A 261,464-nucleotide genomic window follows, 5' to 3' on the forward strand; every position below is an offset into this window, starting at 1 on the left:
CTCATGCAGCAGTTTTTGTTATTTTGCCTAAGCCCACTGAAAAAAGAAAATGCACACTTTAATTTGCTGTGATTGCTACAGGTGCTTCTTAAATAATACTTTCTGATATGACTGCCTACTAAAGAAAAGGGAAAAAAAAAATCCAAACAGATCTAAAATGCAGGAAGAGCTATTGAAATCAGTTTCAACAGGCTTCTCTAAAATGTTACATGAAGTTAAATGAATAGTACTACAAGAAGTAACTTTACAGTGGTCACATATCACGAATGGAAAAGCAAGCATATTTAAGTTTCATGATTTAATAGTATGTACATGCACAAGGATAAGAGGAAACCAACAACAGATAGGGTTAAATTACGGAACTGTTGGAGTGAATTTTTGAGGAAAAGAATGACCGAGGACTGCCGCAGGAGCCGTCTTGAAGCAGTAAAGGAGGTGAAATCCAGTAGATGGCACTCAAAGCTACAGCACAATCCCAGAGCTTGCAGGGGCCTTAAACGTGCTGCCCTGCAAGCAGCGGTCAGCAAGCTGAGAGCAGAGATCCCAGCAAAGATCTGGGGGAAAAGACTTACTAGTGTGCGAGGTGCTGTGCCACGGTATGCAAGGCAGCCGGGCTGCAGAAGACCAAGACAGGTGCAGATGGCATCTAGGTAGAAGTTCTGGCCACAGTAACCTGCTAGCTCTCAGCAAGGGTAGACGCGTTTTTCCATTGCAGCTTAGGCGCCTTTAACTCCCTGGCCACTTCCCACCTCACCCCACAACTAGCAGCAAAACTATGGAGGGAAATTATGAGTTCAGCTTCATAATAGGTTTTAAACAAGGGCATATTGAAGCAGAGTAAGGAAAGCAGTGCTATCATCTGGCTGAGAAAATTGGGGCTGTTCAGCATGGAGAAGGCTGAGTGGAGACCTCAGAGCAGCCTTCCAGTATCTGAAGGGGGCCTGTAGAGGTGCTGGGAAGGGACTCTTCATTAGGGACTGTAGTGATAGGACAAGGGGTAATGGTTTCAAACTTAAAACAGGGGAAGTTTCGAGATACAAGGAAGAAGTTCTTTACTGTGCGGGTGGTGAGGCACTGGAACAGGTTGCTCAAGGAAGCTGTGAATGCTCCATCCCTGGCAGTGTTCAAGAGTGGGTTGGATGAAGCCTTGGGTGAAATGGTTTAGTGTGAGGTGTCCCTGCCCATGGCAGAGGGGCTGGAACTGGATGATCTGAAGGTCCTTTCCAACCCTAACTATTCTGTAATTCTATGATTCTATGATCATCTCTCAACAAGAGCTTAGAAACAAGCCACAAGGCAGGGCAACTCCCAGTACTGAACTTTGTTTCAAAATGAAGGTGCTTCTTCAGTTTAACATTCACATCCACAGAGCCAGCAGTGGCTCACCCTGACCAAGACCCTAGGCTTGTAATCACTGTAAATAGAGATGAGTACTCTACCCTGCATGCATAATTCACTGTGTGCGTGTACTGCTAATGTTTGCCTAAACTTTGTTCTTCCTTTTACTGCCTTTAGAGTTCACAGGATCCCTTGAGAAATATGAGGAAACAGGTTCTTAAAACCAAATCAATTAGTGCATTCTAAAACATACATACTGTTTATATAGGTAAGCATAAAACCCAACAATAACTAAGACATTAATCCTTAATAAGACTTCTTTTTTTTTTTCCTTTTTTTTTAATCTGTATCTCTCTTCCTCCACAGGGGATATTACAACTGGTCACAGCTACCAGGACTGAACCTTTCCTTTTACAGAGCAGATGCTATTGGCCCTTCTGGGCTGAATCTGGAACTTCTTTACAGCTGGATCAACAAGTTCCATGAATATTCAGGCCCTAAGGAATTTGGGCAGATATTCAAGAAGTGGCAGGAACTAGCTGATGAATCTAAAGCTCTCCCAGGTTTTTATGCTGAAAACACAACTATTCAGATTGCTTTATGCTCTCATGTGAGCACATTAAAGCATATGAAACAACAACAACAAAAAAATCCTGCTCTATTGATAAAAAACATGCAGCCATTTCCAAAGCTGCTCCTCACAGAAATGCACATTATCGCCCCGTAGCTGCTGCTTGACCCATCCCTTTGGGTGAGAACTTGCTTTTGTTCTGCTCTTCCTCTCCTTGAGAGTAGTAATATGTGGGGATAGAGAGCTGATCAAGGGTTACTTTCTGAAGGGCTCAGGTCACAGACAGCATTTGCTCCCCCTGCCTCAGCTCTGAGATGGGCTGGGAAGCAGGTATGACAGACACAGATCCAGGGACTGCTGTGGGAGGGAAGCAGAAGAGGAGGGGCACAAAGGAACCGAGATACAGCCTCTTTGCCTCTGCTCCAAGCTCTCAGGGCAGCCTCATCCTCAGTCCTTCAGGCACGGGCTTCTCTGCCACATGAGCTTCTCCAGCACCAGCTGCTAAACCTGCAGTTACCTCTTGGATGACACATATTCCTCTACCCCCTTTTTTGCCAGCTTCTGGAAGAATTTGCACTGGAGACAAAGCACGCAAGAATCATCTGAAGAAAAATGCTCCCCAAAGACAAAACACAGAGCACTGCAAAACCCAAGCATTCAGCCTCTGGCCACCACTAACAAACAGACCTGCCTGGTAGCAGCCAGGGCTACAGTGACTGCTCCCTGCCTTCCAAGCAGCCTAGCTACATGGAGGAGCAAGAAGACATCTTTGTACTTTCCCTCAGAACCAGCACCAGCAAATGCAGCCTTGACACTAACCAAACAGGGACTCCAACATGCTGGTCAGGAGCAACCAGAGGTGGCCCAGAAGTGGGGATCGTACCAGTGCTTTTTGGATTGATTTTCCTCCTGGGAATAGTGGGAAACACATTGGTGTTGGTTGTTTTGGAACATTTCCGGCCTAGAAGACGCCCACCGTGCAGCATTACCAACATCTTCATCCTGAACTTGAGCATTGCAGACTTCTCCTTTCTGCTGTTCTGTGTCCCCTTCCAGGCCACCATCTACTCCCTGCCAGAGTGGATCTTCGGTGCCTTCTTTTGCAGATGGGTTCACTACTTGGCTATGGCAACAATGCTGGTCAGCATCTTTACGCTGGTGGATATGTCCATGGACAGGTACATTGCTGTGGTCCACGCCAAGAGTTCACACTGCATCCGCAGCAAACACAACGCTGCCCTTGGTGTGGCTGTCATTTGGCTGCTGTCTCTAATCATTGCCATCCCTGTGGCCGAGCACCAGGCCCTCGTGAGTGGTCATCAGCAAGCACCCAACAGCCTCTTCTGCTGGGAGCATTGGGCAAATGGTTCAACAGCCAAGCAGATGTACAAGGTCACCATCCTGTTGGTGGGGTACCTCCTGCCCCTGGTGCTCATCACCTTCTGCTATGCCAAGGTGGGTGAGAGGGATGGGAGTAATGTTTAACTGGAGGGAAAGGTCACTCCCACACCTTTGGTGGCTTGGATGTGTACACTCAAGCTGCCCAGCCAGCAAACAATAGGTACAATCCTTTCCATATTCTTTCCGGTATAGAATACTTTTGAGGCAGGGGGAGGGAAAGAAAACAAAATGAAATTATACCAGCTCACAAAAAGAATTACAGCTGCTAAGTTGACACCCAGCCTGACACCCAAATACTGTAAAGACTTGCTGGTTTTCCTATTTTTCAATTTGTTCTTTCTTGATAACAAATGTTTGTTCCCAGCAGGAGATAAAATTAATGGAGGAAGAAGCAATGGCACAGAGTGTACAGAAACAATATTAAAGACATCACCCCAATTTCTTTCTTCCTTTCCTTTTTTTTTTTTTTTTGACACAGAGCTCAGACACTGTGCCTTGCAAAAAAGATCTTAGAATTGGTTTTATTCAGCAAGAAGTCTCTTCCTTTCTTCTTGTGGATTGCTATAGCTCAAAGTTTTTGTTTCCCCTTACTGATCTTTACTGTGCTTAAGTCTGCGAGTTGTCCTAGCGTGCAGAATAACTATTCTGTGAACTCTGAACTAATACCCTGTTGTGGAGTGCCAAGGACTGAACTTCCTTGTCAGTAGTCAGTGGCAGGTCTACCCTCTTGGAAACAAAATGTTTTCCTATTTAATAAAAAAAAACATTACTTTCCATACTAATCTGTTCTGCTATCATTAGCGCAGATGATAGCAGGAAAACACACTTAGGTTTAAGCTAAAAATCCCTAAACCTTAGGCTTTGCTTGCCAGAAAAGGAAAAAGCCACTAGAGCTCTTAACTCACTGTAGCTCCAGCTGTTTGTCCCCTCACTGCCCTAGGTCAGCACAGCATCAACTGAAAGGTAAGCCACATTTAATAATAATTGCTTTAGAAAATTTAGTTTCTTAGCTTCAAAGGCCAGAGAATTGCCAGGTTACTGCTGTGCTGTAATCAGATTTCAAAAGCTGATCTAGATGTTGTTAACTGAGCATTTCCCTACAGTGCTTTAACATTTCTTATAATTCTCTCTCTGAAATGAGAACCAACTCCAACTGCCTGCCCCATTTGTTAGTGCTGCATTCAGGACAGTCATACCAGGGTACACTATTGGCAGCCTGCTCTCTGCCTGTGTGTATAATCAGCCTAGACAATAAATGTAGATAATCTCAGGCACAATCTAAAATTCAAAATCCATGGAAAGACTTCTCTGGATTTCAGCATAGTGCTGGTGGAGCTCTTATTATATGCTGAACTATATCTTCTGGAAGCACAGCAATTTCAAAGCTTTTGACAAGCCTTGTTTCTTGAAGGAGAAAGAACTGTGCAGAGCTTAGAATTAAAAGTCTTAAAACATCAAATTCAACTCTGGTTGAAGTCATGCTAAAACATTTTAATTTTTGGTGCTTGTATGAAAAGTTCAAATACTAGTGCACACAATTCAATTTCCCATTCAGTACATTACTCCTTTTTTCCCCCCAAGGTTCTGTATCATCTCCATACAAAAGTAAACATTTTCAAGAAGTCAGAGAGATCAAAGAGGAAGGTAAATATCTTTGGTTTAATCTGTACACTGACTATAATATAATAGATATATGAGGTTTCTAAAATAACTAATAGCCTTTTCAAGCTCCATATGCATACTGAAATGTCATTCATGTACCAGTCTTTCATCTCAGGTTTAGAATTCATGTTGACAGTTTATTGTATCGTTATAGACACAGTACATTATGTTGTCATTATTGAAATGCTGTATTGATCTCTATATACATGCCTTTTGATTTATTGTGCTATAATAGAATCCCACAATTACTATATTTTTTACACTGTCAGCCAGTAAGATACTTGGACTATAAAAATATTTAGGTGTTTTGAGGACACCTTAGCAAGCTAAAAGGAAAACACTTGAAGATCTCTGAAGTACTTTTGCTGCTGTTTGCATGTAAGATCTTTTTTAAGGTTTGCAAGAACCTAGATCCTGGGTTGATCCCTCTGCAAGCCAAAGAACAAGATTATCCCTGGTTCAAGCTGCATGAAATAAGCAGAGTTGCAAGCATTTACTGGGAAAAATATTAATGATAGTTGCCCCCTGCCAAAAAAAAAATAAAAAAAATCTTAGACTGGATAAGCCATAATTAATAGAAGCCTTCAGGCAGCAAAACTCACTGGCTTCAGCGATGCAACATCAGATTGACCTGACATGAAAGTGAAAAATGCTATTTCAGTCAGAAATGTTTTAATTATTGAGTGTACATTGATAAGTGAAACTGTGGGCTATCTGACTAGTCAAAGACAGGAAGGGGTGAAGTACCATTAGATGCTGACAGTGCAGTCTGGTCACAGTCTGTGCCAGTGATGCTGCAGCTGTACAACCCAAATTAGCAGTGTGTGTGCCTCTGAGCAGATGGGACAACCAGTGGAGATGACTAGAGAAAGCCTTGATTTGTCTCAGTTGATGCACTTGCCTGTTTCAGGGCTACCTACCACACAAGGGCATCCCTACACAATATTGTTGTGATTCCATTTATGATATAAATGAAGGCCATTACAGCAAACAGGGCCATTTGACTGAAAAAGGTGTGCAAGACACAGAAATCAAAACTTTGACGTGACTCCAGAAAAAGAGACAGACACTGGTACCACAGCTGCAACAAACTACAGATGTTTTGAAACACAGAAACACTTTTGAACAAGTTTGGTCCATTAATTTATTTACTAGCCTGTAAATCTAGATCACTGTGTATGTCAGCATATACCGGACATCTTGCTTGTTCTGAAATACATGTGTGGCTTCAGTGGCTAAACCTAAATTGCCTTGATCTATCAAAAGAAATTGCAACACAACAGCAGTCTTCCAATATGAGGTGATAAAATCACCTGATTCATACCTGTTAATTCACAGCATGCATCTTGACCATACTGATAGGGAAAACAAAGTGTACAAAAGACTACAGTCTGGAGCTATTACTGCTCAGTTTCTACTTTATTCATACAGTTTCAAGATAGCACACCTGACTCTAAGCACACCCATCCCTAAGGGAAGGGGGTTTGGGTTTGGTCTGTTTGGCTTTTTGTTTGTTTAGTGTCCTGGTTTAAACCCAGTCAGGCAACTTGTTCACTCACTCCCAGTGAGTGGTGCCGGGCTGACAACAATCAAGCCCCCCCCCCCCCCCCCCCCCCCCCCCCCCCGGGCTCTCCCCTTCCCCAAATCACCACCGCTACCACCAACAACAACAATGATAAGGGAAAATAACAAGGGAAGAGAATACGATACCACCGGCCAAGAAACGAGTCCCACCCGGAAGCCCCTGTCCTTCCGGGTAACTCCCAGTTACCCCCCACCCCGGGCATGACGTGCTGTGGTATGGAATATCTCCCTGGCTAGCCTGGGTCAGGCACCCCATCTCTGCTTCCTCCCGGCTTCCCCTCCTCCCTGGCAGAGCATGAGCCTCACAAAGTCCTTGGTCAGGGTAAACATCACTTAGCAACAACCGAAAACATCGACTTCACCAACACTGTTCCCAGGCTGGAAGTCAAAACACAGCACTGCACCAGCTACCACAAAGGAGAAACATGACTGCTACTGCTGAACCCAGGACATTTAGTTTGTGGGTTTGGGGTTCTTTTGTTATTGTGTTGTGGTTTTTTGTTTGTTTGTTTGTTTGTTTTTAATAGATAGAAGTTTCCACTGCATACTGGTATATGAAGCATCTTCTCTAAGTAAGTCTTAAATGGCAGGCTTCACTTAAGCAGGATCTGAAGACAGTGCTGTCATGAAGACAATATTACCACAAGATATATCTGGGGTTCCAATGTGGATTTCATTGTGTGTCTGATGCCTTCAAATCACCTTTCTCTTCCCTTCCATTATTTGGCACCTTTCTGCTGCCTATCATTGTCCAATTTGACACAATATTGTACTGAATGTTTGTGTTAGTTGAAGCTATGTAGGGACTAGATACAAATAGTATCTCCGTAGATACTACAGGAGGGCCCTGTTTTCTAAGGCATTGCCCAACATTTGGACAATGTTGGATACATTATTATAAAGTTAACTACAAACATATTTTCACTGAATGGGCCTGGTTTATTAATAACCCAGAGAGCTCTGACAGCTTCCCCTTCCAAGTCAGTGTTCAAACACTTCTGAAAAAAAAAAAAAATTTGTCTTTAACAGAATCCTAAAGATGACATACAATCTTCCAGGCACATACAGCATATGCTTGGGCTGTGATTTGTAAGCTTTTATGTTACAGCATGATTATTTTCAAACTGCAGCAGCTTTCTCAACTTATGCACACTTGAAAATCTGCAAAAATTTCCCTTGCACAAAATTGGTTGCATCCTGACTTCATTTTCCATTCTTAAAAGAGCTTCACCTTTAATTCAGATTCCTACTTTGCAAATTTATATATATGCTTGTCATGTCAGCATTGGACATGCTCAATTTGTTTTTTTTTTTCCATTCATATGTAATATTTGTGAATTAGATAAAGGAAGAATTTTAGGAATTTTTGCAAGCTTAGACTGAAATTCTGCATGGTGAACTAAGACTGTACTTGCAGAATAGATACATGACTGTTTCCACATTTAATACCACACTAGTGGTGCAGGTTTGTCAGCCTTAAAACTGACATGGTGCGATGCTGCAGGATTCCTCCTTGAAGTTTTGGATAACCATTTCCTAAGGCCAGACAGCAACACCAGACGCTAAGAAATTCTGTGGACCCCTGTAACACAAGCAAAGTGTATTTCAGTTCTGTTATTTCCTTTCTGCATTAGGCAGAGTACAGAAAGTCTCTAATTTGGCTCCAAGGAAAGCTAACAATTGCCTGTGTGACAGTGCTGAAAAGTGTTTCATAAAAGCCCAGCCCTAGGAACTCTGAACGCACATTTGCAGTAAATAAGATGATTTAACAGTGGAAATTGATGTAAACCAAGGTCTACTCTGATCATGAAATTGCCCTGTGGTGTTTTACTGACCTCTGGAGCTCATCAGAGTTTCTCAATGTTTACTCAGTTTTGTCCTTTACTTCTTTAAAGAACAAATAACAAGACTTGCAAACTGAACAATCGGAAATGCTTTTTCAAGTTTAAGAATGTTTCTGGGGATGTGAATTTCACAGATATTTTGCAAGCTCCCTCCAAAGGACACTAGGAGTTGTGGAACCTTGAGGCCAAAAACTCCAATTAACAGACCATCTGAGCCATTTAAAGCTAATAAATTACTACTACCCTTTTCTATTGTTTAGCTACAATAGAAAGATGAACCATGCTTATCTGGTGGGAGAGCAGTGTCTCTTGTTCTGTGCTCTATTCCTTTCCTAATAATTCCAACAATTTTATTTTCCTTATTTTATTACTTAAAAAAAATAATTAAATTAAATAATTAAAAAAAAAAATAAGCTACTAGTTGAGAACCAAGCTGTCCACAAAATTACCGTAAGTCCAAGATCTTGCCCCAAAATTGTAATGGCCAATTCTAAGCACACCTCTCTCTAGGAAGCTGTTTTCTTCCTCAACTCATATAGAATCATAGAATCATAGAATAGTTAGTGTGGGAAAGGACCTTAAGATCATCAAGTTCCAACCCCCCTGCCATGGGCAGGGACACCTCACACTAAACCATGTCACCCAAGGCCTCGTCCAACCTGGTCTTGAACACTGCCAGGGATGGAGCATTCCCAACCTCCCTGGGCAACCCATTCCAGTGCCTCACCACCCTAACGGGAAAGAATTTCCTCCTTATATCCAATCTAAACTTCCCCTGTTTAAGTTTTAAGCCGTTACCCCTTGTCCTTTCACTACAGTCCCTAATGAAGAGTCCATCCCCAGCATCCCTATAGCCCCCCTTCAGATACTGGAGGGCTGCTAGGAGGTCTCCATGCAGCCTTCTCTTCTCCAGGCTGAACATACTGACTCCAGGCTGAATATACTCACAAATTATCTCTTAAACATTAGGGAAACAGAGATACAAGTTAGAGATTAACATAACACAAAAAAATAACTTACCAGTAAATCACATCACCAGACTTTGTATTCGAAGTCAAGAGAACTCCCAGCCCACACACAAAGGCTGAGGAGTACGGTATGGTGTGGTGTGGTGTGGTGTGGTACGGTACAGTAAGGTATGGTATGGTGTGAAGAAATAGGACTAGCTAGAGTAAGTCTGCTTTTGGAGTCACTGCAGAATATTATTAACTGCAACTAGTTTTGGGGAGTAAGGGTGTTAGCGTAAGAACTGACACATAACCACCGGAAGGGTTATATGAGGTGCTTTATTGCAGCACTGGGAAACCAGGGGTACACGCCCAAATCTGGCTTCAACCCCGTTACATCGCGCTCGCAATTTATACACTAAAAATGTCGTCACTAATACATATTCAACACAGATTACATCATTGACTAATACATATGCATCAAGGATTGCCACATCAGTCTATTACGATATCAGCCTCTTCTGCGCTTGCGCAGCCCCCCTCTGGTGGTCGTCCTGATGAAGTAAGGAGTCTTCCTCAGATGCAGTAAGAAGTCTTCCTCAGGTCGTCCTGTTCACTTTTTGTTCCTTGGACATGTTCCAACCATTATGTGGACACCAGCATTCTCTTATTTTCACTTGACTACTCCTGGTACCTTCGTGAGTTCTGCTTCGGTAGAGTTTCACAATACTTCCCTAAATCCACCCATATACACTTCCCCATATATGGCTATGTTAATTGCTTATCATTATAGCTACCATTGTAATATTTAGTTATAAAGTAACTAAGATACACAATAGCAGAATTTCAACTTGTTCTTAATACAAAAGAAACCCTCTACTGATTAACAGATTTTCAAATATAATCATCTTTTCTCTTTGTACTATTGTTTCAACGCACAATTTCACTTATTACTAACAAGGGGAAGGATGACCCAAAGTCCAAACCAAGTTTATTACATCCTCCATCCTCCCACAGAGCAGTAATAAAGGAAAAGTCAGTTGATATTTGCTGGTAAGACAGTGTGGAAGAACAGGCATAGGCTTCTTTATGCTTCTTCTTTCAGAATCATAGAAGGAAAACAAACAGAGAAAAAAACTACCACATTCAGAAAACAGCAGTTGTCTCACTAATGAAGCACAGTTTTTCTGCAAGTTAGCAAGAATGCACTGTTTAATAAAAACCTCGCTTAATGTTCTTTCCTGTTTCTGTGTGGCTGAGGTACACAGTACAAATGGATGGTCTTATCAGCTCTGAAAAAAGACGTGCAGCTAAGGGTCTCAAACTGTGACTAGGTCAGGAAAGTGACAAGCTCTCTACCTTGGGAAAGGGAAAAAAGACAAAAGCAGGAAAGCATAAATGAGAGTCAGATCACCTATAGAGATATCAAAAGAATAAGCAGGTAAATTCTGGACAATCTGTACAAGGCAGATACAACGGGTGGGGGCAAGGGGGGGGGGGGCAATAAGAGAGAAGTTTATTTGAGAAACAAAAATATTTAGGATTCTCCTAGTCTTCATTTCCCACGATGCTATAGATTCAAAAATAATGCTCTAAGTTACTTCATGATCTGCTTGAAACACTTCTAGAAGTATAAAAAGAGAGTTAGATAATCCAGTAGTGGCCATTGTGCATGTCTACTACGGACCCACTGAACCTTTGGAGGTGAACCAGAAGACTGGTACCAAGTGGGCATAGCTAGACCAACAGTAACCCATTAACTGTGCTAATTACCACAGCCCACTGAACACTCTCAAACACTACACAAACTGTTTGGGTCAGTCCTTTACAGCTGGTACTAAGGTTAGGTTTAGCTACAAAGTTATCAGATTAAAAGCCAAACAGATTTTATTTCAGTTTCCTCTGTCTTAACTAGATATTCCCCAACTTGAAAATACACAAGTTGCATTTCCAAAACAAGTTTCTTGAGTCATGAATTACGTACATCATTGCTCTAGTATTGTCTATGTTTTGTATCTGCAAGATCCCAAATAGATGGACCTCAGAAAAAGATTTGTGCTAATACATAGCAACTGCAAACCCATTTTTTAATATGCAGCCCTATGTTAAATATGTGGTTTGTTATTTCACAATAAAGGGAGACAAGAATATACGCATACATCCCTTATTCAAAAGAATATTTCAGTGCTTGCAGCCCCTAATTTAAGCTCAGGATGCTATGTCATGGTAACAAGCCTAAGCTACTTAACACTGCTGGAGGGTAATCAAGTAGCACCATTATTACTGTGCTAAAGGTAACTAAGCACAGTTCTAAGGGTAGAAACTGTTTATTAATTTGTTTAGAACCTTTCATAACAGAGTAGACAAGTTAGACCCCACAAGGCCACTATATCTGTCTTTCAGTTCCATCAGCTTCTAATCATACCACCACAAGGACAGCATCTGATTCCCAGCATGGCCAGTCTGAGGACGTTTGGGATCAGAGTTTGTTATTCACATGTGAATATGCTTTGTCAGTTTATATGTCAGGCAATTTTTCCCCCACAGTTACTTTCAATAGCCTTAATATTCCTCAGCCTCCAAATCCTATGGATTATTATTTCCACTCTCCCATGTAACATAGTTGCAGCCTCTGAAATGTTTGAGGTTTTATGGGCACTATCTATATTGATGAGAAACTTAACATGAGCAGGCATTGTGTGCTCACAGCCCAGAAAGCCAACTGTATCCTGGGCTGCATCAAAAGGAGCGTGACCAGCAGGTCAAAGGAGGTGATCCTGCCCCCTTTACTCTGCTCTTGTGAGACCTCACTTGGAGTATTGTGTGCAGTTCTGGTGTCCTCAACATAAAAAGGACATGGAACTGTTGGAGGAAGTCCAGAGGAGGGCCACAAGGATTATCAGGGGGCTTGAGCACCTCCCGTATGAAGACAGGCTGAGAAAGTTGGGGCTGTTCAGCCTGGAGAAGAGAAGGCTGCGTGGAGACCTCATAGCAGCCTTCCAGTATCTGAAGGGGGGCTACAGGGATGCTGGGGAGGGGCTCCTTGTCGGGGACTGTGGTGGTATGACAAAGCGTAATGAGTTCAAACTTAAACAGGGGAAGATCCAAGATATAAGGAAGAAGTTCTTTGTGGGTGGTGAGGCACTGGAACAGGTTGCCCAGGGAAGTTGTGAAAGCTCCATCCCTGGCAGTGGTCAAGGCCAGGTTGGATGGAGTCTTGGGTAACATGGTTTAGTGTGAAGTGTCCCAGCCCATGGCAGAGAGGTTGGAACTGGATGATCTTCAGGTTTTTTCCAACTGTAACTATTCTAAAATTTTATGATTTTATTCTGTCTCCATTACTTATAGACTTATTTGCGTGAGCCAAAAGAAGGCAATCCTTGTTTTCCAGAGGAGAACTGGGTTTAACATCCTTTTTCATAATGTCATAATTTGCCCACCTGGCAGTTGTCAGTGTTGCCTGTGTTATTCTGCCTTCATTACTGACAGAGGAAGGCAAACTCACTCATCCCACAGACTCTCTTCATCACTGAAGCCATTTTAATTTGTGACGTTGTCTTTTCCAGACAGCACAGACCGTGCTGCTTGTGGTTGCTGTGTTCCTGCTCTCCTGGCTGCCACACCACATCATCACGATGTGGGCTGAGTTTGGGCAGTTTCCTCTGAACAACATCTCCTTTACCTTCCGCATCATCTCTCACTGCCTAGCCTATGGGAACTCCTGCATCAACCCCATCATTTACGCTTTCCTCTCGGAAAATTTCCACAAGGCCTGCCGGCAAGTGCTCACCCACAAGCTCTTCCTGCAGCCAGTTCCTGCTGAGAAATTGGTCAGAGTACGTATGGAGAAGTTTTCCACCACACACTCTACCACTAACATGTAAATCAGGCTCACAAATACATTTCAGGAGGAAGAGGAGGGGAAAGAGTGCTGTCTGGGGAAAACAAGTACACAAGTACATTTCAGGGAGCAGTGCAACCTGCAAAAATATGGATTTTGTTAGATTACCAGAGTGGTAGGAGGCATTTTCCATGTGGCTGTTAGGACACTTGACACAGCTTATCCTAGGGCACCTTGATAGGTGCAACATAAATTTTTTAATGTCCTTGTACTGCCCATAAGACAGAACTCCTATGTAGTTGTAGTTATGTCTAAAATTCATAGTAGTAGTAACATAGTAGTCTAAAATAAGAGTTCCACAGAAGACAGGACAGACAGAACAGTTAATTATGCATGCAGACCGTCATTAGGATGTGAGCAGTTAAGTGATGTTTAAAGAGCAAGAAAAAGTTTAAGAAAATTGACTCTAAAACACGTTTGAATACATCTTTGTTTCTTAAGCAAGTTTGACCATACACAAGCTACATTTTTAGCTCATTAGCTCTGATAGGTTCTCTAAATCTCTTTGAAGGCTTTGCTATAGTATTTACCTATTGGGTAGTAGAACTTTCACACGGCACACCACTGATGTGCATGTCTGCATTTGTTAGCTCTGTACCAGCTTACATATCCCAAGTTTTGAATGTGTATGCGCTCCCAAATGAAAGTACTGACGTTTATCTCCGGCTCCAGTAACTGTCTCTTTGTGAGCAACAGTCCCAGCGGCATTTCTCAAAATATGCTTAAAAGAACAGTAGTTTTGCTTGAAAGCAATGTTTACTTGAAAGCAATGTTTACAAAAGGCTTTATTGTTAAACATAGTGTTCTCTGAGTATGTTTATCTAAAGCTTTTAATTGGCTACTTTAGTATATACATGTCAAAAGTTTTGGGGGTTTTTGCTAGGAATATTTGTTGTGATGTGTTGTGACATGATGTGTTGTGACCTGTTGTGATGTGTTGTGATTAAGGGTACCATAGCAATGTTTGGGTTAAACATTGTTGGGATCAAGTTCAAGGTTCCTGTTTGTAAATACATAAAGTGCATATTACTTCAAAATTAAGACACATATGGGTAAAAGGACTTTATTATTTCACTGTGTTGTCTAATTTGATTATACAGTGCGCTACAATCCAGACTGACCTGTCATGGGATTCACTGTAACACAATTCATTGCAACACAATCTGCAACAGTTAGGAAATCTCAACCAGAACAACTGACTGATATAGTCCAGTATAACAACTATCAGAAGACAAATACTTAAAGTCAGACATTTGAGATCCCAAGCAACAACTTTCCTCAGAAACTTAAGAGGGCATCTCCGTGTTATTCTGGGAAGCAGTCACGATCACCAGCTGCCTCAGGAAAGACACTCTATGAAGCAGGTAGTAATTTATTCTAATACAGTGAAGTACTGAAGCTTGAAAACTATGAGATTCAAATTATATGACGCTTGAGATGGAGCCAGCCTGAAATTTCTTGGGCAAAGCAGACAAGCAAATATTAAAATTTCTTACTTGGAATTTCTCAAATACAATTTACCTCACTTAAATTAATATGTATGCCTACAGTTAAAGAAAGCTATTTCTCAGCAGTTCAGAGAACCTGCTACAACGTAAGATGCATATTAATGAATGGAAATATGATCTTTAAATTACAATACTAGATTTTCTCCAGATTTCTGTTCAAGTTTTTGCCCTACTGTTACACATGAACAGTAAGGTTCTGCTTGTGGACACAAAAGCTGCCTGAATTGCAGCTGAATGATCTACAGAGGAGACACAAGTAGTCTACACAATGAATGGTCCAAAATACAAAGATTTCCAGTCTCTGAGAGAATTGCTCTTCCACTGCATTTCTAATTGAAAGTTTTCTATTATATGAAATAATTTTACCACAGCTTGCAACTTCCCCTAAGAGCCCCTTAACTGTGCAATGTGAGCAGAGTACATGGGTACAATTTCTAGGTTATACAGCCTTATTCTTAACTGATTGCAAGCTTTCTGTTTGTTAGTTTTTACTCAGAATACTACAAGTAGCTCCAGAACATGATTTCCTCTACTATCAGATATATAGATACTGTTCTGTGTTCTTTTAGCAGCTTACTATTTCTACATACTGAGCTTTAGTACAGGCTAAAGTGGACAGCATGGGAAAAACAACCATTAAAAGAAAAAGCTATGACAAATCACTGAAACAGAAATCACGAGCTAAAATGCTGGGTTTGTGTGATTATTTACCATGGATACAAACTAGCAGCCAGATACAAAATAACCTCCTTTTGGTTTAAAGCAAAAAAGAACAATGGCAAGGTACTCAAATCTTACACTCACTCTGTTACAGGTGAGCCGTTAGAACCTGTGAGTTAGAATTAGAACCTGACTTCCTTCCTTTAACAGAAGATTATTTTTTTTTTTTTTTTTATTTTTGGTGTGTTGGGTGGTTTCCTTTGTTTTTACAATCAGTTTAGTCTGGACATGTCATCACAGCATGCAGAAACAATGTGCAGAAAATACTTAAAGGCTTTTAAAAAATTTATTTAATAGAACACAAAGCAGCAAGATCCCATTTCTCAGTGAAAGGTGACTATAAAATGCCAAATTAAGACCCTGAAAAAGCCTCATGCTTTATTGTGCCTTCTTGTTCCCACCAAATAAGATAAAGAATTATCTAGTCTAGAATTCTCTGGATGAACTGCTACATCACAAGAAAATCAGATACAATTTGTCCTTTAGTCTTTCTACATGTACCTATAATCACTTAAGTTAGTAAAATATTTTCATTTTCTTTCCGGCCACAGTAGTAATTTTAAAGCTTCAACAACGAACGTTTAGCTGCTGGTGGTAGGAAGCAATGAAACACGAGAGCTGCACATCATACAGGCATGCTTTCATTCTGATATGGATTCAAGTTAGAAGTCTAAACAAAAATAAACAAAGTCAACTGATAATTCTTCAGTCTTCTTCAAAGGCATTATGTTACTACTCACAAACTTCCTTCTGGAAAGCTATGAACTGTGATGCCTCTGGACATGACTACTGCAGCTTAAAGAACACTGCACTGAGTTAACCTGGTCACCTGGTTCGGGAACTCAATCCTCTATTCTTCCAGCCTAACTTACACACAGAAGCTCATTTGCTCTGCCTTAATGACTTCACACTTAGGCCATATATTACTGCTTGGCAATCTGAATCAACCCCTGTTAGGTGAAGATTTATTAATAGAGGAGTCCATGCCTGGGAGACCTGTCCTTTTCCGGGCTGCAGTCTCTATTTTCCGCACCAGGTCCACATCCCACCGATGGGTAACAAAACTAACCACAGCTCCAGGTGTCTTGCTTCCAACCCGTCCAACTCGCCCCACGCGGTGCAGGTAGTCCTGCAGGGTGTCTGGGAAGTCATAGTTGACCACTAGGTGCACACTGCTGGTGTCCAGCCCGCGTGAGGCAAGGTCAGTGCAGACAAGGATAGACACGTCACCCTTCTGGAATAAGGCAAAGATGTCAGCTCTAGCAGCTGCTGACATCTGTCCCTGCAACCTCAGGTGCTTGATTTTGTGGTCATCCAGGATATAACCCAGCCAGTTGACAGTGCTGGCACTTTTACAGAAGATAATAATAGCCCCACCGGATGCTGGGTGGTCCTTGAGGAGCTGCAGCAGTTCAGGCAGCTTGTCCTGACCTTTGATGCGGACAAACTTTTGATGGACATGGGGTGGCAGGCGGTGCAGGCTCTGGGTGGCAAGGGTGACAAACTGGCCCACATCGGTGAACTTCCCCAGCGTCTGGCTCAGCCCCGTGGGGAATGTGGCTCCAACCACCACCACCTGGGTCCTCTCTTCCCCCGGGCCAGCTGGCCCGGGCGCACCAACGGCCAGGGGCGCGTGTGCCAGGATCTCCTCCAGGATCCCCGCGAAGGAGTCATCCATCAGGGTGTCCGCCTCGTCCAGCACTATCCAGCGCAGCCGCTCCAAAGCCAGGAAGCGCCGCCGCAGCGCCTCTCGCAGCGCCCCGGGGGTGCCCAGCAGCACAGCGGGGCCCGGCGGCGGGGCCCGCAGCTGCCTCCGCAGCCCGCCGGCCGCGCCTCCGCCTGTGAGCCCGCGCACATGCAGCCCTGCCGGCCGGCAGAGCACCGCCGCCACCGCGCCCACCTGCAGCGCCAGCTCCCGCGACGGCAGCACCACCAGCCCTCGGGGCGACGGCGGCCCCGCCGCCTCCACCTCCGGCGCCGGGGGGCGGGAGAGCAGCCCGTCCAGCAGCGGCAGCAGGTAGGCCAGAGTCTTCCCGCTGCCGGTCTCGGCGGCGCAGAGGGCGCTCCTACCGCGGCGCAGCGCGGGGATGGTGATGCGCTGCACCGCCGTGGGACGGCTGATGGAGAGGCCTCCCAGGCCGGCTAGCAGCGCCGGCTGCAACCCCATCTCCTCAAAGGACGGGCCCTGCCCCGCATCAGGCGGCGGCGCCTGCAGGGCCGGAGCCGCCGCCTGTGAGGGCTCCAGCTGAAAGTAGTCCCCGCAGGCCTTCCTGTGCTTCCAGCCTGCCGACACCAGCTGCGGTTGCTCCCAGCGCCCCACCGTCTGCCAGCGGGGCTGGCTCAGCTCTGGCCGCCGGCTCCGCAGCAGCAGCTTCCCGGTTGGCGGCGCCGCAGCCTTTCCTTGCTTGCGCTCACGGCGCTGCGCGGCCCGCTGCAGCCGCACCCGCAGGGCCCAGGGGACGCGCACCACGTTCTCGGGGGGCGCCGCGCCCTCCGCCGCCCCGGTGGCCGTCAAGCGCCGCGGAACCAGCGGGAAAGCAGCCACCGCCCCGCCGCGACTCAGCGCCATAACTGCCTTTCACGTGGCGGTGGCGGCGCTGCCCGATGACGCTGTGAGCAGACGCTTCCCCTGGTTCCCCCGCCCCCAAGAGTCGCGGCATAGCCACGCGAAAACGGTGAGTGCCCCGGAGAAGGGGCGCGCGGCAGTACCTTACTTAGGGGCGGCGGCAGCGGGTACCTCAGGAGGCGGCGGCTGCGGCGGTGGGCGCCTCATGTTCTCGTTTTCGGTTGGAGGCTGAGAGCTGACCCCCGAGGGAGCAAACATGGCCCTAAGCGCCTCTCGCAGGGGCGGCCCGGGGCGCCTGCTCGGAGAAGGATCCCCCACGGGCCTCCCTGACACCTCAGGGCCCGCTGAGCGAGCGGCAAAGCAGCGGCTAGGTGGCTCGCTGCCGTGGGAGCGCTGTTAGGTGTGACCAGGCCACACGCTGCTCCCACTTCCATTCCCGCCAAAGGAAAGTTCTGGGCGTTCACTAGTAGGAAAAGATATTCCATGTCGCTCTCCTGCGATTTTCTCTCTCAGGTATTGCCGCAACAGGAATGACGGTGAACACAGCTCTGTGTTTTAGAGGAAAGAAGATCCTGGCTCCAATGGTCAGAGTGGGAACATTGCCTATGCGTCTTCTTGCTCTGGACTATGGTGCTGATATCGTGTACTGTGAGGTATGAAGGATAAGCAGATGAGAGCGTCTTAACTAGTAATATAATTGTACAGAAAAGTGCCATTAGAGTTTGTTTATTGTAGAACTTTTTCTTTCTACACATACTTTTCATTAGAAAAATGGAGAAAGGTCCCTGGCTAAAGGCATTTCCCTTTGAGCAGTCCTCAGATTACACAAACCTATATTTTAAGACTGTTTAATAATTTCAGTTTATTTAGACAAGACACGATAATTTCCTCACATTCTACTGGGTTTGGTTATTCTTGGTGTTTGGTTTTGTTTGGGTTTATTTTTTTGAGTCATAACATTGAAGGAAGCTTTAGACACATACTGTCTCACCTGGTTAGTTATGCTGTGCTAACCCAGAGCATCGGTATATACCCCTCACAGTGCTGCTGTCATTGTTGCTTAACCACTTTTCTTAAAGCTGACAAGTTGAGACTCCAGTTTGCTGCAGGTATCACTGGTAAGGACTGCTCTGTAACTAAAGGTACTTAGTCTTCACTGTCTTTGTTGTTACAGTGCATCAGTATTCCCATTTTCTCCTTCAGCATGATTATTAGCTCTTCTATTGCACCAATACAAGTTAAATGACTCAATTCAAAGAAAAAAAAATAGTAAAGAGTTAAATATAATGTAAACATACCTTAAATACTAGTATTCCTGGGGAATATTAGATCTATACCAATAGAACAGACTGAAACAAACTGAGAATATGTCATTTATAATGTTCTTCAAGAATCTCTACAGCAGTAATCTTCTGAGTTTGCTCACTGCCCCTCTTTGGGGAAGGGAGAGATTTGTTCTGAGAGACAATATGCTGTTTTTATCTTGGCCACAGCTCACCTTTTGTCTCTAGCTTCTGGAATTACAAGTAATATTTATTTACTTGGATCAGCTCCATGTGAAATAATTATTGCTGAAAAATGTGGTTTTTCTTGATTTCAGTAAGGCATTTGATACTTTCTCCCACAGCATCCTCACAGATAAGCTAAGGAAGTGTGGGCTTGATGATCGGGTAGTGAGGTGGATCAAGAACTGGTTGGAAGGAAGAAGGCAGAGAGTTGTGGTCAATGGGGCAGAATCTAGCTGGAGGTCTGTGACTAGTGGAGTCCTTCAGGGGTCGGTGCTGGGACCAGTGCTGTTTAATATTTTCATCAACGACCTGGATGAGGAAACTGAATGTACCCTCAGCAAGTTTGCTGATGATACTAAACTGGGAGGAGTGGCTGACACACCAGAGGGCTGTGTTGCCATTCAGCGAGACCTGGACAGGCTGGAGAGTTGGGCGGAGAGGAACTTGATGAAATTCAGCAAGGGCAAGTATAGAGTCTTGCATCTGGGGAAGAATAACCCCATCTACCAGTACAGGTTGGGGGCTGACCTGCTGGACAGCGGTGAAGGGGAAAGGGACCTGGGGGTCCTGGTGGATAGGAGGATGACCATGAGCCAGCAATGTGCCCTTGTGGCCAAGAAAGCCAATGGCATCCTAGGGTGCATTAGAAAGGGTGTGGTTAGTAGGTCAAGAGAGGTTCTCCTCCCCCTCTACTCTGCCTTGGTGAGGCCACATCTGGAATATTGTGTCCAGTTCTGGGCCCCACAGTTCAAGAAGGACAGGGACCTGCTGGAGAGAGTCCAGCACAGAGCCACAAAGATGATTAAGGGAATGGAACATCTCTCTTATGAGGAGAGGCTGAGAGAGCTGGGACTCTTTAGCTTGGAGAAGAGGAGGCTGAGGGGTGACCTCATCAATGTTTACAAATATGTAAAGGGTGAGTGTCAGGATGATGAAGCTAGGTTTTTTTCAGTGATGTCCAGTGATAGGACAAGGGGCAATGGGTGTAAACTGGAGCATAGGAGGTTCCATGTGAACATCAGGAAAAATTTCTTTACTGTGAGAGTGACAGAGCACTGGAACAGGTTGCCCAGAGGGCCTGTGGAGTCTCCTACATTGGAGATATTCAAGGCCCACCTGGACAAGTTCCTGTGTGATGTACTGTAGGTTACCCTGCTCTTGCAGGAGGGTTGGACTAGATGATCTTTTGAGGTCCCTTCCAACCCTTAGGATTCTGTGATTCAGAAGAACTCTCAAAATTCAGTAGAATAGTTGCTGCTGTCTGATACAAAATGGGCGTAATAAGGTGTGTTTTTCTTTTTTGACAAACAATAGTTAACAGCTTCCCAGTTTATGAATTATGACCTTTGCTTTATGTGGGAATAAGTGAGAATACCTTTTCTTATTCTCTGGGAGGTTACCTGTAGATCATTGTTGCGGATTAAGCCCAGCCAGTAACTCAGCACCATGCAGCCACTCACTCACTCCCCTTTTTATGCCCCCACCTCCAGACAGGATCAGAGGAGAATCAAAAGAATATAAACCTCACATGTTGAGATAAGAGCAGTCCAGTAACTAAAGTATAATATAAAACAAATAATGATAACAATAAGGGAAGTAACAAGGGAGAGAATATAAAACTAAAGAGGGAAGGGGAAAAAAACCAATAAACACAAGTGATGCACAATACAATTGCTCACCACCCACCGACTGATACCCAGCCCAACCTGAGAAGTGATCAGTCCCTTCCAGGTGACTCCCCCTGGTTTCTGTACTGGGCATGATGTGCTGTGGTATGGAATAGCCTTTTGGCTAATCTGGGTCAGGTGTCCTGTCTCTGCTATCTCCTAGCTTCTTGTGCCTCTCCACTTGCAGAGCACAAGAGACTGAAAAGTCCTTGATCAGAGTTAGCATTACTTAGCAACAGCTAAGACATTGGTGTGTTAGCAGCATTGTTCTCAGACTGAAGCCAAAACACAGCATCGTACCATCTACTAAGAAGGAGCAAAATAATTTTACAGCTAAACCCAGGACATTCATGAATAGAGAAATTACATGCAGTTACAGTGTCTAGAAGTCTTAGGCACTAAAAATGAGTGAGGCTTCAGACAGCCATGGTACTTTCTAGTATCTCTTACGCTTACTGGTAGCAAAGAGCCTTGTTACTGTGCAGCTACTGGATTTCTAACCACAGATGTGACAGGGCCATTGTATAGAACATCAGTGGAAGCTAGTAATGTAGAAATTGTTGATTTAAATTAAAAAACCAGGTCAACCAAGCCACACACATAAAGGTATTGCTTTGCTTACTGTTGAAGTCACAGGGTATGAGAAGTTGCTTAATTCAGTATTGTAAACTGTATAGTTAAACCAGTTTCTTCTTCACACATTTTGCTATAATACCAGAGAAACTGTACCTCAAAAGAGGAGACCCCCAAACGTAATTAAGTTGCAGTATATAACAAAACTGTAGTGTGGAAGTTAATCCTGTAACCAAACACCTGTGGCAGTTTTTTTCATTTCACCTCGAAAATAAGGTCTCCTACATGGTCTTCTCCCCTTCCCAACATTGCAGTGGAGAGACAGGCGAGTTAAGATGCCTTTGACATTGATTAGTGCTTGTAGTTAGATAACTGTCTTAATAGATTTTATAAGAAAAACTATGCTTTGTAGGTTTTCTTCAGAGCTTACAAGATAGCAGAAAATATTGCTGTTCAAGGCAAATATACTGCAGTTGTTTGGAAACAGAAAAGTAGAGATAAAGACATTTTGTAACTTTCTGTATGGTAAGGTTTCATTTTCTGATTTATCCTTTTGTCTTACAATTTCCCTCCCAGTCCCTTCCACATTTTAGAACTCAAAGCTGTTTCAAACTTAACATGTATAGTACCTGATGAGGAGCATTAGTTTAAAAAGTTACATTAAAAACATTACTTGTAAGACCTATAGTCTTATGACCTATAGATTGAGACTAACCTAATTTATTGCATGTCTGTGTCTTACCTGTAAATCTGTAGGTCTTAAACCTTGTCTTATTTGCTAAAATAGAGATTCTGTAATAGACTAAACTTGTTCAAGTAACTAACACTTATACCATGGGAGGGTTTTTTTTTCCCGTCAATTTATGTAGCAGTTGGATTAACAGCTGCATGTATCAGCAGCTAACAAGTTATATTGGCTCAGGTTGTAGCCCTTTGTCAATTAAAGGCAGTTCTTAGTAAGTTGAGTTGCATAAATCTGCAATTAAGCTAATATATGTAGATTGAAGTTCAGGGCCTTTTCTAAAGGAAAGGCAGAAATTCTGGAGGGGTGGTAACTGTAGAGTAGGTTCTTCAGTAAAGGTCAACACGAAGCTTCATTTTGTCTTTTAATAAATACAGAGAACTGCTGTCCTGGGTTCAGCAGTAGCAGTCATTTTTTCTCCTTCTTAGTAGGTGGTGCAGTGCTCTGTTTTTGACTTTTGGCCTGAGAACAGTGCTGATAACACAAATGTTTGGTTTGACCAAGGACTTTCTGAGTCTCATGCTCTGCCAGGGAGGAGGGGAAGCTGGGAGGAAGCAGAGACGGGACACCTGACCCAAACTAGCCAAAGAGGTATTCCATACCACAGCATGTCATGCCCAGGATATAACTGAGAGTTACCCAGAAGGGCTGGCTCACTGCTCAGTCAGGCTGGGTATTGATGGGTGGTACTGTATTCTCTTCCCTTGTTATTTCCCTTATCATTATTATTATTGGTGGCAGCAGCAGTGATTTGTGTTATACCTTAGTTACTGGGCTGTTCTTATCTCAACCTGTGGGAGTTACATTCTTTTGATTCTCCACCCTGTCCCTTCAGGAGTGGGGTGGGGGTGGGGGGAAGAAAAGGGGGGGAAGTGAGCGAGAGGGCTGCGTGGCTGACTTACGGCCTGGGCTTAAACAACAACAACTGCTCAAACTCCAGGTTACAGTAAAGAAGTTTTAAAGGTTTAGCTGCTATTTTGTTCACCTATGTGTTTGGCCAGTACAAATCTACACTGATTCTTTAGGTGGTCTGTTGCTAAAGTGTTAGTTACCTTCCCCTTCTACTCTAGGTGCTTTGTTTCTGTCTTGTTAGATAGGTATTAGAAAAAAATTCTTCTTCATAGAATTATGTGAGCACATTCATATGTTCAGATTTTGAAACTTCATTTCATATTTTGGAACTTCAGTTGAGCAAGTTGTATAGTTAATATCTTGTTTTCATTTGCATTCTTTTTTTATATTTGATACATCCAAATATTTAATAAAATGGGCAACTGCTTAAGACTGGGTGACTTAAACACTTCAACTCACTTAGGTATTTTTATTATTTCTTATCAGGAGCTGATTGACATAAAGATGCTGCAGTGTAAGAGGGTTATGAATGGCAAGTATAGCATTTCTTTTGTTAATATCTGTAAACATTCTTTTGGCTAGATAAAAGGTAACTATTTTTCTCTAGCAATTTTATCGTGATTACAGTGAGGTATCAGTATATATAATCTCTCTAAAGTGTGACTAGGGGCTCAAAAGTAGCTTTTGAAGCCATGGCAGTGGGGTTGGACCTTGATGATCTTAAGGTCCTTTCCAACCCTGACTATTCTATGACTCTATGATTCTACTTTACGCCTGTCTTCTGCTCTACAGTTTCAAACTTTCAGTTTCCCTTCTTTAGGAATTTTAATAGTTCAGTTAGTGCCCTTCAGAAAAAGCATAAACTCTTTTTTGAGAATAGGGCTAATGCATTAGTAGGTGACTTCTTTTTTGGTGCCCTAACACAAGCTCTTTCTCCACCATTGACTTAGTTTATTGCAAGGATTTGATGAGTATTCTGTTAAAAAACTGAGTCACTGAGTGTGCAGGTATAGGCCTTCTGAAGTTAAAAGATTTCATACGCCTTCTAAAGTTAAATTTAAATTTTAGCTGGTGGAATTACATCTTCCTTTTTTTTGTTATTAATAAAAATGGGATTGGTTTTGGAAATCCATAATTAATGTTTCAGCATTATGCTTCCTGGCAGCAGGTGAAAGAAACTAGAAACTAGCTGGAATAGGCAGGATATTAAGGTTCCAATGCATTGCTTTAAGTGTCAAAAATTTAATTTTATGTGGGTTAAGAAGACAAATAATACAATTGTAATTAATACAGATAACCCGTCTCAATTCTGTATCTCTATACTGGCTTCAGCCTCACTATTGCTTTCATGTCCTATACTAAACGGTAAAAACTTACTTTATTTTTGTTTTTTGGTTGGTTTGTAGTGATTTTATGTGTTTGGGGTTTTTTGGTTGGTTGGTTTTTTGTTTAATTTGTGGGTTTGTTGGTTTGGGTTTTTTTCCACCCTGGAAATTTTACTGTATATGTGGTAATATAAAATCTGAGCAAAACTAATATTAGTTACAAAGGCTTTTAGTTTTTTGAGAAAAGTTTTATAGTGTCCAAGAAAAATTCATTTGGACTGCAGTAGAGACAGTTTTCAATCACAAGTCTTTGTAAATGTGAATGCTCCATCCCTGGCAGTGTTCAAGAGCAGGATGGACAAAGCCTTGAGTGAGATGGTTTAGTGTGAGGTGTCCCTGCCCATGGCAGGGGGCTTGGAACTAGATGATCTCAAGGTCCTTTCCAACCCTAACTATTCTATGATTCTATGTTTCTATAAATGTTAGCTATTTACGACATTATAATACACACAGCTTTTAGTCTACTGCAGTAAGGAAGCAAGACATACAAGATCTCACAATCTGTCATTCTTTTATTAACTTGAGGTTCATGGGCTAGATGTGGCCTAATACGATTTTCACAGAGAAGTTCTTAAAAAGGTATCTTTGGGACCTCCCCAGCTGGGCGGCATCAGGAACAGTTGCTTATAGTGTCCATGCAAGGGAACAGAAGTCCACTACAAATCTTTTTTTTCCTACTGCCCCTTCCTATTCTGGCTGATTCATCCTTAGACTTGTTCTGGGTCTGATGCTTTGCCAAGAAACAGGCGAGGGATGATTTAGGAAGTGCTAAGGGAGGGAAACGGTAATGTGCAAAAATATGTGCTGCAAGGATATGGAGGAGGTAGGATGCCATTAGTTCTGTTGTTCACAGAAGGCTTACTTGATAGCAAAATTACATAGTCATCTGACTTCCTTTATGTGATGACATTTGTGTATGATTTTTGTCTTCTCATTTCATATAGAAGTACTTGAAACGGTGGACTTCATTGCACCTAATGAAAGAGTTGTTTTCAGAACCTGTGAAAGGGAGAGGCAGTGTGTTGTCTTTCAAATGGTAAGAAACCAACCACAGGTACTCTGCTAGTAACAACGTGGTTAAGGTAGTGCTAGTAACATTAACCGAAGTCTAAAGCAGCTGTTTGTATTGTAGACTATCAAATTTGTTGATGCTTCAGGTGGAGGTAAAATTTCACACCAGATCTGTTGCAGAATTTCTGTTCTTTGATCAAGATGCTGCCTTATAAGCTCCCCATACAGCTGTTTTCAGAAGAGGTGATTAAGATGAATTCTGCTCTCTGTGGCAGCAGCCTGGTTTTGTAATCAGTATCTTTGATACATTTCTAAATGTACCAGCTATAAATTACGCTGCTGTTTGATCACGAGTTTAAGTCTTAACACTATTCAGTAAAAAGTCTCACTGGAAGGACTGAAAGAAATGGCATTGGTTAGTGTAGATAAGAGAGTGTTAATGTCTGCATATGACATTACACAAATGGATTAAAGTCTGCTAGAGAAAAAAAGATACTAATTTACTTTTTGAGACCTCTTTATGTAGGACAAGCGATGATTGGGGTTGGTGGGAGGGAAGGACTAAACTGCATTAGGTACTGAAAAAGACCTTTTTCAATGGCAGTAACAGTCCTGGAATAGGTAGAGGCTGTAGAGCTTCTTAACAACATGATAAATAAATATCTAATTTGATGGGCTTAGAACATTTGATACTGCTGTAGGTTAATGTGCATATCTGCAAGTGAGTGCATTTGTTTTATTAGTTTGATGTATTTTATAATTATAAATCCTCTTGTTCTACCAACAGGGTTCAGCAGATGCTGAAAGAGCCCTAGCAGTAGCTAAACTTGTGTAAGTCATCTTCTCTCACTCCTTCCTATCATGGGTTGGTTTGTTGTTTGTTTGGTTTGGTCTTTTTTACAGAGGAATTGTTTTGGAAGGCACTTTTTTTATAAGAGTATCAAGGTAGGTCTTTATAGGACCAAGAAAAGTTCTAGAGGGGCTGCACAGTGAAGTGTAGCATCTTAAAAGGCCAGTGATATAACTACAACTTCTATTGAAAATTCTTGCTCAAAGCAGAAGCTTCCTAAGTTCTTTACTGGGATTGATGGTTTTATGTTGGTGCAGTGTGTCCTTGATGTCTCCAATATGAATTTTTCCTGGGTATTGCAGAGCTGCAAGTAAGACAGATATGCCTGAAAATGTCTCCTACTGCTTGTGGTTTGAAGTCCCCAGGAAAGTATTGTACAGAAATAAACGTGTATCTCAGACCTTTTTAAAAGATGGTTTTAAGCCTCCATTTAAAATAGATGGGCATTTCAATAGGATTTGCTTTAGTTATGGTGGTGAATTTAGTGGTGGATATACTTACACATACTTAACCCTGTATAAACATATTTAAGATGAGTTTATGCAGCTTCTGCACAACACTGGTCATTGAAACCTGTGGACTAACTGATCTTTAGGCCACAGTTAAAATAAATATGTAACTTCTTATATAAGTGAGAAGCTAAAAATTCAGAAGTCCGAATAAAAACCTTGAAGTCTCATTTAAGCCTTAACAACGAAACAGGTTTCCCTGAAAGATGCCTATTTCCTGATTCTTGCTCTAATATGCTAAGAAATATTTTAATTGTTTCTTTCTTTTCTTTCAGAGAGAATGATGTAGCTGGTATTGATATCAACATGGGATGCCCAAAGGAATATTCTACTAAGGTTACTTTTAAATAAGCTTTTTCATTCTTGGAGATGAGCAATATGTGTTCTGTTTTTTTTTTGAGTTGAACAAATTTAAGCAGTAAAGTTTTCATGCAGTTGAACTTGAGTTCATTTTTTGCAATAAATAAAAGATTCTTGAAGTTGTCATGGCTGTAAGACAGTAAAGTAATACTCTATTAGTAATCTCTCTTGAGAACAGGTTTGGTCATATAATTAAACATACAATATCCTTAAGTGAGTAAGCATGTATGTAGTTTGTAAGCTCAGGTTATTGTGGAGCAAGTGGTGGTTGTATTTGCTGTCAAAATGACTGCTGAATATTGAGAAAAACATAGTGAGGTTGCTAAATTGTATTACTGTACAAAGTTTAGAATTCTGGAAACTCTGTCAGGCTGTGTAAGGTGGAATAAAATAAAGGGTTTGTTAAGGTTTTTTTTAATGCCTTCCTGAGGTCACAAATCTGTTGAACGAGTGAAATATGTTTTGCTTAGCCTTAATAGGAGTCATAGTTTGTCATATGAGCAAGCAAACATTGGCAGTTTATGAATCCTGACTTCAATTATTGGTCAGTTTTAAGTGTGAGGAGGATAGATCAGTTAAAACATGTTTTTTTTGAGTTAAACACATGCAGTTCTAAATTAGTCTTTTATCATCTGTGACTAAACAGAATAGTCAAGCTGTGTGCTAGCACTGTTAAGCCAGTTAGTGTATAGGTAAAGGATCAGTGAATTAGACCATGGATCTCCATTTTTATGTCAGATGTTCTTGCAGAATAGGTAAATATTGCACTTACCATTTCACTGCTTCTTAGTTTTGTAGGTTGGCTTTCACTCTGAAGAATAATTGCTTAAATTCTTCTAGCAGGTTCCATCTAACTTGTGAATAATTTTAACCCACATACATTTCTAGGATTTTTCTGGTTTTAATTCCATTAACTTCTTTGTTTTGATGATAACTATGAAAATAACAAGGTTAAGTGAGATACGGTAAAAATAAAAATTTGAATTTAAAAGAATGTGAAATACTTATTTCCCCTGTTCTGGAGTCTTTATGTATTTAGATTCTGTTGTTTCAGAACTTTCTCTTTTATTCTACAGATAGCTTTTGAGATAGTGGTATTATCAAGGAATCATAGTCATGCTGAGGATGCATCGTTAAATTTAGAATGGTCTCATGGTACTTCCATTAATGTTTTCTTTAGCCTTTATTACTTTCTGTTTTCTACCAAATTACATGGAAGACTATTTTATCCTTCCACAGAATCCTATTTAAGAACAAAACACCAAAACATCCTCCCTGTGCTAGGATGAAAGATTGAAAATGTAAATGCTGGTGGTTAATCTCCAACAGTAGTTTTGGGTCAAAAAAATGCATACAATTTTGAACGTATGTTTGCCTGTTGGTCTCCAGGTCTATGTATGCAAATGAAATACTGCAGAAAGAACAGCTAAAATACTAAGTTGTTAAAGTGTTCATAATGTGTGTTCAATACAGCCACTTAATTTGTCTTAGCCTGTTTTTCTAACTGTAGCGTGTAGACAGAAACTATGGACATCAAGACCTCTCAAACATGGTGTATAATGTTAAAAGAATAAATCTGTTCAGCTGTCACTTAATGAGTAGAAATTGGATGATTATAAATGCTAAAAATGGCTTTTTGAAATCCTGTCTGCTCCATAAAGTAATGGGAGCAAGCTGGTGTCCTGAATTACTGCATAATTATTCTGATACAGTTCTAGGCAATGTTTCACCAAAGCATTCACTAATGCTCCTGCATTTTAGGTTTTGTCATCTTCCGCACCCACTTTTTGTTTTCGTCAGTATGACATAGTGCTTCTGCTGTGGTCTGCTATTAGGCAAAATAATTGAGTTGAAGAATATGCTTGTCTAATGTGTAACAATTTCTGTACTTTTTCCAAGGGAGGTATGGGAGCAGCACTGCTGTTTGATCCTGACAGAATAGAGTCTGTAAGTATCACCTTGTGGATTTTAAACTGCCTTGAAAAGTGTTATATACTGTGGTGCTCTACTGGAAGGGGAACGAATGTATACAAGACAAATTTGTAAAAGCTAGAATGGATTAATCAGTTTTAAATACTGAAATTAAGGTCATAGATAAATAATCCTGAGCTAGTTCTCCTTGTCCTTGTCTGCTACCTTCCTCCTTTTCAGTTTGAAAACTTTCACATGTGGTGCTACATTTGCAGAGGGAGGGGTTTTATGTGCATATGCTTTTAATTCTGTATGAAACACCATGTGTATCAGTATGAAAAAGGTTCGTAAGTATGTATATATGTGTATATATATTCACTTATATATCATAGAATCATAGAAGAGTTAGGGTTGGAAAGGACCTTAAGATCATCTAGTTCCAACCCCCCTGCCATGGAAGGGACACCTCCCACTAAACTGTGTCACCCAAGGCTCTGTCAAACCTGGCCTTGAACACCACCAGGGATGGAGCATTCACAACTTCCCTGGGCAACCCATTCCAGTGCCTCACCACCCTAACAGGAGATAATTTCCTCCTTATATCCAATCTAAACTTCCCCTATTTAAGTTTTAACCCGTTACCCCTTGTCCTGTCACTACAGTCCCTAATGAAGAGTCCCTCCCCAGCATCTCTATAGGCCCCCTTCAGATACTGGAAGGCTGCTCTGAGGTCTCCACACAGCCTTCTCTTCTCCAGGCTGAACAGCCCCAACTTTCTCAGCCTGTCTTCATACGGGAGGTGCTCCAGTCCCCTGATCATCCTCGTGGCCCTCCTCTGGACTTGTTCCAACAGTTCCATGTCCTTTTTATGTTGGGGACACCAGAACTGCACACAATACTCCAGGTGAGGTCTCACAAGAGCAGAGCAGAGGGGCAGGATCACCTCCTTTGACCTGCTGGTCAGGCTTCTTTTGATGCAGCCCAGGATACAGTTGGCTTTCTGGGCTGGGAGTGCACACTGAAGCCGGCTCATGTTCATTTTCTCATCGACCAGCATGTCCAAGTCCTTCTCCGCAGGGCTGCTCTGAATCTCTTCTCTGCCCAGCCTGTAGCTGTGCCTGGGATTGCTCCCACCCAGGTGTAGGACCTTGCACTTGGCATGGTTAAACTTCATGAGGTTGGCATCAGCCCACCTCACAAGCGTGTCGAGGTCCCTCTGGATGGCATTCCTTCCCTCCAGCGTATCAACCGAACCACACAGCTTGGTGTCATCAGCAAACTTGCTGAGGGCGCACTCAATCCCACTGTCCATGTCAGCGACAAAGATGTTGAACAAGATCAGTCCCAACACCGATCCCTGAGGGGCACCACTTGTTACTGATCTCCAGCTGGACATTGAGCCATTGACCACAATTTTATGTGTGTTTATATGTGTAAATACCTACATACAATAAATGTATTTATATGTGTAAATACATATAAAAAAGATATATATATACATCTGTGTATATGTAATATAGTTATATAATTTTTTTTATTTTATTTTTTTGCAAAGGACTTCTAAGCTTCCTGAGATTAAGCAGAGTTCAGACAATGCTCTGGGTTTCCAGGAACATTCTTAGTATTTAGTTATTTTATTTTCTTTCTGTATAAAGACTAGCTTCTTCATAATTCAGATGAACTGACTGTGAACTTTTGTCCTGTTTCCCCATAGCTTTTACTTGTTCACTGTATCTTCCTTCAGACTTCTGGGGGCAATTCTAGTTCGCAGTTTATTTCTCAGTAATAACTAAATCGTGGTACACAGTAGCTAATGTTTTCATTCTTCATTCTTGTACTATCAGAATTATGCAGATCTAGACAAAATAAAAATACCAAAAGCATTTATCTGCCTTTTCCCATGGTACTCCTGAGTGTGTTTTGGTTTAAGGGTTCTTTGGTGTAGCTCAGTCTTTTGAAGAGACCAGACTTTCTTCACTCATTTGCATGACTCCTCTGAACCATAGCCAGTCTCTTTCTGATCCCTGCAGTTTCTGCCTTTTCCTTCTGTCTAAAATGTATGCTGAGTCAGTCCTTTGTAAGTCCTTCTTTTTATTGTGGTAACATCATTCAGCTTTGTAGGCTAGTAGGACTTACACAGTTTCCACAAGCAGATCCATTGGTTAGATACTATTCTTTGTAAGCTCAGATGTGAAAACAGGTTGTTTTGCATCATTTATTTCATTCTTTGACGACGTGCCATTAGAAGGGCACATTACAACCATGATAGAGTGTTAGCCTTTTGCCAAATCTAAGAATCTCTTGGTGTGAAGAGCCACATTGTTAGTGAAGCTGTATAAACCGACCATTCAGCAGCTGGAAGCATTACGAATTGTGCCAAAGCATGAGTTTAAGTACAATAGACTGGACCTGTTACTCGCTTTCATTAGCTGGTAGGAAAAACAAAAGTACAAGTGATCTAGTCGTGATCTCAAAATATTTTTGGCAATTGTATCAGTCTCAATTTTCCAAAAGAGAGCACAGAATCAAATTAAGTGTTGTCTGCAGAAAGTCAGCTAACAATGCAGAGCTGGAGCCAGAACCAAATTTTTTAAGGCCTACGTGGTGTTCACCTAGATAGTGAATTAGGTAAGGTGGGTGATACCATCCAGAATTAAATTGTAATTTATAAAGTATGAGGTGATGAAGGCTGGAGGAAAAAAAATTAGGAGTGGGAATTGAGAGGAAAACAACAGGCTAGAAGTAAATCTAGCAAAAATTTCTCATAGGAATGAAAGGCAGTTGTAAATATGATTGTTAGCAGCTTCCCTTCCCCTCTACAACCATTACATTTCATTTCTGTCTTCAGAAGAGCAGGAAACTTGGTGTTCAAAAATTTGGAATTGTTCTTTTAAATTTAAGATGTTAATAGGGAGTAAAATTTTATGCATAAAACTTATTCTTAACTAGCTGCAAAGGGGAAACTAAACTCATAGTCTGCAAAAGGCAGTTGTAATTACAGTTCCAAATCAAGCTTTCCCTATGATTAAAAAGTGTAGGGTGTGGTTCTCAGACTGGAATCTGTAATGAGGCTGACTGGGAGCTTGTAAGATTTGCTGATTAAGTTATTGCAGGAAAAACGGTATAGTGATGCTGTTTGGAAAATTATGTCATTTCAGTTTCATTTCTATGCAAATACAGTACATATTAAAAATACTGAAGAGGAGTTTTAGATATTTTTCTTGGACCTTACAGTTTTATTTGAGAGAATCCTACTTAGGAAAGATTTCAGTAGCCAGTGCAAGCTGACACTTGCCAGCTGTTAAAGGCTTGTGAGTGCTAGCTATAACAGCTCTTTTTTGTATTTAGAACCTAATAATGCAGTAACTAAAATTCAAGTTTCACAGTATACAAAGCTTTGAAGGAAATAATTTACCTGCGGTACCATCCATTTTATAAAAGAGAAGTGTACTCAGACTAGCATGTGTGATAATATCTCAAAAAACAGTTGAAAACCAAATACTTTTCTGGTGACAATCAGGATCAGTTGATTTCCACTCTTTTATTTAGACAGCTATTGAATTTCTGGTACCACTTATTGTATAGTTATGCAGTGATTTAAACATATATAGGTCATTATGTGACCCTTTCAAGTATGGTCTGTTGGTCTTAAATTCAGCCTGTGAAAAGGAGATTTTGTGTAGCCTAGTTCTTAAATGGTTAAACTAACAACTGCTCATTTATCTGCTTATTCTGTTTTAATGAATAAAATGTAGTTTGTGTTAAGCATGGAATTCAGTTTATAATTTTTGTTTTCTTTTAGAAGATTTAATGATGTTGTTTGAGATTTCCTTTTCATTTTTTCATTTTCAAGACTTTCATTTTTTAAAAAAGAATCTATTTTTCTGGAATACTTATATTTCCTTTTCATAAGAAGCTCACAGCTCAAAAGCTGTGAAAATAGCTGCATGAAAATGAAAAATTTTTGCACTTTATTTTGAAATTATCAGAGTTTATTGGTTGCCTCATTCCAAAAGCAGTATTGAAACATCAGAAGCAGATAATAGATCTATAAAAATCCAGTTAAAATAAAAAAAAATTGGAAATAAAAATTAACTGGACTAGAAATAGGTTTGTATATTAATCAGATAAAATGATATACTTAATTGACTGCATGTATCTGTCTAGCATGTAAGATTCTTCATAGAGGAGCACTAACTAGTGTTACATTGTTCTAATTTCTTTGTATCTTCAAGAGAGAAATAGAGGAACACTAGTATTACATTGTGCTTATTTCTTTGTATCTTTAAGAGAGAAAGCAGGAGAGCTTTATTAATGTCACTGTTGTGATCATGTTTTTCTTTCTTTTCCTTTTTCCAGATACTGACTACCCTTGTTAAAGGAATTTGTAAACCAGTAACCTGCAAAATCCGCATTTTGCCCTCAGTAAGAACAAATTGTTATGCTAAAGTGTGTAGTTGTTGCTTATTTCTGTGATTGAAAAATGAATTAAGATGTACAGTATTCTAATATACTGGCATTTTAGACCTTCTATTGTAAAATAGCACTTGGAATTATAATTTCTCTTTGGGATGCTGTCATGACCTGAAAGGTTATCTGTCTTTTGGGTGTATAGATACCATGATGGTGGGTTTCTTGGATTCCATGATACACAAGGACTCAGAAACTTTTAGGCTCTGAATTCTTCAACTTTATTAGATTACAACAAATAGCACAAAAACCACCACAGTAAATATGCTAAATAAAGCAAGATACAAGTATATCTATCTCAAGCTATTACACATTATTAGCAGAAATAAATAATAATATGACAGCAATGATTAATATGGCAGCAATCAGTTATAGCAACAATCGGTAACAGAAACGAGTGTGCATATACTATTATAGGTTAGTACGAACTTACCAGTAGTGAAGCAACTTTATCAATAATACAACAGCAGATCTGATAGAATTCTTTATGCATATACATATGTATGTTCATGGTATAAGTCTGCTATGAGGTGCATTAGACAGATCTCAGAAGGAAACCACACCGTCCCAGACAGAAGGAAAAAGTGATCCCAGAAGGGAACCCAACCATCCCAGGAGTAGGAAGACAAACTGAACCGACTCCAAAAGTAGGCCTGGATAGGGACCAATAAAATAACAGAGACTCACTCCAAAGATTTTCTGTGTCATGGAGTTTGGAGTCAGCCAGGCATCCTTGGCACAAGTCAGAGATCTCATAGAAAATTTACGTAAAGACTTTAACCTGTTTAGGAAAAGGAAAAGTATGTCCAGCATGGGAACTTGACAGAGAGGCACTATTTTTGGATAAAAATGAAATAATTTTCATGACCTAGAAACACAAGAGGGCATAGAACGCCACCCTTTGAGCAGCTAGTAGATGCTGTTAATTCCTGTTTTTCACCTAGGGCAGCCAATAGATAATTGTTTTCTGTTCTTTCAGATAATTTTTTTTCCCAGACTTTTTCTGCTCTTGCAGTTTGAACAGCCAATGACAATTACATATTGTTTCTTTCTCAGGATGTTTTTCCCTTTTTCTAGACTATTTTTTACTTTTTCAGATGATAAGTTGCTGATATGGTTCCTTAGGTTTACACTTACTGATGGTGTCTCAGGATGTGTCCAGTACCAGAGCTGCACTTACCAGGGATGCTTTGGGTTCACAGGCCTAGTTCCCAGGCTAATGGTTTTCCAGCTGGCAGGCATTTTCTCTTCCAGTATTTTTCAGAAGATATTTTCTTCTGTTTGGTAATTTTCCCCTTACAACCAGGTGCCATTTCTGGCTACTCACATCAGGCACAAAACTTTGTTTCTCCTTTCTAAAAAGTCAAGAAAATACTAAACATTAGATATGTACACGTTTTTATTCCATTGAACTCCAAATGTGGATACTTCTGTTAAAGAAGTATTTTAGTCCTGTTAATTGTAACCTGTTAATCCCAAAGCTTTTGCTGGTGGATAAGCACTAAATGAAAATAAAAAGGAAAAATGCACTCATTTTAGAAGATGACTGACAAGCGTGGAATTGACTGAGCATAATGTGTACATAAGAAGAGTGTAATGAATTTCGAATTTCTTCAATCTGCTTGAAGTTTAAACTCAAGAGAAGATGACTGTGGTGTTACTTGTCCAAATTCCAACATTCACATTAACAATGTCTGTACTTTATAAAGTACTTGTATTCTACACTGCGTGGAAATTTTGCAATTACACCCGAATTAGAAACAACTTCTGCAGCCTTTTTAGAAAATCTTTGATGGATTGAAGTACTGAAGTTGCTAGCTTATACAAGGAGGTTCAAAATCTTCCTTCTCAGGAGCAGCACCTTCATTGCAATTAGAATTATTTTTTTCTGGCGATTCTTGGGTACAGTCATTCATTTCAAAGAAATTATGGTAAGACTGTTATATTGCTAAAGCTGTTGCATATTGTTTTGTCAGTGTTTTGCTAGAATTTAATTAAGAACATAGTGAAAATATAGTGGTGATTTTCTCTTTTTACAGCTGATGTAGCTTTCTTACTGATTTTTTTTTTTTTTTCTCCAGTTGAATTCCCTATATTTTTAAATCTCCAGGAGACAATGTGCCTTCTCTTTTAATGACTGGTTATTTTGCAATTCTGTATTTAATTACCTGCCTAGATACCATGATTGCGTATGACCTGGATAAGTATTTCTGCAGATGGATGAGCTGTAACTGAGCTAGCTATTGTCCAAAAGTCATTTACATGTGCTCTTAAAATGATAAAATGAATAAATGAAGCCTGTGTCAAAAGAATCAGTAGCTGTCTAAGTTAGTTTTGATTCTGAAGGTACTAAGTGAGAGAGCTGGCACATCTCCACTTTATATTCTACAGCTATCCTAGAGCCTTTTCATTTTTGTTTCAGCCTGCTTTCACATAACGTCGTTTATCAGAACAGCAGGTGAGCTGCTGTCATTCCATCCGTGCCAGGTGGAAGACGTTGCGTTTCTTAGTCTGAATGTGATGAGTTTGTGATGAGCCACAGATCATTCTCCAGCTTTTGAAAAGAAAATTTGCCTCATCTCTTTTATTTTCTCCCTTTCCACAAAGCTGCATAAGGCAGGCTAATCAAGCGTTGTGTCAGATTTCTTTCTGCTTTTTAACAGCATCTTAACTCTTTGAAGGTACACTGTGATTTTCTCCTTTTTCCCCTCTGTCTTTTGATTCACTGGTCATGTATGAATATCACTGGAATGTTTTAGATACTAGTTAACATTTTTAAGATACGTGTGAGAGGAGTATTTATGAATGTGTGATTACATGTGTTACGTTGATTTCAGAAGGGATCCTCTTATCAAGATGAATTTAATTATAATTTACAGAGTACTCATTAGATAGGACTTTCTAATTACATGTTTTGGGTCATTTTCAAATGACAGTCTAAAAACCTGTTGGGACAATATTCTCTTATTACAAAATACTGTGTTACCTGGTTTGAGAAAGTTTGTAATCTGTAGTTTCAAGGAAGTATTGAAAATGGTTTGTTATTTTTGCCATACTTAGTACTTTGCTTGAGGATAAGAGATTATGCACTTGGGGTCTTACTGCTGAATACAGGAATCATAGCCCTCTGGTAAAAGTCTTTCAACATTCATTTCTACAGCGGTCACATGGTAGTTATTCCTTTTTCTTTGAATTAAAATCATGTCATTCTCTCTTATCCCTCAGGTGGAGGATACTGTGAATCTGGTAAAGAGAATAGAGAAAACTGGTGTGGCAGCCATTGCAGTCCATGGAAGGTAAATCCATTTTAGGAAAGAGAGAGTTTAATTATTTTAGTTTGCTGATGAATGTAGTGCAGTAAGATCTGACTAGAGTATACCCTACATGTAATTATGTTTCTGATTTAATGAAATCTGCATTGTAGAAAATCAGGCCTGTAATTAGGCAACTGAACTGCTTGCTGCTATTTTTCTTAAGTTTTTTTTTCAAAGACCAAAACAAACTAAAATTATCTTTCATCCTCTGTATCTAAAAATGCTGCTTATGTGGCTATGGAATTACGATAACAATGTTTTAAAATTCATTTGACATAAAATAATTTTGTGTTAAAAAATAAATGTATATATCTAAAGTAAAAAAGCAGGAATAAGTATGTCTCAATAATCCTTAGTCTGCTGTGGTTCAGATATCCACAAATTCCACAGGAAATCTTTGGTCTTTTCTTTCTTTTGTTTGTTGGAAAGGAAGAAAGAGGAGAGGCCTCAGCACCCTGTCCACTGTGATGTGATCAAAGCCATTTCTGAAGCAGTCTCCATTCCAGTAATAGCAAAGTAAGTTTGACTGATGAGTTCATTACTGCCAAATGCCTGTACCTAACTTAAGATTTGCAAATGCAGGATAAAGTCTCTCACATAGGGCTAATCTAAGGTTACTTTCTACCAGGGGTCAGATCTGAACAGAGATAGCAATGACAAAAGTTGGCCTTACAAAATACCACCATACCTCAGTTTTTGGTTTAAAAATCTCATATATTTTTCTAAAAGTATTACTTTTCTGTGTCACAGTCTGTCCTGGTTGCATCCAGCACTTAGATTCTCTGTGTTTTTAAGCCCTGTGCAGCGACTGGTTATATATAAAATGATCTTAAGGTCCTTTCCAGCCCTAACTATTCTATGATTCTATGATTCTGTAACTGTCGCTGTGTATCTTGGGCACTTGCATATCAGAGATCACCTGTCCCACTGCTCAAATCCAGTGTTATACCCTGTGGCCTTACATTTTCCCTAAGACCTTCTTAGTCGCCAGACATATGGACATGATTCCACTGAATCTCTGGTTATATCAATAGATTCTTCAGTAACAATGTAACAGTAAAATAAATAACTGAGTCTTAGAAAAGTTTAGCTATAAACAGGTGATTTTTAAGAGTGATTTTGGAAGCAGAGGTAATGAAAAGTATCAAGCTGTATCAGAATGTCTCTTATCTACCTGACCAACGTCTTCAGAAGTTTGACCTCTTTACAAGTGGCAGTAGGATATCCTTGGCCAGAAAAGCAGTGTCCTTAACTGAAGTTCTCTCTTCACTGACCTTGAGTTTTCATTGAGAAGCTGCATCTCTGCAAACTATGTACTTGGATCAAGAATCTGAGAACTGTTTTCCTGTTACATTTCTCTGTAGAAAGCCCTTCAAAAGTTACAGGTTTTAGTATCAGAAGGCCTGTTTCTATACTGGGCAAAGGACAAAGGTGGTTCGCCCCCTTTCTAGTTTTCAGAATAATTTTTTAAACAATGTGGAATTAAAAGAGTAAGAAAAATTCACATTGTACATTGCCATGAATCCTTTGCCTGGGTAGATAAGGCTAACAATTTTTTCTTATTAGACTTTAGATAAGGCTAACAACTTTTTCTTATTAGACTTTATTAGAGAAATGTCAGCTCTGTTTGAGTACATTCTGTGATGAAGTGTGCAAGTAAGATGAAAAAGTATCAGAGGTCTGCTTTTGATAAATTGCTTCTAATTAATCTTTATATCAGTTTACTTCTTTGGAAGTGCCCCAACATGATGAACTAACCTTAACAATTCTAATTTTTTAATGATTTCTTTGAAAAGAATATGAACTTTATTTTAAATCTACTTAGTGAAACTTTTCCCTTTCTAAAGAAATGTAAGCATGCAGCTTGGAATCTTGCTTATTAAATAAACATAATCCATGGTATTTGGTCCCTGCTGGTATTTGTCTGGTGTTTTGAGAATTTCAACCATTTGTGCCTCAAGCTTGGTCAGGAAATACACAGGAATGAATAAAAGTAGATTGATCCTAGAAAAAGACAAGAAATTTGAATTGATTCTGTGATTTCTAGAATATTACTCTGTTAATGGAATAACCTTTCATTAGTGTAGGGAACGTGCTCATTCTGTCTTCACATCATAAATGTCTGGTTTGAAAGTAATTTATCGTTATATAGTTTTTGTTTTGAGTTTGCCAGTGTTTCTGCTTTTGAAGGAATAAAGATCCTACTTCATAGTTCAAAAGTCCAACTTTTACATTTAAAAGATATAGTGGCAGGAAACATTAAAAGAAAGAAGAAATGGTTTAAGTGTTCTTTTTGCTTTCTAACACATCTGACTTTCTGACTTGAAAGCAAAGGCAGTAGAGTAGAAGCAGTGTAACCTTCTGTTAACATTAAAGTGCCCCATGATTGATCCAGACATATTACTTGTAGTTACTCTCCATATATTAGTTCTAGAGTGAAACAGAATGATGCTGCCCATACTCGTTCTTAGTATCCGACGCAGTTAATATGAACTTGAAGGTTACAGAACTGGCAGTAACAAGGTATCATTATAATCTACAATATGGAAATGATTCTTTGTGAGCCTTAAAAGTGTGTGAAACACAATTTGTGTAAAACGCAAACTGTTCTTTCCTCATAAAAAGTCTTCTACTTTCAAGAGAAGCATGAAGATAATGAAAAATACTGTATAAAATCGGTATTTCAGTGAGCTATTGCTAATAAAGCTGTCAGACAAGTTTGTTCTCTTAAATTTGAGATTATATCCTAAGTAGACTCTGCCACCATAAATAACGTAGTATCACATGGAAGTACAAGGCTGTGTTAAAGTAGAAATAGTAGCAAATGAAACTTGATGAAAACTAAATAAAACATGATTATAACAATGATCTTAATTTTCAGTGGAGGATCTCATGACTTCATCAAAGAATATACGGATATTGAGACCTTCCAGAAAGCAACAGCTGCCTCATCAGTAATGATAGCTCGTGCTGCCATGTGGAACCCATCCATCTTCAGGAAAGAGGGGTTTGTTCCTTTGAAGGACGTAATGCAAAATTACATCAAATATGTATGTTTTTTTTGAAAATCTTACTTGTAGTTAGCATTGGTTAGATTTATTAATCAAACTCTTACTATTCTATCTTATCTCCTCTTAACTCCAAAGCCTTAGGCTCTGGTGATATTTTAACATACTGCATATGACATGAGTCTTGCAAATCAGCCACTGCCTCCTCTGCTGTATTTTGTTAAGAAAAAAAGTGTTCAGAAATCTGTATTCAGAAGACAGTCTTTCTGGATAATTCTTTTCTTATGTATCATGCTTTTTAGCCCTAGTTTCTTGAGAATATTTATAAGGCTTACATGGCTATCTAAAAATGTCTGGGAATGTAAAGCTAATGACATGTAGGAGAACTCTCTTGATGTTAGAGTTGTGCAAATAATATCAAACAGAAAAGTGACGGAATATTAAGTACTGAGTTGCTGCTAGATTAAATTTTAGAAAATAACTGCTTTTCACAAATAACTGTCAAGAATTTTTAACATCAGGAAAGCAAAGGCAATGATTTGCCAATAAAATAATGCTATGGATTATCTTAAGGTCCTTCCCAACCCTAACTATTCTGTGATTTTATGGTAGTAGTACAGTTCCATTCACTGAGTCATCTGTTATAGAAAGCTTTATCTATCATTCAAAATTTTAGTAACAATATGAAATTAATCAGAAATCTGTGACTTTGATCATGCCATCAATTCGAAATTTTGCGGTTTTATAAATTTGAATTGCCATTAACTAGTTACCAAAAATCACAACATTGCTAGTCGTTACGTACACTGGTCAACTCTTTCTTCTTAAGTATATGAGTAAGTTGAACTTTGGTTCATGAAAGCATGCCAGAATAATCAGATTATACTCACATTCAGGAGTAGTCTTCAGTATGTTGCTGGTTTCTCTTTCAAAAACAATTTTTAAAGTTATCAAGAGAAATGAGCATTGTATAAGATAAATTTCTTTGGTATGTTTTATATACATTGTCTCTCTCCTTCAGGCAGTGAGGTATGATAATCACTATACCAACACAAAGTACTGTTTGTGTCAGATGTTAAGGGAACAGTTGGAAACTACTCAGGGTAAGAAGCTGCATGCTGCGCAGTCCACACAGGAGATCTGGTAAGCAAGTACTTCAGAAACAGGAAGCAGGAGTTGTACTGTCTGTCAGACTTGCACTTCTCTGTCTCTAGTGTTGTTTGGTATCTCACACTTTCAGAAGAAGTTGCAAAAACCAAAATAAACCGAACAAAAAAAAGTCCAGTTAGTGAGATGTGCAATAAACTTTCTAGGTTAAAATACAATAAACTTTGCTAGGCTTTTTTCCATGATCAGGTTTTATAGCTTTAAGCCTTATGATTTTGTACTCAACGTGCCAATTTAAGTGGTGCTTCACTGAGCGGATATTTCTACAATATTTGCATTAACTGATTAAGAAAAGTTTCAGCATTCTCTAGTGTTAGTCTGGAGCCTCAGTAGTGTGGAGCTTGTCTTCTTCTAGGGATATTTATTTGTTTTAACTTTTCCATGTTGTTTTTTTTAATGTTACTGGAATGTATATGACAGGGTGTTCTTTTAAAATAAACATTTAGAGATAAACTGAAACCAATGTATATAGGTCACCTGTATGTCACTTAGATGTATTTCTTTTGTGCTGCTTTTCACACCTGAAATATCCTAATGAATAATGACAACCTTTTGGAGGAAATATAGTAGCTTTAGTGAATCTTTTCATCCTGGACATATGAAACAGTCTGGATGAAATTTCTCGGAGAGAAAAAAAAGAGAAAAGAAAGAAGTAAAAGTCTTAAGAGAAACCATAAAATAAACGTGATTAAAGAATTCACGCAGAATGGAGGGGCATTCAGGTTTTGGCCCATTCCAAACTGAACAAAATAAAGGTCTGAGATTGCATGTGTCGTACCATGTTGTGTGCTATAATTATCCTTCTGATGGAATGGGAGGGAAGAGAGTCTCTCTTTTTTTTTTTTTTTAATAAAATAAACAGTTTGAAACTGTTTGTTGTCTTACGTGTACAAAAACGGACAGAAATGTTGAAAGCTTGAAATATTTTGCAAGTGGAGTTCTTGTTTTCTAGCAAACCCTAACAAGCATTCTGTCTTTGTTCAAAATGAATGGAAATGCCTGCAATCCTTTTGCCAGTTTATTGTGATTTACCAGTTTTGGCTCTCTATAAACACTGCTGTTCATGATTATTACATTGCAACACAATGAAGGGAATTTGTGTTTTATATATACGAGGAGCTAGCCTTCATTATTTGTAAAGGAACAGTGGAATCCATGAGCAACATTTAACCTTTGCAAGTTGCTTTTCACTTTTACAATGTAAATAATTAAACAATTTTTAGTATAGTACCATACTATCCATTTTGCTTATTGTTTTCCAACTGTTTAGAAAAGAGGTATAGTATAGCTTGAAACTGAAACAATCTTCTACAACTTAAAAAAAATCTTATCTGAAAGGGTGGTAGTGTTTTCTACAGAATGAATGGTATTGCATAGTATGCAAAGAAAAGAAATTGTAAAGTAAAAGTCAACCCTTTAAACAGGTAATTAGCAGAGTCGCAGTTTATAGACATGAACACTGAACAGAGGTCTAGTGTAGAAGTTTTTGGTGGTGATGCGATGTTACACCCATTTGTGATTTTAGCCTCAGTACTGAATGCAAGAGAACAGGCTGCTGCATTTCAGACAAAAAAAAATATGTAACAGTACATGATAAATTGTCTTATCTTAGAAGCATCAGTAAGTACTATTCAGCTTCATTGCTTTTCCACTTTAGAACACTGGAGATGGGTTTGTGCTCAGAATTCATTTTGTCATTGAGCAGCTGTATACCAATGATCATTCTTACAGCAGCTGGAAAGTAAGTTTTATTATACTGCAGGTTTTATTGTTGTTACCACCTGTAGAAAATGAATAGGCTCAGTTTTTCAAAGTAGATGCAGCCTGCCATGGATCTGAAATTTAAAAGGATTTGAGTCTCTTGCCTTTGACCCAAATCCTGGTTGCTTGTTCCCTTGTATTTGGGCTTGTGAATAATCCTTTGAAGTTAGAAAAACATAGATTTTGAGATACTTGGATGTTAGTGTTTATTTCTTATAGTATTTTTAAATACTAAAATTGGAAGGAGAACCTATTTCCTATTTTTTCCTCATACTGCCCTTATGTAGTTGAGTCACTCGAAGATGTTCTGTTTTGATTAATTCACCTGCAAGTTATTAATTTAGCTAATAAACTGAACATTGCAGGGCCTGTATTTCTGATTGATTCTGCCTGGACTTTCAGGCTACAAATAGAATATACAGTGCTGGAAATGAGAATGTTCTTTTTCTACTTGTGGCTCAAAATTATCTGATAGGAATTGGAGGAGGAAACAATAAGATGTCACTGTGCAGAATATAGCCACACTTCCATGTGATTCTCTGTACATACATACTCAAATACAATTCATTTCTGTATTTTTCTCTATCATAATGTGATACAAAAATTTGCAAGCTGATCTCTAATACAAAGGAATTCTGTTTGAATAGTGAAACCTTTGAAATGGCTGACTTTTATGAAAAATCAACAGCTATTTTTGAAGCAAAGAAAACATCTTCAGAAACTGAGACCCAAGATGAAGATGACCATCTGGAAGATCCAGATGTAATAAAAATGGCTGTTAGATTTGACAAGTAAGAACGCAAATTAAATTTTTCACTATCTTGCATGTGTACATAAAACTGAATTTCAGTGTTTTATAGCTTTTTTTGTTAAGTAATAGTTTGCGTATCAGAGCTTACTGAGGGAATTTTTGTGAAGCAATTTGTGTACATCATTACATAACCACTAGCATCACCACTTTTCCTGTGCTGTTTGTTATAAGACGTTCTTTAGCTCCAGGGTTCGTGAAACTGCTTAATTCTCTCAGGTAACTTATTAGAAATGCCAAGTGGTTTAAAAAAAAATCAAACATCTGTACGTAGAAGAATGTGAGTATACAAAGATATACAGTTATTTTTAGTGAAGTTTGACTAAAACATGATACCTGTTCTAGAAAAAGGTCTGCACAAGTTTCAGGGTACTCTTTTCTAAGCAAAAAACTTATGTGCTCATCTGCAGTCTTATAAACGTGTTCCAGTCATAAGGAATTCATTGAAAAACTAATTCATGATGTTATAAACAATATTACTCTAAGTAACCTTGGATTATAATCTGTGAAGTTTATAGAATTGCTGTTGCTTTCCATGTTATATCTGTGTTTGCTATTTTTGCTATGTTTGCTATTAAGTCTGTCAAATAGCTCGAGTATGCTATAAAATGCTGCCTGACTCACTGAATACAGTGGCTTTACAGTATTTTCTTTTTTTTTCCTGCCAAGTACAAGAGGCTGTAATTCCATATCAGTATCTGAATCAATGCCTACCTTTCCTAACTTACTTTATTTGATAAATTTGCTGTCAGAAGCAGCTTCTTTTCTTTTTTCTAGTGTTTAATCTTATCTCACTGCTTATAATAAGCAATGTCAAACTGTATCTTTATTCTGTGTCATATGTTTAGTTAGAATCTCCTTTCTGGGGCATATTTTTTCTCTAGTTGTGTTGCTACAGGATGTGAATATTTGGAAAGAATTAATAGAAAAGTTTAGGTACTATTTTAGATGTTATGTTAGACATATTATTTTTCTAATAGACTTATCTAATAAGAAAGCAAAATTTTTCTCATAGTTTGAGCTGTAAAATTAAACCACAAAGAATAACCGGTAATAAAATAAGCAGCATGATTTGTTTTAAAATAGAATTCTGCACACTTGTTGACCACAAGATTTTCTGTCTAGGCGAGAATATCCACCACAGATTACTCCAAAAATGTATCTTCTGGAATGGTGTAGGAAAGAAAAGTATCCTCAGCCTGTTTATGAAACTGTGAGTTAATGAAGAAACCCTTTCAGACCTTTTCCTCTGCCTTGTCTATTAAATTCACTATTTTAGAACTCTAGTGAGAAATTCTGCTTCCCATTCTGGCATAGCTCTTGAGTAAGCAGCTTCAGAAATGGTAATACACAGCATCATGGAATATGTGTATTGAAATATGGAAATAACAGCTCATTTCATTAGAAAATAAAAATCATAAAGTCAGACCTTCAGTCTAGTTTTAATTCACATGTGAAAGAAATTGCTTTAACTACAGGTCATTACATGGGAGGCCATGACTTTTACTTCCTCTGCAAAGTAAAGCATTTGGATTTAGAATGTTTTCTCTGTTGTTGCATGCTGTTACAGGTAGGAACTATACGCAACAGGAGCAACTGCTTTGTTAGATGGGATATTATTTGTTTTGGGTGTTTTTTAAGCAATTTTTGCAGTTTGGCCAATTTCTTTATATCTTTTAGACTTAAATACGCAAGTTTAAACTTGTGGTGTAATTTACAGTATTTTTAAAGGTGTCACTTGATTGTGGTGTAAACAATAACAAGGGACTTAATGTTGTTTGCTCAGTGAGTGACATTGCTATTTTTTGACAGCCCACTCCCTTTTAATTCTTCTTTTTATTCCAGGTTCAAAGACCACTGGATAGATTATTCTGTTCAGTAGTGACAGTAGCTGAGCAAAAGTACAGATCAACTCTCTGGTGAGCAATTCTTAATGGTGTTTTCAGCTCTGTTGTAATTGTTTCTGAATTTTTGCATAAAATTTGCAATGAAAATGTACTGAATTTTATTGCACTTGGCTTAGACAGAAGTCAGCTAAAAGCTACCTTATAAAGCTACCTCTGTGAGAGAGAAAGGATTAAAAATTTCTGAGAATTGTCTGTGCCAAGAGGAAGTAAACGTTAGTATAATTAAGTAAACCATTACAGATCTTAATTCATTTTAATACAGATTTTAATACATTACTCCACAAATTGTATTGGAAGGGGTGCAAATAGGTGATGTAGTTCAGTGTCTGTGAAGAGGTCAGAAGCTAAATCAAGGGAGGCAGAAGGGAACGTTGGCGGAGGTATATGTCTTCAGCCACTACAGCAGTTCCAGTCTCAATAACAAGTCAGGATTAAGTGTCTGTATGCAGTGAAGTGTGGAGCAGTTTAGTGGCTTCTCAGAGATCACAGTTAATCAACAGTTTCAACCAGGGCTACTCTGAAGTTGTGACAGTATTTTACGCAGTCATCTGTTAACACTGGAGTTGACTTCAGGCGTTTGCCACCTGTGTTGATCTTGATTTAACTACAAAGCTAGAGCTCAGCATTGAACATTTTAAAGAGGACAAATGCACACAAGAGTTACTGGTGCTTGCAGCATTCCGATTCAGAGACTTCAGGAAGCTCATCTGATACAAAACTTTGAGAAGAAAATGTTTTCGAATATTGAATTTCACAAATGTGTAATCTGTAGTCCTCAGAAATGACAGAATTTTTATTATTATGGAAGAGTTCCTGCTTGTGTCAGGGTCACTGAGCTTGTAGACTTACTAGAGTTTATATTTGGACCTGACTATTTCAAGAAAATTATCTTTCAAAACTCAGTTAATTGTATAGTAATCATATCTGTAAAAATAAACTTTCCGAGGATTGCAGTCACTTCAGCCAAACACATGTTGACTTCATACCTTTGAAATGAGAGTTTGAGACACGGGTTCTGATAGAAACACATTTTCTAGGAGTATTACATCAGGAGTGGTGCATCAACATTGACACCTAGCAAGACTCAATTTCTGGAACTAACCAATTTTGTTCTTCTGCTGTGACATGACTGCAGATGCTGTTTATTTCACAATGTTACATCAGAGACAGATAATGGATTGTCTCTTGGCAGTGTAGTGGCTTCAATTTCTACTTTTACCTGTGCTTTGTCTGCTTTGCTCTTCAGGGACAAGTCAAAGAAACTAGCAGAACAGGCTGCAGCTATTGTCTGTCTGAGAACATTGGGTGTCCCAGAGGGAAAGCTGTGTGAGGGAGAAAATCACCTGGTTAACAAACGCAAGAGGGAAGACCAGGAGCACTTGAATAACAGAGACCATGGAGAAGATATTGCTGAGCCTTCCCATAAGAAAGCTAATTTTATTGAAGAAAGTTCTGACAGGGATGTGCCCAAGATGCCACAATAGCATGAAAAATAGTGGTTTCACACTTGGGCAGCTGCAGATTAGCTCCTGTTTATATATCTTGCTCTTTACATTTCATTTGGATTTTCTTGGAGACAGATAAATTCTCCAGTTGTGAAAAATGCCAATGAGATGTTTACTGTTCAACACTCATAGTCTCTATGGTGCCTTTCAGACACAATAAATTAGCAGCTTGATTTTAAAGAACATTGAGAACATTATCCTAAATAATAAATTTTTTAAAAATACCAGATATTGTCACAGCAATTTTGTCCTTATTACTTGTTTTTTATTTTTAAGTCATCTCTGGTTTCTTGGTAAATTGTATATGAGTACATCATCTGTAAGTAGATGGATTCATTGTGGAACTATATGGTTATCAGCAAAATTAATGTAGGAAAATATCAGTAGTCACATAGATATGGTTTTGTCAAGTGAATTTCATGCATGTCTTGAAAGCTTTATTTACAGCCATCATATATCAAGAAAAACATCCTTCAGAGACAAGGACTTAAAAATGATAACTTTAAGCTTGAAAATAACCTTCTTTCATAAATTCTACTACATTTTACCCTTGGAAATATTACATTAGAGTTAGCCATTTTTTCCTGGTCTTGGGTATTACAGTTCTGCCTTTCCAGTAAGAAATTGAAGCCAAGCCTAGTAGCCATGAATTTGTTGAATGAAGGTGCTTTGAGCACTTTTGTTCCCTTGATCTCCTAGTAAATGTCTACATGTATATTATTTGCAATAATGGGTATCAAATTATGGTCTTATGTTGTATGTTTTGTTCCTGAAGTATGACCTAGTTCGCTTCAATATTTAGCTGTTGGTGATACTGGTAGTCTTAATCAAAGGCACGTTTTCTTCTTAATTTGCCATCATCATAACTTCCTATTAAAGTAAACTGTAAATATGTGATATATGACAAGAGAAGATACAGACCCAGTCTGATTTCATGGCACTGTAACTGAGCTTGTCTGATTGAAATTAGAGTTTTGAATCTCCAAAAGAATGTCTTAATGAATAAAGAGAATTCAGGGACTTCAGTTATTAATGGTTTATGGAGACGGTAATGTAGGTTCCCTCAGGAGGGTGAGGGATCCTCAGATTATAAATTCTGGTCTTAAAATAAAATGTCAGGGTTATCATACCATGATCTCTAAAGTATTTTATGTACAGAACATACAAAATACAGTTCATCTGGAGGTAGTTCATAGTCTTCCTATTTCAAAATTTGAATCTTCTTCCTCAAGTGATAGTGCCAGTGTTAAAACATTCCTTTTCAATGGAAGAACAACATCTCACCAGATAATATTCAGACTTACGAAATTAAACAGATATGTATTCATCTTTAAAATGTCTTCTGTTTAGATAAGAGTAATTTATTACGAATCTGTATGGGCTAAGAAGAAGAAAAATTGGGGGTTTTGTTGATTTTGTATGTTGTAGTAAAATGCAGTTAAAGATACTTACATTTGATGTAACTTTAATGCTATAATTTTCCTCTGAAGCAGCAAAGGAATTTGCAGTATTAATCAGAAATTTCAGAAGTGGCCATTTTCCTATTGCAGGTGCTATCTGGTTATTTTGTTTCTGTCAGGACTATTTGGAGGCATCATAGAATACGAAAAAGCCATTCTCAGTTTGTCTATGCTGTAATTATGAATGGCCATAGCTAGGCCAAACAGAGCATGTGAAAATGAGAATGAGTTGTCATTCTGTTGGAATGGGCATTCAGGGCTAAATATAGCAGGGCTGTAGATCATGGCAAATGGCTAGAAACATGTTGGACACCCTTGATCAGGTTCAAAAAGAACTAAAGATAAGTTGCAACTGCATATAGGTGTGTCAGCATGTCAATGTTTTGGTTTAATGACTTTCTGTTGCATGCTTTCATTCCTCTTCCCTCTATTACAACTAATATGTTAACTTATTACCCTACTTCAATCATTCGGTTTGTCGTAATCGGTTGTACAGGATAATTGCATTTACTGTGTATATTCCCTTCTCAGTACTGCTTTTGAAGTAATTACTTCGGTGAGCAGTGTTTTCCTTATTCTATTCACGTTAAAGAACGAACCACAGTGGTGACTTTTCTGTACGAGTTTCTCCTGTGGTTCTCTTTTTGCTGTACCTTTCATAAACAGAAGGTGGCAGATTTCTCCTCTCACCCTCAGAAAAAAAAATAAAAAAATCTTAACTTCTGCAGTATTTAAGGATCAGCCATTGCACTTCTGCATTCTTGCATAGGGTGGCAATTGAGTCCACAGTTGGCTTGGAGGATATCTAGCCTCACTCTTTAGAAATCTTGATCTTTTTTTTATTTTTTTTTTTTTTAATTTGAATGTAGTGAATATGTATGATACTTGGTCAATACTAACCAAATCTATGTTCTATTTTAAGTATTTGCTTAGTGAAAACGTTGCACTATTAATCCTATGGAACTCAGTGAAGCAACTGTGGGTTTTTTTCTGTCAAAGGTTACAGCAAGCAAACAAATCAGTTATATTTTGTTTCTTTGTACTGATGCTGCAGAAACAATACCTTCCCAAGTATAATCCATGGGTATAGAGAGAACGGTAAATTGTCCTCCTTGCAGTCTACATGTGCTCTGCATATTAGAAATGTGAATGGGAATGCAAAGATATTTTTTACTAGCCCTCTAGCATGGATGTGCTCACTGTGGGGCTACCTCCAGGGCCTTGCTTTTTGGAATGCTTTTTGGAATGTCCCAGGCTCTGCGCCCAGCCCTGCCCTGGAATGTGAGGTTAAATGTTGGCGGTACAAATACAGAGTTTGAATATCAAAATCTTAAAAAAGTGTTCCCCAGTACTGCAATTTCAGAAAGCTGGCAAGTGAACCACATGTCAGCTCAGCTGCTCTCTGATTCAAAGAGTAAGCATGCCTTGGGTTGCTGGGGGAGGAGGGATGGTTTTTGGTTTGGTTTGGTTTTTACTTACCCATTATGACCTGCAAAGGGTATGCTTTTCAAAGATGTTAACTGGCAAGATTGCAAGAAGTCCAAAACAGGTGTTAGCTATAAAGAAGCCTTCATTCACAGAAGCATTTTATCACCACTTCTTTAAGGAAACCTACAAGCTTAACATATTTCAGAGCTGTTGCTTTACTAAACAGAAGTCTGCTTATATTTGAACTCCCAAGTCCAGAAGCTATGTTGATGAGATGGCCTGTAAGTTTCTATCTGTAGCACAGTACAGGAGGCTAATGTTTGAAGCTTTTATTTAGAGTTTTTGATGGCAAAGCTGATGAAAAACATTAAAAGTGAGATGCAGAGCTTTCGGTGAGGAGGCTTTTGACTTTCCCGAGCTGAAAGTCAAAACACTGCACTGCACCAGCTACCAGGAAGGAGAAAAATGACTGCTACTGCTGAGCCCAGGACACTCTTGTATTGTCAAAAAGCAATTGCCTAGGTCAGTTAAGGAGAAGAATTGATGAGCTCCAGAGGGAGTCTAGTCTACTCATCTTTACTCAAAGGAGCATTGACCTCAGTGTTTTTTATGAGAGGAGGCTTAAAAGATCTTCAACCTTTGTGGTGGTCACTTAGCTCTCGAATGAAACTGTGTTCTGGAAGTTAATGTGAATCTGTCAAATATCCGCTAGATAAACAAATATTTTTCTCTTGTCCTGGCATGGTGAGAGGGTCTCTGTTTTCCATTTTTAGAAGTCATTGTCTGAGAGAGATCCTCTTGTGAGAGTCTACAAAAGACTGTAGTACAAATCTGATGCTTCACTGATTTTAATTTATTTTCCCTTGACAGTCTCCATACATTTGTTGATGCTTCAATATGTCACTGTGTTTGATATGAAAAATGAGCTTCCTGTTTAAATACTTTTAAAAATTATTGCTTGGTGATTGTAACCACAATGGCTATAATCTATAGTTGTGAACATGGATTTTTGATTAGTATTCTGTTGTGGATGGCTGACAGAACTGGATTTGAGTACAGATCTTCAATCTGTACTTTTTAGCTGTTTTAAAACTGTACGTACATTTTACCTTTCTTCATAAGGTTTTCTGTGGGGTTGTAAGAGTATCGATGCACTGTTTGGATGCTGCATGTGCCACATATGCCTTTGTACTTGCCACTGTCCATCCTGTGTGCAGCTGTTAGAAAGGATTGTTAGTATTTGGTCATAAGTCTTTATGTTAAATTCCTTGAACAACTGATAAAATGATTTCCCTCACTGTGGTCTGATAAAAGTGGGTGCTACAAAGATGTTAAAACTAAGAGCTAGAATTTTTAAATGTTTTATTTGTTGGTTAGTTTGATGGTTTTGTTTGTTTTTTTTTAATTCCAACTATTGGAAAATATTCTCCCTTTGATTATAGCCTGATTTTTTTTTTTTTTTTTTTATAACTCAAACTTCATTGAGAAACTTCCCAGTGACTTACGTGATTTAATTTGTTGCACACTTATTTACTTAAGAAATTACTGAATTCAGGTTTTTCAGACAGCAAAGACATGAATGCCACTGAATACTTCACTGTTTCACTAGCTCTCTGAACCATTACAAAATTCAAAGCAAATTTCCTGGTCATCTGTGTATTTGCTTTAGTTACATACTCGTGTAAGTCCCAGACAAGAAACAATTTAAAAGCTGAAACCATTGTCATTGTTTTCTTCTCACTGTACTGAAATACAGACAAATCCTGGACACCAGCCAGAAGACAAGTAAACATGTCTGGGTAGAGGTACCTCTATGAACCACAAAACCCATGAGATCTTAAGAGTTTTAAAACTGATGTGGGGTAGTTTCACATCGGTAGAAGAGTGCATTTCCCCTGTTTCACATACAACTGTTTGTTTTGTTGTTTTGCTTGAGTTTTTGTTTGTTTGATTGTTGTTTGTTGTTTTTTTCCGGAAGTTAAACATCCAATGTCCAGATCCTTTGTGGATATTTCATAGGGGCATCAGAATAATATGATTTCAGAAAGCTGGAATATTGAGACTGCAGGATTAAGCCAGTACATCACCGCACAGTTAGACCATGATGCCTGCCTGCCGAGTTGGTGATATGGAAATTATAGTTTACTGTCGTGCTGCCCTGTGACATTCTCTTATTGAAGCTAATACAAGCTTTTCATATTTTGCTCTGTCTGACCATGGAATAGTACTTGCAATATTTATACCCCTTAGGCTTATGAATACTGAATTAATAGATATTTAATAAATTATCTTTTGTTTTATTAAGTTTTATTGGCATGCCAAATGTTCCAATGTAGACTGTAAAATCAGTAGTAATTTGCTCACTAGTAGTGACCTGAGATGTGTGCTTATACTGTAATGGCAGTGATGCTGGGGTGAAGGCATAAATGGAGCCAAAAAATGAGAACTAGTCACTGAAATCTTTCTATACTTAATATTAGTTCAGCATTTACCCTTTTTTGTCTGCTTCTATTCAGTATTTAAACTTGCCCACAGTAGAGTGAATCTCTATTCTTTGTTGGAGACAAAATTTGTAACACACCGTTTATTTAAAACAATGGTCTGTGATGCTCTCAAGTTGTGGAAGCAAACACAGCTCAAAGTATGATGGAAGACAGAGTTGCCATTTCATTTCTTGTAGATAAACATTCTGAAGACAGAGGTTTGTTCCACCCCCACTTAGTTTTTTTTTTTTTTTTGTAGTTTTTCTTTTCATACATCTTAATTTTAAATAAAAGTAGTTTAGATAAAAAGATTTTCCAGAAAGGGTTGATGTATTTCCATGAAAGGAAGAGCTAACCTCATCCTGTTAAAAAAAATCTCGCATCTTCACCCATCACTGCCTGGCTGCCATTATGCATGTTATTTTCTCCTCAGCCCAGCCTGTGAATTCACCAGATCACCTGGTCAGAGAGAACATTTCACCCACACTTCCTCTCACTTCCCCTGTGCTTTAGAACCCTGCATGCACACTGATGCCCTAACAGCTCAACAAAGCAAGACAGCAGCGATGTTTCTGTGTGAACACATGTACAAAAATTGAACTCTGTTCTTCACAAATGTTACAGGGTTTATGGAAACCAAACCTAATACTCAAGCCATGAAAACTTCCCCTCTGGGAAGAAGAGAGGTAACATAGTAGGTGTCTTGGTTTAGGACATTCTAGTCCTCTAATTATATTGCAAACTGGGTACCTGAGGCCAGTGGAAAATGTTTCTGTTCCAAGGCCAGAATTCTCACCTAGGTCTTGTTTGCAAATATGAAAGTAATCAGCAAATAGGAGGGATATTCCTCAGTTTAGTATGGTGTGACACTCCATTTCTTGGTTTCCTGGGGGTCAGGGAGCTTAGTGGCTTTGATGGTTTGGTTTTGGTTTTTTTTTATTATTAGAGTTTTAGGATCCTGCACTCACAGAAAGCAGCTAATTGTATTCCTTCTTGCATGAGTAAGTTTGGTTAGCTTTTCTGTAACTGTGGCTTAAACTGATTTTCACTACAGCTTGGCATTTGGAGTAGTTATCTGTAATGCTAAGCTTACTGAGGCTTCTCTCACTTAGGTCTGTGTGGATGGGGAAGACAGGGTTTTCAAATGGTCAGTTTCTGCTCAGTTGCTTTCTTTGCCTTACTAAGTAAAAGTTAGCTTTTGTAAATACCATTCTTCCACCTCAATATTTAGAGTAGGCATGTCAAGCTGGTGAGTCTTTTTATCTGAACATAAATAGCCACCTTATTATTCACAGAATTTCTGTTGCAAGTCTTTCTTTGCATCCCTGGGTGAAGTAAAATGAATTTGAGATTCAGCTGTCACACCTGAGTTACTAGAACAGTATTGTGCAGGTGTTGACTTCCATTCGAGAAGGCATTTGGCTGGGATAACAAGAAAGTGTGTTTTCTTCCTATCTTTGCTTGTGAACAATTGCTTCTATAGATAGAGATCATTAAACAGCACAAATATTTTTTCCTTGACTTCTGTAGTGCACAATTAAACTGATGTCAGTGTTGGGTTTTGTTGTGTTACTTCCTCACACTCTGAGGTCCTCAAGATCATGCACATACCCCTTCAGCAGGGGCGTCCAGCACAGGGACAGAGCAGACAGCTGAGAGTGGCCACCACCTTTGCTGGCCGCAACCAAATGTGCCACCAAATGTCAGTCAGGACCTGAAGTGCCTTGCTTGACATGTAAAGACTGGCTGGAAGAGCAGCGTAGCAAGAATACCTCAGCTGAATCATGAAGGTGGAAAACACAACTGGATAGGGAGCCGTCTGCTCTACTGCCTGCACTCACGATAATACCTGTGCAGGTAGTAAGGATGTTTTAAATGAAGTGGAATGAGCTGCTGGTTACAGTCCAGTCTTGAGCATGAAACATCTTGTTGACAACCTCGGCACAAACATCAGGGCAGGAAGAGAAAAGGGCAGTTAAAATATTTTTTTGCCCTCTGAAGTACAGTATCTCCAGATCAAGACTTGGGATCAGTGACACAGGCTTCTTGGAGTTTGCACTGTTACTATTATGTAGCTGATCTCCTAAAAGAATGAAATAATATTCATTCTTTGACACTTCTGTGCAAATTAGCATGGAAATTAATGCAACAAGAAGATACAGACTGACTGGGGGCGCAGTTGTCTCGTATGCTTCTTTGTAATTCAAGAAGTGGAACTGGGAAAGGTCTGGCATATTCTACCCAGTATGCTTCCCATCTATTGACTGCTCAGTATTTTGTGAAGAAATTCATAGGATCATAGAATAGTTAAGGTTGGAAAGGACCTTAAGGTCATCTAGTTCCAACCCTCCCTGCCATGGGCAGGGATACCTCCCACTAAACCATGTCACCCAATGCTCTGTCGAACACAGCCTTGAACACAGCCAGGGATGGAGCATTCACAACTTCCCTGGGCAACCCATTCCAACCTTTTTGTAACCCATTCATAACCTCTGTGTAGCAGATAAAAGCAAATTTATTCCGCTAATTTGTATAATTAGTCAATTAGTGAACAATATAGAGTACTGAGCTCTGTCAGCAACCTGTGTATCTATATTGTAAATACACCCACAGTGAACTGCTGTAGTTAAACATAAAGCTAGCACCAGGAGGATCTTCCTTGATAAGTGAGGAAGTGGCGTGATCTGTCATTAGTTTCCTCCTAACGAGAAACAAGTATCTTCAACCACATCTTTAGACTCCCACGCCATTGTGGATATCAAGATGTTAAGCTCGGTTTATTTTAAAGGTCATCATGTGAGATCTAACACACTATTTCTAAACTATAAACAAAACATAACTGCACAAAAGGAAAAAAATGCAGATAATCAAGAGTGAGTGAAACTTAACACAATGTCTAAAAATAGACTCCAGCATTACTTTTATGTTTTAAAACACTAGAAATTATGCACAGGGTTTGGGGCTTCTTGATGTTATGAGATGAAGTTCAGGTCTGTATGGAATGTAGTTTCGTTGTCTATAGTGTAGCAAAGCCAAAATAGGCAAGTGTTCACACTATATGGAGCATCCACTACGAAGGATTTACCATGAAGAGAACAAACATGAAACGCAGGCAGATGTGATATACAGTGTATACCAAGAGTGGAAAAGGTGAAGAGGAGCTCAAAGCTGACTGACCCATTTTTTTGCAAGAGTAGAGAAGAGGCTGGAGTATGTATTTTTGTGCTTTCTGTGCTCTCTGTGACAAAGATGGATGTAGTAAAGGAGGAGGAAGCTGGGGGACTTGGAGTGGACTCATATCACAAGACATGGGAGAAAGAAAAACTTCATATAAAGCAGCCTAAGAATATTGTTGGATGAACCAGTGTCAAGAAAGTTAAAATAGTGAGGGGTCTGGAACTGGGGTTACAGGAAGAGATACCAATGTCAGAGTCAAATGATTTACCATCTCCCTGAGTGCTTGTGCTGGTGATTTAGATACGGTTCTGAGTGCTGGATAATGTCCCATATTCAGATCTATCCACTACAGATATGGAAAGTAGCGTCATACTTTCTTGCATGTGATCTTGAGAGGATATTATTTAATATGGAGGTCAGCATTGTTTCAAGATTTTGCTAGTTGACTATAAAGCTTTAGACTGAATTACTTATAAATGGTGACATACTGGGTAAATTAGATTAAAATTTTGTATTTTGGACCTAAGTTCTGGCAAACTTAAAAGCTATTTAGGCAAGGAATTTTGTCTCAAGTCCTTTTCTGTTCAATTTTTTTAGATTATGTGCTTAAAAAGAAGGAACTGGTATCCAGTACTTCATAGGGACTGCAGGAGATATTTTGTGAAATGTCGACTGAGGTGGGAGGTGAACCGAAGAATGCGAGAAAGCGGTATTAAATGACCATTGGTTGAGGAAGTTGCTACCTATGCTTGAGTCTCATCAGTGTATTAGAATGACAGTGTACTTGAAATGTGTTGCCAGGATATTCTTGGGAATAATTATTCCTGAAACAAGTTAACACACAGTTCTCAGAAACACTCAAAGCTACTAAGTAAACTACTGTAGCATTCAAACATGTTCGACACTCTTTCTTGAAAAGTGTGGAGAGGTAGCTAAGGGGCTATGAAAGCTGATTTGATGTTTATTCTGAGCTATTTCATTGAGCTGTTCATACCAATAATTTAATCCCTTTACAGTTACAGTTCCTCTGTTATCATAGAGACATTGTATGTTATCAAGGCTCACATAATAGTCGGGGGTTCAAATCAAGTAACCAAGTCCTTGATTCCTGCTTTTTGTTGTAACCTCCATTGTTCATTACCATGTCTATTGTGCCAGCATAGACACTTGCTTACAGCTGCTTTTATTTTTCAGATTAATCAATTCCCTGATCCGATTCACCCTGGGATCACACAAGTCTTAGTGTAGTGCAACAGCAACATGGCACCTAGGCAAGATAGGGTATCTGGGAATGGAGAGTGCCTTGATGAAAGAGGGGGGAAAGAGGGACTATTGAAGTCAGTATTCATCACCTACAAAAGGTCAGCGCAGCCACAGCCTCAAAGCTTCAGGCCCAGAAAAGAACTTCCTGGCAGCTTAACCTTTGCGTTTGGAGATCTTGTTTACGGGCAGGGTTCGTATTAGTCAAATCAGAGTTGTAATTTTTTTGCATTAAATTATCCCTACAGATGGTGAGAATCATGGTGATAGACCCCTTCTGAGTAACAACACTGTACATTGGGATACAGTTTGCTTTGCAAGTTCTGTGATTTCTGAGAGCAGTTAAGGCAAATGTTATTTGTGTGTAATTGAAGTTGTATTGTTAAAATTACTGACTACTGGCAGAATAAGCAGACCAAAACAGATCTTGGAGCTGGCTAAACTTGTCAGCTATTTATTCAGTTTTTTAGAACATAATGCATCCCTGCAATGAACTCAGTGCTGCAAGGGTTCTGTTAGCAACAGCTAATACAGCTGCTTTCTAGCCAGGCTGGCTGTGCCTGTGTGAGCTGTAGCTCTAAAAATACCTACAGTGTACATACACTCTCAGTCACAGTGGGAGAAGTTGGTGGATAGTCTGGCTATCTAGCATCTGCTTTAATGGTAAATCAGTTCTAATTCTGATGGACTACCCATGGATTTTGGTGCATATGACAGCAATGTGAGTTTGTGATGGAAATCTTCCATTTCTAAGCATAAATTGTGATTGTAAGGAAGACTGTATCTTTTAAACCCTAGACATTTTATTGCTTCTTGCTAGTCCACAATAGGAATCATGGCAGCTGATAAGTAATTGAGTCAAATGTAGAATCTTTAGAAAGATTCTGTAGAATCTTTTTAGAAAGAATCTGTAGAAAAGTAAATACCTAGTTGTACTTCTTTTGTCCTCCCACTATTGTTTCCTGAAAATGGAGAATATTTCAAAATAATTACTGAATCCACAGCACACTTCTAGATGTTTTTCTAAGGAATTAGTGCTTTGGAAAAGGCTCAGATTAGTGTCTGCATTGGCTGAAGTCCTCTGCCTGTTACTTGAATACAGCATGGTCAAGTCCCTTTTATAAGTATGTCTTGTGAAGTCAGTTTGAGAGAAGTAACCCTGGACATCAGTTCCTGCCCCTGCATCACTCTCTCAGTTCTATGTGTACAGCTATTTGGGTAATTAGTCTGGAGAACTGATGCAGGGTAAAAGCAACCCAGCAAAATAGAGTGGTTTTGTTTCACAGGACATTTTGCCAACCAGGAGCCACTGCTGCCAGAAGTGAAACGCTCATGAAACACTCCTACCTGCATCTAGGATGACTTTGAACCAGGTGCTGTAGTTCCTGGCTATCCAGGACTCCATAGTTCACATTACCAGATGCTTTGGACAGTGTCTTGCTCATAATGAAAGATAAAAATAGATACTTTTTTCAACACAGAAGTGGCAGCTATAAGTATTTAAAGGGTAAATATTGGAAGTACAAATGAGCTGAAATGGAAGCTCAGTGGATTCCTGCATGGCTAACAGACAAATAGCATTCTTGTAAAAAGTGAGTTGTCTTTTCTGGCAGTAAGGCAGTCAGAGTTGTTTGTTGACTGTGTAAGAGATGCTGTACCTCTTCTGTACATAAGATACCATGTACATAAGATATCGGCATTTAATATTTGGAGAGGATTAGTCTGCAGGAAACAAAAGTTGTTGCAATTCAAAACGTGGACAAAAAAATCAAATATATTTCATCTTGCAGGAGTTTGAGTGAACTGCTTTTAATTGTGGAAGATTATTTTTAAACTAGAACTGCCAGAGGCTAAACTTTACACGTCATTAAAATATAAAGGCTCTTTTTACAAATGGTCATCAGTTTCTCTCTTTAAAGAAACTGCTATACAGTTGCCTACTCCAGTGATATTCTTAGGGCTTCTTAATGAGATTTCACTCCTTTCTTCTGAATCATGGTATTCATTCACTTTGTTTCAGGGTATTAATAGTCATGGTAACCAACTGTCAGTGAGAACCTTGTCCAGTCCCTAGAGTAAGAGGAGCCAACAAAAAGGAGCGTTTTTCTTTCATTCCTTTCCTATGGTTCTCTGATCATTTGCCACAACAGGCAGACTATTTGGATAGAGCGAGGTTAGGGAGTAGCTCCGTATGTCAGACTGGCAGATCTGAGAGGACTGGCAACTACAGGCAATGTGGAGGAGTTCACCTCTTAATACAGACCAGATGCACATGTCTGACTATGTCCTCAAGTTCAGTAATGGTCCGTCTCATCTCAGATCAAGGGAGGGAAGATGGAAACTCCATTCTTCAAAGTGCCCTTGTGATACTAGTTCTGATTGCTCTAGACAGGCAAATGAGCTTGATCCTTTGCTTTATTTGGCTATGAATGAAGCCAAGGTTTGCAGACATATCCTCCATACATGACTGGTCCTCAAGAATATAAGGGATGGAGAAATGTCAGGAGAAGGCAAAGGTTCAGGGGAAAAACTTGAAAGAAAACTTGTTCTGGGATCCACATTAACCTTTTTTCAATACTCTGATGCTACTCCTGAGCATCTGCTATTTTCTAAACTAATGAGGTGATGAAATGTTTTACAATGTATCTTCCTGATGAATCCAGGTACTTCTTAGAGCTGCTGAGATAGGTGACAGTCAAACTAGACATGGTTATCTGTGAACCATGTAACATGTATTTGGGAAAGCATGTAAAGTTTTTGACTGTATTCACTCTTGAACTTTAAGGCAGATTGCCATAAATAATAGAGTTGACTTTGGTTTCTGTATTCCTATCACATCTATATAACCCTATATAAGATAGAAGTTCTTTTAAAGAGGATTTATGCATTTTAGTTTTCATCTGATTCCTGGCTCCATATTTTTGTCCTTAGGTTAAAACACCCAAACATGCAGGATTACCAAGAGTCATTTCTAAAGTGGAAGATCTGGGAGGGGAAGAGCAAAAGAAAAATGTCCCTCTGTTCCTTAAAACAAAAGCATATTCTTTGGAATCTCTTTATAAAGATTCTATATAGGGAGTATACACACTGGTCAGTATGTGAAAGGTACTCAGTCTAGTAGCTTCAGAAAATTTACGAGGCTCTGGCAGTATCACTAGGGAGGCAGATAAGACCTGTAAACAGACTAAGCATTAGGGATTATCTCTACCTCCTGGTTTTTGCCAAAACAAGTACTTTATTATATGGAGTAATAACTCAGCCCTCTATTTGTAAAAGTGGGGAAAGAGCAGCTGCTTAACAGTTCTTTTCTTAGTGTTACAGAGCCTTTAAAAATCTATGAATTTTTCCCTGCAAATGCCTGTATTGTGTAATCTGGTTTGGGGGCAGGCGAACATACTGGATCTTGGAAGTCTGTGGATTTATGTGTGGTTATAAAATAGTCTGCATATTTTAATTTTAATTTTCCAATAAACTGCAGGAGTCAGTAACAACCAACTTGTTCATACAAAACCAGCATGCAACTGCAACAGTATCTGGGGTGGGAGGGAGGAGGAGAGACCCCCGTGAAGACTGAGCAGAGTAAGTTTGTTATAATGTGATCTTAACTGTGTGTGACCCTTTTTAAGTGGGTATCTCCTTGGTCCTCATAAAGCAAGTCCAAATTATAGGTGGATGTTCTTTTTTGGAAGAAAAGTGTGATGTCATGTAGTTTGTGCACAAGCAAAATGCCAGCTGAACTGTGAGTTCTGAATACATAACACTGAGAGATATGACCCTTTAAAAACTATGACATTTTAATAAGAACTGTCTCTGCCACACAAGCCCTGTGCAAACAAGCCCAGTTTAGCACATTTGGTAAATTTGCTTTAGGATTGATTTACAAAGAAACAGCCAAAACTGGATGTTTGCAAGGAAATCACTGGATTCTACTCAGACTATTTAAGTGGCATGCCTATGGTTTCCATTTGAAAGACAGTTTTACTGTTTAAAGGCCGTATTTTATTGCCAATTTTAACTGACACTTTTTTGCTTTCTGAGAATTCTCCTGTAATTGGCTGCTTAGATAAGTATCAGAAACATGCTATGCTCAGACAGGATGGCTGCCATAGTTCGACAAACACCTTTTCTCATGGCAGTGCTCCTTGATCCCCAACTGTTCAGTCCCCACAGCTCAGCAGTCCCCACTCTCAGCTGTGGCATGGGACTTTGTGCTAAAACAGATTAGGGAAGTGATGCAGGTTAAAAGCACCGTCTTCTTCACATCCTTCCACCAAACCTCCCAACAGTTGTTTGGGGGCAACAAGAGAGAAAGAAAAGGAAGGGAACAATGATCCTGGGGGCAAGGGTGGTTTAGGTCAGACTTCGCAGCAGAGCTATTCCAAGGAAGTGTAAACCATACTCATGTGTTTGAGGAAAAAAACCTCACCTGATCTGTCAGAATGGAGAATTGCGGTTATGGAAGTGATGTGCTGTTTCTCTAGCTGCCCTTGCTGAGATAGAGCTCCAAAATTAAAATTTATACCTGGCCCTAAAATATGTGTATTTCTCACATAAAGCTGTAATTTCAACAAGTCTAAGTAATGTAAAAGATCAAGAATTGATAATGGAGGCTACAGCCCACTGACTTAGTAAAAGACTGGTCATTTTCTAAGGCATTCTGGAAACTAGGTTTTGGAACTTATTTACAGTAGACTATTTACTTTATCAATAGCTAAGGCAGTGGAACAGGTTGCTCAAAGAAGTGGTAAATGCCCCATCCCTGGCAGTGTTCAAGGCCAGATTCTACAGAGCCTTGGGCAACATGGTCTAGTGTGAGGTGTCCCTGCCCATGGCAGGGAGGATGGAACTAGATGATCTTAAGGTCCTTTCCAACCCTAAATATTCTGTGATTCTAAGACCCTAGTCCTAGTGCTCTGTATAGTCAAACTTCATTTCAAGGCACTGCCATAAGAACTTGGTTGTCAGTTATTACTCAAGTGTCTTAAAAGAGGCAATTTTGATTTAGTACTATGTAACTAAAATTAAGAAGTTGTCTTTCAAGTTGAATATGTGGGGATTTTTTTAACTTGTGAAAACAATTATGTCTTCAACTGCATGCAACTTTTCAGTTTTCACCAAAATTTTACTTTACTATCCCATTGTCTCTTTTAGTAACAAGAGGCAAAGACAGTTTACATAGGATAAGAGTCTCACCGTAATCTTCTATTTTTAGAACTGAGCTTTTTCCCTGCAACTATTGAAAACAAAACACCATGTGAAAAGTTGACTACTGTCAACATATTCCAGCTGAGAAGAGAAATAAAAGTACCAGCAACAATACAAATAAGCCTTTTTCTCATCAGATTTATAGCACTTTTTTTTTTTTTCTGAAAGTGTTCAGATGAATTTCCAAACTCTTGGGTGTTCATCCGAGCTATACCCACATTTTTTAGCCTTTTGTAGATCTTACTTATATTTGAGACTAAAAACTATATTCGTTGGGGCCATGGCTTAGAACAACAACCATCCCTAGTGGGTAGGTTGTTTTCAGAGTTACTGAATCATGGGAGGGGGATAAATTGATGAATTGCTGTCTTAAGTGCTTTGAAGATTCTCTCTTACTTAAAGTAAGTTTCAGTCCAATTTTTCCTGATGATTTGCTGTTGCATATCACTTATATCTGACAATGATACTTTGAAGTTATTATTCTTCTGTTTATAAAACACATCTCTAAAACTAAGGTTAACAGGGAAAATCCTATAGCAAATAATTCAATAGTCCTGTCTTTATGACTTGCAATAAACCTCATTGTTTGCTTTGCAGAGGCACTTTCTCCAAGTTTCAGAATTGAATAGCCTCATCACAGGTTTTCTTCAGAAGTCACTCTACAGCAATGTATTTGCACCATTTATCCTTCAGATATGTACTTGTTCACAGGATTTTTACTGGCATTTGTAAAGAACATGGATCCAAAGACAGTGTATCAGAGTGTTTCTCTGGAGCTATTGCTCCTTGTGGACATGCATGGTAGCTGGTACTGCTGTTGCACTTGTCTCGACACAAAGCATTTGGAAGCAGTACTAACTTAAGAGACCCTTGGTCTGTGTTGCTTACTGCAGTCACGACACCACCAGTGAACAGTTGTGCTGACACAGCTTCTTGTGGGGCCACACAGTGGATCAGATCCAGGAACTTCTCTGAGCTGAACAATCCCCTCCCTCTTCCTCCATATCAAGCATGGGGCTGATTCAGTTCCCTGGGTCTTGCTCATAGGGTGGTCTCACCAGTGGTCATGCCAAAACAGCTGAGCAGATAGCATGCTTCTGTGGTGCAGAGGGAAGGAAGAAACCATTAAGCTGGTATTGCCTAACACTGTATTCTTATTAGTCTCAAAGTACAAACAGATGTAAATATTTCATTTATTTCCTACAACTTGTTGCTATAACTGCAATTTACCTTAAAGGCTAGATTACACTAGGTTTAAGTGTAAATGGGTAAAGGAGGGGGTTTTGAGACTTAGCTGTTATAATTTATCATGTAGTCTAAATTCATTATTTTTTTCAAATTGATTAAAGTGTTGTCAGAGAGATATTTATACTTAATATACCCAGTTGGCATTAATGGCATTCTGGCTAACTGGTGCAGATCAAAACATTCCTTCTTTTGCTAATAATTAATTGCTAAATTAGTATCATCTTTGGTCTGTTATCTGGCACAGTAAAGAGACATGTTTAAAACAGCAGCAAAGGTCCTGCAAGTGGGGTCAGGTCTGGCTCTGTTCCCTATATTAAGCGTGTGCTCTGGCATTCAGTCAAGTTGAGCCAATTCCAGTGACTTCTGTACTGTACCTGGCCCTGGCTTGGGCTGGCTTTTCCTGCAAGTCTTGCAGGTCAGAAACCTGGGATTGTGCATTTGCTGCCCTGCATTCATTCTCCGTAGACTGCTCTTTGATCCAACCTGCAGCTATCCCATGTTTTGAAAGCTTTTATTTTTTCTCCTCTCTACACTTTAGCACAAGGCTGCCAATTGTGACAATTCGCATTGAGGCAGCAAAGTCATCCTTACCAGTAATTTGTTTCTTTTTTTTTTTAATAAGTGCGTTCAGTTGGTACAAATTATTCTGTGTTTTATGGGGAAGGTGTGTAGCAGGCATGACAGCAGAGGAACAGAAAAGGGCTATATGCAAAGCTCTGTCTTTCACATGTCTCTTAAAAAAGTAGGTGCATAATGAGAGAGTTCTGGTACACACCCATAAAATGCCTCAGAGAACTGGCTCTGGGGCATAGGGAGGTGGGTTGGTGGTGAAGAAAACTAAGGTGATAAAATTAGGACCAATATACAGGTTCCATCCTGATTTTCAAAGGCAGTGAAGGAATATCTGCTGTTTAAACTGTGTAGACTAATGGGGCTTATTTTAACTGTCACTGAAAAGGGAGTGTTCAGTACATTGCTGTGTAGGTGGCTGGCAGAGGTAACCTGTTCACTGATCCCAGCAGCAGTCAGACCAGGATGGGCATCCATAGCCTTAGATGCAAAGGTGGCAGGATGAGCTGAGCTAAGCTGAAAATAACTCCTGCTTCTGAAAGAAGGTGATTCCATTCCCACTACAAACTGCCCCAGGCAGAGAATTAACAGAGCAAAAGTGAGATGTTTCCATCTAGTTTAGTGAGTTAAGTCAGTTCTCTGAGGGTCATATGAGAGGAAACATGCAGAAAACCTCCTTTCTGTAACAGGGAAGTGTGAGACCTGGTTCAGCTATCTCACTGCACATTTCCTCCATTGGTTCTAGCTAACAATTTTAACAAATCATGCTGGCTGATTTGTGGCTTTCTTCTGAAAGATGTTACTGTTCCCTTGTCAGAAGTACCAGGTTTAGTGAAGTTTCATCTGTTTAATTTACTAGCTGCTGTATTATTGGAACCTGGAGCTAATTATAGTACAAGTCACTAGACTGTGAGCTATGGGGGCTCATATAAAGATGGTTAACCACTGACTGTTGGACAGCTGACAGTCCCAGGGGTTCTTTAGGACCTTATATCAAATGTGCATGAAACTGAGCTTGCTGAGATCCCTCCCTGGTGCCACTCATGCTATCATATAATGAGCCAGTTCAGACAACTGAGACAGAAGGTTGCTTTCTTTGGAGAGCTAGTTCTTAACTGGCTCAATTCCCTGAGCTTGCTTACTGCACAGTGCTCACAACAGCACAAATCACGGAGTACCTAAGGGTAGGGTGGAGGGCCAGACTATGGCAATTGTAAATTAGGTTGGCTTAAGGTGTTACAGAAATACACCCTAAACTGAAGCAGACAAAATACAAAAACTTGCTTTTAAGAATATTTTTTTTTCTTGAGTGATTGAACCACTACTGAGAAACTCAGAGATATAAGAAATTCTACACAATTCAATTTTTGAGTCATATTTGGGCCAGTTATGTTATAAATATTGAAGATTTCCCAAAAAGGAGTTATTCCCATCCTTCTGTTTAAATACCTGTCATTCTGGTGATGTTATGGGTTAATTAGTTCATTTTCTGAAGTGTATTTCTAGGATATTTTCCCATTAACTACTTCGACCCATAACCTCATGTTCTGAGAGTTACTTAACCTTTGGTCTTGTACTGGCAACCATTCTGTTCCTTTTAGGATATTTCTTATTTGTGATTCTCTTAGTAGCTATATGTGGTTTATATTGCTATTTCCTAACATGAAGCCTCACACAGTGAATTGATGTTACATTTAATTAACAGAAGAGGTTTAGATATTTCACAAAGTTATTGACAGCAGGAACACTACATTAATACCAAATGTTTGACATCATTTACTGGAATAAGAGATTGTAATCCCTGATTAAAATAATATTAAAAATGGACCAATATTCCAACTAAAGGACTGCTACAGGAAAGAGTTAACAATGCTTGAAAATACTTTATGAAGTTCTATGCTTTAACAAGTCTGTATTTCTTTCAAGTTTTACTCCAACATTTCTTGGCTTACAATTGTTTCTACTTTAATTTTAAAGCTTAATTTTAAACTCTTGCAATCAATTTTATAACAGCCTCAGCATAATTTGTTAGGGCATTCCCAATGAGGAAAAGTCCACGAAATCCAGTAAGACTGTTTTTAATACTGCAAAGGTATATAAATACCAATGTTGAAATCGTTTTTAGTTTGATTTTTTTGTCTGATTCACTGGTACATACCAATTGTTTTGTACCAAGCACAGTCAGGGCCTGGTAGCCAGTTGAACTGGGTTTACAACTTTGGAAGCTGTTAGACGAATAACTTTCATGTACTGTCTTGACTGGAAAAGATTCCCTTCCAGTTTATGGTCATAATGTAGCAGACACACCCATCCCTTTGTGATAATAAATATGAAGCAGTATTCTGTGATATGGATCTTTAATATATGGACTGGTTTTGGAAGGTGCTACTGTAAAGATTTTAAAAGCATAAGCCACGCTTTGCCTTAATATCGGTAAAACTTTGGGAAAGCAGTTTCCCATTTGGTGCCTCTGGTGCTTTAGCAGGCTTTTCCTGTTAATGTTTTTTGAACAACTGTGTAAACCCAGAGGATTAATCTGCCTGCAGGAGAGCACCAAGAAGGGCAGCTGTTGTTCTCTTCAGCATTTTTCTGCTGAGCAAAAGCATGTCAAAGCCATCACGACAGCTTAATGCTACTACATGCTAAAAAAGTCATGCGTTAGTTATAGTGATTGTGGGTACATAAAGTCTTGCTGAGAACTTCCTGCTGAATCCCTGCCCAGCAGAAATCACTTCATGGCTGATTGATTGTTACTTCTTTTTTAATTGAGCAAAACTGAAGAAGATGTATGTATGTTTTAATTCAGATGGAAAACTAAATAGCAGATTCCAGAGACCTCGCCTTTTCTTGTCTGTGAGTACATTTAGTTCAGCAAAGGGGCTTATTACGTTAATGAAGAAATTTTCATAAAAGTAAGAACACCTCTCTGCATTTTATAATTTTATGCTTGTTTATAAATATTAAAATATTTCAGAAAAAAAATAGTTCCATCATTTTGTTTAGAAACCTGTCATTTTGGTGATTTCATGCGTTAATTCCTTTTTTCCCTACTGTATTAGATATTTTCACTTTAACTATGTCTACCTAAAACGTCCTGCTTTCAGAAGAACTTAACCAAATGCATATTACTACCATATACACTATTGCTAAAACACGTGTTATTCCTCAGGATGCTGTCCTTGTTTAAAATCTTTATCATGTTTCAGAAAACATTTTGGACTGTTCAGTTGCAGACTGAACAAGACTTGGAGAAAAGGCACGCAGAGTTTTATTTAAACAGCAAGTAGGCTGGCATCATCCTGATTCTATTATTACCAGCTACTGTGCCACGAGCATCTACTTACAGTGACAGTGTTGCAGACATACTACTGAAACCTTTTGAAAACATGTCTTTTCTTTCTGGATCTCAGTCCGCTACCCTGAATTCCTGCTGTCTCAGTGGCTGATCAGGTAAGAGGCTGTATATAAGGCACCTATTTCCTTTAGTTTATTTGCTGTGGTTCTGTGGAGGGCACTGTCAGTGCTGATTACATGCAAGTGTATTTACGCATCTTTTTACATTACTCTCCTCTTAAACATTTTCCTCTTTTAGATGTTTACATTAAACCCCCTATATCTACAATCACCCTATTTTCTTTGGTTATGATCATAGAACTGTATTTTATAATATGATAAAATTTAGATGTCATAGCAGTAGTAGATATTTTACCTGGAAAAATTATCCATCTTTTGCAGAATGTTTTGTTTAGCTTTTAGTCTATAAAAATACAAATAATAAAGGGAGACAGAATAGGCAAAACAATAGTCTTCAAGCTTTTTTCCCCTTGTAATTACATGAATTCCCAATTGGAGGATCTTTCTTGCTCTTCCTTGATTTTTTTTTTCTTCTCAAATGGTCATGAAACTGTCTCTTTTTATGCATTTTCCCCCATTGTATTATTTTTATAAAAATCTTATCTTTAAAACCTCATTATGTCCCCATGAAAGAGTATCTTACTCTGTGTCATGCAATAGTTCTGATTTCAGAACCCCTTATCTTCAGGGGTTTTGCATTCTTTTTCATCCAGATATTTGTCTCATAGCAGTCATTGCTAAAACTCTGGTTTGTTTTAGTCTTACATCTGTGGAAAAGGCCTTGAAGATGGCTTGCAGAAGTCTGTGGCATCTTTTAATTTTCAGGATATCAGTTGAAGCCATACCAAACCAGTTCTGACATGAATCTATTTCCAACAAATAGTTTAGCAGTGTTTGATATAGTCTGCAGATGGCAATACACCACAGACACCTCCACCTCTGCATCTCTGGTATCATTATTGCAAATGTCAGTCTTCCTACTATGGACCAAAGATCGCTGGAGTGTACTCACTGGAGTTCACAATGTAGGGCACCATTTCGTTTATAATTTGCTGCCTAAACCAGGTCTTGTGCTAATTACTTCTCTTTGGAGTTGCCGACTCAGCATCGTTCACAAACCTTGTCTCCTTCTTGGCTTTTTTTTTTAAGGAACTTAATTTTTCAAGGAGAAAACATTGTTTTGCTCTGGTTCTATAACTTCATGAATATTACATATATAGTATGTAGAGATTTTCAAATATACTTTTAATCTTCCATTCTACGTTCTCCCTAAATAGCTTTGAACTTTGACAGAGTGCCTTTCATCTAGGGATATTAAACTACTTGTTACAAATCACTTACCTTTATCATGGAGATGACCAGTTTCTATTACCTTGTATTCTTTCCCTCCCAGTTGTTACTACCATTCTGGATGCAACTGCTATGCCATTTTTGCCTAACAAGGCCAGAAAGTAGATGTAATTGACAGGATTAGAAAGTAGCCTTCTTGCTGAGCAATTTTCCAATTATACATTTTGCAACTGTAGGCTGGTTTTTCATCAATCAACAGATTGTGTGCCTTTATATCAGCAAATGCTTTGTAAAAAAGACCAAACTGAGTAAGAATAAAATTAATAATTTTTTTTTTTGCCAGTAACCACTGCAGTCTCAAACACTTTAAATGTAAAGTGGAGAACAGTTTAAGTAATAAAGGCACACAACATATTGTACATTTAACCATATCTTCAGTCTGTCAATCTCAAGCAATTTTAATGCCTCAAAAGGACATTATGCAGTGAAGTACATGAGAAAAAAAAAAAGAATTTCAACCCTCAAAAGACTGTGTCATGCTTTAGAATGGATGTATTCTTTATTTTAACATGAATCACTGTTAATATCATGGCTTATATAATTGTTTCAGACAAATTTCATTTTATAATAGGAAGATAATCTATTTAAGTTTGGTACGGTCCTCATAGAATTATTTACTGATCATATAAAGTCATGATGTTGACTTTAACAAGTTTAGTCTTTTCTTACTGTTTTTTCTTTAACCTGAAAATATTTGTTCTGTAGCTTATCATTAATTACCACCTTGTGGCTTATTGGTATTACTTCTTTTTAACGTATGGGAGCAGCAAGCCTTGGTCTCTAAAGGATGAAGCAGCAGGTCAAGCATTTCATTTTGCATTTGCAGGCAGATAATTTGTTCATATTAACAGATCTGTGGCCTTTTTTATAATGAAAACAAAAGGACTGACTGTATGATATGAATCCTTGGGATAAAATGGATTTTTAACGTGTTCAAAATAGAAGTCTTACGTGAGCATTCACTGAAACTCTGCTGTTTTGTTCAATATAAATTCACAGCTTAACCATTGTTTATACATCTCTGGTGAATTGATGTGCAGGATCTGCAAATACAGCAAAAATAAATTAATTTTAAATGGGTGAGATATTACTGAGTGATATTCTTCCACAACTTGCTGTGATCACTTCATTAATGGAATATCTCATTATCCAGCTTGGAAGATTACTTAATTATTCCTTTCTGTGTTCTGTCTTTTCTACTTTCCATACATTTTTAATATATAGCAGTACCTTTATCCCAATCCAGTCTGACACATAAGGAGGCAGAGGTTGCAGCTAAGCCCATTCCTGGGAAGGGGTTAGAGCAGAAAGATACAGACCCATACTAGCAGCATAATATCAGATGACACACTGTATAAGGATCGATTCTGTGACTGAATTAAACCTCCCAGCCTTTGCTCTGCCAAAGAAGAATCAACGCCCTTACACACAATCTGGACAGCAAGCCAGGCGGAAACTCAATCAACTAAACAACTGAGAGGCAGGAGCTGCTAATGAAAACTACTGCCCCTATTCCAATGAAAGGGAAAAATAAATGCAAACCACCTGGCTGGTCTGTTTGACTTTATACTGGAATGGATCACAGCAAAAAAGGCAGAAAAGCACCTGCCACAGCAGGGATATGGCAATCCTGCTCAGCCCCTCTTGCCTCTCAGCTGAAACTTCTTGTACCCAAATTAAGAATTTGGATCAGAAAGCTCATCAGGCAAGTGGTGCAAGCATACACGATCTAATGACTACAAAACAGATCCAGTTCCATGAAGGAAAGCTAGACATTGAACATCCAAACTACCAGTGAGCCTTTAAAGTTTTCCATGGCATTAAAAGCTATTGTTTTATGTTAGCTTAGTCTGATCTGAGTCAAGGATGAAAGAGTGACTTGATCAAGGCTGACAGACCTCACTGAACAGTGAGCCCATCGGGCTTTGTATAGAAACCTGGAAATATGCCTATCAAGAAAAGATTAGTAATAAATTTATTTTGTTGCTTATTATGAATTATGGTGAAAAGCTGTAATGAGGGAAAATGTTCTTTTGCTACCTCTGAAGACAACTAATGTCCTGATAAAGAAGCCTTAATTTTCTGATAAGCAACGGCTATGTATCATTCATTAAATTACAATTTAAAAGGAGGAATGACTTAAGCACATGAGATTGTGGTTATCTCTAAGCTAATCAAAGAACATCAAATATACCTGGAATACAGAAAAACTGGTGCACCCTAAACTGCAAAGACATTACACTTGAATGGAACAAAACCATATCACAGCAGTATCACAGTATGTATAGATCCTACACTACAACAGCTAAAGGCTCAGAGTTCCATTTTGCTCTAACAAACAGATGTGTGATGCTTCTCCTTTTCCAGTACAAAGAGAAATATTAGTCTATATCATCTAGCCAGGCTGCCTGACTCTTCAAACACAGTGTGTAAGAAGGATTCCAGACTTGAGGGTCCTTACTTGGAGGCATTTCCAATCTAAGTGAAAAGAGGAACAATAGAAGTTTTATTACCCTCATCTGAAAGGGAGACAAAAGCAGTGTTTTCAGAGTCTATATAAATAGCAAGTTATTTGTGCTGCTTTGAGAAAGTCTGAAAATTGGACTACAAGAAATTAAAAGCTTGGAATAGAATCTGTATTTTCTGTATCCCAGTCCTGTACCAGAGGACTGTCTGCTGGCTAATGAACAATCAAAAAAAGAAGTTAAAATCTGTAAAAGTAAGTAAAATGCCACCTTAGTCTTTGTACCAAGCCTAAGAGCTTTTATGAAACCTCATTTGAGTTTCCACAAATATTTATCTTATGCAAACATCACTGTGCATTAGAGGAGTTTGTTCTCATTCTGGTAGCAATCTCAATTGTCATCTGATTTCACTCACAAACCACTTTAGGCTTTGTAATAAGACTCTAAGGTATCTGTAAAAGCAATCATTTCAGAAGCAAATACTCATGCCTGGGAAGTCCTTATTTATTGATATGAGTAATAATGTAGCTGATTACTTTACTTTGCTTTTACTTGATGATCTGACAGCAAAGTACTATGAATGTAAGTTTTTGAAGATAGCCATGCAGATAAATGCTAGATTTCTAGACCCTCTAGTCTTTTTAACATGTGTGATAGGGGGATTCCAACCTGCTCTGTGAAACTATAGGAACATGAAGCAGCAGCAAACTTTATGAAGTAATGTCTGCTTTACATGGCAAAATTAAACAAACAATAAAGCAAAGCAAGGATTGTTTAATGTACAAATATATTGAAGAAAAAGATATTAAAGTCTACAAATATGGCTGCAGTTAAGTTTAGGAGAAAACTTCTTGGGAAAACTGTAAAATGGTTAAATGAAACTGTCAATGTGACCTCATTAAGTTTTTATGTAGGTATGGTTTTGTCAACACATACCTTGTAGGCAATCTTTTTCTCTTTTAGACTTTGTAATCTTGCTATTACAAATGCCTCATTGATCAAACACTGAGCACAAGATGTAGATAGGAGTGCTGTAATTAACAGTCATGGCTCAGGAAGTCTGAAAAGGATGACTGCAGATTTTCACTGGAAACATAAAATTCATCCATTTTCTGTCACATGATTCCCTTTTACTCTGTCTTCTGTTACCATGTATTCTAATGCCTGAATTAGGATAACTCCTAATTTTCCTACAGACCTTTCCAATGCTATGCAATCTACTCCTGTTTTTGTTTTCCTTTTAATTCCCCAACGGCAGAAGTTTCATATTTCACCCAGGCACTGGTAATTAGCCAAAGAAATTATTTTAAATGCCAGATGTCACATATTAAATATAAATAACCTATGACCCTGTGTGCAAAAAGGAAGCCCCTTTCCTACAGGATTGCTCAATTTAACTTTTTTGAATGTAGGCTCTATATGGAGGTAGTGTCTTTCTCCCATGTAATACCATCCAGCAGGCATAAAAAATGGATGTGCCTTGTTAGCTGTAAGAGACATAAAGGAGTGATATTTTGTTTGTATGCCATTTGCAAATGAGTTTGTGTGTAAGTATTCACAATGATCAAAAAATTTCCCTTGTTGTACTTGTACTTTCTTCAATAGCAGCTGTAAAAGCCATGACCATAGACACAAGCCAAGGAACAGTAGTATCTGCTGATTCCGGGAGTCTTTCTCTGTGCTTTCTCATCTGCCCTTTCTATGCCACACTGGTGTGTGTGGCTTCTAAACTGGTCCAGATTCAATCACAAATCGGAATGAGATCAAGCACATGAAACACAACCTTATGCGTTATATTCTTAATTTGAGGCTGTTTGGCTTATTGAATCATGTGGAACGAATGCCTGACCATGCTTCTTCCAAAGCCTACTCTGGCTACAATTGCACAGCTGGGTTTGATTTGCTGCCTATAGGAAGGGGGGAGGAATCCCTATTACTCCAAGACAAATACAGATCTGGGATGTGGCTGCAGATCCAGAATTCCTAGCTATCCAGCATAGGATGATGTGTGGAAAATAAAACACTGCACAATAGAACCCTCAGGTTTTTGGAGCAGAAAGTAACAACACGCCTAGAAAATAGCCCCAGTTTGGAAAGGATTCAAATACCACAGGAAGCACATTCCTTCCTTCTTGAGGCACATGCAGTAACTTCAGCTTCTGACCAGATCAAGGTGTATCCCCATCTGGATGCAATAACGCAGCCTAAAAGCAGCTAGGACACAAACCACCTATGCATATTAAATAAATGAATCAATAAAAGCACCCCTGCTTACAAAACCACAAGTGAAATAAAGTTGCCCTCATTACTGCCACTGTTTCACCTCTCAATAGCAAGCAAAAGCCAAATCAGCCATCCATGGTACAGGCCTCAAGTACAGAGCTTGACATAAGTCCCTGGAAATGGATGTAAGCTCACATCAGTCATTTCAGGGCTTCTGCCAACTCACTCTCAGTCATGCCGCAATTGCTCTTTAGCTGTATAGAAAGGGTTTGAAGGTTGTTTTTTTTTTTTATAAATTCAAATAGGAAGTGTGCATGTTTTGGTGCAGTGGGACAGAGACAGCAAAATGAAAAATAGGGTGAAGATCACAAAAAGGATATTGCTGGCAAGAAACGGAAGTTCTGAACACAGACAGATATAAATGATTTCAATGTAAAAAGCTGAATGAAGATGACTGAACTACTTAATTGCTCACAATGCCACCCTAACTTCCACATATTCTTTAAATTCTTGTTAGATAGATGGTCATGACAATCATTTACTCTATTTTAGGATGATAGTCCTTTTTAATTAACAACAGTGGGCAGAACAAAAACACTGCCTCATAACCTGCATGTATCAGAGTTTCTGAATGAATCCATCTCAAACAGGGGAGAGAACATTTGTTTTACAGTTAAGGGAAAGGCACAAGACAATAATATACATATTTTTCATGTAGCTTACTGTTTAGAAATATACTCGGAGCATCTTACCAAAGAACACTTGTGTTCACATTTGCCCTTATGGAGAGAACAAGTTTGGTTCTATTTTTCTCAGGCATAACGACCAACCTACTGGTATAGCAGAACAGGAAACTGCTACGGTTACTCAACCTGATGTAATCTGACACAACAATTATTTAACAATAGACAAATTCTAACATATCTGCTTTGAAAATATGAAAGATTAACCAAAAGTTTTTAGACAAAAGTAAGCAGCATTTTATATAAAGTGTATTTGACTGAATTGTTCATTGTAGACCTATTTTCATTTAAGAATGTACAAGGGTTTTTCTTAACCACAGTTAATCCAATTACACATTCTTTTCCAGCTTTTCTTGCTATATGACCTTGGATTTAGAGGTAAAAAGAGGCTTCAGGCCAACAGGCTTCCTTCAGGAGAGAGAGCTGGCTACTGTAACAAGACCATCAACCTTTACATATTGTAGGAACAGCACCTCTAGTTGCTCATGTGTTTTAGGTAAAGAAATAGCTAGTGATATGAGGGAAGTGACAGTTGAAAGGATGCCGTGTTAGAAGATAAACAAATGGCTGCTTTGTATTCTGGGCACTAGAAGCAGCTTCTCATTTTCACTTGAGCAAGCTCCTCCTGTCCCAAGTTCTACACAGTGTTTTTTAATATCATGCTTTTTATTTCCACCAGAATTGCAGGGTCACAAAATAGCTTTTCATTTAGGCTTCTTCAGCATAGATTACCTATCTTCCTCAAGGAGTGCAAGTTAGAATCAACTGAGCTCTTGTAAAAGCCTGCACTGTAGCCAATTTCTCTTCTTGTGAGCCGCCTTTTCTCACTTTTGTTCAGTCTGTATAAAGAGCATCTGGATACAAATCCATGCATGGGATTATGATATGCCTGGACAACAACAAATGCAAAAAGCCCCTGTGCACAGAAACAATTTGCGTTAGTTATTTATGACTCAATATTAACAGGTAAATCTACAATTTCCACACGCCCATACTCCAGTTAATTATTTAACCAAGTAATTAAATCTTGTCCTTTGATGTTTAAAGGATACAGCAATGAAACTTTGGTTAGTACAACTTTCATTCTGTAACATAAATGAAACCGTGAACACTAAATATCTATAAGCAAATGCGACTCACTGCGAGTAGCTTAATTCCTATCAATCCCACCTTTCAGCAGAAACCTAGGATCAACCTAAACTATATAACTGAGGATTAGTCTTTTACTTAATTCAGAGCACTCACTGATGGTTTCACTAAATTGTTCTGGGATTTCTTAGACTGCAAATTCCAGGCACATCAGGCCAGTCATGATTTCTGCACCATCATCTGCTCTGGGAACAGGCGCTCCTGCTAGAAAAACAACTTAAAGTCCACTTTTTTGTCCCTCCCCACTCTTCCCCCTTTTGGTTTTCAACCTTAATGCAAAGCAAGAGTGAGTGATGGTATGTTACTGCACAGGCAGCGTATTCTGAGACACGTGTGCCCTTCCTAATGCCCCCGTGGCTCCCTTTACTGATGCCACAAGTTGCTAAGGAGTATTTAATCCGTCTCCTCGCAGTTGCCGCATCGCTGCTGTTTCCAAGGAGCCTGGAAAGTAAGTTTAGGGTCCTTCTGCCAGCATCTGTTATCCAAGCCGCATTCCTCAGCTCCAGCCAACCTACCTAATTACCCGAGTCGCTAATTGGCGCCAAGCGCACCGCTTATTCACACGCGATGCTTCAGCAGAGCAACAGGAAACGCGCGTTCCCCCGCCCTCAGGAGGCGCCTTGCGCCTTGCGGCCGCGCTCACACTCGGGCTCCCGCAGCAGCGCAGCCGCACAGCTCAGCGGCGGCACGGTGACACGTGGCACCCGCGCGCCGCTGCCCCGCCCTCTTGCGTCAGCTGGCTCCCTCGGATTGGGAGCCTGCTCCAGCCCGGCCAACCAGCTACCGCCAACCGCGGCCACCCGCGACTCCCCGCAACCAACCCGCTACGGGCCCCGCGGCCCGCCCCTGGGCGGGCTCTCCGCTCCACGTGACCCGCCGCGAGGCGTGCCCCCAGCCCCTCCTCGGCGGCGGCGCGGGTCACGTGGCTCCGCCGCTGTCGCCGACGTCACCGCGTGAGGGCGCCGTCGCCGCTGAGTGACAGACGACGCCCGGGTACGGGAGTTTGCGGTGGCGCTGGAGCCGCGGCTTGCGCCCCTGCTACCGTCTCTCTCTGTGTCCCCCTCAGGCCGCGGCGCCATCCCGTGTTATGAGGCGGCCCTGAGGGCGGCGGCGGCGGCGGCCAGTGCAGCCCGGCGCGGCCCGGCAGGGTGACGGCGTCTCGGTTCGCCTCGCCGGCCAAACCCATGACTACGGCAAACTGCGGCGCCGCCGATGAGTTCGACTTCAGGCTGATCTTCGGGGAGGACGGGCAGCCGGGCCCCGGGCCGCCGCTGGGGCCTGCAGGTGCGCTCCTCATTTGCAGCTTGGTCGCCGCAGCTGCCCTCCCGCCGGGCCGGGGAGCGGGGTCCGCTTTCGGTTTGCTGTTTTCCTCAGGGCGAGAGCGGGGAGGGTTGGGGGGGACGGCGCCGTCATTCCTCACTTAGGCTGCGACCGCCTCACGGCTCCTCGAGCCGCCCGCCGCCGGTACAAGCTTATGTGGGAAAAGAGACCCTAGAGCGGGAGTCTCGCCGGAGGAGCCGCCCCAGGCGCGGTGCCTTGGCGGGAGGGCGTGTTGGATCGGGTGGGCCTGGCCCCCTCCACGCAAACCGGCGTCTTCTCGTCCCGCGCAGGTAGCGGCGGGGACCCGCCCGCGATCTCCCTCGGTGCCGGTTCCGGCGGCCCCGCAGGGTTTGGGGAGCGTGCCGTTAAACTTGGCACAGGGCATGGAGCGACAAGACTAATGGGGCTGCACTAGAAACTTGTCGGGGCTCTGAGATGGAAAGTTTCGACCGAGGTGTTCCCCGTACGAAAAGCATCGTAGTTACTCCAGTGTGTGCTTACAAACTTTTGTCTACGTACGTGTGTATATGTGTGGATGGGCAAAAGCACGGCGCGTGGAATGTGATGGCTATTGGCGTCCCTATGGACAGGTACATACACGTATTTCAGAGGGTTTCCGTTTTATTCTGTTTTGTAATGTTGAAGCCTGAAACTCCCTTTTAAAACAACTCGTATTTCTCTAAACCGTACAAAATGAAGTATTGCTTGCAAATCATGATGTAGAGAATAAGCCAGCTGTGCCGTCTATAGCTATACCAGACCTCTGGCTGCATGCTGGTTTTTCTGACCTACTTGAAATAAGTATTAATCGGTAATGCACTATCTTAAGTCTAACTGGGTAGATGATAAGGTAGCTCTGAAACATGACTGTACAGGCTAAGTGTTGCAGCCATGTTGTTTTGTTCACTGACTTGGTTGTCTGCATAAGTTGGTTGGAAAACCGATCAGTTTGACGCAGTCTGTGTGTAATCCAACGTGAACAATCAGGATGGATTTCTTACAAAATCTCTAACTGACTTGATGCTGTGATTTACAGATTCTGTCAGATAAGGAGAGATTTCTTTTGCCTGTTTTCCAACTTAGTAGATAGTGCTGTTGGAAAGAGGGGTTGAGTTCTGCTGGCTAAATAAATGCATTACAGGACTGCAGGAAAACAATGATGAATGTCAACAAATTACAACAAAAGTAATTCTGACACCCCTGTTCTTTTCATATAGCATTAGTGGTCTGAGCTGTGCGTCTCTGTCAATGATAGATGAGAGCGAGAAAGAAGTTGCTGAGGAAATGAAATACTAGTAGTACTCAATTCACTTCTTTAATACTTGTATTTTGGTAGCATTCCTTAACAAGCAGTTCAGATACTACTCTGAATGTAGGGAATTTTCCATGCTTGATAAAATCAAACGATTTTTAAGGCAAATTTGAAACTGTGATATTCAGGTCTGTTTGCTGGAGCTTTCAGTAATAAATCCATCATCTGTGTCTCTAACTCAGTAATTCCACTGGTTTGCAGAATACTGGAGATGGTTTCGCCTGCTGTGCACAGATGTGGCCTTCAGAGGCAAGGATTAGAATAGATCTCTGCCTTCAAGTATCCTACTAAAGGGATTGCCAGAGTTTAGCTGTTGGTTCTGCCCATGTATTTTACATACAAAGAGCTAGACTGCATACAAGAAAGGAGTTCTCCCTCTTCCAAGTATATTAGTTAGATGAACAAAAGTTCCTGCATGTCCCTAAAACATATATTGAATAATTGCTTATCACTTGTTTCAGTGATGATGTTTATTGTGCAGCAAAGTAAGCATAAGTGCATTTTTTTTTAATGTATGCTAATAATAAAACATGCAAATCATAGAGGAAGTTTCTGAATTTGAAATAAATAAATACGAAAATTACTGAGTCTTCCATGATCATGGAGAACACTTGACACTTTCTCATGTTTTGTGCTGTATCTCTAGAAGTTTGGAATTGGCATCCTTGTTGAAGAAGTGTCTAGTACAAAGTTCTTGTGTAAATAACACGGAAATCTACATTAATGCTTTCATTTATGCTTAGATTACTGCAGTGTTCTGAGAATTTTATTCTTTTTTTATATGAGCATATATATTTTATCTTTAACTGTTTTTTAATCAGAAGCAAGAAAAAGTGAGCTATTCTTCCGTTTCCTTTACTATACTTTTGATTTCTGAACTACTAAGAAAATGCTAGTTGTAGGCAATAGATTACACTTCTTATGACATTAAAAGAACAGTAAGAGAAATTAAATTAACTGGAATTCTGAGTTATTATGCAGGGCAATTTCAGACGATTGTAGGGTAGCAGAACTAACATACTTAGTTTTGTGCTGAATGGCAGAAATGGAGACTAATGTTCTGCAGTAATGCTTGTGTGCTTGGTCTGAACGTTGTAGCTTGTGCTGCAGAGAGGAATGCATGAAAGGTGGTTTAAGGATGTTGAAAGTCTGTACTTTAATACTGCAATCTTTGCACGATCCTTTTCTGACAAAATAATTGAGGCCCCCAGTGTCCAAAAGTAGAATTTATTTGAGATGCCACCAAGTTTGGCCTTTTTAATGAAGAGATTTTGAGGATGTAATATGTGACATTGGAATGATTTAACTGGAATGATGCTCCCATCCCCTTTACACTCAGTTTTGCAGTACTGTACAGTATTTTGGGAATTTTGCCTAGGATTTAAGCATTAAGCAAACTGCATTAAGGTCTTCACACATACTGTTAAAACCTGTTGAAGATGCAGTACACTGTTTAATAGCAAACTGTGCAAAAGAGGAGCAAATACAAGTTGCTGTGATTGTTTCTTTAGCTGAATTTTTATTTTAAGGGTTCATCTTCTAATTCAGCAAAGGGGTTTTTACAGGATAAGTGCCTTTAAAGAACTTGGAGTATGTAGTACTAAGCTGGGAATTCAAGATCTTGTAAGGTTCTGTAACATCCAAAATACAATTTTTGTTGGTGTGTAAAATGGGGACTGACTTAAAATGAGAGGCTGCAAAGTGTTCAATATTCAGAAAATTAATTATTTAATTACTTGCGAAATCCTGACTGCATTATTGATACCGCTGTTTAGAGTTCTGTCTAAAATGTACCTTATTATTTCTGATGAAGTCTTCTAAGAGCAAAGACAGGAAAACAAGAGTACTGTGTGAAATTTCACCCTTTTGTTCTTGTGGAGTAAAGGAGGAGAAATTAATATTATCTTTGAGGAGAAATTAATATTATCTTTTAATATAAGTAATTATCCATGGTTTATTTTGTTTATTTGTTTTTCTATTACATGAGTGCTTTAAAAATACTGATAAAAGTACCCTCCTTGGACTTCTGGTTCATCATGTCTGGTTTATTTTCTTGGAAACTGTGGAAGAAGCTGAAAAAGGGGTTCTGCGTATTTCCTGTGACTTAGTATATGGTTAAGTAATACTATGTAGTAATCTTGTTACAGATGAGCCTTACAATCTCTCTTACTTTTCTCCTGAACAGTATGGTATGAAAAGTATTAAGAATATCCTCATTCTGTAATGAATTTAGTGACAGTTCAAAACATCTTTGTGAGCTGGAGCCTCGCTCTGGTTAACAACGGTATTCCTGGCTTTGGATCTTTAGTTTATTTGAAAACTACTCGTGTTCCTCTCCAGTTTTCTTTTTTTTTTTTTTTTTTTTTTCCCTTCTGGCTTAGAGCTGTTAGCTTATTGGTTTGAGGCTGTTACTGAATATCAGGATGGAAATACACATTTTGCTGACTGTCAAAATAATATCTGATCTTTTCTTTTGAAGGTTTCTGTGCCAGACCTTCTCTCTCTATGAACATGTGAACTGTTGGGCTGCTCAGCAGTTGCCTGCTGCCTATGTGTTAAGCACTCTGAAGTGATAATGGGCGCTGACTTTATTTTTATTAGTAGCTAGGGAGAGATCTCTGTAGCAAAACCTAGCACTGTAATAGAAATCTTTTAATTCAGATATGTACTAAAAGTCTTAAAATCAATGATTTGTACGGAAATACCACCATGAAACTAGTCTTTACAGATTTGCCTTGATCGTTAGAAGTATTCTTCACTTTTTAAATGTGTTTCATGACAGGTATTGCTGGTGGGGATTGCTGGTAGGGAACAGAAAACAGCCTCAGCTGTTTACAAAAGTTTGCAGTATGCTTGTACTTTTTGTTATTATCCCTAAGATGATGATTAAGGTAAGCAATACTAAGAAAGCCGAGTTGTGGTAGGAAAGAGAGGAGGCTCATAATTGGACTGAGTGGAAAATCAAGGGCTGGATGCTGGCAGTAATTGTGGACTTGAGGTGTGAGCTGAATGAGGGTTGCTCATTCATTTTTGTGATCACATACTTCTGATCCAGAACTGCTACAAAGTTTGCTTTCCTTAACTGAGCAAAAAAAACCTCGTGAGATATGTTCTTCCGAACTCTTTTTAATGGACGACTTTGCACACTTACATGGTTCACCTGGAGTATTATTCCTTTTTTTGAAGGCTTTTTATTCTGTTTTGATTTAGTTGCCTCTATAAATGGGTAAGAGACAGTCTTACCACAAAATGGTAACTGTGTGGTTAGTATGTATAATTTGAGCTATCCAGACAAGTACAGCAGTCTGTGCTGGTCTGTAAACCTTTGCTCTACAAAGAGTGCTCACAAGGATCAACTGGTGCAACTATGAGAAAGGAATAAACAGACAAGTTGCTGGAGTTTGTTTCTTTTCTTTCTCCCTTAGACATAAATGATACTTTTTAACAGAAATGTTTGTTTATTATTTAGATATTGATAGGAACCACCATGTGAGGGAAATATAGTTGCTATCATTTTATTTTACAAGTTAGCGGATGCTGGTGTCTGTGCATGTAAAAGATTGACACAATGTAAATCAGCACTGGAGTGTGGTTATATAATCTGTTGATGGAGGGGAGGAGGCAAAACCAAACAGCTGCATTTGGCCAAACATAGAGGGTCTGTGACAAGAACCTTGTGACTTCAGCATAGCTTGGACAGTCACTGAGGGAGAACCAGAGGAAAATGTGTGTTGAAGTAAAATCTGGTGTCAGTGAAATCAGAATTGCCTGGCCATTGAGGCTAGCAGATTAAGGTGTAACTAGGAAGCTGATGTGTTTGAATATATTGTGGGTTTCTTACACTGAATGAAGTTTTGCTTGTTTGGATAAAGCTTGGCCAGTAGGAGACCATTTGGGAAAACACCAAATTCTCCTGTGTGCCCTTGTGAAGCAGTTGCAGTTGCACCTGACCTAATTTAATAACTTTTATGGTTTGGCATAGGGTTCTTGGGTCACTATATAGTGCCTCGAGAATCACTGTCATGAGTCTGTATGTAGTGCAGGAATTTGAAAATTACCTCTAGTTTAACAAAGTTTCACTTATGTTTAAATTTATAGTTGCACCTAACCTTCTGTCCTCGTCTCTCCCATGTGAATTATGGGCACAGTGCAAATGAATCCTGAGCTGTGATGTGGGAGATGAGCAGGACACAAAAGCATTTGAGCTAATGCTTTTATCTTACATACTTGTGAAAATTAGAAATAAGCTCTTTCTTTCTTCAAAGTAGCCCTCTGCTTAAAGCTTGATGGTCTTTTTCCTATTGCTTGTGTTGTACAGCTGAAAGCAGTTTATCATGTCCCACCTGAATAGTGGCCAAATAAGTCATGTTGCTGTGAATGAGTGAGAAGTGAGAGTAGAATGGGCCTGGGTCAATGCTAAGCAGCAGTTTGGCTGTTCACAGCCGTGATATAAATATGGGAGTTGTTGCCCAAAGCTGCCCTGGTGGGCCAGGGAAGTATGTGGAGAAGATTTGGCAGGAAGCCCAGCCTGTAAAACAACATCCAAGTCCTTGCATTTGTCCAGGCATGCCATGAGCGGTTCAAATGACAGTGGAATTTAAGATGAGTGATCAGTAAGGCTAAGTAGAATTACAAGGCAGGAGTAAGCTTATTAACAAAGCCACATTCTCTTCTACCTTTAGTACACCCATCTGTGAGTATTCTTGTGAAATACTGGCAAAATAGAACATTTAGAAAATTGTGGAACTGTTCATTCAGGGAAGACCAGTTTAAATGTGAAGAACTGCAGAACTGGTTGATAAGCAAGTGTTTGGGCTGGGTTGTGGCCTGCAGATCTCATGAGTTAACCAAACAGCTGAACTTAATCACTTACTTGGCTCTTCTGATTAAATGTACTGGTGGCATTGAATGCTTATAGTTATTTTTCTGACGAAGGATGATAGATGTGATAAAAGAGAAGATACTTTTGTTAGTTTTCTTTGAGAGGCCCAGTCATTTTTGTGTGCCTGGGGGAAAGAGAAAGAATCAACTTTCTGGGGATCTGACTACAAACCCATGATCTAACAGCAATAAATTCATGAAAATAGAACTTTGGGTTTGTGTTGTGTTACTGGTTTGTCTGTTTGGATTTTTATTTGTTTAGGGTTTTGTTTTGTTTCTGTTTGTTTTAAGAGAAACAAACTTCATTTGAAGCTGCATAAATGATGTTTGTAGGTAGAAATGTGAACAGATACAGCTAATTTATTACTCCCAGAAATTTAGAATTATATTATTCATATTAATATTCAGATTAATAGGAATTGCTTGTTTAAAAAATGGCTCTCAGACTGCGTTTTGAAGATTAGTCATCACTCGTAAAAATGAGAAATGTTTTTAATATAGCAAAATTGCTGGATGGCGTTGAATTGTTCTGGGTTCTTTCTGACAGGTTGGTGGAGAGAGTTATTTTTGAAATCTCATAAATATTCCTCTTTGGACTTAATTTATAGGTCCTTTCAAACTGTTATCTTTCCATTTTCTTTATGAGGTTATTCAAGATTGCAGGGGGCAAATGATTTTCAATTCACTGCTTATTGAGAATCTTCATGTTTTAGTGGCTGATAACTTTGCTTTTTGGAACAATTGCTGGGAGAAATATTTTTTTAATCCCAGGTTTTACTTTTCTTAAAGGGCTTTGGTAAATAGAATAAATGGGAAGACCACTTAAATTGAGTGATAGGCAGCATTTGTACTGTGCTGGAAGAGAATGGATTTGTGACTGTAGTTGGGGTAGGGCACAGACTGTTACCTTCTAACTGAAGTTGCTTTGCAGAGTAACCTTTCATACCTAAAATGAAAGCATACACTAAAAACAGAATGAGAAGCTGGTAATAGTCATGGTGCATTTATTAACCGTTAGTGACAATGATTCACTGCTCTTGATATGGGCTGAAATAATGTCTATAATAATTTATAACTACTCACATTGATCTTAGATGCTTTCTAGTGGTTATTCCTTGCATCAGAAACACAAAGTTGATGAGATGTAATAACTCTATGATTACAAAAGTCTTTAACAGTGTCATTTGGGATAAGTGTACTCAAGTGACAAGGCCACAAGAGAATGTGTGGTTTAATCCAAAGAACCACTAAGAAAATCTGCCAACGTCTTGTGTGTTGCATAGCTTCTTTAAATTAGGTCAATGTCTGTATTTTGTCAGTATAATTTGTCAAATTTATGCATTTGAGAGCAAATGTTAACATCTTTCAAACTGCTTAGCTTTTCTAATTGAGGCAGGCGATTAGGCTGCTTCGGTACAGTGTGTGGTGATACCTCCAATCCTGCTGGAATAAACTCAAGCTATTTAGGACTGTGAAGAGATGCAAAGTTTCAGGACTTGCATGTGGCACAGTTGTGAGGCATGCTAATGTGGTCTCCTTTATACTTTGGAGGGTTATTCTGAAAGTTGCTGGAAACATGCTGTTAGTGCTCGGCTTCCCTTTTCTCATTTGGCTGTTTGATTCCTCTTTCTCCCTGTTAATGCTTTCTGTGTCAATCTTAGCAAAGTGAATTCAAGGTGTTTCTGATTCTACACTCATGTGAGCAGCTGGGAAAACAGGAAAGTTTCGTATTATCATTCTGGCTCATTTCAGCCCTTTGATTTACAGAGAGCCTTTGAGTTTCATGCGCCTAAAGTACGCATTAAAGCTATATTATGAAATATGTTGGTGAAAGGTGTAATGTTAATGATTTGAAGTACTGAATTAACTGTGTGTAGAATTGCCTGCTGTGGAATAATTTGCCCTTTCGCATGTTGTAAGACAGTGGCAGAAGTACAGTGTAATTTTGCTGAAGTGTGAAGAGTTCCCCCACTAGTTTGTTCAGACACTATCAATACCAGTTTCAGCATCTGTGTCATGCTCTGTTTGGTAAACAGAGAGAGGCATGCCTCCATTTCAGTCTCCCCTCCTCTTACTGTGTAAGCCTCTCCCCACTCAAACTTCTTGCCTTGGCTTCTTGCATTCTCTTTCTACCAGTTTTCACAAAGACCTATGCTTATGTCACCACACTGTCCCATAAACTAAAATACCCACTTTCTTGCACACTCTTGTGTTCCGTTTGCTATGGCCCTTCTTACACATTCCAATCTTGGAAACTTGGGTTCTGCTTAGTGCTTGGTTCAGGACTGGAGCAGACTGTAAACCTGGAGGTGTGTCTATAGAGCTACAGGTTGCATTAGCAAGCTCGTTGGTGTTAGAAGTTGATCAGTAGCAAAGGTATTCACATAGGTAGGTAGGTAGGTGAGGATTGCAGTTTATAGATAAAGCATAAACCAGAACTTTAAATAACTAGAGAGCCTTTTATGGAGTCTGTTAGTTTTGCCCCCACAAAGGAAGAGTTAGATTGTGAATGATAAACTGGCCTTCAGTGCCAAGAATCTTGACAAACCTTTGGCTGGCAGCTACAGCACATGATTCCCTTGTTCTCATCAATCATTATTTGTCTAATGTCCTCACTTACCTTCATGATCAGCCTTCTTCCTGTGAGTCAGGCACAACATGCCAGTTGTTTTGAATTGCTCAGTTTTCTTTCAATTCCCATGTCTATACATACCAGATGCTCGGGGATTGCAGGAGTGCAGTCACAGTCACAGTATGCTAGAGATTGGAAGGGACCTCAAAAGATTATCTAGTCCAATCCCCCTGCCGGAGCAGGAACACCTAGATAATATTACACAGGAATGTGTCCAGGCGAGTTTTGAATGTCTCCAGGGAAGGAGACTCCGCAACCTCCCTGGGCAGCCTGTTCCAGTGTTCTGTCACCCTCACTGAGAAGTTTCTTCTCAAGTTTAAATGGAACCTTTTGTGTTCCAGTTTGTACCCATTACCCCTCATCCTATCATTGTTTGCCACTGAGTAGAGCCTGGCTCCATCCTCGTGACACTCCCCCTTTATATATTTATATACACTAATAAGGTCACCCCTCAGTCTCCTCCAAACTGTAGAGACCCAGCTCCCTCAGTCTTTCCTCATAAGGGAGATGCGCCACTCCCTTAATCATCTTAGTTGCCCTGCACTGGACTCTTTTGTCCTTTCACAAATTCTAACAACTGATCCTATAAAATAATGTACTTCATCTACCAAATAGCAGTGACAAATAGGCTGTTAATACTGTGTGTTAGTAACCGCTGCATGGATGTCTTGTGTCATTTTAAGAATCTAAGGCTGTAGTGTATTTCTTCGTATCTCTGAACTACTAGGGTTGTGTTAAGCTGAGTGTCTTTCTAACACTGAATGGCAAATTAGGCTTTATCAAACTGGAGGGCACCGTCTTCCGTGAAATAATGTGCCCTCTTGAATGACATATTCATAGAGAAAATAAGGAGACAAAGACAAGCCTGTAGAACTTACAGATTTTTTTAGGTAGAAAGTAAATATTTTTCTTTTTTAACCTGTTATGATTATTAAGGATTAATCCTTAAATACTGAACCACAAGCTGTGTAAAGCTTTCATTTACAGATGTGCTTCATGATCAAGCTAGAACACCAGCAGAACTGGAGGAGGCACCGCTATAAGCATTGCCTAACACTTCCACTTGCCACTTTCTGTTCTTGTAACTGAACTTAGAATGACTAATTCTTGTTGAACCATACAGTTACAAGCTGGATTTTTTTTACCTGTTTTGTACGTCATTTTTTATCAACGTATCTCAGGCATTCTGCTATGAAAGATTACAAGTACTTACTTTTTTTTTTAAAAAGGAATAAACCTCAACTGAGTAACTACCATTTGCTGCAACAAAAATACATAATTTTCTGAAATATGCTTTGTAGCTTAAGGAGGTGCATTTGACTTTTCATGTTTATTTAGTCTGTTTTTCTTACATACCAAATAAAATTTCATGACTGTTACTTCCCTATTTGGAAAGGAGTGAGGGTAGTTGCTGCTGAAAAAAAAAGTAACACGTAGTTACACCCTGAGAGCCAGTATGTTCTTATGTTATTCCATGTCAATTGTAAACACTTCTTATGCTGCATTATTCACTTGCTTAAGCTAGCGCAGCTTCATTATTATTCTACATTTCTACCAAGGACAATGAATTCTTATCCAGACTGGAATTTGGAAAAGACTCATTGATGGGCTCGCATTGTTGAGAAGATTGTTTTTCTTGTACATTTTCAGTATTCTTCCTGAACACAAGAAAATGAGTGAAGTTCTAATGGGCACGAGAGAGCTGCCCCTTCTGTACATGACTGACAGAAGTAAAATTTATTTTTATCCTTTCTGAGTAATCTGATATGGCCATGAAACAGAGCACAAAATCATTGGAGAGAACTGCTTCATTAAATGGCAGTTGTTCTAACTCATCCTTTTCTGAAAGCATAAACTTGAAGTACTGTTTTGTGTGTTGCTAAACTTGGTCTGTAAGGATATGTCTTCCTGCTTCACGTTGCTACCTGAATTTTTTTTCACAATTTATACGTTTTCACTGCCATGTTTGGTGGTCTACTAGCCAGTTATACCCTTATAAGATAATGGATTGCTGTGGTTTTTTTTTTGTTTTGGTTTGGTTTTGGGTTTTTAAATTGTATTTTTTATGTTGCTGTTTAAGCTTGTAGTAAGTGTGTCTAGAGAATTTATGGCTTGCAGTGGAAAACTAAAGTTAAATATGCATTCAGAGAGCTTTAATGTGATAGCGTACCAGCAAGAACTCTGATTGGTGCAGAAAAGAAAACTATGACTCTTTGGTATTTTGGGTTCTTTGTGAAGATTTAGACTCCTCTTTTCATCCTTAGAAGTATATGAACTGCTGCAAATCAGTAGGATACTGAAAAAAAAAAACGGAGCTGCATTTTTTTTTTGCTCTTATTTACAGGTATTTCTGTGGCGTTCTTAATAATACGATTGTGTTCAGAAAGAGATCATGGTAACTGTCATGACAACTGAAAAACAGAGGAGGTTGTCATTCCTTTTAAAGTTTGGGAGTGGAGACAGATTATATATGCCTGAGAATACACATGATGTCTGTGGCAATGCTCAGGTCTTTCCTCATGCTATTTAAAGGACTTGATGGATGATCGTGTTTCCACAGTAGTATTTTTATAAGAACTAGTTCGTGTTGCACTTTCTTAGTACCTTATGACAACTCCTGTTGTCTGAACCTTTTTGTTTATGGGCTTACAAACCTAGAATAATAAAGTGGTTTGGAGAATTTTGGCACAGGGCTCCTATTCAGTCATTTGATAGTAATTGACCTTCCTTCTGTGAAGAAGTCTGGCTCACTACACAGCTGCACGTATGCATGTGCTAGTACATTGTTGAGGAGTGAACAACTGGTGGGCAAACATTACAAGTCCTGAATGTTCAGTCTGATACGACAACTAGTGAGCAAAATGTTCTTTAGGAGCAGTTGTTCTGGATATTATTTAATTATATTCTCCAGTTAGAAAGCTTATGTTGAAAGTGTAGTTAGCAGGTTAGTAAGTGAACCAGTGTTGGTTTAATGCTGAACAGGGGCTTCTGTAAACAAGTCTTTCCTGACTGTAGTAAATGGACATTCAAAATGACAGATCTCCTGGTTCTCATGGATTAAGGATGGCACAGATGCCTCATGTAAGGTTGGAGGTCTGCAGCTTTATATAGCTTATGCGTAGTATGTGAACATACAGCATCTGCTCACTTTCATGACCCTTCAGCAATAAACCTGATCTCAGCAGGATGGGGAAGAAGGCTTTACTGAATTTCTAAAGACTCAATGGTTTCTCCATGCATGGTAATGTTAAAAGTCCTAAGTTAAAACAAAGCTTGATTTCTTTCTAGCTATCCAGAAGACTTCCTTTGATAGTAAAACAAAATTTGTTTGACATGGTTTTGTTCTTAGCAAACATTGACTTGTTTTGTTTCCCTGTCTCCTTTTAAATGCTTCCTGGAATGAGTATACTATTAATATTACTTCTGAACCTGAAGTTAAACTTACTGGCCCATAATTTTTCAGTACTTTTTAACCTTTTATTTATTCCAGTTTTCTTGACTCTGCATTGCTGTTAACTTTGTAAGCAATTTACTCAGTTGCCTTTACTAAAAGAAGCATTTAACACACCTGCCTTTTCGGGGTCATGGCAGTCTTTTGATGTGAATGGTACTGCTTCTTTGATCTTTGTATTTTGCTGTATCTGTTCTATCTAGCATCTTGCCCCCATGTGCTTGTGGTAGTTTTTATGCTCTACTTTAGTAATCTGACCTAGTTTCAGTTTCTTGAACCCTTATATTTTATGGTCAGTGAAAGCCTCATGTGTTGGCCAACTAGACTTCTTTACTGCCTTCACTCACCCAGTAGGATTGTTTGGATGTAATGGCTATCCTGCTCAGTAACCAGAGCACCATAACTCCATTTTTTCCCTTGGGCTTCTCTGTTTTTTCTCCTTGCCTATTGCGAGACTTGCCTGAATTTGTTTACTCTCTGCTTTCCTGAAGACCTGTGATGGATTTTTTAAGAGCTATTCTCACTCCTTTCCCTTTTAAGGGTTATCAGCTAGTATGGGTTTTGTTTTGTTTTGTTTTTTCCTGATTTCTTTCACCTAACATATTTATCTTTGTATGTTCACTAGTTCCTTCAGATTACTTAGGGAGTGCTTCCAGATTGAATTGTCTCTGCAGTCTTTAAAAGGGCAAACATGGTGATTGGTAAATGGTCATGAATGAATGACATGAATTGTAAAAGTCACAGTAGTTGGTGTTGTCCTTTGTATGACCAACTAACAAGTTATTTTAACACATGGCTGTAAGGGGGAGGATTTGTGTGTGCAAACTGAAATAAGTCTACCTGTTTGGTGATCGTGTCTAAAAATGGTTTGCATGATTTAGACTTCCAAATATACTGTTTCCACAATCTTAAGCATGCTTTTGGGATTTGGTGTTCATTAAATGCATAGTTCTTACCCTAGGTCTCTAGCCTCCTGTTTTTTGAGTATGCGCGTGTATGCTGTTGGGGAGAGGTAATGGGCGAGCACAGTGCCAAACTTATAAGACCTTGTTTGTCATGGAGAAGGACCAAGGAAGCCTGAGTCAAAAGAGCGCTCTCCTGCCTTTTCCACCTCTTCCCCAGCTCTTCCCAGCTGCTATTAATTCTGTGCTAGTCTGATCTCTCCACCTCAGCTCTGTGAAACTTAAAATTTTAATGTACATCTGCTTTTTGTAAATCCCAGGGACATTGAAAGTGGACAAATTGTCTTAAATATTTTAAGATTTCTTCAATATTGCTGCAAGAGAGGTAGGACTCTTTGCAATGGTGAGAGTTTAAGCCAATGTGCTGCTACTCTTCCAGAAGCCATTAATGACAGTTAATGGTTTTATGCACAGGATTTGGAGATATCCAACTGTTGTTTTCCTATCAGATTTTTAGTATTATTTCAAATTTTCTGTAGCCATAACCATTTTATTTCTAAGTTTTGAGTAGCTGGATAATTGCTGTTGTTAGGGTTACCTTTTTTTATCCCTTGACCTCTACTTCTAATCATAGAATCATACAATAGTTAGGGTTGGAAAGGACCTTAAGATCATCTAGTTCCAACCCCCTCGCCATGGGCAGGGACACCTCACACTAAACCATGCCACCCAAGGCTTCGTCCAACCTGGCCTTGAACACAGCCAGGATTGGACCATTCACAACCTCCCTGGGCAACCCATTCCAGTGCCTCACCACCCTTACAGTAAAGAACTTCTGCCTTATGTCCAATCTAAACTTCCTCTGTTTAAATTTAAACCCATCACCCCTTGTTCTGCCACTACAGTCTCTGATGAAGAGTCCCTCTTCAGCATCCTTGTAGTTCCCCTTCAGATACTGGAAGGCTGCTCTGAGGTCTCCACACAGCCTTCTCTTCTCCAGGCTGAACAGCCCCAACTTTCGCAGCCTGTCTTCATACGGGAGGTGCTCCAGTCCCCTGATCATCCTCATGGGCTTTCTCTGGACTTGTTCCACCAGTTCCACGTCCTTTGTATGTTGAGGACACCAGAACTGCACACAATACTCCAAGTGAGGTCTCACAAGAGCAGAGTAGAGGGGCAGGATCACCTCCTTTGACCTGCTGGTCATGCTTGTTTTGATGCAGCCCAGGATACGGTTGGCTTTCTGGGCTGCGAGCGCACACTGAAGCTGGCTCATGTTCATTTTCTCATCCACCAACACCTCCAAGTCCTTCTCCACAGGGCTGCTCTGAATCTCTTCTTTGCCCAACCTGCAGCTGTGCCTGGGATTGCTCCCACCCAGGTGTAGGACCTTGCACTTGGCATGGTTAAACTTCATGAGGTTGGCATCAGCCCACCTCACAAGCGTGTCGAGGTCCCTCTGGATGGCATTCCTTCCCTCCAGCGTATCAACCGAACCACACAGCTTGGTGTCATCGGCAAACTTGCTGAGGGCGCACTCAATCCCACTGTCCATGTCAGCAGCAAAGATGTTGAACAAGACCGGTCCCAACACCGATCCCTGAGGGACACCACTCGTTACTGCTCTCCAGCTGGACATTGAGCCATTGACCACAACTCTTTGTGTGCGGCCATCCAGCCAGTTCTTTATCCACTGAGTGGTCCACCTATCAAATTGATGTCTCTCCAATTTAGAGACAGGGATGTCGTGTGGGACAGTGTTGAATGATTTGCACAATTCCAGGTAGATGACATCAACTGCTCTACCCCTGTCTATCAGTTCTGTAGCCCCACCACAGAAGGCCACCAAATTGGTCAGGCAGGATTTCCCCTTAGTGAAGCCATGCTGGCTGTCACCAAGCACCTTGTTGTTTTTCATGTGTCTTAGCATTCCTTCCAGGAGAATCTGCTCCAAGATTTTCCCAGGCATAGAGGCGAGACTGACTGGTCTGTAATTCCCTGGAATAATGAGTCAGGAAACATTTGTAATCTTGCACACAAATACTGATAGATGTAGAAAACCTGTAAGTAACTACCATCTGCATTTCATGTTTTGTGATAGGAAATGTCAAAATGAAAGACTCCAAATTAAAGTTTTAAAACCTGTTATCCTACTGAAGGGATAGGGAAATGCAGTTTTGGTCGTGTTCAGTGTAGTGAGCTTGTGTTGATTATTCAGTATACAGTACACAAAAGAGTCCTTCCTAAGTATCCTGATCTTTTTAGTGAATGCATATTTAGAAATAAACCTATATTGATTTTCTGTGCTCTTAAAATGTATCATCGTACCTAATGACATAATTATATAGTAAGGATAATTGTTAAATATGACTATATGCAACATATATAAAACCACACAATGCTTATAAAACTAGTCTTGAATGCAGTTTTGTGCCTCCTTTAATAGATAGGTTACTCATAGAGCTGTTCCCTGCCCGTGAACCTGTATCAGATTTTTCTTTGAGGAACATAGTCATTCCCTGGTAGCAATACGCTTTCTCTCCATTTGTAAATGCTCCCTTGTTGTCTCTGAGGAGATGCTGTTTTGCTTTTTTTTTTTTTTCTGTTAATTTTCATCTGATTGCTATGAAGTGAAACTGATAATAGAGTAACTTCATCAACATACTAACTTTTTCGTCATGGAAGGATCTGAAATACATGGCTTCCTGTCTGGATATTTTATCTGATTGTGAGAGAGATTAGATTTATTTTAAATATTCTACAGATACTCAGGGTAAAAACTATTTTAAAAAGAAAAAAAAGAGGTAATACCTGAGATGCAATTAATGCCGTCCATTCTGGATTTATAGAAAATAATTGGATGATTTTTCATCATCACACTTGACACAGGAGTATTTTAGTTTGCAGAAACATTTATGCTTCTGCATAATATTCCGCTACTGCTAAAAAAAATAGCAACTCACTTTAAAAGGTAAAGTTCCACATGCAAAACATTAGAAACTGTATAGTTTTAATGATGAAGTTAAATGGGTTAAAAATAGGTCAAAAGTTCTCAGAGTGATTTGGCAAATTACTTGGGTCATAGAGACAATGTTGTTACCAGATTTTGAGGCTAGTTTCAGCGTCTAATGGAGATTGGCCAAGAACATTTAATTTCGTCTTCTAAGAGATGATAGACTAGTGAACTACCAGAGGTCTCCTTCATAGTTACTTTCTATAATTATAGAGGGAAGGCTGTATTTTGCAAGGGGAAAGAAACAGCGGTGGAAGCGTAGTGGTTACAAAGTAAGATGAAGACTGTGTTTTCTACTCTTGTTTCAAAGATACGTCTCATACTAGCAGTTAAGTCAATCTTGAGAAGTGGGGCATGAAAATCTGGTTTGGTTCTGTGAGACAAAGCTGCTGCTTACATTAACTGAACTTGCACTCCCTCTCAATTGCTTGTTTTAATTTGGAATATTTCCTGTGATTTGGATAAGTTAGTGAGATCTGCAAATATTTTGTTTTGCCCTTTTTTTTTTTTTCTGAACTTGTGCTCAAACTTTATGAAACTGCACTTGAGAAAAGATATTCTGTGGGACTGGCACTTGAGAGTTTCTAAGCAACAGAAAAAAAGATCTTTGGGGTAAGATTCTTCATAATATCTTTATTAACATTCTTTGTTAGGTCTCTTTTGGTTGAATGTTTGTAGTCTTCATTAAAGTTTGAGTCACTGTAAGATGCTTTCTGGTGTTAACGGAGATAAATATTACGTATGCGATATTCTGGTGCTTTTAAGTATTGCTTAGTGAGCTTACAGAAAGTATCATAGTCCTGTTCATGTCCAAAATACTATTTTTTAATAGATTAGGATTGAAAATGTTTGTTTATGAATGGAATGTAGTTATGATATAGGAAGTTTGAGTTGAGTGTTCCAGCTTAGATATTTTCAAGATTTTAAACCCGTTTTCTGAGTGTATTATGTTTTCAGCCACTGAAGATGCATATAAGCTTTGGAATCTGGTTGAAAACAAGATTTATAACAGCAAACTATGTCATAATCATATTTAGCTGTGAATATAGCTGGGGAAAATTTAAAATGAAAGAGTTAGCTTAATTTTTTGTGGCTAGTGCGGTGAGAAATGCCCAGGATGTTTAAAGCAGGCAATACCTGGGAAACAAAGGGTTTTGTTTATAACACTTTTCCAATGTTGTATGCATTCTGATTCTCTTCCTTTTTTTTTTTTTTTTATTAATGTTGTTTTTAGATCTTGAGTCAGATGACTGCGCATCCATATACATCTTTAATGTAGACCAACCATCATCCTCTGTAAATCAGCCAATTTGTATTCCTCGCCATGGATTGCAGTCTCACTCCACTCCTCTCTCACCATCTACAAGACTTCAGAGTCATAAGAACTATGATGGAACTTGTGAGGTACCAGAATCCAAATATAGTCCACTAGGTGGACCCAAACCATTTGAGTGCCCTAGTATTCAGATTACATCTATTTCACCTAACTGTCATCAAGGGATTGAAGCCAATGAAGATGAATTGCATGCAAATGGCACAGAAAATGAATATATGGAAAGGCCTTCACGTGACCATCTGTATCTTCCTCTTGAGCCATCATACAGGGAATCATCCCTTAGTCCAAGCCCTGCCAGCAGCATTTCATCCAGAAGTTGGTTTTCAGATGCTTCCTCTTGTGAATCCATTTCCCATGTTTATGATGATGTAGACTCGGAGCTAAATGAAGCAGCTGCTCGATTTACCCTGGGCTCTCCCTTGGCATCCCCTGGTGGTTCTCCAAGAGGCCCCAGTGATGAATCTTGGCAGCAGCCTTATGGATTTGGGCATGCTTTGTCACCTAGACAGTCTCCCTGTCATTCTCCTAGAACTAGTATTACAGATGAAAATTGGCTAAGTCCTAGACCAACATCAAGGCCCTCATCAAGACCTACATCCCCCTGTGGGAAGCGACGACACTCCAGTGCTGAGATATGCTATGCTGGTTCTCTCTCTCCTCACCATTCTCCAACTCCGTCACCTGGACATTCTCCCAGAGGAAGCATAACAGAAGACACTTGGCTAAACACTTCCATCCATAACGTACAAGGCCTTAATTCTGGCCTTTCACCATTTCAGTGTTGTACAGAGACTGATATTCCTTTAAAAACAAGAAAGACGTCAGAGGATCAGACTGCTACTTTATCTGGAAAAATAGATATCTGTCCTGAAGAACAGGGGAACTTACTGTCATCCCTTGAAACTGCAGTAGATGACTGCTCTGGATCTCAGCACACCTTGAAAAAAGATTTGCCTGGAGACCAATTTCTTTCTGTTCCTTCGCACTTTACTTGGAACAAACCAAAGCCTGGTCATACTCCTATATTTCGGTAAGTGATTAGAAAGTCCTTCCCTCCCATTTGTCCCCTCCTGTGAAACTTAAGTAGACATGTAAATGTGCTTGTATTTCAGGGATGCATTAAGACTTCTTAAAGAAAACTTATTCTAGGCAGGTAGAATTTCCTATAATTAGGAAAAAATGAGTTGATCTTTTTCTTCTTTTAAGAATACAATAAATGAATTGTAACATCAGATTAGTTTTACTTAGTTTGTTTGTATATGCCCAGCTGAACCAAAGGTCTGCAGATTTTGTGCACACTTTGCTGTTCCATCTGAGCAGTTAACATTTTAATATAGCTGAAGAAATGTGACTTACATGAATTTGTAAAACTGAAACCACAGAAAAAGTGGGAAGTTTATTTGCTTTTGTTTTTACTTGCTTCTTTGGGCTGTTAGAATTCTAGAAATAGAGTAGAGAAAAAAAAGTTGCATGCCATGTGGAATATCATCCAGAAAGAATGGATTGCTGAGCTGTAGTTCCAAGGGTTATTTCCACCATTGTGGTGTCGAGTTAACTAGCTCTTTTCCTGTTGTAGTCCTGTCTACAGGAAGATTTGTGGAGGTTCAGAAGAGGGAACTAGTTCACTTTGGGGAAAAAAATTCACCCTCCTTCCCATTCTGTTACCTTCTAGATGGAGCAGGTCTGTGATCTTTCCAATCATATAGCAGTGGGTAGAGTAGAAATGAAAACTTAAGCAGCATTGCTGCTGGATGGACAGCTACTATAATTACTCATTCAGGTTATCCATTTGATTCCTGAACCTTTTCCTTGCTCTACTGGATTTTAAAAATAAGGGGCAGGGAGGTAGTGGAAGCTGTGGGCATATTTTGTGTGGACATTTTGTAAGAAAGGTACATTCAGTTAATATCAGTAAAGCACAATTATCTGTATAAAAGCTGTATTGTAGGTTTAAATGTCAGTGCTTCCATGATGTTCTGTACTGATTGTTAAATAACTTTGATTAAAGTTTATCATTCTGTCCACAGGCAGTGCTTAAGATTTGCTCTTCAAGGATGTAGTGGATGAAGCAATTCCTCTTTCTTGAAGTGAGGGGCAGGGAATAGGTAGGATTCTCCACATACGTGCCTTAATTTGAGAAAGGCAAAGCTTAAATACTGAAAATCAGTGACATAGTAGTGTTCTCATTGCAAAGTCATCTTTGCAAAGCACTTGTTTTCACACTATTTCTAATTTTAGAAGGTATGGCTTAGAAAACTTTTAAGTCTTTGAAATCTTCCTCCCCTCTATGACCTCCTCTCCCAAAGTAAGTGAAGCAAAATAAAGAGCAGTTTCTGACCAAGCTACAAAGATGTCCTATAGGAGGTTGGTGTGCTTTGTTTCTTTGTTTATTTTTCCTCCTCTCAGAGTTTTAAATTCTTAGCAGAAGAACTGGAATTAACTACTGCCTGGTAAGCCAAGCTTACCGAAAGGGTATCTTTTCCAGAAACCTCCCTCAAAAGCAAAACTTGTTGAAAAGAGGATGCTGGCTTTTGTGGCAACATGCTAGTTTTTATGTAATTTCCCTTTCTAGTGGCTTTTTCCAAATTCATATATCATTTTTGCATAATTTTAACATCTTGCTGTATTATTTCCAGATAAACAAGCCTGTTCCAAAAAATGTTTTAGAATACCTGTTCCCATTGTCATTTGAGGACATGAATATTCTTAGGAATATCCATCTTGTGGAATATAGAAGCACTCAGTTATCTTGTATCTTGTAAAGATTGCTATAGCTGACCCTTTCCAAGCGTGCTTCAGGCAGAGGAATAATGCAACAAATTCAGCTGTGACTTTTACTATTGAGTATCTGAGAAGGAAGCTATGAACACATATGGGTGAGATATAAACCAATATTTTCTGAGCTTCTAAAGCATACAAACAGATCTCAGTGTTTCTCTGAGTTCTAACAATGAACATTCTAGTTTTACTGCTGAACATATTCCTATGTGTTGGTAGATCAGTGTCACACAGAAGGCTCAATTTTAGTAATACAAAGCTTCTACGAATTTTAACTGTTTCTTTAGCAGTCATCAACTTATATTGTTAATACCTAAATATTTAAAACAGTGCTTATTCAGCATTCTTTCATTTTTTCATAATTATATAATCATATATTTTAATCTCTCAGAAATGTATTGATTTTAATGAGTAGAAGTGATTTATTTTCTTTCTTTAATGTCATTCTACATACCTGTTTATGAACATGATATTTAACATTAAAGACTCAGAACTTCTAGGTGGAAAATTCTGTTTTACCAGATTTGAAACTACTGTGTTGATAAATACTCTGTCTTGAAGTTGGGTTTTGTACTTTTCTTTTTTTTTTCAGTTTTGCTGCAGTCTGCTCATTTGTTAATAAAAGGTGTTCAGTCTGTTGCTAGAATCTTTTCATTCTAACTAAACAACAGTAACTATTTTTTGTTGATTATGTGGGTTTGAATTGTATTATAATTATGTAAGATACTCGGCAGTTTGAATATGGCATTTTTGTCAGCACACATGGTTTGTTAAAGGTGGGCAGCACTTAAGGGTAAAAGCACACAAACATGCAGGCATGTAGCAAGATGGGGTGTGAATATATGGCTCCTCTGTGGGATGACCAAAATAGTTACAAAAATAGATACTCAGTTAAACCTGCTTCCTCCTGTAGTGGAGAGAGCTGAGCTCAAACTGAATAAAAATAATTTTTACTGTTCTCTTTAAGGAATAAAAATATTTTTTTTAATGTCACAATTTATTTCGAAGTTGTCACTGAAGAACTTCTCTAAATGTAAAATGGGCAAACAGGCAGAGGACAGTATAAAGATTTACACCTATTTGGAAGTAAACTATGTAGAACTATTAAGTGTATACATTTGCTGCCAAAAAATGTAGTCTCACTATTGAATTAGTGGAAATGGCTGCACTGGCAGCTGTATCCTCAGTGACATGTTGAATTCTTAGAAGTTGGAGCCTGTTCCATAGGTGCTGTGCGGGTATGTTAAAACATTTAATTCATTCATTAACATTTGTTCATTTCATTCATTCATTAACATTCAGTATGTTAAAACATTTAATTCTGCCATATAATATTTTACAACTTTGATGCTTATAAAGTAAAAGAGCTAAGTTGACTCTTATGTTTTATGAAGAAAAATGAAATGCAAGGAGATCCACTGTTTCTTAGTTTGTGGCGGTGACCAAAAGTGAGCACCTCTGTTGTCATAGATACTAATTTTAATTTATATATTTATTACATATTTTATATAGTAGCATATTAATTGATATATAAATTACAACATTATACTCAAGTTAATACACTTTTTAAATGTCTTGATTGTTTTGCCAAGCACAAAGTAGTGCATGGAGTAAACTGGAGTATTGATCAAGCAGTGTGCACACTCAGCAGCAATAACCTGACCCCTGGTAGAAGTGGGAGTAACTTGCCTCCCATATGACACAGTATGAAGTGTGCAGATAGCACCTTCTTCTTTGAATGCTATCTGAAATTTTGTAAATCTGTAATCTAGTTTGGCTGTCAAGTCTTGGCCATGTTTTCATGCTTTCTTCTGTGTCAGTATGTGTGCAATACTTAACAACATTTAAAAACATGGAACATGCTTCTGAGACATCCAGACAATTTTGTTAGGTGACACGTTGTTATTTGGTCACAGAAACCCATAATCTGACAGCATGTAGTGTATGACAAATGCGTGTGTATTATGTGCCCTGAGTCACTTTTCTGCTTCCTTGTCAAAGGTAAGTCTAGATAAGTGAGGATGGACAGAACCAGTGCTGCAACAATTTCTTTCAAATGGGGAAAAAGAAACTAGGTAGCGTCTTTTGTATCCAGGAATAGTGAGGGTGTCTGTTGATGTCATTAATCAAGTACCTGGTCAGATGAGCACTCCTTCAGTGGCAGACTAAATTGGTCATTTTACAGAATATTTAGTAATGAATTTATTTGATAACTTTATTTATTACATAGTTACTCTTGTTACTGTTATTTAAGGTACCCCTTTCTTCCACCCCCAGCCTCCCCCTCCCAGATGATGAATGAGAAATGGCTTTATCTCTGCATCTCTTGTTTGCCTCTCCTCACTTGGAAAATCCATTTCTTTGGAGTATCTTGATGTAGTGATAGTAGATGTGATCTTCCCATTTGCTTATTACCTCAACATTTCATAAAAATGCTGATTTTACAACTTTTTCTTGCACATCTACTATTAAAGCTTGAGTTTTACTCACAGAAGAAAAATCATTGTTTCTACTGTTTCTCACTAAATCTCTTAGAGACATATTTCTGGGCTTTCAGATATGGATATTTCAGATTCTTTTATTAATTGGATTCTCTTTTTCTTTCACTCTTTTCACAAATTCTGTATTGGCTGTTGGAAGGCAAACATGCTGAAGTTCACTTCTTATTTAGATAGCCTATGTCAGTATAGGTTATAAATAGTGTAGAAGAATGCTAGAGAAAGTGCTTCTTCCTAGAGTTTTTTCATATTCAAATATCTACATTTGATCTGCTGGCTCACACAGAGGCACCATCTGAATGGGGCTAGTATGCTTCTGTGAATTATCTTAAGTGTGTCCTTAAGTCTTTGGAAGTTTGTGAAATTTCTGTTTAGAGGCTATTTCATAAATATTTATGGACCCATGTAATATTGGGAAGCTCTTCAAAACTGATCCCTTTTATTTAAATTTTCTTGTTCAGATTCTAGCCAGCCTTCTCAAGTACAAAGCTGCCATATGAGGAAGATGAGTAGCAAATAATATTTTGAAGTTATATACAGACTTGTTTTACAGAAGTTAATGTTCTCAGTTACAAGTTATAAAGCTTCTGTGAGAAAATCTGTTTTACAGACTTCATCAAGGAGAATAAAAAGAATATAGGGATGACCCAGAAACCTGTACTGAGTGATCACTATAATATAATTCCTTTGGTGAGGACTTGTGACTAAAAGCACAATTCATAAGAGACGAGCAACATTTATGGTGTTAACAGCCATGGTTGGGGTGTTCTGGAGTTAACAGCCATCACAGACCTGGCCAGCACTGATGTAGGTAACATGGGGCATTTTGATAGAAGAGCAGGCAATAATGATGCAGTTGAAAATGATGGAATCTGTTATTTTGCTTTTAGGCTTGTTTGTTTTCTTTTGCTTTAAACTTAAATATGAATGGCTAGTGAAACAGTAAGTTTCAGGTTCTGTAAAACAGATAGTGAGGATCTAATTTCTGTCTCAAGCTAATAGGCACTTCTCAGGGTAGTAAATTGAAGTTGTTGTTCATCTTTTTCTTTTTTTCTTTAACCCCTGAAGGGAACAGATGGCATTTATGTGTCTGGTAGATAACCAGGGAATATTCAGTAATGCCAAAAGATCTTGAAATAAAACCTAGTTTCTTTTACTATGTCTTTCCTCATGGAATTCTTAGACACGCATTGATTTAAAAACTATTGTATAAACTGATGTTTGTCCTCGGACTGCTGTGTCACAAATTTAATCCAGAGCACTGAGAAGTGATGTATATTAAGTAGTTTCTTTGTTCCACTGGTGATGAACAAACAAGCTTTGATAGATGTATCCACAGCCCAGGTATTTCTTGATGGATTTAAGTGATGAATACTTAATGCAACTTGAGAGTATGTTACCTGCAATTATCTGGCAGTTACCACTAGGATTGCTTGGCAACCTTGCTTACTCTGACAGAAGAAAAAAGTAGTTTAGATAAGACTGATAGATGGTCAAATACTTGGAAAAGTTGCTTCTCTTGTCTGAATTCTCTTGGAAGTCAGGGGATAGGCACAGAATTAAGTTCTATTTTTAATATAGAGGGATTTTGGTCTTAATTTTAAGAAGACAATCTTTCAATGTGAGTGGACTATAGGCAAACTTAGTCTGCTAAGTACTTATTTTGATGAATAGAAATAACACCAGCTATGCTACTTTAGCAAAGCTTAAAGGTGAAATTATTTGCAAGTTGCTGACTTTAAAGATAAAGAACCACTTCAGTGAGACAAGAAGAGAACTTTGAACCTCTTTTAATAAGCTAGGCTACTGCTGTAATGTTTACACTCCATTAATGAATCCAGAGAAATTCAGGCAGTGTTTAATACGGGACCTTTGAGCTGTACATGTGATTCGCCTCTCTGCTTTGTTCTGAAATGAGAGAATATAGATTTTTACTTGGCAGTGTACTCCATCTATACTCTGAAAGCACAGTTAACTGTGGGTCTGCTAGCAGCAGAACAGTGATGTTTTGAATCTAAACACTGTTTAAAAGTCTATTAATAAGCCACTGTGGCAACTGTAATGACCCAAAATTCTTGGCTCCAAAATTAATCCATCAGGGAAAAAGTTGCTTTGTTCTAGATAGCAAAGAGCATCCACAGCAGTATTTTGGCTCGACATGTGTTCTTGAATAGTATTGGATCATGGTTGCGGTTTGAGAGTCTTGGTGGTTTGCTGTGTTGCCTCATTGACTTGTCACAGAATATGCTGTTAATCTCTACAAAAAATTGGGAGGAAGAAAAGATGTGGCATGTCCATTGTGCGGTCGGTGAGCTTTTCCCCTTTTCCTTCCTGTGCTGGGAGGAGCTGTAAGTGAAAAAAGTTACTTTTGTTGAAATTAAGAAATAATAAAAGAATCACTGTAGAATTGCATCTGAACCAGAAAAAGAAATAAGAACTAGTGATAGTTTAGACTCTTATTTAGACTATAGAGAGGCAGGAATATGTTCTGTGGCCACAGAGTGCCTAAAATGAGTTCTGCTTGTGTTTAAAAGCTTTCTAAGGGAGGAGTCTAGGAGAGCATTAGATGTATTGAGCTAATTGCATATGTGCTTCAGCTGAGGTATCAGTGTTAGTAGTTTGTATGCACAGAGCCCCAGCTATTTGTCCCATGAATTACTCAGGAAGAGTGCTACAAATGAAAGGTAAGTATTTTAAGTTTGGAGCTGAGTAATTTTTAATAGCTCTCATAGGCTTTGATTTTTGATTTTTCTTCCTGTCCCATGTTTACTGCTGTGGGGCCCTGGTCAAATGCAAACAAGCAGTCTTGTTTCTGGGGTTTGTTTCTTCTGGCATGAGAGAAGCATCGTCAGCCCATGAGCTGGGCCTTGACTATTGCAGGTTTGAATACTGAAGCCTACACATTTGGCTGTCCTTATGCTGTTTTAGAGATAATGGTTGCAGAGGAAGAAAGTACCTGTTAAATTAATACTGATAAAATTATCATTGAAGTGATAATTTTAAATGAAGTGGCTTCTGCTGAAGGGTTCTGAGTTCCCTTTAATAGCTCCTGCTCTCTAAAGCCTTTAATGTTGATGTGATAGGAGTATGAACTTTTGAAGGCTTGCGTTAATCACATTATAAAACTTCTTTGGTATTAGTGGTAAAATACTTGTACGTTTATAGATTGGTGCTTTTTCAACAACATGCTAAGATTTGATTTAATTAAAGTTTTGGAATGACTGTCACTCATTATTTCTTTATCCTGACATGATTTGATGCTTTGCTGGTAGGTTAGTACATTGTTAACCAGGTTTTTACTCATTTAAAGAAAACAAAAAATTAGAGAAACTTCTGTGAAAAACTTGAGTCATAAGCTATTGTAGCAGTAATTTCATTATGAACTGGGTAGAATTTTTTAATGAAATGTGGAAGTATCTACAAATGTGCTCCTCCACCACGAAGTCTGAAAAATTAGGGGGTTTAAATAACAGGCATTCTTATTTCTTTTAAATTTTTGAAAAAAGCCCCACAGTCAGCAGCTGATCTGGATTCTGGGTTCTGAATGCAAAGTTAAATGTTTTTTATCAATAATGCTGCTCTGCTGTGTGTAAGCTGGGGGAGACAGAAACCTTTAACCTTTTTGCAACACCAAGTTCTGGCTCATTTCTGAAGCAGCTGAGGGTCTTATTCTTAAACATGTTCCAGGTATTTTAAGAGTAATGCAGCACTAAACTTCGAACTTAGGTAAGTTCTAAACTATCAGAGCTCACTGGAGTTCAATGCAGAGTTTACAACCGATAAAATAACTGTGGTGAATCAAACGTACAGCAGTTTTACTGCTGATCCTCACCTAATAGAGCAGACTGAACAGTACTTTCTCGAGAACAGACCCATAAATGTACTAAAGCTAGCAGCTTCAGACTTATTTACCCATATTCAGTATCTGGTACAAAGTTAATGTTGCTTCATACTGAAAAGTGCTCAAAATATATGCATACTTGTTACCTCTTGCCCCCTAAACACTGACATGATTTTTCATGTTTGATATTGATTTCTACATAGAATTAAAAAAAAAAAAAAAAGAGAGTTTGTAGGCTTTATCCTGCTATTTTGTTGTTTGTTTGTTTTTTTAAATTTAATGTCCAAGCTTGCAGGTTCGTGTGACTTTCAGAAGGTGACAGTGCTGGCCAGGAAGTTTCCACCCTGTCCCCTTTCCACTGGTTCCATTTGAAGAAGACAGCTGGGGCTCTGATAAATTAATAGAATTCAAAAATATACCTTTCAAATAGAAATTAATCACTGATCCGGATCAATGTGTATCTCTACAGCATTTGTTAAAGACTAAGTGGAAGGGTGATATAGAAACAGAAATAGATTAAACTGGAATCCTCACAGAGCAGAAGGGTGCATGTCAGTGTACTCTAAAACTTCTTAATATTCCATGGCTGCTGGAAAGTTGAGGGTGATGAAGAGAGCAACAAAAATATTCAGAGAGACACAACAGTTTGGATATTCAACATGAAACTCCAAAGGGAAGCAGCTACATCTAGAAAACATGAGTTTGATGCAACACAGCCCCAAAGGCTGTGTAATTTATTTGGAGATTGTGTTTTGAAATCTTTCCAATTTTGTGATGTTTTAGGCATCTGTGCATGTGCTGTGTGCTTGCTTGCTCTCTCATGCTGATGTTTTCTATTTGTTTTCAAAGAACGACAAAATGTTGAGACTCGGTTATTTTCCTGTCTCTGTGTTTGTTCTAGTATTCCAAATATTTTTTCAGGAGATAATGAAAGTCTGATACAGCTTGTGCCACGTTTTTATTAGCTAATAGCAGAAGAGGTATAACCAGGTTGAGAGGGTGTATGGAGAGTGGTCACAAGCAACAATTACATTTTTATTTGATTGAATTTAATAATAAACTTTCAGTAATACCTCCCAATAATTCATACGTAGTCTGTGGTGAGCATGTTACACAAAGTTCTCTTAGGGACCTTTATGTGTTCACTGTGTATACCAACTATTTTGACATAGAATATTTGGTTATATGGAGGAGTTTCCAGGAATACTAAAGAAGAATTTCTCACAAGCTACATTTCTTTTTTAAACTCTTTTTAGTATCTTCTAATCTTGACATTTTCTTTCCTTTTTTAGACTAAAGAGTCTTTGAGTCTTTCTCCTTTGGTAGCTATAAAAGTGAATGGAAAGGTCTAGTTGACAGCCAATAGTAGCATTTAGGCAGTATGTCTTGCCCTGTGATAAGTATGTGGAAGGACTGGGCTTACACTGCATTCCTGCTGGTTTCCTCTCTTATTGCTGACATCACTGATCCTGTTCTGCACAGTAATACTCTTGCTGTGGAAGGACCAGTCATCAGTGGTCCTTCCCTAACTGGGAGAAGAAGAGTCCTTGCTGTCCAGTACATGCTTATGGAGGTGATTTACTGTTCACATTTCTTCCTTTCAGTAAGAAGAAAGGGAAATACTCCTGTTTTCCAGTTGCTCTCAGAAAGATGCTTCAGGAGAGAAGGCTTCTCTTACAATGTTAGCTGTCTCCTGAAGTGCACAGAAGAGGTACCCCATGAAGCAGGAGGACAGCAAGCTTGGAGGTTGATCTGTAGGTGGAGGCCAGCAAGTGATGCTGCTATTCTCTCTCCTTCCCATGCTCAGTGACTGATTTTTTGTAATAAAAAGTAAATGTATGGTACTGCAGGCTGAGCCCAAGTCCATCCAGATACTTGCTAAAGGCAGAGCTTGCTTTTTTTTTTTTTTTAATTCAGCCCCAAAATTATCTTTTTTCTTGACTGTAGATATGTTTTATAGGTCTTGGCTAAATTCTCCAGAAGACATAATTTATCTTTCTTGGACCTGTGGTTATTCATGTTTGTGGAAATCTGTAGGGTTTGGTGGTTGGTGTTTTTCCTGACTTCCTTTGAAGGGGAAAGAAATTGATTTGAGCTTTCTCAAATGACTGTATTTGTCCATCTCTTTAAAACCTCACTTGCTTTCCCCATTGCTCACAGTAAGGTAGTAGAAAGCTATTTTAATAAAAGCTTATTATTACTGTAGACGTTCTTGTTTGGTACATAATGAAAAAATAAACATTCACTTTTAAATGATCATAAATTGATTTGCTCTACCAGATAATTACTAACTTGAAGCTGACTGTTCATCTTATTAGAATCAGAAGTCTATAAATCTATACAGGTAAAAGGGTAGGTATGAAAACACTGATGATACAGTGTGGCTTATTTCCCTTTGAGATTCTTCCACTACTCCATTTTGTTCTCCTTCTTACTGGGTGTGACCCTACTTCTGTGTGTAAGGGTATATAGAATCCATGAATAAGCTAAGCAATGTACTGTAGGGGCTTTGTTATCTGTTGCAGTAAGTCTTCATGCTTAGATAGGACTACTAGCTTTAAAATTTTCAATCATCATACAGAGTTAATTTTAATGATAGTTAACAAAGTGCAGTGCTTACCAATCTTAGACAAACAAAACCGAACAAGCTTTAAGATCATAATGCAGAGAATTAAAACTCCATGACTTGCAGATTGATTTTAGACTATTCTCTCTAAATAGTGTTTGAACTTGCTTGCTGATATGTATGGGGATAAAAAAATTAATATAAAGCTATTATAGAATAGCACTGGTAACATGGAGCAGGGGGTCATACAGTACCATTCTTTTAATTGGGTAGGAAGAAATTCCACTCTTTCATCCCCAAAGGAAATAATTGAAGATTTCAGTGCACCAGCAAAATTTCAGAATTTTCAAGTAGCGGTTTTAGGCTAATAGGTATTCTTATTTGGTCATCATTTGTTAGGAAAGTGACATCATTGCCTGTATTTTACAGTGAAGTTACTTTGTTTGTACTGTGGCCAGACAGCATAGTTCATTTCATCATAGTGTGCTCATCTTGATTGCAGCACATCTTCATTGCCACCTCTTGACTGGCCTTTACCAAGTCATTACGGGCAGTGTGAACTGAAAATAGAAGTCCAGCCTAAAACTCATCACAGAGCTCACTATGAAACAGAAGGAAGCAGAGGAGCAGTAAAAGCGTCTACTGGAGGACACCCTGTAGTAAAGGTAGGAAGTCTGGCTTCCCTGAATAGAAGATAATTTTTTAACTACAATTATTGGTATTTATAATGCTATGAATTGTTACCTTGTGTGAAGCTTACAGTCCTTCCTGAGATTTTCTTCCTTAAATATAACTTGTTCAATACAAAAGTTAGTTTTAGATGGTTAAAAAAGTACAGTTTGCTACAGTTACAGTGCCTGTTGCAGTTTTATACTGTATGTAGTTTAATGCTTATGAATGAATTCAGTGTGCAGTAATGTATTAACATATTCAACGTGAACTTTAAGGAAGAAGGGGTATGCATGAGGGCAGGTAAGAAAAGTCACAATAGTAGTTTAGTTGGAGCTATACTGAAACATGATACAGCTTCATTTGAATCAGTAATCACCTGTCTTTTGGTGCTGAGACGGCTTCTGAATCCTATGAATGCCTCATTTGTGTATGTATTTGTTAGGTTATTTCTGTGAAATGGTGCCCATAAATTTTGTTAACTTTCACTTAAATATTTGGAGTAAATTAAACTTGACTCTTTCTTCAGCATGAACCAAAAATTATTACTCGCAGTTTAATGGTATGTGGATGTCATTTCCATTGTGTTAACAGAATCCTGCAAGCCTTATTGTCTCCTAGAACAGTTTCAGTCACAGAATTGCAGAATGGTTTGGACTGGAGGGGACCTCAAAGCTCATTCAGTTCCAAACCCCTGCCATGGGCAGAAACATGTTCCTTCCACTAGACCAGGCTGCTCCAAGCCCTGTCCAACCTGGCCTTGAGCACTGCCAGGGATGGGGCAGCCAGAGCTTCCCTAGGCAACCTGTGCCAGAGCCTCACCACCCTCATAATGAAGAATCTTTTCCCAACACCTAATCTAAATCTACCCGGCTGGATTTTTTAGCACAGTAGAGGCAAGGTCAAGTGTTTATCAGGGAAGTCTGTGCTGCAAACTAGAGAAAATTGAGAATGCCTGGACTAGGCTGGAATCTGAAAGTTGGCTGGGCACATTTCGTCATGTGGAGCATTGTGTTGCTTTAGTCAAAGTCAACACACTTTTCACATGCCAAGGTGCTGGTGCTGCAATTTAACACATTAATGAGGGCAGAAACTTGAGAGATTCTGGCTGACAAAGTAAATGTCTGCTGAGCTTTTCTGAGCTGCATTCAGTTTTCTTTTCTTTTTTTTTTTTTCCCCTCTGGGTGTCTAGCCCTAGTGTTTGCATTAAGGGAACTTACAAACCTGGTGTTTGTAAGATTTGACGAATATATGTAAGCTTTCTTTTGCTTACAGAATTAGATGCTTCTAAGCTGCAGTACTAGAAAAAAACAGATCTGCAATCTATGAGGTTTACACCAATGATTTTAAAAGTTATTTATTTGCATTAGAATTGTGAAATACCTTGCTATGACAAGAATGCTGCTTTAAAAATGGGGATGATCTTTATATGTCTAACAGTCTTATGCTTAAACACGTGGATTATACTATGTCGCTCTATTAAATGGATACAAATGCAAATCAGTATTCTATTTTGCAATTTTGTCTCTCCCAGCTGGATTAGAAATTAATTGTTGTGCTTGATGGGACAGAGGAAGTTGTTAGGAAACAAACCATCCATCTGTAATAGCTTTTTACTCACTGCTGGAAAAAACAGTATGCTAAGGGCCAAGTTTGGTGAAAGGTAAATATTCAATTGCTGTGAGCAATGAAGTGAAAATTACCTTATTTAAATACAAAAGTAAAATCTTTCCAGCGCTTCCAGAAGCTTATTACACAAATCCAATTGCTATTACAGTATACATTACTATTTGTTTCTGACCTGTCTTTTCTTTTTGGTGCTCTTTGTGTTTATACCAATCATTTCCATGTGTGTGATCATTGCAATAAAGTACTAAGCATTTTCTTGTGTGAAATAACTATGTTAACCAGTATCAGACAAGAAGGGATGTGAGTGAATAGAGTATTTTGGTTGTAAGGGACCTACAAAGAGCATCAAGTCCAACTGCCGCATCTTCGGGTGCCTGAAGGTCTTTGTGTACTTTTGCCTCCTTCACAGTTTGTTTTGCTCTTGAATACTATTTTATAGAAAGCTAGAATATTTGATTTCTGACCTGTTACATTAGATTTTAAAATAGTACATAGCTTCAAGCCATTAATCTATTAGTGCCTGTCATTAGTCCATAAACTAATACTGTACCATACCTGTTGCTAGGAGACTAAGCTCTGACAAATTTGGCATCATCTGTTGAGTACATTTAATCAGCTTATTTCCAAATGTGAGGAAATTAAATGTGTGGGGCATTGTGTTTTGCTTTGTAAGTCCGTTGACTTCAAGAAACAAAGTCTGTAATGAAACTCACTTCTTTTTAGCTATTTTAATGTAAAACGTTCTAAATGGCAGATAACTGTCATTTTAATCTCTGCTTTGTTGGTGGTATGTTCCAGCTAATCCATGTCATCTGGAACAATTTCTTTTTGTGAAGAATTTGCAAGAGAATGTTGACAGTTTTCACAAGGAAGGAATAAGTAACTTTGACAGAATGATTAGGAAAGAGAAAGGTGGCATGTTGAATTTTTGGCATCCAAATTATGTGGAATTTTTGAATTGCATTGTCAGGAGACATAGCCTCTGAGCACTGTCTACCGTTCTAATTCAGTAGGTGGGAGTACTTTACCCATCGACGAAGCTTTTAAAGGAATAGCTGCCACATTTCATCTGACTCTAAATAAATGATCATTGTTGCTTGAATTTGCCACCCTTCCCATAGGACAGATTGTATGTAATAAAATAATACTTATGATTTGTTAGAATGAGGGTTTACTGTTACCTAGAATGGTTAGGGCTCTTCATGAGATTTCACTTGGATAATACTTATGATCAAAAACACATAAGCGTTGTAGAGCAGATGGGCACATGATAAGCATCTCTCCGGGATACCTTGTGGAGGGTTTTTTTTTTTGTTTAGTTTTGTTTTTACTTTTGTATTTTGGCTTTCTGATCTGAAATGACTTTGTTTTAAAAAGGAAAAATCTCGTACACTGTATTCCTGCTATTCATGTTGACTTCTGAGTTTTCGTAAGTATTTTAAATTTAATGTGATCTTTTGATAGTAAATTTTGTAAGCTGTATTGTGCATAAGAAGTATGTCCTTTTTATTTTTGTCTTGTTACTGGTGAAGAAAGTGATCTACATGATACTCTTCTTGATAACCACGCAATGTGATGTACTGAGGGACTGTTGAGCTAACCGCTACTTGTTAGCACTGTTTTGTATGCAGGAAGCACTCTCTGTTCTGTGGCCATTTACCAGGGGTTGTAGATGTGACCTACCATAAGGGCAATTTATTCTAAATCATATCGTGTACCTGCAACAGAAACTGTGTAGAAGCCACTTGGGCCCCATGCATGCAAGACAGATTTGGCTGGTAGCCATTAAGAATTGGCCTGTACCAGCAATGGTTTTTTGCCCTGCTACAAAGGGTCTAGCGATAGAATCGTTCACGAATTCCTCTGCCATAAGCAAAATTCATACTGTAGTTGATTCTGCAACAACAGAGGAGGGGAAGCATCATGTAATCTGTATGGACAACTCAGCATTGTTACAGCTGAACAAAGGCTTAAGATAAAAAATCAAGGAAATGTTAAATAAAACCAAGTTTGTTTAAATGGTTATGAAATTCTAGTCACTGACAAGCAAACAGTAACCTCCTTTGTGAGGTCTAATGGAGATCTGTGGAAGAGGGACTGAATGTCAGTTCTATTTAAAGTAACAGCAGAGCTTGGAAGTCATGACTGAAGAGCTGGAGTGGGAGAAAAAGTAAACTAATTAAGCTAAAGTAAACTAATTTTGAGCTAGTTTGAAAATTCTGAAACAGGAATGTGTTCTCAAAAAGTCTGTCAAGCTCTGCCTGAGTTCTGGTGGAAGAAACTGTAACCTGCAAGAGAGGATCTAACCAAGCCATTTCAGAGATGATCTAATGAAAATAAATTAATGAAGGATTGTCTAAATGAATGTATGTTTCCTGGCCTGTAATTCTGAGGCTGTCACCTTTCCCCACATTTTCTGTCTGGCTGATTCATGTAACTACTTGAATAACAGGTATAATATCGGAGTTCTTCCTGTTCTCTAAACCCAATAAAAAATACAATTTTTCTGTGTTTCATGACCCTTCCCATTCTTCTTGCCTTTCACATTTCAATTTTTACTTTTCTGTTGACTTCTTCCCTGTTTTGTACATCACCAGAAGGCAGGCTGTATCCCAGCTCTAATTGCCTACTGGTGTTCGGTGAGAACAACCCCCAAATAAATCTAGAAGGCAGAAGGTAAGTCTCAGCTAGTGTGGACTGTGTAGGGGGCTGTATTGAGAAAAACAGTGACCTTTGGTTGAGATTCTAGAAGTACATATCTTTCAAGATCAGTTTAATAACTATTTAGTCACCTTCTGCTTCAGAATCCCCAAAATAGATAGTAAAAGCCATATTGATACATCTATTGTATGTTTGAATACTTAAGCTAGAAAATGCATTAATTAACATAAAAAACAACAACCAAAAACATTAAAAAAGGCACACTGGATGGGACACAGTCATCTGGGTTTTTTATATCCTATCTTTACTATAATGTCAAAATGTAGTATCAATTTATGGTGGGTTTTTTGTTTGGGATTTTTTGGGGGGGTTGGAGTGTGGGGGGAGGATTGAGAAAGGGTTTCCTATTTCTGTCCCAGAAATGCTTGTCTAAAAACCTGTGATAGCATAATTAAGCACTGAGAGATGTTGCTATTTCATGAATAGCACTTTTTTTTTTTTTTTTTTCCCAAGGCTGTAGAGCAGACTGCAGCTGAGAAGTGTATCATGATGGCTATTTAGATGTGGCTGGCAGTTCTGCACTGTGTGAAGTAGTACTATTAGTCTAACACTATTTTAGCTATGAATTGATCTCCTTTTTTGGGTAGTGTAAAATGGGATAGGAATCTGAGCTAAAACACTCTTCAAAGTATGCCTGAAATTAGTATTTAAAATACTTTCAATCCTGTCTGCAAGCAGGGGGTGAGCATGTAGAAGTGAGATTTCAGAAATAGAAGTCCCAAGTTTTTAAACCTTGAAGATTGTCCTGTTCATTGTGTAAACGTATGGTATCAAGACCAATAATACACTAATATTTGCAATTGCTTGTTTGTTTTACTTTGTTTACAGGACCCGTTTATGATGACCTTTATTAAAGTTAGTTCTTTTATGAAACTTTTTTTCAAATTGCAAATGTCTGTACTATTTTAAGTTTTTCAAGTCAGTCTACTCAGTTATTTAGTAAAAGGGGAAGGAAGATGCTTTTTTTGATGTGCATGCTTTTCCTTCTCAGTACTCAGAAAGGTACATGAAATTATTAAGTGATAGAAAATAGTACTGCCCCTCAGGATGGGAGAGTAGATGTTTTGGTTTAACATATTCAACTTTGAAATTGGACATTTAGCTTTATATAACATTATAACCTTCGCAGAATCTGAATGAATAAGAAAATTGCCATGTTAGGACTTTCTGAGCCAGAGGTTGGGGTGTTGCCTAGTACGTCTGAATGGAGTTTTCTTTCATGCATTTCTTCAGTTTCTTTTAAACAGTGCACTGAAGATGGTAAGTCAGCACTGCCTGCACCGCTGTGAGCCACAGGGTATGGCTATGGTCACTCTGACTCCAGTAACCTCCCTGAACTCATCATTTCTTGGGTTTATATATATGGTTTGTTTCAAGCTTTTCCAAATGTGACTGTTCATAAATTAGTCATAAATTGTACCACTGATATTAGTTATTGTGTGTCTTTTGTTTCAAACTATATCATTTTCATTCCTTTGGATCTTTGTCATCCATTGCTTTTATTCCCAGGTCATTGCTAATGGGTGTGTTGTTCAGCTTGGCAGAGTAGCCCTTCAGGTTTAAACCAGCATCCTTCACAGATCTTTAGGAAAGTTGCTGCACACCACTCGAAAATTAAATTTTCGTGGAGAAATGTCTGAAGAAAAAGATTCGGTTCTTCAAAGCTGTGCACCCTGTTATTACTGTCCAAAAAAATTCCAGTCTTGTAGCTCACATCTCTGTTGTCTCAAAGGGCAAACATTTCAAAGGGATGCTTTGACTTTTTTATCTTTAAATGAAATAAAATATTACTTCAAATGTGGACTAAAATCTAAGCAGTTCAAGTTCTTTTCCTTTAGGATTGCTTAGGTTTTGTAGTGAATTAGACCATATCCTTACTCAGTCTTCCAAAGTAAAAGTGGAAATACCTAATTCAAGAGAAAGCTTTATCTTTCCTTTCCCCCCTAGGAAGGGGCCTCCATTCTCCTCTCCTGCCCTTTTTGCCTTGTCACTTTAATGGTGTTCTAAGGAATACAAAAGTCAATGAAATGCATCCAGCTGCCGTGAGACTGTCAAGGAGGAAATAACTAGTTACAGCATGCTTTTCATGTCAAGGTATTGAAAAGCCTAGGAAACGTCCCTCTCTAGTAAATGCTTAGTAAGTGATTATAGTTCTTTACATAGCTGTTTCCTTCCATGTTTTTCATGGAAGACTGAGGATTTTTATATGAATACTGGTGCATTTGGTGAAGATATTGTTGTTAATAAAGTCTTTTGTTTACTGAAGTTATCCCAAACTTTTCCCTTGACATGTCTTGTATTTCAAGACTTTGCCCTATATTTAGGAAGGCCTACTTGTATGTAAAAGCTTGCTTTTTAGTCAGTCTATTGTACCAATCCAGTATTGCCATAAGCAGTAAGTTAATTGCACAAAGGTGAAGGAGCACTAAAGCATTGACAGACTATTCATCTTCAACTAGCAAGCAAAGAAAAGGTGCATGGAAGAGAAGACATGAGTATTTTATAAACCCTGGTGAAAGTTTGATTAAGCATAGCAATCTCCTAATAAATGGTGGGAAGTTTTGCAAGAAAAATGCTTTTAAAATAGTCAAATGGGTTTGAGCTCTGTCTGAATGTCATTAACATCATAGTATTGCTTGATTGCTGAACATAAAACTTAACTAATTAATTAAATGGTTTTTCTAACACACACAGATGAGTTCTATTTTTTTCTTTAATTTTTAGGCTGAAACAGTAGGCATGTGAAACCCTGACATTGTTTCTGGTTTCAGTGGCGCTATTAGGTATTGGGCTTTTTAAATAAGCAAAGGGGGTATGGGTTTCGAAAACAGACTATTTCAAGTTATACTAGTATTGTCTGCTAAGGACCTCTTTACTGTGAAGTGTATATTTTCTGTTTTATATTTTTCCTAAATATTGTTACATGTCTTAAGAATTCGTAAGTTGTGAATACATTTGAGTCAAGATTGGTGATACTTGGCCTGTAACTGTAAATGGAAAATATAGGTAGAATCTTCTGAATTTTTTAAAAAGGCAGGTGGGGGAGGTGAAACTTCTAAGCATTAGAGACTAAAAAATGTCTTCTCACAAGCTTGTGGGGTGTTGCAAACTTTCCTTTAGATCAAAGCATGGAACTGGTGAGATCTGAGCCATAATCTTCATCTAATTGGGAAAAATGCTGTTTTTCCACGTTGATGCCTCCCATTTAGCAAATAGGACCTATTTGCTTTCCTCAGCAACAAAAATGTTCTTCCAACTGCTGCAAAATTTCAGGTTTAAATGCTGTGGTCTTGAGTGATAGAATTGTTCTATATAGTCTCTAGTGTTACACATCTTTTTAATATTTTCCATATGTGCAATAAGAATTTATGAATGGTTTTGTAATGTAAAATACAGTTTATTGATGATCCAAAAATTCTCTCACCAGCTTACTGTCTTTGTAGTTCCTTGGTAAAATTTGTAAGCTAAGTATTGACATGCATGCGTGGGTTTACTGTATGCAGTATAGTAACACGACTGGAACTGCTTTGGCATGAAGCCCTTCTGGCTTATCCTGTGGTGACCTCCAGTCTTTAGCCTTCCAGCTTTAGTTTAACTTACGCATGCACTGACCTTTGCTATGGAAACGATATAGAAACACAAAAACAACTTGGCTGAGTTTCCTCAGCAGAGCAGTGGGTGGTGTATCAGTGTTCTGTTACAGAGGAAGGTTTCTAGAGGTCAGTAGTGACAGCGTGCAGTAACTTAGTAGTTGTCTGCAGCAGGCTGTTTGTTACTCCTGGGAAAGTTTTATGTCTTTTAAAGTAAAATTAGTAAGGATTTTATTTGGGGGGGGGTTGCCTTTTTTTTTTTTTTCCGTAATGTGTAGCTGTAGGATTGCACATTAATAGAGTAAGTGCTGGAAGGTATACTTGAAAATATATGTGGTGCTCAACCAGTGGTTCAAGTTGTTGTCTTCCTATAAGTGACCTGTGACAGAATCTTGGGCACACTGATATTTCAGCAGTTTATTTTAGTGCATCTGCTTCGTGGTGATCCTGCAGCCCTTGCCAATAGGTTGTAATTGCTGTTAACTGCCTATGGTCTATATGGAGACACTATGTTCTTATTTATATACACTGTGTATTCTTTACAAAGGGGAACTAAAGGTACAGGTACCATGGTTTCATTAGGTTCTTTCAAGTTAAGTATGTAGGTATTTTCGTTGAAGAACAGTTAGAAATTATTTTTTTACTGACTTAAATGTTTGGGCTGCTCAGCATAGGGAATTGTGCATAAAACAGATGAGATAGTAAGTGTCACCCCAGTGTCAATGGTGAGCGATCAATGAGTTGTGGGTGGTTTTTAACTAGAACAGAACTGTATCTAAATGGAATGCATTTTAAATTTTTATTTTTAAACTTTGAATAAATGCAATAACTCCTCTGTAATGCAAAGTAAAAATTTATGAAGTCTCTGCTACCTTGCCAGTGTGTTACTACTCCATCTACCCATATAATATATATATCTATAGATATTGGAATATGCTATATGTATACCATATATTATAGTACCTTTAATATGGCTTCACTGCAGAGCCTTTACAGCAGTTCATTTGTGACAAATATGTAGTGTAAGCTATAGTATGGCTTTTTTGTTTGAAGACTGCTTTATACTGTTATAGCTTTTAAGTATATATGAATATATAGCTCATACTGTTACAGCTTATAAGTATATATGAATATATATTTTCAGGGTTTTGTCCTGATGTTATCACAGATAATTTTTAATTATGAGATGCCTTATTTATATAATTCTGTACTGTAACATGCATAGGTTTCTTCTAAGTTATTATAAAAAAGTATTCTGTTACGTTACATTTTTTCGTGGGGTGCTGCATTTCTTGTTTGTTTTGATTTGATTTGATACATAAACCAAAGGAGGGTAACTAAAGGTGGTGCTACTGTGCAGGATCTTGGGGGGGGGGGGGGTATTATTTCTTCTGAAGCTGTACTAACATAGTTTCACATCTTTACTCTGGTATGCTGATGTACTGCAGTGATGTTAGACAGTCAACAGTCTCAAGAGCTTATATTGCAAGAGCATTGTACAGGAAATGCACTTGTGAACCTACTGATACATAACTTATCTGCCAGTGGGTTGGACAATTTTTGTAAGACTTCCTCCCCCCCCCCCCCCCCGTGCTTTGCATATACCAAACCCTAAACATCTCCCGTCATAGCATATCTGGGTGAGCACCAAGGAAAAATGGAAGGAAAACCTGCATTAGACATGACTTTGTGCAGTTCAAATGTAGCATATGGCCATACAGTCTCATAGGCAATACCATTTTAACTGCTGGCATGGGGTAAATTTTCTTCACAAACTCCTGCTGTGTGTAGGCTCGTGTAGATGGGAGCTTCTCCACTGATTGCAGACACACCAGCCTAGTTTTGTTAGTGTCCTTACCCCTCACCCTCTTTTTCTCTCTTGGAACTATTGTGTGCACATCCATTGTTAAGGAAGGGGAAGATAGCTTTAATGGGAAATTAGCTTTGTCACAGTGACCCTATTTGGAAGCTATTCAAATTTTTTAATAGGCTTGTAATTTATATAATTCCCAGTATTAGAGTGAACACATTTAATGGATGTCATTTAGGGTGTATTCCAGTGTATTAAGATTTAATTTTAACTGTGAGGAAAATGGATGGTAGAGTCGGTGTTGAGAAGTTGGAACAAGATGGTTGCTGTGAGTGCTAAACTAATCCATGTTCTCAAATTTTCTTTAAACTCCTAAAATAATTCAGACTCATGGAAAATACAAAAATGTTCATTTGGTATTTAAAAAAAAATACTTTTTGAAAGTTGTAGTTGGTGGTTAGCCTTATATTTAAGAAAAGGAAAGATGCAGGAGTTAACATTGATCAACTTTTGGTTTTAAAAACATTTTATGTGCCAGAAATAAACCATACATGATCTCCTATTTATGAATTAGATTTTCTGTATCCTAACATTTGCATACACCAAATCTCTTAATAAAACTCATTACTGCATTCTGTAGTAGAAAAACTAAACTTGAAAATATTTTTTTTGTATTTTTAGAAACTAGGTGTATCTTAGTACAGTTGGTAATTTGGCTTTAATTAAAACTAATATCAGAAACACACCTATAACATAGCATAGCTTTGATGTAGAAATCCTGTACATAAGAATTGAGAGAGGTAAAAGTAAAAAGTTAGATGCTAGTTTGTTTTGGTAAATATTGTTGATACTGTTATTGTGCTGGAGGACAGACAGCTGCCTGTGTTTAGTTCTCTGAAGATATTGAAGTTTGTAAGTAAATGCTACTCTTTGACTCTTAAGTCTTTGTACTAGTTGTGTATTTATATTATGCACGTACAAGTGCAGTAAGAGTCAACTAATATTTTAATACTACACCTACTTTTTCACCAGCTCCTGGGTTACAGCGAAAAGCAAGTAAACCTGCAGATGTTCATCGGCACAGCAGATGATCGGTACTTAAGACCTCATGCGTTCTACCAGGTGCACCGAATCACTGGAAAAACAGTTGCAACAGCTAGTCAAGAGATAATAATTGCCAGCACAAAAGTTCTGGAAATACCGCTTCTTCCTGAAAATAATATGTCAGCCAGGTATGTCACAGCATAATTTAGCTGTGTAGTTGTATGTGCCTTTTTCATTTGTGCAAAGGTGAAAGAAAATCTTGGAGAATATCTTATTTTCCACAAATATGGCTCATGACTGAGATAGACACATCTCTTTAAACATGCCAGTGTTCAGGTACTCAAAAGAAAAGGAGGGGACAGACGGAAGCTCATAAGATTGACAGGGAGATAGATGAGCACTTCTGGGATTATTTTTCCCCATGCAATCTATACATACATCTGACTCCACATTTGTAGATTGCATGTGGGTTACTGGCAGCGGAGGTTGTTTGATTTTATAAAGACAGACTTTTTTTTTTCTACAAAAATACCGTCATATACAACTTAGCTATTTGTTCCTTGACTGAATATGGTGATTTTTAACTTGTGGTATCATAGTAGGCCTTCTCCTTGTTTTGATTATTTTATTTTTAGCAGTTGCATTAATCTGGCTTTTCAGGTCTTGCTGCATCAAATGTGCCAAATAATACTTTAATGGTAAGTTACAGCAACAATTAAATAGCTCCATTCTATCTGAAGGGTCAGTGAACAGAGCAAAGTACAATTATTTGTTTATATAGCACATTTATTTCTTATGTAGACTTCTGAAGTCAGTTTACATTTTCCTAGGTGCAGACTTTATGCTAGTTCTGTTGAAGGCTATGAAGCCACGGTGATGCGCAAGAGAGCACTCCTCACCAGTTTGTCTATAGGTGTTACTTGATTAAACTATGTGTGTGTCATATGAATAACCAAGAGCTATGTGGAATAGCAGCTGGGATTTGACGGCTATGCTTTTGTCATTCTCTAGTCCTTCCTAAGACAGAACTAAATATAGTTCTCTTGCTCCTATTGTTGATGATGTTCATTATGTTAAATGATTTACTACAAAGGTTAAACAATGTGCAATAACAACATAATCTTTCAAAGGTTCGAAAAAACAGCAGCTAGTTATTTATAAAACGAAAAGTTTCAACAGAGTACTTGCTGCTGGTTTTGACACTAGCAGATCTTTTAATCTCAGACATTTAAAATAATATTTAAAATAGCATAACATGGGGTAAAACAGAATGCTGTTCATTCTTTAACAAAAGAAAGGCTTACAGAGTGTACTTTATTAATAGTTTGATTAATTTTCTTCCATTTTTCTTCTGCTCCATCTGTCCTCACCTACCTCCAGTATCGATTGTGCTGGTATTTTGAAACTTCGCAATTCAGATATAGAGCTCCGTAAAGGAGAGACAGATATTGGAAGAAAGAATACCAGAGTGCGGCTTGTGTTTCGTGTTCACATCCCACAACCTAGCGGAAAAGTCTTATCCCTGCAGACTGCTTCCATACCTGTTGAATGCTGTAAGACTGCTTTAACTATACATCATTTATACTCATGTCTTCTGCATGTGTTAGTAATATTGTCATTCTGATAATATTTATTGTCAGAATTATATATAACAAGTGTGTGTAAAAAGCATTGTGTGTAAAGAGCTAAATTACCAAAAATTAATACAGCTTTTTATAAAGATGGGACTTCCTAAATGGCAGCCTGAAGATTTGGAGGAAAACCAGCGTTATACAGGCTTTAAACCTAATACTGCAGTCATGCAGCTAGCAGCTTCAGTGGTTCATCAATATGGACAGAGGCAGCTGATACATCTCAGTGAAAATAAATAAATATTCATTTTAGGAAGAGCTAATACCCTTTCATTTAAAAGAGTCTATACCATTACTAGTCTTTGTGACAGTATTACCTAATGCACAGCTGAACTTCTAAAGAGTTCATTTGCTTAATGCTGACAGTGAGGAATCAAAACATGACCTTAAACAACCTGAATTTCTCCTAGAATTAATTTTCTTCATAAAATACTGAAGTAATTTTTAAATCAATATTCCTAAACTAAATATTTAATTTGCTGTAACACTAGATAGAGACTGTTGGGATTCGTGGCTTCTTGGTGTTCCTTTTCTATATTTATATAATTTCAACATAATTTTAAAAACGAAGATAAATCATACAAAAACATTATTTATATATGTAAATAGATGATTGGTTTGTTCTCACCCCTGATTCTTCAAGTTAGGATCATAAAAGATATGTCACTATGATTAAAATTGAGAATAATGACTTTTTCCCTTAACTGTCTTTTTTTAAAGCTCAGCGATCTGCTCAAGAACTCCCTCAGATTGAGAAGTACAGCATCAACAGTTGCTCAGTAAATGGAGGCCATGAAATGGTGGTGACAGGATCCAATTTTCTTCCAGAATCCAAAATTATATTTTTTGAAAAAGGACAAGGTAAGTACTCTTGCTTTTTTGGCTTCAAAACAAAGCTGAAACCACAAGCCTGAGCTTGATTTTAGGAAGTAAGGACATTTCTTAAAGTAAAAAAAACAGTCACAAGGAGTAATCTGAAACTTCAGGTTGGCCATTGATCTGTATGCTGGTTGGCAATTATTAATGAAGATGTACTTGTGATTCAGGAAGACAGTTACAGATTACCTAACTTGGAATTGTGTGTATTTGAAAGATGCTGTTAACAGATATTATTGTGAATTTTCTCATTTAAAAAAAAAAAAAAAATTAAAAAATAAAAAGGAAATGTACTGTTTGGCATTGATGATATGTTAAATCTGATTTAATTATTGCACAGGAACTGACTTACTCCTAAGCTAATGTAATATCAGTTAGAAAGTACTACTGATTCCCCCCCCCCCCCCCCCCCCCCCCCCCCCCCCCCCCCATATATGCATAAGATTTTTGGTTATTCTTCAGGGCTGCATTTATTAACAAGTTTCAAGATTTGGCTCAGATTTGGGGTGCAGTGTATCCTTCAGCTATGTCTATGTCCAATTTGCAAACAGACAAGTGTGCATGTAGGTAAAATACTGGCAGTAAGCAACAGTATGAACAGTAGTGATTTCGTTCATGTGTGTTAAACATGTGAGTTTGACAACCATCAGTTATTTAATTGCCAAGAAATCATAGAATCATAGAATTGTTAGGGTTGGAAAAGACCATAAGATTATCTAGTACCAACACCCCTGCCATGGGAAGGGACACCTCCCACTAAACCATGTCACCCAAGGCTCTGTCCAGCCTGGCCTTGAACACAGCCAGGGATGGAGCATTCACAACCTCCCTGGGCAACCCACTCCAGTGCCTCACCACTCTCACAGTAAAGAACTTCTGCCTTATGTCCAATCTAAACTTCTCCTGTTTAAATTTAAACCCATCACCCCTTGTTCTGCCACTACAGTCTCTGATGAAGAGTACCTTTTCAGCATCCTTGTAGTTCCCCTTCAGATACTGGAAGGCTGCTATGAGGTCCCCACACAGCCTTCTCTTCACCAGGCTGAACAGCCCCAACTTTCTCAGACTGTCTTCGTACGGGAGGTGCTCCAGTCCCCTGATCATCCTCGTGGCCTCCTCTGGACTTGTTCCAACAGTTCCATGTCCTTTGTATGTTGAGGACACCAGAACTGCACACAATACTCCAGGTGAGGTCTCACGAGAGCAGAGGGGCAGGATCACGTCCTTCGACCTGCTGGTCACGCTCCTTTTGATGCAGCCCAGGATGCGGTTGGCTTTCTGGGCTGCGAGCACACACCGAAGCTGGCTCATGTTCATTTTCTCATCCACCAACACCCCCAAGTCCTTCTCCGCAGGGCTGCTCTGAATCTCTTCTCTGCCCAGCCTGTAGCTGTGTCGGGGATTGCTCCCACCCAGGTGTAGGACCTTGCACTTGGCATGGTTAAACTTCATGAGGTTGGCATCAGCCCACCTCACAAGCGTGTCAAGGTCCCTCTGGATGGCATTCCTTCCCTCCAGGGTATCAACTGAACCACACAGCTTGGTGTCATTGGCAAACTTGCTGACGGCGTACTCAATCTCACTGTCCATGTCAGCGACAAAGATGTTGAACAAGACAGAATCAGAAATGTTAATTAGTTTATTACATGATTCGCATTTTCTGGAATCCAAGTTCAGCCTCCTAGGCAGCATGGCAGCATGTAGTCATAGGTGAGAAGTGCAGCAGTTACACTTGTTTATTAGCACAGTAGAGTTCACAATGATATTGCAGGCATGTATTTCAGTTCAGGTGTACTAAAGACATAGTGTGTCCTTCATGCAGTGAAAGCAACAGAAAAATTTAACTTCTTCATGCTGACCTCATTAAATGAAAAACCAATATTAAATTTTTCACTTGAACATATAGGACACAGAATCTCCAAAGCAAGCAAGAGACTTGCAAATTTTGGATAAGTGTGTCTAAAATATCTTTCTTTAAATACAAGTACAGGTTTGAAAGCTGAGGTTTTTTTCCCCCTAAATCCACATACTTTCACTATCACTTTCAGAATACTGCAGCTCCATTAACTAGAGAATTTAAAACAAAAACAAAACCTACTAAATACTTTTAATTTTTAATTTACTACAACCAGATATAATTGTGATGTCCAGCTGGAGACCAGTAACAAGTGGTGTCCCTCAGGGATCGGTGTTGGGGCCGGTCTTGTTCAACATCTTTGTTGCTGACATGGACAGTGGGATTGAGTGCGCCCTCAGCAAGTTTGCCAGTGACACCAAGCTGTGTGGTTCGGTTGATACCCTGGAGGGAAGGAATGCCATCCAGAGGGACCTTGACACGCTTGTGAGGTGGGCTGATGCCAACCTCATGAAGTTTAACCATGCCAAGTGCAAGGTCCTACACCTGGGTGGGAGCAATCCCAGGCACAGCTACAGGTTGGGCAGAGAAGAGATTCAGAGCAGCCCTGCGGAGAAGGACTTGGGGGTGTTGGTGGATGAGAAAATGAACATGAGCCGGCTTCATTGTCCGCCCACAGCCCAGAAAGCCAACTGCATCCTGGGCTGCATCAAAAGGAGCTGCAGGTCAAAGGAGGTGATCCTGCCCCTCTACTCTGCTCTTGTGAGACCTCACCTGGAGTATTGTGTGCAGTTCTGGTGTCCCCAACATAAAAAGGACATGGAACTGTTGGAACAAGTCCAGAGACAGCCCACAAGGATGATCAGGGGACTGGAGCACCTCCCGTATGAAGACAGGCTGAGGAAGTTGGGGCTGTTCAGCCTGGAGAAGAGAAGGCTGCGTGGAGACCTCATAGCAGCCTTCCAGTATCTGAAGGGGAACTACAAGGATGCTGAAGAGGGACTTTTCATTGGAGACTGTAGTGACAGAATAAGGGGTGATGGGTTTAAATTTAAACAGGGGAAGTTTAGATTGGACATAAGGAGGAGATTCTTTCCTGTTAGGGTGGTGAGGCACTGGAATGGGTTGCCCAGGGAGATTGTGAATGCTCCATCCCTGGCTGTGTTCAAGGCCAGGTTGGACAGAGCCTTGGGTGACATGGTTTAGTGGGAGGTGTCCCTTCCCATGGCAGGGGTGTTGGAACGAGATGATCTTAAGGTCCTTTCCAACCCTAACTATTCCATGATTCTATGATTCTATGAATGTATTGAAAGTTTTCTTAGCTTTGTTTTGTATTATATACACACTTGGTTACATACATACATATTACTCAAAAGGTGTTCAGTTATTCAGGGTTCCTTCCTGGTTGTATAGCTCTTCTGGGATATACACTTCATCTTAATATTTCTTACTTACACTAAAATGTATGCAAAATCGTCAAACACTTAGGACTAACTGCCTTAATACATAGAGTTCCTTTTCTTCCGTAGTTGTCCCTTTTAATACAGAGAGGGTAAAATTTGAGCAACTTCAGTTATCATTGCTGTGACTTGAATACTTGATTTGAACTTCTGGGAAAACAGTAGCAAAATGAATCATTGAAAAGAAAAGTTGGCAACCATGTCTAATTCTTCCACATTGTTTCTTTAAATATTTAAGTAAAAGAGCTGGATCTTTTTTAATTAGCAAATACAAGGTAACTGGGAGTTTTAGGTAATGATGTATTTGAGCAAACAACGTGAATGCCTGTTAAATAGGTACTATTGCTAAGTTGCTTGAAACATTTGTTCAAAAACCAGTGACAATAGTGCCGAGCATTACATTTGGGCTGAGGGGTTATGCAAAATCAGACCAGAGAGAGGGTCACTGGGCAGTTCACTTCCCTCGCACCTCGCAACACAGATGGATTGCCCAGTGTTTGAGCCACAGGGTCTTTCAGGTCAGGGGAGACTGTTCATTTTACAGGTATAACCTGTGGGTATGTGCATGTAGGTCTGTGTTATCTCTCACATGGTGACTTCACTTAGAAGTCATCAGCATGTTTGTTGGATAATCTGAGGAGTTAGCAGTAATTTAGCTACCTTTCAGAAAGGTTTTTAGAAAAATGGGATAAAAATTATCTCTGTACACTTACAGTGCGCACCGCCTCCTTTGGAATTGACTCTAACTTAACATAAGCAGCAGCTTCTGTTCAAATGCAGAATCCTGTGCAGCAATCAACTTGTGGATATCGTAGAAATTCCTAAAGCATCTCTATACTTTACACTTTGTTTACAGTATCTCTGTCAGTTGAATGGCCTCTTTATGACTAAAAACAAATGCAGTTGTGTGAATTATTGAAATATTTTTAAGGTTAAGTATTAAAGTATTTCAGAAAATGCTTTTTGCTTGAATTGCTTGTACATTTCTCTCAACAGATGGACGACCTCAATGGGAGGTTGAAGGGAAAATAATGAGGGAAAAGTGTCAAGGGGTGAGAAACAATTTTTCTTACTTTATAAAGCTTCCTGTTTTAAAGTGAGAAACTAGACATCTTCGTTGTTCTGAAATTCAGACTTCATTTAGTGAAGCAGATCACTGGCTGTTTCAGACAGACAACTGGAGACTTCCAAATTGGCTTAATACTATAAAGTAGCCATTAAGATGATGCTGCGAAGGAACTGGAAATAGCATCCTTGTTGTGAATGCAGTGAAAAATCGAAAAAAGAAAACAGATGATAATTTTGCTAAGATGACAAATAATTTCCAGTGCCTTGAAATTTTTCTCAAAACAAAATTATCCAAAATGCAGTTTTTTGACTGCTTGAGTTTTTTGTTCTGGCAGATAAAGCATCCTTTAGATGATGTGTTTGTTTTGATTAAAAGTATTACTTTCAGAACACTTGTGTGTAAAAGAAGAAAAAAAGTCTCCAGATGAAAGTATGTATGTTGCTTATAGTACTGTTTCACTGTATAATGCACATGAGCTTGCAGTTTACCAATTTCAGAATGTCAGTGTGCTCTAGTTTTGCAATGTGTTCTATTTTTTCTGTAATTAATAGCAGTTTCATTTGCATTTGATATGTAAAACATTTTTGTTTCAACATTCATACAGGCAAACATCATACTTGAAGTTCCTCCATACCATAACAAAGCCATTACAGCCGCAGTTCAGGTGCAGTTTTATCTCTGCAATGGCAAGAGGAAAAAAAGCCAGTCTCAACGTTTTACTTACACACCAGGTATTGAATAAAAAGTTAAACAGTTGCATTTTAATTTGTGTTTTAAAGTAGACGTTTGAAAATGATTCTGATAGTTTTGTACCTTTGACAGGTAGATACGACTAGTTTTAAATAGTTTGTAAAACAACTTACTTAAGCTTGTCTAATTGAATGTCTGAATTCAGAGCAATAAACTGCTGTGGTTACAGCCTGGTATTTTTTTGTTAACACTTTTTACAGAACAATTTGCATTGTACATCTTTTTAAGAATGATGATGAATCTCAGAAGCTGCCCTTTAAGTAACCCTAGTAATGACATGGAGGACAGTGAGATCATAGAACAACAGGTTTTACAAATTCCTCCCCCTTCAAAATGTCTAAAAAAACCCAATCCAAAACAGGTTTAGATACAAAGAAGATTAAAAAAAAACAAAACAAACCTGCTCCTCTGCCTGCCATGTACTTTCTTCTCAGAAATTCATACCTGTTTAAAGTAGTCAGAGTTCACAAGGTCCCAGTAACGGGGCTAGACCCGGTAGTACTGCTTGAAGGATGTGAAGTCAGATATCTGAAGGAGTCTTTCAAGACAGATACAGCTATTAATATAAACTTCCTGAAGCTAATGCGTATGATGGCAAAGCCAACTTCCATTAGTTTACATGATTTAAAATAATTTTGCTCACTTGTGCTCCAAAATTGCCTACTTACTTTTATGTGTAATTCAAGCATGTTAGTGAGGTATCTGGTACACTTAAGTATATATGTTCTCAGGTTTATGGGGTCTTTTTCAATAATTCTTAAGAATATAAGTTCCTATGATAGTTACAAAATACATCTTAAAACTGTATTTTTGTTTGAGAAATACATGTTTAGATTATTTTAATGATGGAATTAAGTAATAGAATTATAGAATAGTTAGGGTTAGAAAGGACTTTAAGATCATCTAGTTCCATCCCTTCCAGCCCCCTTGCCATGGGCAGGGACACCTTCTATTAAGCCATGCCACCCAAGGCTTCGTCCAACCTGGCCTTGAACACTGCCAGGGATGGAGCATTCACAACCTCCCTGGGCAACCCATTCCAGTGCCTCACCACCCTAACAGGAAAGAATTTCTTCCTTATATCCAATCTAAACTTCCTCTGTTTAAATTTAAACCCATCACCCCTTGTTCTGCCACTACAGTCTCTGATGAAGAGTCCCTCTTCAGCATCCTTGTAATCCCCCTTAAGATACTGGAAGGCTGCTATGAGGTCTCCATGCAGCCTTCTCTTCTCCAGGCTGAACAGCCCCAACTTTCTCAGCCTAATGACACTGTTTAAATAAAAAACACATTTAATTATAACTACAGCTATTATTGCACAAATGTTTTGAAATCCATTTTATCTATAAAGATATATAACAATTCATTCAACAGTGTATTTTATAAAGTTGTAATTAAGAGTTTAGAGTGTTATCATTTTTCTGCTATTTGTACTTAAAATCAGTATCTCTTCATGACCCTTTGTTACAGTGTTATCACCACTGTAACAAAGTGTGTCAGTTCATACCTGTATTATAAGAACAATTGTTGCCATGACTGAAATCAGGGATATGCTGAAAGAACTGCTGTAATTAAAACAACACACACAACTTGGGCTAGCGTTGCTAAAGTTCAGCAGTTGTTTTGCTCTGAGGCTGGGGAGACTTCGAAGCTGATTAGCAATTTCTGTATATTTAGAACAGGGTACAAATGGTTTGGGTTTGTAATATAGTGTTTTTCTTTTTGTAGTTATAATGAAGCAAGAGCACAGGGATGAGGTGGATTTGTCTGCTGTTCCATCTTTGGCCCTGCCTCACACAAGCAATGTCCAAGGTCTGCATTCTATCCAAACTCAATTGCCTTCACCAGAGCAAGGGCATCCTCATGACAATTTACTGTCTACGTCACCCAGGAGCCTCATGTGTCCTGTTCAACCACCATACACAGCCATGGTGACCTCGGCAGTATCCCACCTGCCACATATGCAAGGCAGAAACCTTAGTCCAAGTGAAGAGTGTCGTGTTTTGGCTCCTGCTGTGGTTCCATCTTTTCAGGTAACATCAGCAACTCCTGTGAGGCCTTCTTACCAGCCTATGCAGTCTAATGATGTATACAATGGGCAGTCTGGTCTTCCTATGAACTCTGCCTCCAGCCAAGGATTCGATGCTGTTTCATTTCAGCAAGACACAGCTGTACCTCATTTGATAAATCTTAGCTGCCAAGCCCTACCACCAATGCCGTTTCATTCTTCAGGCCCAGGTTCTGTGTCAACACCGAGTACAGCAGGACACCCACTAGCACACCCATCTCATTCAGGACAGTCATCTTCTCACCTGCCTTCAATGGGATACCACTGTCCAAGCGCTGGGCAGGGCTCCATCCCACCTGCAATGAGTCGTTCCCTTGGGCAGTCTTCTCCCCAGCTGCAGCAAGTCCCTTATCATTCTACAAATCCAGCATCCACTTCATCCCCATCCCCAACAGCTTCCCACCCTTTGATCCATTCACCGCTGTCAGGACCTTCTTCACCCCAGCTCCAACCTATGCCTTACCAGTCTCCTAGCTCAGGACCTGCCTCGTCTCCCCCGCCAGCTGCTGTAAGTCACTCGGGACAGCACTCCCCTCAAGCACACAGTCCGGCGCTGGGTGGTCTGAATGCAGCATCATCACTGGTGCACCACCCCACATGCGATTCATCTCCATTCTCACCAGATGGGGCAGCTATTAACATTAAACCGGAACCTGAAGATCGAGAATTGAATTTTCAAACAATAGGACTACAAGACATCACACTAGATGATGGTAAGGGGATATAATATTTTAATACTGGGACATAACCCACATTAGAGTACAGAGTTGGTGTGGGAGGGTTGTTTTGTTTAGAGCACACTGTTCTTCACAGTAGTAAATTTGTATTATTAAAATGGGATCATATTTTCCTGTCCAAAGCAACAACTTACTTAAAACTGGTGTAAATCTGTAGTTACACCAGTTTAAGTACTTCAGTCTAATTTGCTTGTAGACCTTTTGTCATAAAACAGGGATTGAGGATTAACCCCTACACGTTGACGCCTTAAGTATAGGAGCTAATCTGGAGATTTTTTTGATTGTCTTGTTGGTAGTTTTCAGTGAGAGTCGTAATAATACATCTTAAGTTGCAATAAATGTAGTTTGGAGTCTTGTTTCTTGGAGGGGTCCCAGTTGTGAAGGACAGGCTAGTTTTATGAAAATATTTCACAGGTATTTTGGCACTATTTTAGTCTCTTCACAGACATTCTGTAGATCTGCTGTCATCATTCAGCACCTCCACACACAGTAGCTGTTTGCTTTCTCCTTACCACTCTAGCCACCATTTTGAGAAATTCACTTGTTTAACACCAACAGAATAAGGGCATTCTAGGGCTAAAGGCCAGGCTGTAAAGTTTTCTACTTCAAATACTTGGACAGTGTTCACTTAGAAACTTGTCCAACCAAGTGAGAAACAAAGAGAGATCAGATCCTAAACGTCGGACTGTTTGAGGCATAGATGCAAAGCAATTTAAAGACCGTGTCATGTTAATAGGACTGGAAGAACAGACGGTCTGGCCTTAAAAGGTGTGTAAAAGCTGTTTGGTATCAATGATGGGATTCTTAAAAGTACCTCTTTTTTAGGAGAGCTTTAACTGTTGTGGTTTGTTAGGTTTGGGGATTTATTTTTTTTTAATCATCCCTAGTAATTACTTAATTGCACCAACAGTAGTGTAAAAGCATAAGCATAGGCCATCTGTTAAATATCAGGCCCAGCCCTTGCTTAAATGGACCTTTGCTATTATTGTCTCCAGTCAGTAAAAGGAAAATTAAGTAAGAAATGCTTTTAAAGGAACAGCTTACTCGGAAGAAAATGGGAGAAATTAATATAGTTGGGCTTTCAGTTAAATGGTCACCCTAATTAAACAAAAGTCTCTTTTTAGAAACACTGTTTATCAGTCAACTTTATGTGGAAAGGAAGAAAGAGACTGATTCCGTCAATGACTTGCTGAGGGGCCATGAGCAAGGCTTTGTGAAACAGAATGCAATGGAAAAAGAAACAGCATTTTCTACTTCTGTGCTAGAGAGTGAGGAAAAATCTAATGTTTCAAGAAGTGTCATATTAGTGTCATAAAGTGTCAAGAAGTGTCATTACCTTTTATTGCTTTTTCATCCTTCTTCCCTCCACACCCACAAAAAAGAAAGATGTAGAAATAAAAAAAATACAACTAAATGCAGTAGTTAAACTTTTCGCAACGTAAGTAGAAGTGCTTGGCATTTATGAGCATCTTGGCAGTTTGTTTATACTGGTTCAAATATTAAAATCAATGGACAGTAAAAAGAAAGCCATTCCCCCCCCCCATAGCACAAATACTAGTTGCTTTTAGAAACTGTTCGCATTGCTTAACACTGTGAAATGACCAAGTTGTTTCTGTGCTGACAAAGACATGGTATCATGGGAAAATCTGCAAGAGCCACACTTAGAGCATTACCGAATTTAGAGATGTATAATCCATACACACGAGTTAGATAGCCACAGTTTCACTGGTTTCTCTTTGTAAATAACTCTTGCTGTAGAAGTTTATAGTTTAATCAGCAGTTATGAGGCCTTCTTCAACTTTCTATATGGAAAACTGTGCAAAGTTTTAAACGCTAAACTAGCAATTGGCAGCAGCAATATGTTTGCAAGTGTAGAGATTACCTTCAGTTGGGTTTCACAGTACACCCACTTGATAACTGATCAGGTGGTTGGGTTTGGTTCTGTTTCTTCATTTCCAATCTGCAAATACCAATCAGGTGTCTAGCCTGAAACCTGCCATTCAAAAAATCTTAAAGGGCAGAGTGACAGTAAACAAGCTGCTTAGTTCTCTCAACATAAGTAAGGCCTTCTTCTGCTTAATCAGCTTTAAGTAAAAACCACGTTTGGGCAGGAGCACTTTTTTATAATTTCTCTAATGATTACTGCACTTTAAAAAATAACTTCAAAATTTTTCTTATGTGTGTAATCAAGTTTTAGTTTCTGTACAGATTGAGCTGGACACAAACAGCAAATCGGTTACTCTGTATTAATGGTTTAACGCTTAAGGAAAAAATCCAAACATAATTGCATGCATAAAAGAATGTTAATACAGTATGTTCTCCCAGCTAATATATCAAACCTGAAGCTGCATTTAGTTGGAAGGTAGGTTTTTAAGGATTAGCAATTAGGGCAAATAAGCCTCTTAAAATACTAAGGCAATGCCAACTGTGAACTGTGTAAATCATATCTGGATTACTGATCTTAAATATTTAAGTCAGTAGTCTTAAAAAAAAAAAGTAAACAAAAACTTTGCCAGCATAAATAGTCTTCTTTCAAGTAACGTACTGTTTCCAAATCAGCATACTAGATATTGCATTTTTTAAGAAAAAGAAATATTTTAAGAAATTCTAACCAAATTTGAGTGTAGTATGGATGTGCTACCTCATGCTAAAATTAGGCTTGAAATTAAAGCTGTATGGCTTGATGGAGTAGGATTTAAAATTCTTTTTAGAAAACAACCAACCAACACATTCTGGGTAGCAGTTACCTAAATCCCTTTAAGCAAAACTCCTAAAAGTGAATATTGCTGCCTCCTCAGGCTTCTTTTTTTCCAAAACACACCAAAAACCCCATATCCACTACTTAATACAGAACTACAGAGCTGCTTCATACATCAGTGCTCAAGGCAACAGCATCTGAATTAGTCTTGATCCAGCATCTCCTGCTGACATGTGGGTTCAGGACTTACAAGCTCTCTGCAGAGCCAGTCACACTTGCCAATGACCAGCATGGGCTAACTTCTTGTATTCTTTGCCCTTCATTAATCAGAGCAAGCTGGACTCTGGTCAGACCAGGAGTGAAAAAGAGTTGCATCATTTAAAGGCAGATCCTCTGCCTGGGTATCTGAAGAAAATATACTTTTTACCTTTTATTTCCCTTGCTGAAGTTTATGTGGCTCTTCTCTTGTTTTTCACCAGGATCTCATTGATGTCTTAAGGCTTTTCTCATCTCCACCTAGAATTTTGTTTGGCTTCTCCTCTTCCCCTACATGCTTCCTACAGGAAGCACTTTCTAATTCACTTAAAGAAACAAGGGATCAAAATGCATGAGGACAGCGAAATACGAAATTTCAGTGATACTTTGGAAAACATTTGAAATATAACACAATTTCTAAGTAATTTCTACTGTATGCTTACTTAAAAGGTATTCTGTAAAACAGTACTTTTTTCTGCTTAGGTCTTTGCAGTAGTCAGTCTGCACAAGCTGATAAACTTTTGGACTAGAACTACAAAAAAGCAGGTTCTTGCTCTTTATTTGTTCCCTCTGCTTTTTCTCCTCCTCCCGCCTTCCCCATGCTGGCCCCTTTTTTTCCCCTTACCATCTTTCAGGAAGTCTGCCCTCTGCCCAGCTCCCCAAGCTAACAGCTCCCGGTATAGACAGGGCATATATAGGGCTGCAAACAGGTGTAAGGCTAGAGACAGGCAGTTGGTGATCTCTGTCTTTTCCCAAATCTGTTTCCCAGTTTCCCAAATTGTTGTACATTCCCCTAATACACACCTGGCTCGGGGCAATCCCAGACACAGCTACAGGTTTGGCGGAGATGAAACTCAGAGCAGCCCTATGGAGAAGGACTTAGGGGTGCTGGTCAATGAGAAATTGAACATGAGCCAGCAGTGTGCGCTTGCAGCCCAGAAAGCCAACCGCATCCTGGGCTGCATCAAAAGGAGCGTGACCAGCAGGTCGAAGGAGGTGATCCTGCCCCTCTGCTCTGCTCTTGTGAGACCTCACCTGGAGTGTTGTGTGCAGTTCTGGTGTCCTCAACATAAAAAGGACATGGAACTGTTGGAACAAGTCCAGAGGAGGCCATGAGGATGATCAGGGGACTGGAGCACCTCCCATATGAAGACAGGCTGAGAAAGTTGGGGCTGTTCAGCCTGGAGAAGAGAAGGCTGCATGGAGACCTCATTAGCAGCCTTCCAGTACCTGGAGTGGGCCTACAGGGATGCTGTAGAGGGACTGTAGTGATAGGACAAGGGGCAGCATGTTTGAACTGAAACGGGGAAGTTCATGTTAGATACAAGGAAGAAGTTCTTTTCTGTGAGGGTGGTGAGGCACTGGAACAGGATGCCCAAAGCTGTGGTAAATGCTCCATCCTTGGCAGTGCTCAAGGCCAGGTTGGACAGAGCCTTCGGTAACGTGGTCTACTGTGAGACATCCCTGCCCATGACAGGTGGGGTGAAACTAGATGATCTTAAGGTACTTTCCAACCCAAACTATTAGACTGAGTCTAGTTATATAATTTCTCCACACTGCTTTTCAGCAGTGTTCCTTGTGTGGTGGTTTACCTATCCTGTTGTCAAGTTTTAGATTTAAGTCTGTTCTCATACTGTTGATCTAAAATGTAATGTCATTTGCAGTTTAGGAATGAGTTTGCCTTGGATTTCATGGCATTCTAAGGTGATGAGATTTCTAACATGTACAACTGTTATTTAACCATTTTTAAGGTATTATGTTAGGCCGTATTCAGCAAATCGGGATGACCTTCTAATCCTCTTACATTTTATTACTCATTGCATCTCCATTACATAAAGCTGAAGATTAGAAGTACATGGATTTACCATAAATCGTAACTAGAAATCCTCTAACAGTTGTGTACATAAAGCAGTAAGTCTGCTTTGTCAGACATACTCCATGTAGAATTCTAAGCCCTTTGCATTGATTCATTTTAGTAGTTCTGTGATAACTCTCCACTTGATGAATTTTCTTGCTGGGAAACTTGGGGTTTACTCTGCTCTTTGCTAGAAAATTTGTGTGTCTTCGCAGGTAGCTTTTTACTGTAGCTTCAACTTAACTTGTGCAGTTTACAGTAGTAACTAATAAGAAAGCATTAGAGAAGGAGTCTATACTGTATTTCTCTCTATATTTTAAACTTACACATTAACAGGTAATTTTTAATTAAGGCAGCATCCTGCCAAACAGAGCATTGAAGATCTACAGAAACAAAAAAAAAAAATGCCAAATGCTAAAGTCTAGCTTAGTGTGGAGGAGAGCAGCTCAAAAACCTGTCTTCTTGCCAGTACAACTCCAACTTAAGATGTTTGTCTGCAGCACCAGTTTTTGTTTTTTACTGTTTCCTAAGCATGGAACAAAATGTTGCATCTTGCAGCATGCCTGGAAGGATTTATGTGACAAGAACTCTAGCTTACGTTGTACACGAAACTTTCAGAATATTCCTATTTATAACAGGCATTCCCAAAGTTACAGTAGTATATATTCTTTAGTAAGGTTGTAAGCATGAGGTCACCTCACTCAGCCTCAACACAAGGCAGAACCTGAAACACAATGGGAGAGAATGGAAATCTACTTTTAGAAATGGGTGGGTGTTATGAATGAACCAGAGAAAGATCCAGACTTATCAGTAGATTAAAAGGAAGAGGTTGAAACAGGAAGAAAAGTTGAAGAGGATGTTATCCTCTGACAGCGGTTAAAGGATGCTACAATCATATCTTCTAGTAGATTCATTTACTGTGTTCATAAAATGTGTGCCAGCAAGTCACCTGGTGAGATAGAGACTGCTGATGTGTAAAGAACTTCAGATAACTTGTCAGCCATCTATGACCATATGAAACTTCCTATTGCCCTGAGAGCCATAGGACACCTCATAACCAATTCAAAGTAAGCTCAGCTGGTTGCACCACTGCAAAAAGATTCCCATGTAAGACTTACTAGAGTAGAAGCTTACTCTGTGAGCGCAGATGGCATGTCTACATCATGTTGCAGACATTTGCAATTGTAGCAGAACTGGAAGGCATTAGGCATTCCTTGGTGACACCAGCTAAAGTATGCTTAGGTGCTTTCACGCTGCTTTCCACTGCACAGCACATGTCCTCCAGCTCCAAGGTTCACGCTTTATAATTACTATGTTAGACTGTTTCTCTTCTTGCATAAGAGAAAGGGTAAATATATGACTGAAATGAGGTGGTTCACTATGATACATAAATTGGGTGTGGTGACATAATGATGACATGAAGAGAGATACTTGTTACTGAGCCAAACAACTGTAGAGCTTGTGCTGTGACTCTGCAGGCACATTCAGCCTGTCTGTCTAGCTATATATATAATATGTACAGGAAAACTACACTCCTCCTAACATTTCAAACAGCCTTATTTTATCAGTCAATTGAAGGAAAAAAAAAAAAAAAAAGTACTTTCTAGTCAAGTTGGAATTGAGCCTGAAAATTCTCAAAGGAACCCTGTCCTGTGGCTTGGGATGGTAACTTGCAAGGTAGCTCACCACATCCTCAATAACTTGCCATTGCAAACACAGTGACTGGTTTTGATCACAGACCAACAGAATGAGCTGGCAGCAATACAGCAGAGAACACTGAGGGTTAATTATAGCCTGGCAGTGCCTGTTGCTTTTTTTCTTTTAGGGAAAGTTGACACTGTCCTAGTTGCTGGTCATGTGGAGTCAAAACCAGTCTAAATATGCTGCACTAACCCCTGTGACGTAGCTGCAGGGATTCTTCACACGAATGCAGCTGATAAAGTTCCATCTGGAGTTGACAAACAAAGGCCTGTCCCCAAGGAAGTGTGCACTGCAGTCTAGCCACGATGTTCTTTGAGGATAACTGATCCTCATTACCTGCAGATGCAGCAATTCATTCACCTGTCCTCTAAACCACAGAAACTCCAAGGTGGATGCAGCAATACTACGAAACCTAGACAGTTGGTATGATCAACTACCATACAGTCACATCGAACTCATTTTTGCAAAGCATATGAAAGAACCCTAGTGCCACTGCAAACAATCTTGCGCTCTAGAATATTTTGGAGTCTACTTTTCTAAAACCAGTATATCTTTTAGGCCAAGTCCCATTGCCCACATATCCTGCTTCAGTTCAGTAGCAGTAAAGGATAGAAAAACTAAGCTTTTATCCAAATAGTGCTACAAAAGAGTTAATTGGTTCCTGTAGGAATTGGTCCTGAAAACCAAAGGTGTAACTGCAGTAGCCTTTTAGTCTGACTGTATCCATAGTAGAACTCTTAATTTTAACTAGACATACTGCTTTGACCCAAAGTTAATGCAGATAATGGAGTGATTAAAGTTTTTTCTTAATATTTATTTCTTTAAGGGAGAATCCAAGACAAGGAGGTGATTCATAAAAGCATGTATTTTTGACCAGTTAAATAGATCTACAGGATGTCAGTTTTCTTCATTTCCATTTCAATGTAATAGCTTTAATTTTAATGTTATATTCTTTGGGTACAAAACACATTATAGGATTGCTTAAGGAAGTAAAAAGCTCTCAAATGTTCCTGAAATCATGAGGTAGAAAGGTACTTTTAATTTGTATTTATCTGGTGCCTCAAGTTCTGGTAACTTCAGTGCATGTTGAACAAAATCTTTATGGCTGTTGCTTTATTTACCGTGTTTCACAAACAACAAATACTGGGTGTCTGAGGCCAGTGCATGCTTCATTGCAGAAGGTGCTGTCTGGAGACATGTTACGCATGACATGTTTTGTCAGGGATGTGTAAGAGCAAAACCTCAGTGCTGTCAGCAGCTTTGTTGGGATATGCAAGAACCTCAGAGTCCTTCTATGTACAAAATCAATTAGAAAAATTGCTTCAAAGCATATTTCTCTGCTAAAGTGACAGATAATCCTTATCGTCTAAGCTCTACAGACTTTATGGTGCAGAGGCTGTTGCTTACAAGAGCTGATTAACTCCACTGTCCTCTCTAGAGGCTTTTTGTCAGTGTTTGTTGTCTACTCCTTTGAAAGCCTGAGATTTAAAGAGGATTGCTGGTAAAAGTTGATTTGTTTCATCCCAACATAGTTTTCTGCTCATCTCCCTGGATTCATTATATCTTTATATAATGTCCTTTTCTTGCTGGTTGTATCATAGTTGGTAGAAAAAACCTTATTTTCTTAATCTCCTATTATTTGACGAGAATTTGTCCTTTATCTACTGCTTTGTTTCAAAATGGCATGGACAATTTGGTGGCCTTCTATGGTGGGGCTACAGAACTGATGGACAGGGGTAGAGCAGTTGATGTCATCTACCTGGAATTGTGCAAATCATTCGACACTGTCCCACACGACATCCTTGTCTAAATTGGAGAGACATCAATTTGATGGATGGACCACTCAGTGGATAAAAAACTGGCTGGATGGCTGCACACAAAGAGTTGTGGTCAATGGCTCAGTGTCCAGCTGGAGAGCAGTAACGAGTGGTGTCCCTCAGGGATCGGTGTTGGGACCGGTCTTGTTCAATGTCTTTGTTGGTGACATGGACAGTGAGATTGAGTGCGCCCTCAGCAAGTTTGCCGATGACACCAAGCTGTGTGGTTCGGTTGATACCCTGGAGGGAAGGAATGCCATCCAGAGGGACCTTGACACGCTTGTGAGGTGGGCTGATGCCAACCTCATGAAGTTTAACCATGCCAAGTGCAAGGTCCTACACCTGGGTGGGAGCAATCCCCGACACAGCTACAGGTTGGGCAGAGAAGAGATTCAGAGCAGCCCTGTGGAGGACTTGGGGGTGTTGGTGAATGAGAAACTTAACATGAGTCGACTTCAGTGTCTGCTCCCAGCCCAGAAAGCCAACTGTATCCTGGGCTACATCAAAAAGAGCGTGACCAGCAGGTCAAAGGAGGTGATCCTGCCCCTCTGCTCTGCTCTTGTGAGACTTCACCTGGAGTATTGTGTGCAGTTCTGGTGTCCTCAAAATAAACAGGACATGGAACTGTTGGAACAAGTCCAGAAGAGGGCCACAAGGATGATCAGGGGACTGGAGCACCTTCTGTATGAAGACAGGCTGAGGAAGTTGGGGCTGTTCAGCCTGGAGAAGAGAAGGCTGTGTGGAGACCTCATAGCAGCCTTCCAGTATCTGAAGGGGAACTACAAGGATGCTGAAGAGGGACTCTTCATCAGAGACTGTAGTGGCAGAACAAGGGGTGATGGGTTTAAATTTAAACAGGGGAAGTTTAGATTGGACATAAGGAGGAAATTCTTTCCTGTTAGGGTGGTGAGGCACTGGAATGGGTTGCCCAGGGAGATTGTGAATGCTCCATCCCTGGAAGTGTTCAAGGCCAGGTTGGACAAAGCCTTGGGTGACATGGTTTAGTGGGAGGTGTCCCTTCCCATGGCAGGGGTGTTGGTACTAGATGATCTTAAGGTCCTTTCCAACCCTGACTATTGTATGATTCTATGACATTTGCATTGAAACCCAGATAATGCTTTCCACTTCCTGTTTAAATACATGTAACTTTACACTTTAAACAATTAAGCATAAGTCATTCAAAGAAGTAATTTGAACTGCTTGAATTTCATCAGGAAGTAAGAACAGACTCTTTCATTCTCTCAGGAGTCACCTGTAAGCAGGGCTTTGAAATCATGCCGGCAAAGCAAATGTATGGCTCTATCCAGAAGGCACAAATTAGCCAGCTTTCAGAGTAATTTTGTTAATTGTATTAAAACCTGTTCTACTAAACTTGCAGCTCTCTCTTTGGCAGGGAAAAAGCTCAAACCCAAACCCAGCCCAGTATACTGTTGCATGCTCTGCATAGTCACTGATCACAACTGAACAAACACACGCCTTGTTGGTTAAAGTAATAAATACACTGGTCCACATTCATTTTTCCTCCAGGAAAAACAGTGGAATGGAGTACAGTTCTCCACTTCCTCCCTGGTTTCTCACGTTGCCTTGGTCTACCAAGATCATGCTTAGGTTTCCAGCACATCAGCCTGTCTGTGGCCTGACTGCAGATCAGTACCTGGGGCAAAATGTGAAAACAGCCTGACAAGTAGAGGGGAAGCTAACGTGTTGTAGCAACGGTTTCCTCTGGTGAAAGGATAGGAAAAATAAAAATAAACATGTTATTTGCTAGTACTCTTTTGACTGCCTTGTTCAGTGGAGGTGCTGTCAGAGGATGTAAGCACTTTTAATTTGACCACAGTAAGTAAAACAGATTGAGAAAATTGCAGAAGGAATGTTCTGAACTAACATGCGTACTAAAATGAAATTTATGTAGTATAAAATTCATCATGATACAACTAGGCAGACATCCAAGAAATATTAACCATTACCTTTATGGCTCTGGCTGCTAACTGAAAAGTAACTATATATATGAGATAAGTGATATTGTTTTTAATAGGCACTCTGATAATTTATAAATAGTTACTTATGTCAACATATGTAGTAGTTGTGAATGAAAGTGGGTATTTAAAGTTAGTGCTATTAAAAGAAAATTGAAAGTCACTTCCTGGTTGAGTGAACTGTAACATCTTGGTTTAGTCCAGTCAGTAGTTATGTCTGTCTTCTTCTCTGACACAGACAGTTTTATCTCTGACCTGGAATACCAGCCATCAGGTTCAACAGAGAAATGGACTCAACATTCAGCACTCATGTCCAACTCCTATGTGGAAAATCTAGAGGGTGAGTCTGCTTACTGAAATGCTTCAATGTTTTAAGTTGGAGCATGAAGGAAAGGAGAAAGTGTTTTATTAGTCTTAACATCTACAAGTGAACAGTGCTATGTAATACTTAAGTATTGCTATAATCACACACCTGTGTATTCTGAAATAGTTGGAAATTTAGAAGCGATGAAGCAGGTGTATGCTTATTCAGTAAAAATCCCCACTAAAAGTATACGTAGCTGCAGCAGAACTTCCTGAGTGCTGTAGGATCTAGTACAACTGCAAAAGAGGATATGAAAAACTTAAGCCAGATATGTGCAAGGCTGTAGAGTGGCCAGATCAGTTAACTGAGAAATTTAGAATGCTTCCCCTTTTTTAAGAAGAGGAAGCAATGCCAATTTAAGTAGATGGAATACAGTGTCGTGCACTGCCAATCCAAACACTCAGGATACAGACTCATAAATAGATTTCTACTTGAATGTGAGCTTAAAGAGGAAGGATTGTCTGGGTTTATTTTAAGATGCTTTCAGCTTCACATTTCACATATGAACGAGATAATTATGCAATGTGACTCTTAAATAATGATACTAGAAATTGATGCATGGTATATTGGTTGTGTTTGTGTTTATACTCATTCTTAAGTGTTTTTCACTTTATTACAAACATGCCTAAAATGCCAAAGAACTATACTGACCCTTTTTCTCCCCCTCATATATAAGAACATGTAACACAATTTACTTTCCCCATAGATTTTTAAACAGGAATACCTGTAAGTGTACAGTCTTTGGCATTGCTACTAGGAAGGTGACCAAGCTCTGTGTGTAGTCTTGATGAAACTCTCACACGGGGGGTGTGTATACTGATCTTTGGAAAGGAGTGAAAGGAGTTTGCACATGAAACTGAAATCACCATGTTGGTCTTTTACCACCTTTCCAAAGAGTGACATAGTTCTGCTTTCCTTACATACCAAAATGTTACTGCTAAGGCAAATAGCTACTATTCAGAATTGCAGAACTAGTTGACATTTCTACATGTTGAAACAGCAAATCAATTAGTAAGATAGCAGTTATGACTTAGATTACATCAGTGTTCTAGGCTATGTCCTGTGCAACTCAGGATCTGGTAGATACAGTATAATTGTTGAAGACCAGTTGCTCTTGAAAAATGAAAACTCAATTTAATAATAAAATAACCCACAAATACCAGTATCCTCAACTAAAGAGTGACACACAGGTTGGCAACCCCCAAATTCAGAATTATGAAACTTACACCGACAGGTCCCTTTTCGAAAGAGCACACACACAGAACATCAGACCCAGAGAGAAATACGCTTACACATAACTGCTAGCATCTGAGAAACATAGTTGAGAAACGTGGCACTATTAAAATATTTTAGGTATTTGATGTAGGAAAAATAATCAAGATAGTGTGGTACTAACGCAAGAGATGTGTTCACTCAGGACTGTGAGTAGAATGGTTCTGTACCTTGAAGAATGCTTAGCAACTAACAGACAAGCTGACTGTATCAACTAGTATGGAATGCTTACAGATTCAGCTTTCAGGCTTAAATTAGGATGAGCATAGCTTCTATATTATACTGCTGAGCAGGAAAGCAACTGTAACTATCGTGTGTGAGAAGAGATCAGCCAATCTGCAGACACGAAATACGTTAATGGAATACTTGAGTCATCCTTTATAGAATGGGTAAGTGTGATGACTTCTTCATGGAGCACTAAGTCATAAGAACCCACAAGGGGAAATGTCTCTTTATTTGGTCCAAAGGAGCATACAGGAACTGCTTAAAAAAAACAAAACAAAAACCCACAAAAATTTAAAATCTTCCTTTGTTTTTTAGCAGTTTCAGCATTACAGGCTGTAATGAACTTCAGAAAGGGAACTATAGGAAAACAATAAAACTTACCTAAGAAAAATCAGGTGGCCAAAAGGGTAAAATAGTTGTGAGCAGTATGAGAACTATTTATGAGGGTTCAGATTAAGTGTACAACTACTCTGCAGAGGGAGAGACTGCAAATTGCTTCCAAATGCAGAGAACAGAAGAGAACATGAAGATTACTAGGTTAAACATGAAAATTACTAGGTTAACCTGTCCAACAGATGACAAATCAGTAATTCACTTAAAATTAGGTAGATCAACTTAGAAAGGTTTTTGTATTGATGTTCAGAGTTGAGGAACTACTAGAGATGCTCATGCCGAAGTCTTTTGAAAAAGGGACGTGTTGCAGGATCTGTCAAGTTGAAGTCATAGAATCCCAGGTTGGAAGGGACTTCAGGGGTCATCTGTTCCAACCTTACTAGGCAAAGCATGACCTAGACACTTTGTATGTCCCAGCACCCTGTCCAGCCAAACATTCCATGTCCAATGTTGAGGAATCCACCATTTCCTTGGGGAGATTATTCCAGTGGCTAGTTGTTCTCAGTGTGAAAAATTTTCTTCTTATACCCAATTTGAATGTCCCCAGGAGTAACTGGTACCCATTACCCCAAGTCTTTTCCATATGACTCCTTGTAAAAAAGGAATCTTCATCTGCTTTGTAGCCACCCTTTAAGTGTCAGTAAAAAGGTTTCAGAACAAACACATCAGCAGACAGTGACAGCTCCCCTCAGCTAGCTGATGTGCCCAGACAGTAGCTGAGTAAGCAAGTCGAACTATTAACTGTAATGTATAACCTCTTGCTGAAAGCCAGGGTACTGGAAGTTGGTAAATGCTCAGATATTGAAAGAAGTGAAAATAAACCAAACTGTCTGGAAACCTCTGTAGGAAGACCTCATGATTAAAGAAAATTGGTTAGTTAAAGGAGTGGAAGTTAGGGTAAGGGAAGGAAAAAACCCTGCCCTAATTCCATACATACAGTGACGAGCTCTGTGAACTGTTCTCATTTAAAATTGTCTTGAATTTAAAATGCACAATTCTATGAAAGCTTGCTGAGTAGTGTTAAAAGCAGTTTCAGAAAGGTAAATAAGTACTAGGAATATTTACGAAGCAGAGAATGAGCAAATGCTTCTATATAGCTGTATTATATGCCCACATCTTGCCCCTGATGTGTGAAAGCATTAGATGCACACGTGTTGTATTGTGGAGTGCTTTGGTTAAGGACACCTAGCACAGGCAAAGATTTGGTACAGAAGTTATGTTGAACACACTGGGGCCCTGCAGCAAGAAAAATGAATGAGAATATGCCAAGTATAATAAAGTTAATGGGTGGCATGGGAAAAGGTAAAGTTCTTCTTGGGAAAGAAAATAATGTCTACCACATAATCATGCAGCAAGCTCAACCATACAAAGCATTGCTACAGCAATCCCTAGTTAAACTTTGGAATTTACTGTTTCAGAATGTTGCAGGTGACAGAATTTTGCCCAGACCTGAAAGACCCCAGGGAGAAAAATCCAACTGGAGCTATTTGGTGCCAAAGATACTGTGTCTGGCTCAGGAATTCCCTAGAACAAACACATTTTGGAGGCTAGTGGAACATCCTGGGGAAGTTCCAGACACATCATGATGTGTTTTCATTAGGTGTCTGCTCTTGCCAGTTACATACCTAATGGTTTGTAATCTGAACTGGTTTTGTTGTAGTTCTCCATGGAGGTTTCCAGGCAGTATTTTTCACCTACAAAAACCAAAAATGCGTCATAACTGCCTATTTCTGCTAGAAAGTATAAATGCTTATTATAGATTACCAGATCCTGCAAGGGAAAAGAGGTCACTTATACCATTCCCAGTAAGGCATGCAGGTTCAGGAGTTGCTTGTATTTTCCTTTGTGGAAGTACAAAAAAAAAGCATAAAATACTTTTCTCTTAGCATTCTTAAGAGATAGTGAGAGTTAAGTACTGAGCAATTTAGAAGTATGCTCGTATTTAAAAATATTTGATTTAAAAAGATAAAGCCTTTACTTCCGAAGTTAGAACTTCAAACACCTATCTTGGAGATCATGCTGCATCTAAATGTTTTTTTGTCCTACTGTAAAATACTCAGTGAGGCAGAACAGGTATACAAGTTGACTAACAGATTATGGATTGGTCTCACACTGGGAGAATAAATTCAGGTGAAACTGTAGAATTGACCAGTGGGAAAAAAAAGCATAGATTTTACAAACATATCAAAGCACCAGTTCCTCTTTTAAGAATTTGCACCTCTAGATTTGTTGGGGTTTTTAAAATGTATCTGAAACACTCAGCAACATATATAAAGCACCAGCTTTCATGATGCTGTCATGCTTCATAACACAAGAGCTTTGTTTTGTCTGAATCTAACATGAGTAACTTTTGTAGGTGAGGCTGGTCAGTACCGCTCACAGGATGCATCTCTCTTAGAACACCTGACAAGATCACCACTCTTAGCTCTGTGTGTTGCTCACTGCACAAATATCTGATCTGTTCTACCTAATTTTAGTTTATCTTAAAACTCAAGATTGCAAATTGCAAGTTTTAAGAGATCTTCATGACCAATCTGGCTGTTCATGCAGCAAACAGGTGGAACCGTAACTGTCAGCTGTCCCAAGAGAGCCTTCAGTGACCAAGAAGTAAAGCCCCTGGCTTTGAGAATAAGGAGAGAGGGGGAGGCCTCCAAAGAGCTGTGACCCAGCTTTCTATCAGGGTCTGACAGCTGGGCATGTGCAGTCAGTGAGGACGTAAAAAGCAAACAGAACGCTATGTGAAATCAAAACAGTGGGAACAATCCAGTCAAGCAGAATTGGTGGTTGCTCTTATTTTACAAGCTTGACAGCAGGTCCAAAAGTCGGAGCTGGTTATCTTTACTCTGTTCTTCTGCTGGTACTGATGTTAGTGTGCCACTTCATTTTTCTGAGAGGTTATAGGGGCTCGAGCCTCCGGCTGACCTCCAGGGCTTTTCAGTACGACACAGAAGAGGAAGAGCAAAACAAAAGAGAAACACCACAGAAAATCCTTTTGCAGTACAAAACTGCGGTATCAGTAGTATTGACAGGTCAAATCTAATCTGGCTGTAGCAGATTTTCTCCCCACCATGTTCAGTTATGTTCTGCGCAATCTATTTTTAACTATTGGTATAAATTTGCCATCCAGCTTACACAATGTGTAGGCACTGGGAAGAAAATGGTAAACCTATTGCAAATAAAGTAACAGCTGAAAATCTGAAATTTGGGATAACTGCCAGAGAAGAAGAAAGTTGTTAAAATAATTTCCATTTCACAGTCCCATATGAGTAACATAATAAAACATCCCTGTATTGCTGTTTGATCCGTGCCATTTCTGACAAACAGGTTCTCGAAGTGCAGTTACCAGTTTTGTGGAGGAATCTGCCACACCTCTATGCAGTATTGTGTGTGCCACCCCTCTGTCTCTTGCTGTGATCCAGTCATTGTTTCAAGATTAGCAACCTGGCCTCTGTTACCATGTAAAACATTTGATAACATTTTTGATGTTGTCCACTCATTTGACACTGATCATCCAAAACAATTGTAGGTGTGTAAAATTCTGTGTGTAACATATTTCTGGATCCTCATCTCTTGACAGTAGAGCTCCAGGGTGCACTCAGACTGCCTGGCACTAAGCATACCCAACAGGCATGAATTTAATCTGGGGGCAGGAAGAAAGCAGTAGACTGAAGGAGTCAAGGTCCTTCCCACATAACTGTTCACCTCCATCTTAAGTCCCATGAGATCAGCTCTCTTTGAAGAGGCAACAGAAGAATAAATTACACAACAAACACAAATTAACCTGGCAGACAGACCCTGCAAAACTTTAACAACATGCTTGAGATATGGGTTCCTGAATCCCAAACAAGCTCTACAGCCTTCCCCTAGAAACTTGTGCTAAAGAGAGAAAGGAAATGCTATAAAAAAATAAGGGCATGTACTGAAAGCACCGTGCGTCTTGGTTTCCCAGTATCTAGTTGCTAACTTAATGGCTTTTAAGGTTAAACAAAAAGACATATGAAATCTTTCTAACTGTATTTCTAGGACAGCGTAGCCCATGCGCCCCACAGTTGAAAATGGGAAAGGTGAGATAAATGTTCTTCTGGAAGTATAGACTAGAAAAGGAGTTTTCTTTGCTTCTAACACATTATTGGTATAGCCTGAGCTCTGTCCTTACTCAGAACTGTTGCAGTTGACTTCCTTTCCCAATTTGTCACCTAAAAACTTGAATTTTACTAGACAACATTATAAAAACCTGTGTTTATGTTCGTAAATTAAGTTTTCAGCATTAATCTCAGACCACTAAATGTTCTGTGATTGACCCTTTGTGGAAGAAAGTAATATATCCGGCATTTAACTGCTAACCTTTGGTTTTTTGTCTAAGTCTTTAAACAAATACGATTTTTCTCCGTCACAAATTAATATAAAAAGGAAAACACGATAGGTATGGTTTCATCTTCAGTCTTGTACATTGCTATGCAGGATTTTAACTCTTCTTACTGACTACACAGTTTACATTTTAAACTTATTTATGCTACTCCATGGTCAGAAAGACAAGTTAATTATGCCAGTGCTGGTAAACATGGGATGTCCTTCATATAAAGCTAAATGTTTCCCAATTAGATACATAGAGGCATCTCAGGATTTGGTGCCTTAAAGCTGAGTTGTACAGCCCTTCAGAGAGCTGTTCCAAAGGACTTCCAAGCTGGTTAATTTTGGTAAATATCCAGTATGGCTTCTTTACAATGTTTTTCTCAGGCTGCAGAAACCAGCCTTCTCTGGAAAAGCTGCTCTCCTGGTTTAAACACCCGTTCTCCATCTGCTAGCCTGTATGCTAGCTCAGGACTCCACAGGTTCTCTCTCATCCCTTCCACACCTCCCAGACATGTTTGGCACAGCCTTTTGGGCAGCCAGCCCTTGCCCCCAGCCTGTCACTGCAGCGCCCAGCACTGCCCTGCCCAGGAGCCAGGTTGCTGCTTCACAAAGGTTGGAGTGCTTTGATCTCAGCTGCTGCCTTCTGCAGGCAGGGCTTTCTTTGAAGCCCTTTCACCATCATCTGTACATAATCTAAATCAACGTATAGCATTCCCAAGCCTGCAGGCTTCCCCCATCCATTTGTTGCTTACAGATTTCCAAACAGCTGAAATGGGACACTTGGAAGGTATACCATAAGGAGGTGTGTTAGACAGGCAGCTATGGTCTGTGAAAAGTGGAAAAACAACTTTGCCAGATGCAGCAGAAAAAGGACTGTGGTCTTTTATTCAGGCCTTCATGGTGATCTGACAAATACCCAATGAGATGCACATTAAAATTATAAAATAAAAAAAATGCACACTGCAATACTGGTTGGGTTTAAAAATGAGCAATCCTTACAAAATCACCGTGGCAAGTAAATACTCCACCAGAATTTTCTGTTGGGAAGAAGGCCAGGTATTGCATTTCCCTTACAAATGGTAGATGTTTCTAATATAAATCCAAATAAGCCCGAAAATCTGTATTGGCCACATGCTAAAAATGTTGCCACAAAAAAGTTCTCCCAACTGCAAAAGGAAAGGTGTGACAGAGCCATTGCACTAAGCTTCTTGTAAACAAACTGGTGATTATTTTAAAAACAAAACAGCACAACACAAACAAACCTCTGATTTTAATGTCATACTCTCCATAATGGATTATGCAGAACTTTGGCAAATAAAACACCACATGAGCAGCTATTGTATTCCCAGTGTAACATGATGTAAGGAGGGTTTACCGCCACATGGCTATGTGCTGATCACTTAAACATTCTTGCCTGTGGAAACTACGAAGCATTGCAACAGTATAGACCAGTTTGCCCTGACATTGACAGTACAGATACGTGTTCATCTATCAAAACTTAAAGGGAGTAACCATCCAATTACAAAATATAGAAAGTGGTTTTATTTAATGTTGGGTTTTTTTTGTACCACTCATCAAAGTTTTAGTAGTACTGAACAGCTGCAATATTTGACTTGCACAAACCAACGGTTTGGTCACACAGAGTAGATAATAGCTGTGAGAGGTCCTGTGGTTAGAGCAAAATAAGAGTGCCTGATAGAAACCAGTGGAACATAGTTCTTGTAAGTGAACATCTAAATTCTGTTTAAAAAATAAAAAAGTCTTGTTTTTTAACTGCTGTTTGTGTATGCTTTGTGTTAGCATAATAAAAATACTTGAAAGAGTATCCTATCTGCAGTTACACAATTTCAGTATCATAGTAACAATTAAGTTCATTGAATGAAAGATTTTTTTGAAGCCCAATAGATTTTAAGTCTTGTAGTGCTCAAGGGATTTAGATACTACATAGCTTGTCTTAACCGTCTGAGCCTTTGGGCTGCAGTAATGTGCATTTTTAACAAGCTGTCCTTGCGCTCATGCAAGAGAACACCATTGCTGTTGATTGATCTTTAGATAACAAGTACCTCTTCCATGGTTAGGTGCAGTTGTACGACATAAGGTGGTTTTAAAGCTTTCCTAACTAAACTAAAAGAATATAGACAAACCTTGGTATCAGAGTTGGATTTTATGTACATTATACATACTTCAGAGCATTCACAGTATTTACTACATTTTCTTTCAAACCCACTTATGCTAGTGCTGCAACAAAAGATGAAGCTCAGACTGTTGAACACTCTTTAAACATTAAGAGCAATTGACACTACATTTAGATTAACTTTGTTTAATTAGATTTTAATTAGATTATAGATTTTGTGTTTTACTAATTTAGATTAATTTTTGTTAATTTTTCTTCTACCAAACTGGAATGGTTAGTAGGAAACTAAATCCTGCTATGAGAATGAAGGAAGCATTAAGAAGGGTGGTGAAGTGTATCAGTATTGTTCTGTAAAGCTACCCAATAGAGAACAAAAGAGTGAAAGCCTAGGTTCCAAATCTGCTAAGATTTTAAACAGAAGCACCTTACTAGCACAACAGAAGTTCTTATTTTTACTAGGAATAGTCCTTACTCAACAAAAGGATCCCATTAACTGCCTGTTTATAGAAGGTCCAAACAAACTGTATTAGCGGTTTTTTTTTATTACTGTAATTCATAGTCCTGCTGTATAAAAAATACTGTATACCTACTGCCACAGAGTCATGGAAAACAACAGGATTGACTGCCTCTTCTATTAAATAATTCTATTTTGGTTATCATCTAATATTTAGCTGAAATTTGTCATTACTATTTAATGTGATTTTTTTTTCATCTCCACTTAAAATATTAGTCTCTTTTCTTAAAGTTACCATTGCCCATTTCGTAAAATGGATATTTATATCCCTGTATTTAGAATGATAGAACAGTTAGCGTTGGAAAGGACCTTAATATCATCTAGTTCCAGCCCTCCTGCCATGGGTAGGGACACCTCACAGTAAACCATGTCACCCATGTAAACCATTTCTGCATATCCATTAAAATAATTGATTTTGTCATCTTCTGAAGTCAGTTGGACTGCAATCGATTACCCAGGCTTTAGCATACCACTTTAAAATTTCTTTTTGTTAATAACTGAAGAGCTGCTTTGTCATATTCACCAGCTGTCCATCACTTGTAAATAGTAACATTTGACTGATCTCTGCTGAATTTGACGCACATATAGACACACAACCTGATGTGACCTGCTATTAGTCAGTCTTAATTCTTCTCTAAAGAAAAGTTGACTGATAACTATAGAAGATTTTATTACTGCAGTTTCAGAAATGGAAGTATCCAGAAAACTTGCTAATTAAGTAGGTATCTAGTATTAAAAGAATATTTTATCAAACCAAATCCAAGTTCTGTAAGTAGGTTGAAAGAGCCAAGAATTACTGGAGTTATTTGTTGTGTCTGTAACAGCCTTGAACAGGAGTTGTCTGGAGACACCTATGCTGTGCCTTTCAGTTACCTCATTGTCATGAATATGTATGTGCTTATGTATGTTTGTTTTTCAAGTGTTTTAGGGATTTTCCAACATGGATTATGGTATGTGCAAAGTGTAATACTAAGGGTAAACTGGACTTTCTCCCCCTCTCTTGCTCAACTGTTACTGAATTAAATTCCTCATTAATCCTCTGTTACTTAGCTGCATCAAGGCTTAGCACTAAAATGTTTCTTTTTAAAAGAGACACCCTGATGAATTCTGCCTTCCGGAAAACATAAAAACAGTTGATTTTTTTTTTTTTTTTCTTTTTTTCCTAGTGAATGAGATTATAGGAAGAGATATGTCACAGATCTCAGTGTCACATGGAACAGCAGTGGCCAGCCAGTCTGCACGAACATGTCCTGGATCTCTGGAGGCAAGAATATCTGATGGAATCCAGTAGCGGATAAGCTTGCAACTAAACGTCCATGAAAACATTACAGTTTCTCTGGATATTTCTTCATCCTTTTCCTCTTTAGACTTACTGTGCTTCCAACTCTGTGGCCTTTATGAACTGGAACAGTGGATCCTTGCAAAGCCCTTTTAGTGGGTTACATTTTTGATGTAGAGACAGAGCGTTTTAATTATAGTTCCTCAAATGCTGTAAAGAGACTTCGTAAAATGGACACACAGAATCTACACCAGATATTTTAACTCTTTGAAAGTTATAAACAAGCTTTGCTTTTTTCATTTAAATAGAATACTTTTATATTGTAAGTGCTTCAGATGTGTGGAGATGTTAGTTTACTCTTATATTATTCACAGTACTGAATGGGGAAAAAGATCTAATACACATCTTCAGTGTGCTGCTTTCCCTTAGAGGTAGTATAGTTTGTAACTGATGATTTGTAACACCTTTCGGTCATTTTTGAAAGCCTTTAAAGCTTCTATTGTTTAATTATTTTTTTTTACTACAGTCTTCCAGTGGCAAATCATACCTGTCATCTGAAGCCAATGCCATGGAAGCCATTGTGTATGCAAATACTATAGTGTTTTCTTTCTTAGATTCATAGGAAGCAAAGCCAAATGTAGATCTGCACTGTTTATAAACTGAAAATATTACTTGATAGGCTGCAAAAAGACCATTCCATCATGAAAGTGTTGGGATAGAAATTACATTCCAAAATTTAGCTTTTATAACTTTGTGGATAATCTTCCTGTTCTTTATTAGCACAAGCTCCTTCTTGAAATAGCTTTTTCTTAGTTAAATTTGTAATCAAATTTAAGCAGTAGGATTTTAGATTAAAGAACAGCAACATCAAAGCCATGATACAGGAGAAATTTCAATATTTGCTGAGGATCTAGGTGTTCCTGTTATCCCTGCAAAATAGTTTTGAAATCACCAATTCAGTGGTATTCAAATTTTCCATGCAATAAAAGGTTTGATCACATCTCTATCTTTTATATGCTGTATGCCTGACTATGCCACTTGGAAGTGCTGAGCAGACGACAGTTACAGTTCCTTAAATTTAAGCTGTTTATAAATGTCAGTTTGCTAAAAAGTAATTTACTGTGAATTAGGGATTAGGGAGTGTAATTTCACCCTTGTTTAATTGTGAATGTGAAAAGCAGAAGCTACCAAAGAAACACACAAAATTCATATCAGCAGTAAACTTTGTGATGTGTTCAAAGGGTGCATTTCCTTTACATGCATAATCTGATGCATTTAAGACAACCTGTTTACATAGTTATTAAAAATCTCAGGCCCCTATGATTAGAAACCTAGGAGAGGATCTGAAACTGCCCATGCAGCCCACAGATGTTTCTGTCCCCCAGAAGACACTGTCATTTACAAAGCTTGCTGACGTGGAACACACAGGGTACAGCAATCATGGCAAAGTACGATTAGAAATACACTGAACATCCAAATACTGAGGGTGTTAGTTCTAGTTCCCCATTTGGGTGAGCCGTGATGCTCTAATGAAAATCAAGACCAAATACACTCAAAAATTTCCAAATATAGAAAGTGTATTTGCACTGAAACTAGTTCAGATAATTGTGGACCTTTTAGTAGTTTAACATGTGGAGCACATGACTCTTTCTGTAGAAAATTTTACAGAGATTCTTGAAATGTCAGTAAAATGGTCTTAAAGTGGATACTAGAACTGCATTCTAGTACCAGTGAGAGCAAACATGTATTCTACTGCTTTTGCATTTTGGCAGATGGTCCCAGGAAAACTTTCTATTGAGCCTTTTGCAGGCACAACATTACACCTATATTTAAGTCAGCACCCAAGCAATACCATTAAAGTAGGTGTAACTGCATCTTTCTAATAAGCTGAATCATGAACTTTTTAGAAGACCATGTATTAAGTAAGTGGGTGAAATTATAACTCTTTATTATATACTTTCTTGTAAGAGTGCAGCCTAAGGCTACTATCTTGATTTTTCAGAGTAATTGCAGACAACTTAATGCAAGGCCACAATGTGCATGCTAGGAATCTTGAACATCCGTTTTGTGAATACATTGTTCAATGGTGCGAATCTTCAAATTTGCAAGAAAAAAAATGGGCAGGGTTGTAATCTGAAAAGTGTGTTGTATTAGTCGTCCCTCAGCGATGGTGCTTTACTCTGTCCTCTACTCATTTATGTTTAAGATCCTAGAGAAGGATTCACGTGCTCAGAAATACATCTGCTTATGTTTTTAACACCTTCAAAACAAAACAAACCACACAACACTGTAATTGATGTAATTGTTTTCGGACTGTGTGCTGGTGGCAAGGCATGTTCCAATTTTCATTCGTGTGTTGGGTCTTTTGCATTAACCGTTGTTTGTAGGACAATTCTAACTGAACAAATTTTCATACTGTATGGGATTTATGCTCCCTAATCCCGCTGGTACAGACTCTTATTGCAAGTTCTCCAAGTAGCTGGAATTCACACTGTACCTAAAATATGGGAGCCCAAACAATCCGGAGTTGCTATGCACTAAATTTTCTGATGCCTTTAAATACCTTGATGCCTGTAGACATAGAGATGCTTTCCTATTTAAAAATGAAATAATAAAAAAAAAAAAATACAGCTTTGGATACTAAAGCAGTCTTGTATTTGCCTTGTAAAAGCTTCAATACAAGGGTCTTAATTTTATTTTAGCTTGTGTGATAACATAGGTAAAGACTGTTAATCTTGTATAATTTTAGTGATATAAAAAGCACACAATCTCTATTGGACTATGCAAATTGAATTAAACCACAGAACCCGACAACTGTTGATATTTTGTTGGCATCCACTTCCTTACCCTTAAGTACTTTCTTCTCCCTCAATACTTTTCCAAAAGTTTTTAATAATTTAGATGATTATCCTGAAGGAAAGCCTTAATGATGAAGTAGCTTTTCTATAAGTAGGGTCAGAGGTTAATGTTAAAAACAAAATGTAATATTCATCCAGGAGGGAGAAGGGGTGATTCTGAAATCACCACAAACTAGCAATCTGAATTTCTGTAGTAAAACTTGCTTACATGTTATCAGGGGAACTGCCATCCTTTTTAAACCAAAGAATGAAAATAACATCGCAGTTTTGTTCTTATACAAACAAAGCTTTGAAACTCTATTTTTGATATTCATAATGGATGTCGTTCCTTGAGGTTCAGAAATTGTTCAAATTGAAGTTTTATATTTAAAAATGTGGGACAATAAAAATTAAGTAAGTTCTAGATGTTTACAGAGCCTTGTATTGTAATTTCATGTACATTTTGTATTTTAAACATTTTTGTAAGTTATGATTGCAGTGCTACTTGCAGAAATAAAGGGAAAAGCTCGCATTTAGGCTCCTAAATCATAGTGTTCAAATAAATAAAAAGAATGCAAATGCATTGTCATTTATTTAAATACAGAAGCAAACACAGGGTGGGAAGAAATTCCGCATTTGCAATGTAGCTGTAAACAGCTGTGCGCAGTTGTGCCATAGGAGATGTAATATTTGCCCTAGAAAAGTGGTGATTCCAAAGCAATGAGAAGAGTTTGAGGCTCAACTGAGAGCCAGCACAGTGAGCACATACACATGTAATGAACAGCCACTAGTGCTGACAGTGTACCAGTTTTCGCAGTAACTGGTGATCTATTTGCATTTTTCATTGTTTCAATTAGATGATCAGAAAGTTATTCTGAGAAATTACTCCAGAAATCACTGTTCAGAGAGCACATCATAAACAGTAATGGCCATTCCTGAAAGGTATTACCATAGAGAAGATGCAGTTAAATTGTTTCAGAAATAGATGTAAAATTCGTGTTACGCTACATAATTTGCCAAATGTCAGCTGAACCAGTAGAACTGAGGGAAATGCGTTTGGAAATAGTACAGTTGAGTCAGGCCTTAAAAGCTCTCTCTCGATATTAGTGCTAGTGAAAAGACTTCTATTTTATCTCGCCTGCAGCTCTGTTTACAGGGTCCTTTACTTCTCTGTGGAAGTAAATGTTAATGCAGACAAGTGTTCTAAACTCATCACTGAAGCAGAAGCTCTGGCCTTTGGTTGGCAACACACACCAGCCCAAGCGCAAAAAGGAACAGTGATCACACAGCGATCTACACACATTGCCCAGGGACAGCACAGGCCAGTTTGGTGTTAGCCTCTTACTTAGAGTGCACATCCCAGCCGATTACCTTCACCAATGTTTTTTATCTATAAATACAGCAGAAAGGGGTGGCTGCAGTGCCAGTAAATGAATGCAAAGTAATTTTATCTGCTTTACTAAAAATAGCACACACTGTTCCATGTTTTCTAGTATGATCACCCACTATGTAATTAGCATGTATCAGCACTAGTAATAATCCATGGATTGCCAGCATATACTTTAGTGTCAGTTTAAGTCTTCTTTCAGATGTAAATAGGCTGAAGGCTGACTCACCAAGATTGAGGGGACAGAAGAGATGATAGGATGTGCAGTAACACCAGGGCATTTAAAGCAGTGTGGCTAACCCTGAGCATTCACACTGACACATGGATCTGCAATACTTTATCCCAGGCATTGTAAAAACACTGCTTCTACCTTGCAGAACACTGTTTTGTAATTTCAGGTAACAGAGAGGAGGAACGCTAGTTGCTTTAGAAGAGTAGCCAGAAATTCCTCTTCATTTAAGACCCAAACCCAAAGTAAGTATGGGCAGAAATCAAGGCTTTTTACTTCTCTTACTGCAGCTAGTATTTCTTTACAATATTCCACTGCATTACTTGTGCTGCCTACTCGCAGTGTTACTGTATGCCCCAAATCCAGCACTTGTTCTACCGTAGGCAATGAGGGAAAATGATTGAGATATTTTACAAATGGTCCCCCCACCTTTTTTATTTATTTGGCCTTTGGCTTTAATTAATTTACAAGAAGAATATTCAGGAACTGGCTACTGCTGTAGTGATTAAATTATTAAGGTATGTGAAAGGCCATTAAGAGTGTCCTCTTAACATAGAAAAACAACATAAAACAGAAAAAGTATTTTAATACATTTAAATTGCTGCATAGTTTTGCATACTGACTTCTCTGGTAATGGAAGTTTATTCTGCCTACTGAAAAGACTAATGTTTATCAGTCACACCTGGCACACAAAAAGCATTGTGGTTTGCCAAGATTTTCTAAGAAACAAATTATTTTATGATAACCTACTGTTACCTTGTTACCTGTAGCATCTGCTACATGCAAAGAGAGCAGAAGGTTAAAAAATGAGCAGACCTTAAGATTAAGGGGCAGCACAAATAGGATGCTTGCTTTGCAAAGGCTTGTACATACCATGAATTTTATTTTAGAAAATATTGTCAAGCTATACAAGTTATCTGAGCTGTGTCTGAAAACGGAGTGATTTTTTATTTGTTTGTTTATTAGTATTAACATTTATTATCTTTAAATATTGTCTGGAAACAGAAAAAAAAACCCAAGCCAACAGTTAATCAACCTCACCCCTTACTTACTGTCACCGTTGTGACACCTGCTGGTAAGAGCTGGAAGAGTGTTTGTAGTCCGTGCTCCCATTGCAAAGGCTCACCCTGCCCCTTCCCCCCCCCCAAGCCATTCTAGGACATTTCTCATTTGAAACCTTTATTCATAAAAATACCCAGTTAAGTGTTGGCACAACTGTTGTATATCACAGACAAGTGCCTACACTTCTAGAAGGAAGACAGAAGAAAACTATGATCATGCTGAAGGCAGCTGAAGAGAAGGCACCTCAAGCTGCCTGTGCATAACAGAGCTTGCCAGCGTGCTAAAATAACTTCGTCCTTCCTGTCCTCTTAAAACACTGCAGAATGAGTTAAACCTTCCATAGAGAAACACTCAGAATATCTCTCAGAAGCCCAGTCACTAATACACGGTGATAATGAGATGCAAGCACTTAAGAGGAGGGTAATAAAACTGGGTGGGAAGATAAGCAATGAACAAAAAAGTCTTAGTCACCATTTGTTTTGTTGAAAAGGCTGTGTTTAGGTGCAAGGTCATTAATTAACCAACCCAGTCCTGTTAAAAGTAATTATTGTGCTCACATTTGTATCTTTCTCAAATGATGATTTGATGCCTGAGGGTCTCAGCCCTTCCAGATTTATTTCGAAAAAGACAATGCTGCCATTCATTTCTCTTACAGAAAGATTCATAATGACAAAGCAAATAAAAAAGGCAAAATTATTGATGATAATCACTGCTGCAGGCAGGAGCTGGCTTATCTGTAGAGATATAAGGGAACAATGAAAATCTAAAGAGTTATGTCTAGAAAGAATCAAAAACTGTACAGCATGGAAAATTCCTGAAGATTAGACAGACTGGTTCTAGGTAAGGCAGCAGAGAGCGTGGCCTAAAGGGCCAGAAAATGGATAGGCAAGGCAGCCTGAAAATAATAAAAAGTAAAGTAGTTCTGATCAGAGAGGTCTGATCACTGCATTAGGAAGTTCAATGCCAAAAGGTAACTCTGATTGACAATTCGTATTACAAATAATTGACAGCAAGTATTTGAACTCCAGATGCTGTTTGTTGGGTGCTTGTGTATTGTTTTTTTTCCCCACCAGTCACAGTAATAAAACTCCAATTTTGTTCCTAGGATCAACGCGCTTCCTTCCTGTCATGTACTCACACTCTTTCCTATCCACCTCTAGTATACGAGGGAAACTACCATTGGCCTGTTTTTTTTCTGTAATTTTTAATCCTGTCAGTTTTCAAAGAAAAGTGATGCACCTAAAGAGGACTCTGACATTCCTAAAAATACTGCTTGGGAAAGCAGTGTTGGACAATCAGTGGTATCACATGGAATAAGAGGGAAAAGGGAGCAACTACTTTTAAAAGTTCTCATGTCTGGGGAAGGAGAAATAACTGATGACTTGGGAAGTACTTCTTTTAACAAAAATCAGAAGACAAGCAGACAGTTGGGCAGGCCAATGTTTCCAGAAAACAGGTAGCTTCAAAAAACAACAAGCACCTCTACACATTAACAACTGTAGCGCCTAGTATCAAAGCCAAACTTCTTAATATGCTTGAGTCCCTAAGCCAAACTTCTTAATATGCTAGATATTCTGTGAGCAGCAACAGTAAAGCTAGCACAGCACTGGCTTTGATACCAACATCAGCTTTGGGGATTTAACCTGGTATCAAGCACTTTTTAGGTCAAGGCATGAAAAGTCAGGGTTGCCTTCCTAAATTTAATGTAGCTTGGTACAAAAGGTGTGATGGATTTGATACAGGGTTAACCAATGTACAGGGGGTTGTCCGGGGGGGGGGGGGGGGGCGGGGTGTACAAGGGGTTAGAGGAATTTGTTTGCTTAAACAAAAGTATTGCCTGTACCTATCATGCCTACTAAGCAGAACAAAGGCACTATCCATTGATAAGGAAAAGCAGACACCTGGTTCTATTGACTAGGAAAAGCAGAGGCCTGATTCTACTGATAAGCAGCTATTGATAAGGAAAAGCAGATGCCTGAAGGGGGAGAAGCAGATGGTTTATGGCTGGGACGCCCGACCAAACCCTAAGGCCATATGTGAAGACTAAAAGGTGAAAAGTTCAAGAAGAGGAAGACTCATTTACTTCATCTTGAAGACCCCTACCTACAGGAGGAAGACTCAGCTACTTCATCTTGAGACCCCTGCCCATGACCAGAGGGGGCACTGCGCAGGCGCAAAGGACCTTCTAACTCATTATAATACGAAGCGGGGATAGGACATGAATATGTATAGGCGTGTTGTGCAACCTTATGAATATATATAACTTTAGAGAATAAATGTAGAGGGAAACAGCACTGAGGTACGCATGACTTTGAGGAATTATCCCCGTGTGTCTCAGCGCTGAATAAAAAGCATACCTACTTTACAACTTTAATGAGTTGTGGAGTCTATCTGTGCATCAGATTCTCGTGCCAAGATGGCAACAACACTGCAAGAAGCAACACAGAATAGCTGTGTCTTCTCCTGGTTCTCTTACACACATGATGAATTTTTCTCCACTGCAATAAAATGATCTGTTTGTAAATATTCCATTAATTCCCCGGTGTATCCAGAAGCCAAGTTGTTCTTACAATGTGCTGGAAAAGGTCAAGGCAAGCTTTCAGAAGTCAGTATGTCACTGTTCTCAAGTAGGAAATTCTGTGAGTGTGATGTAAGAACAGATTTTTCCAGTCTTCTGTCATTTGAACAAATGCCTTGAAAGGCTGCACAACCTTATCCAACACACTAGTTTTCTATGATTTAACGAGTTATGATTTAGTTTTAAGGTCTGGCATTGTAAGAAATGCATCATAATTAAGGTGCAAGCATTTACAAATCAGAAAGTTTCAGTTCACAGCAGACATGCAGATTGCCAGTGTAGCTGCCGTTAGTTCAACATGTGCACTGCATGCATTTCATGCAGTGTCTCTCTGTCCACTGGTCACTCATAAGATATTGATCTTGGCAACTGCTGTTGTAACTTACAACAGTTCATATTCAGGTCTGTGCTGTGTGATCATTTCAAGTTCTTGTAGTAGTTGTTTCTGTCTCTACTGCACTAATTGGCATGCTTACTGTTTTGCTGACACACACATCTGTGCAATTCCATGTTCCCATCACTTCTTCCCTTACCAGAAATGAAAATTTGCCTATAAAATCTTGAACAGAAAGCAAATATGAGAGGTCAAGGAAAACTTTATTCAAGTAACAGCAAATACCACCCTGTGGCATTTGCCTGGCTGTAGTCACAGTAGCTGGATGAGCAGTACAAGACATCAAGCCAATAGGACAAATAAGGCAATACTGAAACTGAATTAAGTGCTACTATGGGATTATTTTCTTTTAAGGATATGAAAAAAGAAGCTATGCCAAGAATGTCATCATTGCCATCTGACCTCACCACTGACAGAAATTATAATGCAAAAGTTGCACAAACAATGAAAGAAACAAGCAATCCAACACTGGCCAAATACTGGGCTAAATGACATCGTGGTTTGGAGAGACAGGACAGACATACGTTTTGCAGCTGTCAGCAGAGTTTCACTGAGAGTCTTAAATTCCGATTGTCTGAGCCTAAACCCTTTGGAACTAATCCAGCTGCTGAAACCACACTGGAGGCCAATAAGGTTTCCTTAGCTAGAAAGGATACAAAACATACAGAATAAAAAGGAAAAGAGGAAAAAAAAATATTTTGGTTGCTGAGCATGTCTGTCTCCAATTGCAGTCTTCCGTTACTACAAAAGGTTAACCTCAACTCCTATAGCAGAAAGCAGAAGACCTCTCACAAAGTTCTAGCCCTGTAAAATTCTATCAATTGTAACACAGAAAAATACCATTTGGTTAGAAGGACACATCCTAAATACAGTACAATACTGAATGACATTAAATATTTAAGTTGCCCAAAGAAGTGGTAAACACTCCATCCCTGGCAGTGTTCAAGGCCAGGTTGGACAGAGCCTTGGGCGACATGGTCTACTGTGAGGCATGCCTGCCCATGGCAGGGAGTTGGGACTAGATCATCTTAAGGTCCTTTACAACCTTAACCATTCTATGATTCTATGATTCCTTCATAAAAAAAGTAGCAAAAATGAAAATAGCAATTAAATTCTACCTTTCCACTCAGATTCTAAGCTTTTAAGCTACACTGTTTCTTTCATCCAAGATACATTGGGTAGCTTAACCATCAAAGAAGGCCACTTGGCAGACTGTAGAGATCTGCTGTGGATGGACCCAAGCAAGCAGAATTAGAACTGGATACCAAGTGATATCAAAAATTGCTCAGTGGTGATGTTAAAAATAATAAATGGCATTATTGGGATGTGTGGAGCTTTCTTGTTCAGCTGTTCTGGAAGCATTCCTAAAGCTCTCCATAAAAAGTCAAGCAAGCACCTTCAAGTCTTCATTTGGTATTGCTGGAACTCTACTGAACCAGATAGATGCAATCAAGTTTTCTACTCTCAACGGCAAGCTGACTTTTGTAGGATTACTTTTGGGGTATTTTTAGAAGGCAAATTACAGTTTAGGAGTGGGGGCAGGATTGCTACATCATTTAGTCAACACAGAGATCCCATGTTTATGCCTGCTGTTCTAGTTCCCCCTAAGAAGAGCCAGAGGTAAGAAAAAGGTTCACAGTTAGACACAACCCACCTTTTCACATCAGGACTCTCAAGTCTCTTCTGTGTAGTAAATGAGATGCAAGAGCTCACAAAACAGATACCTGAATTCAGATTATACTTCATGAGCTTCCCAAAGGCATACACATTGGGCATAAAGTGAGAAAGCACTCCAGCTTTAGCTTTCTATTTGCAACTAAGAGCAACCACAGGTAGTTTGAGTTATTTCTCCCCATTTGTGTATTTTGGGCCATTTTGTTCTCAGCATGAATCCCACAAAATAAACCTAAGTAGGAAGAGGTGAAATCTCACATGCAGAAAGGTCACTGAGGAAAACAGAATTGGCTCACCTGCACTGAAACAAAGTTAATCAGGAGGTTCACACTTCTAGAGTGTCCCTTTGTACCAAGCTCCAGTGAAGCCACTGCTGCTTCTACTTTTAATTAACTAAGGGCCGGACTATCCTACACCTTTTCCTGACCATAAGCTAAGACAGAAAATAGCCTTTCCCAGAAAAGACTAATGGCATGGCAGCTAACCAGGATATAATGTCTCCAAGTCCCAGTTTCTGGTACCACTACTACTGAGGCAGTCATGTATACCTAATCACAGGGCTGAGGAGAACAAAGCACAAGAACATGCTAGGAAACCTACAAAGAGGAACGGTTAAAGTGTGCTACCCCAGAGCAGTGAGCAGCATCCGGGCTCTAGAAAAAGCCATTCATAACTACAGCATGTGGCCTTCAGTGTACAGACTGATACGGAATACAGGGCCCCAGTGAAACTGTGTTCTGCTGCAAGGGTCAGTATCCATAAAATGGAGGGGAGAAACCCCACTGAGCAAAACCTAAGCAGTAAGTAAGAGAACTAATGCTTTATATGTGGAAACATTTACATACATATGGAAGGGAAATAGCCTTTATTCTAAAAGAGTGGCCCAACGTGTCAAGAAAAATAGGGAGGCAATAGGAAAGATTAAACTGGTATAAATCCTCTAGAAGACTTAAAAGGAAAAAAGGGAATAATGGCTGTAAAAGGTAAAGATGCTCCACTAAAAAGGTGGAAGACACAAAGGCTAAACCCTTAATAAGCTCTTATCAGAAGGGGAAAGAGCAAAGCTGTTTACTGCCCAAAAGGAGAGTGCTCTCACATTGTATAAATGCAACTAGACTAAGCATGGGAAGCATGGAGTTGGTTCTTTTTTTATTTCTATGTCTTTTATTGAAAGAAAAAAAAATGAAAAAGACAAAAAAAAAAAAGACCACAAACATCAACATAGACTGTAGACTTGTTTGGGTTGGAAGGGACCATAAAGCTCGTCTAGTTCCAGCCCTCCTGCCATGGGCAGTGACACCTTCCACTAGATTAGTTTTCTCAAAGCCCCATCCAAATTCAACACGCATGTCTCAGGGAAAAGCTGAAAGCACACATGTCGGAGAGGAAAAACAACATTTAATAACTGTTTGCCATACTGGAGGATCTGCTAGGCAATTGGTTACCAATAACCAATCGGTTGAACTTGAACCCCAAGGCTTTCAGGGAGCAGAACATCACAGCACTGATTAAGCTTTGGTAAAACGGACAAAGATGTCAGGATTTACTAATTTTTCAGTATCACTGTATCACAGAATTTGTGCTATAATTTTGGGTTTAATCCACTTTCCATTATGAGATATCTCAAATAAATGCAAAACATTCCTGAAGTCACCAGCAAGACAACCTCCACTCAGCTGGAATGCAGCAAGTGTTTAATATTAATTACAGGAAGTCAAGAAAGAAGTATAACAGGTGATAGCTGAAATACAACTGAGTTTGAAGTAGGTATTACATAATTGTCCAAGTTTGTGCAGGTCACTAAAGTAAATGTTTTCTTAAGCAATCTTCATTTGAATTCCGTCAGGTTATTTTCTACCATGTCCAACAGAGATAACATAAAACCTCTGTTAAGTACTGCAATCGCCAGTTCCCAGAATTCAAAATACATTTTTTGTTGACATTTCAGGTCACATATATAAAGCATTTTAGAGTCTTACTTTAGAGTCTTGCATTTTTTAATCTCAGTATTTGTCAACATACCACATATTGATCATGAGTTGTTTCATCACCGATCCTTCCTGTAGCTCAAACTTCCAACCATTTATAGCTTTATCAATTATTTCCCTCCCTACCCGCTCAGTGAGAGTCACCATTTAAAGTCATTCCCAAACCAGAGGAAATTTTAAGCGCTACTGGAAGTATAGCTGTTTTTTCCCCCTCCATGCAACAGTGTGAACCCATATCAGATTCATCTTTGGAGGAGAAGAGGACCACCAGTGACCCTCTTGGGTTAGGAAACCAAATTCATAAGCCAGGATTAGAGAAATTCAAGTGATGGGCTTACAATACGTCCCCAGTTCTCACATGAAGGAAGCAAGCTGCTAAGCAGCAAACACCTGGGGAGAGGGGCATGATACAACTACTCAAGTGCTTATATTACCTGCAACATGTATCTGCAATGGCAATAATGCCTCCTGTCAGCTTTTATATTACAGAGTGTTACCTCACTCCATTTGGTTGCTATTATCTTGTGTTTACAGTCCTTTCCAGCTCCAAAATTCTGCTTTTGCTCAAAGAAACCCAGGTTCATAATGCCTTATTTATGCCCCAACATCAAATTCACTTAAGTGACAGATGGTGGCTGATGAACCCTAGAAATTTTTAACATGCAATTATCTTCTCAGAGTTTCATTAATTTAAAAGTAATCAATAATTTATATATAAACAATTAATTCAATGTCCCTCTCTTGTTCCTACAACAGTACAGAACCATCCAAACCACAAGAAACAATTGCTTCAAACACCAGCCATGCTAAACAATTGCAAACAAGTCTTCAGTCTCCTTGCCACAAAAGGTACTCCCTGAAAGACAGCGTTACACATCTGGTGGTTTCTACAAAACAAATGCATGACTAAAGGACAGGAACATGAATGTGCATTTGTGAAAGACACCATTAAATCTTACAGAACAGATTCCTGGTATTCCCAAATGCACCACAGTGCATGTCTCAAAAAAAAAAAAATTGAGAAACAATAACAAAACCAAAACTCTACAGCCTTATTTACCTAAAACGTAGTGGAGAATTTTGCATGGAGGAATCTTCCTTTGTAAGACAGAAGATACTTGGCAAAAAAGGCTGGATTCAGAGGCACAGCCAGGTAGGACTGATGATTCAGTGACGGCTTTCAGGAAGAAAAGCCATTCTGAAAAGAGAAAAACCCTTCAGGAAAAGCATTTTCTGCTATAGCAAGGTTAAGAGGAAATCTTTGCTGTTTCCTGACTTTTGGAAACTTTCAAGTTATTTTCACTGAAAAGTCTGCATAATTAAGGGTGGCCTTGGTTAGCCTTTCAGCAACTACTGTAGCCACTCAACTGGCTTCATGCAGCTGGAGCAATGTTTACAACAGTGGAGGAGCTGAGCTCTTCTCAGTACATGGTGGGTGGGCTGGGAGCAGTAGGCACAGAGTGTCCTCACACTGTACAGCGCAAACTGTTCACCAGCACCAGGACTCCTCTCTGTTCCCACCCCTCACTTAAAGCCAAACCATGCACCTCAGTTTGTCAGGCACCTCTTGATGCTTCCTATAAATATCTTCCCATCAGCATGTCCTCCCAGAAATGTCCATTAAGCTATTCTTACAGCAGTGCAGAAAGGATTATTTATAAAGCTCCACATTAGCAATCTTTTATAAGATGCTGCAGCAAAATAAATGCAAAGGCACTTGTTGAAAGGGAGGAATGCTTTCTCATCATGAAGCATCATCAAGAGGGCATTATCTTCAATATTTTAATACATTCAAGTCAAAAGGTTATGTGTGGTTGGGCTATTGGTCTGAAATGGACTGCAGTTACTGTATTCACCTAAAAAACTTTTTTTTTTTAATATTTCTTGAGCTTCTAAAGGGAAGTCTGAACAATGGGGGTTATATTTAAAAAAAAGAAAAAAATCTTAGTAAAAAAGTTACAAATTTATTCACTGCTGTGATACTATGTGGAAAAGAGAGGTGTAATTTTAAACTAATTAAAAATTATGCTTAAAATGTACCCAAACGTAATCAAAAGTAGATGAGCATATTTCAGAAAGTCAATTTAGGGCATATCAGAGGAGACCTGGGCAATGATGGCTGCTGCTTTGGGCAGATGGCTCTCCCAGACTTTTTCTGCAACCCATTCAGAGAAAGATCCAAAGAAATCACACAACAGGTATCTTGATGCAAAAAGCTTGGTGCACAGGGGTTATAAAGTGGGTATTGTCCTGGTTTAAGCCCAGGCCATCAATCAGAACCACACAGTCTGGCCAGACCACTGCTGGCCCTTTCTTCCCCCTGCTCCAGGAAGTATGGGAAGGAGAATTGAAATAATGTAACTCCCACAGGTTAAGATAAGAACAGTTTAGTAACTAAGGTATACCAGAAACCACTGCTGCTACCACCAAAATAATAAAGATAAAGGAAATAACAAGGGAAGAGAATACAATTGCTCACCACCCGCTGACCAATGCTACCCAGCTCGACCCCTGCAGTCAACTAGCCCTTCTGGGTAACTGCCCCAGTTTACATCCTGGGCATGATGTGCTGTGGTATGGAATACCTCTTTGGCTAGTTTGGGTCAGGTGTCCTGTCTCTGCTTCCTCCCGGCTTCCCCTCCTCCCTGGCAGAGCATGAGACTCAGGAAGTCCTTGGTCAGACTAAACATTACTGAGCACCAACTAAAAACATTGGTGTTATCAGTGCTGTTCCCAGGCCGAAAGTCAAAAACAGAGCACTACACCAGCTACTAAGAAGGAGAAAAAATGACTGCTACTGCTGAACTCAGGACAGGTATGTTCTGAAGAGGGAATATACAAAGAAGAGGCCAGAGAAAAGCAAGACTCTTGCATTCAAAACAGTCTAGGCTGTGCCACAAGGCATTCTGGAAGAACAATTTGAGAAGCTACTCGTGAGCATCAAAAGGTAGGAGAAAAGCTTTCCTTGCACAATAATTTTATTATGTCATTTGGGGTATAAATTGCCACTTCCATTTCCATACTAAACAAACTATGCTTTACTCCTCTTAGCACAGCAAAGCCACCATGGTAACAGGGAATAATTTGGATTATTCCCCATAGTATTCATGGTCACCTATTTTTCAAACCTTGCCACTAGTGAAAAAGTTGCAAGGTTGAGATTCAGATCCTAGAATTTATTTGTCATTCATAAAAAATATCTTGTGACTGTATCAAATCTGGGTGCTTGAAAGGCATGAAACTTTACTATACAATTCCTAAAGCACATCAGCAGAACCTATTTAAGAGAGAAGGGAGAGTAACTGGTGTTCACTTCAACATTATATCTGTCAGTGAAGCAGACTGTCATGTCAGTTACCATTCTGCGTAGTACCATTAGTAGCCATGCTATCTAAAGAATATGGATCTGCAAAGCACTGTGTGTTACTTGCATTAAGAAAGGTACTGAAAAAACTTAGATATCAGTGTTCCACTGTTGATCTGGGGGACTAAGAATGGAGTGTTTTCAATAATGAGATACAAAAAACACCCTATGGTTTATGTGGGTAAAAAAAAAAAAATTAATTATAAGCCACAGAATCTTATTTTTCCTGGGTACACTGAACAATGGAGAAAAACATTCAGTTTGTGGGGGGAGGGCAGTGGTTTTGAGCATTCAGGAAAAAATGCAAGTCCTCTTGCACAAAGAGTTTGCAGAGTTCGATTTTTAGTGGTACAGTCTGTTAAACACAGATTTCTCCTGTATGCCTCACAAATGCTATATCTATACCTGATATGAAAAGGAATATTACTGAAATCAGTAACACATAGGAATGAGAAGAATTTAAGAGATGTGCCGTGCTTGCTAAACAGAATTCAAAAGTCAGTCTAATTCAGCAATAGCTTTTCTGAAGAATTTCTGACTTGAAATGACAGAATTACAAATTCAAAGGTTTTAAGATCTAAGGGTGCTACTTCATTACCAGCTCCATAATTATGCCTCAAAGTTAAATGCTGTCTGCAGTGGCATGAATAAAAATGCCATGTTCCCTCTGCCTAAATAAGCTTTGTTTTATAAGGATGAAAACTGAGGTAATGGCATTAGAGCAGCTCTTCCTTGTCCCTTCTGATTTCAAATCCAATTTCCTATTCTATAAGTAAAGGCTAAACCTTCATTTATGCTCAATGACAGACATGCAACAAGCACTACAACTGTATTCAGCAACCTTTCCCCAACTTTGGTTCATCATAATGTCTTAAAAAAAAAAAAATCTAGAGTCCATCATTTTATCATCAGCTGTGACTCATGAGACTGGCAACAGGAACAGAACAACCTCTGTCCTTCATCCCTCCTTGTCCAGCTTTTTGACATAACTATAGTCAGTGCTGCTGAGGCTGCTTTGATGGCAGTTCTAAAGCTACCCAGCTCAAAGCTGGTTTAGTTAAATCTGCAACATGCTTTGACTGATCTTCCTCCTCACTTTCACTGCTCTATTTCTGGCTTGTCCGGAATTACCCCAATAACAGTCTGCCAGTAGTAATGTCCTTTTCATCCAGCTCATCCCATCCTATACACAGGATTGGCTAATACCACAGACTGCCTCCTTAGCATATTTCCAGCCTGCTTTTCCTGTTTGCAACAAGCCAGAAAATCATACCACCTACTAAATCCTTAGAAGAGCAATGTTAATCCTTATGCCACTAGCCAGAACAGTCTAGTCATTATCAAGTATCCTTTGAAAGCCAAAATACCCAAAATTGAACTTGCCCTGTAGCTGGAAGGTCATCAGGCCTTCTTTAGTTGTGAGTTACTACACCACAACACCACTGTGCTATTTCTTCAGAGTGGTTATATTTCAAAAAGTACTGGATGATCTCCTGGTGCCAGTGAACAGAATAGGAAAAAACTCAAACTAACAAACATTCAATATTGCCTTCAGTACATTCACAATTCCCCCTGCTGTAGCACACTGACTGTGATGCCACTATCAGTGTCTGGGTTCATGGCGTTATAATTTAATTTCTTTCCCAAACCAGTTCCAAAACTCTCCACAACCTGAAAGTTCAGAATCCTTCATTTTCTGGGCCTTACTTCTTACAAAGGAAGATCAGGTTACTGTAATAAAACCATTGATATGCTATTGCCCCTCAGTCACCAATATCTTCTAACTGAGTGAAAAAATTGAATTTTGAGACAAGAAGTCACATTTCCCTGAAAACATGGAAACTGGCATCCTTGTAAGCCTTTTCCTCCTCATAAGCAAGAGAAATGGTCTATTATTCACATGAGCAATTATAGACATAATTCAAACTTCTTACCTCTTGTTTAGGATGTACCTACTTATGGCCTGCAGACCATCACCTAACCTTTGGTCCAGATCCCATCAGAAATGTCATATACTTGACTTCTGATAAGCCATTTTAGAAGGACTTAAGAGGTAGATAGCACATACGAAGCATACAGCATTGTAAGCAGTCTCACAAGTTCTATTCATCAGGCATAGATTACTTCAGTGTCAGTAAGAATTAAGCAAAATTGATTACATTTTTGAGTTTCTGCATTGCTTTTCAAAAGAAGTTGTCCTGACCTTCTCAAGGGCATTTTAAATTGATCTCGTTACTGCCATTAATATTCCATGTAGTTTGTGTGGATTTTCATAGTAAAATTCCTGATTGCACAAGGACTGCATTGCATCAAACAAAAGAAAGACACACCTAATCCAAGGGGAACTAGACCCGTATTTTCAGAGCATGCTTAAATAAGAATTTATGGGATTAAGTTGTAGCAACAAATGTTACACTCAAGATGAGACTCAGACTGCCTTTTCCCCATTTAACCTCTCATGCCTTTGCATGCTTTTAAAAATTTCTCTTCTCAAAGCTCCCAGAGTGAAATTTTATAAGCTTCTTGCATATGAGTATACTTTTTAAAAGCTAGATTCCCATGAATTTTAAAGTATTCTAAGTGATTTTAAAAGGACTTACATGCACATAGCAGTTGCACATTAACTTTTTGCCAACTTCAGCAAGCAGAAAATTAATTGCTGATAACATATTAAAAACAAAGAGCAGCAACAAAACAGTTTACAAAAGTTACAACACTGTCACAGCCAAGCCAGAAGTAGAGACCACTACATGAATTTGATATAAACCAGAACAACTGCACATTCATCAGGTCTATTCTAAAAGCTTCACTCCCAAAATAAAACCAGCGCAACATGCTGAGCAGTAAGTAAAAATGTGAACTACAAGGGAGGAATGTTCTTAAAGGTCTACAAGCAATAAAGGCCCCCTTGAATGTCCCCATGCTTCTGGCCGAGGTGGGCTGCATTCTCATAAGTCTATTCTATTGCTACTAGTCCAACCTTGCTAACTTGTCTCTAACCTGTCCTGTTTCCCACCATTCCATTATACTTGCTGCTACCTCAACATTCTTAGTGCAGGGTCAGAAGTCTGAGTAAATAGATACCCATTATACCTACAGGAATAAGGAGAATGAAAAAAAAAGAGACAGAAAACCCCATAGCATTTTGAAACTAGAAATTTTAATGTCAGAAATTAGGGGTTTATATATGCTTTCACTTTAAAATATACTTCAAAACTGAGCTTACTGTATTTTTTTTTAATGAAACACAAGCTTCTGTCACAAACTCCTCACTTCAAGAGGTAATAATTTTTTCTTATAGTTCTATTGTTATGTTCATGTTTTAAATGAGTTACAAATACCTCACTCATTCTTGAACTGTGTGGGAAACCTCACGACACCCAGTACACGGAATGCTTCGAAGCAACAAAAATCTACAAAGACAACTCACGTGTTCGAGGGCTAAGGGTTGTGGGAGACAGTGTGTGTTTGTTTAATTTTTTAAATAGCAGAACTATTGACATACAACTCCCCATCCCCCTAGTCATTCCTAATTTAATGGAATTTGCTCAAACAAGACAATCCCAAAATGTAGCAAGTGCTAGAGCAACACAAGAAGATCTAATACTAAGCATTGAAAACCCCTCCCCATTTTTATGAAATTTTTTCCTGTACACACTCTAGCTTGAGTGATTAATGTGCCATAAGATCCTTTACAAAGAGAATTTCTGAAGACTGTTGGGTCATGGTGCTCAGCATAACCAAAGGACAAGGGGAAATTAACACACACAGGATGATTCAGAACATCAGATGGAGGGGGAAAGTAAATGTCTAGTTCTTCTCATGCTGAGCTTCACCCCTCCAAGGTGTATACTCAGTCTGCTCTGCAAAGACAGCTTCAGGAGAAGGGCAAGTGCTGGTGTCCCTGTATGTCTGGCCACCCTGCCATGATATCCAGCTGCTGTGGATCTGGAGTGGGCTGGAAACAGGTTTCAAAACAACAAGAACTCTGCCAACTGTAGTTTACAACCCCCCACAATGAAGAGCTGAACAAGTTACCACCTCTTTGAGAGAAAGCCTGCCAATATTGAAGCCATTATACTGCACAAGGAAACCAAGAACCAACCACCAGGCCAAGAGCAAGTAAATCAATCAGCAAAGCATGAACACCACTCTCAGATCTAGCCACCAGCTGGGAGCAGAGAGCCATCACAATCAAACATATGTCCAGCTCAGACAGGGTTTTGCTACCAAATTTTAATCAGTTGTAAACCCCTAACTTTATGCTATTGGTATAGATTTTTTTTTTTCTTAAAGCCAGAAGACAAAAGAGTCATTCTGCTTTCATTTCTTGGTTCCTTAGTCTCTTGTGTTCTAACATAGTGTGTTCACACCTGGATCACACTTAAGAATGCTTGGTTTCTCCAACAATTTCTACTGGATTTGTAAGATAATTCAATATTTTCTTTTTGTACAACAGTTTTTAAAAGTTTATTTTTCCAACTGCAGTCAGATACTACTGTAATTTTCACAATTTGAAATACATTTGTACATTTCAAAGCAACCCTATCAAATATCAATGAACCCCATTCTCTGGAGAGAACATTTAAAATAGAAAAATAAGAACAAAATTTAAAAAAAAGAAAATCAGCTGTTTTACGGGAAATACAATGACCTCCAATTTTAAGACTAACAGACACAAGATTACTTGCAGACATTTATTTGTATGCATGCAGAAGCTTTTACTGCAATGCTAACGACGAAGTTCTCAGGCCCCCCTAAGCATTTCTAGCTCAAGCACGTACTTGGAAACCGTTATCGGAAGGAGACATCTACTGGTAGCAAAGATTAGTGTAGGCGGTAAATACCAAAAAACTCCACTGATGTTCCTGGCAAATCTAAAACCTCCTACTCCTGCCACTAAATAAAGATTACTCAAAAAAAAAAAAAACACTGCAAAAGGTAGTCTATCAAAGCTAACAGCTAACACCAAATAGACAAAATTATAACAGTACTTTAGTAATATTTACAGAAAGAAAGGCATTTTATCTAAACTATACTTCTAATTATCAGCAAGCACACAGAAAGCACCATCAAATAGCTAATTGGGTTTTTTAAAAATCACCAAGTATATAAAGTAAAATAAGACCTGGCAACGGGCAAGTCTAGATTAACATCTCATCTTTATTTGTATGTATGCATTTCCAACTGCTTATCCAGCTAAATAATACAGTGGCCCTCACCTGACTGTATTAAAAGAAAAAAAGGAAAACAAAATAAGTCAGGCCTCTGGTTTATTTTGGGTTTGCTTTAAAAAAAAAACAACCAACAAAACGCCCACATATAACAAGGCAAAATTTAAAGCTGACTACAGGCATATCTTCGCACATAGCAGGAGAGTTTTCTGCTTTAAATTATTTCAGGTTATCTTTAGATGCAATCACCTTTTAGAAGATACTTTAAGTGGTAGACTGAAAACTCATTACCAGGGATGTTGTCAAACACAGGTCAATACAGAACAGGATTCAACTGGCTCAGCAGCAAGCCTTTTGCTTAATTCTAACTGACTGAAATGAAACAAATACTATTTGAAAAATTAAGGTTTTCAAAGAATTTTATTTAAAAATTAGCGTTTTTTTTTTTCTTAGTAAATCAGGAACTGAGTTTCACTATTAAAAGTTTGTTGCAAATATCTTATTTCACATAAAATAAGTAAAACTTGTAAGCCTGCCTAATGGGAGTCTGCTCTCTGCAGGTGAATAAATTCCAGCACAAAACACCTGATTTGAAAGCACATCTGCAGCTATTAAAATAGCAAATGGCCATCTCAAACTCTCCAGTCTCACATCATCCCAAATAAAAGTAATAAAAATAAACTATCTTCTCTCCAAACTGGGGAGGAGCACAGTATGGAATAGACCAACACACAAAAAGTTTCTAGGCAAAACTATCAGTATCAGGAGAATGGGAGCAGAAATGCATGAGTAAATGTGTCACCTCTAAACTAGTGTTATCAGAAGCTTGAAACCAGGAGACAAAGTACAAACAATGTTAATTCTGCTCTTCAATTACTTACCAGAAGTATTACAATAGAAGTGCAGGTAAGGCATTTTGTAAGCACAGAATAAGCTTCTTTTGGAGAAACAAGTTTTGTGGCTGATGACAGAGCATAAGGACCTTTTCTTTAACAACAGTAACAGTCAAATCACAATTATTTTCCAAACTCCACTTTTTCTTTGATGAAACAATTAAAACTTAACACTTTCTGTAATTCTTTTTCTTATTCCATCAAATCACACACATGTAAAGACAGCAATACCTCTGATAAAGCTTCTGCAACAGAAAGAAGAAACTTCTTCTCAGTGAGGGTGACAGAACACTGGAACAGGCTGCCCAGGGAGGTTGTGGAGTCTCCTTCCCTGGAGACATTCAAAGCCCGCCTGGACACATTCCTGTGTAACATTATCTAGGTGTTCCTGCTCCGGCAGGGGGATTGGACTACATGATCTTTTGAGGTCCCTTCCAATCTCTAGCATACTGTGATACTGTAACACAGCGCAGTCTAAAAAAACAATCACAAGGTGTAAATGTATACAAAGAGAAGAAAAAATATTTAGGCCTTACCTCAAGCCCCCAGCCTTCTCCAGTGACATAAGCCATCCTTCCAAGTTGCATGATGTGTTTATGTTCCATTTGTAAAGGAGCACTCTTGGATTTGAAAATGATCTCACAGCTATAAAGCCACTACTGCCAAATTGCAGGTAAGCAGCTCCAACCTGACACTACTTCTAGAAGTGCAGCAGAGGTATAAACGTAAGCACACCTTAATTTCCAGAAGTTACGTGCTATGCCTGAAGTTTCCGACACTGAAAATATCCTCAACATGACCACTTCTCTTAAGGGTGGGCTTAATTGCCTGGTGTTGGCTCCTTAACCTGGTGCAAGAAAACTTTAAATGCCGACTGCTCATGCAGCCTAGCTGTGCAAATAGATGGGGAAAACACAGATGTCTAAACCAACAGAGGGAAGATTTAGGTTAGACATTAGGAAGTTCTTCCCTGTGAGAGTGCTGAGGCCCTGGCACAGGTTGCCCAGAGAAGCTATGGCTGCCCCATCCCCGGCAGTGTTCAGGGCCAGTTTAGTGCTGGGAGCAACCTGGCCTAGTGGAAGGCGTCCCTGCCTGTGGCAGGGAGCTGGAACTGGATGAGCTTTAAGGTTGTTTCATACCTAAACCATTCTATGACTCTATACTAGGTCTTGGGACATGGTGGAAGGAGCCCCTGACATGATGGGCAGGATGGCTCAGCCATCTGCTCACTCTGGCACGGGCTGTTTTTCATCAGGGAAAAGGGCAAAACACCTGGAAGCAGTCACAGCCTCCTTTGCCTTGGCCCTGTGGTGCCCTGAGGGGACAGAGCAGCACGAGCTACGGGCACATCCCATGAGGAGAGCAAGGAGGGGCAGACACCTTTATTTATATATTTAAATATTGGAACAGTGTGCATTGCTTAGTCTTCTACTACCATTTTCTTTCACGTTTCTTTTAGGCAAGGCCGCAGAGTTTTCAATATAGGCAGGAAAGCTCAGAGTGAACATGTCTCCAGATCTGGCCTGTGATTAGACATCCCCCTTCACCCTCCCAGAGTCTCTGATCTAACCAAACTGCTACCACCTCCCTTGCCATTGATTTTACAGATAACTGGTAAGATATGCACGCTACTCCAGTCCAACATGTGAGGTTTTGTACCAAACACACAGACTGAAACAACCATGTTCAATTTCCATAACTGGCTTCCACCATCTCACGCTAAACAGGGATTTAAATTGCAGTTGATGCCAGCCAGCCCTCTTTCTTACTGGACAGCTAGATACAGAGTGCACACGGTGGAGTGGGTTATACATTACAGATCGTGTTAGCATGGGACTGCACTTAAAAACTAACCCATGACCACTGTGTGCATGAAGGTGCTCAAAGAGCATGGGGAATGCGTACATGTGAACATGGCTGGTGTGTTACTGGAGGTGCTCCATTCCAGCCCTAGTTCAGCTCACCCAACCTGCCAAGGGAGGAGCGGAGCACGTATAAACAATGCAAGAGCTGTAAAAAGACTAAGTGCTTTTAGTAGATCAGTTGTTACATCACATTGCCTAAAAAGTGCTCCCCTACAAGAGAAATATGTATCATGCCTTTTTCTGGCTTACCAGCATGTGTAAAAAAAAAAAAAAAAATCATAACCCACTCTCATAATGTACATATGCTTACCACAATCTAGGAGAAAAATTAGTAAAAGTTTATTTATCAGACAATGATACTGCATTAAAATATATTAAAGCAAAACATAAGCCAGTATACATCATAAGAATCTCTTTTATTTGTTGTAATATAAAGAAGCATACATCATTCCATTAAGTGCAACTCGTACACTAACAGAAAGATCAATTCAGACATCCATGAACATGTCACAACACGTTTCATTACATTTTGCTTTTTGCTGGTATTGCACTTGGAATGGTTTTTGAAGTAAGGCACAGTAAAACTGAAGTCATTTAGTGCTTCTACAGCAGATGTCTTTTTTTAAACACATGCTACATGACAAAAAAGTACTTCTATCTAATGTACGTACACACACAGAGAGAAAGAAGGAAGCATGCACTACAGGATGTAGATTTCAACACGTCTTGTTGTTTCATAATATACAAATAAAGTAGGCAAAGATGTAAACAAATTGCATGCACATAAACTACAGCAAAATATTTAATACAGTATCTGAAAGCTGTTATGCTTAAATAAAAAATATAACTTATTAGTACTCAGGTTTATGTGCCATTTTTGTCCTGCAGAAATAAAAATTCTGGGGCTGGGGCAGGGATTTGTGGGTGAGCAGGAAGGACTTTCCTGCTTTTAGTGAGTTTATTTTCTTGCTTAACACATTGGCAGCAGTACATTGGCAAGACAAATATGGCTTTTGCAAAACAATATCTAATTGAAACATAAGAAAGCACAATTGCATTTGGGGTCCAGCATCCTGGTATTTTTCAGTCAATAACAAATCAGTATGATCTAGGCTTCAAACTGGGAAAGCTGTGCACTCCAAAAAAACTTTCTAGAGACATTTAAACTCTACAAAACCCAGACACTTTATCAAGTTTAAGCTCAAAAACTACACACAGAAGTATCTGAACGACTCAAGCTTCGCTTTCCACTTCAAATGTTACCAAACAGGTTTCTCTCACAGCTACAGTAGCTGAAGTGCTATTAGATTGTCTTCAGAATTAACTAGATGCCAAGAATGGGTTTACTTATTTTCACATAAGCACATAAGAATTTAAGTAAATTAACTGCATGATTTTTTGTTTCACTTTTATCTTTGGCATAGGATAAGCCATTTTTCAAATTAAACACAGGACAAACCCCACTCTGTTATGCTGAAAAGGCATATTTGGTGCTGCCTGGGTGGCTAGGGAAAACTTATTTTGCAAAAGGCACAGTGTTTAGCGTGACATTCTTTTTATATCCCCAAAAAAGTGTTTAATTAGACCAGAAACAGTTCTACATAGTGGCTTCCCAGAAGCTGTCCTTTCTTCTCAGCTACTGCTTTCGTAGCTAGATCCAGGCTTGGAAAATTCACGAGTGCCTCTGCTCTGGGCTGGCCACTAAAGTCGTGAAGCATGAGGATGGAATCTGGGTGGAGCTGCAGTGGTACAAGAACACAAAAGAATAAAACCTATTAAGACCAGAGACCACACCTGGAAATGCAGTTGTTAATGCTGTGCATCTGGTTCACTCCACTGCTGTGTCTATTGCATAAAGATTGCGGATGTGAGAATGGGAAGAAGGGACCAAAGAATTCCACTTTCAGTTTGGCAAACAGCAACAGCTCTTACTCTGCTGCTGTGCTGACCACAATGTTGTAGACTTAATTCCATGCAAAGATTTTGCTAGAAAAATAATTCAGATTAATGGTTGATAAGAAAATAAGGACTTCATGTTAATAAAGAGTAAATGGAGAAAGAAATGAAAAAAGAGGCTTATAAAAAGTGGAAGCAAGGACAGGCGGCCTGGGAAGAGTACAGGGATGTTGTCCGGGAAGCTAGGGACCAGGTTAGGAAAGCTAAGGCCCAGTTAGAATTAAACTTGGCTAGGGATGTTAAGGATAACAGGAAGGGATTCTACAGGTACATAGCAAATAAAAAACAGACTAGGGAAAACACAGGCCCCCTCAGGAAGCTCTTGGGAGAACTGGCTACCCTGGATTTGGAGAAGGCTGAGGTTCTGAATGACTTCTTTGCCTCAGTCTTCACTGGCAAAGGCTCTGACCAAACCACCCAAGTATTGGAATGCAGATGCAGGGACTGTGAGAATGAAGACCTCAGGCCCACTGTAGGAGAGGATCTGGTTCGAGACCATCTTAAAAACCTGAACATGCACAAGTCTATGGGTCCTGATGAGATCCATCCACGGGTCCTGAAAGAGCTGGCAAATGAAGCTGCTAAGCCGCTGGCCATCATATTTGAGAAATCATGGCAGTCAGGTGAAGTTCCCGATGACTGGAAAAAGGGAAATATAACCCCCATTTTCAAGAAGGGGAAAATGGATGACCCGGGGAATTACAGACCAGTCAGTCTCACCTCTGTGCCTGGCAAAACCTTGGAGCAGATTCTCCTGGAAGGCATGCTAAGGCACATGGAAAACAACAAGGTGCTTGGTGACAGCCAGCATGGCTTCACTAAGGGGAAATCCTGCCTGCCCAATTTGGTGGCCTTCTATGATGGGGCTACGGAACTGATGGACAGGGGTAGAGCAGCTGATGTCATCTACCTGGACTTGTGCAAGGGGGTTGGAACTAGATGATCTTAAGGTCCTTTCCAACCCTAACTATTCTATGATTCTATTCTATGATTATGTAACTTAACACAGGTATAGAGTACAAGAGTAATTGTTCCACAAAACAAAGTAAATTTTGGTGCAGACCAACTGAATTAAATAGGTCTTTGCTGTAATTTTAACAAGACTAGGAAAAAAGCAGGATAGCAAGAGATTATTTAGTATTTGGAGTTGATTTACTTTGAAGTGCATTTGCCCTCATGAATTCTTAAAAGACAGTTCCAAAATTTTGAGTTTAAAGAAGACATCCATCTACCCTATGGCACCAGTGTAGGCAGCTATTTCTTATAACATGCTGGAACTCCTTCCAAGTTAAGTTTGGAAACCCTATTTGGATAGAAATAGATCTCTGAAGTTTCAAACCCAAAGGTTGAAGGATCAGAAGTTCAGAATACAAGGTTAGTTTGCTGGAGAAATCAGCACCAAACAAAACACATACTGAAAAAACAAACAGTTTTATGCGTAATAACCCAAACCAAGTTAAGTTCATGTGACATATGTCTTCATGAGTTTATAAAAGGTTAAAAAATTTAAGGGTTAAACTTTTTATAGAATATATGCATGCCAGGTATACTGCAAAGAAATATCAGACTTCTTAGTTATTACCCCCCATAGCACTTTCTGAGCAGCTTTACATCCAAAGATAAGAAAATAAAGCAAGTACATGCCACCCAAACACTTGTCAGGCATTAGAAGTATTCTTAAGATATAAGCAACAGTCCACTTCAGAAACTAAAAGCAGGTATAAGACAGTACAGATTTCCTATAATTTCTTCTCACAGAACCAAAGTTAATCAGGAAATAGCATGCAGAAAGAAATTCAGATGTAAAACACACCATGCCTGAAGCCTAGTTCAGGTTTGGAATTAATCTTGGTTTATTTCAGGATAACACTGTGCTCAGTAAGAAAGTTGCACACAGTTTGGGTTGAGCCATAAATCCGAGCTAAAATATGGTCTGCTTTCAACCAGCTCTTTGCTGTTAATCCATATTGAGTCATTTACCATCAGTCCTGGACATAAGTTAAATATTGCAGTTTAGAGTCAGCTGAAAACAAATATGGAGCACATTTGGACCTGTAGGCACAGAGGAGAGCTTTAAAAAGTAGTTCAAATATGAACATTGGTGTAAAACCAATATCAGGATTTGGAAATTCACATCATAAGAGTTCCATAGAAAGTTAGGAGAGAAGCCTACATGTTCTGCAAGCAACATACTTAAAGTAAAATAAAGCCCTGTGTGATACTACTGAGGACTGCTTAGAATTCAGGATGAACTACTCCATGAATTGTTTTCTAGTCAAAGATTGTTTTCATCTCATGCAGTGTACAACCTGCTATGCTACCGATTTATTTTCCAGTTGCTCTGAGTAAAACAAGAGTGCCAAACAGATTGCCCAAGGTCACATAAACATAGAAAATCTCAGAGTGATAATGGGTGTTCTGTATGTCACCAGTTTATGCAGCCTCAGTATCTTCTCCCTAACACATCTAATAGTACCATGAGAGAACAACTCATTTGAAAAAAGCAGAAGTGATGGTGAGTATATGAAGATAACTCTATCAAGGCCCAATATCTAATTGTCATTTTTTTGTACTCAAAGTTTTGTGTGTTTTTTTTTGTTGTTGTTTTGTCTTGTTCTTGTTGGTATTTGATGTTTGGTTTTTTTCGGGGGGGGGGGGGGAGTTTGGTTTTGGATTTTTTTTTTTTTTCCTTAAAAACATAAGTAGTAACTGGTCAGTACCATTTTGAGTAGAATAGTACTGACACATCATAAACTCCAGATTCTCTTTTGAGAATTTTCATACTATTTTTTTTTTTAATTATGCATTAGTACCAAAAAAGCAGGGAAACTTCCATTAGCAAATTTAGTCAGTTGCATTAGAAAGCCACTACACCAAAGAAGCTTCTCCCAAAAGAAAAGAATGTAACAGTTTACATTGTATCAGAGAGACCAAGAAACAGAGGCTGTATGATACAGGAAAGAAAGTCAGCGGTTTGAGGGCTTTTCACATGCATACTTGTGCGTGCTTTGTAGCCCTATCCAGAAAAAAAAAAAAAGTCAGCATCTGCTACGCTAAAAATATTGTACAGAAAGATTCACATACAGATCAAGGACTAATAAATCCTTCCGTAAATTTAAACACATCATCTACGCAGAACAAGGCGATCACACTACCTCCACCACTACTATCCCATCACCTACAGATCACAATTGGCCTATTTCCTTAGGTTAGTTGATTTTTTTGACAGGACAAAAGCAGAAAGATTAAAGCAAGAATCCCAATGCAAGCTAAGAAGGGGAATAAGTCATAAACAAGAACTTTACCACTAAGCCCTTCTTTCCCTTCCCATTCAACACTGGAGAAGCAGCTTTTGCTGGATGATCTTACCTTCTTCAGAAGTTACAAAGAATTACAAACAGACCCACTCTTTCGGTGCTTGTAACACACTCCTTGCTTGATCGCTCAGCTGAATAAGGCCATTGTAGTCATCAGGTGCATACTACAGTACAAGTGTGACATACGATAATCAGCAAGAGAAGGAATAGCTCTGGTACAGCAAGCCACAGAGATGATCATTTGCAACCATAATTAAGTACATCATCTATAGTAACTGGCAGGAGACAGTGAATTTGACAGATAACTATTTTTTATATGCAAAATAGAAAAAACCTCTGGTTTATGCAAGGTAACAACCTCCTGGAGCTACTGATTGTAGAAACAGATTTAAAGTAAACTCATACAGGGAATATTCTAAACTGCATATTTGAACTGTTCCTTACCAAGCTCAGACCACAAAGTGCTCCTTTTTTCCCTTCTACTTTATGAGACAGAAGCATCAGTACCAAAACTCTTAAGTTTGCATAACCATGCTTTCAGTAACAAGTCTCACTGGGACAGGTGAGCACCTTCCAGCGTGGGAACTGAAGTGGGGCATTATGGATCTCATTCAGATCTTTCATGTAGTCATGGAAATAAACTGCAGCTTTCCTAGGGTAGAGTGATAAACACTCTAGCTGCATGTAATACTGACATTACATAGACTACGCCTGCATACAACACACTTTAAGATAAAATAGCATTTATACTAATATAGGAAAAAGAAGAACTATACAGTGCAACTTCATTGCGATAGATTTGTAGCAGTATATTAAGTTATAGTGACTTCAAAGTACAGTCACACCAGTAAATTAAAAATAAAAACAAAACAAAAATGTGGATCAGATCTAGGAAATATTTGACATCCTAAATCTGAACAGTAATATGTACTGCAGGGCCTGGTACAAATATAAAATCTATTGCCAGAAAAATAGATCTTGGGGAATATGAAACATTGTTTTGCATCTCTCTTGTAATCCTTCCAAATTACATATCCTGGAAAGGGACTGAGCATTCTTGCACACAGTACAAAGACTACTGGGGTGGCTCCTGTAATTCAGAAGACAAATACAAGTTACAGAATATCATTTCAGTGGCAAGAAGTTTCCTGTCTCTCCAAGACTAGCGTTTTAGAGGATTGAAAAATGCACACAGTGTAGACATACCATGCTGTCATTCTTTTCTATTTCTGTAATACAGAGTCTCCTGCCAGTTCAGGGAGAAAAAGGTATTATATTCTGGCATACAAAACACATTGTATCCATCCAAAGTGAAGTTGAAAAGAAAAAATACCAACCATCACAGTATACACCTTCCACAGAGACAATAACCAAGAGCCCAGAGAACATAAAAGAAAAGAACCTCCCAGAATTTTAATACTGAATTCTAGCCACCTTCACATCTAGACCCATGCCATTAAGTAAAAGACAAATACAAGAAGTACCTTCTAGATAGTCTTTGCCAGGGCAACCAGACCGTGCAAATATTAGATTTATCAGTTCCCAGACCTGCCCTTGAAACAAGTCTAAGTTTACTCTTTGGAAGGAATGTCTCAAGATAGTACATACTTTAGATTATCAGTAGATGTATAGTAGGCAAAGATCTATAGTTTCTTGTGAGGGACAGTGTTTAAAAGGTTGTACTTGAAATGAACAAACCATGTAGGAAGGAAGGAAGGAAAGAAGAAAAAAAAAAAATAAATCAAAATACCCAGCAACAGAAGCAACTTCTAATCACAAGAAAGGTAAAAGACTGCAGCTAAATAAAACAGAAATTGTGGAAGAGTAAGTTTTTTGAACATACAGATTTTGAAAAGTAGTACAGCAAACCAAGGTAGAAAATAAGGGGGCAGAATTCTTATTCCCTGTGTATGAAATTGAAACTACCGTAACTTGCCTGAGGAAGTACATAATCATGAATATTTTTGATTCTGTCTGCATTTCAGAAACCAATGAGAACAGAACAAAACATTCAACTGTACAGGATAAAGTGTGCAGCCAAGGGTAAACCTATAAGCTCATTGCTCAAAATAGAAATATGGTTTTGCTCTCTTCACCTCCAATGTAACAGGCCCAGTATAATTAGACGAAAGTTCACTAAGCTAGAATCTTGTAGTTTGTTTCTCATTGAAATAGGACAATACTGAGATAATATAAAACTCCACATTGTATATTGAAATACCTACATTTATCACACAGCTAGTAAAATGTTACCAAATACTCCAATAGTCTCTCTTAAAGTGGAATAAGATTAAAGCAGACCTCAGTGTTAGTGCATCCGCTACCCTCATCTTATCCCACTAGTCTCTCATTCCCACCTTCCTTTCTTCTCTGAACAGAAACACAGCCTCTTTCCTCAGAGCTGCTGCATTCTTCCCTCCTCCCTGTGAGCTCACAGCTCTTGGGGGGAGTTGGACTCCCATCCTAACCTAGAAGTGTCTATTATTCTTTCTCACCCAGGGGTTTCCTCTTACTCTTGGTATGTCAATAGTAACATTAAAATATAGTAGTCTAGATGATAAAAAGGAGGAACCTATTTCCTAGAATGACTGAAGAAGAATGCAGAAATAAATTCAGACAATAAAGCAATTTCTTTTAACTTTGAGTAGCCATCAAGCAGTCTTGCTTAGTCTAGTAAGGAAGATCACACAAAATACCATGCAAATTGAGAGCTCCATCAGAAAAGTCAGCTGCAGAGTGAAGGTCATTAAGATACAGTTCTCAGTATACGCTCTGGTTCTCAGCATATGCTATAATAGCCTCTTTCAGTGATCAGAGATGAGAAGTAGGATCCAAGAAAGCTGGAAACTAGGTATGGGATAGGATTGGCATTTAGAATCATAATTAGGAGATAGAAGCAAAACGGAACTTTTGCAAATAGTTACTAAGTAGAAGTCTGGGGTCAGTTATTAGCTCTACAGCAGACTGAAAGATGACAAGAAGAATATGCATATATATGTATATGTATACATGCACACACATATATATGGGGGAAAAAAATCCCACAGCTGAATGGAACAGAGGTTCCATCAAATAGTGAAGAATGGCACTTTATGTTCCCTGCATTCTTCTTCGGTTATCTCCCTGTGACAATGGGGAATTTCATAGCTGAAGACAAAGGCAAAATGTTGTTTCCCAAAGGACATGTTGGTTCTTTACAGAATCAGCACTTTACCTTACAAGCATAAGGTAAATACATTTCTAGATATCAACATTTGAAATGGCAGAGATATTTTAACTCATGTATATTAAATTATGTTGCAATATAGTCTATAATATTCAATAACATATGATAATAAGTGACAGATATATGATAAATAACACTACCTCCCCACTCCTAAAGGGGATGAACATTTATGACTGTATCCAGTACAGTAGCATCTCCTTGGTAGAGCACCTGCTATGCTTACTACAGTGCAAAACCATAGTTTTGTATATAAAAAAAAAACAAAACAAAAAACAAACAAAAAAAAATAAAAGAAATCAGAGACAGACTGGTTAAAAAAAAAAGAGGTATACTACACTTTCCATATAACTGTTGTTTTCTTCTTTGTCCGTGCTATTTCTTTCGGTACTACCTGCTATGTTGAAAGGAATATGGGACTGTCTTTGTCTTTCACAGACTGTACACAGATTTAAACAGGACACCAAACAGAAAGGCACTGATTTCCATTTCATTTCTGTATCTCCTAGAGTAAGCATTCAAGGATCAGTCTAAAAAGGCATATGCAAAACAACGTAGGAAAAAAAAAAAGAAATCCATTGCTAAAACCAAAATTAAAATAGGAAAGTATATTTAGATGTCACACAAATGGGGGGGGGGGGAGAGGGAAAGAGGAGGAGAATGAAAGCTAAAATGAAAAAATAATTATATATATATATATATCTCCCCTATGGAAGGAAAAACATCACTCGCAAAATGGCATTTTCAGGATTGCTGTTGCAATTCTAACCTGAACTACCAATAAACTCTGTTCCCAATGGAAAACAAAAAATCTATCTCTCAGACTTTGGAAAAAAAGTTTAGATACTGTAAGCCTGGAACACAGAGTCTGACCTGATGACCAGGTAATTAATCTTTGGCACAAGAGTGAGGAGAAACACCCTAGCATGGCTTTGCCATTATCACTTGTATCCCAAGTGTGCCGATACAAGCACTGGTCACCACCTGAATGCTCTGTGGAACACAGTGAAATATGTAATACCTGTTCCCAAAAATACAGCTTGAAGATGGTGCCACTTAGTCTCTTACTTCAAGCATGGAAGTAAACAGAAGAAACAGTAACCACTAATTTACTACACTCAGTTCCACAGACGCTTTCCCCACATAAGTGACATTCCCAGGTGGGAGATAAATTTAGGAATAAAGCAAATAAAATAGATACTCTGTTACAAGTGCATGGCAAGAGCATATAATAACATCTATATTGCCAGATGACTTCAAATACCAATGAGTGGGCATTTATCCTCTACCGCATTCTCTTTCTCTTGCTTAGTCACAAGGTGCTATGCCTGGAGCTGGCACACAGACGTGGGATATCCCTTTCAGACTATGAAGGGTCAGACTTCAAAAGGAACCCATAGGAAACAGAATACTTCTTCGTTCAAGCATGCAACTTGGGAAAAAAAAAACAAAAACAAACCAACAAACAACCTAATCCCTAAAATGTAAGTAACAATGAAGCCTGCTGTCCTGATACAAGAGAAATGTTGCTAATACCTTTGGAATTAAGCTATCCATTCACTCCCCTTCACTTCCTTATTACTGTTTTAAGCACAAGCTACCCTTCTTCCCCAGCAACAATAAGCCTTGAATTCTGGGTCTCTGAAGACTTGGAGGATTAATATATTGCAAAAGCTCTTTTTAGCTGCAGATAAAAAGCACCTAAGCCCAGTACAGGTTTAAGGAACAGTATTTATTTTAAACTCCACCTACAAAAAAACATGTACACAAAGGAGTCCCTTCATTTCCACCCTAGACTGTTTCAGCACATTCAGGAGGCTTTAAGTAATGCTCAGATGATGAGCATGGCTCCTAAATCTTAGTCTTCTCCTAGTTTATTTTTTTTACTAGTTGAAGCTCTACCATAATCACACACAACTTACCTAAATAGGAAGTCTGCTTTCTAAGAACTAATCCATACAAACTTTTAGACATGAGTTCACTTTACATGCCAACTGCCAAAAAAGCAGCCTACTATTACTAAATGCATGCTGAATGCTAGCTAAGATGACAGTTGTGAATCAGCTTTTGGTCAGGTAAGACCACGGCCATAGTTAAATTGCACCCACTTGTACATAAACTACCAGTTATCAGAATAGCAACTCTGTCAGTGTTGGCAATAAACCTGCATTCTCATAATCAGTAAAAAAAAAAAGAAAAAAATAAAATCAGCTCATTCTTTTGGTACGAGAAGTATTTCTCATTGATTCATCTAAAGGCTGAAAAGTAAAATCCATGGAGGATTTAGCCAGTCAATAAAGAAAATGACTTTTTAGTAAAGCATTTCATTCTGATTTGTACAAACAACTACATAGAAATCCATCACTCATCTCTATACCTGGTCCTTGTTTAATTTCTCTCATTGTTTCTACATCTGTAGAGTGATGGCCTGAAGGTTACTTAACAAAGATTACTTTGTTAAGAGCAGTGTGTTGCATGTAATTACTATTTTTGCACCAATTCTTCCTCAAACTTTTCCCTATAGGATCTGAAATATTAATTATTTTTCTTAATTCTAGAAGGGTCTCTTCACAATCACATTTTTTAAAAAAATTATAATGGAAGTTTCCTGTAAACATCCACAAATCCCTTACTTTCACATAATGCACATAATGCTGCATCACTTGTACTCAGTACCTGTCAGAGCAATGACTATCATCCCAGTGTGCTATCCAAACTGTATGACGGGGTTTGTTGTTGTGGTGGTTTTGGTTGGTTTGGGGTTTGTTTTTAAGTATCTTTTATCTATGTATCCAGTATAAGATTGGAGTCAAATCAGTAGCCCTGTTGCATTACAGTATAACTAAAGAGCAGTTTAACATGAATTACTAACTGAATCAGTGTACTAATATTAGCTCTTTTGAAGATTACAGTACAATACTATACAGGAAGATGACGAGAAAAAATAACATCTCCAAGATTTACTATTAAAATTCCTCACAGGTTTTTCAAGATTGTTTAATGCAAGATGCATTGAACACATGCAACCTGGAAGGAATTCTCAACAATAAAAATAAGAAAGCAGAACTACAAGAATAAATCAAACTGCTGAACCACTAAACAAAGTTTGATACAATTATATGAAAATTAAAATGCTGATCTACAGATTTTTACATTACTTATAAGAAGCATGTACTGATATTGAGACCAGCTTTTTGAAGCCCATGATAAGCAAAGTCTATCTCTTAAGAGGCAGGTCTGGTATGAAAGATGCTTTCACTTTAAGTAGCAACATGTGCATACATGCAACATACAAAGCCCATCAAGACTGAAGGAAGAAAACAGAAGAGAATAAAGCAAGAATTGAAACTTAAAACCTGTTCCTTTCAGACAAGGACACAGAAAGACAAAAATCACCCTTTGATCTCAGCATCTCTGATCTGGTTCCCAGAATACCAACACTGAAGCCCACTGAATACCAACATCAATTAGTTATACAGAGATTAAAACCATGCCCAAACCACTGATGATTACTAGGGTCTCACTTTATAAACGAGCAGGAGCATCATGCAATAACCCCTTGGCAGCAGCAGAAAACAAAAAAATAATGTAATGAGAGAGGAAGGGGGAAGAAAAACAAACAAACAAAAAATCAGTTATTGCTCCAGAGCCATAATACTGCCCCAGTATAGTAAGTCACCACCTCTTTCTCCCCTAAAGGAATGAGCGAGTATAAAACTAGTATTACCACATGCGGGATTCCAAGAACAATGCAAAATAATTCCTTGGCTCCTTTCTAAGATACTGAACCCGATCTCTTTTGGACAACATCTTCTAAAGAAATCAAAGAGGTGACCAATGTAATAACAGTAAATGATGATGACAAGAGGTTGCAGCAGAAGTATATAGTTTCCACCTTGTAGCAAAATTTCTATTCATTTGAAACACTGAATGGTGCAATACAAACACTGTGAACTGTTCTCCAAAAGCAGAAACAAGGGAAAACTCAGCACCAGACCCAAAGTCCATATTCACCAAACTGAAGATCTAGTAGAAGACAGAGCTACTAGACATTGTCACTGACCTGTTCCATGCAAGGACAGGTTCAGGTCACATTTTTCAATGGTGCACTTACAGTTCTGGATGAATTTCAATTCAGAAAATAGGCTTCTCCACTTTAGGTTTTAATACAACTACCATTCATCCACCAAAATGCCCAGTAAGTAAAAACAAAACAAAATCAAAAGTCAAATACCGACGGCTAAGCAACAGACGAATGATTACTACTGTTTGTCTGGAAACAATGAAAGCCACACATAATTGGTTTGAACTCTGGAAGTATCTGTTAAAGAAAAGTCTCTGAAATACAACATTTTTTTCTTTTTGATTACTATCAAAATTCAACGCACTTTTCATAATCTAACTTTCAAATTTTTCCACTGAAAAACTAAGTGTGTGAAACTATATTCAAACACAAATGTACCATTTGAAAAGAAGCCACAACAGGTAGAGCACTACATCTTCCAAAAATCAAACATGCATGTCTAAGCATCGGTTCTCAGTCTACCTTCATTTACATAGCAGACATCTGACTCTATTAATTAAAGCCCATTTTTCACTAACAATCTTAAAGAAAAGACATATCATGCCTGAATGTTTCACATTAACTCCTGCTATGCATTGAAAAGAACTCATCTGTATCTTATGCTTTAGCAATATCACTGTTACACAACTTACAGAATTCTGAAGGACAAACATGCAAAAATTGTCTTTTTTTCCACACACATCACTTGAATGGGTCATTTGAGACCCACCAAAAGGATGTTAAGTCAGGGCTTTGGCAGTAGCAGCAACAGGGTATTTCTGCTATTTGTGCAACTGCTTTTATGCACAGAAATTAAATACTCACCAGAATATAACCATATTCAATTATCTTCCCTTCAGCAAAAGTGATGACAAAACAAAGGTATAGGTACAATATCCTCTGAGAAAAAAGGCAGAAGACATGGAAGGACCAATTCCATGAATTTAAATAAGTGCTGCTGGAAAAAAACATTTTTACATGGTGCTTTGCTTTCCTGCCTTTTCTTCTGCCTTTTTTTCTTTTTTTGGATTTGTTTTGTTTTAAATGTCCCTCAAGTTTCTATGTGTTTGCTCACTGACAGAGCACTGAATCAGCACATAGTGACGGAAGTTACCTACAGCACACAGAACATTTGCTAACAGTAGAAAATGGTCTGATGAATACAGTTTTCCTTTAGGTTACAATGTAATGCAGTCTTAATGGAAATTGTTCATGGCCGTAACCTAAACAATTAGTCCTTGAAAAGTGTCTGACAGAGGTGTCTGTCCCTCTCCTTCTGCAAACAAGTTACCACATATATGCCACAGGCTTTTGTACTAAAACTTTGCCCCCAGGAGGCTTTAACACCCAAGTCTTGAAGGTCAAACACTGTCCCTGCATAGGGCTTTCACCAAAAATAGGCCAGTACTGAAAGCTCTTAACAACCCCCACTTTCCTCTGGCAGCCCCACTTACCCTGGGGCTTTGTACCTTCTGCCTCTCTAAGCTCAAGCCCTAACCCTTAGACACCAAACTACTGCTGTCAAATTAGTATATGTTTATTACATAAGAAATAAGGCAAATTGCGTAGACTTTAGTCTGCCAGTTAAATATACAACATTGACCTTGCACACTTGTTCAGTAGTTTCCAACAACACCCACTTGCTCAGTTTGATCCCCACTGATCATTACTCAGGGTTCCAAATACAATACCAAGGAGGGGGGTTACATACTGACCTGGTACCCCTGGAAGAAACTGAGTATCTCCTTTATTCCTGTATTATATGGCAAGCCCTGCATACGGACTAATGCTCCAGGCTGGGGCAGAATTGGAGTGTGGGTGGCAGTGGCAGCAGCAGCTACAGCTCCTGGAGGAGCTGTAAGATACCCCACTGTGGTGGGGGATACTGGAGGACTGAAAGAGAAGGAGGCAAAATTGTTATGAAAACTAAAAACTGGTTTTAGTACTTGAAATAAGCAAAGATGAAAATGAAAATTTAAATAAGCCCCAAACCCACAGAAATCCAAGCAGCCCTGACGTGGGCTTTTAAAATTTCTCTTCAGCATCTGATAATTTATTTTTAGATAAGAGAGGGAAAGGAACATAGCTAATGTTTGTAGTTGAAGGCAAAGAGTGTCATTTGTTAGTTCACAGGGGAGAAGAAAAGTAGTAGCTGCAGGTGATTTGTTCTAAGGTTGTTAATAAAACCATGAGGAAAAAGAAAATGGGGAAGAGAGAGAAAGTCATAGTATAAGAAGCAGGCAAGGGCTCAACACTGGGACTTCTGAGTCACAAAATGTTGAGTAAAGTAGCAGCTCTAGTCAGGGCCCACCTAGCAATTTACCAGATGCTCCAGCTAGTAAGTGTCAGAAGCCTAAGAGCTATCAATGAGCAAGCTATTTCCAGACTTTAGTGAGCAATGTTGATACCATCTGTGGGAAGGGAAAAAAGTGGAGATCTTCTGCTCTGCTTACACATGCAGAGTGTTCTTTGGTCTCACTGATACAAGAAATCAAACCTAGTACACACCTATGATGAGTCTTCCGGTATGGAAACAGTATTTTAAGTACAAGAACAAACTTGAGGGTAGAGACATGTATTGACACAGCCTCTCACTTGTCCAAGAAATAGAACCGCCTTGATGACATTGCCCCAGTGTCAAAAACACTGTTAAATATTAGACCAACTTTATCAAGAAACTCAAACAGAACCTACAGAGAAGCCACTCATTACAAGGCCACAGAGAATCAGGCAAAATGACTGCTGCTTCTGTTGACGAACATCAAGTTCCCAGGATTATCTACACCAGAAAAACAAGTTTAAGAGCTGTTCACAGGTGACTGCACACATTGCCTGCTCCACGGAGATGACATGTGAGGAGAAGCAGCTAAGTCTAGGGGTTACCTGGGATAGTAAGTAGTGTAATTCATATAAAGCTGAGCAGCCTGAGCTGGGTAGTAGGTAACAGTTTGAGGAGCAGCTGCAGAGGCTTGGGGAGTCCTGGTGGCTGGCAAAAGGGCTTGCGGCTGATAAATTGCTGCCTCTGCTGGGATCACAGCTGCTGCCTGGAAAGCAGCATAGGCTGGTGGAGAGAGACCTAAACAAACAAGGACAGAGCAACAAAAAAGGATCAGAATAGAGATCTCTGCAATACAAAAGGAATTATTCATCCCAATGTGATTAATACCATCTGGGCGCAAACACTTGTGCAAAGACCTCTATAGCCTCTCCCCTGGAGACCCCTAGCTACGTCGTCATGAATGACAACGGGGACATTCGAAATAAGCAATTCCTAAGAGTTCACAACTCCTAGACCTGAACAACCTTGTCTATATGTAAAATGGAAAGTAGGGAACCGCAGAGTTATTCAAAGAAAGCATAAAGCCATGTACATACAGAAAGCAGGCATGCACACCAACACATCCTCTGTTCTTTCTAACAGAAGTAGTACTCTGTGGGGCAGAAGTACCGTAAGATTAGCTACACAAGGGCATCCACAGTTGCTGACACCAGGATCCTCATGTGTAAGCCTCTTGCAACTTCAAAAATACTTTTTGGGATCTAGCAAATGGAAAAAATAATACCCCACTAGATCACTAGTCTAATGCATTTTCATGAACAAATACCTGCTTTGTGTCAAAACATCAAGTTTGGCTTGGTGTGCAGTGAAATTCTTTTTATATACTATATTTGGCAGTTTTTTACTATTTTGCAAATACATGTCGATATCTGCTTTGTTATTTGGTATTGAAATTAATTAGAATGGTACAGTAAAGTTCCATTATAGTGCCACAATAAGGCTCTCACTGTAATCTTAAATAAATAAATAAATAAATAAATAAAGGAAAAAAAAAAAAAAAAAATCAATCCAACTTCACCACTATGGTCTGTTAATGTACCATCCCAGTGGCTGCTTTCCTTCAAAAGTAAGCCCAAAGAGTACCTCCTGAATGCTCTAAGGCAAGATGGCAGGAGCACTCATCGACAGCTAGAATCTAGAATTTCTCCCCATTTTAATAATCCCTTTAATTCCAAGTAGGTTACACTACAAGCAAGTCAACTGCAGAGCTCAGAACAGTACACCCACAAAAAGCAAAGTGTGCAACAATTTCACTAGCAAGGCCTTGCTGCCCCCTACTCATCACCGAAATTACAATAAAAATGCCTCTGATCAGTCCCATTATTGAACAAAGGGAACAATTTCAATCTCAGCATGTACACAGATGGATGATTATTGATCATGGCAAAACCCAACTCAAAAGGTGAAAGGCCACAAAGCTTCAGCACCTACCACATATCAGCCTTTAGCAGCAAAGAGCAGAAGAACTGGAGACTTACATGGTAACTTACATGGCGGTGGGGATAAGCCACTACGATTTAAAGTGCCACCCATTAAAACAAAGTTCATCTCCTCTCCTGAACACTGGAATACTTCCACATAACGGTCCTTCATCATTTTTTTGTGACATTTTTGAGCTACCATATAGGCTTTATCAGCAGATTTCATTTGGATAAAAGCATCACCTGATGGTCGTCCCTATGGGATGGGGAAATAATCTGTTATTAAAACAGCCAGGAGGCTAGAAATGCAGAAAGAATGGAGATCAAATGTCTACTGAAAATCTGTATTGTTCTTTCTCATCTGGCACTAATCACTAATAACAATTACTTTTAGGAGAAGAAAGGCAAGACTCGTATAATCAGCCAGTTAACACAATTCTGCTTCCACCTTCTGGAGGAAGAGAGTAATTTATCATGGAGACAGTTTGGAGGCCTCCAATTCAAAAGATGTTCAGAGCAGGGCTAACTTTCAAGCTACATCAGGCCACTCATGGCCTTCTATATTTGAAATCTAGACATCTCCAGAGGCTAAGATTCCAGAGTATCTCTGGGAACCTGTTCTAGTACCTAAATAACTTCTATTTAGGATAATTTTATTTTCTTTCCTTTTCACCTAATTGGAGTTTTCCTTGATGAAGGTTATAAACACAGTCTCTTATTCTGTAAGCTGTAGGAAGAGTCTGGCTTTGCCTTCCCTGTAACTGCTTTGTAGGTGATAGTGCAAAAATATAAAGCTCCAGACATGACTTTATAAGGTCCATAACTACATGAGTGATTTCCAGGTCTGATTTTCTGTGACCTGACAGACATTGTTGTATATATAAAATATTTAAAACTTTCTTAACAAAAAGCAAATCAAATGTAGCAAATCTCTCATTTATTTTCTTTAGTATCTCAATATTTCTGTGGCTAATGGAGCTTATTTTTAATAAAAGACAACAGGGAAAATTATCCCTGTGGTTATGCCATTAAAACATACCCAAAGCACAATTTTTCATTATCAACTTTCTTTAAAGCCTGATAAGTGTCTTATCAAGTTAGAAAACTTTATTTTTCCACAGCTATCACTGAGCAGAAACCCTGAAGCTGACAGAGCAGCTACGCTACCAAACATGAGACATCTCCGTCTTGTGTATTACCTGCACTTGCCTGAAACACAAGGGACTATTTAAGACAGCCTCCAGGATAAAGCTATTCTTAAAGAACCAACTTCATCCTCCCCAGTCTAATGCATACATACATAGGAAGAAAAGCATGTATGTAAAAGTGGAAATGAGGAAAAGTCACAAACAACACTATTTTCTCAAGGTTACAGAAGACAAAGCACAACCAATAACAGGTAAGCTACCCTGACTACTAACCCTGTTCAGTAAGAGGAAAATTAGCTCTCCTGTGCAAAATCCTGTTACCTGTTGATTGAAGACCATGTGAATTCCATGGGGCTTGATATCCCCCGTGGCGTCTCCCATGAATTCCAGGATGTCATCGATGCCAGCAGTGTAGGGAAGGCCTCTGAGCCGAACACAGTCACGTACACTACCCGTGGCAATGGTGTATGGGGAGGGTATGACAGGAATGATGGGAGTTGGGAGGGTGGGAATAAGAGGTGTTGACATATATCGATTGAGTACCTGTTGGCAAAAAAGCACATAGATAGAGATTAACACATCATCTTGCTGAATACAAATCAATTCTCACAATACTATTTCACATATTTAATTAAATTCACTTCTAACATCAGAGGGAAAAAATCCAAAATAAAACCAAACCTTCTTAAACCAAATGATTTCTGATTGTTTCCTTTTGGGCATCTAGTTTCAAAATCAGAAGGGGAGAGGGGAAGTCTAAAAAATTTAATTTGCTAAACCCTAATAACAGACCTTTCTAATCTCTAATAATAAGTTAAAAGCAGATTACAGTTCATTTTAGAATATCCCAAAAAGGAACATCTGAAAATCACATTTGTCCTAATAAACCAGTATTGTCACATGCAGTTCTTACTTAAATTAGGGTAAATTAAAATCAGTCATTCTAGAAGAACTGAGACCTTAAATAACTAACAAATAAAAACAGTGGCTCTAATTGATTAATAAAACTTGACCAGTTAGTGAGGATGCTTGTTTTTTTAACCTGAGTGCTCATCTCCAAGTCCAGTGCAGAGAGGAAAAAGTTAGTATTTAAAAACAGGGATAAAGAACTATAGGAGACCTTGACCTCAACATTTTATTTTCTCTTGACTCACTCCCAAATGACAAAGGGATGTTGGGATGTAATGCTGAAAATCATATTTAGTGATGATTACCAGAAATAAAGAAAAGAGATTTCACTCTTTTGAAAGAGATACTAAAAAAGAGGTTTAGTTTTGTCAATACTGATTCAGTCTAGGGAGGTTGTCTCAACAGAAGCCTTTTTTCAGGAATTCATTTTTAGCACATTACAGGCCAGAAATCTTCTCTCTTATTTGCAAAAAGACTATTGTAATTACTTTGTATTAACACTGAATAGCTGGGAGCTGGCTTTACCTCTTGTAATTACTCAAACCTGTAATTCCCTAAAAATCATCTCTTGCTTAAGGGGAAAAAAAAAAAAAAATTAAAAAAAATCCAAAACTGTCATAGAGGAAGAAGTAATGGTAGAACAGAAGCTTTATCCTGGTCTCCATAACAAAAGTGAGAGCAGACTTGGTCACTGTGGCAGAAAAATGCATCATGGGATGGTTTTCACAGGCTTGAGCTGCTGGTGCCAATACAAAATGGTTGTACCAGTGTAAGAAGGTGATGACAGGAACTGGTGAAGGACAAAAGTGAAATATATTATCTTAGTAAAACAGGTATTTCACTTCTTTTCACCAAAAGTCAGATACATCCTGGTAATTCTTTGTTGCCAACAAAGCAGTTGGAGGAAAAGCTGGTTTAATGCATCCAGATTTGAATTTAATGTTAGAAATTCTGTACAGAGAGACCAGAATTTAAAGACAACACTGCAGATTTTCAAGAAGCATTACTACAGTACTATCAATCTAGTATGTTTTTAGAATTATTTGTGCAATTTCAGTCAACCTTGAGGAAGTAGAAGAAAACTATCCCATCATTTTTACTTCAGAATCTGAGGAATGTTAAAAAAAAGAAAAAGTGGCAGTAAAAAAGTAAACAGCAAAACCCCAAAACAATGCCGTGCAATTTTCCACAGCAATCAGGAAGCACATACTGCCCTTTCTAGAACTTGACACTGTTAATGTCATAGACTTTCATGGTTGTCTACAACACATTTATGTGCAAGTGTTAGAAGAAAAGGTTTAACTGTTAAGTTTCAAGTCTCACTGCTAATAGCTACAACCTGTTGGACTTCTGCTGCTGTGCTCCTGAAGAGTTCAATGTAACGTTTTCCAAGTATTTCTTTGTGCTTTTTAAGTGCATTCTGTGCATATTCTTCACAGGAAAATAACACAAATGCATCTCCTGTGGGCCTGCCATCTGGGTATTTAACAAAGAGAAGTCCCTCTTTCCCTCCTGTGACTGGACACTCTGGCCCCAGGAACCCTAAGACATCCTCTTGAGTAGCAGTGAAGGGAAGGCCTCTCATCCGGATGATAACTTGATTCTCCTTAGATAAGAACTGGGCCACTTCATTGGAGGTTCCTGGTAGAAAGATAACAACATATGCTCAGTCAATTCCATAGGCTGCAGGAGCAGCAAGCATTAAGGAGTAAAAGCAGGAGATTACTAGCTAGCAACAAACCCACAGAAGACCTGAGATAATACTAACACCCAGTAATCTATCTTGAAATGAAAATCCTTTACCCTGAAAGTATCTCATATTTTAATGAAATTGCAACAAAGATGGGGTGGGCGTGCACTTACACAAGATACACAGAATTCTACTGCAAAGGTTTGTCTTCCTCCCTAACAGACCGATGTGGCTGTGAACATCACAGCCCAAATGCTCACAACTCAAATTCAACCATATGAAACCAAAACTTGACAGGGTCAAGTATTCTTAGAAGGCAAAACAAGGAAAGCTACTTTATTAACTACTTGTGCCTTCAGCCAAGAGGAAAAAAAAAATAAAAATAAAAAAATAAATAAAAGTATCATAACTAGTACTATATTCCTATGAACTTAAGGAACCACACTGAACTCCAGCATCACTTACCTCCTGCAATTTTTAAGAATTCTTCCCCAGTTGCTTTGTAAACCTTAAAGAGAAAGAGATTTTAAAAACCTCACAGGAAAATTACAACATTCAACACCAAAACACACTTTTCCACATGTCAGAGAATTCTATTTTACCAAAGTACCAAAATGTAAGTCATTTTTTTCTCATTTAAAACTGTAGTCTAAAACATCCAGTTTGCTCCCCAGGGATCTATTTCAGGTCACTGTTTCTTACCTCGATGTACCTGCTACCCATGTGATGCTTATGTCTTTCCAGTGCAAGATCTCTCTGCTCAGAATTGACAAATCGAACTAATGCCTCCCCATTTCTCCTTCCTTGAGCATTCAGACAAAGAGCCACACCACCTCTGGAAGGTAAAGCCAACAAAAATAGACTTAGTTTGAATCTTTAATACATTTAATAAAAACTGTGTAAGAACAGTAGGGAAATCAGACTTTGACATACAGTTTACAGAGTAAAAAAGAAAATGCTACTACACATAATTTAATTTCATTTTTTATGTAACACAATTATACTGCAGAATCCCCTTCAGTGAGATCCTGGAAGTCGTGCTCTTCACCACTTTCTCAGCTTCCATGCAGATGTAAATTTGCAAGACCCTCCTATCATCTCAGAAATGCAGATTTGAATTTCCTTATACCTCTAAACAGAAGAAAAATAGGCTCTCTCAGTGTTAAGAAACTGGAATATATATTAATTGACAGGTATGCTAAGTTAAACTCACTCTCTCTATATAACATATATATATATAAATACACACACACAGAGAAAGGTGTACACATGTCAGTCATGCGAAAATTTCTTCCAAACAGCACTTGGATGTTCCTGAATCCAGCCTGTTTAAGAGGTATCGAAGAGTTGACACAAAATTCAACCTTCTTTTACATCTTGGACTCTACCTTGATTAATGCAGTAGGAGTTTCTCCCTTTCAGTACTAGCAAAAAAATGAAAGGATTTTGGTTTTCAACTAACAAGTCTCTTTTCTTCTCCACTCATAACTCTTTCTTGCACGCCTAAGTCTGGTAAACCTGTTCAGTTATCATGACCACTGGGTACAAAGGGGCCTTGCTGAGGAAAGACAGAAGTGAGGGCTCCAGTGGGGGATGCATGTTAAACAAACACTAAAAAAACTTGCTATAAAGACAAAGTGATAAAGCAAGACAGGTTCTTATTATCTTACTTGGCAATGTTGAGTCCTTTGAAAAACCGAGCAATATCTTGGTCTGAAGACTGCCATGGCAAACCCCTGGCACGTATTACCGTCTCACTGTTCACCATTTCAGATTTACTACTGCACAGAAAGGAGAAAAAAGTCAAAGTAAGCTTTAATCTAGGTTTTCCTTACCTTAGCAGATTTCAGTTTGCTACTAATTTAGCTTGCAAATCTGTGTATTTGCTGTTAAGTCTCTTCTAATTCTGTTAATCATTTTAATAAAGAAAAGAAAAGATAACTGGGCTAATCCTTTTATATACACAATGCCTAAAATACACGCTGTCGTCAGCACATTGCAGATCCTTAAAAAAAAAATAAAATAAATAAATAAAAATGTAGGAAGACTGTCTCAAAGTGAAGTAATAAGGAACTGGATTAATCTTGTTTGGAAAAATTAAACAATCCAGCATAGATTATTATAAAGGCACTCCTAATTATGAATACATAGAATTTATGCTTAAGATGTTCCATTCTCAAAGAACTAGTCTGTTTCTTCTCTCCCTAAATCCAATATGTAATACAAAGCATATTAGATCACTCTTCAGAAGTACCATGTAGTTCAGCAGCATGCGCTAGATATTACCCCTGTTGACTTAGGGAAAGTTAACAAATATTTCTTCACCGCTGGGTAAGATAAATCAGCCTCGCTGCCATGCTAAACAGAAACTAAAGAACAAAGAGCATTTAACTTGCAGTGACTTTAAAGAGATGGACTAAAGTACAGCGTTCAACATAAAAGCTATAGTCTGTGTGCACTAGGAGGCTGAATACCCTGTTATTGTTTTCAGGGCTAACCTACTTCAACAGTGACAATGGGGAAATATCCATAAGCTTTCCCGGCTGAAGACAAGTTTCATCTTTGGTTGTAAACAACCATGACAAAGGTACTTACCAAGGACCTGTTTCATACTTGTGTTTCACATTTTCAGGCTCAGTAAATAAGTGACCTGCAACAAAACAGGAAGTTTAAATTAACCAGGGTCAGAGATTACTTAAGAATGACAGTACCACTGCCAATTCTTAAAAAAAAAATAAAATAAAAAACTCCAGCAGTCTGTATTAATAGTTCACTTACTACAACTTTCAGAGAGCATGGTGAATATTATAGCCACCATGGTTTTCACTTGCCAGACACCAAAGTCTTCCTCTGCTTCATCTGTTCCCAAGCCTAGATCTAAACAGGCGATTATAGAAAATAAAAGACTTGCACAGTCATTTGTAAACAAGCCATAAGGCTTTCCTGATATTAACAAAGAACTGGTAATCAAATTTACTGGTCTTAGCTGAGACACATGACCATTAGACGTGTTACTCTGCTCATAAACCAGTTAATATTCACTATAATGGTCAACAGTCTAAAAACTACCAATAGCTTTCATCATTTCAGCATTAACAGTTAAAAAAAAAAAAAGGCTGAGTAAGTTCCTTTCACTTCAAACACAATTGAACTTTAACCACGTTCAGCCAGGCCACAGCAATCCTCCTAAAATTTAGATGCAAGTTTTTTAACTTGCTTTATTGTTGCTGGTTTGGGTTTTGGGGCTTTTTTTTAAGCATCATGCAAGAGAACTATTACTACCTGCAAACAGCAGAAGTTTACAGACAACTGGTACTGAAAAGGCCCACTGATAGCTAAGTCCCTCTTTTAAGATCAACAAGCAATGTTTTTCCTTGGTAGAGTTACTAAATATGGTTTAGAACTCAGTGACAGACTCAAACTGAAAACAAAAATTTATTACAAGCAGAGCTGCTCCTCCCAACCCACACTTAAGTGAACATCCTTCTATTTTACCTATCAATTTTTAGAACCGACATCTTGGATTAGAGGAATAAGACCTATGATGATCACAGAGATAAAAAACCTAAGGATGTAGAATTGATTCTGGCATAGAAGCTGAAGCAAAAGGATACATTCTGCCATGGTCTTGATAGTCTGATCTTTCACGGCGGCTGAACTAGGGTAGCAAGTGTGAAATTCTTTGCGCAGATCATAAAAGGAATAGAAGCAGTCTGACAGCACGAAGTTCTACAAGGAAGGCAAAAAGTTTGTTTTGTACACACCATTCCTTTAAATTCTGATTAATATTTTTGGACTGAATGAGGTAGTCTTAAAAATTACATAGTTGCATGTCACCAGGTTGTCTATGATAGACCAGTTTAGTTCCTTTGAGACACAGTTCAAATTCCATAGCCTAACAGAGCTCTAGATGAGCAAAACCAAAAAGCTTCTCAGAGGTAGACCTATGCAAAGGTCTGCCTCTGGACAAGACAGCTGGGAAGATTTAAAAAAAAATAAATAAAAAAAATCTACATTGTGCTGTTTTATAACCACTCCCATTTAGGATACTGTATTTTCTCTTTTGTGGCTACCCTGCAAAGCAATAATGAACCGAAACATGATAACAGTGTACAAAATATCTTCCAGCAAGTTAAAGACATTTCTTCATTACTGTCCTATACTGGATAGGAACTTTAATTATCTGTTTTATCCATTACTAATTAAAAATACTTAACATTGTTAATCAAACTTTAAAACAGCACTTCACAAAACATTAGCTTGTTTTTTCAAGGGATAAAACAGATAATTCTAGCTTAATTCAGTACTTTCTCACTCTCCAACTATTTTACTACATAGAAGTTTTACTTCAGCCTAGTCAAACAGCATTCACCTTTGTAAATAAAGAATTAAGAAAAGTCACAAGGTAATGCTTCTTATAACAGTAGGAAGAGTAAGAGCCAAGATCTGAGGCTTATTAACATTTCTGGAGGGAGAAATACACTTTTACAAATGAAAAAGTATCATAGGAGGAGGAAAAAGAAAAAAGAGAAAGAAATGCTCTAATAAGAGGCTCAGCTCTTGATCAGATCCATTCCTTGATCTGGTATGGACAATTATTTCTTCCACAGCATTACAGTGTTAGTTTTGTTTTAGTTTATTTGATTCAATAGAGAAGTACAAAGAATTACCCACAAAAACCAGTGCTATCGTGTTTGAATGTTAAATATCATTCCTTTTTCCTTACTTGCTTCATCCCTACACAAACAGGTGCTTTTCATAAAAAGTCAGTGTTATGTTTTAATATAACAGAAATACCAAATGAATATTTGTAGAAACTCAGTGTATACCCTTATATATATAGAAAAAAGAAAAAAAAAAAAAAATACAACTGGTCAGCCAACTCCTTCCATGTCAGCAGCTCTCATTCCTGTGGAGTTCCTGCAGATCCTGCCAAGCAGGTTAACCCATGAGCCACCACCCTACACATAGGCAAGATTCTTCTCCCTGTGCAGGACAGTCTGCTCTAAGCCCTTTCAGGAATGTAGAAACTCCTGCTTCTTGTGGGAGTAGCAAGTAAGCTGTATTAATACTTCCCACTGAATAAACACAGATGGGGAATCACTGCCATTCTCCAGGGCAAGTCACTACCTGTGTGCTTACTCTCTATAGAACACTGACACATGGCTCCTACCAATTTCAGATCTTGGTAGAAACCCGTGGATCCACACAGAACCTGTAGATTAACTCAAGCCTAAACAAGGCAGTAGCTCTCCATCACCACTGCTGAGGTTAACCCCGTACCTTTGCTTCCATTTCCCAAGACCTAAAATTTAAAGTACTTGTTTCGTTCCTGTTTCTAACCTCTTTCCTAATTTTCCTCTTTATTACACTCATTGGGAGTCCTCAAGTGCTGTAGCTGGCTTCTAAGAGTAAATGCCAAGAACTACTTCTCTACTACTCATGGTCTGAGACAGGGTGGGGATCATCTTAAATATTCCTGGAACACCACAGTTCTCAAGGTTGAATTGTGTTGCTCATAAGTTATGTTCTTTGATGTCCTTAAAACACAGTACTGCCCTTCTACAGCAGTTCTCATCTCATACCTTCTTAGAAGTTTCTGGGTGGAGGACTTGTCGAATGAGTAACTGGCCATCACTGCAGAGTGTGTAATTGCTCCTTCCAAGTACTTTCAAATCACTGGATACCAGCTGACTAAACTGAAAAATAAAGCAATAAACTTTATTGTACTGAGTGATACGGATAGTTTCATAAAATGAGCACTTACCACTACTAAAACACTTATTTTTAAGAAAATAAAATAATTCAGCGCATTTTTCTCCCCCCCCCCCCCCCCCCCAAGCTGTTGCAAACATGCTGAAGAGCAAATAGGGGCTCCAGAGAAAGGCAGGCAAATAAACTACATACATTCGTGGAACAGAAAATAAGAACACCAACAGTATGGTAAAAAGAACCATTAGGACAATATGGCAGAATTACAAGCTCATATGAAAAGTCATGCTGTTATACTGGTAAACTGAACTATAATAAAAACTATGAAATATTTGAAAGAAAAATATTTTCAAGATCAATCACAATACTGATTTTGCAATAGCCACTCATCAGCATTTATTAAATTTTTTAAAGTTATATGCCAAGAAAATCCAAACAAATGTGGTCTGATACTTTCGAAAGTGAAATTATAATCAAGTTGGATCCAAACGAATGAAAGTTGTTGGAGAACAGTGTTACAAACACTAGCTAATAGATAATAACTATCCTACGATATATATAGAAGTTATAACTAACTTCTGGATGCATAACCCCCAACAGTTAATTCTCAAGAGGAAAGGACTCAATTTCTCTTGCTCAATGTTATTTTCCATCCTTTTACTACTCCATAATAGTGTCAAATTCCTTGCTCATAATAGTCAACTAATGTATTATAGTACCTACACAAATTGAATCAGTAAATAGTAGCTTGTTAGCTAACTTTCCAGAGGACAGATATAATTATTCTAAGCTTCCCTCTTGATGCAACTCCCTCCCAGGAAAGCCTCACCTCACAAAGCAAGCAGTAATTAACGTCATGATGCAGAAGCCACCCACTGCTCTAGGCAGTAGTTTGCAGCTCCAAAACAACCACCCCCAAAACCAAATTGCAAGTTGACTTGAAACTCAGACAATATCTTTATGCTGTCTTTTAACCTGTATTGAGGTAAGGCGTGTTGGTTTGATTTATCATCAATGGCTTACAGTTACATTCTCTGCTCAGAAAAAGTATGTTCCAATGATCTGATCCCTAGCTATACTGTATTCACTGTGCGAACAAATGTTACAGATCTGCTTCCCAAAGGTAAGGCTCCTCAAGGGAGAAAACATGTATTGAACATGAGGAGCAGAGACACGATTACCCATGCTTTGTTTCAAAACAATGTCTCAAATACAGTCCAGGCCCCTTTCTAGGCTTGGACAGCTAACCAGTGTCCCACTGCCATTAGAGTTCAGAAATGCTGTAGTAGTGGCTACTACATACCCAGACAGAGAACTGAGGGGCAGAGCAGGGTAAGCAGAGACACTTACACAAGCATCTTGTGCAAGTTGCTTAATTTGCAGATAAAAAAATACAGATGTAGATAGAAATCTATAAACCAAAGTTATAGATAGTAGTACCAAAGTAGAAGATAATTTAAACCTTAATAAGGGTGAAATATCCTTCAAAAAAAAAGCCTCTACAATGCAATTCTTTGGTTCTGTCTGCTTTGGTAGTGGGCAAACACTAAAGTCGAACAACTAATCCTAACTCTTGGAGATTCAGAAAGCCAGTTTCCTTCTGACTGCTAGGTTCATGTTGTGTTCCTACCCAAGTTGAAGTCTTGAAGAACCTGAGGCTATATGGCAAGTCTTTGTTTAAGGGTAGCTGAAAGTCAAAAAACTGAGATCTGAGAGTGCTCAAAATACTTCTTCTGATGTGTAAACACCAGAAAAGGATGAAAATTCCAGAGGACTCAAAAGGAACCACTTCAGAATTGCAGTTCTGGGGACTGACACCATCACAGACCAACAACAAATGAGAATGTGAGCAAATATTCACACCACAAACATAAGAATTGTCTTCTTACTAAATACAGGACCATCTTACTTTCTGTTTTAACTTCTGGGCACAGTAAAGAGCAAATATTTGTAAAAAGGGATTGGAAATGGTGATAGGAATTAACCTCCAGAAGGTGCATTCTTGCCAAAAAGGAAGCAGAGTCTTACTGATGGAACAGTAATAAAACACTCCCCAAACCTTCAACTTTGTACCCTGCTCTTCTTGTTTCTGAAAGTGCACAAGAGCCTATATAAAGAGTGCGATTAGGGAGCTATTTTGATCAGCAACAAGAAGAAATCCAGCACACACAATCTGAGGGAAGTAGCAAGTGTATGCAGGCACCTGCTTCAGAAATAAACCAGAAGAACTGTAGTTTTAGAAAGTCTTCAAGTTAGAAAACAAGAGGAGAAAAATGTTTGGACAAGGGAGAAAATGCTCAGGCCAAACAGTTTAAGTTATGTTAGCAAAAATCAGTTTTGTTGCACTGAAATAGTCACTTTTTTTTTTCAGATGGTGTATCCCACACAATGTACAGCTGAAAAGACTGATAGACAACACAGCTATTTTCAGAAGGCCCAGAGAAGATACCAAGAAGAGTGAAATATTGCATAAGGACACCAATAAGCCAAATATTCCAAGTGTACTATGGTTTAAAGAAGGCATGAGAGGCAGCATTTGTTTTTATTTTCAACTGAGCCAAAGTATTTGCACTGCATCTTTATTAAATGTCAGCAATAACATTCAACATTGCAAACTCCTTTCCAGTGGAAAAATCACCACATCAAAACTATTCACTACTTTTCTTAGTAGAGGCTAGCAGCTTACAGTTGCTACATGGTTGGCAAGCCCTGTTCAGTGCTTATTTAGAAACTTCTATTTTAAAACCCAGCCTTTTTCAAACTTAGGACTGTACTGCTTCAGAAGAGGGCAAAAGGAGTGTGGGAAGAACAGTCAGAAGACATAAACAATGCTTCCTATCCAAAACAACTTAACTATCACATGGGTTAACTGAGGAGAGAAATGGGGTAGTGGAGCGTGAATGGGAAGATTCACCCAAAAGAAAAACAGGTGACAAAATAGTGAGTAAAGCACCATCACATAGATGGCATATATCGGGGATTACCCTGAACTGGTTTTTTTCATCAACATGAGATATCTCCAAATTCTGGAAATGTTAAGTATAAAAAGCATGTCTGCTCTCATTACTGTAGATTGCACTGGACCTCAAAGTCTCTCAAGCAATAAATACTGCCTACCACATGTATCAAAAGGAGTTAAACCAACCAGTGCAGACATATTTCAGTGTGGGTTTATGAATGTAAGTTAAGCAATTCAGTGTTCCTGAGGAAAAGCCATCTTCAGCCTTCTTTTTCCACCACTATAAATTTCAGGCAGCATCTCAAATATCAGCCTCAAACTGGCACACACCCAAATGTAGCAAGCTAAGGACAAGTTAAGACCAGTGCCAGATTTACATTAAAATTTCTTTCTCACATGTTGAACAACCTGTCCACAACTCTGTCATTTCGTAAATTTCATCCACATCTCCTTCACTCCGCTAATAAAAAAACATCTCTGCTATTTACATCCTGTCATTCACCTTCATGCTGCCCTCCATAGCACTCCCCCAACTTTAGCTTCCAAAGCTGCCCCACCTTAAGACTTCCTCCACCAAGCTCACACACCCTGTGTCTCCCCTGTTAATCTACTCATTTCATAGGAACAGTTAGCGCGCGCTATTTACCACTGTTTGCATCTTGCAGCCAGCCCTCATTTCAACTGCAAGAACCACCATGTATTGGCATCACCCTCCACCTTTTATTGCTTATTCCAGCAGACCAGTCTTTCTAGGAGAGCTCTGATGAATCACTCTATATTTAAAGGAATGTATTCAATAATTCAATACTGAGATTAAAAACTGGAGAGAGAAGAGGAAGAATCAAGCAGCCTGCTCTGTACATTTACTTGCATGAAACTTGAAACAGTTCTTGGAGAAGAGGTGGTAAGAGGGAAGGACAAAGTTTGAGCACCAGTTTGAAAAACTGGCTGAACAGGATTTTGGTGATGTAGCTGAGAGTACAAAGAGAATGAAGAGACATGTTTTGCCAGCAGCAAAGCTGGATGACAGCCAGCACAAGCTGATGTGCTGTCTGCAAAGGAATCCCAAGTGGCTGAAATGATACAGCCCCCTTCGAATTGCCTTAACTACAACTGCGCAAAGCTGTGGATCTTAGAGAAACAAGATGATTTCTCATTAAGCTCTTTATATAGTTATGATGCACAAAGCGCTAAAATAAACCTCTGGTTGTTTGGATATTCCCATTTCCCCAAATAAAAATAGCTCACATCCTTGAGAAAGGCCACTGCATTGGTGCTGTATCTGTGCATAACTTGGTAATGAAATACTAAGATAATCCAGTTACAGAATGCACCCACACTGTCAACTGAACCATTTCTGGAACACAAACATGCTCTGGGGTACAGTCTCTTTAGTTCACCTCTGAGAAGTAACAGAAAATCTGGCTGCTGCTTTCTCAGACCTCCAGCAGCTCCTAGTGTGTCTTCAAAATGGAATCCTTTTCTCTAGCAGTGCACAAGGCTTCTCTGTGTTGCCTCTTTTAGCCTTACTGACCTATCACAGTTAATGGCACAAGACAAGACAAATTATTCACATAACTTCAGAATTAAAGGCATCCTTGCAATATAACCAGGTCTGGAATGTTATGGTAAAGCATAATGTAAAAATCCAGAAGAAACTTAGCTTGTAGTCCACATTTCAGCTAAACAAACATCTATTCTGGAATAGAAAGATACAAGTTATTAATAAATATTTGAAAAAAGGATGGTCCTCGCAGCATGGGGACCTGATTTCTAATCAATGGTATTGACAAGTATGTTACTAAATTGCCAAGAGATAACAATTTAATGATTACACATCAATACATGATCAAGTTTCTACAAATCAGCATATAAAAACCTGCCCACTTTGACTTCTATACCGTCTTTACACCTAGGTGGGAGGACAAATCACACTTGTTTCAGTCAAAAATTAAGACATAAGACAGACAAGTATCTCTTACTATTAATAATATGTAACTGCCCTAGAGAAAGTGAAAATACACTCTACATATCTGTAAAATACATTGTTTGAGAATAAGATTTATCTGAGTAACATAAATGTGAGCTCACACCTGGAAAATTAGCTACATGTGATTTTTTTGTTCCATAAATTTCCACTCTGACCAGCACACAAGTCCATGCAAAGCAGAAGCTAGATTTTAGATCTCTTTCACAAATTATTTTACTTACATAAGAGACTTCCTCCAGTAGTGAATTATTAGAAGAAAGGTGGAGGGCAGCATAGAAACCACTACAGGAAGTCATCTCTAACACAGAGGTACATGCATCTCTGTGTACACATGCACGTTTTTATGTATAAAACGATTTATTGTGACGGAAATTATAATATTAAAAGTCTCATCAGATCAGCTCAAATTTCATGTTTGCCTGTCTAACACAGTTTCTAAACTTAAAAGCTTATTTCTAAATTTCAATTCATTATACCTCTGAATGTTTTAAGTCCTGAAATTTGTTACATTTTATTAACATAATGAAGTGAAAGAACTACATCTTTTATTCTATCAGATTATCTAACAACTTACCAAAACAACAGTAATACTGTAAGGTCTCTACAGACTCACACACAGAGTACGAATTTTATGTTGTAGAAACAACTTAAATAGCAACCACATAGAACACTTCTTTTTCAATCCAGAAATGTCAGAGTTAACTTTCATGCATACTTCCACACTTCACCATACGTGAATTATCAGTTGAAAAAGGGATGTTAAAATAATTGCAGCTTTTCTAGGAATGAGACCCCATACACAAATTAACATCACATTACCACTTTGCAACAAATATCACACGTGTTTTGACTGAAGTATGATATGAAGTCTTGTGTTTTAAAGAAGAAAAATCATTACTTATTAGACATTACTGTTATTCACTACATTAGTTTAAGACTGTCTTCTAAGCATGTGGTGTGGGTCATTCTTTGCTGGTAGCATAGAGAATATAACAATGATCTGCCTTGTTTCAGCTAACAGAAATGGAAAACAATCTCCAGAAAGGTGTCTCTGAATATTCTCTACTCCAAGCTTTGCTTCAACAGGCAAGGACATTTCAGTTCTTGCCTGAAAGGCTGATTTTATGGAAAGTCCTCTACAATTTATTGACAGAAAACACCATAAAACAATTACACAGTTACAGGTGCAGTTCCTGAAAGTAAATCTCCAGTGGTCAGACACTGAAATAGGCTGCCCAGAGGAGTTGCAGAGTCTCCATCCTTGGAGATATTCAAGACCTAATTGGACATGGTCCTTGGCAGCCAGCTCTGGCTGACCCTGTTTTAAGGGGTTGGACTAGATATCTATAGTTCCCTTCCAACCTCAGCTATTCTGTGATTCTTTGATCAATTTGGGCTCTGTTTTGCTTACTCTGCAGCTAGGGTAAAGGTCATTACATCAATGCCATCAGATTGTACATATGGGAGTGTGGGGGTGTGTGTCTGGGGAAGAATGTGTTGTCTGCTGGGGGAGGAGGAAGTAGAGAGGAGGAAATCAAAAGGTGAGATGCAGCCAAATTGTGCCACCAAATCATAAACAAGATTGGAGCACCACTGAAAAAAAAACAAATATCCAGCCACCTTACTGTCTCCCTTAAGACTTTAAGGCTCTAATGGCGCATGAGAAATCTCAAGAGTAACAAGCCACAGGTTTGGTACACAAAGCTTGACCACACACAACATACCATGACACACCAGCTTTGGGAAATGTTTTTGACTGGACTTTGCACCTCAGTTCCTACATCCAATAAGGGTTTCACATTTATTTACAACACTCTCCATGGGCAGTTTCTGCTCCTTCACTCTTAAGACCATGGCAATAATGTCAGCTTTATCCATGCTATGAAGGAATTTAAAGCATGTCAATACTAGTGGGAGGTGCACAGACTGCATTTCAGCAGTATTTACAAATATGATAACCCTTTATTGTGCTAAGTAACTTTTTAAACAGAGAATCCCATAGCAAGCCCTTGCATTTGCTCACTGCTTAACTTCACTGTTACCTGCTATTCCACATGGCTGATAATGGTTACATAGTGACCTTGTACTGAAGCTGCTAAAAGGAAATAAAATTAAGTGTAAGCCACAGTGCAGCCACAAATTGCAGCTACCTTTTCCCCTTCTAGCAAAATAGGAAAAATTACTATATTTAAATACTATTCAGACACAAACATGAAAAAGAAATTGCCCCTTGGTTTTATTTCTTTGCAGGGGAAACTTGCAGAAGATGACAGAGGGAGATCAGGCCCACTCACTAAGAACGTTCAAAACCAATATTGCCAGTCTGATTATTCCTATTAAGAGGAAAGTAATTTTTTTTTGCTCTACTGAACACTGATGCCCAAAACTTTTAGGGACTTAAGACTAGCCTGAACAAAAGCATGGTTTTTACTTCTGGCACACCACAGACATTACAACTGTGCTCAATATGACCAGTCAAGTTACATATCACCTTATGCCTCTTGAGGTACTATAAAACGTATTAAATAACTGAGCAATCAACCACAATGGCCATCAAAAATGTATGTGAGATAAACATGCGTATTACCCAAAACCAGTTATTTCCATCCAACTTTGGAATTTGCAAGTGTAAGAGCAGGTTTGTTCTCCTCAGCCTCAGATGCAGAATGTGGCCCTGAGCTTTAAACACTGTAGATGATCTTCTCCCCAGGTATATTATGTTGCTTATTACTACCTACTAATCTTGCCATTTTTGTATTCTTTCCTGAGGAGAGGTCCAACAACAGCAAAGCAGCTACCCCACATCCTGCTGGTGTTCCAAAAGAGCTTCCACCTGAACTGGGTGTCTATACAGACATAAACTCACGCTCTTACCTCTCATAAAAAGAAACTAATTCCTCTCCACCTGTGGCATGAGCTAACAAAGGTAACAGGGTTAAGGTCTCAACTACCCCATGCTCTGCATTCTGTCATAAAATTCCAGTCATCATGACTCTTCAAAGAAGTAGTAGTTAAAAAAAATTCAATAGTTTAAAAAAAAAATTTTTTTTTTTTAAGTTATTTTAGATATCCACTTTTATCTTCTACTTTATTGGGAAGCTGAACTACCAGGAAGGAACATCACCCTGTCCTCTTCCTCATTGTTGTCACACAGAGCTCTCAAGTCAGGAAGACACACAGCCTGCATAGACCTTTTATACTGACTGCAAGAGGTCAAGGGAAAAAAAAATGGAAGTTTATCACATCCTTACATTCCACAAAATATGCTCCTTGAGAATTACATAGATGCCCTGAAAACTTTCAGCTTACATGAGGGTAGACTACAACTAACTTTCTGCATTAAAATAGGTTTGTTTAACACAGTTCAGGAACAGGTAGAATACGAAATACAGAAATGGAACAATAGTCATCGTGCTTTGTCCACTAACAGTTGGTAGAGCATAGAAAACAAATCATTGTGATTCAAGACTGTGATAAACTGTCTCAAGGGTTAAGCTTCCTTATAATTTCTTTCTTTGGATCTTTTTATATGGCCTGGGTCTCTGTGTGACAAAGTAAACAATAGCTAACTGAAAGTAGTAATTCTTCCTAGGAAAGAATGCAAAAATCTAACCTTCTGCCAAGAAAAAGATCTGTTCAAGACATGCCATTTGAGCATGATATGCCCATTTTTTATTAGTTGTTTCTTAGATGGAAATTGCAACACTGGAGTATCTGCAAGCTTTCCAGCTATGGTGTCTACAGCATCAAATTTAGGTAATGCATTAGGCATAAAAGGTAAGACCATGGTTCAAGGCCATCTAAATGTCATGGCAATCAGATCACAGCTTTTATCTTCAAAAGCACAATCTGTTTTAATAAAAGAGTGTTGAAATATGCACAGTATTCCACAAATAAACTACTTGAAGTTAGCCTTGTGAAAGATAAAGCACCCCATTCCAGCAACATAAGAATTTCACAGTTCTTGGGACTTACTTTACTACTATGTGTCAGGAAACTGCTAAATAAGGAAACACTGTGATAAAATAAGTTTTCATCTTTAAATTAACCTGTATGAAAAGGTCACTAGCTACCAAATACAACAAAATAATGCAGAATAGATATACATCTTGCAGAATGCCTTGGCATTCGTTAACATAGATTATTTACGAGTCGGTCTTTAAGCAAAAGGAAGCTCTGAATATTAGTAGTGCAAAAAATCCATACTGTCAAGCTTTTACCTACATTTTAAGCAGGATTACATGGTGCCTCACACTCCTCACAGGCTGCTTGCTATCAGTTCAGCTCACAGAGCAAGTCATTGCAGCCTGAAAGACAAGGTCAAACATACTTTCCAAACCTTATGTTTTAATTAATGCCATGGCTGCAATTCTTCCTAAAACCTTGATTTAAGCCCAGGCTCCCTCTCACAGTGTTCTTTCTATAGCTCCACCATTTCCACTTACCTCTGTTTCAAGGACAAACTTTCACTAGCAATGTGATCTTTAGCACTAGCTGTACTGACTGTAATGCATGGTACTGCTGTATTTACTCAACACTACCTCATTGTTTGTGGTGCAAGCATAACCACTTGTGGGAGAATAGCCAATACCTGCAAAATTACAGCATTTCTTTCTATTGGATTCTTTTTCAAGTTGCTTTTGTATTAGTATCCAGGGAAAGTAAAAAGAAGTAGAGATACAGAAAGAAAGAAGACATATGTTATCCACAATTCAGTGTTTCCTTCAAGATTCTCTCATATTCGTGCCTCTCCTTCAAACTGATACTACAAATAAGAATATCACAGGCACAGATATTCCTGAATAACAGCTGTGATCCATGAAGAATCTGAGCAATTTTTGTTAAAACCCACACAAACATCAATGAAAAAGTAGAACTTCTATTAACTCACTCTTCCCTGCTTCAGAAATGGGGAGTTCCCCCTTTCTTATTCAACATGCTTTCACAAAAACATAATGCAGAAGTGGAAGTAGATGCCTAAACCAGCTTGCCTTTAATTTCTGAAATTTTAAAGTCAGAGATGAGGACAGTGACTTCATGCATCAGAAATTAATTATGTTTGATTGTTATAAAGTAAAAAAGAGAATAAGAGATTATTGCCTCCTAACTTTTAGCAGTTCATAACTGAGTAATATCAGAACTTATATTTGGGCAAGTGATTCAGACCTGCCCAATACAGACCAAGGACATTAATGATAACATTATAATGGTGACATTATTTAGATGTTGCTTCCTCTTATAGCTTCTTGCTCAGGCAGCTTCTTGTTTCCAAAGTGAAAGACTTAGTATGAGTTGTCCGGCATATGAAACAGGTCACACAGGTTCCTGTGATCGGTTCTTAATGTCTGAGACTTACTGGGAGAGGGGAATTGATTTATGCTTTCTTTTGTTTCATTAAGCATACCATGAGATGAGCAGTTTTCTTCTCCTGCACGTCATATTTACATGGTGCCATTTTACGTACTTTACAATATGCACAAGTTCATCCTGTAACCATTTAATTCTGCTATAAGAAATAACACTGGCTATTACACTCAAATAATCAATCAAGCATACCCCAAAACTCTGTCATAGTCATATTTTTGTGACTGCTATACATTTTCCAGTTCTCAGTCTCTTGCGACCCCCTCCAATCCAATAATTATTTAATTCAAGAGGTTTGATGTGTTATACACTGTTTTGTGTCTCTCTTCAGCTGCAAAGGATTCCCAAATCAACTTTTAGGCACACAGCTACAATAAGATCTACTCACAAAACACAGTGGTTTTTGCACTTTTATTTTCCAAGTTGCATACTATAGCTCTACTTCAGTCTTAGTGCAATTCACTGCAAGAGATTCACTTATCAGGAAAGGCATTCTACCACAATTTCTGTAAAGGCATTTAATTTTACACACTGCCAATGTCTACAAAATCTATTATAATGTTAAAGCACATACTTAAATTTCAGGTGTCCAAAATCATTACAGGAGCCAAGTTTTTGCAAAAGAGAATAGAGCTGTTTCTTAATCTTCAAATTAAGTTTCTTTCCCATGCTTTAGTTCTAACCCAGTATCTATTTCTCAACACTTTTTGTCCTTCTCTGCCCACTATAGATCTACAAAGAAAGGTAGTGAAAGAGAACTTTAAATATTTTTAAATGGAAGTGGTGAGCATTTAAATTTCATTTTAATTTCATTTAAATTTCATTTACATTTCAATTGCCAATGCCTTTTGCATAATATATATCTTGGAACTCGCATTTATCTTCAGAGCATGTGGATTTAATGAATGAGGGACAGATTAGTAAAGCAGCTGTTTATAAGCAAAGCAATAACAGAGGTTATTGTATAAAAGTCTACTGGAGTAAGTTGTGAACAGTTTAAAGAACATCAACACATGTTTATCAGAGCAACCCATTGAAGTTTTACAGGGCAAACATGACTTCTGATTCAGTAGCTCCTTATGACACACAGATGAAGATGTCTTTCAGAGTACCATTATTGCCCTCATTTCCTGAAATAAGGTTGTAGCTAACAAAAATTGATCACGAAGGAAAACAACATGATAGTTCTGCAATTTTGAAGCAAAGCAGCAGCTATTATAAAGAAAAGTGAAAAAAGCTTTTACAGAGCAGACAAGAGATGGCAAAGACAAGAATGTGAGGAAAAAATGCTGCTTATGTTTCTAATTGAGACATAAAAATTTCAATTTTAACCACATAAATTACAAAACAGGGCTGACACATTGCAAAAAAAAAAAAAAAAAAAATGGAGGGAGAAAGCAAAAAAAGAAAAAAAATCTTCTCCAATCAGCTTTTTTACTTTTTTTGCCACCACACTGCCTTGCTGGTAGGAGCTATTCCAGTATCTGTGCATCAGCCTTTAACCTAACTGTTCAGCAACAAGTGCTGCAACATGTTGACAGCGATGCTGCTCTTGTTTGGCAACACTTGACTACCCAAGATCTTTTGCAGAAAAAACTGCAGAACTTCAGTGTGGTGATTTTCAGATGTTTTTTTTGGTTGGTTGCTTTTTTCTTTTTTTCTTTTTTTTTTTTTTGGGGGGGGGAGGGGAGATTGTTGTTTTGGATTTGTGGTGGGGTGTTTTTTGTGGGTTTGTTTTTTGGGTGTTTTTTTTTTTTTTGGGGGGGGGGGTTGTGTTTTGTGGGTTTTTTTTTTTAATCCAAATAAATCAACACACAGATGCAAGAACTATGAACCCTTTCAAAAGCTGTAATGAGAACTAGATAAAATGCTACCAGAGGAAGAGAGAAACAGTGGAAGTTTGCAGACGAACCAGAGCATCCACAAACAGTTTTCTAAGCTACTTCCATGTTAACATGTGAGAACTGATAGAAGCACTGAATTTACTGTCAAAGTGGTAGAAAATAAATCCTTCATTCCTCATTTATTATTCCTCAGCCACTTTTGAGGACACCGACAATTGTTCATTAACACACTCCAAGTGACTTTTTCAGTAGCTACTTATAGCAAGTTAGAGGAAAGAACAGTCTTTGAGGATCATGTAATCCAGTAATCTGTACTAAAAGGCTTCTACCCTGTTTTAATGTCTTCCAATGACTTGTTTAAAAGCCACAAGTACAATTTCAAGAGAAACTCAAGTATTCAGATATATTATAGCTGAGTGAGGACAGGTATTTCAAGTTATTCCAGAGCAGTCATTGTAAAGTCATACCCCTCTATCTACTCCTGTGAGACCCCATTTGGAGCACTGTGTGCAGTTCTGGCGTTCCCAACATAAGAAGCACATGGAGCTGCTGCAGCAAGCCCAGAGGACACCTCAAGGATGATCAGGGGCTGGAGCACCTCCTTTATGAAGACGGGCTGAGAAAACTGGGGCTGTTCAGCCTGGAAAAGCTGTGTGGAGACCTCATAGCAGCCATCCAGTATCTGAAGGAGGCCTACAAGAATGCTGGAGAAGGACTCTTTATCAGGGACCGTAGTGATAGGACAAGGGGCAATGGATGTAAATTGAAACACAGGAAGTTCAGGTTAGATAGAAGGAATAAGTTCTTCCCTGTCAGGGTGGTGAGGCACTGAGCAAGTTGCCTAAAAACGTCATAAATGCTCCACCCCTGGCAGTGCTCAAGGCCAAGCTGGACAGAGCCTTGTGCAACATGGTCTAGTGTGAGATGTTTCTGCCCATGGCAGAGGGTTGGAACTGCATGAGCTTTAAGGTCCTTTCCAACCCAAACCATTCTGTGATTCTATAGTTTATTTTTCTGCATATGCTAATCCACCCAGGCATGGTAAGAGATTGAATGTTACTGCTCAACTTCACCAGAACAAGTCACAGCACCTGCTGTCATAGAAAGTCTGCTCAGGCTCATACTCAAAACACTGGACCAAATTATTCATTTCTACTGAATATTGGCACTTACACCTTAAGGACAAGAGAGCCCAGCCAGCCAGGACTACCACATTTTTATGCTTGCAGAGATAAGTATATGCAGCTTTGGACAAATTCCTTTATCTAATTCTCTGCTCATGTTGAACTGAGATGCACTTAAAATGTAGGAACAAAGCAAGTTGAACCATTGAGGAATTCAGATGAAAGTATTGCAGCCTTCAGAGAAGCTATGGTTATTGCTTTTCCCCAGAAGCTAGCAGAACATAAATGCTGCCAACAATAAATGCATTCACATGATCCACATATGTATATTCATGTATACATATATATATATTACATAGATAAAACAGATGCACTCTTTCTACTATTAACTATTCTCTGGTTTTGAGGGAACAGATTTGAGTGTTTCAGTAACAATGTAGTGGGAGCTGGTGCACAGCGGATTTGTAAAGAAAAAAATTTTCACATATACTGTCAGCAAGAGAATAACAACTAGGGTTCTGAAACAAAAGTTAGCCATCCATTTTCACTAAAGGAAAAAAAAAACCACTCTAACAGCCTGCAGCTACAGGAAGCATTAGCACACCCTTACTTCCCCACAGCAAAGACAGGATATTTTAGTATTAGGTATCAAACACAAATTAACCAATGCACATTGAAGTTTACCAATGGAAATAAAGAGCTAGTAGATGACAATGTATATTAAGAACCCTGCATAAGGCTACATGCAAACAGTACACTCTGTCCTCCTGCAAAAGCAGGATTTTATCACTGACCTGCCCTGACAACTTGAAGGTCACTTTGTACCTATCAGGGAATCCTTCCCACTCACTGCAGATCCCAAACCAAGGCCACAGTTTCACAATACCAACTGCTTGCTGGTCAACCCATCTTAAAACATTTCTCTGCTTTCACCCACACTGCTTGTCCATACCCCACTGCCATGGGTGCCCTCAGAAAAGCTACTTAATCTTCCACTCTGTACATCAGACAGAGCTACTCCAGACCAGAACTCTATTTCACTCAGAACACTGCACCACTCATTTAATATGCAGCCTCCAAAACCTTTGTATTGGCAGAATAAAATTGTTGAGGGAGGTCCATGAAGCAGCACCTACCTAAGTAAATGGTGCCACTAAAAAGTTTTTGTTCAACTGCAGCTTGAGAATGTGATGCGGGGGCAGAAATACCTTAAGCAGATATCACCAAACATGTTGGATCATGTAGTTTCATGGGACATAAGCTTGGACAGCAAAGCATCTCAGAAGTTCCCACCCTACCTGCTTATTTCAGTGATCCTGTTTACAGCTCAGCTTCACAAAGAGTTTTACTGCCACAACAAGAAAAGATGGCAAAGTATGGTGCAGGGGCAAGAAAGAAGCTGGCTTCACTGCTAAAGGCAAATCTTGTGAAACTACCCCCTAAGTATCTGTTGTGGAGAGAGCAGCTTGCTGAGTAACACTTGCCAAATGTTTGCCAAACACCTGCTCCAAAACTTCTGAACTCGGATCCTGTAAATGTTCCAAAACGGGTTTACTGAGGTGACGCAGTCACCAAATAATGTGAAGTTGTAAGACCAACCACAAGACTCAAAACCAAACAACAAAAAAAAAAAATCATCCTGCATTTTCAGGCTTTTTTTTCTGCAGACTGAAGGTTCAGAGATGCATTAAAAAAATAATTTTTTAAGAAATCTTTTATCCAAAATGCATTTGTGACAGCTGGCAAGTGAGCCAAGAAAACTTCTAGCTGGTGCTTTGTGAAGAAGAGGCTGCAGAACAAGTTTCTCTAAAAAAAAAAAAAAAAAAATTAAAAAAAATTTGTAACCAGTTTGTCAGGTTAGAGGAATTCACTGGCTCTTCCTCCTCTCCCCACATCCCATTTGTTTCCAACTACTAATCTAACAAGCTTGTTTCTTGCTGAATTTGTTGTTATGTTGTCCTGGGTTCAGCAGTAGCAGTCATTTTTCTCCTCCTTGGTAGCTGGTGCAGTGCAGTGTTTTGACTTTCAGCTTGGGAACAGAGCTGATAGTGATGTTTAGGTTTGGCCAAGGACTTTGTGAGCCTCATGCTCTGCCAGGGAGGAGGGGAAGCCAGGAGGAAGTAGAGACAGGACACCTGACCCAAACTGACCAAAGGGTATTCCATACCACAGCACGTCATGCCCAGGATGCAACTGGGAGTTAGCCGGAAGGGCTGGGAGACTGCAGGGTTGGAGGAGGTATCGGTCGGAGCTTGGTCGGGCTGGGGGGGGGCGAGTTATCGGTCGGCTGGTGGTGAGATGATGTATTCTCTTCCCTTGTTATTTCCTTTATCATTGTTATCATTGGTGGTAGCAGTAGTGATCTGTGTTATACCTTAGTTACTAAACTGTTCTTATCTCAACCCGTGGGAGTTGCATTCTTTTCGATTCTCCTCTCTGTCCCTCCGGGAGCAGGGGGAGGGCAAGAAAGGGGGGGAAGTGAGCGAACGAAATTACCTGACTGGGTTTAAACCACGACATATGTGAAAAAATAAATTGTGCCTGCAGCTCATGTGGATGATCAATAGGCATCCAAACATGCTCCAGAGAACTGGTAACTTGCAACCACCTGATGAAGTGGCAGCCCCTCAAGATTTTCAATTTGTGCATAGTTTTTTATAAGACTGGGGAAAAAAAGGCCCAGCTTTGTCTTTCCGTGTTTAAGAATATGAATTGAATCCATCACTGATGTACTTGACTCAATGCAACAAACTTTTAGAAAGACTCAGATAGTCTTCCAAACCAATTTTTAATACTTAAATGTCAATCCATAGATGAAATGTGGATGCTTTCAACAGGTCCAAAAGCAGACCCAGTTCTCATGAGAACCTCTCCCTTTTTGTGTATACCGTTCAAAGTATGATAGTAATTACAGCTAAATACTGCAAACAGCTCTTTAAAATTATTAGCTCTTCTTAAGACATACCCTTTGTCAGGGAGACATGCAAATATTGCCTTGCAAAAGTAAAGTAACATGTCTTAAGGCAAATCATGCTGATTCAGCCAGGTTTTTTTGTATGGGAAGGATTAAGATATCCACAACACTTTCAAATTAGTATTCAATCTTCAACTTAAAACCCCGATGGCTAGACTCAGAGAAGCATATTAAGATGTCAGCTTTCTTATGATCCAGTAATGGGGCTGAGAGAAAGGCAAACTTCATTTTGGTTTGGCTCTTGAAAAGCAACCTTCCACTCCTGCAAGGTTTCAAAGAGCAACCCGAAAATAATTCTCTCCCTTAAAAGCTTGAAAGTGGAAAACCATAAAATTCCAGCAGTTATTTAGAAAAATATGCTAGATAAGGCAGTTTTGTGATTTGAGGATGTGAACAATAAAACCTAGCAAGAACGTCCCAGCAGTGCAGAAAGAAACTGTTCCCTTTAGCAAGCAGTGTAGGTAATGGATATTTAGAGGCTTGCATCACAGGTTCAAGACAGTTCCGGATACACACTTCAATAAGAGAACACCTACTTTTCCTGAGAAAAAAAAAACAAACCTCGTATTTTTCTACTCAGTAGCATTCTGAAACTACAACGACATACCTCAGTCAGCAGCTGTAAGTTACTGGTCCAACAACAGGTAAGTTATTAATGTCATTACGAATTAAATACATCAAGCAGAATGTTCCAAAGGGCACACATTTTATGACTTCAGGTAACTATTCGGACATTACCAGGATCTTTCTCTCCTCCCCATCTCAACCATAGCTATTGGAACATTGCACATCATCTATCAGAAAACACATCTTGACCCCATAAATGCACTAGCATCTGTGGAATCAAATGCTTGTTACCCTGCACAAGCATAACAACTTGCAGCAAAATGCGTGGAGCATACGCTGCGGCAAACACCTTGGTTATTCAGGAGCACTGTGCTTCAGGACCTCACTTTGTAAAATTACTCAGCAAAAATACACCAGCGGGGAACCCTATTTTAGACTATTTCTTAAGACAAACTCAGGTAGTATGTTGTGTAATACGTAACACTGTAAGGATATGAAGTCAAATTGAAATGATACATCGTTTGTTTAAGTGCCTTGTGACAAGCAGAGTAAATACTTCACCATAAACTTTTGATAGACCCTACCATTGCTGGAAAGGGACCTAAACAGTAAGAGAAGGAGGATTTCTGTGGAAAAAAACTTTTCTGTGGAAAAACTCAAGACCCACAGCAAGTGATCTACTGTTTACCGATTACAAATCTCAGAATCAGAATTACAGAACAGCTGAGGTTGGGAGAAACCTCTGAAGCAGAGATAAAAATTGCAATGGATTTGTGCTTAGAGATTCTTACTTCCTTCTGCATGTACAGACTAAGTACCCAAGGCAAAAGGCAGAAGCAGGCACTGAAACTTTCATTTAGATGGTTGAGATGTGTGCTAAAGTGTGCAATTTTCAGCTGCATCATCAAATTTTCTACCACCATCCAACCAGGGTGTGGAAGGCTAATTTCACATACTCTATGACACCATTTCCAATCAAGGTACAAGTTTATTTTCTTTTCCTCCTTCTTTCCAAATAACCACTTCTTCACCCAGGTGTGCTTTTGCTAATCAAAACATTTAACTGAGGAAAAAAAAATGTGTTGACAAATACCCAAATCACTCTTAAAATACAATTAAAATATTTGATGGACTTGTCTTTGAAGGTGCAGAAAATGATCTACTATTAGAGAATATAGAAGTTTCCTTTTTGCCACCATTGTGAGAGGATGCATTAATTCTCTCCTAACTTCCATGGTGTCAGGACACATAGAGGGGAAGAGAGGTGAGCGTACGTAAAGTGTGCTCCAGAAAACCCACGACAGAACTGGCCACATCACCACTGCCATCCAACAATCAACTGCAAAATCATTATTTAGTTGCATAGATATGCCAAAAAAAAAAATGAGGGGAAAAAAAAAAAAATGTTTTTCAAGAGTCTCTACCCACCTACACACAAAGGTAGTATTTCCTTTTATTTGCTAAAGCAGACCCACCTACAGTGCAATTTATGGCAGTAAGATACAATCTCTCATAAAGTATTGAGCATAATTAAAGTGTGTCTGTTATAAAGGTAAACGGAGTGTACTAGGCTGAGCTGATGTCTTTAGTTCAAGATCTGGGACAAGATCAAACCTGCAGCTGCACATTTTCTCAGGGGTTATTTTGAAGCTTTTTTTAAAAAAGAAATCACCTCTTGGTCTTGGACTCTAACAAAACTAGCATAGGTACAATAAATGCCATCTGTAGCTCATGTTGACAAATTTTAAGACACATAAAAATTACACATTTCTATTTTCCAAGATACTAACTCAAGTGAAGTATTAACTACTCAGTATCAAAGAGGGTTAGAACCTAGTCTGCCAAGTTATCTGTGTCACCAGAAGTTACAGCAACATGAACCTGTTCTACTGCCTAGGCAAGTTTCTTGCCGAAACACACCTATGAATGATTCAGACAAGGTGTGGAAAACCAGTTTTATATGTTACACAAAAACTCACCATTGTATTTTTCCATTCAAGTACATTTCATATAAAGAAGACACAGGGAAGGCAAACAAACTTGCAGGAACTGCATAGGCGTACGCTACTTGCATTAAAATCTTTTAGGTAACTTAGGACTCTTGACTGGCAAGGATCAAATAAATTTACAGAATTACACTCTCGGTGTAATATTAAACGAATCAAAGAGAAAAATACAGAAGTCGTGGGGGGGGGGAAAACAAACCAAACCAAACCAAACCAAAACCAAACCAAACCAATCACTTTATAATCCACTAAACTAATTAGGCTCATCTGGAAATGAGAGGGGTACAACAAACACAGCTGATGTTTTGTGAAAGCATAGTTTTAAAGTTTTCAACTCACTTTCAGAATAACAAATAAGGACAAGGTCTTTAATAGACATTAGATCAATGAACCTGTAGATTAAAATAAACAAACTGAATTTTGAATGTTTTACTAGCACTGCTAAATTAAGTAGTGCAGTTATCACCCTACTCTTTTTAAGGTTTGCATAAAAGAAATTTGGAACAAAAGTAGACCTATTGAAATAATGAGAAGCCAGATCTTCCAAGGACTAGTGCACCAGCTCAGATACTCTGGTATTGTATGTAACTTTTCCAGAATTACAGGGTTCCCATTTCAAATGATTAAGGTCTCTTTTGGGTTGGCTTTAAGATCAGCACAAACCCTGCCAGTGGTTTCAAAGTGAAAGGCAAAATAAAGTCCATTAATTTCAACAAATCAATTGAATCTCGTCCCCAGGCTTAACCCTGAGCAACCCCTGCTCCCAAGAGCAGGGCCTCACCTGCTGAAGAACCCGGTCCAGTGGTTCGGCTTTGTCCAGTCCCTCTGGTGTTAAGCCACTCACTTCACGACACTGGTCACTTAAATCCAAATTGTCTGCTTTCACCAGGGATTTGTGTAGAGTCCCTACCTAAAATCATTTAAGAAATTGTGGATAACAGTGAGGAACAATCGAATTGGCTGTTTTTAACAATACATTGAGGCTGCAGAAAAATCAGCAAGTTGCACTATCACCATCCCGATAACAATCTCAATGAGGAGAAGCGTTTGTTGATCGAAACCTTGCACCTGGGGTTTCCTCCCCTCCCACCAGGAGGGTCACACTCTCAGCTTCCCTGAATCGGAGCCGGTTTTCATGGAACAGCTTTTGCAGTTAGCACCGATTTTTTGCAAGAGTTGTTAACTGCAAAGGGAAAATCACGTAACATTAAGGCAGCTTCCTGAATCTGTTAATGTAATTGATAGCTGTGTTTGTCTTAGCAATGCCCTTCATCTGTAGGGGCATTGTTTATTATTGTTTAGGGTAGGGCTTCCAGAAAGAAAAATTAGAGCGTATTTTCAGGTTATTTTAAAAATTCAATGGGGTCAGCATTCTCTTAAAGCTTATCCAGATAGCGGCTGGGAAAAATCCCAGTCTCCCAAAGTAGGCCGCAGAGGGTCCAGTGGTTACCCTGAGCCAGCTCCGGGAAAAGCATGCTCACATGGAGCTCACGGAGGCAGCTTTATGTTTCAAACCTTCAAAAGCCCGTAGCCATCTTCAGATTTGAAGCTACAGACGTTTTACAGAGGACGGGACGGGGGGGGTAGAAGCGGCTAAACTTTCTTAAAAAGTTACTTTTTTCCCTCTGAAAGGGAAGAAAAAAAGGCGCTTCTCGAGGGAGTGACCCCGCGGTCGGGTCCCACTCCCCCAGTTCCCTCCCCTCAGTGCTTTCGGAGATTAAGAACCGGCTCCGGGGAGGCAGCGAGCGGCCGGGCGCCTGCCCGCCCCGCGCCCGGGGAACGCGCCCTCGGCCCGGGGGTCGAAGCCGTACCTTCTTGCTGTGTAGGTCCACAACTTGCCACACCAACAGAATTAGCTCCCTCTCATCCGAACCCAGTTTAGCCCCATATGCACCAGCGGTTGCCCCAAACAACACCACCAAAGAGTCACTGTGCGAAGCCGTCATGACCACAGGGGGAAACAACTACAATCAAAAGCAGAGGTCAAAAAAAAAAAAAAAAAAAAAAAGGAAGAAAAAAAAAAAAGACAGAAAAAGAAAACAAAACAAAAAAAGATACGCGAACAAACAAGAACAAAAAAAATCCCACGAGGCTCACCCCCTACCGCTAAATAATCAAAGGAGAAAGGAGCAAACAAGGAGTCACAATATCGAAAGAGCTGGTTAGGATGTTGGAAGTCAACAACAATGGAGAAAGCTCCCATTTCTACCTGCTCCCGGTGATCTCCTTCCCGGGGCTGATTAGGAGGTGAAATTAGCAAGCTGTGGGTTGCTTCCCTCCTGACATCATGGCAGAAATCCAGCCTGGGCTGGAGCAGTTTTCTTTTTTTTTTCCCCATTCCCTTCCCCTCGCCCAAGTTACCTGCCCGCGGTGCAGCTCACGTGACTCTAGTCAATCTCCCCGGGGGCCAAGGCCATTGGGCCTTTGGGAAAGGTGTAGGAGGGACAGACGGAGAATCAGCGCCCAGCTGAGCTGGCCTGATTGGGTTTTGAGGGAGATCAAAGGAAAACTCCCTTCCCCTCCCTTTCATTTTGCCTACAGGAAGTGCCTCTACCTGTGTTCAGTTCTGCGGGGACCCGCCCGGCGCGGCCGTGGACCATGCGCGCTCCGGTGCTCGCCCTTGAGGGGACAGGGGATGTCTGTGCACTCACACCGGGACCCTTCTTTTGGCGATGTGAAGAATATACTCGAGCAGTTGCTAAAACACCCTCTACAACTTCGCTTTCCACAGTGTTCACCTGCTGGTGACCGATCGTCCTTTGTGCCGGTGGTAACTCCGCAGTCACAGCGCCGGAGTACAGGGGGGATGTTTAAGGGCTACACAGGCAGAAAGTACTTTGTGCTTCAGACTCTGCACGGCACCTGGTTTGCAAAGGTGGATCTTAATAACACAATTTTCGTTTTGGAGAAAGGGTATATCTAGGATGCCTTGCAAAACAGAAATGCAAGCCCTGTATTTTCTACTAACTGCTCAGTAAGGAGCTGCCTCCTGGACATTAACTGCGGTCCGAGGTCCACAGTTTCTCTCTACCTCTTCTATTTCTACAATAGGAAAACACCATCTAGTTTAGCTACTACAAAAGTACTCCTCCAAGCATTTCTGCTAGATGGGAGCAGCACTAATATTTGGAACATCAAAGGGGCTGGGACCATTTTTGTAGATACTGTCAAACTCACATTTACTTTAAATCAAAAATTAAAATCAAAAAGCATCTAAGCTGTTTTGTCTATGTTACTATTTTTCCTGTTGCCACCACTGCTAAGTTACTAATGATTGTCAAATGCTGCAAGTTAGATTAGTCATGATTTTTCTTTTGCTTAATTACATCTTCAGTTTGTACTCCAGTATTAGTGTGGTATTGAAATACAGTTTTCACTGAATGAAAAATGGTGCTGCTATTTCACTGCTGATGTCTATCACAGAAGAATGCAGAGCTGGACATTTAACTGAATATCTTCTGGGTTTAAATACTAACAGAATTTTTTTTCTTTTTCTTTTAACATTCTAATTCTGTAACTGGTTAATTTTAGCAGTTATTGTGGACCTCATTCAGCAAACACCAATTCACATGCTAACACCATCACCAAGACTATTTCCATTTATTTCAATAAAAATAAACTGCAGTTCAAGGATGCTGTCTTAGAATTCATGTATTACACATATATATCTGCATAGGCCATGTAGAGAACTGTGCAGGGCACATATGTATCTTACTGAGCATTACAAGGTAATTGTGAATTGCCTCTCAGCTGCTGTCTCTGCTGCTCACACGTGCAACTGCCTGAAAAGCAGTCCTGAAGATAGATCATTGTTACAGAAAGGGCACATTCCTAGACACTCAGAGATGAAAACTTTAATCGGTAACATACACATAATTGCATGCTCAAAATGTTTTCAGCAGTATATTTTCTGGCATTGCTGAATTTACCCAGCAACTGTATTTTCCTCTGTCAATACAATTCTAGAAGTCCTTGGCAGAATAAAATTCCATTCATGTTCTTTTTGTTTGGCTATGTCCTTTGGATATGGTGGTAACAGCCTGTTCATTGTGTATGGGATAATTTTGAGCCCTTAAATCTGTAATAAGAACCATAAAAATATACTGACTTCGTGAGAACCGCTTCTCTTGTCCCAGTGTTTTCCCTCTCCTCCTGAATACACATATACCATGGGGATGTTTGGGGAGAGGCTGTATCTATACATGTATGTATTTTACCTCTAGCTATGTTCACAGAAAAGAAGTCAGCTACAATTTATCTGCCATTTCATAGCCCTAATATGTAACCACTTCATACAAAATGGGGTTATAATTAGCACTTTCTAGAGAAGATCACACACATGATATATTCCTGCCCAGCTTCACGTATAGGCTCACAGGCTTCAGTGAATTGGCAAAGAGAATGCCAATGCATGTGTAATTGGCTTTTAGAATCTAAAGTGAAAGAAAAAAGGAGTATAAATCACTTATAGCATGTCAAATTAGAGCAGACCTATTCATATCAATGCCAAAGGCCCTTGAAATCTTCCTTGAATCACAGAGGCTAGTGAGCCCAAATCCTCTTCTGCTTTTCACAATTATATTAGCTCAGCTAATAAAACCTAGTATCGCTCCCTAGAAAAGCAATCTGGTTTCTACTCTTAGACTATCTTGACTCATATAGTTCTACTGTTACTAGGTTGTCTAAACTGCTCTAGCTAAATGGACTTCAAACATATTGTAAAACTTTTTTTTTTGAAAAATTAAATAAATGCTGGCCTTCCTAAGATTTCAGGCATTTTCAGTATCAGATTATGCACTGGTTTCCCATTCACCTTCTATCCACAACCCTCTTTCTCTCTGCATACAACCCTTAATTATAGCAATCTCTGCAAAGTTATTGATCTAAAAAAGTTAAATGAATGACATTTCATGTTTCCACAGAACAGCAACAGAATCAATCTACTTCCTGAAACAACATGTGGACAAGCCTTTGTACACTGACCATTAACAAAGTTAATTTGTAACCAACATCTTGATGAAGAGTTACTGCTCTCCCTCAGCTTTAATCCAGGCAGGCATATTTGTAGGTTCTTGTTTGTAGGATCCATACAAGGATAATGTCTCATAAATGCAACTGAGTGGAGAATAAAAGTTTTAAAGATGGATGTTTATTGTTACGCAAGGTCTGTACTGTGATGATTTTGTTTGTTTCTCTTTAGTCAAATAAGCAAAAGTGGAAAATAGAATGGGTTTACAGTTAGATCACACAAGAACACTGAAGATGCTCATTAAATGCATTGTGCTTGCAATGGACAAATCTGTATTGACAATTTTACTCTCACTATACACACAGTTTAATGAAGAAAAGACCACTCGTCTTTTTACCTTTACTACATTGTTATTAAAAATCATGATCATTGAAGTCCTTTTGCTATAGCCTTATAAAAGGAGTATGAAACTTGGAGACATGTGATCTGGCGTAATTATGCTGACCACATTCAGATCTTCAGTAATACTTCAATTACCTTTCAGGGAAGGTAAAAGTCAGTCCTCTGTTCCAAACTTGTATGATACTGAAAAGTTATTTAGCTTCCTTATGAATATTCTACTCATCAGTTACAAGGAAGAAAATTATGATGATTTTTAGCCTTGTAAAATGGTTTGAGATGCCCTGAGAAAAGTGAACTAACTTTTCAGTTGAGTCTAACTTGAAAATTGGCGATGTTGGTGGGGCAGCGAGGTTAGATAAAATGACCTCCAGAAGTCTCTCCAGCTGAAATTATTCTGTGGTTCTGAGAAACAGCTGTTAAGTATGGATGGAGCCTTGGGTTCTATATGCACCATAAGGATACCAGTGAATTCTGTGTGTGCCTCAGCATCTCCAAACTGCACTGGTAGAGGAAGTAAAAGACACAGCTACAGTTTGGGTGGAGAAGAGATTCAGAGCAGCCCTGTGGGGAAGGACTTGGAAGTGTTGATTGATGAGAAGATGAACATGAGCCAGCTTCAGTGTGCGCTTGCAGCCCAGAAAGCCAGTTGCATCCTGGGCTGCATCAAAAGGAGCGTAACCAGCAGATTCAAAGAGGTAATCCTGCCCCTCTACTCTGCTCTTGTGAGACCCCACTTGGAGTATTGTGTGCAGTTCTGGTGTCCTCAACATAAAAAGGACATGGAACTGTTGGAACAAGTCCAGAGGAGGCCACGGGGATGATCGGGGACTGGAGCACCTCCTGTATTAAGACAGGCTGAGAAAGTTGGGGCTGTTCAGCCTGGAGAAGAAAAAGATGCATGGAGACCTCATAGCAGCCTTCCAGTGTCTGAAGGAAGCCTATAGGGATGCTGGGGAGGGACTCTTCATGAGGGACTGTAGCAATAGGACAAAGGGTAATGGGTTAAAACTTAGGGGAAATTCAGGTTAGCTATAAGGAAGAAGTTCATCACTGTGAGTGTGGTGAGGCACTGAACAGGTTTCCCAGAGAAGCGGTACTATCCCTGGCAGTGTTCAAGGCCAGGTTGGACGAAGCCTTGGGTGAGATGGTTTAATGTGAGGCATCCCTGCCCATGGCAGGGGTTGGAACTAAATGATCTTAAGGTCCTTTCCAACCTAAACCATTCTATGATTCTATGATTCTATGCAAGTGATCTGTAAGTAAATGTGAAGACATTTATATTTCATACCCATTCAGCCCTTGGCTAACAGGTGGGATTTAAGTAACTGTAGCAATGTTTTCTGAAGGAGGAGCTTTTGTAACTCCTGAAACATAAACTCATACGTAGAACATTTTCTGGCATCCTTTAACAGCAAATGAGTGGGAAAGGGCATGGGAACAACTGCTTAACAGTGTTCTTTGATTGCTGTCCAGATGTTTGGAGAGATCTGATTTTTTTCGTCTGCCAGGTAGGTCTGTCATGATTACAATGCAGTATAAAAGTCTTGAAATAATTTCCAGTGGGATATTCACAAAAGCTCTTCAATATGCAAAAGCACTTCAGAACAGTGGTTTCCTATGGATTGTTCCCATGCAGTCTCTAGCCCCATCAAGCCATACTGAAAGCATTCTCTTAGAATCCCCTATCAGATGGAATTCAATTTCTATTGACTGAAAGATAAACTAAAACATAAAATTGGTGACTAGGCAAGGTAAATAAAAATGAAATTACTTTCCCTATTATTTTACATTGGTTCTCTCCTTTATGAATGACAACCACTCCAGTGTGTTAATCCTACACAAACTCCCACTGAAGTATATCTGTATGCTGTTTAGGCAAATTTATCCAGATTATAGGTATCAAGCTTTTGATCTATGTCTTTACTTTTCTGTCAAATGTATGGCCAGATCAAACATGCATGCATAGTAGTGTCTTCCATCGATATTACTGTAGATTTGCAGTTAACAATTTACAACAAATACATAGTGAATTTATATTTTTCTTTCATTGGAAATAATGCTTTCCTTAAATTAATTTACTAAATAGTTTTCTGGAATTAGAATGATTGAACTGTTAGCTGGTGGGGACCTCTGGAAGCCCCCTTGTCCAAAATTGAGACCACAGATGGACTGCAGCCAACACTAGATTGAACCAGCTAACGCTTTGCTTAGCAGTGTGGTGAAAACCTCCATGCCTAACCTGCTCCAGTGCTACACTGATGAGAAATTTTCTCTAGTGGCCAGTCTGATCTCACTGCTGAATTTTTAAATAACTCACTGCAACTAGTTGAGACAGGACCTTTAAGCTGTGGTAAGTTAGACAAGCCATATGATATGATTTCTCTTACCAAATGGGATGAATATGCGAGTACTTCCTGAACCTTTCAATCTACCTTACCCATGATGGAAAATTCACTTCGAGTGAAGCTTTATTGTCACTAGAATCTGCCTAAATAAACTTCTACCATAACTGGGCATTTTTTACTAGTCTCAGATATAATATGCAAATGGAAATTCAATAGAAAATATTACTTCTGTTTCAGGTTTTTAAGCAAATTGATGTTCAGCCTTAGATTACAACACTTCCATTACTCACCCATTCTCTCTTTGCCCATTGAAAGGATATAGAAGTTTGCAAGTCTGTCAGTGTGACTGCATATCCAGCAGTAAAAAAATTGCTTTTTAGTGATGGGATTTAATATAATAAGTCGTTTGTTGCATCAGCTATATGGGATCACCCCACCCCCCAAAAAAACACTAAAACCATCCTTGCTATCACCACTACCATGCTTTGGTTAAAAGAGTAAATATACCGACTGATAACACAATTCACTGCAATAGCTAAATGCCAGAATGCTGGCTTTCACTCACTACTATTTAAATGAAATTTAATAGAATAAACTTATTCATATATAACAATTAAATCTAAATCCCTTTGCATACTTGCAATCCAAAATGATAAACATTATATCCTCTTGTAAAAAGATCAATTGGTTAACTCCTCATAACAGAAAATGGGGATGACCTGAAGTTAATATGAAGCATTTAGTTTGGGCCATTTTATACTTTATGTGCTTTGCATTTAACAGACCAACTCAGAGACTTCCAGCCCCTGGAACAGCAAGACAGGAAATGAAACCCTGTAGCCTTTTAACTTTTTGCAGAACAATTTTTGTATCCACTCCTTCAAGGAATTGATGATATTCTGCCCACCATATTCCCACACATAAACGCATTCACACCTTAGATCTAGAAAGTTCTCAGAAGTTCACTGAAACACAAAATCACTGATGTTTCAAAGTGAGACAGCAGAAGCTACCTGCAACTTTTATCCAGCCCAAGTCACCTTGCATATAATCATAAAAAACAATTAGGCAACATAAGAAATGTAAATGTCACTACATACATCAAAAATTCTGCATGCTATACTCTGTTCTCACTCACTGAGAGCTGATAATTCTGCAATATTACAGTGATGAAAGAACTGATCATTGAGTGAATACAGAGACTGTGGACTGGAAGTCCAAATTGCTCCATGAAAAACAACTGTATGAATTACATAATTAACAAGGAATTTATGCAAGTTAAATTTTCTCAAGCTTTACTGACATCTGGCTGATACTGGCCTCATGAGAGTATCTTGGCAGTAATTATTAAGTTCTTGCTTTTTATTTAGGTTGTACCACAAGCTCCCAGCTGACTTAAAAACCCTGATAAAAAAAGAGGGTGTGTTCCTACAATACTTCTTTCCCATTTGATTTAGCTACTCTGATATTAACCTGTTTCTTCATTATAATTTAATTAAACTCATTCCACACACAGATATGCTAATACACGTAATTTTCTCACCACAGTATAAACAGAAGTAAAATATAAACGCAAAACTTAAGCAAAACTTAACAACCTGTTGCAGTACTTAGGCTTTAAAAACATTTCGTTGAAATATTTTGTATAATAAACTGATGGATGCAATTCTGTGCATCCAAAATAGACATTAAGGAATGTTTTCTTTTTCTTTCATCTTGATTATTTTGCTGCAGTTCATTTCTACCACCAATTATTACATCCATAGTATCTGCCGGGAAATCTCAAAAATGCTCTGTGTCCTATTCTATGCAATTAGAAGGATGGAAAATTTTCCCCAAAGGATCAGGAATGTCACACAATGTTTTTGTTTTTACCACCTTTATTTTGAAAGTACATGGCCTTTAAAAAGTCTTGTCTGACTTGTTACTACCAGACTGTAGCAGAATTAATATGTCAATTTCTAGGAAGATTAGATGAGTTTATTTTCTACTCTGTCATTTCTAACTTGATAACTACAGGTTTTGGAAAGAGACCTCATTTTTTTTTTACAGCACCTCTATATACAATTGCTTGCATGGAGTACTCTAGTTTAAACCAAACTGTATCATACATAGTTACAGTTAAGTCAGTAGAGTCATCACATTCTCACTCTAATAAATTTCCTTGTTTCTATTCAACAAATCCTCTCTTCACTTTAACCTCTGAGTCTGGTTGAGTAAATATCCTTCCTCCTTTGGCTAGATTATGGTTTTATATATTGTTGAATATATATATTTATATGAATATCTATATTCATTTATATATAAATTATATATATTATTTATATATGTATTAATATATATTTATATAACACTTTTATATACTGTTGAATATACAGTGGAGAATAGAAGTAGTGCCCTTACTGATACAGCTGGTTGACACCAGAGAGTGATCTGAATTCTTGAGAAGAAACATTCTCAAAGAAACACATTGCACAGCCTACAAATATATTCAAGAAAAAAATAAAAATAGCACACACACAAAAAAAGAGGAGAGCTTTACCTAGATTCTTCCCTTTGGCATTCTGCAGAAATTTTAAACTTGAGATGCTGTATGATGCAGTTCAGTGCATTTTATTACTTAATAGCCACTTTATAAAGACAGATAATAACTAAGCACATGGCAAGCAGGTACAATGAGATCTGCCGTAAGTTGGACTTGTGATAACATACATGATACCATAATGATACATGATACATATAACATACATGACAGAGCTGTTTTACAAGTGCCGGTACTACCACACCTCCTTTCCACAACCCTCTGCTAATATGGCACACCCTTGTTTGACAGGAAATGTCACCTTGTGTTCAGTCATTTATTGGTTTTCTATGTATTTCAATCAGAGTGTGACACAATTAACATACATTAAAATTTTGTCTTTTCTACACTGAAGTATATGCTGGTCAGGAAAAGAAAAAGAGCCTTGGGTCATACACAAGAGAAAGTTGCCTGGCACATCCTGGGAGCAGCTACACAGTGACTAGAGCATATGTACTGATAATGCTTGGGGTGAAAAAGGTGTCTAGGACATAACTTCAACTTTCAACCACTCCTTTCCATTCTCTAGTGCTTTCTTTGTGTGAGCAGGGAGGCAGTGAAGTCCAATCTATCCCTTCATTATTTTTTTCAGTTAGATTAAATCATAGTATGCACTATAAACAAACATACCCCCAGTGATGAAATGGGAATAGTAAGGAGTTGGTTGGGCCTGCCACATATGACAAACTGTGTTCTTAACTTACGGGTTTCACAATCAAGTATTTTTGATATAAATATAAATTTCAGGCATAGCTTGTTCATCCAACTTCAGCTATTCATGCTCATCCCACCCTCTGCTCATTGTCCTTTGAAGGTCCCTTTAAAGCCAAACTATTCTATGATTGTCCCCTCTGATACTTCAGCGCTATTGTTTGTGGGGCTACATTGTGAATCAGCTTTGAAGTAATCTGGTTTTGGAAAATCTGGATCTGATTCAGTAAAAACCAAACAGAACACCACACCGTCTCGTTTTGATAGTGTTCCTTAAGATGGATCCATTGTCTCATTTGGTTCAGAGGTTGGTCTCACAGTTATCCTGGAAAACCAAGACAGTGACTCATGGGAATGGGAGAACAAGAAGGGTACTGCTGCTGTATCATGAATGCATGGCTTTAGGGCACATCAAGCTTTTCCACGGCCAGTTACTACAGAAGACCTCCAGCTGTCACTGCAGCAACCAGGGTGGCTATCACTGGTACAGGTGAGTCATGTAGGGTAGCGTTTTACACCTACTTTGTACAGATGTAAGTGGTAAGACTGTGAAGATTTGGTCTTCTTGTTTCTTCAGATCTCTGGACTATTTTCCATATATGCAGGAATCCTCTCTTGAGGGTATAGCTACAGTAGGAAAAAGTGTTTTTGCCATGTAGATTCCTGAAGAAGGGAACACTGTTCTATAAATTTAATTCTTGCCAGCCAAATGAAAGTACTAGCAATTTGTTTTGCCTTGTGTAATAGTTGAACTTGTGTTGGTCAACTTTTGGCAGGAGCACATAATTTACCTCGGGGAAGACAAGGCAAAAAGTCTCAATAACGAAAGGTAGACATTTTTCAGTATTATGGGTTCTGCTCTGTACCTCTCAGTGTAAGATAAACGATCTATACAAGGTGATGAGATTTTTAATGTATGATACAAGGCTTTTCCTCTTACTTAACATTATGTTTGTGATAAAATAACATATATATTTAATCTTTTATTCTCACAATACATCTTGCAAAAATTACTTTAAAAACACTCGTTTGCACTGGCATTGAAAGCACAAGGCTTTATCTACCCAACCCCTGTGAACCTGTTGTGTGTAGGGAAACAAGGTGGATCCTACCACCTTCAATCAAAGATTAACTGCTTTAATCAGAGATGTGAACAACTTGCATTCTCAACTTTTTATTTCCACAAAGTCTGTTTGTTTTACTTAAGGCTAGTTTACTACGCCCCTGTTACCACAGAGCTGCTAGGGAGCTAAGCCACACCTTTATGAACATACTTAGCACTTCCTGCACAGTGCAGCCTTAAGAGCAGTCTCCTGTTCTCCAGAGAGATAATAGGAGGTAAAAAAGCATGGACAGCTACATCTTAAAATCTTGGCTGGCTGGCACAGCCAGTGCACATCACCTGTCTTTGTGCTCCTATTAAATAGTTCACACAAGGTCTGGGACAAGTGTTTACCACAGGATGCATTTTATTTTGTTTTCAAGCAATTGATGCTTAGAATACTGATAATATGTTTCTTACCCTTTCATCGGTAGGAATCCAGCTTTTCCATTGGTGAAGGCTTTGTGATTAGAAGCAAATGAATTGGTGGGTTCCTCTCAAATCCTTCTGGGCTGGTACATAAGCTGTACTAGAGTAATGATACACTGAGTGGCAGTTGCAGCAGATGGGATAGGGGTTCATTATATGTAAACAACCCTCTCAATGCTCTGAGGCAGCAGCTTGGTATAATTGCCAGATCAGTTGCATCCTTTTTTTCTGGTTCATCTGTAATTTAAATTATTATATAAAAATATTTGTCAGTCCTGTTGATGCTCAGTATTTATACAAATCTGTGACTTTTTTTTTTGTCTATTTTGTTCATTGCTGTTTTAGGTTTTTTTTACCCACAGTATACTTAAAGAATCAATTTTTAAACACATACATTTAGTAATATTAAAAAATAATCAAAGCACAGAACTCTCTGCTGAAACTTAAGCTACCTAAAAATGCCTAAAGCATACAGAACATTCACATTAGAAACCTTCTTACTGATGAATCATTCCTGTAGTTTCACAGACTTCCTCCATTACTCCTTCTCCTGATTCAGGATATAAAACTATCTTTTGTTTTATTGCCACTGCATACTACTAACAGAGCTTCAGGTTACTGCTAGAGTATTCCTTAGAGTTTTTGTGACATGTTACAAATTGTAGTAGCTTCTAAGGCTTGGATGGATAATAATGATCATTAATGAGATACAGTTACTAGCACAGCAATAAGGCAGAGTAGGTGTAATTGTGTTCTGTGGGAACTTAACCAGAATCCTCCAGCTCAGGGACATGAAAATATTTTGTAATCACAACCGTTAAAAGAATGGACAGAAAATCAACATGCATGTTTCCTTCAGGATGTCTTTGAAGAGGAAAATATTTACAGGCAGACAGCTACAGGAAAGTAAAAATTGGGAAACAATTTTTTATTGTTACTTATGCTTTTCTGAGAATAAACCCTGAAGTACACACGATTATAACGTAGGCTCAAATGCAATGGGAAAGAACTCATACTTTAAGAGTTATGATCTGGTTGCACAAGCCTAAAAACAGTCGAAGATACAGACAATGCATTTGAGGATGTATCTGCATTACTTCAGAAGAACAACAGTATCCATAATAGTCACCATATACTGAGAGAAGGAAAAGAAGGTTGTGAGCATATACATAATGAAGTAGATCTACTGGGTGTTAAACAACAGCCAGTTTCATTTATTTGAACAGTTTATCTATAGCAGAAACCAAAGCCCCAGCATGCAAACAGCCTGGGCAACCAGGGTGGAGGAATATATTCCACAGCTCTGCAAAGATTTCATATGAAGCAATACCTTTTTACTGGGATTAGTTGCCTTTGCCAACACTAGCCTCAAAGGGATTTACAAAACCACTAGATACACACAGAGTCACAGAGTAACTTCTTCATTGTTACATGGACAATGGTTGCATAAGATAACTTGCTTTTTCTCCCATGTAGAAAGGAAAACATCCTTTTCTTAAGAGAATATTAAGGGACTGGCAATAATGGATTATGTAGGCAGGATTGTACAGTCTCAGCTGAAAAAAAATAATTGTCTGACCACTGACAAGAAGTGTTAAGTCTGTTCCAGGAACAGAGATAGTTAAGCAAGCAGTTCTTCAAGTCCACAGTTCCAGCTTCTTTGGCAACAAGTATTTGTTGTTAAGTGCTGCTATTTAATATAAAATTTGCTCTTCAATCTTCATTTGTCTTGAATACAATCAAGACTAGATGACAGAAAACATTTGTCACATTTCAACAGGGAACTGGGCTTGGCAATGGGCATGATGGTTTGTGCAATAGTTGAGAAACAGAGGCAAAGGATGTTTATTGAAATGCTCTCAAACTTATAAAACCCCAGTTGCTCCCTTCATTTTTAATGTGAAATAAAAACTTCAGTATGTGGGTGAAGAAGTCAGGAGTCTATCTGATCCACTGTCCTTGAGTAATTTCAAGAGCATTGTGTATACAGAAAGGAAAATCAGAATTCAGGGATCTATTTGTTTCATTTCTTTAGCCCTTTAGAGGATAACGAGATACAGCGTTTGAACCACTTCCATGACCTCAATATCTAATTTTAAATAATAAAAATATGACAGTTCAGTTTCCTAATCTATTTCCTAGATCAAAATACATCTTATTTCAACCAAGGTATCATTAATGTTTGGCTAGCAAGCTCACCAAAATGCATGATCTCATATTTTCATTCCTCACCTTTCTGCTTCCACAAAGTTTTTAGGTGTAGGCTGAAGGCTGACACTTTATCTGTTCCCTTTAAGCATTTCTGTCTTTCTCTTCTTTTACCTCATATTTCTCTATACTTTCTCTCAGGTATCTGAAAATGCAGATATTAACTGAGGATATAACAACACAGAATGCACAAACATCTGTAGAGATCACAGGTTTCTCACAATAGTTTACAAGTATAAATTGAATGCATATTTCACATGTTGTTCATGACATACAGTTATTACTGTCTCCCCCTTACTCCAAAAGTATGAAACAAAGTGACACTTTAAAGAAAAAACAGCCTTAATGGGGTGACATTCACACCTGCCATAATGCCATTATACACTTAATATTTTTACATTTGATTTGATTTGAGGAGAAGGGAAGGGATGGGAAGGGATGGGAAGGGGAGGGGAGGGGAGGGGAGGAGGAGAGGAGAGGAGAGGAGAGGAGAGGAGAGGAGAGGAGAGGAGAGGAGAGGAGAGGAGAGGAGAGGAGAGGAGAGGAGAGGAGAGGAGAGGAGAGGAGAGGAGAGGAGAGGAGAGGAGAGGAGAGGAGAGGAGAGGAGAGGAGAGGAGAGGAGAGGAGAGGAGAGGAGAGGAGAGGAGAGGAGAGGGCTGTGTGGAGACCTCATAGCAGCCTTCCAGTATCTGAAGGGGGCCTACAGGTATGCCGGGGAGGGACTCTTCATTAGGGACTGCAGTGACAGGACAAGGGGTAACAGGTTCAAGCTTCAACAGGGGAAGTTTAGATTGGATATAAGGAAGAAATTCTTTCCTGTTAGGGTGGTGAGGCACTGGAATGGGTTGCCCAGGGACGTTGTGAATGCTCCATCCCTGGCAGGGCTCAAGGCCAGGTTGGATGAAGCCTTGGGTGAGATGGTTTAGTGTGAGGTGTCCCTGCTCATGGCAGGGGGGTTGGAACTAGATGATCTTAAGGTCCTTTCCAACCCTAACTATTCTATGATTCTATGATTCTAAGGAAATGCTTTATTGGCATTATTTTTATATAAATCAGTTATACTTCCTGGACTCTGGATTAATTCGGAATAAAGAATGCATTGCCAGTGTCATGTTTAGTGCTTTGTACTACTACATAGATGCATTTTATTCCATCATGGTAAGATATGCAGTGAATGCAGGTTTTAAGGTTATTTGTAATAATTGCCTTCATTTTCATTTTGAAAATTCTGAGACTGTGTCCTTTGCACATGGCTAATTATATTAACAGAAGATATCTATCATTCAATTTCTGCAACACCACACATTGGCTTAGTGTGGAAAATTGGTGTGGAAGGCCTTTAAGTAGAAATAATACCTTGATGCATTTGTGTTCGGTCCTGAAATTATGAACCTGTTATAAGAAATGCTCTGGAAGATGGTAGCGGCACAGCATCCCATACCAGTGCTCTACAGTGACTGTCTTACCTTCAAATCAAATGTTAAGTGCTACCAACTGAACCAACATCTCATAATGGATTTTCTCCTATGGACTCATTCAAATAATAATCCATACTAATTTGTACGTTTTCAGGAAATAGTAGAAGGATGAATATTAAGCTGTACCCAGACTACTTGCATGGTTGGATCACTGTGCTGATAAACACTATTCAGATTCGCAAATTCATATATTGACTGACTTCATATGAAGAGATTCTTGCTTTTGTTTGTTTTACAAAGCATTATAGAAGAAATCTCTGCTTAACAGTTGCATATCTTTTGTCTTCTTCTTCTCTTTGCTTCCTTCAACTTAACTCTAATAATTCTCCTTAATGTCTTGGGAAGATGACAGTCAAATTCTCCCCAATGATTAGACTTTTTCCCCAGGGTTGTGTGCTCTCTGGACCTATTTGAATTTTTTACCCTGAAGAAGAGTATCAAAACAAGTAGATGTATCTAAAAAATATAGAAGGCATGCTCAAACAGTAGAAAGTCTCACACTTCATATGCACTACAAAGGAAACCACAGGATAATAGACACATCCAATTTTAAATATAAAATATGTTTATATACATATAATAATGACATGTGGGAATCAGATAGGAGGCTTTCATAATACAGAGGTGATAGAAGCCTTGAAGAATCCATGGATATTCTTTTCCTTTTCCTTTTTAAATGGGCATTCTTTTTCATATACCACACAGAACTAGGTCACCTTTGAAAATGTTCTTAGGCAGTGACTGCTCAACCCACCCAAGGCAAGAGGACAAACATACTGCTGTTGCAATTGCACTGCTGTAAAATTTGTCTCAGGGAGGTAGGAGGAGAAAAGGAGTATTTCAACTTGTTAGGAAAATATAAATCTGAGCCTTTTGTTTTGCATTGTGTCTCAAAAATATTAGAAGAAAATATGCAGTCCACAGGAACATTCAGCAGTAGCAGTGTTTGTTAATAGAAACACTACTTCATACATATCAAATAGTAAATGTCCACTTATTTGCTCAGTTTAGCTTTCGTCATTACTGCATTAACACAGCCTTATATGCAGCATCCTCTGCTTAAACATTTACTATTATGTAGGTTAGAGTAGTCAAGCTATGATCTAGAAGGTAAACACAGTCAATTCAGCTCTCATGTGGCCTACAGCCAATTATTTTTCATATTCTGTATGAAGTTTAACTAGTTAATACAGAGGTATATACTGATAGTTGGCCTGCCAAAAGCATTTCAAAGATATGTTCAGTCTCAGATCAAGAAAAATGTTTCCAGACAGGAAACAGAAAAGCCCCAGTTTATGTCTGATAGAACATTGAACAGTGCCAGCAGCATTGCTAAAAGAATGCTGGATTTGAGTTTAAGAAACTGCTAAAATCACAGTAAACAGATATGTTGCTTTGCCACTTTTCATCTTAGCGGGCATGGTAAGATTACTGCAAAACTGACTGAGGGTATGTGAGTCTCTGTGGTTTGTTCTATTGTATTGTATTACTAAGGGAAGATTTTAAAACTGTAATAGAGATGATACCCAAGTCTAAAACTTTAATGGTTTGAATAGTTACCTGACAACATGATCAGATGACCACCTTCAAATTTGAACTGAATTCTGAACTTAAACTCTGTTCAGAAAAATCCTTAATTCAACACTTGGTTTTCAAGCAAAACTTCTCAACATAATTTTTGAAGTTAAACAGTACAGCTAAGCTGGTTTGACAGCTTGCCATTGCCAGAAGTGGGAGGCCCTTCTTGTTTCCCCACTCTTCCCTTTCCCAGCCTCATGTATCCCATCTCTTTGTACCTGCTGTGGTTGTGGTCAGACTCTATCTGAGCCAATGCAGCTTGTTAATTCACCAGTAAAACACCTTTTAGTCAGCAGGCTTTGTTCTACACAGTCTGTTACAGCCACAGCCTTCATAAATAGAGGGCCTACAGTCAGTAGGGAGAGTAAAGAGTCTACCCCTTTCAGCAAACCATGAGACCTGGCCAAAACCATGATGCAACATCCCTCTCATTACGTGCACACTGTAAAAAGCTGATTTGGTGTTTGTAACCAGGAGTTTAAAACTTGTTTTGGCAAGTAAATTTTTCAGGGAACCTTTAGGAGCCTTAACTTCCTAACTATTCTTTAGCTAAATTAAGTTGCAGTTTCACAACCTTTTTTATTTTTGGGGGTTTGCTGGGGCTGGAAATAATGTTTTAACTACAAGTTGCTGCCTCTTATTCCTTTGAATCTGTCTCTAGATTCTGATAAATGCAATTCATTCCTATCATGCAGTTCATTCGGATTATCAGAACTCATGAAACTCATGACATCTCTATGTAGTTTTTGTTCTAGCTGGAAAGGTCCTAGGTAATGTTTTTGAAGTTTAGTGATTCAGGGTTTAGTACAATACCTCCAGTGATTCCTTGTGTAATCTTATTAAACATCAAAATAAAATATTCTGTTGGTAGAGCCCCTGAAGGGATGGCAGTGCCAGCGAACAGAAGACAATTTCTTTTCTCATCCGAGCTAAAAAAGAAACTCCAGAGGATGATGAAAACAAGAGGACAGAACCCTCTCCTCAATACCATGCACATGTATTTATATATATACACACATATATCTAAAAGGTATATTATAAAAGTTTATACACACACACACATGCTTTTTCCCCAAGCACTTTTTCAGAAGGATGACCAACCATGACATTCCATGATGTTTTTGCTCGAGTTTTACGTTGCTCTTGTGCATACATGTTTTTGTTTTCCCCTCAATTTCATCAAGCAGAATGGCCTATATGTCACAGAAATAGCATCAGCCAGCAAGATCTTGTCTTCAACTGTGAAAGCTTATAACCAGCAAATAAAATCAGAAAAGGAACTCTCTGTGTTTTCTTTTATTCAACTTCTCTAGTGCTCTAGTAATGTTTTTCTTCAGTCACACACATGATCTCATCCACCCTCCTCAAGGGGTGAGACTGTGGGATGTATTTACTGAGCAGCCTCTAGTAGCTCTCCATAGGAGCTACCTTAGGCTATAATTCCACGTGTTACAGTTGCAGCAGGTACTTACTCATACCTTACACAGTGCTGTCCAGGATGCTCTTGACCACATGCTGGCCTATGAACAGGAATAAAGAAAGACAGTAGAAAGACAATAAACCAGTAACGTTGATCTTTGTGCATAGAAGTTGATTTTCAAACATTTATGTTCCGGTAATGGCTTACATTGAATACATAAAAACAAAGCAAAGAAAGAATAAATAGCCACAGGATGTTCGATTTGTCCCAAGTGCAGTATGCAAGGGGAACAGAAAAGTAAAATTCTGACGATGATATTTATCTTAGACCATATGCATTCATTCTTCAAGGATGATACAAATTTCCCATACCAAATAGATGTAAAATTTCCAAGGTATCTCATATCTTCTAGGAACTTCTATTCTATTCAAAATTTCAAAAATCTACAATTTGTGATCCTCCAGTGATCTGGGGCTTCCCAGTAACTCCTCCCAGTTTATATACTGGGCATGACCCACTCTGGTATGGTCATGTATGGTCAACTACCCTTTGGCTAGTTTGAGTCAGGTGTCCTGTCTCTGCTTCCTCCTGGCTTCCCCTCCTCCCTGGCAGAGCATGAGACTGAGAAAGTCCTTGGTTGGAGTAAACATTACTTAGCCATAACTAAAAACAGCAGTGTTATCAGCATTATTCCCAGGCTGAAAGCCGAAAACACAGCACTGCACCAGCTACTAAGAAGAAGGTATCACAGACCTCCAGAGCTCCCTCGCAACCTATACTATTCTATAATGTTTCTATTAGTAAAATCCATAAGAATGATTATATTCAATAATCTCTGAAGCCTGCCACTTGCTTAACATTAAATTCAAAGAGAAAGTAACATAAATATCCATTTTCCCGAAACATTTTTTTTATTCCAAAATATAACAGATATCTTATTTATGCATATACTCTTCTGGATTCTGAATGAAACTGAAACTTGGACTTACAAGGTACAGAAAAAAATTCTTCTAACGTACAATTGGTGCTGCTGTCTTGTAGGGTAGGAGATAACCAGAATTCATCATCTGGCTTCAGCTGTGCCAGTGTAACTGGTTTACCCAGTATTTCTGGGTTTAGTTCTTATATAGCACTACACAGAGGTCAAGGGTAAAAATCAATGTGATTATTTCCAGCAGGCACAAATGACTTGATTGTGTTGGCATGTGAGAATAAAACTTGAGAGAAGTTAAAGATGAGTGCTACGTTTTATGGTGAAAATATCAGTTTATTTTTCTGTCTTCTCTTTTGTGAAGGAGCCAGGTAAATTTCAACAGAAGTCTTGGAGAACTTCTGCCACAGGCACTCAGACTCTTGAATAAAAGATAAACCATAAAAAAAAAGTAAGATGAAGGCTTCATAGAGATGAGCTTTCAATGACAGCAATGTATCTTTCAGTTTCCTAAACTTCAGGATTTCTCTTTAACAGATGTCACTGAAGCATTGAGATACAGGGTATCAAAACAATCAGACCTTGCTTTTAGTTGAGGCCAACCTTGGAAACACAAAGTCAGTAACTTTTCTACTTTGGGGAACCTTTTGTAAATCCTGGCTTTTGTTTACATGTTTGGAATACACAAACAAAAGGAGAAAAACCCCACATTTTTTTTGACTGGGGAGGTAAAGAGGGGGACATCATTAAATACACCAGTTGCTTCAGACCCAAATTTAGTTCTCATGAGAAAGCCACAATTCTTACTTTGTTTCTGTGCGTCAAACATGTCATGAATCACCCATACTCCTTATGTCACAGAAAGTAATCCTGGAATTCTCTTGCTACTATAAAAAGCCTGCTACTAGAACTGTGTTACGATATTGTATTTACACTGTGCAATTTTGAGGAAGCTGCATGGGGGAATATATTTTAAGTGTCTTCCTAAAGTTTCCTTGAACTTCAGTGAAACTACAGAAGGGATTAATCAAATTTCCCTTATCTGATTTTGAAAGGAAAGGAAAGAAACAAGACAATCTGTATATACCCCAAATACCAGCACAGTGATCACTCAGTTTACCTTGGAGCTTCCTAGAACCGTTGTAACTACTTTTACCCTTCTTCCTGTCTTACTCCTCTCTTCTCTTACGAAGGATCCCTCTACCTTTTCCTCCATGGGCCTAAGAACAGAGCTACTTCCTGTATAGGTGGTAGTGGAATAAGGCCTCTGGGTATCCAGATAGGTAATGGTTCAGCAACTGGAGACAAGGCCATTCAAAAGGAAGGCACTGCTGCTCACTCATTGATAACAGCATTGGCCAAACTCATCTCATCTAAACTCTAGGTTTTAATTGAGCTGTATAGGAAAAATGCTTCCAGGTGATTTCAGATTCTCCAGAAACATTGATTAGTACAGAAGAACAGAGAGATTCACAATCTGAAGTACTCATCTGTATATCTTTTGAGTATAATAAGATTAGTGTAATCAAGTGTGATATTTGGTCCTTTGTTATAGGTAAGAACTGACTTACTTTGTAATTACCCTTGTCACCTTCCTATTGATGGTTTAGAACCCTAAACCCTGATAGAGCAGCTGTTTGTACACATAGATAGTCCTCCTATTATGTTAATTGGAATTACATCTATTTATTTTGTCCCGATCTTCTGAGATTCTTCCATCTTGTCTGTGATGTAAAAAGAAAGAACCTATTTCTTCTCAGAGTATTATCCAGTATAACTGAGTGTAATATAGATTGCTTTTCAAAATTCTCCATAATCCAGTGTGTATGTTCACCCACACTTCAACAAAGTTCGAAAGTATCCTCTTCAATCTCAGCATATCTTACATTTTGCCTTGTTTCCCGGTTAATCTCTCAACTAATGTTTCATCATACCCCAAAAATGCTGTACTCCAAATTTTGCTCAAAGAAACCAATAAAAATGAAAAACGGACTCTTTGTTTTTCCCCACCATTGCAACTCTCCCCAGGTTCTTATAGGACCATTTTTCTCCCCAGAATCTTACGTTGCACATGAGTTTTACATTTAAACAGATGGTAAGGCTGGAAACCTGGCACACAGAGAGTTCTTAACTCTGAGATATTTTCTCACCTGCCTCCCTTTGGTTCGGTGAGTTTTGCAAAAAGGTTTTGGCAATGACACCTGCATGGACATTCTTTCACAGAGAATCAGGGATTTTTGATGACTGCAGGGTTTGCCTTTTCCCCAAAAGCTGCCACTTTCATCAGAAGACTGATCCAATGTGTAAGAAAGATTTTTTTTCTCCAAACTAAAATTTACATGCAAATAGAAACACAAAACAATTAAGGTATTTTTTTCATAAAAATACAAATTGAAAAAATAAGTCTATATAATTCTATCAAAGCCATTATTACAAAGTTTACAAACTGTCCATGGTTTATTTTTTACTTTGCTTCTACATAAAGCTAAAGTAGTTTAGAATAGTTCTTTCTGCAAAATGTTTTGGTAAAAAAATTATATTCATTAAGATTCTTTTGAAAAGCTTGTAAGACTTGATTGGCTTTAACAGAGCTTAACACTTGAAGAAACTTCTATATTTCTTGTATATTACAAGAAAAGAGCTTCTTACTGGTCCTCAAGCTTCCCTTTCTGCATCATCTGCTATAGTTCCTTTTCCACTTAGTAGATCCCAATATGACTGGAAACTGCTTTAATACCAATCGCTGAAACTCTTTCTCCAGAAAACTATTGTTATATAAAAAGATTACTTAGATATTTGAAGTGAGAATGCACAAGTCAATGATAAAAATGTGAGAAAATCTGACTCAGCTGACTTTGACAGGGTCAGATAAGAGTAAATTTCATCCCGCATCAGGTAATGAACAGTTGTTGATGGGGAGAGGATGTCCTGGAGACAGAAATCTGAATTAGTGTCTTACAGAAAACTGGTCAGACACTTTATGCAGCAGAATAACAGCATGTATGATATTCAACATATGAAAGATTGAATATATATTAATAACATAAAAATGTAATTATAAAACTCATTATAAGGGCCTTTTAATTGTTGTCACTCTTTATGTTTACATATGTAAACTTGGTGCTCTAGCTTCTTATATTAACTTGGAAATTTAATATAAAGGACTTCAGGTTTACACAGAAATGTTGGTTTCTGACATTTAAAAAAACATTATTTTGTGATGATAGACTGCTGTAAATATGACTTAACTTGTTTTTTTTTACCATGATTTTTTTCCACCAATGATTAAAATAACAAAGCAAGAGTCAGGCAGCAGGGGTTTGGACTCAAGGACAGGCTGTACATTCTGTCCTGCATTGCGCAGGGATGTATGGATCCCCGTGTGTGGCTGAAAGAATAGGGATCTTGTCTTTTGGTGCCATACGTGAGATGTCATTATTTGCTTAGGGAAAAATATCAGTTATGTAAAGTAGAGACCATTTTTTATTTGGGAATTTTCTCTGAACATCCCACTAATATTTTGTGACCCCAATACCACATCAGTGCGACAGTGAGGGCATGAAACCCAGCACTATCACAGAATTAGGATTATCTGTCTAGTCTTCTTTTCTAAACTAAGATTACTTGACATGTGTTTCTTTCCTAAACCCATGTCACATGAGACACTTGAAGTTAACTGAATTGACAGACAGCAACTAAATAGTCAGAGGGAGGCACAAGCTTAGGATGCTGATGAAAATACTGTTCCTAGGTATATAACTCATTTCTGCTGCATGGAGTTTCATGTGCTTATAGATAAGCCCCTGATATACCATAGTTTCAGAACACCTTGCTACAAACTGCAGTCTAGGAGGTGATCTGGAAGTGGCTTTTCAGTTCTGACTAACAAAGAAGCTAAGCTTGATGTGCATCTGCCTCTATATTCTTTGTAGAGGTTCATCACCAAGTCTTAAGGCAAAGTGAAAAACAGAACCAAGTAATTTTCTTCTCATTGTATGCCCATATGCTCTAGTTCACATGTAAAAACTCATGATAATCACAGTGAGAAAGGAAAGCTGTATCTACTTATAATCCCTTTGGCAATCTGAAACTTAAAATTCTCAAAACCTCCAACCATTTTGTTCAGTCTGGTTAGGATTCTGCAAAAGATTTTTCAGCTGATTCTCTTAATTTACATCCTAAATTGACACAAAGGGAAGAGCCAGCTTCATTGCTAGCCTGGTTAAAACTACTGTTGAAGCAAGCACTTCCCAGCTGCAATCACTCACTGACAAGGACATGTTTTTACTTACAACCTAAGATCCACCAACCCTGCCCCAAGGGGAAAACAGCTGCCCCACCTGTCAGCATGCAAATATGTGTGGTATGTTCAGTCACATTCACTGGAAAGCACGGGATCCCAGTAACAAAAAGATGGTTTCCTATTACTTTAAGACACATTTTCAAGAGATCAAAACAGTGGACCAAAGAGATATTCTAAAACTGGGAAACCAAATTTGCAAGACTTTACATTTCTATAAAAGATACGCAGAAGCCATATTAATTAAAAAAAAAAAAAATTCTTTTTTGAGCTTCTGAAATCCAGTGTGGCCTCAGGCTATTAACTCAGTCTCATCAAAAATATAAAATTGCTTTCAGGTGACACAAGTTTCATGTTCTTAGATTATTTCATAATGTTCTGAAATAATCACTCATCAATCCAGAATTATTAAATATCTTCAAAAATAGTGTTTGTGCTAAGTTAAAGAGCATTGTCACTGTTTTGTTCATATTTCTTGATATCCAAGGCTAGTAGGCTGGGATATTCTCCCAAGCTAGGAAATGACAGGAATGTCTGCCATCCAAGATCTGGGAAATGAAATTACTAAATATCTGGACTTTCATGAAATTGTGGAATGAAAATGGGATCACGGAACAGAAAACTGTTCAACAGTCTTTTCTGCAGAGTGATGTTACCTCACGTTTGCATCCTTCTAATTTGGGAAATACAAGAGTTCACCCACCAGACTTGTGTGCTCTGGAAGAGCAATCCAATTAGCTCACCTCCATTCTTCTCCCTTTCTTCCCCAATAAAGATGAGGGGGTACAGTGGTAGCGTTAAAAAACACATGCTGTGACTATAAACATTAGCTTTGCTTTTACTATCATATAGTAATCGTGCCTCCCAACTATAGCAAAGCTTAGTTAGTGTATCAAAAGAATACAACTGTCAAAAGAATACAACATAACTTTATCATACATATTTTTGATTCTACCTTGCCGACCTAAACCTTAGAATTATAGAATCATAGAATAGTTAGATTTGGAAAGGACCTTAAGATCATCTAGTTCCATCCCCCCTGCCATGGGCAGGGACACCTCACAGTAAACCATCTCACCCAAGGCTTCGTTCACCCTGGCCTTGAACACCACCAGGGATGGAGCATTCACAACGTCCTTGGGCAACCCATTCCAGTGCCTCACCACCCTAACAGGAAAGAATTTCCTCCTTATATCCAATCTAAACTTCCCCTGTTTAAGTTTTAACCTGTTACCCCTTGTTCTATCACTACAGTCCCTAATGAAGTGTCCCCCTCCAGCATCCCTATAAGCCCCCTTCAGATACTGGAAGGCTGCTATGAGGTCTTCATGCAGCCTTCTCTTCTCCAGGCTGAACAGCCCCAACTTCCTCAGCCTGTCTTCATAAGGGAGGTGCTCCAGTCCCCTGATCATCCTCATGGCCCTCCTCTGGACTTGTTCCAACAGTTCCATGTCCTTTTTACATTGAGGACACCAGAACTGCACACAATACTCCAGGTGAGGTCTCATGAGAGCAGAGCAGAGGGGCAGGATCACGTCCTTCGACCTGCTGGTCATGCTTCTTTTGATGCAGCCCAGGATACGGTTGGCTTTCTGGGCTGTGGGCGCACACTGAAGCTGGCTCATGTTCATTTTCTCATCCACCAACACCCCCAAGTCCTTCTCCACAGGGCTGCTCTGAATCTCTTCTCTACCCAACCTGTAGCTGTGCCTGGGATTGCTCCCACCCGAGTACAGGACCTTGCACTTGGCATGGTTAAACTTCATGAGGTTGGCATCAGCCCACCTCACAAGCGTGTCAAGGTCCCTCTGGATGGCATTCCTTCCCTCCAGCGTATCAACCGAACCACACAGCTTGGTGTCATCGGCAAACTTGCTGAGGGCGCACTCAATCCCACTGTCCATGTCAGCGACAAAGATGTTGAACAAGATCAGTCCCAACCCCGATCCCTGAGGGACACCACCTGTTACTGGTCTCCAGCCGGACATTGAGCCACTGACCACAACTTTTTGTGTGCAGCCATCCAGCCAGTTCTTTATCCACTGAGTGGTCCATCCATCAAATTGATGTCACTCCAATTTAGAGACAAGGATGTCGTGTGGGACAGTGTCAAACGCTTTGCACAATTCCAGGTAGATGACATCAACTGCTCTACCCCTGTCCATCAGTTCTGTAGCCCCATCATAGAAGGCCACCAAATTGGTCAGGCAGGATTTCCCCTTAGTGAAGCCATGCTGGCTGTCACCAACCACTTTGTTGTTTTTCATGTGCTTTAGCATGCCTTCCAGGAGAATAAATAATAAGGAAGTTATTTTAAAAGGCACAAAATTTTCCAGGCTGAATGTGTGTACAGAGGAAATAAAACATAATCTGTAACAGTTCAGGCCAGATTTAAATTCCTCATCCTTTAAACTACACCTCTCTCTGCTGATGCTGAAAATCGAAGGGACGATTAAGAAAGATTTTAATTTGCAGCAAGAACATATAACATTATCTATTAAAAACTTCTAGGGACACAAACCAGATTGTAATCTACTTTCTATTTTACGACTGACCAACAAATTTCCAATTAGTGAAAGTCTCTCACTAGCAATGATTTGCTCTTGAAGAAAAGAACACCACACCTTTCAAAGGGGTGAATTGTTCTTTATGATGACGGTTAAGCACTTGCTTGAACTTGTGAACAGAATAGATGTATTTTTGAAGGTCAGTGAAAAGAAATAACCTGTAAAAGTACATGTGAAAATGTGTACTGTCTATTTGCAATTGTACCGAGAAAACAAGGCAAGTCGTGTCCCATTTCTACATTTTTACTGTAATTACCTGACTGATCATCTTGGTATCAATTTACCAGTTACACTTACAACTGACCACTCTCAAAATAATTGCTGTAGCCAAGTCTGTTTAAAGAGTTTCCTACCCTCCTCTGGGGTTTAGTACAGTGGTTCATACAACTGTGGGACTGCACGATGAAATGTATCAAGTAACAGATCTGTGTTAAAAATAACCCTTTTCCTTAGAATGTTGACAATTAAGATAACCCTGAAAAAAGGGGTTATTTTTAACATAGATCATTTCCCTGATCTGCTTAACCACGTAGTCTCACAAAGAGTTGTACTATTGGCACCAAGGACCACACATAAGGACAGAGATTCAAGGTGAGAAATCTTTGTAAACTTTCACTGAGAGATGTGCATCCATGGTCCCAAATCCCAATTTCTTAAGCACTGCTACATACTGACTGTGCACAATCAGCTCTTGCTTTGGCAATAACCAGAACACCACCAAACCTAATCAGAATGCATGCAAACAAAATTTATATCCTAGTCTTACATGTATTATGTTTTAAATTAAATCTTTCATAAATGCTTTTAAAATCAGTCCAAAGTTCTGCTAACATCTTCCTTTTTTGCCCCCACCTCATCCTTACATTTATAGGCCTCAATCAGGTTGGTCCTCCAGTTTTTTTCACCTTTCCTCCCAGTATTTCCAGCTAGACTCCAGTTTTTGATGCTTGTTTATTTACTTATGCTAAAACCCGCCTTTCTCACTAACCCTTAAACCTATAAAGGCCCTTGCTCAAATTAATAATTTTTCAGCTTAAAATCTGACCTCAAAGCATGTATTTACTTTGATGCTTCCCGTAAACTGCCAGTTAAGAGTGGAGAGGAAGACTGCATGCAGGGAATTTTGATACCATAAACACTGTTTACTTTCGGCTTTAGAAGTCTGCTAAGTATGCAAATAACTAGACTTGTCGGTATGCGTTGTTTCTTATTTCTTCCAATAAACTAGATTGCTACAGCTATTGCAGCATACTAAATGAAATAAATCTTCGGGCATTGTATTAAGAACATGAGGCAGAAAGCTGGCTATTGTTGTATCTCTTCTGGTTGATACTGTGGTTGTATTAAGTAATATCCATGTGCCAGGAGCAAAGTTATCTAACATACATTTAAAGTAATGGAATTTTTTTTAGAGCCACACTGATTTACCTACATTTAGAAGCAAAGCTGTTGTTTCCTTAAACCTGTTAGTGAGATACAGTATATTTTATTTTTATCTGCTTCACTCTGGGAAAGGAGTTGAAGGACCAAAGTCTGCCCTCTTACTTCAGTCCTCACTCTATACCCCAAGGGGAAAATTCACTTATCTGTAAAACAGGAAAAGAAATGTAATAGACCAAACTTTATCAGATCAACTAAGCTCCACCATAATAAACTAAATTGATTCTATATTACACTGTACAAGAAAGGAAATCACCAATCCCTGAATTTTATAAGCTGAACTCAGTTTATGCCTGATTTCTAATATATTTTCTGTGCAACAAATACTTACACACAATGGGAAAGGACTGCTCCTAATCCTGTGAATGTATGCCATTTTTGCATGTTTCCAGAGGAATCTATAGAGTTGCAGAACATGGCATGTTAGCAGATGAAAACTGTTCTGAATGCTCAAAGATCAAAACAATTCTTTTAGCACTACTCTGTTAAAGATTAACAATGTAAGCATTACCTATGATGTACAGGTAACACTGGCCCCAAAGGGAAGGTAACTCCTTATGGCTTGTAAAATGAATAATACCTTGATAAATAGCCTGTCAAGAGATTTTTTTTGAATTCCTGTCTTAGTATGCCAGGGATGTACACAGTGAATAGACATGAAAGCTTCCATAACTTTTCCAAAAGCACTTACATTACGGTCTACTCAGCAACAGGCTGAGACATACTTTACAGATAACGAATTTCATAATTGTAGTAGCTCACACAGTGAGTGTAAAGGGCAATTCACAGACAGTCACAAAGAAGATTCATTTTGTAGTTAGACTATTCAACTGGTGTATGATGTCATGCATTTATGAGGTCAAAAGATAAGAAAATAGACATGCAAAATTCTGAACAGAATTAACAGTTCTGTGTGATAGTATAGCCTCTGTTGCCAAAATACCATGTGAGACTGCTTTCATTTGAAAGTTCAGGTTATGGCAGAAGGGAAATTTAAGGGGTAGTTTTACAAGACACAGGCTTAGCAGGACTTGTATTAATGCCTCACTGATACGAGAGCTCAAACCCATCTTTTTATCCCTCTTCCGATATTTTGTATAGTGAGCTTCCTTCTTTTAGCACCAATATGACAATGCTGCTGTAAAACCTCTCTCAGGAGGAGCTTGTATGACTGAAAGATGGAAACAAGGGAGAGAGGAAACAAAAGGATGGATGTAGAGAAAAAAAAAATCATTAAAAGTAATTATGGATGTTGAAAGAGAACACACTGATGATAGAAAGAACAAGTACACCAAAAAGTATCACTGAAGTAGTATGATGTACCTGAGAAGGGCAATCTAATGGGAAAAGTGCTGCTATGGAATCAGAAAGCCTTGATTTTATTTCTGTGGTTCTAAAAAAAATCCTAAAGAGGTTACTTAATCTATTACATTTTCTGTCTGTGAAGTCACAGACAATGAGTATCTGATAGGCCACACAGGAATATATGTAAGCAATATTCAGACCTATTAAGTTTCATGCACTGAAAATTAGATTTACACAACTGTTTCCAAATGTGTGCTCTTACAGCCAGCCCTCCATATATTCTCTGAGCAGTGCTGCAGCTTCCCTTTTCTTCTCTCATCACACTGGAAGACAGACATCTCTCAGTCACAGTCCCAACATGAAACCCTCCAGCCTAGAGTCCTAGCACTTCCCCACAACATCTAAACTGAGGCACCGGTACTATGTTATCTATGGTGTGGGCCTATTCATTTGAGGGGGTCTCCTGTTGTGGAGCTACAGACATAAGACGCTATGGAACCAGAGAAATTCAAATCAAAGACAGAAGCATCTTCTGAACCAAATATTTGGCTAGATCTGTAACACCAGGAAGGAGTCAAATCTCTGACTCAGCCTCTTTGTCAGGGGTTAAACAAATGAGTGAATAAGTCTGGCTTAATAAAAAGTGCTGTCTCTTACCTTTTCCTGAGGCTTTTTTCCTGTTCCCTAGAAATGTTACAACCCCCTGTGTTTTTCTGCTGGGAAGCAAAAGACTGAAATACAAAAAAAACCCTCCATGATTGGAAAAACACCCCAAATTACGTGCTATACAGAAAGTAGGCAACTGGAGAAATAAGCTGTCCAACAGCAAACAGCATTCGTAGCAGAAAATTCAAACAAACGTGGTCAAAGCAGCTACAGAAGAATGCAAACACAGTTGTATAGCTAGAAGAGGAGCCATAATGAGAACAAAAGATATATTGTTAATACAAAGGATAGAGTGGGAAGAACTATAAACCAAGTCACACGCTGAAGGAAAACATTAAAATAAGTACTGAGTGAATGAGTTCAATAAAAAATAAAATTAAATTTAAAAAGCCTCACTCCTGGAAATGTAAATAAAAGGAGTACCGAAAGGAGAAAATGTCACCAGAAAAATGGGAGAGACGCCAAACAGAAAAGGTTAACAATGGAAAAAAGTCACTGAGGGCCAAAGAGTATTTGCCAGCTTTCTCTGGAGGTTGGATTTGGAATAAGGAAGATGAAGATGGGGTATTTGTACCACATAATGCTAAATCTTTAGGTGAAGAAAATAAATTGGGAAAGAAATCTCCCTATTTTTTAACACAATTGATAGACAAATAAGCTCTTCCTCTAAATCGCTTCAGGTGCCACTTACTTCTTTCTATAGGCTAAAGAGGTAGGCCAGAGGGTAAGCAGTGACTGAGTCAAATTAACAGTTCTTGGAGGGAGGGCAGCAGTCTCCCCTTTCCAGGTTCTTTTTCTTTTCTCCCACATCTTTCTTATGTTGCCTCTGGACTTTATCTGATTGATCTCAAGGTCAGGCAATAACACTCACTAATCTGGCAAAAATGTATACCTTTGGAAGATGGGCAAGCATAATTCTTTTGTTGTTTTATCAGGTTGAACAGCCTGTGATCAGATGAGCTCCCAAACTGGCTCAAGGCAAGCAGTGGCATCATGTAGCCAAGAGCAGAGAGGGTTAACAAGAGAAGGGCGGAGGGAAGGGAGAAGTAATTTTTGGCAGCATCAAGCTTTTAATTTAATTTAAGATGTCTCCTGAAGTCACTGGGAGCCAGTTTTGTAACAAACACCTTCGTTAAAGACCTTCAGTTAGATGGTGAGAACTGTGCCACAACCATCATTTCTGTACACAGAAGAGGGTCTATTGGTATTCTCAGGCACTTCTCAAACTTGTATCTTCAGATTCTCATGTCTTTACTATTTGTGTTAGTCAAACCTTGTCCCTAAAAGTTTAAGCAAAGTAAAGTAAGTACTATCCTCAACTGCCAGCCTTTCCTTTTCTATTTTGCTCACAGCACTGTTTTTTTATTATAGTACTTGAAGTATTACATGCTTTCAAGGGGAAGCTAGCACTAGATTTGCACACTTGTGGTTTTTATTGCAAATCTCATTATACCTGTTGGGGTTTATTTTTAGCTTCAAAACCTTACATTACACAAATAGATCTGAATCTGCATGTTCAAAATTTCATTTCTCAGTGGTGTTCACTGCTTTCTTGTTTATAGATGCTTTGGTTATATATTAAAAATTTCCCTGCTTCTTTGATATACCTTATACATGCTTCAACACACTTTAGGAAGGCTTTGTGTGGTATTCAGGCTAAATTTATCCAATTTCATATTTATTTTTTTTCAACTGTCCTGGCTGCTTACACATATTAAATGAAGTTTGAGCAGAAGGTGAAACAAGGATTCTACTGCCTGTAGGTACAGCTGTACAAACAAGCAAATACAGGGCATGCTAGGGTGTGAACATGCAGCATATCACATGTTTTGCAGAAGCTCTCTGCAATCTGTTCTCTCTCTAGTTTATGATATGCTATTACGACACATAAGTGGACTTTCTGATACTTTGTTAGTCAGTAGGAGCTTGTGTACTATATATATATATATATATATATATATATATGCTCAAGCTGGGTGACCATGTTGGGCCCTGCTTTCTTAATACACAGAATTATTTCCTTCAGGGAGTTACAACTTTTAAATATTTTTAGATAGTATATGCCTCTCATATTTCAAATGTGCACATGCACTAGACTACATATGGGAAGAAACTGTTGCAGGTATCAGAAATATCATCAGATAGAGTAAAATACATAAATTCTTCCAAAAATAATAAAATTTCCTTGGAGCTAGTTTTCTGTTTAGGAAAATTTTTATACCTTGGTTCTTTTGAAAACTCATCCCTGCCAGTGTTCAAGGCCAGGCTGAACAAATCTTTGGGGAACACGGTCTAGTGTGAGGCATCTCTGCCCATGGCAGTGGGGTGGGAACTAGATGATCTTAAGGTCCTTTCCAACTCAAACCATTCTATGATTCTATAACATCTAAACATTCAACACATACTTAGTTTTAAGCTTGGGAGTGGTCATATTAAAGTCAACGAGACTAAATAATTCATGCAACAGTTATGCAAGAACAAACTCCCTTGCACAGTTAGGGATTTTCTTGCTTTTGTAACCAATAAATTTGATTGACTTACAACTTTATTAAAAACAATTTATTTATCCTGTGAAAGACTTGACACTCACCCTATACACAATCTCTCCCTAGGTACAACAGTGTATGTGTATACAGATGTGTGCACACAAAAGCAAACTGTAATTGTACACTGACTGGGTCCTTGGGTTGCTTGAGTAAAAGGTAAAATGACAATTCATTAGCTCATTAACCTTTTTTTTAATATGTATTACCTTCTTCATGTTCCAGTGGCTATGTGAATATTGTAGGTTATAAAAGAAACACATGCCAGAAGCAATGAGATAGGTGTGTTGCATAAACCTGCAAGCTGTGAAAGAGCTGTGCGTCATCTGCAGCATCCACCCAGTTCAACATTCTGAGAACAGGGTGAAAAACAGAGAGCCGTGAAAGCATAAATAATACATCAGCAAAACTTCCTTCCCAGTGGACTGGGTTTTCTAACTGCAATGATTCATAATTGGTCTGATGATAAAGAAGGGGAAGAGCAGTTTTGGTAGGAGGTTTGCCAGACTGGTCAAGGAGGCTTTAAACTAGATGTGCTGGGGGAGGGGGCATCATTCCATCCCAACACACCCAGTCAGTTGCCAGCACCTACAATAAATGCTTGGAGCAATGTAGAGATATCCCAGCCGCTCCAGCCAATGAGCTGGCTTCAGCTGGAGCTCGGCTCAGATTCCTCTGTACAAATGCCCGTAGCATGGGGAACAAACAAGAGGAATTGGAGATGTGTGCACATCTACGGGAGTATGATATAATAGACATCACAGAAACATGGTGGGATGGCTTCTATGACTGGAGTGTTGGAATGGAAGGTTACAGGCTCTTTAGGAAAGACAGGCCTGTCAGGCGGGGAGGGGGAGCTGCCCTTTATGTTAGGGGTAGGCTGGAGAGTATGGAACTCTGTGTGGGGACAGGTGAGCAGTGAACAGAGAGTTTGTGGGTCAGGGTTAAAGGGAATATAGCTATGGGAGACATTACTGTGGGGATCTGTTACAGACCGCCTGATCAAGGAGAACCTGCGGATGAAGCACTCCATAGACAGATAGGAACAGCCTCACGCTCGCAGGCCCTTGTCCTCATGGGTGACTTCAAACACCCTGACATCTGTTGGAAGGACGGTACGGCCCGGCACAAGCAATCCAGGAGGTTCCTCGATTGTGTAGAAGACAACTTCCTTCTGCAAGTAATAGAGGAGCCGACAAGGAGAGGTGCCGTGCCTGACCTCGTGCTCACCAACAGGGAAGGGCTCGTTGGAAATGTGATGCTCCAGGGCAGCCTTGGTTGCAGCGATCACGAGATGGTCGAATTTGAGATCCTCAGGACAGTGAGAAGAGCGTGCAGCAAGCTCACTGCCCTGGACTTCAAAAGAGCAGACTTTGGCCTCTTCAGGAACCTGCTTAGGACGGTTCCATGGGATACAGCCCTAGAGGGCAGGGGGGCCCAAGACTCTTGGTTGATATTGAAGGATCACCTGCTACAAGCTCAGGAGTGTTGCATCCCAACTAGAAGGAAGTGCAGCAGGAGGGCCAGGAGACCTCCTTGGATGGATAAGGAGCTGCTGAGGAAAATTCAAGTGAAAAAAGAGGCTTATAAAATGTGGAAGCAAGGACAGGTGGCCTGGGAAGAGTACAGGGATGTTGTCTGGGAAGCTAGGGACCAGGTTAGGAAAGCTAAGGCCCAGTTAGAATTAAACTTGGCTAGGGATGTGAAAGGTAACAGGAAGGGATTCTACAGGTACATAGCAAATAAAAAACAGACTAGGGACAACATAGGTCCCCGCTGGAAGCTCTCGGGAGAACTGGCTACCCTGGATTTGGAGAAGGCTGAGGTTCTGAATGACTTCTTTGTCTCAGTCTTCACTGGCAAAGGCTCTGACCACACCACCCAAGTATTGGAATGCAGATGCAGGGACTGTGAGAATGAAGACCTCAGGCCCACTGTAGGAGAGGATCTGGTTCGAGACCATCTTAAAAACCTGAACGTGCACAAGTCTATGGGTCCTGATGAAATCCATCCACGGGTCCTGAAAGAGCTGGCAAATGAAGCTGCTAATCCACTGGCCATCATATTTGAGAAATCATGGCAGTCAGGTGAAGTTCCCGATGACTGGAAAAAGGGAAATATAACCCCCATTTTCAAGAAGGGGAAAACGGATGACCCGGGGAATTACAGACCAGTCAGTCTCACCTCTGTGCCTGGCAAAACCTTGGAGCAGATTCTCCTGGAAGGCATGCTAAAGCACATGAAAAACAACAAAGTGGTTGGTGACAGCCAGCATGGCTTCACTAAGGGGAAATCCTGCCTGACCAATTTGGTGGCCTTCTATGATGGCGCTACAGAACTGATGGACAGGGGTAGAGCAGTTGATGTCATCTACCTGGACTTGTGTAAAGCGTTCGACACTGTCCCACACAACATCCTTGTCTCTAAATTGGAGAGACATCAATTTGACGGATGGACCACTTGGTGGATAAAGAACTGGCTGGATGGCCGCACACAAAGAGTTGTGGTCAATGGCTCAGTGTCCGGCTGGAGACCAGTAACAAGTGGTGTCCCTCAGGGATCAGGGTTGGGACCAGTCTTGTTCAACATCTTTGTCGCTGACATGGACAGTGGGATTGAGTGTGCCCTCAGCAAGTTTGCCAATGACACCAAGCTGTGTGGTTCGGTTGATACCCTGGAGGGAAGGAATGCCATCCAGAGGGACCTTGACATGCTTGTGAGGTGGGCTGATGCCAACCTCATGAGGTTTAACCATGCCAAGTGCAAGGTCCTACACCTGGGTGGGAGCAATCCCAGGCACAGCTACAGGTTGGGTAGAGAAGAGATTCAGAGCAGCCCTGTGGAGAAGGACTTGGGGGTGTTGGTGGATGAGAAAATGAACATGAGCCAGCTTCAGTGTGCGCCCACAGCCCAGAAAGCCAACCGTATCCTGGGCTGCATCAAAAGGAGCGTGACCAGCAGGTCGAAGGAGGTGATCCTGCCCCTGTACTCTGCTCTTGTGAGACCTCACTTGGAGTATTGTGTGCAGTTCTGGTGTCCTCAACATGAAAAGGACATGGAACTGTTGGAGCAAGTCCAGAGGAGGCCACGAAGATGATCAGGGGACTGGAGCACCTCCCTTATGAAGACAGGCTGAGGAAGTTGAGGCTGTTCAGCCTGGAGAAGAGAAGGCTGCGTGGAGACCTCATAGCAGCCTTCCAGTATCTGAAGGGGGCCTACAGGGATGCTGGGGAGGGACTCTTCATTAGGGACTGTAGTGACAGGACAAGGAGTAACGGCTTAAAACTTAAACAGGGGAAGTTTAGATTGGATATAAGGAGGAAATTATTTCCTGTTAGGGTGGTGAGGCACTGGAATGGGTTGCCCAGGGAGGCTGTGAATGCTCCATCCCTGGCAGTGTTCAAGGCCAGGTTGGACAAAGCCTTGGGTGAGATGGTTTGGTGTGAGGTGTCCCTGCCCATGGCAGAAGGGGTGGAACTAGATGATCTTAAGGCCCTTTCCAACCCTAACGATTCTATAATGGGCAGTCCAGCTTGAAGACAGTGTTTAAACTCCGGAAGAAAGCTCTCCATAATAAATATCTGAAACCAAGGTAATACCCAAGATAAATACACTGTAGGCTGAGAAGGAAATCCATTTTAGATGGATGTATAAGTGATGTAGCCTTCACCTTATTTGGCTTCTCTAAGTAAAATTATACTCATCTACAAAAAATCTGTCCTATACCATAGTGTTCTTTACAGCTAAATTTAAAATATATAACCAATTTGAAACATAATTTTAGAGGTCTGGTGTTAAAACTATAAATCAGGACAAAGCATATCAGAAAATATACTTTCAGAAAGTAAAAATGAAGGGTGATACAACAGAGGTTTTTATTAATAATTTTTTAAATGAAAGTTTGTATTTTTATTAAAAAATGCTAGACTTCAGAATGCCTTTCTGATTTGTTACAAACCCGAGTCTAAAATGGTATTTTCTGGTTCTAGTCTGCAACTAGAAAAAAAACAGTCCTTTCGTTCTGTGGGCTTCTAAGGCATCTCAAGGTAGCCTCTGGGCTCATTTCCAGAAGGAGGGATTATATGTGATGGACATAAACAACTATTTACATATGTTAATCTCTGTAAATGTGAGAATAACCTGGGGTTCCAGTCTGACCTCTAAGACATGTTGAAATCAAATCCATAAAGAGTAGGTGCTCACACTGAAGACTGTTGTTTTTTAATTTCTGAAAAACAGTTTTTCCAGATTAAAATTGGTGTTTGAGATTGCTCTGTGATGATTTATGCCTTGCTTTGTTTAAAATTTCTTTAGACTTTTGCAATCAAAACCTAAAGCTTCTGCTTTAATTAGGGTGTGGGAAACTTTGTCTGCAGAGGCAATTATATACTTAATATATACTTTATATATATATATAAAACTCTTTGTTCATTCTAACTATACTCTGAGAAAATGGTAATCTTAAAATTTTAATGCATTATTTCAATGTAACTTTCTCAGTTATTATTTCTCCCTTACTCTCAGTCCAGGAAGCCACTTGCAAAACCTGACTAAGTTTAATTCCATACTAGTTTAAGAAGTCTACGTTCCTGAAATACAAGTTCAATGAAAAGCCAGCGAAGTCTTTCAATAATAAAGTTAATAGAAGTATTAATAACACTAATGTAATTTTTTATACTAAAATTATTAGTATTTCGTATTTTGCCTATCTATGCAGTACTTTTATGATTTTGTTAGACTTATACTTAACTATGGTAATATATTACTATATTTTTCTAACTCTTTCACTGGCCCTTGTGTAGCCTTGGGTACCTCCCTTCACCTTCCATTTTCCTGTCTGTAAACTGGGAGTGACAACAGCACAAACTAGTATCACAAATAGTACAGCCTCTATAACAGCAGGTTGTGCAGGGGGTTTTCGCTTGCATGCAGGTCTTCAGGACAGCATCTGTAATCCATTCTTACCTTTGGCTTGCCTTTGGAGGCATGATGGAATTTCTAAAGAAATGTTTCATATTAAATACAAAACTGAACTCTTTGTCCAGAATCATCAGCCCTCTAAAATTTCTAGGAATGTGAGTTCTACTCAGAAAAAACACAAACAAAATTCTTCTTCTGAGGTACAGGTACTGTTGGGCCATTAAAGGGAGTGCCCTCCTGACCCCCACCTTATATCCTGAGGCAGTAGATAGGGTTACTTCATATCCTTGCCTTAGCTTGTGTAACTGGTCATAAACATATAGAGTTTTAAAATTCCTGCAAGACTACCTATTTCCATGAACACCTGCAGCTCTGCTTTCCACAGGCCACTTACAAATTTAGTAGAGAAATGTTTTTTGACTTACACTGCCTTGCTATGGCATCCCCTTATTTTCCTGCTGAAAGTTTTCTGCTAACCACTGCAAAGAGGCAATTTTCTATTACCTGAGCCTCTTTTTATGTCAGTTAAAACCCTTCTTCCTTAAGGAAAAAATATTTTTAATCTGTGTTGGTTTATTTGCTATCATGTAATCACTAATTTTATGTCCAGAGTTAGTGTTTAAACAACAGATTTTAGAGATAGATAATCAGCTGTTCAAAGCAATTCACGATGTTACAGAAAATAATCCTTAGGTTTGCTTGTCACTGGATTTTTTAGTAATTAATACAGCTCTTTGAAGAATTGAATAAACTATAATAATCAGAGAAGTTGCTAGCTTGAGAGGCTAAACTTTATCTTCTGATTCAGACAAATCAAATTGGCTTTCCTTTTTTTTTTTTTTTTTTCTGTTTTACAGAAAAACTGCTTTCAGGCATGTTTCCCTGCCTGTGGCAAGAGGATTGGAACAAGACGATCTTTAAGGTCCCTTCCAAACCAAAACTGTCCAGGATTCTGATTCCACACCACAGTTACAGCCTATACAAAGGTTCAGGAGACACCCTGGTACTTGTCCGCAAACATGAATGATGGTGAGTGACTTTGTGTGTGGAAAGGGGTAGAGTAGAAAGAAAAGAAGTGGTTTTGGCTAAAGTAGCTAACGTGAAAAGTAAGCCTATGTTTACATTTAGCATGTAAGTATGAAACTTCACTTTCTCAGCTTATTAACACCACACTCAGTGTATTTAATTTGGCCTGTAAATGTAGAAAACAAGATTTCTTTGCCATACAAAAAGCAATGGCAAAGTTGGTACATATGGAGGGATATGTATTTGCCATTGTCTCTTTATGCTGAAAAAAGAACATGTGCAATCAAACTCACTACTGCAGAGCAGGAAGGTCTGGCATGGGGAAACCACATGAGCAGGTCCCTGGCAGGGAGCAGCAGGGGCCCAGCTGCTTGAGAAATGATGTTTCCAAGCTGTCATCAATATTTAGGAACTGAGCAACTATAAAAGTAGCTGAAGTAATGTAGTAAGGAAGAAAAGTGTGTGTGAAGAATGTGTAAAGCAGACCATGCTGTTGGTTCAGTTTGGGCTGTGGGCTTGCTCATCTCCTGCAGCTCCCTCACCTACTAATACTTGTGGATAACACCAGTAATTTAAAACATTAAAATAACCTCACTATCTCTCTGTGAAACTAGCAGTCTGCCTGAAATATCTATGTGTGTAAAAATTAATAGCAACAAGGAATCAAGTATTTCATAGCTAATGCAATATGACTTTAAGGCTTGGGAAATGCATCATTATGTTTTAAACACATACCAACCATTTCTTGTTTTTTGCTTTTGTGCTCAGAATGCTAAATATTTAACTTTATTCAGTCAATGCCATTCATCTAAATGAAATGAAAGATCATATCACATGGCCAATCTGACAGGTACATTGGGCTACTTAATCATCTGGTTAACCCCAGCCAAAGTTCAATGACCCAAAGCAGGTGAAATTCCCTGACAACACCTTTGTGATCAGAACAGAGTATGCCTTCCTAGCTCCTTCACTCACAGAATTTCCATCTATTCCCAACTTTGAAATGGTGAAAAGTTAAGACTTAATTTTCTGTATGTGTGTTTCCTTAGAAAGGAAGGACTTCAGAGACTGAAGGAAAGAAAAATGGTTAGATGTAAGGAAAAAGACTCTGAAGTTCTTACACTAAAATTCTTCTTCAGATATAATGTTAAATTTACAAGGAACATAAATACTACTGAAAAAGCAGCAACCTTAATGTTTTAAATAGCAAACCCAACATAATTTTTATTTTTTAAAATCCCCCTCTTTATACAAAGTTCCCCAACTTAAGACATTAAATAAAATGGCAACTGGGACTTGCAAGCATTATTCCATGAATAATTTGTGTTATACTGCTCTTATTTTGTTGTGTTTCCCTTGCTTTTGAGAATCCATCAGGTACCTGAGATCACTAATAACCCTTGATGACCCTGATTAGCTCTATCTGAGGTTTTTATGCCATAGACCCTGCCTGTAGGTCCTGGAGTCCATATAAGCTCAGGCTTAGCCTCTGCCTTGACTAGGTTGTTAGAATGTCTGTCCTGAGTTCTGCTACAGCCATGATTGTGCTTGGCCATGTACCTTGTTAATATAGGCCCTGACCTAGGGACTGACATCCTGGCTTGACCTCTGTGGTCCTGACTGGTGATCACTGGGCTGTATCTGACGCTGGTTATTTTTCAAAGACCCAATCCTGACTGTGATATACAGATTGACTTCCTGGCTTGACCCTTGGACCAGTCCTGGCTACATAACAACAAACAACAGGAGCCTTGAGTGAACCCTCAGAAAAAGAAAATCTTCAATTTTCATGTTACTTCAGCCATCACAGAGCAAAGTAAAGTGTGTAATGTAAAATGGCTGGGTTTTAGCGCAAAACACAGTTCAAGTCTTAGGGTGGAATGGATAATTAAGTAAAGACTTAAAGACTTCAGTTCACGAGCTCTTCTTGCTAGAAATGCTTCAGCAAAATCAATTAGTGTAATGCTGTTCAGTGTGATAAATGTAAGAAGATTAAGCAAAGCCTTGTGCATAGACAGACTCTAAAAGCATTATATACAGATAATAAACACTGCAATAGAGAGAAAGGGAACTTGGACTAAAACCTCAATTTCTGTTTTCTGCTATGCTCTAACACTTCCCTTAGAGGCAAAGGAAAAGCTTTTGTGATTTTCTCATCATGGACATCTTTAAGACTATTCCTAATTTTATCACAATGAAGTTAAGGCCTTTTGAAAGTTTTTGAGAGCACCTCAAAACTACCAAGCACCTTGAAATCAATGCTGTCACCTGGGATGACAGGTGAGCTACTCAAGTTCAAGAGTCAGGGTGTAGGTCAACATGCTTATTGAAGGTTGTGCTTGAGAAAAAAAAGCAGTTTTCAACATAGGCTTTTCATAAACCATCATGGGCAGGAGGTAATTACATAAATGCGTATTCTCAGCCTGCCTTACTTATGCAATGTTTGAAATAATGTGGGCTTGGGTTCTATTATAGTAAGAAAAGAACAAACTACATCACTCTGAGATCAATAGGACTTAGATGCTTAATATACTGTTGTGCTTTGGTTGTTGTTTTTTTTTTTGTGAACTTTCCTGTTTCAATTATCTGAACTATAAAATATGGTTCATGATTGAAACAGTGAACAAAATACCTCGCCAGTGGTTTCATTGACTTTAGGAGTACTGTAATTAGGCCGAACTACTTTAAACAGAAGAGCCACATGGTGGCAGGAGAGAACAAGGCATGCAAAAAAGAATTGCTCCGCTAAAAGCTTCCCTCATTTTTAACTACATAATGCTCCCTTCTAAGGGGTAACTGAAGGTTTGTGGCTATATTTTTAAACCTGATGGGCAGAAACATAATTCATTACTTACAAGGTCTTAAAAAAAAAAAACACCTACTTCTAAGTTTCTGATACTACTCACTAAGTTTAATAGGGAATTTATACAGCAAATGTTAATATTACAATAACTGTTGAAGTTCCATGGTACAGTTAAGATATGGAATCTGCAACACATTAATTCCATCACTTCAATCACTGACTTCACAAATTGCATAAAAATCATTTTCTTCTGATCTGAACCTTTTATCAAATGTTTATCTATCTAGTTTAAAATGTTGAATCCTTACTATGAACCACCAATACTATTTTTAAAGTAATAGATTTAAGGGGAAACAAGGAATCCAATAGCATCGGATTTTATTATCTCCATACCTATCAGTGCAAGAATTTTCTTAGTACTGTAAACAATGTTGTAAAGTTTCTGAAATTCTAGTGGCCATCACCATAGTCTTGGTCAAATCCAACTCTTAATACTCCCAGGAGCAGCCTAAGCTCCTCACCCTCTCAGAGGACACAGTTATGTCTCTCTAAACTGTGTTTTACAGTTGTTTGTTTCCGTTTCTTTTTTTTTCTTTAACCTATTTACACTAGTAAAGATCTAGTTGACTTTTCTAATGAACTGTTTTAGTGATCAAGTGATCTGACAAGAAAGACTTTACAAAACCCTGAAACAGCCTTGCAAAAGAATAGTTCTCACTTCCCTCTCTGTTTGCTTTGTATGCTCAGCCTTCATAGCTGAACTTGTGAATTTCATTCTAAGGACATATTCTTCTTAACAATCTTAACTGACTTGTTTCTCACTTTTTCACTCAAATATATTTTTTCGTTACTCTTCCTTTTTCCCCACATATGCAGGAAAGGGAGTAATACAAATGTTGCAGGTTGCAAAATCAGAGAGAAACTTCACCATTGGTCATTTTCTCTAATTCTGCATCTTCTAAAATATTTATTATGGATCATAACTGCATAACTGACAGTCTTAACTGTATTTAAAATGTCTTTTAACTTTTGCTCCTTCCTGGTTTTGTAAAAAAAAGAAAAAAAGGAAAAAATTCTTTAGTATGATGTAGTCCCCCTGTTTCTGCCTGCAAATAAGGATTTCTCTGATTTCCCTTGTGTTAAATCTCAAATTACAAGCTGTCTCTAAGTATTCACAAAGTTCCACTGTTTTACTCCAGACCTCTGTAACAGCTATTTTATCATGATACTTACTGAAAACTTTTGATGTCAGCAAGCAACAAAAGATGGAAGACTGATACCTTTTCTTTGTGTTCTTTTTTTATCCTTAATGTATATTGGACATGTATGTACTAAAATTACTTCAGATTCTCCTTCAGTTCTGTTAATAAAGCGTGAAGCAGGTTAAGGGAGGCAATTCTCCCTCTCTTCTCTGATCTCATGAGACTTGCCCTACAGTCTTGTGTCCAGCTCTTGGACAACAACATGAGGGACAAGGAGCTGTTGGAGTGAATCCAGAGAAGGCCACAGAGATGCTGCAAGGGCTGGAGCAACTCTGCTTGGAGACAGGCTGAGACAGCTGGGCTTGTCCAGCCTGGAGAAGAGAAGGCTCCAGGGAGACCCTAGAGCCGCTTCAAGTGCTTAAAGGGGCTGATAAGAAATCTGGAGAGGGGCTTTTGACAAGGGCCTGTAAGGAGTGGACAAGAGGGAATGGCTTTAAACTGAAAGAGGGGAGATTTAGATTAGACCTTAGGCAGAAGTTCTTCCCTGTGAGGGTTGTGAGGCCCTGGCACAGGTTGCCCAGAGAAGCTGTGGCTGCCCCATCCCTGGCAGTGTTCAAGGCTGGGTTGGACACAGGTGCTTGGAGCAACCTGGTCTAGTGGAAGGTGTCCCTGCTCATGGCAAGGATTGGAACTGGATGAGCTTTAAGGTCCCTTCCAACCCAAATCATTCTAGGATTCTGTGATTTTATTCAGCTTGATCCTAGTACTGAAATGTGATAAATGCCTGATGGGCATACCCATGAAATGCCATGGTAAATTTCTTTAGAAAGAGATTATTACTTTTTACAAACATGCAAAATTCAAATCAGCTGGTCACCTCCTAGTACTCAGTGTTCTAAGCAGTGTTGTATTGATTCCACATAATGTTCCCTGTGCTTCAGCGTAACAGAGGTAATTTGGCTCAGGTGACTGAAGCAGCCTTCTCAGCTCAGCCTTATTTGCTGTGTCATGAGAAAACAGCTGGATACTGAAACAGAGACAGACTTCATAAAGAAGGACAGAAGATTTAAGGAGTAAGAAAAATAACAGGAACTGAAATGAGATGAAGCCCCATTGTTCTCAGGAGGGGCTGAGTGACTCAAGAGTTACTAGTAGGACTGCTCCCACCTCTGAGCCACAGCTTTGAACTAGCTTGAGCAACCAAGGAGAGTCTTTGTTTTCTGTCAATTTTCTAATATAATCCATAA

The 261,464-nt window shown here is 38.9% G+C and overlaps 5 protein-coding genes across 11 annotated transcripts; 3 read left to right on the forward strand and 2 right to left on the reverse strand.

Annotated features, from left to right (window-relative positions):
- The first annotated feature begins 1,670 nt into the window (after positions 1–1,670).
- LOC134158807 (galanin receptor type 1-like) lies at positions 1,671–13,523 on the forward strand. The gene is made up of 3 exons (XM_062609106.1): positions 1,671–3,364; positions 4,892–4,954; positions 12,914–13,523. Exons 1-3 carry the CDS (start codon positions 2,657–2,659, stop codon positions 13,229–13,231), a joined length of 1,089 nt encoding a protein of 362 aa, XP_062465090.1. The 5' UTR covers positions 1,671–2,656; the 3' UTR covers positions 13,232–13,523.
- Positions 13,524–15,743: 2,220 nt separating this feature from the next.
- On the reverse strand, positions 15,744–18,097 carry DDX28 (DEAD-box helicase 28). The gene has a single exon (XM_062609143.1). The coding sequence runs from the start codon at positions 18,043–18,045 to the stop codon at positions 16,420–16,422; it is 1,626 nt and encodes a 541-aa protein (XP_062465127.1). The 5' UTR covers positions 18,046–18,097; the 3' UTR covers positions 15,744–16,419.
- A 458-nt stretch (positions 18,098–18,555) lies between these two features.
- Positions 18,556–47,577, forward strand: DUS2 (dihydrouridine synthase 2). Its single transcript, XM_062609144.1, has 15 exons — positions 18,556–18,695; positions 23,871–23,916; positions 25,714–25,805; positions 26,568–26,611; positions 27,415–27,475; positions 29,399–29,446; positions 33,770–33,835; positions 37,106–37,176; positions 37,624–37,710; positions 40,076–40,244; positions 41,224–41,345; positions 43,778–43,921; positions 45,064–45,151; positions 45,784–45,857; positions 47,092–47,577. The coding sequence occupies exons 1-15, from the start codon at positions 18,573–18,575 to the stop codon at positions 47,327–47,329; spliced, it is 1,473 nt and encodes a 490-aa protein (XP_062465128.1). The 5' UTR covers positions 18,556–18,572; the 3' UTR covers positions 47,330–47,577.
- Positions 47,578–76,459: 28,882 nt separating this feature from the next.
- Positions 76,460–152,156, forward strand: NFATC3 (nuclear factor of activated T cells 3). Of its 3 annotated transcripts, XM_062609146.1 has the most exons (12): positions 76,461–76,749; positions 94,211–95,342; positions 106,498–106,660; positions 117,447–117,646; positions 118,839–119,011; positions 119,810–119,950; positions 124,277–124,332; positions 124,954–125,080; positions 126,828–127,880; positions 138,445–138,546; positions 148,628–148,760; positions 148,791–152,156. In XM_062609146.1, the coding sequence occupies exons 1-11, from the start codon at positions 76,650–76,652 to the stop codon at positions 148,750–148,752; spliced, it is 3,372 nt and encodes a 1,123-aa protein (XP_062465130.1). In that variant the 5' UTR covers positions 76,461–76,649; the 3' UTR covers positions 148,753–148,760; positions 148,791–152,156. The 3 variants fall into 3 exon arrangements, with proteins under 3 accessions (XP_062465131.1, XP_062465130.1, XP_062465129.1); XM_062609145.1 differs by having other exon boundaries at positions 148,628–152,156; XM_062609147.1 differs by lacking the exon at positions 138,445–138,546 and having other exon boundaries at positions 76,460–76,749; positions 148,628–152,156.
- A 20,426-nt stretch (positions 152,157–172,582) lies between these two features.
- ESRP2 (epithelial splicing regulatory protein 2) lies at positions 172,583–219,789 on the reverse strand. 5 transcript variants are annotated; one of them, XM_062609149.1, is made up of 18 exons: positions 219,501–219,646; positions 219,103–219,255; positions 218,073–218,201; positions 198,337–198,450; positions 196,366–196,480; positions 195,530–195,628; positions 195,347–195,401; positions 194,422–194,532; positions 193,454–193,586; positions 193,217–193,259; positions 192,401–192,702; positions 190,474–190,695; positions 189,062–189,260; positions 187,628–187,820; positions 186,460–186,637; positions 184,409–184,494; positions 177,511–177,622; positions 173,785–173,924 (listed from the first exon to the last, which is right to left on the reverse strand). In XM_062609149.1, exons 1-17 carry the CDS (start codon positions 219,627–219,629, stop codon positions 177,586–177,588), a joined length of 2,298 nt encoding a protein of 765 aa, XP_062465133.1. In that variant the 5' UTR covers positions 219,630–219,646; the 3' UTR covers positions 173,785–173,924; positions 177,511–177,585. The 5 variants fall into 5 exon arrangements, with proteins under 5 accessions (XP_062465135.1, XP_062465132.1, XP_062465137.1 ...); XM_062609150.1 differs by lacking the exon at positions 184,409–184,494; XM_062609151.1 differs by lacking the exons at positions 177,511–177,622; positions 184,409–184,494; positions 219,501–219,646 and adding an exon at positions 219,653–219,789 and having other exon boundaries at positions 172,583–173,924.
- Positions 219,790–261,464: the final 41,675 nt, after the last annotated feature.

The sequence above is a fragment of the Pezoporus occidentalis genome, unplaced genomic scaffold, assembly GCF_034315485.1.
Source record: "Pezoporus occidentalis ecotype Australia unplaced genomic scaffold, CSIRO_AGI_Poc_V1 ctg135, whole genome shotgun sequence".
In the NCBI taxonomy this organism is placed as follows: domain Eukaryota; kingdom Metazoa; phylum Chordata; class Aves; order Psittaciformes; family Psittacidae; genus Pezoporus; species Pezoporus occidentalis.

Coding starts and splice junctions, on each gene's coding strand:
- LOC134158807 (XM_062609106.1), top strand. CDS start 2,657: ATGGAGGAGCAAGAAGACATCTTTGTACTTTCCCTCAGAACCAGCACC. Junction 3,365..4,891: donor TCACCTTCTGCTATGCCAAG/GTGGGTGAGAGG, acceptor TTTCCCCCCAAG/GTTCTGTATCATCTCCATAC. Junction 4,955..12,913: donor CAGAGAGATCAAAGAGGAAG/GTAAATATCTTT, acceptor TGTCTTTTCCAG/ACAGCACAGACCGTGCTGCT.
- DUS2 (XM_062609144.1), top strand. CDS start 18,573: ATGACGGTGAACACAGCTCTGTGTTTTAGAGGAAAGAAGATCCTGGCT. Junction 25,806..26,567: donor AGTGTGTTGTCTTTCAAATG/GTAAGAAACCAA, acceptor TTCTACCAACAG/GGTTCAGCAGATGCTGAAAG. Junction 26,612..27,414: donor CTAGCAGTAGCTAAACTTGT/GTAAGTCATCTT, acceptor CTTTTCTTTCAG/AGAGAATGATGTAGCTGGTA.
- ESRP2 (XM_062609148.1), bottom strand. CDS start 219,629: ATGGGGAAAAAAAAAAGAAAACTGCTCCAGCCCAGGCTGGATTTCTGC. Junction 198,451..218,072: donor TGGACCGGGTTCTTCAGCAG/GTGAGGCCCTGC, acceptor TTTATTTTTCAG/TTTAGTCAGCTGGTATCCAG. Junction 173,925..186,459: donor GTTTCTTCCAGGGGTACCAG/GTCAGTATGTAA, acceptor GTACCACTGCAG/CTCCACCCAGATTCCATCCT.
- NFATC3 (XM_062609145.1), top strand. CDS start 76,650: ATGACTACGGCAAACTGCGGCGCCGCCGATGAGTTCGACTTCAGGCTG. Junction 117,647..118,838: donor GAAAATAATATGTCAGCCAG/GTATGTCACAGC, acceptor ACCTACCTCCAG/TATCGATTGTGCTGGTATTT. Junction 119,951..124,276: donor ATTTTTTGAAAAAGGACAAG/GTAAGTACTCTT, acceptor TTCTCTCAACAG/ATGGACGACCTCAATGGGAG.
- DDX28 (XM_062609143.1), bottom strand. CDS start 18,045: ATGGCGCTGAGTCGCGGCGGGGCGGTGGCTGCTTTCCCGCTGGTTCCG.